The sequence below is a fragment of the Schistocerca piceifrons genome, chromosome X (genome assembly GCF_021461385.2).
Source record: "Schistocerca piceifrons isolate TAMUIC-IGC-003096 chromosome X, iqSchPice1.1, whole genome shotgun sequence".
NCBI lineage: Eukaryota > Metazoa > Arthropoda > Insecta > Orthoptera > Acrididae > Schistocerca > Schistocerca piceifrons.
Window position 1 is genome coordinate 633,823,409 of NC_060149.1, and position 288,358 is coordinate 634,111,766.

The 288,358-nt window shown below is 42.5% G+C and overlaps 1 protein-coding gene and 1 non-coding gene across 3 annotated transcripts; one reads left to right on the forward strand and one right to left on the reverse strand.

Annotated features, from left to right (window-relative positions):
• Positions 1 to 15,441: 15,441 nt before the first annotated feature.
• Positions 15,442 to 178,018, reverse strand: LOC124723150 (exopolyphosphatase PRUNE1-like). Of its 2 annotated transcripts, XM_047248339.1 has the most exons (7): positions 177,881 to 178,018; positions 176,658 to 176,899; positions 154,210 to 154,475; positions 84,510 to 84,751; positions 66,716 to 66,871; positions 46,087 to 46,290; positions 15,442 to 16,029 (listed from the first exon to the last, which is right to left on the reverse strand). In XM_047248339.1, exons 1-6 carry the CDS (start codon positions 177,908 to 177,910, stop codon positions 46,090 to 46,092), a joined length of 1,137 nt encoding a protein of 378 aa, XP_047104295.1. In that variant the 5' UTR covers positions 177,911 to 178,018; the 3' UTR covers positions 15,442 to 16,029; positions 46,087 to 46,089. The 2 variants fall into 2 exon arrangements, with proteins under 2 accessions (XP_047104295.1, XP_047104296.1); XM_047248340.1 differs by lacking the exon at positions 46,087 to 46,290.
• On the forward strand, positions 100,779 to 100,852 carry Trnat-agu. The gene has a single exon. It is a non-coding gene; the product is annotated as a tRNA-Thr (tRNA).
• Positions 178,019 to 288,358: the final 110,340 nt, after the last annotated feature.

Here is a 288,358-nt window from a genome sequence, read left to right on the forward strand (position 1 = left end):
CAAAGCCTAATTTTTCTTAATTCTCCCAATAAATCGAAGTCAACCATTCATCTTCCCTACTACCATTGTCGTTCAATTTTATTTTGCATTTGAACATTAGGCCTAGATATTTAATCAATGTGACCATGTCAAGCAGCACACTGCTAATGCTGTATTCAAACAGTACAGGATTTTATTTCCTACTCATATGAATTAACTTACATTTTACTACATTTAGAGCAAGGTGCCACTCATCACACCAACTAGAACTTTTGTCTATGTCATCATGTATCATCCTACAGTTACTCAAATGTCAACACCTTCCCTTACACCACAGCACCACCAACAAACAGCCACAGAATTCTACTCACTCTGTCAGATCATTTTATACTCTTAGAGAATAAGAGTAGCTTATCACACTTCCCTTGGGCGCTAATGGTGATACCCTCGTTTCTGATGAACACTCACCATCGAAGACAACATACTGGGCTCTCTTACTTGTGAAGTCATCCAGCCAGTCACTTATCTGGCAAACTATATGCTCGTACCTTCATTAACACTCTGCAGTGAGGGCACCATGTCAAATGCTTTCTGGAAATCTAGGAATCTGGAATCTGCCTATTGCCCTTCATCCACGGTTTGCAAGATATCATGTGAGGGAAGGATAAGTCGAGTTTCGCAAGAGGGATGCTTTCTAAATCCATGTTTATCTGTAGACAGGTTTTCCATGTCAAGGAAATTTATGATGTTCAAACTTACAATACATTCGAGAATTCTAGAGCAAACCAATGTTACAGATATTCGACTGTAATTTTTGGGGCACATTCTTCTACCTTTCTTATATACAGGAGTCACCTGCACGTTTTTACAGTCACATGGGACTTAGCGCTATGTGAGAGATTCAAGAAAAATGCAAGTTAAGTAAGGGGCCAATGCCATAGAGTACTCTTTGTAAAATGGAAATGGGATTCCGTCCATACTTGGCAAATTGTTTGCTTTCAACTGCTGCTATACTGGGATGCCTATTACTGCACCCCCCCCCCCCCCCCTTTACATGGAATGCTGTGCAATGAGCAAAAGACTCGTTTGTACAATCCGCCTGCATGAAAGATTTTCTTAAATGTTAAATTTAAAACATCTGATTTACAGTCCATTTAAATTTTGCCTATAATTCCTCAGCTTGCATCATATTGAAACTAAACACAGTCCATTCAGTGTCTCAGTGAGATGCTAACAGCTACTCATCTGCACTTTCTAGCAAAAATACTTTTCTAGCATTCTTGATGAGCTTATTAGCTTTAGTAACCATCATTACTATAATAACATAATGATTACTTATCACTGTGTGTATATCGACACCATTGGTAAGGTCGTGCCTATGTGAAGCTATGAGGTCTAAAATATTTCCATTGCATGTGGGTTGCAAAACTAGCTGTTCAAGACAGTTTTTTGAAAAAGTGTTCAAAAGTACTTCACAATACCGCTTGCCAATACCACTTGCAGTGGATTCATAAACATACCAGTCTACACTCAAAGTAAATGCACTGTGACCATAGTAGGCTGTAGTGTTTTGTTTTTTGAGGGTTAGCAACAAGCGGTAGAGGAAGATCCCCTGACCAGAGTGAGCACTGCAGGAACACGGTATTATGCAAACTCATGTTGTACTGTCCTGCAGCATGAAAGATGTCGGTAAGACATCCACCAAGTATGAGTTATGTGCCATGATCAGCTCCCTGCTCGCGGAAGGAATAACACCTACCAAATTTCTTTCATGATTCAAACTGGTTTACAGCAAAGGTGTTACGAACAGAATGAATGTGTTTAAGTGGCGTAGGAGACAAAAGAAATGTTCATGACAAACAGGGGAGTGAGAGACCTTCCATTTTGACTGATGAACAGGGAAAAAAATTGAGGAAACTGTTCACGAAGATCGCTGATTGACAGTGAATGAAATTTCTGCTATGTTTCCATAACTCTCTTACACAAGATACGCGCAGAGATGCTGAGATACCGGGTGGGTCCCAAAACGAGTGACAGAGCAGCACAAGAAAAATCAGGTCAATAGCACTGGCAATTTTTTTGACGAATCTGAACTGGAAGGTGAGGATTTTCTGAGCTCTATTGTGACTGGAGATGAAACTTTGGTGGCTCATTACACATCTGAGAGAAAAGGACAGTCAAAGTGGTGTCACACCAATCCTCCACCAGCCAAAAAAATCAAAGCCACAATTTTGGGGAAAAAATCATGGCCTCATTGTTTTGAAACTAAAAAGGCATAATTTTGATTGAATTTATGCCTCATGGGACGACTGTCAATGCAGGTGGTATTGAGATCCTAAAAAAAAAAAAAAACACCCTCAGAAGGAGAATTCAAAAACAAATGGAGGTGAATGATGACAAGAGGAGTGTGCTTGTTGCATGACAATGCCTGCCCTCACACAGCCATAGGCACCAAGGCTCTCTTGGACTCCTTTGGTTGGTATGTTTTGAACCACACCTCATATTCCCGATTTGGCACCTTCAGACTATTGTCTTTTCACCTCTCTGAAGACACACAAGTGAAATTAAATTTTCAACTGACGAGCAGGTGCAGAAAGAGGTTCTGAAGTGGGGAAGCAGCTGGTGGGAAAGTTCTTTGAGAAGGCCATAAAGAAGCCCGTGTAACAGCTCACCACATACACTGAGTCTTATGGCAATTAGTTGAATAATAGTCAAAAAGTGTATCAATAGTATCCTGTATTTTTTTTCAAATACAATTTTTCTAAACAATACAAAAATCTAGTACACTTAATTTCTAAACATGCCGTGTATAGTGTGACCTGGGTATTTCTGAACTACTTGGTGTAGAATCTCATTGAATCATTCTAAAACTGTCACCTCAGAACTGGGCAGCCAGTAAAAACTTCTGATAATTTACTTGTGTTACATGTGTCCACACAAATTCACAATCGGACTCAATTTCAACCTCGATAGACATAATATTTTGTCAGCTGCAATGAACACTCCCTGTCCTATCTCACCTAATCTGTCTTTTCGATATACGCTCCATGCCTCACTAAATACTTCAGAGCTTCCTACTTTGGGATTCAGCGAGCTCTTGGTTACGAGAATAATTTGAGCACTACTACTTTTCTGGGGGTGGGGGGCACTAAACTCAGTAACTTTGTTATAAATACTTCGACAATTTAATGTTTAAAATTTTTCTGGCCACTGCGTCTTCACTTTCTACATAGTCTGATTTTGCTCTCTGTGTATCGAATTGGCGATTGTTCACCAAGGTATCTCAAACTACAGCTTGGCCTACAATTCTCCACCTCACAACGCATGTCCAGAAATCTGCAGCCAAGACGATCAAAGAATAAATGGAGCCTTTACCTGAGACTCTCCACTTGGCTACAAACTAAAGGATCCTTATCAGTTCTGGGAATGATAATGCAAACTGTGAGCTTTGGTTGAACCCTGCAAACAAAGTCAGCAGTCTTCACCACCACCCCCACCAAGAACTGAGGATGGCCTCAGAACCAAAGCAACAGGCATCATTGGTGCCGGTGTGGGCCCCAACTTGTAGAGGACAACAACCTGCACGCTCAATAGGCACAGGAAAGGCCTCCTCCACAACTGGGATGACCCCCCCCCCCCCTCCCCACCAGACTCACTGAACCCACACTAGATTTCTTTCCAGCCCTGGACACAATTTCCCTAAGGAGCTCTATAATGCACCCTACATTGGAGTTCCTGATAACTAGAAAACCCCTCTTGGAGTGCCTGCTTGGACTCTGCTGCAAAAGTGACCCACTGCATACTCACAGGGTTAACTGGCAGGGCCAGCTGGCAAGCCTTCACATTGAGTCTCCACCTCGAGCAATGCAAATGCATTACCACTTGTTACTCACCCGGCAGTGAAAGCGAACCTTCTGCGTTGTCTAAACAACAAGGTGCTAAGGCAGCAGTGGAGGCCTTAGGCAAAACAAGCAATGCCTGAGCTTTCCCATGCAATGTGCTACATTTTCTGCCACTGATACACCCCAAGGCAGCAATCTGAAGACAGCTAACCTCGGCCAAAAGTATCTTCAGATGTTCACAAACTGCTGCCAGCTTCTCCTGTGTCTGCACATAGCATGTACACATCCTAGCCATCCTACTACTACTAATGTAAGAATTAACTAGAAAAGCAAACAGCAAAAGTTAAATATGTAAGTTATTACCTTCTGATGTGTAATCACCAGAGCCTGACACCTTACTGAGCTGTGTACCTGGCTGTTCAGAAGAAACGACAACTGTGCTACAGGTTGTGTGAATCTACACTTTACAGTTACAGAAACATGATATTCCAACTTCTGAAATACAAAAACATGAAAGCAGTTTAAGAATTAAACTCATAAAAATATGAATGTGTAACTTGCTGCCCTGCTGGTTTGTGGTGGGTGGCAGCTCATTACAGTGCAAAGAAATCGAACAAGGTGGTAGGCATAGCTAATACTCCTTCAGAATTTCTAAATTCATTGGGGGAAGTGGCGACCAAATGACTATTCAAATTGGTTTGTAAAATCTATGAGTCTGGAGATGCACCATCAAGCTTTTGAAAAAATACGATCCACACAATCACACAGATAGCACCAGGCAGATAGGTGCGAGAACTGTCAGCTGGCAATCTGTTAGCTGAAGATCGGTTTTGCTTTAGGAAAAGTAAAGGCATCAGAGCTAGTTCTGACACTGCACTTGCTAATGGAAGCTGGACTTAAGAAAAATCAAGACGTGTCCATAGGATTTGTCGACCCAGAAAATTAGACTGTGTAAAATCTGGCAACATGTTTGAAATTCTCAGGAAAATACATGCCCACTACAGTTAAAAATGGACAATATACAATACATTCGAGAACCAAGAGAGAGCAATAAGAATGGAGGGTCAACAATGAAGTGCTGGATTTACAAAGGATATAAGACAGGGCCGTAGTCTTCCATCTCCACCATCTACTGTTCAAGCCATACATCAAATAAGCAATCACTTAAATAAAAGAAAGGCTCAGGGAACAACTAAAATTCAGGATGAAATGACACCAATGACAAGATTCACTGAAGACATTGCTACACTCAGTGAAGAAGAGGAAGGATTGGAGGACCTGTTGAATACAGAGAACAGTCTAATGAGCACATACTATGGAAAAGAGTAAACTGAACAAAGACTAAAGTAATGAGGAATCACAGAAATAAGATTAGCGATAAACTTAACATCAAAAATGGGGACCATGAAGTAGACAATGGGAAAGAATTGGTTGGTGGGTTGGTTGGTTTGTTCGGGGTATAAAGGGACCAAACTTCATGGTCATCAGTCCCTTTTTCCTGACAGAAGCAAGGCTCAAGGTACAAAAACACCCAACACCACACCTAAAAAGAAAACGAATGGAATGAACAAAAAATGAGAAAAACATACACCACAAGGAAAAGTAGAAAAAGGTATTAAAACCATAGAGAAGATGGTCTGGACTGGCTGATCACAATAATAAAACAGGATGAGCCAGCCACTCTGCAAGACATTAAAATGTCCATCCCAAAAAAACAAGGTGAGATGAACACATGTGGGGAAAAGATGACCGCCAAGACAAGCAAATGCAAAGAAAGTGCGACAGAGTTAAAATGGAGGGATGGTGGCGACCTCAGAGAGAAGGCTAAATGCCCACCCTTACATGGTACAATTAAAAGCTCCCTCATGAATAAAATGTAAAACTAAATCTGCTGTTAAGGCATTGTCGCCCAACACCGAAGAAAGGGTGCTGGGAAGGTTAAAAGTCGGCCACAGAGCAGCTAAAAGTAGGCAGTCCAGCAAGATGTGGACGACGGTAATATGTGAGCCACAGAGACACCAAGGTGGGTCCTCGTGACGCAGGAGATAGCCATGTGTTAGTCACGTATGGCCAATGCAGAGCTGGCAGAGAACCACAGAGTCCCTGCGAGAGGCCCGCATGGAGGTCTTCCACACATTTGTAGTCTCCTTAAGGGCATGCAGTTTGTTGTGTATACTGAGATTATGTCATTCCGTCTCCCAAAGCTGAAAAATCTTGTGGAGTAATAATGATCACAGGTCGGTTACAGGGATGCCGATCTCTAGGAGAGGTTTCCGTGTAGCCTGTTTGGCCAACCTGTCTGGAAGTTCATTTCCTGGGATTCCGACGTGGCCTGGGGTCCACACAAACACCACGGAATCAAACACCATGAAATGACTGGACCGTTCCAGGGCACAGATGGGCTCCTGGATAGTCATTACCAAAGGATGGTGGGGGTAGCATTGGTCAATAGCTTGTAGGCTGCTCAAGTACAGAGGAGAAAAGACTCACCAGGGCATGAGCAGATGCACTCAAGAGCACGAGAAATGGCCGCCAGCTCGGCAGTGAAAACACTGCACCCATCTGGTAACGAGTGCTGTTCAATATGTCCTCCATGAACATACGTGACCATCAGCCATCGAGCTATCAGTGTAAACCTCTTGATGGTCCTGGTACATGTCAAGAATGGAGAGGAAGTGACAGCATAGAGCTGTGGGGATAACTGAGTCCTTAGGACCATGTGAAAGGTCCAGGCGAAGCTTCGGTCTAGGTGTACACCATGGAGGTGTACGTGATTCGACCTCTTCAGACAGAAGAGATCGAACGTGAACTGCAATCGTAAGCCCTGACCTGGGCCTCCGATGTCGAAGATGAACTGCAGTGGATGGGAAAAGGAGACAGTAACTCAGATGATCAGGAGAACTACAAATGGGTGCAGTGTAACTGGTGAGCAGTTGTGCACGCCTAAACTTCAGTGGAGGAACTCTGGCCTCCACCAGAACACTGGTCACTGGACTCCTGTTGCCAGTCGAACATCACAGTGGTGCACTGGCTTGAGTAAACGCAATGCTGAGGGCACTGCCGAACCATAAACCAGACTCCCATAGTCAAGGCAGCACTGAACAAGGGCTCTGTAGAGCTGCAGCAGCGTAGAGTGATCTGCACCCCAGTTGGTGTTGCTCAAGTAGCAGAGCACGTTGAGGTGCTGCCAGCACTTCTGCTTCAGCTGACAAAGATGAAGAAGCCACATCAATCAGGTGTCGAAAACCAGTACTAAGAATCGATGTCTCCACTACCGTGAGTGGATTGTCATTAACATGAAGTTCTGGGTTCGGATGAATGGTACGACACCGACAGAAGTGTACGACACATGACTTCGCAGCTGAAAACTGGAAGCTGTGGGCTAGAGCCCATGACTGCGCCTTGTGGATGGCTCCCTGTAGGCGCCGCTTGGCAACACCTGTACTGGAGGAGCAGTACGAAATGCAGAAGTCATCTGCATACAGAGAAGGAGAGACTGATGGCCCGACAGCTGCTGCTAGACCGTTAATGGTCACTGAAAACAGAGATACACTCAATACAGAACCCTGCGGGACCCCATTCTCCTGGATATGGGGGAACTATGGGAGGCACCAACTTGGACATGGAAAGTACAGGGCGTTAGGAAATTCTGGATAAAAATCGGGAGCTGGGCCCGGAGACCCCAGTCATATAATGTGGCAAAGGTATGTCGCCAGGTCATGTCGTAAGCTTTTTGTAAATCAAAAAAGACGGCAACCACGTTTTGGCATCTGGAAAAGGCTGTTTGGATGGCAGACTTAAGAGAAACTACATTATCAATGGTAGAGCGACCCTGGCGGAAACTGCCCTCAAATGGAGCCAGTAGGCCACGTGACTCCAGGACCCAACAAAACCGCTGACTTATCATACAGTGTAACAACTTACAAACAATGTTGGTGAGGCTGGTGGGCCGATAGCTATCCACATCAAGTGGGTTTTTACTTGGTTTAAGCATTGGAATGATGGTGCTCTCCTGCCACTGCAATGGAAAGATGCCATCGCACCAGATCCAGTTGAAGATGACGAGCAGATGCTGCTTGTAGTCGGACGAGAGAGGTTTGATCATCTGACTGACTGGCCCAGGAGCTGTGTCGGGGCAATGTACAAGGATGCTGAGGAGCTCCCACTCTGTAAATGGAGCATTGTAGGGTTCACTGTGACATTCAGTGAACGGGAGGGCTTTCCTTTCCATCCGTTGTTTAAGGGTGCAAAATGCTGCGGGATAATTCTCTGATGCAGAGGCTCGAGCAAAGTGCTCGGCAATTTTGTTTGCATCAATAGATAACACACCACTGATGTTAATGCCAATAACACCTGTCAGGGTCTGGTACCCACAAACATGTCTGATCTTTGTCCAGACTTGGGAAGGTGACGTATGGCACCCAATGGTCGACACTTACCTCTCCCAACATGCCTGTTTCCATCTTTTTATAAGCTGGGAAATGCAGGTACAGAGCCATTTAAAAGCTATTAGTTGCTCTAGGGAAGGGTGCCGCTTATGTCAGTGTAGAGCTCACCGACGCTCTTTAATGGCCTCAGCAATTTCTGGCGACCACCAACGTACTGACTTTCACTGGTGGCACCCTAAAAAACAAGGGATCGTGTTTTCTGCTGCAGAACGATCATTCTAGTGACCTGTTCAACTACCACATCAATGGTACCATGTGGGGGAGATTCAACGGTGACAGCATAGGTGAAAGCTTCCCAGTCTGCCTTGTTTAAAGCCCATCTCAGTGGACTTCCAGGGGAATGGCATTGGGGGTGTGACAGGAAGATGGGAAAGTGGTCACTACCACACAAGTCATTGTGGGCTCTCCAGAGGGCAGATGGGAGAAGTCCTGGGCTGCAGAGGGATAAATCAACGGCCGAGTAAGTGGGCCACACTGAAATGTGTGTGGGCCCCAGTATTTAAGAGGCAGAGGTCGAGTTGAGACAGGAGAGTTTCGACATCTCTATCTCGGCCACTAAGCACAGTGCCACCCCACAAAGGGTTATGGGCATTAAAATCTCCCAAAAGTAGAAAGGTTTAGGCAGTTGATGAATCAGTGCAGTCAATACGTTCAGGGGTACTGCACCATCTGGAGGCAGATATCACTGCAGACAGTTATTTCTTGCGTCGTCCTTATCCTGACAGCCACAGCTTCAAGAGGGGTTTGAAGTGGCACAGGTTCACTGCATACTGAGTTCAGGACGTAGACACAAACTCCACCTGATACTCTATTATAGTCGCTACGGCGCTTGTAATATCCCCTATAGCTGCAAAAGGCAAAGGTCTGCATTGCTGGGAACCAGGTTTCCTGGAGGGCAATGCAGAAAGCAGGTGTAATACTTAACAGTTGCCATGGCTCAGCCAGGTGGTTGAAAAAAGTACAGCAATTCCACTGGAGGATGACGTTATCGTGAGGCTGGGAAGGCATGAAGCATGCAGCAAGGAGGCAGGTTACAGCTGAGGGTCACCTGCTGCCACCGATTGAGTGTTTGTATCCATTCCTATTGTGGATGAGGCATCAGTGAGATCCAGTTCCTCAGGGGATGCTGAGATCTCCACCGCATCCACAGGTGCAGAATTGGTTGGGAGTTGTGGTGTTGGGGCCACCGGAGGGTCCTTTTTCCTAGCATACTTCTTTGTTTGCTTGCCCTCTCGCTTCTCTTTAGGAGCGTGCTGGGAGGACTTATCCGAAGTAGCTTCAGGCACGGAGTAAGACCATGAAGCTCTTCATCCAGCAGCTTTTGGCTCCTTTAGCCACTGGTGAGTGTCCACTGTGGCATTAGTGGAGACCTTGGGAGAGTGTGTCCCAAGGGATCCCTTCCGCATGAGAGGAGCCAGAGGAGGCCTTTGCTTCTCTGGCTGGGGGGAGGGTGCCAATGTCCCCTGCGTCTGGGGGGGGGGGGGGGGGGCCTTGCTCCCGAAGAAGGTACTTTGGGAACAACAGAAGGAGATTTTCCCCCTACTACCAAGGGGGTGGATGTATTCTGGAGGTCCAGAGGGACCCCTAATCACGGCACAGTGTGGGGTACGACTGGTACTTGTGATGGCGATGGTAATGTAGCTGCAGCATATGAGGACATCAACTGAACGGGGTATAATCACTCAATTTACGTTTAGCCTCTTGGTAAGTCAACCGGTCCAGGGTCTTGTACTCCATGATTTTCCGCTCCTTTTGGAGTACTGTGCAGTCTGGCGAGCAGGGGGAGTGCTGCTCTCCACAGTTTATACAAGTGGGAGGAGGAGCACAGGGAGTATCTGGATGCAGTCTCGACATGTGGCATTGGAAGTGCAGTGGGAAGACATGTGCCCGAATTTCCAGCAGCACCACATAGGGGGAGGGACGTATGGTTTAACGTCACAGTGGTAAACCATCACCTCGACATTTTCAGGCAATGAATCACCCTCAAAGGACAAGATGATGGCACCGGTAGCAACCCTGTTGTCTTTGGGTACCCTGTAAACGCGCTGGATGAAATGAACACCTCGCCATTCTAGATTGGCGTGGAGCTCATCATCAGACTGCAATAGGAGGTTGCAATGGAAAATAATCCCCTGGACCATTTTGAGGCTTTTATGAGGAGTGATGGAAACAGAAATATCACCCAGCTGGCCACAGGTGAGTAATGCCCGGGATTGGGCTGGGGATGCTGTCTGAATCAAGACTGCACTGATTCTCAATTTGGACAGCACTGTCACTTCCCCAAACTTATCCTCAAGATGTTCAACAAGAAACTGAGGCTTCATCAGTGGACAGGAGTCCCCGTCCCTTCCACAACAGACTACATCTACATCTACATACATACTCCGCAATCTACCATACAGTGCGTGGCAGAGGGTACCTCGTACCACAACTAGCATCTTCTCTCCCTGTTCCACTCCCAAACAGAACGAGGGAAAAATGACTGCCTATATGCCTCTGTACGAGCCCTCATCTCTCTTATCTTATCTTTGTGGTCTTTCCGTGAAATGTAAGATGGCGGCAGTAAAATTGTACTGCAGTCAGCCTCAAATGCTAGTTCTCTAAATTTCCTCAGTAGCGATTCACGAAAAGAACGCCTCCTTTCCTCTAGAGACTCCCACCCAAGTTCCTGAAGCATTTGCGTAACACTCGTGTGATGATCAAACCTACCAGTAACAAATCTAGCAGCCCGCCTCTGAATTGCTTCTATGCCTTCCCTCAATCTGACCTGATAGGGATCCCAAACGCTGGAGCAGTACTCAAGAATAGGTCGTATCAGTGTTTTATAAGCGGTCTCCTTTACAGATGAACCACATCTTCCCAAAATTCTACCAATGAACCGAAGACAACTATCCGCCTTCCCCACAACTGCCATTACATGCTTGTCCCACTTCATATAACTCTGCAAAGTTACGCCCAAATATTTAATTGACGTGACTGTGTCAAGTGCTACACTACTAATGGAGTATACAAACATTACGGGATTCTTTTTCCTATTCATCTGTATTAATTTACATTTATCTATATTTAGAGTTAGCTGCCATTCTTTACACCAATCACAAATCCTGTCCAAGTCATCTTGTATCCTCCTACAGTCACTCAACGATGACACCTTCCCGTACACCACAGCATCATCAGCAAACAGCCGCACATTGCAAACCACCCTATCCAAAAGATCGTTTATGTAGATAGAAAACAACAGCGGACCTACCCCACTTCCCTGGGGCACTCCAGATGATACCCTCACCTCCGATAAACACTCACCATCGAGGACAACGTACTGGGTTCTATTACTTAAGAAGTCTTCGAGCCACTCACATACTTGGGAACCAATCCCTTATGCATGTACCTTAGTTAGGAGTCTGCAGTGGGGCACCAAGTCAATCGCTTTCCAAAAGTCCAGGAATATGGCATCCGTCTGATACCATTCATCCATGGTTCGCAATATATCATGTGAAAAAAGGCTGAGTTGCGTTTCACAGGAGCGATGCTTTCTAAAGCCGTGCTGATGGATGGACAGTAACTTCTCTGTCTCAAGGAAATTCATTATATTCGAACTGAGAACATGTTCGAGAATCCTGCAACAAACCAATGTTAAGGATATTGGTCTGTAATTTTTAAGGATCCGTCCTTCTACCCTTCTTATATCCAGGTGTCACCTGCGCTTTTTTCCAGTCGCTCAGGACTTTACGTTGGGCAAGAGATTCGCAATAAATGCAAGCTAAGTAAGGAGCCAATGCAGTAGAGTACTCTCTGTAAAACCGAATTGGAATCCCATCAGGACCTGGCGATTTATTTATTTTCAACCCATTCAGCTGCTTCACAACCCCAGGGATGTCTATCACTATGTCCTCCATACGGGAATCTGTACGAGACTCAAACGGCGGTATGTTTGTACGATCCTCCTGCGTGAAAGATTTCTCAAATGCTAAATTTAAAATTTCAGCTTTCGTTTTGCTCTCTTCCGTTGCCAGGCCAGACTGATCAGTGAGTGACTGGATGGAAGCCTTCGACACGCTTACCGATTTTACGTAAGACCAGAATTTCCTTGGGTTTTCAGCAAGATCTTTTGCTAAGGTATGACGGTGGTAGTGGTTGAATGCTTCGCACATCACTCTTTTTACAGCAGCACAAATCTCTACTAACTTTTGCCTTCCTCATTCTCCCGATCTTTCTTGTACTGCAAGTGCAACTGCCTTTGCTTCCTGAGCATTCTCCGAATTTCGCTGTTAAACCATGGTGGGTCTCTTCCATCCGTAACCCACTTTTTCAGCACATACTTCTCCAATGCGTGATTTACAATGTGTTTAAAATTTGCCCATAATTCTTCCATGTCCATCGTACCAGAAGTAAATGAAGTCGATTCATTTACTAAGTGGGATGCTAACAACTGCCAAGGTGAATATGGCACTCTCCTTTCTGTAGCCCTTTGTTCCTCCCATGGTGTAGCGAGGGAGGAAAACAATTTAGGGTCACATCTTTCAGCATTGTACTCGATATTGCCCTTCTTAGACACTGCTGGTGCCGTAAGGTCACCAGCAAGAGATGACTTAGTCCGCTTCATTGTGGATCATCCGCCCTGATGCCACCCACTCCAGTCAGGGGCTCTCCCTACAGGCGCCACCCTGCCACACCAAAGGCCACCTGGCACAATGGCTATTGCCGGATGTCCTGAAGACAGGCATCTACTCCTTGGCATAGGTGGAGAGTTTACAGCAGCTCAGGCATTTGCAGTGTGATCCCTGTGTTGTCAGGGGGCTACCACCAAATGGGTACATGACGGTCCCACCACAATGGACTGGCTACCGTGCTGGATATATGGTGCAGAGAAATCCAATAGTCATGGGAGTGAACAAGGTCAGGAGACAAAGGAAGAAGATGACATACACCGGAAAGTGTCCTCGCCCAAATAGTTGAATTGCAGGTGGAGATGCAAAGCTATGACAAGAGGTTCAGGAGATCGAATCTAAGGGCACTATGGATAACTCATGCACCGTGTAAGGGTCCTTCCCCTTCTGTAGAATTTGGAAAGTGGCAAGTCAAACCATAAAATGGGACCTGAACTTATAGGGCTCAAAAGTGTGAGACTCCTTTTAGTCACCTCTTACGACAGGCAGGGATATCTCGGGCCTATTCTAACCCCCGGACCCGCAGGGGGAAGAAGGAACACTGATACCTCGAAAGCAAAATAACACATATTGGCTGAAGGAAAGACAACAAAGGAAGCAGATTAGTACAGGTGAAGAGGTCATTCCTGACCAAAAGAAGTATACTAATATCAAACATCGGCCTTAATTTCAGGAAGATATTTCTGGAATGTGCGTCTGGAGCACGGCATTGTACAGAAATGCATCATGGACTGTGGGAAAATTGGGAAAGAAAATACTCAAAGTAATGGAGATGGGTTGCTATACAATAATGCTGCAAATCGGGTGGACTGATAAGATCAGAAATGAGTTGGTTCTCTGTACAATTGGTCAGAAGAGGAATAAGAAGAAAACAGACAACAAGAACGGACAGGATGATGAGACACTTGATAATGAAGAAGGAAGGAAGATTAGGGTTTAACATTCTGTTGATATCAAGCTCATTAGAGATGGAGCACAAGCTCAGAATGTTTTAAGGATGGGGAAGGAAATTAGCCATGACCTTTCAAAGGAACCATGCCAGCATTCAGCTGGAGCAATTTAGGGAAATCACGGAAACCTGAAACTGGATAGCCAGACATGACAAGTGTTAATACATGAAGATATAACTCCTATGGTATTTGAGGGAGCCCAAGATATGATGAGTCAGCATGGTACCCCAATAAGTGTGTGTGTGTGTGTGTGTGTGTGTGTGTGTGTGTGTGTGTGTGTGTGTGTAAAAATCCTCTCGCTTCTAACTGCTTCCAATGTAATGTATTTTAATAGAATTTGATAGTAAGGGTGTCACATGTTTCAAAACGTGTTATTCTGTCAAACTGCCTATTGGCTTCTGTCTCTGGTTCTTCGGCCGACGGTTTGAACCGGCAATGGAGGGTGAAGCTTTGACAATGCCAGCCACTCGTGCTGGCGAAACGTCAGAAAAATCATTAGATGAACGTCAGAAAAATCATTAGATGAACGACGGCCGAAGAACCCGAGACAGAAGCCAATAGGCAGTTTGTCAACAACTGGCCACGAAAGCCTTAACAATTTTGTATGTTATTCTGTTATGATCACTGTGTATGTGAAATTTATCCAAAGTAGAATATCAAAATGATTTGGACCAAAACGCTTCAACACATCTTTATGAGTCAATGAACAGTCCAAATTTCCATCAAGTATCCCACAATTTCTGAAATCTTTTGGCTATTCCCGAGATTTCATCCCAATGATCAGGCAGAACTCAAGATCTTGACGTGGCAACATTTTACAACGCACGAATATCATGTTATTTGAGGTATGTGTGAGAGGGGATGGAGAGGGAGTAAATTTCAAGCAACACAAATAAGAGACAAATGTCTAGTATTAACCCTGAACTCTGACAAAACATGTAACTTCAGGGAAAAACAGATATCAGTACACCCAACAAGTACTTGAGAATGCTGCGTACCAGTGCTACTCTGAGATGAAGAGGTGGGCATGAAAGAGGAATTTGTAGCGGTCCACATCAAACCAGTCAAAAGAGTAATAATAGTTTTTTGAATATTGACGAGAGTACAAAGGGCATAGTATGATGGTCTAAGTCTTAGAGTTACCAGCAGGTTTAAGTAGTGTTTGCAGCGAGTGTCAAACTATGTTTTATATTACACGTTATCTTGTGCAAATTGTGCATAATCAAAAGAACATTGCACAACAGTAACCACCCTAAAGGAACAGTGCAGTTGTTAGGATACTGATGCCATATTCAGGAGGATGGAGTTTGCTCTGTCCAGCCAGCCTGACTTAGGTTTTCCATGATTTTTCAAAATAATTTCAAGCAAATGCTTGATGGTCCCTTAAGCAATGCAACACCCAACCATCTGCCCTATCCTTGTGAAAACATACGTACATATCTTATGTGCATGTATCTTTGACCTATTTATTTTTATTGTATGGTGATGATAAATTCTTCATCAGTATGAGATTATCCCTGGATGAATGAGTAAATAAAAAAGTCAATAAAACAAATATAATAAACATTTCCATAGATTTATCTAATCAGGTAATGTAAAATTCAGTTCACATGGGTACAGTCATACATTTAAGAAAACAGATGGCTTATATAATCTTTTTAATAATGGAGAGTCTAATTTGACTTTTTTGTCCCTCCATTAAGCTGTGCACATTCCCACTTAATATTAAGACGCACAACATTGACAATTTCAGTAAGTTGCACAAGCAAGAATATAAAAATAGAGGAGGGAGAGGGAGGGAAGGGGGGGAGAGGGGAGAGGGGAGAGGGGAGAGGGAGAGGGAGAAGGAGAGAGAGAGAGAGAGAGAGAATAAATATGGATAGTTTCAGTTTAAAATAATGCAAAGAAGCTGCATTACAGGAACACTTATTACATTTCACTTTGTTCTCCACCACTGAAATCCAAGTTCTTCACTTTTTTTTAAAACAGACACACTGGAATGGAGAACAATCCATGCACCATTGAACAACAGAGAAATACTTCACTGCAGCCATCCAATTTCTTTTTCCTCAAGTCCCGATTGTTTAAACAGAGTTTTAGCACCAAACATGACACTCCTATCTCATATCTGTAGACTATATACCTGAAATCACAAAACACTGTCAGAGGATACAAGCAATTGGGAACAAGAAACGTGACAATATTTTTGTTAAGAAAAATTGCTAGTGTTTAATGTCAAAACTTTAATATCTTTCAAGAAGATCTACAACGAAAATTTATGGCTGGTTTCCATGCAATCTGATACTTACAAACTGTCAAAAATAAGACACAACTAAAATATGGTATCCTGGAAGTGGTACAACACATATTAGACACTCAGCAAGAAGAGGATGCCAAACTGAACTGAAAGATGCCTTACAGAGCATTGGTCAAGTTAAATTAGTGTCATCTAAAAGACTACATAGAAATATGGCACAATGTGTGAGCATTACACTCTCTTGGCTGCCATATTTGGTAATGCAATTCCCTAGGTTTTTCATGGCACCTTGAACTCAGCATGTTAGTACATCTTAATGTCATCTTTACTGCATATGTTCACTGCACAACATGCAACTTGTAGAAATCTCCTATGTTGTGTGATATGGTTATGTCTTGATATATATCCAGTTAAAGTAGTTAGTCTGCTTAAGTACTACAAGTCACAATTGCCAATAGCTGTACTATGTTTTCTAAATAAAATACTTTCCATCATTAGAAGTATGCTGAAAGATATTTATATATCCACACACAAAATTTTCTTACAAGTGAATCAACTGCTTCATTAGAGATGCCATAAAATACATAACTAGAAACAATCTTTATTACAGCATTTGCTGGATATAAATAATTTAAAAAACGACATCTAATAACAACATGGAGTTTCTTTAATGTAGCAACCTTTTACAAATGAAATACCTTTGGATGAAACTAATTTAAATCTAATTACATAATTTGCTTTAGTTTTTTAGGTAGTCTGAATGTAAATTCCAATCTCATTGCACTATGTAGTGAGCTTTTGTGGGGAGGGAATCGATGCTATTCTCTCAGCAACTGTTTAGCATTTAAACCTTCCCAGACCATCTTGCTTCCCTGGACACTGAAACTGCATTCTTCATCATGGCAGATAACAGGTTAATACCATGAGTGGCATAAGGATAGTGGAATTGATGCATAGGTGATCAGTGGCTCGGAAAATAACATTGCTAATATGATTTCCCAGCTCCGCTCCCCCTATTCTTAAATACTGTGTTGCAGTATTTGAATACATCTGGCTGGCTGTACAGTGTCTGGTTAGAATTGTTAAGAATTCATTCTGATGGGTTTCTTTCACCCAATGTGTTACCTACCAGATAATTTCATACTGAGAAATGGCAACTTAAGTGCAAATTATCTATTGGTTCCTATTGAGCAATGTCTGCAAGGTTTGGAGAGCATATTGAGGAATGACAGTGGAGAACAATGAGGTAGCAATTCTAATGAGTATACTTAAAAGTGATAAAACAATAATAAATTCAATGAGGAATAAAATACAACAATTTCCTATAAATTGTGTAGGTTTCTAGTTGATATTTACTGCATAACAGAGTATGTTGGATTTTTTCTCATATTTTAATACAAAAGGAAATAATCATTCCTCTACTAACTATCATCTCCCTAATGAAATCCTGAAATCTCCAAAAAAGATAAAAAGTGGTGCACACAGCAAACAATGTAACTTTCGACTAGTAGCTCAGAGTATTATGCTGTGTGGCGATTTAATGCTGGGCAGGATGTAATAATTTTGGCTGCAAGTGATAAATGGAAGTATTTTTATGTGGCACTACAGAATGAAACAGTTCAATTTTGTATCTATGCTCTGATAGTAGCTTTATGTGCACTGGCAACGTAAAGTCACAGATATACAACCTGGCCACAACCAGATGCTGCAGACATTAAGTCCGAGTCATTTACTTAATCTGCCAATAAAACTAGCTGCCCCTCAGAATTCTAAATCCATCCATTTCACAATCTGGCAAAACTGTAGGAATGGAAGTTTCTGGAGGAAGTGTTGTCTTCCACTCGAGCTGTTGCAGTGCTGTATCTGCTAGTGATCTACTGGTAAACATAGCAAACTGTAGACATTAAGTCGTAAGTTTGAGTCCATTCCTTCCTTTATTTTTTAAATCACATTTTGGCTGTCTGCTTTAGGTATCAGTCTGATGAAATGTCAAAGTTAATTTGCTACATTTTCTAACCCACCAGCATTAGCTAAACCTTCTTAAAACATTTCCGCAAAAGAGCTTGTGGCTATGCCAAGATCAGAACAGTTTATGCTCAAGAGCTTCCTCACCCCACAGTGGCCACCGACCACTGGCTGCCTGATATCAGCTGCCATCCAACCAGGTGATCGTGGCACATTCCTGCTCTGGCATTGGTATGCATTTTTTTGTTTATTTTTATTGCACTGGGTGTCCATAGTTAAATTCCAATTTCAAAATGCTGAAGGAAGTGTAAACCACTCCTTAGAATGGTGTGATAGTGCGATGCTGATAAAGCTCTTTTACAAGAATGGTGAGTGCATGCCAGTAGCCTGAGAGAAGTTCCAGAAACTCAAGTGTATGAAATAAAAAGGCACTGGTCCAGTGTCTGCTATGGGTCTGGAGAAAATGATTACAAAATTTGAAAAGACAGGTTTTCCTGAAGTGCAATGTGGCATAGGGAGGAAAGCAGTTGATCTGACATCTGTCAAAGACGTGGCCACAGCACTGCCAAAGGGGTCCAGCGGTGGAGTGCAAACGTGCAGTGCATGGGGAATTGTGCGGATGTTGGCCATGCCTGTAAGCACGGAGCATAAAATCTTACGAAATATCCAGCATTCCTATCCATTAAAAATCACTCATGTTCAGGAGTTGCTACCTGCTCACATGTCAACAAAACAAACGTTCACTCTAGAATTTCTTGTTCACACAGAAGTGGTCAGTGAATAGCCATGGGACAGAACATTCTGTGGACAGACGAAGCCACTTCCCTCTTCAAGGACATGTCAATACACTGACTTGCGGAATATGGACTAAAATGTGCATGCACATGAACTGGCAGTGATTCATTCTGCAAAGGTGACTGTGTAGTGCAGGTTGATGGCTTTGTTTATCATAGGGCTGTATTTTTTCAAGGAGATGAGTCCTGTGGGTCATGTTACCTGTACCATCAACCTCATTTCAATCCTTCAACAGCATGGATGTCTCTGTAGGATCATTTTTACATACATCTACACCTGTACTCCACAAGCCACCGTACAGGGTACTCTGTACCACTGCTAATCATTACCTTTGCTATTTCACTGAAATAGAGTGAGGGAAAAACGACTGTCTATATGCCTCCATATGGGCCCTAATTTCTCATATCTTATCTTTGTGGTCCTTATGCACAATGTATACTAGCAGCAGTAGAATCATTCAGTAGTCAGCTTCAAATGTCAGTTCTCTGAAGTTTCTCACATGTGTTTCTTGAAAAGGATGTCCCCTGCCCTCCAGGGATTCCCATTTGAGTTCCTGAAACATCTCTGTAACACTTACACATTGTTTGAACCTACTGGTAGCAAATCTAGCAGCCTGCCTCTGAATTGGTTTGATGCCTTCCTTCCATCTGACCTGGTACACATCACAAATACTTAAGCAGTACTCCAGAATAGGTTGCACCAGTGTCCTATATGTGGTCTTCTTTACAGGTGAATCACTCTTTCCTAAAAATCTCGCAATACACCGAAGTCAACCATTTGCCTTCTTTACCACAGTTCTCACATGCTCATTCTATCTAATATCGCTTAGCAACATTATGTCCATATATTTAAATGAGTTGCCTGTGTGAAGCATGACACTAGTAACACTTTATCTGAACATTACAGGTTTGTTCCTCCTACTCATCCACATTAATTTACATTTATCCACATTTAAGGCTAGCTGCCATTCATCACACCCAACTAGAAATTTTGTCTCAATTGTCTTGTATCTTCCTAGTCACTTAACTTCGACACCTTACCATACACTGCAGTATCATCAGCGCACAATCACGGATTGCTGCCCACCCTGTCTGCCAAATCATTTATGTATATAGAGAACAACAGCGGTCCGGTCCTATCACACTTCCCCGGTCCTATCACATTTCCCTGGGGCACTCCTGAAGATAGATTTGTCTCTGATGAACACTCACTTCGAGGACAGAATACTAGGTTCTATTACTTAAGAAGTTTTTGAGCCACTCATATATATGTGAACTTATTCCATATGCTTGTACCTTCATTAACAGCCTGCACTGGGGCACCGTATCAAATGCTTTCTGAAAATTTAGAAGTATGGACTCTGCCTGTTGCCCGTCATCCTTAGTTCACAGTGTATCATATGAAAAAGGCAAGCTGAGTTTTGCACAAGTGACGCTTTTTAAAATCATGCTGATTCGAAGACATAAGTTTCTCAGTCTCAAGAAAGTTTAATATACACTCCTGGAAATGGAAAAAAGAACACATTGACACCGATGTGTCAGACCCACCATACTTGCTCCGGACACTGCGAGAGGGCTGTACAAGCAATGATCACACGCACGGCACAGCGGACACACCAGGAACCGCGGTGTTGGCCGTCGAATGGCGCTAGCTGCGCAGCATTTGTGCACCGCCGCCGTCAGTGTCAGCCGGTTTGCCGTGGCATACGGAGCTCCATCGCAGTCTTTAACACTGGTAGCATGCCGCGACAGCGTGGACGTGAACCGTATGTGCAGTTGACGGACTTTGAGCGAGGGCGTATAGTGGGCACACGGGAGGCCGGGTGGACGTACCGCCGAATTGCTCAACACGTGGGGCGTGAGGTCTCCACAGTACATCGATGTTGTCGCTAGTGGTCGGCGGAAGGTGCACGTGCCCGTCGACCTGGGACCGGACCGCAGCGACGCACGGATGCACGCCAAGACCGTAGGATCCTATGCAGTGCCGTAGGGGACCGCACCGCCACTTCCCAGCAAATTAGTTACACTGTTGCTCCTGGGGTATCGGCGAGGACCATTCGCAACCATCTCCATGAAGCTGGGCTACGGTCCCGCACACCGTTAGGCCGTCTTCCGCTCACACCCCAACATCGTGCAGCCCGCCTCCAGTGGTGTCGCGACAGGCGTGAATGGAGGGACGAATGGAGACGTGTCGTCTTCAGCGATGAGAGTCGCTTCTGCCTTGGTGCCAATGATGGTCGTATGCGTGTTTGGCGCCGTGCAGGTGAGCGCCACAATCAGGACTGCATACGACCGAGGCACACAGGGCCAACACCCGGCATCATGGTGTGGGGAGCGATCTCCTACACTGGCCGTACACCACTGGTGATCGTCGAGGGGACACTGAATAGTGCACGGTACATCCAAACCGTCATCGAACCCATCGTTCTACCATTCCTAGACTGCCAAGGGAACTTGCTATTCCAACAGGACAATGCACGTCCGCATGTATCCCGTGCCACCCAACGTGCTCTAGAAGGTGTAAGTCAACTACCCTGGCCAGCAAGATCTCCGGATCTGTCCCCCATTGAGCATGTTTGGGGCTGGATGAAGCGTCGTCTGATGCGGTCTGCACGTCCAGCACGAACGCTGGTCCAACTGAGGCGCCAGGTGGAAATGGCATGGCAAGCCGTTCCACAGGACTACATCCAGCATCTCTACGATCGTCTCCATGGGAGAATAGCAGCCTGCATTGCTGCGAAAGGTGGATATACACTGTACTAGTGCCGACATTGTGCATGCTCTGTTGCCTGTGTCTATGTGCCTGTGGTTCTGTCAGTGTGATCATGTGATGTATCTGACCCCAGGAATGTGTCAATAAAGTTTCCCCTTCCTGGGACAATGAATTCACGGTGTTCTTATTTCTATTTCCAGGAGTGTATTTGAAACGAGAATATGTTCAAGGATTCTGCAGCAAACCCAAGTTAAGAATATTGATCTGTAATTTTGCAGGTCCGTTCTTTTACCCTTCTTACACACTGGAGTCACTTGAGCTTTTTTCCAGTCACTTGGGACCTTGTGCTGGGCAACACATTCATGATGAATGCAGGCTAGGTAAGGGGACGGTGCCGTACAGCAATCTTTGTAAAACCAAACTGGGATTCCAGGTGGCTTGCGGAGTATGGATGTAGATGTAGATGGTAGATGGAGCTGGTGATTTACTTGCTTTCAAATCTTTCAGTTGTTTCTTTACAACAGGGATGCTGATTTCTACGTCATCCATATGGAAGTCTGTCCAATGGTCAAATGAAAGTATGTTTGCATGAGTCTCCTGTGTGAACAATTTATTGAACCTGAAGTTTAAAACTTTGGCTCTCATTTTGCTATCCTCCACTGCCACACCAGACTGGTCAACAAGGGACTGAAAGGAAGCCTTAGACCCACTAAGTGGTTTTACATAGGAGCAGAATTTTCTCGGGTTCTCTGCCAGATTTTTTGCTAAGGTGCGGCGGTGGTAACTGTTGTATGCTTTGTGCATAGATCTTTTCACAGATACAAGAATCTCTACTAACCTTCACTTGTTGTCATTTGTGCATTCTCTTTTGAACCACTTCCTCAGCATCTTCTGAATTTCGTTATTAAGCCATGGTGGACCTTTTCCATCATTTACCCACTTACTACGGAAATAACTCTCCAGACCACAACCTACAATCTGCTTAATCTTTGCCCATAATTCCTCTACATCCATCTTACTGGAACTAAGTGATGTCAACTCACTGTTTAAGTGAGATGTTGCTAACAACTGCTTATCTGCTCTATCTAGCAGAAACACTCTCCTAGCTTTCTTGACTGGTTTATTAGCTTTTGTAATCACAGTTGCTATAATGATATGATCGCTAATCTCCATTTCTATACTGACACTGCCAAAATGGTCAGGCCTATTTGTAACTACAAGATCTAAGGCATTTCCATTGTGTGTGGACTGCCGAGCTAGCTGCTCAAGACAGTTTTCAGAAAATGTGTACAAAACTGTTTTGCATGACTTTCTCTCTGTAGCACCTGCAATGAATCTATACTCGGTAGGTTAAAGTCGCCTCCTACTAGTATTGAATGATCTGGGTATTTACGCACTATTGACCGTAGACATTCTTTGAATGACTCTAGAACTTTCACAGAGGAATCAGGTGGCCGATAAAATCGTCCAGCAATTAACTTGGTTTCACCTACACCTGTTTTAAATGGCCAGGTAACTTCACTGTCACACTCCACTTCCACCTCAACAGAGACAATATTTTTGTCAACTTCAATGAACACTCCCCCTCCTATGGCCTCTAATCTGCCTTTCCAATATAAGTTCCAAGACTCGCTACATATCTCAGAGCTTTCCACCTCAGATTTCAGCCAGCTCTCAGTCCCAAGAATAATTTGAGCACAAGAATTTTCTTAGAGGGCAGTAAATTCGGGAGCTTTATAACAAATACTTTGGCAGTTTACTGATACAATTTTGACAGTTGAAGTGTCCTTATTTTGAACGCCGTCTGACTTCCCTTGCTGTGAATTGACTGGTGAGTGTTCCTCACAGCACCTCAAACTACCGTCTAGCCTAAGAAACCCTCATGAGCACTCCAAAAGTATTCTGCTACCAGAGTTGCTGCCTCCTTTGTGTAGTGCACCCCTGACGTATCAAAGGGAGTCCTACAAATCCCCACACAATAAAGTAGGTCTAAAAATCTGCTGCCAGAACCGTCAAAGAGTCGACAAAGCCTTTGGTTGACAACCCCCACTTGGCTCCAAATCAAAAGACCCCGATTAACTCTGGGAACAATGCTGCAAATTGTGAGCCCTGCTAGCACCCCACGCGCAATGCTAGCACCTCCGCCAACTGCCTGTATGAACTGAGGATGGTCTCAGAACCCATGTGACATGTATCACTGGTGCCGATGCGAGTCACAACTTGCAGACGACTCCACCCTGCACACTCGATAGCCACAGGCAAGGCTGCTTCCACTTCTCAAAATAGAATAGCAACTGGAAAAAGTCCAATGTTTGTGACATACTGTTCATTTTGGTATCAGTAGAAGGGTGAAGGCAGTGGAGGCAACTCAAAATATTTGTATCGTGTGGAGGCTAGTCCTATCAGAGAAATTGCATTAGAAAAGGATTTTCTTGTTTCAAGAAAGATTATTCTAGCATGTATTATTTTCAACGTTCAGGAATTCTTGTTAATTGTCATATTTGATGAACAGCAAAATTTAACATTCATGCAACATTTGCATTTAGACGGCAAGGTTCAGAAATTATGATACCTTTATATCAACTTCTGAAGAAGAAATTAATGGCTGACCCCTAAGAAAGTACATCTCCTTGAGCTAAGCGCGGTGTGAACAGATAATATTTGGCATCCAGTGGTAATAAAAGTATGTTATGCAGTATGAACTCCTCCCGAGGGGTGTTTCCATTACAGGTAGCATCTTTTTCTTACACCAAGTGTTGCTACTACACGATAAGGTACTCTGCTGGCATCCCCGAAAGAACTATCAAGAAGTTTATTTGGGAAGTTGTTAATCATGCACTTATTCTTCTGATCTTCAATACTCTAAATGTTTACTTTTCCCATTCCCTATTGAACAACCATCAAGAAAATTCCTTTCTGGGTAAAACTGCAGTTCAGATCTGGCTTGGTAACCTCTAACTCTGAATCAGTATGCTTCTACAAGAACTATCCAACCACTTTCAGACTCTATTAGATAATGTGAGAGAATACATTGCTGATGATTAATTTCTATCTCACATTTACCGTCATGTATAATAACCTAACAGAAAAATGCTATTACAGAGTGTGTATGTGGACAAGGAAAAAAAATTCCTGGATTTTTCCCGAATTACTCTGTTAAAAATACACTTTCTCCCAGGTGAAAATACACTTTTTCTGTTTTAAGTGACAGTGTACTTTTCCTCATAACTGTAAACTTACCAGTCCTTTGAATGGTTATGTTACGGTTTTATACGAGGTGCATTCAAGTTCTCAGGCCTCCGATTTTTTTTTTCTCCGGACTGGAAAGAGATAGAAACATGCGCATTGTTTTAAAATGAGGCCGCGTTCATTGTCAATACGTCCCAGAGATGGCAGCACCGTATGGCAGATGGAATATTACCGCCAGCGGCGAGAATGAGAACTGTTTTAAATACTTAAAATGGCGACGTTTTCCTTACTTGAACAGCGTGCAATCATTTGTTTTCTGGATTTGCGTGGTGTGAAACCAATTGAAATTCATCGACAGTTGAAGGAGACATGTGGTGATGGAGTTATGGATGTGTCGAAAGTGCGTTCGTGGGTGCGACAGTTTAATGAAGGCAGAACATCGTGTGACAACAAACCGAAACAACCTCACGCTCGCACAAGCCGGTCTGACGACATGATCGAGAAAGTGGAGAGAATTGTTTTGGGGGATCGCCGAATGACTGTTGAACAGATTGCCTCCAGAGTTGGCATTTCTGTGGGTTCTGTGCACACAATCCTGCATGACGATCTGAAAATTCGAAAAGTGTCATCCAGGTGGGTGCCACGAATGCTGACGGACGACGACATCGCTGCCCGTGTGGCATGTTGCCAAGCAATGTTGACGCACAACGACAGCATGAATGGGACTTTCTTTTCGTCGGTTGTGACAATGGATGAGACGTGGATGCCATTTTTCAATCCAGAAACAAAGCGCCAGTCAGCTCAATGGAAGCACACAGATTCACCCCCACCAAAAAAACCGCCAGTGCTGAAAAAATGATGGCGTCCATGTTCTGGGACAGCGAGGGCGTAATCCTTACCCATTGCGTTCCAAAGGGCACAACGGTAACAGGTGCATCCCACGAAAATGTTTTGAAGAACAAATTCCTTCCTGCACTGCAACAAAAACGTCCAGGAAGGGCTGTGCATGTGCTGTTTCACCAAGACAATGCACCCGCACATCGAGCTAGCGTTACGCAACAGTTTCTTCATGACAACAACTTTGAAGTGATTCCTCATGCTCCCTGCTCACCTGACCTGGCTCCTAGTGACTTTTGGCTTTTTCCAACAATGAAAGACGCTCTCCGTGGCCGCACATTTACCAGCCGTGCTGCTATTGCCTCAGCGATTTTCCAGTGGTCAAAACAGACTCCTAAAGAAGCCTTCGCCGCTGCCATGGAATCATGGCGTCAGCGTTGTGAAAAATGTGTACGTCTGCAGGGCGATTACGTCGAGAAGTAACGCCAGTTTCATCGATTTCAGGTGAGTAGTTAATTAGAAAAAAAATCGGAGGCCTTAGAACTTGAATGCACCTCGTACACCGGCATAGAATTTCATGACACTTTAGAAAACAAAACTCGGGGAAAAAAATCACGTTTTGGAAAGATGTCTGATGTGCAGCAATAGGTACACTGCATATTCTCGTATTACAAAGTTATAAATTCTAACCCCAACAAACACTGCATGATACTTTCCGAAGCATTGAAATCGATAGCGCGATGCGCTTTTGTATGCCAGTAATAGTTCATGTCACGTGATCTCGCCAGCCGATGACAGCGAGTATTCAGAGCATAGAACAAATGTTGTAGTCAGTCAATAGCAACATTATTGTTAAGTAGTGCGAATACAAAAACAGGAGAAGTTAATGGTTTAAATTAATATAAATAGTGTTGCTACAAGAAAAGAAAAGCTTTCACATATAATGTTGATCCTTTTTGCGCGTATTACACTTTAAGATACATCACACAAATGTGCCAGTAAACTCTTTAACAATGACATAAAATGTCTCATCTTCTGGGTTCGAAGTTCTTGTAAATGGTCGTCCTCGAAGAGTTGATTTTTAGACAAGAGTCAAATGCTCTGCGATTTAAGAAATTCATCATACATTCTCGCACTTAGTTCATCTTGCATAAAAAGAAATTTACTTTGAAAGTAACACTTTTCAAACAACCAATCACAATATTTTCCTGCGACTTGTTAAAAACGGTTCGTTTCAGCAGCTGCCAGAGCGCGCCACATAACAGGCACTGCCACACTTGCGCAGCTACGATGACATGGGAAGCCCACATGCGTAAAACATTAAAAGATCTTACACTATGCCATAAAAGAAACAAGATATTACAGGATACTCCATGAGCATCAGAATTTTGTGAACCATACTGAAATGCATAATTTGGCTTAAGGTACACATTCGTATGTCCAGATCCGTATATAAATTTTCTTGGAGTACCAGTACTGTATGATCTCATGTTCTTTATTCTGGCATAATGCCAGTAGTGAGATACAGTAATATCCTTTGCTAGTGTATTGGTTCTTACCAGTCAAAGTTACAAAAATTTAACTGAAAACTAAAACAATAAAAAAAAATTCCCGGAATTCTAAAAAATTCTCAGATTTTCCTAGTTTTTTCCCAGATGAAAAAATTCCCAGGTTTTTCCCGGATCTCCCGGTTGTCCCGGGTCGTATACACCCTGTATCAAAATCTGCAGCGCACTAATGTGAATTAATTACAGGTTATCACAGTAAGCTTACAACAAATGCTTATTTTAATAAAACATAAAGTACCTGTAACACAATCATGCCTCAATCAGCACTAATTACCAAGACATTACGCACTCTGGACTTTGAAACAGTCTGTATTTTCATGAAGTCCTGTATCTTACTCAAGAGTATGGAAATGAGACAGTTGGAGTGGATACATAAGGAAACCCAGTATTCACAAAAACCAAAAATTGTGGCAGCGGAAGCAGGAAAAGGTTTTATCAAGTGTGCAGTATTTTATGTTTTTCACCCTTACACTACGGTGTACTGGAAGTAGTGAGAAGACTCCCACAAATAAGTTTTCTCAAGATATCCTTATTGATTTTCAATCTGGCTGCTTGTAGCTCTGTCACGGAGTAGGTGAAAGTCTGACCTCCATTGAGACTGGAACCAACAGCTAAGGCAGCTTTCACTTTACAGCATGACCATGTTACCTCACAGCAAGTGAACAGCTGCAGCATTCATCTTTTGATCATTATAGACTTAGAAGACATTCTTAAGAACAGTGTCACCAGGCTAACCCCAAATAGAGAAATACAAATGACAAGACAATATATCACAGACAGGAAAACATGAACATCAACAGTGACTTTGTAAGCTACGAATAACCAAGTTCCAAATCAAGGAAGTTTATTGTGCAAGTATACTATATGCAAAGACCAACTTAACGGATTCAGCAAATGTGTGCTGTGTAAGTTCAATTCCAGCTTCTGCTGACATTAGGGTGGAATCAGTTGTCATCAGAAGGTGTAACAAGGAACACAAACACTGACAGCAATTTATAAAACAAGTTTTCCTCAAGAAAAATTGCCACTCTGTCCACAAATACTAAAAGGACAACAAGTATCATCTACTCTTAAAGTTTACGATACAATCACTGCTGAAGTTTTGTCAATAAAAGCAAAAAGAGCCTGTGCTGAAGAGCTTTTCAGCTTGCAGTACACTTAAGACAGAGAAAACCCCCAATTAACAATAGGTTCCGAGCTGTGAGTGGTGCTGATTTTCTATGCTGAGCCTCATAGTTGGCACAGAAGTTTATTAATTTAGTCCCTGATGGTTTCATATGGATGAACCTCCACGCTACCACAATATGAGAATTACTGAGATGTAATGCAATGGCACAGGTGGGCAGTTGATCCTAGGATTTGTTGAGACTATTCATACACTGCTTATTCATGACATCAAACTACCACTATTTCATTTTATCCGTGATCATTGTTAGCTGTACTACACCCCACAGTTAATTTCTACCTGTGTAAGAAATGCGCAAAAGTGTGTGAATAACATCAACCTCCCTGGACCCTACACAAAACACAGATACATTATATGCCAGTTAATCGGAGCAAAGTAGCCTCAACTTGTATCTTCCTGCCAGCAACCTAATTCCCTTTACTGCATACTATCATCTCATATTGAGCAAGCAGTGAAGGAAACAAAAGAAAAATTTGGAGTAGGTATTAAAATCCATGGAGAAGAAATAAAAACTTTGAGGTTTACCGATGACATTGTAATTCTGTCAGAGACAGCAAAGGACTTGGAAGAGCAGTTGAACGGAATGGACAGGGTCTTGAAAGGAGGATATAAGATGAACATCAACAAAAGCAAAACGAGGATAACAGAATGTAGTCGAATTAAGTCGGGTGATGCTGAGGGAATTAGATTAGGAAATGAGACACTTAAAGTAGTAAAGGAGTTTTGCTATTTGGGGAGCAAAATAACTGATGATGGTCGAAGTAGAGAGGACATAAAATGTAGACTGGCAATGGCAAGGAAAGCATTTCTGAGGAAGAGAAATTTGTTAACATCGAGTATAGATTTAAATGTCAGGAAGTCGTTTCTGAAAGTATTTGTATGGAGTGTAGCCATGATGGAAGTGAAACGTGGACGATAAATAGTTTAGACAAGAAGAGAATAGAAGCTTTTGAAATGTGGTGTTACAGAAGAATGCTGAAGATTAGATGGGTAGATCATATAACTAATGAGGAAGTATTGAATAGGATTGGAGAGAAGAGAAGTTTGTGGCACAACTTGACCAGAAGAAGGGATCGGTTGGTAGGACATATTCTGAGGCATCAAGGGATCACAAATTTAGCATTGGAGGGCAGCGTGGAGGGTAAAAATCGTAGAGGAAGATCAAGAGATGAATACTCTAAACAGATTCAGAAGGGTGTAGGTTGCAGTAGGTACTGGGAGATGAAGGAGCTTGCACAGGATAGAGTAGCATGGATAGCTGCATCAAACCAGTCTCAGGACTGAAGACCACAACAACACCACATCATCTCATTACAGAGGCAATTAACAAGTCTTACATTCAATCACACCACGTTTTATAGTCACTCCCTCCCCCCACTGTGGATATCTCATAACTTATAATACTAGATGCAGACTTATACCTACATTACAGGCTTCTTGTTGTCAGCTCTTGTGACAGAAAATTTTACTGATTCTCTGAATATGAATTCTTAATGTAAATATGAGTAATCTGTGTGGTGAACGTCTGACATTTCAATTCTTCCAGCTCCTCCATTCAAAAGTAGTGAAAATAAATAGCAGAAAAGTACCTGTGAACTAATAAATAATAACGTAGTAATAATTAGTGAAGTTTGGCAAACTACTCCAGTTATATGATGATTATTAAAAGCTTCTGCTTTGATTAACACAGAAATGAAGTACGAACTTGAGGGTTTCTAACGATTCCTTTACTTAATTTTATTGTGGTCATTTCCAGATACAGCACAGGAATAAAAACATCTCACTTTAAATACACTTCTGCAGTGAAATTCCAGTCTATGGTTACAGCTGCAGTAGCATACAGTTATGGAGTTATTGATAATGCAGTCATTCTTTCATTGCTGTAATGGTGGCTAAGACAAAGAGAGGTAAACTTCTCACAAAGCAAAAGAAATTCTAATTTAGTTATAAAATAAGTTGCAGTTGGAAAAATTAAATGTTCTAACTCACTGTCACTTATTACACAAGACTTGTTCAGAATATTTTATTAAAATTACATGTAAAATTGCAACGGAATGGCCAATCTGACGTGTCGAAACCTACCCTGAAATTTTTCACACAGGATGCATACACAGAAAGAAATGCAGCGTCAACATTTTAACTGCTAAGAGGTTCACTGCAAGTATTAAAAAAAAAAGTGTTAAAGCAACTCATTCCTGCTGCACAAATAATGACTTGCAACGGTGGTTTGTTGAGGCCTTCCTGCCCACCGCACAATCTAAGAACAAGCAGAAGCAGCCATGACATGAGAAAGTAATGTGCAGTCCAAAGTGCACAAATGCAGATTTTAAGCACGTAAATCATGCCAAACACATCTTAAATCAGTAATTTTCTGAATAACTTGTAGTGCATAATTGTATTTGTGATTGTCAAAAGAAAGAAAAATCAAGCCAGTGTATGATGTTACATTACAGATGATTTCCATTAATTGTGACTTTAATTTGTTGACTAAGTATTTTACAACAATTCCTGTAGCACAATTTGCAGCGGTTCCACCTGCTTTACCTATTTCATTTGTTGTCCTCAGTGTCGATGTACTGTGTTGCTACACTGGCTGAAAAATGGGGTTTGTAATTTAGACATTGACTACTGTAAATAATGTAGCTGACAGATGCACAGTTGCATTTCACTGTCTTTTACTTTCACTTTTCACAACCACCCCCCCCCCCCCCTCCCCCATCCATATACACATTTATATGGCCAGTGCACTACTGTATAACTTTCCATAAGCCTCATTAATAGTTTGCAGGCAAACATCCACATACTGCTACAATAGTTTCCTGTTGAACATCTAAGAGTAATAAAACGTCACCACGACGTTCACAGTTCTCGAAGAATAATGAGGTATGTATGGAGCAGACACTGTCATTGTTTTTACACACAGCCTATTGGTGTAACACTTATTTCACTGTTAAGTTGATGCATTGTTGTCATTCTAAGCAACGCAGATTCCCCATCTGAAACTTGACCATGGCCTGACTGTCTCGTGATCAAAAATCGGGCCCTTATATATCATCACAATAATAGGCCCTGAAACTACACATTGTTTAAAGTTAAATTTCCAGAAATTAGAATTAAAACTTAACTCATTAAATTAACTGAATACAACAAAAAATTCTGTCTTTGTAACAGTTTCTTTTACTACATGGGTTAAGCAGACTTATTTGTTTAATTGATGAAATTAACATATAGTTATGTAAACACTACTTTTGACAAAACTGTTAATTACTTTGGAATTAATTAAAGGCTGGTTTTGCTAACATGTTTATGAATAGAGCCAAATAGATCATTTAAGAATACTATTAGTTGTTCCTCCAAACATTTATAATTAGTACAAAATTTATACTTGTTTATATGTCAACAATAGAATTCACGATACAAAACAATTACTGATTTCACCGTATAACAAAAGATACTAACTAGGAATAGTCAAAATAAATTAGAAAATCAATTACATACATAAAACTAAGCACCAAATTAGATCTGGTGTTATATTCTTTAAAACTGACTGCCAACCTTTCTCTTTTATGAAAATGCAGATTATACTCGTGTATGCTAACGGTAAATAGTTAAAAGTAACAAAACAAATTTAAGGAGGCAGATGGCAAAACACGAGGGGAAGAAAAATTATCCCAGTTTGCTTCATCACAAGTTCTTATCATAATTTTTGAATAATATATATTTTGCTAATGGTGAAACATTTCTTTGTTTATTCCCTGTAGTCGTCACAAAAATGCGAAGTGGCTGTTAGATGACAAAACAAACACTTTCCTTACACCACGCACACTGGACAAACTATTGAAGGATTCAAGCACTTCACAGTAACTACTAGTTTTATTTATACAGAATCAGAATGGAGTAATAAATGGCAATTTCATAAAATGTGGCAATGCAAACTGACAATGCAGAAATGACTGTAGTTTAACAATACTGTTCTGCGGATAAGCCTGAAATGAAAAGAAGTTATCGGAAGTTACAGTGTGTGTCAGTTTTCTGAAAAAATGCTTTACATTGTTGAAATATTTTTTTATTGAGAGGCTGAATCACACTATTAGTTCAAGGTGGAATCTGAATTACAATGACAGCCTTTTCATCATCATCCTAATGACACAGGTGTCATTATGTCCAGGCCAAGGTTCCAACAAAAGCAATGAATTATTTTCCACAAATGGTAAGATGATGTTTTAGATGTAATATTTAAAATTATTCTATCCCATTTTTCCTGACTCTGCTATGCAGATTACATTATTTTTACAAGCAAGCAGGTGTTTTATTTTTGTCCAAATTTGTCTTGATGTTCCTGAAGACAGATATAAATCTGCAGAAATAGTAATCCACTCAATAAATGGCACCGTTGTATACAAATGTGTCATAGCATCCATCTGCTGCACAAGCAACACTGTCTTTTATTCGCTTGAAAGGATAAAGTGCAGTTTGCACAAAGTTTGAAACGTGGTACTTAGGGAAAGACAGGATTTAGTGTGGATGGGGCCATACTCAATTACTGTTGGTTGCTCAGTGTCTTTTTTTCAAATCATGTACACTTTATTTGAAAACAATTGCAAATAAAGTTGACAATAAGGAACAATGATCAAATTTGACTGTTAAAAACACAATGTCAAATAAAAATTTCTTAAGCAAGTTGCACTCATGGCTGAAGGCCATATTGACCAGAAATTCAAGTTATTTGTCAGCTGAAGGCCCCAATAGTAATAACTCAAAAACAATTAGATGGCTGAGGGCCTAGATAGCAAATTCTTAAGAACGAGTTAACTTCTCCAAGAAATACTAAAATGTTATAAGAGAGGACAATCATTTTTGTCGCCTGAAGGCCCCAACAGTAATAACTCAAAAGAAAATCATCACAATCTGACCAATTCAAGAGAGGAGTGGTCCTCAGACAGTGCTCCAAGGAACAACCTGGGAAAGTCGCTCAACTTCGTAGATGATGAGACAGGCAGCCAAGAGTTGTATTCACTTAACCAGATGGCAAATCAAACTAATGACAGTTTAAGCACAGGCCAACACTCTTGCAACATCTACCTAGCATCTTATAACCAACACAACGTTGGAATAACCCAGGCAAGGCGGAACCGACAGACAGCACTGCGTCTTCAGAATCTGGTGTTTAGAACATCCAGCAGCAGAAGGACCCACTATGACCAAGGTAGTCCAAAAGAAACAAATATCCGAACCACAATCAGGGCGTCTTCATAATCTGGTGTTTAGAACATCCAGCAGCAGAAGGACCCACTATGACCACGGTAGTCCAAAAGAAACAAATATCCAAACCACAATCAAGGCGGCTGTCGAACTACACACCTTACCGGACAGCAATGGCAAGGCGAGGAAAGATACACTGCCACGAAAATATGCTAACCCCCAACTCCACGAGGCAGCCAGCAGGACATTAACAATGAAGGCTTCAGATGAAATTAGAAAATTCACTCTCATGGAAAAATTTAAAACTTGATTTACCACCTGGATATTACAATATAGGATTTCAGGAAATGACTCATCCAGTTGTGAAGCTCACTGTGTAGCAGAGAAACTCAAGCATTCTAACAGGATATATAGCCTACCACAGCTTCTTGCAGGCTGTATCCACGGGTCAGACTGGCATAATCAATATGGGGATGGCAGAGAATTGTGGATTCATGCCGAGAGCGTAGAAAGGCAGACTGCAACCCAGTTGTTGACTTTTATAGTCCGTAACTCACTGGCCAAGAAAAGTCTAGTGGTATCAAACATAGTCCTTAATTTGAGGAAGGAATTTCAGAGAATGTATGTTTGGAGCAAAGCACTGAATGGTAGTGAATCATGGACAGTGGTAAAACTGGAACAGAAGAGAACTGAAGCATTTAACATGAGGTGCTACACAAGAATGTTGAAAATTAGGTCAACTGACAAGATATGGAATGAGAATGTTCATCACAGAATCAGCAAAGAAAGGAACATGTGGAAAACACTGACGAGAAGAAGGGACAAGATGATAGGAAATGTGTTAAGACATCTGGGAACAACCTCCATGGTGCCACAGGGAGTTTTAGAGGATGAAAACTGTAGAGGAAGACAAATATTGAAATACATCCAACAAATAATTGAGGACATTGGGTCAAGTGCTATACTGAGATGATGAAGTAGCAGAGGAAAGGAATCTGTGGTGGACCACATCAAACCACTCTGAAGACTGATAACTCAAACTCATTGGTTTTGACTAATACTCCATTGTCTGTTCAATGCCACCCACAAGCCAGATTCATTGAACATAGTGAGGGAGTGGCACTTGAATTATATAGTTACATGGTGTTAGATTTGATTATGTATTCAATCCGAGCACAGAGCTGTATTTTGCACATTTTCAGTGCTCTGAAGCATTACCATTCAGAAAAACAAGGGTTATAGGGTTCCAGGTAACACGTGTTGTGTAGAAGGAAAGTGAGGGGGTGGGGAATGTAGTTGTCAGTCACTGAAGTTTGGGCAAATTGTATCACCAGATGGCCAGCCATGCCAGTAGTCAGATTTCATTACACCATCCTGACAGAAGCTTGGGATATCAGTCACTTTTTGCTGACCACAAATATAGACTTACTTGGTCTAGGTCTATGAGAGAGAGGTAAAAATTATGGTAGCAGATTAGTATCTTTTCCAGCATTCCTATTTTTGTCTTTTTATGAGGTAATGGGCTGTAGCTCAGGGACCTTTAATGATGATAAGAGTGTCTTTCAACAGATGGTGCTTATGTTAGTGAAGTGCCCTTCTATGGCTTTCAATGGCCACAGTGATCTCCTGTGTCCAACATGGGGCTGGCTTCTGAAGGGCAGATCTTGAGGTAAGTTGTGTGGCTTGTGCTGCTGAGTGTAAGATCTTGGTGGTTGTGTGTCTCAGGTTCTCTTCAATGATCCCATGAGGGGATGTTTCAAACATTATGTAAGTGGTAAAAGTGTAACACACAGCATTCTTCAAAAATCCAATGTATGAGGGGGGGAAGGGCTGTCAAGCTGAATATTGGTATGATTGGCATAAAATGATTAGGTAGTTATCACTATCACAGAGGTCACTGGAAAACTTCCATTGAATAAAAGGGTAAAAACTAAGGCCACAGACCTTAGTGTTGATGGCTGAAAATGATTCTTGTGTTGTTCTAAAATGAGTGGGGAGTCAATATTTAGTATATAAAAGCCAAGATTTAACAACACTTTTTCCATTAAATTACCACAGTTAGTCGTCTCAGAGCTGCTGTATAAAGAGTTATAGGTATTCAAACAATCTAGTAACTTGGATATGAAATCTCCTCTCTTTCAGATTGAGAGAGTGCTCTGCAGCATACAGACTTTGAAAACGGGTATTCTATATTTCTTCATATGTACACCACCCCTGTAGTATTAAGTGATATTTGTTCACTAAAGATGGTCTCAAAGACCATCGTACATAATCTGCCAGAGGTTATTTTAGTGCCAATGTGGTTCTCATTGCAGGCTTGATAATAACATAAAACTAGAGAATATTTGTTGGGGATTAGGCTTCCTAAAGCGAAATGGAGAGCGTTTTTCAATGCAACAAGGTCGCGACAGTAGCCTTTACAATTCCGTTGGATTGCGTGTGTGTGTGTGTGTGTGTGTGTGTGTGTGTGTGTGTGTGTGTGTGTGTCTCCAAGGGCAACATGAAAAGTACAGAATTGTTAATCTCAGTTCTTTAGGTTTAGTATCACCTGTTGATTGTCATCAACTCCCATGATTTTGATGGCAATAACATATAACGTCCTCTTTGGAAGAAATTTCACATTGCCTACACGTAATGAGGAATAACAATGGATATTATTCATATGGAAAGGCCAAAATAATTCACTTTCCATCCCAGGGATATCATCACTAGAGCCGAAGAAAAACCTCACTGCTGAACAATAAGTAATGCTGGTACAGTGACAGTAGTGTTAAAAGATTTACAGCAGCCATTCAGAAATCTTTCATTCAACACCTTTATTATTATATAAAGTAATATCATATAGTGCTTTAGAGTAACAACTTTTGTTACTGTGAGAACCACAGTGGACAACACATAATTACAATGGTATAAATTTCTGTAACTCATATTTGGACGATTCCATTCAGAAAAAATACCTCATTAGCATGACGGATTTTGATGAAATTAAGTGACCATTTGCACATATTACCAATGAACATTGGTTCGATTTTACTTTCACCAGTTTTATACAGGTCGTTTCAGAAGTGATGGTCAATAATCAGGGAAATGACAAGAATGATCATTCGAAATAACAAAGTCAACACACACCTTAAGAGCTATGAGCAATTCTTTATCTTCGATTTGCTGACTGAACAGAAAGCCAAGATGCAGGAATCCAATCATAAAGAACACACGAAAATTTTACATTTATCACCTATAAGCTGCACAATCAGAGTCACAGCAACACATTTTAGGGTATTAGAAAGAATGCTAAAGTGTGCTCAAAAGCTTAAGGCAAAGAAGGGAATTCTAGCACTTTCTGAAAACTGCCAAGGAAAACAATTATCACCTGCAGTTGCTGGCAGAGTGCAAGTCGCACTGAAGGTGATGAAATAGTAGCGTACGCCTTGGAAGGCAGTACGTCAGTTAGACTTTCATGCAGAGAGACATACATGCAGAAAAAATTCTTGCTTTGCAATTTACAGCAAATGTACGTGTGCTACAGGAATCAAAAGGGTCAGAACTAAGGTTCTCAAAATTTTGTGAACTTGGACCAGAATGACGTGTAACTGTTGTATTAACTGGAATGCACACTAACTGTGTTTCTGTAGTTCACCAGACTTTAATCTTACGCTTAATGGAGCAGTAATAATTGAAAAATATAAGAAGCCTCTCAGCAAGGCTGTTTACAGTCTGGAATCCAAACAATACATGCTAGATCCCTATGAAAAGTGTCCTGGACCAGAATCTGAAGCACCAGCTCTTGCCAGCTATTTCATATACCATGATCCGCAAAAAATTATTGTGTACAAGCAATGGAACCATACTGATCAGGACACACTGGACACGAAGCAAATGGCAGTGGATGAATTTACTGATGTTCATTTATCAATCATGATGCAGTGTGAAGTTTCCATGGGGAAAACAGCTATGCAACTGCCCATTCATCTGTCATCTAACTGTGCCAAAATCAGAAGGTGAAATCGGAGTTATTGCATTGTCAGTGACTGTGTGCTACAGCGCGTAATTACTGTACTTGTTTTTATCAAGGAGCTGATAAAATATGTAAAAACACAGTTTGCTCAAATACCCTACGACTATTATTTCAGTGACAGTTCCAGCATCCAATCAAACATTTTCTCAATTTGTGCTCTCATAAGAGAGACTTTTAAATGTTGCCAGCAAACAATTTTTAACTGCAAGTCATGGAAAGTCACTATGTGATGTGATTGGATGTATAACAAAGCAATTAGCAGTGAGAGGAAATTTGCAACGGCTAGTTAACAGGTAGATTCTTACATCTATAGATCTGTTTAGCTTCTGCACTGAGAACATTAATGGCATTAAATTTGCTTTCATCAGCAAATAATGAATTGAACAAAATAAAGCATCACAAGAAGAAATGTTTAAATAGGGGCATACTGTAGTGGGAGCTAGAGAGAAACATCATTTTTTGTCGAATGATGAAACAACAATTCAGATCAGCAGAGTTTCAAATGAAGCATCATCTTTTCTGGCTACAAGTAGTGACAGTACTGAAGAAGGTATATTAACACAGGACTGCTAGCCAGGGCAGTGTAGTGCATGCATTTATGGAAAAGGGTGATGGAGTGGAAACATCTGTGAAAATTCCACTGAGCAGGACATGTTAACTAAGCTTTATGCACCGCCATGGCCGAAAATTCATTTTATACACCCTCAAGGAGTGACAAGTACCGGGTTCGGAACATAAATTTATTGCAGTTATTTCTTCTCATCATCAGTGACATCATCTGGTCAGCAGAATAGTTTACCTTGTGATATGTAACAGCAAATTAATGAAACCCAGAAAGATGCTAGTAGCTTGGAGTGTACATAAGCTTATGAGCCTAAAAGAGACTACTACTAGCTTTGGCCTTGGACCTTAAAAAAGAAACAATCATTAGGCTTGGAACCCTGTGGAAACAAGCCCATACAAGACTTCGAATCCTGTAGTAAAGAAAGCTACCCATGATTGCTCTTGCACAGCTAGGTGCAGCCCTTACGATGATGGGGATACCAATCTCCTTACTTTAAAAGAAATCAGCAATGGCTAAGCCACTGTGGGTCATATCAATACACTTAAACAATTTTTCATCACTACACTTACATTCCACATAAACCACAGACTATGCGAACACAAAAATGCTATTTTTTTAAAAACTAGACTTAAATTAGCATATTAGTAGCATTGCAAACTAAAAAAAGACACATTCAAAATTCCTAGTAACAAAAAAAAATTATCTGGCAGACTGCTATGAACCTTACCAAAATTTATACAATACAGCAATTGCGTAAAACTTGAAGTCAGTTTGGAGTGTTGTAGCTATACTGCAACAATTTTACTGCTCTGATCTCCAGTGCCTTAATAGCACACAGTTACATTTTGAAGCTTATAACTAGCTTGATTCTGTAGTTAACTAAAAAGTAACATCAACACACACATTTCTAATAAAAATATTGTCAACAATCCTCAGGATATAAGTAACATTTTTAATGAGTATTTCATAGATATTGTAGAAACTGACTTTTATGCTGCACATAAAGTACATGTTGGAAATCATGTTAAGGTCAAGTGTGAACCTGGTCAACTCCCTGAAGTTGAACTCAAGGACCTTTTGCAGCTCATCAAAGAATGTAAAAGCAAAAAATTTGCTGTCTGGGATGAAATTTCTCCATTTGTACTTAAACAATGCCAACATAATCTTGTATATCCTTTGATACACCTGTGTTCCTCAATATGCTGAAATTGGCAACTGTTAAACCTATCTACAAAAAAAAGTGATAAACAATTAGTAGAAAATTGCAGACCACTCTCTTTAACTTCCATTTTTGTTAGTTCATTGAAAACAAATTCTGAAATATATGATAGAGGATTATAATATGCACAAACTCCTAGGAGATTTTCAGCATGGTTTTAGGACTGGTCATAGCACCAAGACAGCAACACTACAATTTATCCTGGAAGTTCTTGACAAAACTGATGAGGGCATGCATCTAGCTGGAGTTTTCCTACATCTATCATAGGCTTTTGATAGGATTGTTCATGAGGTACTCATGCCAGAGATGGCATCAGTGGAAAACTTCTGCATCTTATTACATCCTATTTAAAAAAACAGAAGACAGTATGCTGCAGTCACACACAATAATGGAGAAACATTAAAAAGTTGCACATCAATGGTTAGGAATATTAAATTCAGTGTGCCTCAGGGATCGATAATCGGTCAATTTCTTTCTATTTGCTATGTCATCCTCCAAATACATTTAAAAATGATACCTTCATTACAACATATGCAGATGACACTTCAGGGATTTGTCGGGGAAACGCTAGTTAATCTACGTATAGAGGCAAAAATTTTTATAGATATGGCAAAGGCAAAGTTTGAAAATGACAACCTAAAAGACAACTTACAAAAAACAAGTATAATTTCCTTCAGTGTTGGTGATTTGCAAAATTGTACTGATTCTCAAGTTAGCTGGGAAAATCTGCAGTGAGTGTAAATTCTTAGGTATATGCATGGATAGCAAACTACTATGGACACAACAAATTGGCAATGTGCGTGCAAGACTAAGATCTAGCTAATATGTTTTGAGAAGAATAGCTCCACTATGTCAACACCCAAACAATGAGGATAACGTATTTTGATTAATGTATCGCTTTCTTGCATACAGTCTTGCATTATAGGGTGGCAGATTATAAAACACGTGTAGAATGAGTATTTAAACTGCAGAAAAGAGCTCTGAAAATATTATGCAAAGAAGGTGCTAGAACATCATGCAAGGGATTGTGTCAAGATTTTAAAATTATGACTATCTATTCCTCGTATATGTTTGAAACAATAATAGTAACTGTAGAAGATAAGAAATATGCATGTTGTAATGCAGGAATTTGTAAAAACAAACACACACACACACACACACACACACACACACACACACACACACACACACACACACAAAAAAAAACTGTAAACAGTCCATATATTAAATGAACAAAATATTTTAATTCACTGCCTATGGAATTTAAACTGTTAACTGGTGAAAAATTCAAAAAACATCTAAAATCATGGATCCTTGAGCAGTGCTACTATAGCCTACCAAAGAAACTAAAATCTAATTTATTATTACGTAAAGTAATTTGGACTGTATACTTTAACATCTATTATAAAATAAATTTAGATTATATACTGTTGTATCTATTGTACTACCAACTGCTATGCATATTATTACATGTTTCACGCAAATAAATTACAGCAGAAAAACTGGTTGAAATATGTCACAATGGGTCACGAAAAAAGAGGGGACCTTTTTTTTTTTTTAAGTTCTTCTGACTCAAACTCACTTCTTACTCATCAGGACTTGTGATCATTCTTACAGAAACCACCAACTACATCCTATATTTGTAGAAATATGGAAGGCAGTAGGAGAATACAATTTTACATTCTAAGACTTTGTGTTGGTAAGTTACTGCAATTAAAGTTTCAAGTTCATGATGCATTTACTTCCAGAAATACAAAACAAAAATAAACATCCCTCCCCTGTGCCTCAATCAAGAAGCTATTTTCTCGACCAAGTTTGCTACAAATTATCCATATAAAAATTACTAATGAAATCTTTTTTTATTATTTCACTTAAGAGAGTCCAAAAAGTTGTACAAGATGATCTAATTTTTCTTTTTGTCATGAGAATATTACCAGAGATATTATGACTCAAAGTTGCTGTAAACTCTTAGATACACTGTTCAAAGCTGCACTGTGGGGTCAACACAAATGACACTGCAAGTATTGAACTGATGATCATAAAACTTCAACAATGTTTATCTGAAATGTGTGAATGTTCAAACACAATTTCATCAACATCCACTACGGTCTTGCGGGAACCTCTAGATTGCTGTACACAGAATGACCCATTTCACAAATTATCTTTGTGCTTGCACTGACAATTTTTCAGCTAACAAGATCTTCATTTCCATGTTATGTACCTCAATTAAACCTGTTAATCACACAAAAATTTGTTACATGATCACTCGTGCAGATGACAGGTGTCATACACAAAGCAAGCGGTCTATTTGTATACTTTGAACAGTCTTTATGACTGATTTTATGATTTTTTTACTAAATCTAAATACGAGGGGCGTTCAGAAAGTAAGCTCCGATCGGTCGCGAAATGGAAACGACTATGAAAATCCGATAAAGCTTTGCACAGATGTGTTGGGTAGTGTCTCTAGTATAACCCCAGTTAGCATCACGTCGCTCTTCTCATTTCTGAGCTCGCAGTGAGTGCGTAAAGATCTCTAGAAAATAGTGTCTGCCGCCAAGTACGAGGGCCTGGTGAGAAATTTCGCCTGAAGCTATGCAGCTAACATTACATAACTGTCGTGCTGTTTCGTCTTCACGACAATTCTCAGCCGCATTCTGCAGGGGCAATGAAGATGCTCCTGCATCGTTTTCAAATGGAAATGTTAGATTACCCACAATACAGTCCGCAATTGTCTCCCCCTGAGTTTCATCTCTGGTCACATGAACCGCTATCTTTGAAGACAACATTTTGACACAGACAACGAGGTGTAGGCCAGCGTGGAGAATTGGCGGAAAGCACTGGCGGCTGCCTTCTATGATGAGGCTATTGAAAAGTTGGTACAACGCTATGACAAAAGTCTAAGTCAGAACGGCGACTACGTAGAGAAGTAGCTGAAAGGTGTAGCTAATTGTTACAAGTAAAACATTTCTGATGTTCACTGTGGTTTCAATTTGGCAATCAATCGGAGCTTACTTTCTGAACAGGCCTCGTATAATACGAGTAATATTCATACACAGTATAATATATTCTAACGTCTGATCATTTGGGTGTGTGTAACAATGCAACTACTCAACAAAAGAACAGGAAAATGTTTATTTCAAAACAACGACCTAACTACTAAGCATATACAAATGGTAATTTTGTGACAAAGTGCAAACAACACTGAAATTAGGAACACATTATTTGACAACACAATTTACACATATGTCTTTCAGGTGATCTACACATGTCCAGTTGTTGCATGTAGTGCACCATCTACGAGCTGTTTTAGTTCATGCTCTTCCACATATGTAACTCCTTCCACATGATCCAGTTGATTTTTCTGGCTGTTCCACAATTTCTTGAGTGCATAACAGTAATTTAGCCCTCCTCCGAACTTCACATGGAATGCTTTCAATAAGGGAACATCGCTCTATTTGAGGCTTTATTAGTTCCCAGCTGATTTTTTCTATAAAATCAACCCTTTTTACAACCTGATTTGAAGCCATGCAGTGGTATTTATATATGCATAAAGTATTTATGGCTGCAATGTTCAAAATATTGTGTAACAGTACCACAGGCCACCTTCTTGTATTACATGACACATTGTTCTTCTGACCAAGCTGATCTGGAAGATCTACCCCCACTTTTGTAGCAAACTTGGTCGAAAAAAATAGCTTCTTGATTCGGGTGCAGGGGAGGGATGTTTAATTTTGTTTTGTATTTCTGAAATTAAATGTGTGATGAACTTGAAACTTTGATTGCAGTAACTTACCAACACAAAGTCTTAGAATGTAAAATTTTATTCTCCTACTGCTTTCCATATTTTTACAAATATAGGATGAAGTTGGTGGTTTGACCAGTCATCAACCAAAGCAGGCACTTTTAACCCATACTTTCGTCAACAGTAGGATATTCACTAGGTGAAAAATATTTTTGGCAGTTGTTCATGAATAGTTCAAGCACTTCTTTGATAGCAGCCAACTTGTCAACATCTCTGCGAACACCTCTATCATGGATATTATCAAACCGCAACAGAAACCTGAATCGATTTCCACTCGTGCATAAATAACATGATTCAAGTTCGTTTCCCTTTTAGTTTTGATATACTCTTCCTAGAACATCTCAAAGGTCCACACAGATATAACGAAGCAATGAAAGCTCTGAATGCTATCACATCTGTTTCTTTAGCATCCTTTTCCCTAGAGAGGTTACCACGAACTTCATTGATGTATATATTAGAGCATGTTGTGATGATGCTTATTATGTTTTCATCCAAGAACAAATTCAGAATTTCTATTTCTGTCTTCTTTATATGAGCTTGATTTTTTGGTCCAGGCAAGTGGTAATAATATTACAAGATCTACTTCTAACATTCGTGGGATATTTATTTTTCCTCCATTTAGTTATTCCATCTTTCCCTAAGAAAATGCATCCTCTTGAGTTACTACTTCCTGTGACTCATATTTATCATTTTCTGACACTTTTTGTTCTGTTCCTGAATCATGACCGCTTTCATGAACACAATCCTCAGTCTCTGAGTCAATGCTATCACTGAGAGCATCTTCTTAACTCAGCTCATTGAACCATTCCAGCCATACATTAGGATCTCTACTAAACTCTGTCCGAGGTGTTTTTGCCTTTGTCATTTCCTGTACAGTCTAAAAATAAAGGGAATACTAGGTAACACGAGAGATAACTGCAATCACTTTCCATACTCCTAAATTTACGCACATGAAAGATCGACTGAATCTAGGAAAGCAATAAAGTAATATAGACTTACTTTGATTCACATTCTGGTAGCAGAGCTCGCGCTGACGACCAGTGTCCTCCAAGACTATAATAATGTTTCATACACAATGAATGGAGCTAACAGCCGGGGAGTTAACAGAAAGGTACTGAAAATGGTGCGAACTCTGTCCAGCCCTGTCAGACAAATTGAGCGGGAAAGTCATGTGGACGACGAGTGTCATCTGTGTGAGCAACGGAGGGTTAACAAAATGATGCTTCTGTTCGGGAGGTTCGTTTCCTTCTCACCCCACATATCAACGAATATAGACTGCACCCACAATAATTATAATTTTAGAAATCTTGCTTACTTATTTCTACAGCAATTAATCTCCATTAAAGCAATTCATATATCATCTGCAAGTTTTACTGAAATTATGATCCTAATAAACATTGTAAATATCAGTAATTAAACTTTGCACTCATATATACAGTATTTTAAATAAAGAATATGCTGTTGCAATAGTGATAGCATCTGACCATAATTCAGTGGTCGAAATGCTTGAAAAACTCAGCAGCACATATATTCTTATGGCCCTTTCTAACTACAGGATGTATTAGGGTGGCATCAACAAAATTCAAGGAGTGATGGATCACACACAGGCTATCATTTATTGTTAAGCAATACAGTCTTTTTCATTCCCTTTTTTCATCAGTTATGTGCATAAATTAACAGCAGATGTTCCAACAGTCAATTTTGAGCTTCATGACATGCTTAGCTTCGTAGAAATTACCATCCATTTCCATCATGCATGAAGAATGGCAGAATTCTCTTTCACACTGTGGAACATGTTGATGATTCTTGCAATCTGTTCAGCTATGGTGGCAATTGGAATAATGTACACCATACACCTGACATGCAAAAACTGATGGTCAGGCGCTCCACTGTATTGTGCGGAAAGAAGTACAGTTTTTACGATATGATTACCAACAATTCCATCCAAAATGTTCATAGAAACAGACCCAATAACAATCACATGTGGGCTTTTCCAGTCTGTTCTTACTGTTAAAACAATGAGCTTGTGGGAAGTAGGCCCACCATCTGTAAATAACACTCGTGTGTGTGTGAAAGAAAGCATCATTAGCATTTTGATGAAGGAACCACTGCACAAACTCCATTTGATTATTGAAATTGAAAGGTCCTAGTGCCTGAAGCTTCTGAAGGTACACACATATACGCTGTACTCCAGCAATATCCACTGAACATGCCACAGCAAGTGTGCTGGTTGAAGGCGCATTACTAAAACTATCATCGCATCTTCTAAACCTGGTGTTCTCACAGCATCCCTTCTATTGACAACATGAGGATGAAGACTTTCTTGGAGAGATTGATAAAGTGCAGCAAAGATATATAAAATGAATGCCTCCAGTTAAGAAACTAATGTTCATAGGCACAGTAAGTGTGACTTCTATTACCTCTCGCTTCACTGTAATACTTAATCATACCACTGGGCTTAAACAATTCACAATCCATGTTTAATCTGTACCTTTACATGTAAACAACAAATGATAAAGCACACAGAGGGCTAAACAGCAGAAAAATAACTGCCAGCTGCATACTGTGTATTGTGTACCATGACAAAAGCATCACACTGATTAATGATGGAGTAAAAACAGTATGTTCCTTCACCAAAAACGATCCTCAGTTTGTGGCCAATTGTCCCTCAAAATTTGTTAGGACCATCATGAAACTCCTTGTAGATTGGCTGCACAATGTAACTGCATGTTACCCCACAATGATTACACTACGTGAAAATATTCAGATGTCTTGGTGTTTCATGTATTTAAAAATGATACCTTATTAGGAATCATCTAGTCAAGTGTAGACCTGGAAGTCTTTACCTACTACAACAGAGAGCACACACTATTTGACTTAGGACTCACCTCTCAGCTTCTGGTAGAACTACAACCTGGACTGTGTGTTCTTTCATAATTTATGACTGCCTGTTTCACCAAAGGTACTATCTGTTTCCGTGAAGCATCTTTATTCAGCTGCCGAAAAAGTACTACCTTTCCACTGTCAGAAAAATTTTTTATGGGTTGAAGCTGAAGATTGGGAGTCTTAGATTTTGTCAGGCTATCTGTCAGCTGATAAAAAATTTAGGAAACAAAACAAATTAGCTTATAAAACATTATTTGACCTACCATCATTAATATACTCAACACAAAAGTTGACATGCATCATCATAAACATGAAAATACTATACCATATGTGATGGTTGGACCATCACAATAATCTGATAACTACAATTTGCATTATGTAAATAAACATTAATTTTGGAAACAAAGTCCTCTACCACACCAAATGAAAATGAAAGCCACTTGCCCTGTGGAGTAGCTTCGCTTATTCAAGGGGAACAAGAAACATTCCTCCTGCAAGTTCATAACTCACTAGAGAAACTTGATCAATGCAAAAATCACTCATTTTCTGGGCAAACAGCTAGAATGCCTCCTAAACATTTCACACTAAAATCACTGTCTGTGTTCTTTGTAGGAGCAAAGTTGGCTGTTATTTCAGGGAATATAGAACTCCTGTCACCATCAAGATCTACACAAGCAGAATAAGAATAATCAAAATGCAAATTGTTATCAGACACCACCACAAATACAAAATTACCAATGTTGTTCAACATAGTATACAGATCCTATCACAAGCTGTCACTTAGGTGGAAGTTCTAATTATGGAAGTCAAAGGCCATTAAACAAGTGCACACACAATCCACAAGGTGCTGATTTCAGCATCAAGCTACCTGCTAAAATATCACACAAAATAGTAACTGATGATATCACACAATATAATAACTGATGATATCACACAGGAACACAAAATCATAAGATTGACGCAGCACTGCAAGAATGGGCCAAAGAAAATCACACAAGCGTCCTACATAACCCAAAACTACTACCATCATTCAAATGAAACAGACGGATCCTAATTTGATATTCATACACTTCAATGTATGAATGATATGTTTTACAAACTTCTGCTTTTTCTCCACCTCCAGTGACATAAGACGAAGTGCCAGTACAAATGCCACATCTTTCTTAACAGAAAGATACAGACTGAACCAAGGTGAAAGTCTGTGCTGAATGCCTGTGACCAGATTATTGGCCTAAATGCACAACAGCACTAGGAGAAAGAGGTTGGCGGGATCATCGCATCAACCACCTTTAAATTCTGGGAAAGATCCCTGGTACTCATTTGAATGTAGCTTGAGTGGACCTAGAGCCATCCTGGATGGACTTGAACGAGGAAAAATCCCTGCTCCTGTCTGGGACTGAACCCAGGACCTCCAGGGCCAGTGTCTATGCTATTTCCTCTAGACTACCACAGCCAGTGACAGAACCAAAATATTATGACATTTTGATGTATGAGCTGAAAATAACATAGAAATCTGTTTCCGGGGCAATGTATGAAAACAATGGAAATTCCTGAATGAAGCAATATGTAAAACAAGGGAAATGCAACCACTCAAATTAAGCAAATCCATACATGGGGCACAAACACACACTCCTGTGGCCATGGCAAGACTATTCAGTTTACCAACTTTTGAGCACTAGCTCTTTTTCTAACTAAAGTACACACATTCCTACATATTACCAAGACACCCAAATGTACACACCCATTGCCACAACAAGACTATTTGGACTTGCCATGGCTACAGGAGAGTGAGTGTGCATGTGTGTGTGTGTGTGTGAGAGAGAGAGAGAGAGAGAGAGAGAGAGAGAGAGAGAGAGAGCTAGTGTTTGAAAGGTAGTGTTAATGCTGGTTTCTGTTGCGTACCTCTGTGCTGCATGCATCAATCCACTGTAGGTGAGTGGTTGCTTTTTCCCTTAATTTATCTATATATCCTGAGGAAGTATTACATGCACATAAAATAAAAAATAAGATTTAAGAACATGGATTGAAAAGCAATAATCTTAACTCCAATTATTTCCAAGTAACTTTACCAATAATGTCTTAATTCTGTAAGATGACCTACTGATTATCTTCACACACTTAATGTTTTCTCCAATGGCACTAATGTTTCCTTCTGAAGTTCTGAAGCATCAGTTTAGTGTCTGCTAAGATATATCAGTCATCTATTTCTGCAGGTCATTGTCACCTGTCTTTCTCTATTGTAACTCCAGTAAAGTCTTGTGGAAGCTCATTCTACAACAGGTACCTTTTACAAACAACTACAGGCAAAACAGACTGTGTAAAAAAAACCACTGCCCCAAAGTATTAATAAAACCACTTGTCTAATAATAGTACAACCCAAATCAATAGTCAATAAAAGTACTGTTTACAATAATAATGTACAGAAAGTTCTGGTGGAGAATAACTAATTATTTAGGAACAAACGAGATGACTCACCTAAAGGCAGAAGTGCTGCATCGTCAACAAAAGGTGTAGAGCTTTACTATGCTAGCTTCCTTTCTCAAGCTGTAGGAGAAACACGTGCATGCACGCGCACACACACACACACACACACACACACACACACACACACACACACACACACACACACACACGCCTGTTTCCATACATTGTGCTCATTCAACTGCCTACTCTTTCCTGGCCCATGGTGAATGTACATGAGTTAGGTGGGGTTGCAGTGTGGGGTGGGGGTGGGGTGAAGAATGGAGAGATGCGAGAGGCAGCGAGGGATTGGGGGGAAGCGTCTAGTTGCTCGTGGGAGAGTGGAGATTCATCCATGAGTTAGCTAGGAGTGCAGGTAGTGGCGGCATATGGCAGACGACCGAGCACCCAATTTCACAGACTAGGGCAGGGGGGGTAATGGGAAAGGGGTGTTGTGACACACACACACACACACACACACACACACACACACACACACACACACACACAAAATTTGGTGGGGAGGTGGGGAGACAGCTAGTTACCTTAGGTTTAGGCCAGGGAGGTTACAGGAGCAAAGGATGTGTTGTAAGGATAGCTCCCATCTATGCAGCTCAGAAAAGCTGGTGGTGCTGGGGAGGGTCCAGATGGCACGGGTTGTGAAGCAGCCATTGAAATTTCACTTCTTGTGCTTTGCTGCATGTTATGCAACTGAGTGGTCCACCTTGTTTTTGGCAACAGTTTGACATTGGCCGTTCATTCTGGTTGACAGCTGGTTGGTTGTCAGACCAATGTAAAACACTGTTCAGTCGTTGCAGCTGAGCTAGTATATAACATGGCTGCTTTCAGAGGTGGTCCGACCTCTGATGGGGTAGGATAAACCCGTGACTGGACTGGAGTAGGTGGATCGGGCAGGTCTTGCATCTGGATCTTCCACAAGGGTACGATCCCTGTGAAAGGGGATTGGGAGTGGGAGTGGCATTGTGATGGGCTAGGATGTTGAGATGTAACACCTCTTTGGGATGGGATGGAAGTAACTTGGGTAGGATGTTCCTCATTTCAGAGCATGATAGTCAATCAAAGCCCTGACGAAGGACGTGGTTCAGTCCTTCCAGTCCTGGATAGTATTGGATGACAAGGGGACACTTCTTTGTGGTTTGTTCTTCGGATGGATGTGAGGACCTACCCCAGCACACCTGAGAAAGCAGCTATGTTATATATCAGCTCCACTGCAACCACTGCACAGTGTTTTACATTGGTATGACAACCAACCAGCTGTCAACTGGAATGAACGTCAAATGTCAAACAGTTGCCAAAAACAAGGTGGACCACCCAGTCCACAACGCACAGATGGGAACTATCCTTACAGCACGTCCTTCACTCCTGTAATGTCCCTGGCCTAAACCTAAGCTCTCTGTCCCCCACCCCCCACCAACCACCAAATGGTGTGTGTGTGTGTGTGTGTGTGTGTGTGTGTGGAAGAGGGGGGGGGGGGGGATACAGACACACAATGCCCCTTTCCCATCACCCCACTCAATACATGTCAGCTAGTTGTGTGCTGCCATCTCATGTCCTAGTCTGTGAAATTTAGTGCTCAGCCGTCTGCCACATGTCCCCTCCACCTGCAACCCCCCCCCCCCCCCCCCCAGTTAGCTCACGGACTGCTCTATACTGTCCCACAAGTGACTAGGCACTTCGTCCCAACCCCTCCATGCCTCCCGCCTCTCTCCATCTCTCACCCCACCCTACACTGCACCCCAACCTCAACCCACTACACTCACCAGGGACCATGAGGCAGTCGAATAAGCACAATGGAGGGAGATAGGGGTGTGTGTGTGTGTGTGTGTGTGTGTGTGTGTGTGTGCTGTGTGTGTGTGTTTTTCTCCAACAGCTTGAGAAAGGAATCCCATTGCGAAAGCTAGCAAAGTAAAGCTCTGTACCTTTTGTGTATGTATCTGTTGATGATGCAGCCACTTTTGCCTTTAGGTGAGTCATCTCCTATATTCCTAAATTGTTTAGAATAAGAAAGAGATAGCTAAAATTCTATATTTGAAGTCATGAAATTCTGACACTATTTAACATACTGAGAGTATACCAAGGTTCGTCTACAGAAATATATTTATTTGCAGAAAATTTCTTTACCATTTCCATTATGAAGCATATTCTGTGTGTCTTGTGTAAAAAAAACTAGAGGTTTCATTCAGACTTGCATATAGCCAGCTGGTGACAAATAATACCACTGTTTCAGCATTATTTTAATGTCAATAGCTACTTTTTTTGGAACGCCACAATTATGCTATCTCCTCAACAGTTGCTTTTTGGGCATATAGCCAAAACAACTGAATAGTTAAAGAATTCTATTTCCACTTTCCTGTAAATTTTGTCCTCTGTAGTTTTCACTATAATGATTTGCTGTTTCCTTCCACGAAAAGCAATTTCATATAATGCACTTCCCTTTTTTTAACCAATTTTAGTTGCTATCATTTACTCTCAGATGAAACTGTCAAAAAATTTACAAGACGGATATTACAAGACCTCTACACACAAAGCCTCATTTTCACAGCTGGAAACTAAAAAGTTTCAACAGCATGTTATAATATTGTGAAACAATTGTACACGTAAATTTGGAGAATTAAGACTCTATTAACAGAAGTAACAGTACCCTACACACTTCCCTTCATGCCCACACGTAACTACTCTGTCATCACTGAAAAACCAAACAATTTTGAACAACAACAACATTGAATATTTATATTTTGTTCAACTCAGTACCTGAATAAGTAAATAAGCAACATCTCTAAAGTACCTTAGCACCTGAAATTACATCCATACTTTGCATATCACTGTCAAGTGCCCACAGAGGGTACAAGTGGAGGCTTGTACACTGGTGTGCAAAACTTAGAAAATGAAAGTAACTTTCACATGATGTGTCACTGCCAAGTAACATAGCTCACTGAAACTTGGACCATACACAGAAACAACTGCTAGAGCATACCACACATAGTAACTGAAATAAATATGCAATGTTCCTGGGTGCATTACACATTCCCATCTCTTGCCATATGAGGGTACCTACAGCATTGCTGAACATGGCTTTTTTGGTGGTTGAGGTGTTGTGGTGTGGGAAGGCATAATATTGCAGCGGCATATTGACCTCTGAATCTCTGAACATGGTACACTAACCAATCAATGTTGTTTATAACAGGATGTGTACACGGACGAGGAAAAAAAATTTCTGAACTTTTCCCAGATTTCCCGGTTAAAAATACATTTTCTCTTGGGTGAAAATACACTTTTTCTGTGTTAACTGACAGTCTACTTTCCCTCAGAACTGTAAAAGTTATCAGTCCTTTGCATGGCTACAGTTTTTATACATCGGCGTACAACTTCTCAGCACTTTAGAAAATGAAAGTAGGGAGGGGGGGGGGTGGGGGGGGGGGGGGGGGGGGGGGGGGAATTTTTGGAAAGATCTTTGATCTGCAGCAACATGTACGCTGCATATTTTCGCATTACGAAAGTATAAATGCGAATTCCACCAAACACTGCGTGTTACTTTCCGAGGCATTGAAATTGAGATTGTGTTGCACTTTTGTAAACCAATTACAGCTCATGTCACATTATCTTGCCAGCCGATGACGGCGGATATTCACAGTATAGGACACGTGATGTAGTCAGCCAATAGCAACATCACTGTTACGTAGTGCAAACACACAAATAGGAAAAGTTAATGGTTTAAATTAATATACATATTTTTGCTACAAAGAAAGCAACTCGTTCACATGTAATATTGATCTCCAAGATATGTGAGGATGTAGAACCACTGGCTCACCCCCCAATAATATTACTACCATACCACAGCGAGAACAACTGTGTATTTGCCTCATCAGTTCTCTGTAGTAGGCGCTCCATGTTTCACGCATTGCGTATATGCTGCGAGAATTAAAGTATTCATAGTAAGTGATGGAAGTGCAAGTGATTATAAATCACTTTTGAATGCATTATGGGAACAGCAGTGATCAATGTCTTGTAAATAATTACTATTAAAAACAGTCTTGATCACGATTTATTTTATAAGGTGACCGGTTTCGACCACTACTGTGGTCATCTTCAGACCATTGAGTGGAAACCCCTTTCTGTTGGAGATTCTCCAACAGAAAGGGGTTTCCACTCAATGGTCTGAAGATGACCACAGTAGTGGTCGAAACCGGTCACCTTATAAAATAAATCGTGATCAAGACTGTTTTTAATAGTAATGATTATAAATCGTTGTAATTACCATGCCCGCTCTCCACTACCTACAGATTAATAAGCTGCAAGAGAAGCTAAGCTTTTACATATAATGTTGATCTTTTTTGCGTGTGTTACACTTTAAGATACATCACACAAACATGCCAGTAAAATGTTTAATAACGACATAAATCTCTGATCTTCTGGGCTCGAAATTCTTCTAAATGGCTCACCCTCAAAGACTCGATTTTAAATGAGTCAAACACACTGTGATTTATGAAATTCATCGTACATAGTTCATCTTGCATAAAAGGAAAATGACTTTGAAAGTAAAGCCTAGTTTACACGACAACTCAAGGCTGCAGGCAACTGTGCTACCAGCCACTGTACATGCGTGTTTTGCCCAACTCGGTGAAACTAAACACTTTCGGCATGTTCCAACTTTAGTGACAATAGTTGCAAGCGTTTTGAGGTTGTGTGTGTTCATAGTGTGTGGACAAACTGAAATATGAAGTGTGGAATGGAGAATAACATTTTCTTTTTGAATATCTATGCTTTGCATAGGTGTTTGTGGGATTTCAGTGATGTGGATTACAAAAATAAGCAACATACTGCTGCTCCCGAGACTGTCATGTGCAGAGCAGATATACAACTGAATTAAGAAAAATGCAACAAAGTACAATTCTGGCTGTGGGAATGCTCTAGTCTACAAGACTAAAATCCCATCATTTGAGCTGGCCGACACTTTTTTAAGGAATATTGCTGATGGGAGGGAAGGGTACACAAATCAAGAAGTTGAATTCTTTATTCAATATTCATATATTTAAAATATCGTAGCAGTATTCCTCATTCATGTACGTTTGAATGTTGAAGTATTGCCACTGTACAGATTATCTTCATGACAGTAGTTTGCAAACCATTCTCTTCTTAATGCAGCCTGCTTCGAATAATTATTGCTGTTAATATTAATAATTATTAGTGTTAATGTTAGTAAGTATTGGTGTTAATAATTATTGATGTTGGTGTTAATAATTATTGATGTTAATGTTATTAATTATTGGTGTTAATGTTATTAATTATTGGTGTTAATGAAAAAGCGTCATCACCAACTAAAACTGCACCTTCTTAGTGTGCCAAATGTTCTCAATTGTAATGCACACAATGTGATATGTAATTTCAGTTCTGGCAACAGAGCTTCATGCATCACAGTATATTTTCCTTATCGCATAATTAACTCTATTTAGAAGAAACATGAACAGTTCTGGTGACATTCTAAGATTATTAAAGGAACTTCTTGGGTCTTCCATTATAAATTATTTTAGCAAGGTTGCTGAGCAACCGAGCTGCCATCTTTTCTTCATCCAGTCATGAATCAAAATACGTTTCTTATTTCTTTCTTATGCAGCGATTCCACGCAACAAGCTTTAACTCCATCACAACTCATGCGACATGTAGCTGCCGAAACTTTTATTTCAGACACGACTCAGGAACTCACAAAATGATGAAACTGAAGTGTATGCTGGCTTTGCCATGTCTACAGTCACATATGAAACCATTTGCATGCAACTCATTCCATACAACAAGTGGCGCAACCCAAAGTCGTTGTGTAAACTACGCTTAATGCTTTTCAAACCACCATTCGCAATATTTTCCCACGACCTGTTAGAAATAGGTTCATTTCAGTAGTTGCCCGAGTGTCAGATAACAGGTGTCACCACGCTTGCGCAGCTACAATGATGTAAGAAAGCCTGTATGTTCACATGTGTAAAACATTAAAAGATCTTACATTATGTCATAATAGAAACAAGACATCAGAGAAACTTCCTGGCAGATTAAAACTGTGCGCCCGACCGAGACTCGAACTCGGGACCTTTGCCTTTCGCGGGTAAGTGCTCCACCAGCAGGAGAGCTTCTGTAAAGTTTGGAAGGTAGGAGACGAGATACTGGCAGAAGTAAAGCTGTGAGTACCGGGCGTGAGTCGTGCTTCGGTAGCTCAGATGGTTGAGCACTTGCCCGCGAAAAGCAAAGGTCCCGAGTTCGAGTCTCGGTCGGGCACACAGTTTTAATCTGCCAGGAAGTTTCATATCAGCGCACACTCCGCTGCAGAGTGAAAATCTCATTCTGGAAGACATCAGAGGGTACTCCAAGAGCATCAGAATTTCGTGAACCATACTAAAATGCATAATTCGGCTTCTATAGCACATTCGTGTGTCCAGATTCTCAATGAAGTAAGCCTCAATCTCATATTAAGCTTTTCAGTGTGGTTATCGGTTGTGAATTTTCTTGGAGTACCAGTACGGTATTATCTCATGTTTGGTTCTATATTATGGCATAATGCTATATGTTCTGAAAGATGAAAATGTGCACTTGAAATGCAATGAACAGTAGAAACTAGCCAATAGCGAAGAATTAAACACTTCATTTCAAATAAATTGACTGCCTCGGCAGAGAAGATCAATAAAAGCCAAACGTCTTTTGCAAGCCAACAAAAACAACTTCAATGTTCTACAAGGTGATTAATGCTTGACTGTCAGAAGGTGGAAATAAAATAAGATCGGAAACTAATAACATTTTAGCTCTCTGTAATTATGTGGATGTATTTTAATTCACTTGATAGCTCCTGGCCACAGACATTCATTTTGTTTTAATTTGACGTGACAGCAGTAAATGAAGAGGAAACAGCAAAATCACTAAGTGTAAACACGGGTCACATGGAGACTACGCACCTCCTAACTACAGCTCAGACTGCTCTGCATATCTGGCCTGGATCTATGATATTTCCGACCCCCCCCCCCTCCCCCAAGTGTTTGAGATAGGACGACAGAAATTTAAAAAATCGACTTTTAAAAAAATGTTCAATTTGTAGCACACATCATCCTGAAGATGTCTGATACATAAAACTTATATGTTCGAGGAAATGTAAAACATGTAATTTGGACTTAAGTCTGCCAAAGACAGTGCCACGCCTCTTCATACAGCATTCTTCTATCGCACGTGTATTTCACTGTGTGGAATTCAAATCTGTATATATTGTAACGGATGCAATCAAACTATATTCACGACAGTGGAAATTAAAATGTCCTGTGGTGGCTCTCCTGCTCACAGTTGGCAGTCAGCCAATTTCACATCCTGCCCCCCCCCCCCTCCTTCTCTCTCATTAATACTGGATGGGATCATTTGTAACCGGGAGGATAGGAACTATCCAGAAAATTTGCACTCTTTATTGCCTATTAACTAATAATTTGCTTTTTGTGTGACATAAAATTAAATATAGGAAACATAAAGACAAGAGACAAGCAAGACAGTACACATTTCTTCAATTCTTAGGTCTTAGCATTTTTTTCTCTCTTATCTTGCTACAGCTTTACATGGTGTGCTTTCCTTTCTGCAAAGGGATCTATTACTTCATCAAAGTACGTTAAATGTTTTGCTACATGAAAAATTGGAATGTCATTGTCTAATACTGAAAAAGATATTACTCGCATGCGACTCAACTGCGCATGAGCATGAGCCCACTCGCAACTGCTCAAATGGATCCTTCTATGGCTATACTTCATTTAGTATTAATGGCAATGTTTTTATCATCTGCAAACAAAACAAACTTAGCATCTGGTAATGTTACTAACGAAAGGTCATTGGTATACACATGAAAATGTAAGGGCCCTAATACATGGAACCTTGGGGCACACCACATGTTATTGGTTCCCAGCTAGATGGTACCTGATAGCTTAATACATGTCTCTTTCCTCTGACACCCTTTATTTTCTGTTGGAGATATACGATTTCAACCGTCCTGCACTATTTCCTGTTACACTGTAATGTTCTAATTTGCTGAAGTCCAGATTCTCTTCAAAATGGTTGAAAATTCGATTTTTATTGCATTTTTTAAAGGTATATACACTATGAGATCAAAAGTGTCTGGACACCACTAAAAACATATGTTTTTCGTATTAGGTGCATTGTGCTGCCACCTACTGCCAGGTACTCCATATCATATGTCTGTACATGAGATTTCCACACTCCTAAACATCCTTAGGTCCACTGTTTCTGATGTGATAGTGAAGTGGAAACGTTAAGGGACACATCACAGCACAAAAGCATACAGGCCGACCTCATCTGTTGACTGACAAGAGAACACCGACAGTTGAAGAAGGTCGTAATGTGTAATAGGCAGACATCTATCCAGACCATCACACAGGAATTCCAAACTGCATCAGGATCCACTGCAAGTACTATGACAGTTAGGCGGGAGGTAAGAAAACAAGGATTTCATGGTTGAGCGGCTGCTCATAAGCCACACATCACACCGATAAATGCCCAACGATGCATCGCTTGGTGTAAGAAGCGTAAACATTGGATGATTGAACAGTGGAAAAATATTGTGTGGACTGACGATTCACGGTACACAATGTGGCGATCCAATGGCAGGGTGTGGGTATGGCGAATGCCCAGTGAACGTCATCTCCCAGTGTTTGTAGTGCCAACAGTAAAATTTGGAGCTCGTGGTGTAATGGTGTGGTCATGTTTTTTGTGGAGGGGGCTTGCACCCTTTGTTGCTTTGTGTGGCACTATCACAGCACAGGCCTACATTGATGTTTTAAGCACCTTCTTGCTTCCCACTGTTGAAGAGTAATTCGGGGATGGCAACTGCATCTTTCAACGCAATCGAGCACCTGTTTATAATGCACGGCCTGTGGCAGAGTGGTTACACGACAATAACATCCCTGTAATGGATTGGCCTGCAGAGTCCTGACCTGAATCCTAGAACACCTTTGGGATGTTTCGGAATGCCGACTTCATGCCAAGCCTCACCAACTGACATCGATACCTCTCTCAGTGCAGGACTCCATGAAGAATAGGCTGCCATTCCCCCAGAAACCTTCCAACACCTGATTGAATGGATGCCTGTGAGAGTGGAAGCGGTCATCAAGGCTAAGGGAGGGCTAACACTATATTGAATTCCAGCATTTCCGATGGAGGGCACCACGAAATTGTAAGTCATTTTCAGCCAGGTGTCTGGATACTTTTGATCATATAGTGTGTGTCTAGAATATTAGGAGGACAGAGTTTTTGAATATGTGCATTACAAAAATTTTTGCAGCCCATTGTTTGAAGTAGTGTCACAGTCGCTGTAGGATGCTCTCAGCAGGAGACACCTGGATCAGGTAGAAAACTTGTTGTGCCATAATGCACATTCACAGAACGATTTACACTGCAGTATGCATGCAAACATATTCAACAAAAAAGCTGACATATAACGTGAGCAGGTTGCCACCCGCAGCATATCCAGCTCAGCCTTTCTTGCCAAGAAGAACTAGGGACTTGCTCTCCAGGAACAGTTAAGAGTTAGAGGAAGGGTTGATCTATGGTTCTGGAAATGCAGACTAAACATAAGTAATGAAAACACTTATTTTTGTCAAATTGGTCAAAACATAATGTTTGGTCTGCCATATTGGATTAGCTGTTTTGAATCTTGAAAATCTAAGTTCATATTAATGTTCAGTGACATCAAAAATATATAACAACATGTTGTTTTTATGCAAATTGAACTAATAATACGTATAAAAGTATTCCCTAAACCATAAACAGGTTTTGCTTGAGAAATGATTTTTCAATATTGCATGCAGTATAAAATAAAAATGGTTCAACCTATTGACTTCTACCTTTAACCCCAAAAAATAAACAGTTTTCTTGGGAGCAGATACCTACAATGTATGAAATTTTTTAATATTAACTATATTTTGTAAAACTATAAATAGTGAAAAACACACAAAAATCAAACTCAAAGTTAGCACCATATCATTAAATTTAAGGTTATTTCATTGTGTTCAGGTATAAGCTCCCATAAATTTAATACAGTATCAACTGATGTTATTCATTTTTTATTTCAGATAACTTCTGAGGAGGTGCACTGCACGCAGTCTGTGTACTTCAAACTTGCAGGCCCTTGATCAAATCATAGCTACAGGCACACCATTTGCTTTTAAATTGAAAATCTAAAATGAAAGTTCAAAGTATGCTCAATCATAATCCCCAAATAGATCCTTTGTATGCCTTTTCATAGTCTCAAAAAATTTCCAAACTTTGCCTGTTTTTTGCTCATTTGAATGAGAATCTGGCCTTAAAAGGATATGGTGATTTACCCAGTCAAATGCCTTTGACAGATCGTAAAATATACCAGTAACCTGTAATTTATTGTCTAATGAATTAAGTACATTCTCACTGTACATGTAGATAGCCTTCTCAATATCAGAATCCTTTAGAAATTTAAACTGTGACTTGGATAATATTTTATTTGTGATCAAATGGCTAAGATGATGACTGTATGTTATCTTTCCTACACTTTTTGAGAATGCAGGTAAAAGTGAAACTGGGTGAAGGTTTGATGGTATTTCTTTATCTCCTTTCTTATAAAAGGCTTAACTTCAGCATACTTCCTTCAACCATTTAGGAAATGTTCTACGGAAAAATGGTCTACTGATAAAAGATTGGTTACACAAAACAACTTAAAATGTCACAAAGAGGCACACTGTTTAATCAACTTCATTGATATTTTATCATAGCCACTAGAATTTTTTTATTTCAAGGCTTTTATGGTGGACATTACTTCTACCACCTTCAATATTTTGCTGTGTGTTCTGTAATGATAAAATATAGCATTTACATCAGAGCTATTTCTGACATATGTAGTTTCCTTTTTGTCGTATAGGATACCTTTATTCCTTGAGTAATTTTTTTAGACTGATCTAATCTGCATTAGTTCTGCAGTTTTCAAAGATGTTAAGGACATTATAAGAAAAGTGTTGCCTTTCTCATTCATGCTATGAGCATTGTACGCACCATTCCAATTCATGTCCTTGAGGAGTTTCCTAAAACAATCAATTTTTGGCTTACTGACTACCCTCTTGAAGATTTTATACCCTGATCACTATTTATTTTTAGCGAAAGGACCTGCTTGTCATGGTCTAAGAGGCTACTTATTATTGGTTTTATAATATAACTTTGTTCATTACACATTTCTATAAAGATATTATCAATGGCCATCTTTGAGTCCTTAGCTATTCTAATTGGAAAGCTAACAGTATGAATTAAGTTGAATGATAATGCTACAACTGCACTAAATTCTTTCAGGAAGAGTTTTCAAGAAAATCTGCATTAAAATCATCAGCAGCCACTAATTATTTCTTTTTTATTGTTAAATATGCCAATACACCTTCAAAGTGATTTATGAACAGATTGAATTTACCTGCTGGTACTCAGTATACACTTACTATTAGGAATGATTTATTATGAAATTCTAGTTCTGTTACACATACTTCCATATGTTGCTCTATGCAAATTTTATGACTGTCTATGTTATTAAATTTATGACAATTCATGAGGAATGTGACAACTCCTCCATCTTCATTTCTGCCCTACAAAAAAGAGAAGCTAACCTAAATCCTGCAACACTTAACACATCTACACCAGTGGTCACATGATATTCAGAGAGGCTTATTATGTTAACTGAGTTGGATGACACTAATTCATCAATGCAGATAAGCAGTTAATTAATTTTACTACGTGGCCCTCAAATATTTTGATGCAGTAAAGGTAGTTGGTATTTCACACTGACTGAGATAAAACTGGGTGGAAATAAAATTTCTGCTGATCAGCAAAAAATTTTAACCAACTGCTGTGTTTGCTGACCCAATGTGCCAAAATTATGCTGTTGGGTCACTTTCTCAAACTAAAGGTTCATTTCACAGTCCTGTCCTGCCTTAGAACTTGACTTCTTTCTGTCCTAATTATCATTTAAAAAATTTCTGCTCTATACCTGTGATCACTGATATTTTCCCACTCATAGCAATGCTTCCCCCCTTTAACTTTCTGCTGTTAGCCCAGCCAGTTAACCCTTCTACATCTACATTGATACTCCGCAAGCCACCCAACGGTGTGTGGCGGAGGGCACTTTCCTGTTGAGATGTAGGTCATGCCAATACAGGATGGCACAGATATAAGTAGCCCACATAAGTGTAAAGGAAATGCAGTGAAATTACACAAACAAACAGCTGAAATGGACCTACCATTTATTTACAATGAAAAATGTAGAGAAAAATACATTTACAGAAGATATTGAAAGTGACATCCTGCAACATCAATATACTGCCATGCATGTCCAAGCATATTCGGATACATCCAGCATAAAGTTCGGATACTGATGGCAGCAACTTCACGGTGGATGTTGTCTTTCAGTTCCTGTATTCTGTGTGGATGTTTCATACACCTTCCTCATCAAGTGACTCCACAGGAAAAAAAAATCATACATTGTTAGACATGGCGAACGTGGTGACCAAAAATGTTTGCCGACAGTTCGTTCCTCAGTGAAGACATCGTGGACTCATTCCACGGATACCTTAGACATGTGGCGTGTTGCCCGTCTTGATGGAAGAAGCAGTATTATCTTTCACATTCAGTGAGTTGAACACAAAAGTCTCAAAACTTTCCATATATGTAACTATGGTGAGGTTAGTGTCAAAAAAATATCAGGCCAACGACACGCGTTCCTGTTACACCACACCAAATGCCAGTTTTTTTTTTTTTTTTTTTCCTTCATGGAGTGGTTGCTGACATACAGTGTTAGGGTTCTCCATTGTCCAGTACCTCGCATTCTGTGAATCAACGTGACTAGAAAGATGAAAGCATTCTTCATCATTCATGATGCAATGGGAAGGTTCGAACAAACCATCACTGGTGCTATTCAAAAGCCATGTTCAGTAATCTACATGTTTCTGACTGCTATTCTTCTGTAATTGCTGCACAATCATCACATGATATGGCTTCAAATTAACACTTTTCAATATCTGCTGGCAACTCCTCCTACTTACATACGCCTGTTGGGCCAATTTATATGTAGACTACTTTGGGCTCTGAATAATTCTTCGGCGAATAACTTCTGGTGTGCAAACTGAGGCAATTCTTTGTCGTTTTATATTTTGCAGAGATCCATAGATATGCTGACTTTTTACAGACTCTGCATTGCTATCTTTGCTGGTAGTTCTCTATCCAGATATTTGACCCCAAACATTTCCGAAGTTTCCTTAATCGAACCTGTTTTCACATATGCTTCCACAATTTCAATTCTTTCTTTAGTTGGGAAAGTCATCTGGCAGACTGCAAAGAGAAATGTCTACCTTCACTAATGAAATAAACTGAATGCTGACAGAAGAATGTTAACGATCATTATTGCATAAAACTGTCCAGCATTGTAGCTGTTTACCTTCTTTCAGAAGCCGGAATATTGCAGTCACATTCAAAGAGGACAACGGCTACCTTTTACTATTCCACCCTGTATAATCTCACCTACCAAGAGAAGCAACACCAACAAGTGACCTTCCACCTGACCCAAGCAGCTGTTCCAACTCCCAGTTAACTCTCCTGACAGAAGTATTCAAATGATGTATTGATGCTGATGCAATCTTTATTAGATCACATTAATACTCACTTTATACTGTACCCAGCATCTCTGCCAATACTGTTGCTGGCCCACCCACAATAACCACAGTATCTTTCTTGGTAAAGTCATTACAGAGGAAACCTAAATCCTATATCACCTGACATGGACCTACACTACATTTAAAAAATGCAAAGTACCCATTGTCGTCTCTTGTGACCTCACACCCTACCAAGAACCACGTCTAGCCTTTTGTAACATCCAGGGGATCATTGTGGATCACAATAACTTCAGTGCAATTATTGTCTTTGAATGAAAGTGTCATTTCTGTTAAAAATTTCATTGAATTATGTTACTTTGCCTGACACATCATGGGAGTTACTTTCATCCTTAAGTTTTGCACACCAGTGTGTTATATTTCTAGATTCCTCATCTAAAATGGATTCTTGAAACTTCGTTAAATAGGTTTTCGCAGTACAGTTATGTCTATCTTCAAGCATATGCCAGTTCAGGTTTTCTAGCATTTCCACGGAATTCTGTCATGAGTCAAACAAACCTGTGACTCTTCTTGCTGCAATTTTTTGTTTATATTCTGTTAGTCCTATCTGGTATGACTCTACACACTTGAGCAATATTCTAGTGGAGATTGCAAAAATGCTTTGTATGCAATCACTTTTGTAGACTAAGTCTTCTTTTCCAGTCTCTTACCAATGGATTGATGTTTGTCACCTGCTTTACCTAATACTGAACTCATGTGAACATTCCATTTCATATCCCCATACAGTGTTGGATCCAGACATTTGTATAAATTGACTGATTCCAACTGTGACTCCAAGTTACTTAGATATTACTTCATTTGAGAACTATCATCTGTAAAAAGTCAGAGTTTACTATTTAAGATTGCCAATCAAGTCATTAACATATAACATGAACAGTAAGTCTCGTAGGAGGAGGATACGACCAGTTGTAATACCTCATAATTTTTTTTTTCTTTTTTTTTTTCAGTAGAGTCTCGATAGTTTGAGTGTCCAATAATCCGAGCCTCTTTTTTAAAAAAAAGGTTGCAACAATCTAATTTTTTTTTTTTTTTTTTTTTTTTTACTGACATGATAAATAATGAAAACATCATTGCAAAAGATAGATAGGGAGAGTACAGCTCAGTGACAAAGCAGACAACAATGCAATCAACACCAACGATTAGCTCACTGCCCTGTTGCAAGAACATCTGTTGTCAGTCTGGCACGAAATACCCCGACTGCTGCTGGCTGCTACCGATCAAACCTGGGGAGTTCATACGTTGCTGTAGTTCCCAGTACCTGTAGTGTACAGTGTTGTGTCATTTTGTTTGTTGACTGTGTGTTCTGTTGTACACCTTACAAAGATGAGTGCTTTAACAAAAAAGAGGAAATTTGTGCCTTTGCATCTAAAATTAGAAGCACTAAGATGACTTGACAAAGCTGAAACAATAAAAAAAACTTGCTCTCGAATATGGTGTCGGTGAAGTTACTGCTGGTGACTGGCGAAGAAACAGACTTTAATTATTAGGAACAGTTTTTTTCACAGAAATGCTCACACGAATCTCTCAGTCGAAGAAGTATAAAGAAGTCAGACTTTGAAAAAACAAGTGAGGCATTGTTCATGTGGTTTACCCAACAGAGACAGAAGGGTGCTCCAGTCTTGCAAGAAAAAGCTTTGTTTTTCAGAAACCAGCTGCAGGAAGGAGATGACAATTTCGCCGCTAGTGTGGGCTCGCTCGACAAGTGGAAGAAGAGGTATGGAGTGCGTCAACTAGACATATGTGGAGAAAAACTCTCTGGTGATGCTCAGGCTGTTTCAAAAATTATCATCGAGTTTAAAAAAATCATAATTGACTAAAATTTGTCTAATGAACAAATATATAACTGTGACGAAACTGGGCTAAATTTTAAAATGTTACCAGCGAGAACACCTGCTTCTTGTGAAGAAAAAAGTGCTCCTGGGCACAAAAAAAGCAAAGAGTGGCTCACAGTTATGGCAGCTTCAAATACAACTGGAAACCACAAACTAAAACTAGTTGTGATTGGGAAGTCTGCCAAGCCAAGAGCATTCAAGAATGTATCCATCTCAGCTCTTCCAGTTGTCTATACACATCAGAATAATGCCTGGATGAATCAGGAAATCATCAAGAACTGATTTTTAACTCATTTGTACCTGACTGCAAGAATTTTTTAAAAGAAAGGGGACTGCCATGCAAAGCAATTTTGCTCATGGATAATGCGTCCTCACATCCAAGTGCAGGAGAACTGCAGTGCGACGGTATCCGTGCCTTGTTATTCCCACCAAACGTTACGTGACTCATTCAGCCCATGGATCAGGGCGTTCTGAAATGTCTAAAAAAAAAAAACACCAAAGTATCGACGGCGATTGCTACAGTCAATCCTGCATTCCGAAGACAACGAAAGCATTGTAGGAGCTTTGAAGAAAGTGACTTTGAAGGAGGTCGTGAACTGGATTAGCGAATCTTGGAGCGAAATAAAGTCAGACAATTTCTAAGTTATGGAGGAAAATTCTACAGGAAAGTATGCCAGACACAGAAACTGAAGATTTAGCAGATGGGGACGATCAACCATTGTGTAATTTAATCAGAAGATTGCCAGGGTGTGACGAGGCAGAAGAGGTGGAAGTAGGCGAGTGATTAAATTCGGATGAACAACTGGAAGTAACAAACTCTTCTATAATTGACATGGTTAACATTCTATCACAGTGTGAGAGTGACGAGGATGACGAGGCAGAGGCTGCACCGATGATGAGTCACACCGATTGCTACGCTGCTCTCGAGGCAGCCATATGCTACTTGGAACAACAGCCTGAGGTGACACCAATTGACCTACTGCTCCTGAGACGGTGGCGTGACATTGCCGCGAGGAAACGTTGCAGCTTCGCTAAACAAAAGACACTTCACTATTACCTGTCTAAATAAATAATTATTGTTATTCTGCCAATGCAGACGCATGTGTAAATACTTTATTAAAATAAAAGTTCATATTTTGACCTGTATTACTTACAATACCATAATATTTTTTTTTCCATTTAAATTTCAATAGTACGAATTTTCGATAGTTCGAGGTGGTTCCGGTCCCGTTCACCTCGAACTATCAAGACTCCACTGTATTTAAGCAATCAGTTTCAACGCTTCATTGTCATCATCTTCAGGCCGTTATATGAAAAACAAATGGAGACATTTAAACACTGGCGCACATAGAAGAGGTATGCTAAACTGAACTGGAAACCGTGGACTTCCATTCACTTACATGTATACTCCAGACACATGACAACAACTGGGCTGCACATGTCAAATAAATAGACGCACACGGTATCCAGTTTAATATGGTGCCTATTCTATCTGCACCAATGTTTGGATGTCTCCATTCATTTTTCATATATAGGCCTCAAGATGACACCAATGAAGCATCAAAATTGGCTGCCAAAATTCTTTCCCCCCCCCCCCCCCCCCCCCCCCCCACGAAGATTGGTATCCTTTTCCTATGAGTTATTGATCAGCCATAGTTCCACATCCACATTAATATGATGTATGATCTATAACAACTGAGCAGTAATGGTCTGAACACACTTCCCTGAGACACCCTTATACCGTAGTTAATTCTACATCAGCTACAGCCATGCTATGTGCTTCCTATTGAGAAATCCTAAGTCCGCTCACTGACTTTATTTCATAGCAAATATGACTGTTCTTTTGTTAATAAGGGTTGGTGTGGTATCAAGTCAAATACTTTTTCAAAGCCAAAAAATATGGCATATACATGAGTGCCATCATCCGTGGCTTTCAGACCATATGTGAAAAGTCCGAGTTAGGTTTCACATGTCCAATGTTTTCAGAATTAATGTTTGTTTGGATGGAAGAGAATATGTTTTCAGATTCTACAACAAATGGATGTCAACAGTAGTTTTGTGGATCATTTGAAGCGGTTTTTTTGACATCATTACATTTGTTCCCACAACATAAAATACTGTATTATGTTACTATGTAGGCTGCTTCTGATAGGAAGGAATGCTTTTGAATGAAAGGAAGATAATTAGGTTTTAACACCTCAGTGACAATGAGATAGAAATGGACCACAAGCTTGGATTGGGGAAGTAAATCATCTCCCATGGCCTTTCAGAGGAACTAATCCTGAAGTCACCTTAAGGAAATCACTGAAAACTTACATCTGGATGCACTGACAGGGCTTTGAAAAGTCATCTTCTAGAATATGATCTCAATATCTTACAACTACACCACCTCACTTGATGAGAATGCTTGCAACTTACACTACTGTTGAAACATGAAGTGAAGAAATAAACTCACTTTCTCTTAGACCTCATACTTGTTCAACAGTTAAGTTTTATACCTCAAATGAAAGCATTATCAAACACTGAATATGAAACATATATAACAAAACAGCTCCAGCATTCTGAAACAAAATCCACACTAGTAGATCTGACAGTATATAGATATATCTTTAAATGCATACCACTTTAAGCAAACTTCTTTCTTGCGAAAAAATAGCAATCTCTCTCTTTAATTCATTGCCTAATTTGGATACTCCTAAAATCACAACAGCTTTATACTGGTGACTCTCAGCAAATCTCTCTACTTCTTCTTCTGCATCTGACATGCTCAAGAAGTCCTGAAAATAAGTCTATATCAACCAAACAATGCATTTACATGGACTTAGTCAAAACATTATTATGAAATAACTTTAATTGGCAATATTACAATAAAAAGACTAACATGATAAAAAAATTGTAAAATAACAACACATATTTGACAGAAATGATGGAAAATGCATTCATGTCTTGGACTAGTTTCATTCCTGAATTCAAAATTGGCTACCTGGTTTTATCAGCCTAGGAATCATAGTATATGAGTGGTGCATTACCCATCTAATGGAGTACACACAAAGTATAAACTGATTATTTCTTGGCCATATGCACAGCATCACCTGTTAAGTCAAGGGGAAATAACTCTCAGAACCGTACTCTTCATAGCTACCCTGTAAACCTCTCTCTGACACCTACAATCAATGAAAATAAACTACCTATAAGAAAGGAAGCACCAAGAAGGGAAGGAAGAAATGAAATGAAAATTCACAGGTTGAGAAGTATACGACATTACTCAGTGATTACAAAGTCAAGACAAATTTACAAATAACTGGGCTATTGGTATAACACTGCAACCTCCTCTGGCCTTGGTGCATGCACTGATTCAGTTGGGAAGGGTGTCATAAAGTCATCATATCCATTGCCGAGCCAAGCTGGCCCACAACGGTTGTAACTGGTCCACAGTATCCTGGGTACTGGCACTGGGATGAAGCTGATGCCTGAGCTGGTCCCACACTTTCTATCAGGGACAGATCTGGAGATCATTCTGACCACAAGGGTATCTCAACCTCATGCTGACAGCTCAAGAGAGATATACGCACGTGTGGACAAGCTTGTCCTATTCAAAAATGGCACTATGAGGTTATCAAAAAAGGACGCAGGATGTCCATGATGTACCACTGGGGACAGTACCCTCAAAAATCACTGTCAAATAGGACCTGAAGTCATACCACATGATTTCCCACACCATGACACCAGGAGTAGAACAGCTGTGCCTTTCCAAAACACTGAAAGAATGGGATCTCTCCCCAGGTTGCCTCCATACTTTCTCACAATGGTCACCCGTGGCAGTGCGGAACTGTGACACATTGCTGAAGACTATGCAACATCGTTCATCAGCAGTCCATGTTTCCTGACACGGCACCACCTACAAATGCAGCTGTCTATGATATCTTGTTAATGGCAGCCTATGTATGGGATGGTAATCTCCTAGCCCAGTTGCAGTTAACCTCTGAATAATGGTGCAGGAAGACACAATGTGTTGTAGGGAGTAAATTACCGCTTCTCAGATGGCAAATGCAAATGTGAAGTGGGTACAATATGTTTGGAGCACAATAAGGTGAACCTACCTTTTAGCGATCAGTCATGGTCAGCTGGAACCTCAATTTCAAGCATTCTTGCCCTCAGGTTCTCATATAGTACATCACCAGACCACTCTCACAACCAGGGGGGGGGGGGGGGGGTGGGGGGGGGGGGTGGCATGGTTCTACAGGATATACTCAATTTTTGCACAGATATGCCAACTGGAGTAAAGACTGCAAGCTTTGTTTGTAAGATGGGAGTGGTGCTTACTTAAGCAGCTTCAGAAAGAAACTTTATTGTGATCCTCTAATCGCAATTCATTTATGAAACTGCACTGGGTGTGAATTTCTTGACCTCTGCTGTTAAACAAATAATTACAGGGAATCATATGATAGGCAATAAGTGCAAGATGTATAGAAAGTAGCACGTGACACTTGGGCAAGCTGGTCTGCACTGTACATGGACTATGCAGAAAGTAACATCTGCCGCGATTTTAAAGGAGAGAACTGAAACCCATGTGAGAAGGTCCATGCAGAGGCACGCCATATAGCAGCACCCTGGAGCTGCCGCTCTGCAGAGGCCATCAAAGAGGAACTAACCCAAATGTAGAAATCATCCACATACAGAGCAGGGGTGACCAAAGGACCGACGGAGGCCAAAAGTCCACCTATAGCAATGAGGAAAAGAAGTACACTCAATACGGAACCATGTGGGATGCCATTCTCCTGGGTCCGTGGAGAACTGAAAACAGTACCAACCTGAATGCTGATCGACCGATGGAACAGGAACTGGCGGATAAAAATCAGGAATGGGCCCTGAAGAACCCACTGTTGAAGTGTAAGAAAGATATGATGGCGCCAAGCCATGTTACAGGCATTGCAAAGGTTGAAAAATACTGCAAGCAAATGGCGGCACTGGGAAAAAGCCTGCCAAACTGCGGATTCCAAGCAAAGTAAATGATCGTTCAGAGACCGTCCCTCTCAGAAGCCACACTGGTAAGGGGATAATAGATCCTGAGATTCGAGAACCCAACTGAGCCGACGGGCTACCACCCATTCAAGTAACTTGCAAACAACGTTTGTCAGACTAATTGGCCGATAGCTTTCTTACCAGGCTTTAGGACGGGAACCACGATGCTATTCCTCCATTGAGAAGGGAAGTCACCCTGGAGCGAAATACAGTTAAGCACTGGGAGAAGATGTTGTCGTTGTGGAGCACTGAGATGTTGAAGCAACTGATTATGAATGGAGTCTGGGCCAGGAGCCGTATCATGAGAAGAAGAAAGAGCGGCAAGAAGTTCCCATTCAGTACAAAGTTCGTTGTAAGATTCTGACTCACAAGGGGTAAAACACAAGGCAGAAGCTTCGGCCTGCTGTTTCTGGTGAAGGAAAGCAGCCGGATAGGAGGATGATGCTGATGCTGTTGCACAATTGGTCGCAAGATGTTCAGCAAGAATCAATGGGTCCATGCAAAGGCCATCCGGGAGAGCAAGGCCCAAGAGGGTAGAATACCAATGGAAACCTTGGAGAGAGCAAAGTGTAGCCTATACACGTGACATAGGGACAGTAGAACCGAGGGAAGAAACAAAGTGTTGCCAACATACCTGTTTCTTCCGTTTGATTAAGTAACAGGCTTTGGCGCAAAGGCGTTTAAAGGTAACAAGATTGGCAGCGGAAGGGTGCCTCTTAAGGTGTTGCAAAGCTCAACGGCGATCACAGATGGCAATGGCAATGACCGTACTCCACCACAGGACCTGCCAGAGGTGGAACGGTCCAGATTAGCGTGGAGTAGCAAGGCTAGCAGTGCGTACAATCGCATCAGACACATCGCGTAGGACGTCATCAATACAACCTGACGGGGGGAGAAAAAACTACCTGCACGGTATCCAGAAGCCAATCGGCATGTTGGAAAGACCAACAAGGTAACCTGTCCATCAGGGAGCAAGAGAATCAACAGGAAGTGGTCACTATTGCAAAGGTCATCGTGTGATGACCAGTGTAAGGAAGGGAGGAGGGAGGGAGAAGAAAGGGAAAGATCAAAGGCAGAAAAGCTACCATGGCCAGCACTGAAATGGGTAGGGGAGCCATCATTAAGAAAGGAAGAAATTGGTTTATGAGAAGACACTGACTAGATGGAAATGCACTGCCTCGCAAGGGATGATGAGCATTAAAATCCCAGAGGAGGAGGAAGGGAGGAGGAAGTTGCTGAAGAAGGGCAGTTAAGGCAGCAGGCGTAAGAGTCCTGTCAAGAGGGAGATAAAGATTACAAACTGTGACCCCAGAGTCCAGGTTGACCCTAACAGCAACCGCTTCCAATCTAGTTTGAAGAGGAATCCACGTGCTAGCAACGTCTGTACGGACCAACGTACAAACGCCACCAGAGGTCCGCAGGGGGCCGACCCAATTTCGATAGAAAGCATGGAACCCACGAAGGGTCGGAGAGTACTCATCAGTAAAATGAGATTCCTGTAGAAACACACAAGCTGCAGAGTAAAACAAACTAAGGGATATCAACTCTGGAAGGTGACGGTAATATCCATTACAATTCCATTGGATAACCACAGAATGATGATTCAAATGGGGGGTGAACAGGCCGGTCATGACGGCGGGTCACCACCCATCGGTCACCGACAAGGAGGGGGCTACATACATGAACAGCAGGTCAGAGCCAGGTTCCGAAGGTGGGGACGGGACCACTGGCGACACCAGAGGCTCCTTGTCCAGGGACTTAGGTTTTTTCTTTTCTGTTTGAGATCAAGGAGGGCTGTCCTGCAAAAAGGAGCCAGCTGCAGCAAGATCTGTAAAAGAAATAGAGCGGGCCATCTGGGGGCCCACAGACCGTGGTTCTCATGGTGGTCGTGTGGCAGCAGACCTTTGGCCTGGAAGGTGCCGGGAAGGAGGGTCCCAGGATGGGTGCTCTTGACCAGCAGATGCCGAAGAAGTGTGACACTTCTCCGGCTGGGGAGGGGGAGTGGCGCTCGGAGGGGAGGGTGTGGGAACCATAGGGGAGGGGGGGGGAGGGAGGAGAGGGATTCGGGACTAGGGTAAGGAAGGGGGAGGAAGGGGTGAAGATGTAACTAAAGCATAGCTAGACATCATTGACACAGGATGTATATGTGCATACTTCTTACAAGCCTCAGTGTAGGTTAGACGATCAAGGGACTTACACTCCTATATCTTCTTTTCCTTCTTATAAGTCGGGCAATCCGGTGAACATGGAGAATGATTGCCATGACAATTAACACACACAGGAGGGGGAACACAGGAACTCCCCTCATGGAGTGGACGTCCACAGTCACCACACAGAGGGGTCTGTGAACAGTGGGAAGACATGTGTCCAAAAGGCAAGCACTTAAAACATCTGAAGGTGGTGGGATGTACGGCTTCACGTCACATTGATAAACCATAATCTTGACCTTCTCGGGGAGGGTATCCCCTTCAAAGGCCAGGATAAAGGCACCAGTATCAATGCAAATGTCCTTCGGGCCCTTCGAACACGCCGAACAAAGTGAACACCCTGCCATCCTACATTGTCCCTAAGTTCTTCATCAGTTTGAAGGATGAGGTCCCTATGAAAAAATCACACTTTGAACCATATTGAGAGACTGGTGGGGGGTAATGGACACAGGAATTGTGCCAAGATGGTCACAGACATGAAGGGCCACACACTGGGCAGCTGAAGCAGTTTTGATCAACTATGAACCCGACCGCATCTTGCTCAGAGTGTCCACTTTGCCAAACTTGTGTTCGATGTGTTTCACAAAAAATAAAGGTTTGGTATTGTTGAAAGTATCCCTATCAGTCCTGGTGCAAACCACAAAGCGGGGGGAAAGGTTTTACCCCAAGCCGACAAGCCTGACCCTCCTCCCAGGGGGTAGCCATGGAAGGGAAGGCCGAATACAAGTGCAGCATCTGCAACACATCATTCCCAATGATGGATAATATGACAAATATTCTTGTTGTAAAAGTCTGCATTTTCACTGTTAAAAAAATGTTCCACCTCAAAAATTACCTCGTCGTAATTTTTAAAATACTCGTACCTGCCTTGCAATTGTTTCTTCACCCAAAGATAGAGGATGCATTACAACCCATAACATCTGGATCCTCCCCTCTACCACTAATACCAGTTTCTTTGACTTACACAGATGGGATTTGTCTTGACCCTCTGCCTCTTTCAGTCCACTCCTCCACTTCATTGTGTGCCATACCCAACTTCCTCTGCCTGTGCCACACCAGGCTCACCTATCCAACCCACAAATGTATCAATCTTGTGAAGTAATACACAGCACTGGTAGCGACTTTCTTTTAGTCTTTTTTGTAACAAGATGTATCAATATTCCTCATTACCTACTGACCCTGTAAGTATGAACTGTCATAATTTTTTGATACTGTGATACTTCTTGACAACTACATTCAATGTATGTTTCTAAGCTTTCATTATACTAGTCCTCAAATGTATTTTTCAGTCTAAATGCCTCTTTTACATTATATAATTCCACTGAATTTCAAGTCCCTAATACAAATTTTTTTGCATAAATATAATAATGACATCCTTTGTGTGTTTGTTATGTTCCTCCTATTTTTGTTTCATTCAAGGATATGAAACATGCTACTTTGCATTTTTTTGTTCTTTCTAGAAAACCAAGGTTAGGACCGGCTATTTGTCAAAGATCAGACATGAGTATTGACACCAGTTAAAAGAATGTATAGAACTGAAAAAAAATGATATACCATCCATGAAAGGCATGGTTCATGCATCGTGCATCTAAAAGAAGAGGAGCTGAGAAAATCATTTTCTTTCACAATTAATTCTTACAAGGAAACATCACCAACTCGACGTTGTATTTTAAGTAGAAAAAGGCACATTTGCAATATATCAGCCCCAGCTATCGACCCCATGTGAAAATTTGGATCATAATTCTGGTAGTAAGTAGTTGTGACCACCTCAAAGTACAGTTTTCAAATATGTGCTTGCATTGCTTGTGTGTCACTCACTCTACCCCTTCAGCTGCCTAATGCCCAAGCACCTAGTACTTTACAGCAGAGTGACAACCAGAACCCTCCTACTTACGGGATGTTGACGGCAAGGGATGAGGAGGGAGGAGAGGGATCATGTCTGCCCAATGGATAGGAATAAGTAATATGAGTATGTCATTCAACATCAATATGAACAAACCTAAGCAACTATACAATTAAAACTTCCTGGCAGATTAAAACTGTGTGCCGGACCGAGACTTGAACTCAGGACTGTGCAAGTCAAAGGTCCCCAGTTTGAGTCTCAGTCCGGTACACAGTTTTAATCTGCCAGGAAATTTCATATCATCGCCCACTCCACTGCAGGGTGAAAATCTCATTCAGGAACTAAACAGTTACTATGAAACAAGGTTTATAATCTTTATTTTACAATTTAATCATCCCAGCCTCGTTGGAGAATAGTGCAACTGCTACAAATGTACTTCACCTTAACAGTGTCAGCTTTGCAATCCAAAGAAAATAATACACAACAGTGATAGTAATAATGAAACAGCACTACACTACTACTTTGATGACACATTAATTTCAATGATTTACAGTGCATTTGTGGACTGCAACAAAAAAATGTTCAGAGCAAAGAGATTTATGGCACCAGCTACAAGTCAGAAACCGCACACACTGACACGATGTCACTGTACCAATGCCAAAATAGCATTTCACTGGATGTTAAAAGTGATCTGGCCGGACACAGGTGTAGCCACTTTGATACCAGGGATACTGGAAGACTGGCCAAAATAGTGGTGCTCGTAACTGCCTGTTAAGATGAAACTGCATCTGAAGGATGTTGTTACACTGGCCAAACTTCAAATCGACACCAAGAAGTCATGCCGAGTTGGTAAACCTGAGGACAAAACTATTGAATATATGGAAGCCAAATACATCCAGTGGTGATATTGCTGTGTCTTCTGCTCCACGCTCTTCATGCACTGACAAGCTTTTGTGGATGGAAAATAAGCCCACAGTTAGAATTGTTCTGTTATAATCTTGTACAGGTTTAAAAAACATCTTCTGTCACCACGTCTTTAAATATTCCTTGTCGACTTGTTTAGAATATGAGGTGACTGCTACAACACTGTCCGCATGAAATACACTGTGTTTGATTCCTGGCCCAAATGTCCCAGTTGTCTCTTTTAAAGGGACAAACAGAGGTGACAGCAAGTGTGTATCTGCATACACTACTGGCAATATTGTGCAGCTGTGCACTGTGTTACTGATAAACTGTACAATCATGTAAACATCTTTCGTCCATTTTTTGGCAGGAGATCGACCAGCCATAATTTCAAATTAAACTCATTCTGATCTATAGTGCAAACATTCTGCCTGAGCTCTGGTGTCAGCAACAAATTCTTCACATGCATTAAGTATTGCTGTCTCATCACCAGTTTTCTTAGTTTTAGTAATGTGCATTATTTTTCATGACAATACCATGTTTCTTCTTGAAAGCATACATTCAACTAGCAGATGCCTTAAACCTTTTTTGTCCCACCTTCATTGTGGCTTGACTGCCCCACTGCTGTATATTAACATTGTGGATAATCATCTTTTTTTCTGAATGAGTTATTAACTTTATCTTGACAGATTGAATTGACCTTGGGAAGCTTTTGTTGATGCATACCCTAGTTTTCAATTTATTTACTCCAAATGTACATTTCCTGTTTTTTGTTTTCATAATCTAAGGTTAATCTTGACAGTCCTGAAATACAGATTTCTCTTCTTTTCACTTTTCCAAAAGGCAACAGCTCATTTCATGTACTACTCTATTACAGAGAGGGGCAATGTGGTATCCTACGATGCTACATTTTCAAAGCAGGATTCATCATCTCTCACTTGTTACACCCGTGTCCCATTGCACCAATGAAGCTGTTCAACAAATGTTACTATGGTGAGTGGGCAGCCTCATTATTGTCATTGTCAGTCTCTCATAAACAAGCAACAAACACCAGGCCACTGTTTCACTCTACGTCTAGCACATTTTCATTCATAAAGTTGTCTACGATTTCTGCAAGAAAGGGCTAAATAATAGCACAAAGCAAGCCCCATACACTTTTGTTTACCTTGTATAAAAGTTTGTTGAATAGCCGCATGCAATGTCACCAGTCATGACTTTCAGGAGCTCTCATTCTTTGATGTTTAAATGTTGCAACTAGACCCATCATTCCATATCAGTCCTCGAGGTGACACACTGTCACTTGTTGCCATAACATTATGAAGACAACCTCTTACTCACTTCTATGTAAGAGGTCTGTTCAAAAAATTACAGAACTTTGTACACAAAATTTTTCTACGCTTGCCTTTTACTTACTAGGGCATGGACTCCTTCAAGATACTCTCCTCCACAATTGATACGCCACTCCCAATGCCATTTTCACTTCTGGAAGCAGTCTTGATATGCCTCTTGCTAAATCGTTTGAAGCGTTATCTGCAAATTTTCTTTTATGTCGGCTATCATAACAAATCTTCATCCTTTCAACAGGTTTTTAACTTTGAAAATAAAAAAAAAAGTCCGATGGGACCAGGACTAGAGAGTACGGAGGATGAGGCAACACAGTTATTTTGATTTTTGTGCAATAGTCGCACACCAACAGGAATCAATGTTTGGGTGCATTAGAGTGATACAACAGCCATGAATTGTTTCATCAGATTTCAGGCTCTTTCCTTCTCATATTTTCTCGCTGGCATCACAACACATCCCAACAGGACCATCGATCAACAGTTTGTCCCTGTGGCACGAATTCACGATGAACTTCTCCTTAAAAGTCAAAGTAAACTATCAGCAAGGCTTTGACATTTGGCCTGGCCTGGCCTGACTAGCTTCTTTCAGTCTAGGAGAACCTTTCCCCAACTCAATGTGAAGATTGGTCTCAACATCATAACCGTAGACCCATGTCTCATCACCAGATATGATTCTCTTAAGGAACATCTTGTTCTCATTTGCACAATCCAAAAGCTCTTCACACATTGCAAAGCCATGTTCTTTCTGGACTCATAAGCCATGAGACGAATTTGGCAGCAACACAATGCATTCAAAGATGCTGTGTCAGAATTTCATGACATGGTCCAACTTAAATGTTACATTCTTCTGCACTCTCTCAGACACTCAGTCTTCAACTGGCATGCACAACTTCATTGACATTCCTGATATGAGCGCCGTGAGTAGCTGTCGAAGGGCGTTCTGAACAAGGGTCATCTTTAACTTTGTCCGGCCATTTTTGAACCATGTGAACCATTTGTAGCACTGAGTACAGCTTAATCACTCATCACTGTAGGCTTCCTGCATCATTTGGTGTGTGTCTGTAAAGGCTTTCTTGAGTTTCAATCAAAGTTTAATGCGGACGCATTGCTCCTCTGACTCTGCCATTTCGAAATTTGCAAACTGTGCGACACAACATTCTACTCAATACAGCACTAAACAATAACTAACAGACATACAACAATGAAACTTCCAGCAGTTACACATTAAACTCAGGTATGTGCAGGGATGCCAACCGAATTCCTCTCCAACACACCATTGGCATGAAATTATGAATGTTCCAGAAGTTTTTGAACGGACCTTGTGGAAGTTCTTCACTCTTAAGTATTAGGTGATTGCCGTGGGCAAGAACAAGAGACAACAGGTGTGTGGGCATGTTTAAAAATTGTACTTTCAGAGCAACATAACTGCATACTATCAGAATTATGGCCCAATTTTTCACATAGGTTCAACTGATAGAGTTAGAAGTAACATACAACAAAATTTTGCGATCATATGTGAAACAGGTGAATAAAAAATTTACTGTGGTAAGGATCCAAATCTTGAACCAATAAAAACCATCTGGGAGAAAGACAGACAAGGGAAAAATGCAATGGGGTTCTTTAACACAGTAAACAAAAACTAAACATATGAAACACTGAGAACCCTAACGGCTTAAAGCACATCGTCAACTGTCAGACAGTAGCATTTATTTAAGCTTCTTACATCTGTTGATATTATGGTGAGTCAGGTTTATCTGTGCTGTAGGCCCACATCATATATATGAACATTTAAAAAAAGCTGTCTCACTGGTTTCTCTTATATTCTTGATGATGGTATGCTTTATGCCCTTATGGTTCTCAGTCACTTATATACAAGCTGTAGATTGCTAAATATGGCAAGCTACTTAAAAACCATGTCTCTCTCCCCCCCTCCTCCCCCCCCCCCACTGTGTGTGTGTGTGGGGGGGGGGGGGAGGGGCGTGCGTGCACACACACATCACAATTTTTTAATAATTATTCCAATATTAACCATAATACTAGCATTTTAACATGGCAGCAAGAGCCAAGTTTAATGTTCGTTCTTACACTATGTGATCAAAAGTATCCGGATGCCAGGCTGAAAATGACTTACAAGTTTGTGGCACCCTCCATCGGTAATCTGGAATTCAATATGGTGTTGGCCCACCCTTAGCCTTGATGACAGCTTCCACTCTTGCAAGCACACATTCAATCAGGTGTTGCAAGGTTTCTTGGGGAATGGCAGCCCATTCTTCATGGAGTGCTGCACTGAGAGAGGTATTGATGTCGGACGGTGAGGCCTGGCATGATGTCGGCATTCCGAAACATCCCAAAGGTGTTCTATAGGATTCAGGTCAGGACTCTGCAGACCAGTCCATTACAGGTATGTTATTGTCATGTAACCATTCCGCCACAGGCCATGGATTATGAACAGGCGCTCGATCGTGTTGAAAGATGCAATCACCATCCCTGGACTTCTTTTCAACAGTGGGAACCAAGAAGGTGCTTAAAACATCAATGTAGGCCTGTGCTGTGATGATGATGATGATGATTAGTGTTTTAGGGCACACAACAGCGAGGTTATCAGCGCCCGTTCCCAAAAGTTCAATTCAGAGCCGAATCGGGAGAGAATGGGTATTGTTCAAATTGCAAGATTGGACACAGCACATCAAAACAGGGAGATAAAACTAAAAATAAAATAGCAGTACAAACAGGGAAAAATAAGTAACGGTGGCTGAGTGACCACTTACAAATAATGGGTGACCAAACCACTGGACAGCACATTAAGACTTCAATCCCAATATTTTGGGAAGAAGGCCAGACATCACACAAAAACGTAAAACTCTAGTGACACTCGCCTCATTATTAGTTAAAAGAGAGGGTAGGTCTGGTGGGAAACTGAAATCTTCCCTCAAACCTGCATATAAAACACACTCAGTTAAAATATGCCGTATCGACAACTGTGTCCCACATGTCTGACACGTTGGTGGCTCCTCACGACGTAACAGAAAACCATGTGTCAAAGGACAATGTCCTATTCTAAGCCGTGTAAGGGCTACTTCCTCAGCGCGTCGTTGTCGGAAGGAGGTGAGCCACGGTCGGACAGAATCCTTCACCGCTCGCAACTTATTATCCCTCCTGTGCTGTGATAGTGCCACAAAAAACAACAAGGGGTGCAAGCCCCTTAAATGAAAAACATGACCTCACCATAACACCACCACTTCTGAATTTCACTGTTGGCACTGAACACGCTGGGAGATGACGTTCACCGGGCATTCGTTATAACCACTCCCTCCCATCAGATCGCCACATTGTGTACCGTGATTCATCACTCCACACGTTTTTCCACTGCTCAATCGTCCAATGTTTACGCTCCTTATACCAAGCTAGGCATAGTTTGGCATTTACCACCGTGATGTGTGACTTATGAGCAGCTGCTTGACCATGAAATCCAAGTTTTCTCACCTCCCGCCTAACTGTCATAGTACTTGCAGTTGATACTGATGCAGTTTGGAATTCCTGTGTGATGGTCTGGATAGATGTTTGCCTAGTATAAAATACAAACCTCTTCAACTGTTGGCGGTCTCTGTTAGTCAACAGACGAGGTCAGCTTGTCCGCTTTTGCGCTGTACATGACCCTTCACGTTTCCACTTCACTATCACATCAGAAACAGTGGACCTAGGGATGTTTAGGAGTGTGGAAATCTTGCGTACAGACGTGTGACACAAGTGACACCCAATCACCCTACCATGTTCGAAGTCCATGAGTTCCACGGAGCTCCACACTCTGCTCTCTCACGATGTCTAATGACTACTGAGGTTTCTGATATGGAGTACCTGGCAGTAGGTGGCAGCACAATGCACCTAATACGAAAACATGTTTTTGCCAGTTTCTGGATACTTTTGATCAGATAGTGTATATGGGCTTCAAAAACTCTACGTGTCACAAGAGCTGAAAGACTCAACTCTGCCTAAGGTTGGCCACTGCCAAAAACTCTACATGTAGCATCAAAAACTCTACGTGTAGCTCACCGTACCTCAAAGTCTCAACTGCAACTTCAGATAAAGAGCAACAAAACTTACATTAACTTTAAAGAATAGCTACAAACACAGTGTAAAGGTTGGTTTAGTGATTAAAGGGACCAAACTACAAGGTCATATGTCCCTCCTACCTACAACAGGCAAATCTACAAAACTACACATCAAAGAAGGGCCCAGTGCACAAAATCCACGGAATGAACACCCCAATGTGAACCGAATGTCAACAAAGCCTAGAGAATGGAACAAAGAAGAGAAGGGGGTACAGAAGAAAGATGGACGACATGCCTCATACCAGGAGCAGCTGGAGGCTCTCAAAGGTAGGGGGTGCAATGGGGGACACATCTCGTACCACTTACCAGAGTCACCCCACCCAACACTACCCAGAAAAGACTACCTAAATGGACAGGGCAAGAGAAGCACAGGAAAACAGGAAGAACACCAAGTTGAACATAACAACAAGAAGGGTGAGCAAGTGCAAAAGAACGGTAGGGCGAGGACTGGGACAGACTACAAAGCCCAGACAACCATTGCACAGTTGAGGCAGAGGAGGCAACAGGGCACCCTGCCAACCCCTCAATGGGCCGAAAAGGCTGAGGTACCCTCTCTTAGAGAGAGTGATAAAAATCCATTCACGAATAAACCGTAACACCAGGTCAGCCACTGAGGCACTGTTGGCTAACACCACGAGTAGTGAGTCAGAAAGACTGAAAGTCCCCTGCAGGGCAGCTAGGTTAAGACAGTCCGGCAAAATGTGGACCACCATCAAAAAGGCACCACAACAGTGGGGCGGATCCTCATGATGGAAGATTTGACCATGATCAGCCAAGTCTGTCCAATGCAGTCCCGGCAAAGGACAATGGAGTCCTCGCAAGAGGCCCGCGTAGAGGACCTCTACAAATTCGTGGTCTCCTTTATCGTCCATAGTTTCTTTGGCAAAGTCAGAGTATGCCATTCCGTATTCCAAATCCTCAGATCTTGATGACATAATCCAACCATAGTCCAGTTCCAGAACACCAATCTGAAGAGGTGGCTTGCCAGTAGCTGATTTGGCCAGCCTGTCAGCAAGTTCAGTCCCCGGTGTTCCAAAATGACCCAGGGTCCATACAAAGATCACTGAACATCCACATTGTTTGAGGGCAAAAAGAGAATCCTGGATAGTCAGTACCAAAGGGTCGTGAGGGTAACACTGGCCAAGAGCTTGTAAATTGCTCAAAGAGTCACTACAGATGAGGAAAGACTCACTGGTGCAGGAATGGATATGCTCAAGAGCACAAGAGATGGGTACCAACTCCACAGTGAAAACACTGCAGCCATCAGGCAAGGAGTAGAGTTCATGACATCCACCTTGAATGTAAGCAAATCCAGTGTGACTGGCAACTATCGGGCCATCAGTATGGGCTACTACTAAATCCCCAAATGTGCCGAGAATGGAGAAAAATTGGCAGTGGCCAACCTTAGGCAGAGTTGAGTCTTTCAGCTCTTGTGATACGTCAAAACAGAGCTGTGGATGGGGGATGTGCCGTGGAGGTGTGAAAGAGCTGGGGCAGAGATGAGAAGGTAGAGGACAAAACTGCTGTTCTGATAAAAAAAGATACTACAGATACTAGATGTGGATGGCGATCATTACCCCACACTTGGGCCGCCGTTGCGGGAGGTGGATCTCTGTATGTGGAAAGAGGAGACGATAGTTTGGGTGCTCTGGAGAGCAGTGAATGCGTCACACATAAACGATACTACTGTTTTTGGCACAATACTCACAACAGTGGAACCCCTGCCTCCGCTAGGAGGCTGATCACGGGGCTAGTCCGAAAGGCGCCAGTTGCCAGTCATACCCCAAAATGGTGTATTGCGTCCAGCATCTGTAACATCAAAGTTGATGTTGAGCTGTATGTAAGATTCCCATAATGCAGACAGAACTGGAACAATGCTTAGAGCCATAGAAGAGTCGAGTGGTCTGCACCCAAGCAGATATTGCTGCGGCATTGAACAGCATTGAGATGTGACAAACATGTCTGGTTTAGTTGACAAAGATGGGGAAGCCATGTCAAATGGGCATTAAAGACCAGTCCCAAAAAACATTGAGAGTCCATCACATTGGAGAACTAGCCATCTAGGTACAGGCTTGGATGGGAATGGACTGGACTACGATGACAGAAATGCCACCACTTCCAGTGCAGTTTGAAGAGGAACACACGAACTAACACTACCTATATGGACCAACATACAGACATCCCTGGAGGCTCACAAAGGGCTGACCTGATTCTGGCAGAAGGCTTAGAAACCACGAAGAGTCGGCAAATGACTATCTACAAAACTAGATCCCTGCAAGACAACACAAGCTGCAGAATTGAGAGAAAGAAGAGACTGCAATTCCACAAAGTGACAATAGTAACCATTACAGTCCCATTGGAGAATAGTAGCACAAGAGTCCAGATAGAAGTCAAGTGGGCCAGAATCGATCACTGTGCCGAGTCAGTGTCCAACACTAGTAAGGATGGAGTGTCAGATCGTCATTGACAGGGAGGAGGTGACAATCCCCGAGATGTCAGGTGGCTCATCGTAAGACTTACGCATTTTAGTCCCATGTCCAACTTGATGTAACAAGCTTCTTGTCCTGAAGACACTGGAGAGGGACACTACTAGAGGGAGCCCCATCTCCGACAGGTGCCAGGGAAGAGAGTTTCTCCTCTGGCCGAGGAGAAGGAGCAGTAATCTGAGGGAGAGGCAATGCAAACCACTGGGGAGGAGGAAAGGGAAGGCGGACAGGGTTGAGGTAAGGAGGGAGGAGGGAAGAGGGAGGGGGTAGGGGGGAGGGAGGTGGAGGGAGGAGGGAAGAGGGAGGGAGGAGGGAGGAGGGAGGAGGGAGGAGGGAGGAGGGAGGAGGGAGGAGGGGGTGGGAGGGAGGAGGGAGGGGGAGGAGGAGGGGTGGGAGGGAGGAGGGAGGGGGAGGAGGAGGGGTGGGAGGGAGGAGGGAGGGGAGGATGGAGGAGGAGGGGGAGGAGGAGGGGGGAGGAGGCGGGGGAGGAGGGGGGAGGAGGAGGGGGGATGAGGGAGGGAGGGAGGGAGGGGGAGGAGGAGGGAGGGAGGGGGAGGAGGGAGGGAGGGGGAGGGAGGAGGGGAGGGAGGAGGGGGAGGTAGGGAGGAGGGGGAGGTAGGGAGGAGGGGGAGGAAAGGAAGGAGGGGAGGAAAGGAAGGAGGGGAGGAAAGGAAGGAGGGGAGGATGGAGGAAGTGGAAAGCAGACAACAGATGCAAAGACAGGCATTAAAGACATCGTGTGGAGACAGTCCAATTTCTGTTGGGGCTCAGAGTAGAATAGAAGGTCAGAAGTATTGAATTCTTGAATCTTCCTTTCCTTTTTATAGATCAATCAATCTGGCAAGCGAGGAGAATGGGGGCCAGAACAGTTCACGCTCTTGGGTTGTGGAGTGCAAAGGACTGCACACATAGAGGTCAGCCGCAGTCATCACAACTAGGAGTTGCCTCACATTACAAAGATGAGTGACCAAAACAGAAAACTGGAAACAGCACATGAAGGTGGGATATAGGGCTTCATGTTGCAATGGTAAACCATAACTCTGGCTTTTCTGGAAGCATATCCCCTCAAAAGCCAGGATGAATGGGTTGGTATTAATTTATTAATCTGATTGTCCTTAGGATCTCTCTGGACCCACTGTGCCATGCCAGATTAGTTCCTCTTCCTCATCAGACTGAAGGAGGAGGTCACTGTGGAAACTAATGCTCTAGATCATATTTAAGGACTGGTGAGGAGTAATGTTCACCAACATGTCTCCTAAGTGCTCACAGGCAAAAAAGGAAGCCCATTGACTGGCAGAAGAGGTTTTAATCAGAAGATCACATCTTACTAAGTGAGTCACCTCATCAAACTTATCTTCAATGTGTTCTACAAAAAAGCAGTTTGGTATCTGCAAAAGTCTCCCTTCTGTCCTCAAACAAGCCAAATAATGGAGGAAGGGCTTCACACCAAGCTGGCGGGACTGGCCCTTCTCCCAGGGGTGGCCAGGCAGTCAAAGCCAAGGAAGCAAAAGTAGGAGCAGAGAGAGAACCATTACCATCTGAGAAGAGGGCCTCGAAAGAGGGGCCAGAAGTATGGAGCTTAGCACACTTAATGTTCAGAGTGTCCGCTCTGGTGCGACCCACTGCGATCACAGACCACAGACTCATCCTGTGTGCACCACCCAGCTGCAGCGAGAGAGAGAGAGAGAGAGAGAGAGAGAGAGAGAGAGAGAGAGAGAGAGAGAGCAACCACTCCTAAGCATACAAGAGGCAGTGACAGCTCAGGTACCGGAGGTAAGATCCCTGTGTTGTCAGGGGGCTCAGCCAGATGAGTTCATAACAGCCTCACCATGCAAACCAGCTAACATGTTGGTGGCCTAGCAGGAGGTGGAGAGGGGCTATGGCACGGAAGGAAGAGGGACAAAGGAACTCATGCCAGACACACTAGTGATGGAGTTCTTCCCCAAATAGCTCACAGTATGGGAAAATTTTATAAATGGAGGTCAAATGCCACGAGGACCAGAAAAAGCCAGAAAAAAAGGGAGAGTGGAAACATGAGACAAGTCCGTAGAGGAATAGCTGGGTCATCATCAAAGGAAAACACCGAGGGAGAAAAGGGGGGGGAGGGGCAGAGAGAGAGAGAGAGAGAGAGAGGGGGGCCAGGATGGGAAGGAGTGGATATGGAGAAAGGAATGCAGTTGAGGAGGGAAGAGATGGTGCAATAGCTCAGGGCCCTGTGCATGTCACACACATACCCACAGAAGATATGTGGGTGCCCGGAGGTGGGGGGTGGGGGTGGGGGTGGGGGGGGGGGGGAAGGGAGGGACATAGCATAAACAGAGTCGTGTGCTAATATCAAGACATGAATATTGTTTACTTTTGACTCCATGAGTATTCTTTCCATCAGAATCAAAACAGCAATCAAAAATAATGTGCATCATTGGTCTTTGCTTACAGAAACTGGTAAAAAAAATTATTTGAAAAGAACATGCAAATGAGAACACTGCCATGATGAGAACAAACCTGAACCAACAAGGGGAGTGAGGAAACTGGGATATTAGACACTACTTTCAAGTCTTTCCTCAATAACTGTGAAATTGACAATTCAGTTATATCACATCGAACTGACAGTAGCTCGCTGTAAAGAGTACCACGGCCTGGCTTATTCACGAGTCGTTTCTCCATCTCTTCCAGAACTGACACATCTTTGGCAGTAAACTTCTTCGGATTATCTGACAAGCATGCCGTGTCTAAGATGATTGTACCTGCAACAAACCAAAACAAATTTTATAAACAAATATCAAACAAAAACATTTACTATGAAAAAGTAACATTAGGGTTACATTCTTCAGAGAGAGAGACTTTAAAAATACCAGAGATACATTTAAAAGTAAAAATTGAATATGACACGTATGATGTTTCAGGGAGGAGAAACAAAGCTAAGTGTGTGCTAAAGATGTGTCTCAGAATGATGTAGTGTGTGAGAGAGAGAGAGAGAGAGAGAGAGAGAGAGAGAGAGAGAGAGAGAGAGAGAGAGAGAGAAAGGAAACTATAATTGGAATGTCACAGACATTTATCAACTTCAGGATTATGATCACATAGAAATATACAGTAGCATGAGAAACATGTGAGCAACAAGAAATAAGAGTGACCTGTATAAACAATAGTGACAAAGAGACAGATAAAGGTAAGGATATGAAGAAGGAAAGCACTCCTTCGGGCTTTGTTTGAACTCATTACCACAAAAAAAATTCTTGCAAGAACAAGAGGACAATATAAATTTTATGTGAAAAAATCTCAAACAATGGACTACAGTTTGTCAATCTATATTACTTTGCTTAAATAAAATGCGTACAGAGCAGCTGTGTGCTATCAGGCTACATGGCTCTGACATCCACAATAGGATGCACGAAAGTTGTAAGAATTGTGGAGTCAAGTATCCAAGCCTTTGTGCGATTACCTCCAGCCACTCCACATGTGAATGCCTTTTCTAAATACCGTACTGTTATAAATACTGCTATATAACATACAGAACTTTCCAAATGCAGTCAGTGATGTTGACAGAAAACTCATTCATCTAAAATGCCCAGAACATTCTGGTACAATGTATATAGTTATAAAAATTTTCATTCAATCGTACTACAAGCAGCTGCACATCCTTAGGCGAAATTCATTGAGATCGATGTTGTCAGATATTGGAAGGGAGGAAATGGTGGTAGATTTCATTCTTCTAGAGTATTTTGCTTGATGCAGGAAGGGCAGCTTAATATACTGCCAGACTCTTCACCACCACAGACATCAGATGTGCTGCTTTTTGTATTCAATGGGGAAGAGGAATATCCATAGTTGTGTCATTTTATGAAATCTTACAGTCAATCATTTTTAAATCCCTGGAATGAATATTTCAACAAATGCTTTTCCAGACCACAATGATTAATTAATGTGCTTTTGGAGTAAGTGCTGAGTTGAATATATTTTGGAAGCCAGCAGAAGCTTCACCACAATTTGCTGACAGTACTGTGAACTGTACATGTTCCCACAATATTGTCATTGATCTAAATTGATCCCTGCGTGTCAGTGAGCAACAAACAGAATCATCAAGCTTTCTATGCAAGGCATTTATCATAGAGAACGAAACTTCTATAGGCCCCCAAATGAAGGTGTCCAAATGAGACAGTTTTGAAAACTTTTTCTCACATAATAACACACTGTTTTCACATGTTTCGGAGCTCTGCTACTTCAACTTTATCATCACTCTCATTTTAAGATAGTGACAGAAATAAGAGATTAACGAAATGTATTCTGTACTTATAGTCTGTAATTCTGCTGCCACCTCATCACATAAATTGTCCAAAATGAATCATTTGTGATGACAGTTGTTTCGTAGGCCCCATAAAGTGAAAACAACTGCTATCAACACCTTCCACTAATGCTCGGCACTGCTCTCTGCCACTCCACTCCACGCTGCTCTGCTCAGTGTCACTATAATCACACGCACTGAACAGCATTGGTTTGTTTTATCAGCGCTGCTCTACTTACCAACTTACCACACTGCTCTGGTCATGCCACACACTTGTGGACAGTAAAAATTAGCAATTAAAAGTTTTGCTGTTTAGTTTACTGTTGGGTACTTTACACAGTCACAATTAAAATTTCAGATGTAAAATACGAAGCTTGCCATAAACAACAACATTAATTCTTAATTAATCAAGCTTGACAGGTTTCCTGTAGCATGTCGCTACCACTGACATAGACAGGGATACTCGAGAGCTTAAAGAACAGCTAGTGAAAGCCAGTCTCTGATACCTAGCCTCGACATTTTCTACCTAGCTACTCCCAACTTAGTGGTAGCCACCTCAACTAGGATAAACATTTAAAAGCTGTCAGAAGGACATCACTACATCCCATACCAGCACCAGAAGTAGGCACTTAAGGCTCTAAAAGAATGGTGTATGTGTCAGAAATGGAAGTGCTAAGGAGCCATTTTCAGATCATAAAAGAGCCCTGATGGGAAGCTGTTCACTGTTCACAGAAACTGACAATTCCAGAAACTAGATGTAAGCTGTTAATTGTCGTGGTCCATTCTCCATTAGTCATCCCCCCCCCCCCCTCTCTCTCTCTCTCTCTCTCTATTCCTCCCCCCCCCCCCTCCACACACACACACACACACACACACACACACACACACACACACACACACACACACACACACAATGCAACTATCAAATCCTTAATCTCCATCTTTCCATCTTCCAAAAGAAATGTCTTCTAATGCCACCTGTTTTCGTCAGTATCAACTTGATATAAAGGACGATTTAATCAACAACCCCTGCAAGACTCCTTAATGAAAGTGGAGAACGGTGCCATATGATTAGTGAATCTACGGCTTCATGACAGGGGTGAGGGGATGGGGTGGGGGGTGGCAGGTAGTGGAGGGGGGTGGAGAGAGTAAGGATACCATGTTAGGCATATACAGTATAATGTTACAGCAGGTATTTGAAGATAGTAATTGGGAAAACAGCTCATTGATAAAGGTATCCACTTCACTTTCAGCCATCTTTCCTGTAAACACTGCACCCAACTGTGACATGTTTCCTGGGAATTGTGACACATGGGTTTTGCCTCCATCAGAAATTTCATTTCCCCAACACTGATCCATAACCAAATCAGTTCCACTCCAAAATGAGTGCTATTTTACCAGTACTGATTTTAACAATTTTCTTTGTCATCCTGTTCCATCTGGAGCTGGGGGTGGGGGGGCTGGCTGGTCCCATCAGGCAAAATTTATGATCAGTAACTTCCCTACTCAGACAAAAACAAACAAAGAATGATCAGACTGCCTTGGATTCATTTTATCAGATTTTTTAAACTCTCATTTCTCCTTCAGTTACAATAGATGTGTTATAACTGAGACTACACTTATTGATTTACCTTCATCTGCCCAATGGAGAAATAATGTGAGCTAGTTTCTGTAAGCTATTTGCTGTCTGGAGGAGACTCAGGCTTTAAGACAAAGGTACATTTGCATTAGTACTTGCTGTTGCAGCTACAGTGGTCAAAATAAATGTTGCATATTGCTGCTTTATCATCAGTACTGGACATAATAGGAAACAAAACTGATTTTGTTGGGAAAGTCATAAGGAAAAGTAAGGCAAGTAAACATATTTTTAATAGATAAACACAAAAAAAAGGAGAAACAAAACCTTACGAAAGATTCCAATGCGAACACTAGTTTCTTCTTGCTGTCACCTTGCTTAACACATGGGTTATGAACCAATTGGCCCCACTCGTAACTGGAGACACTTTTCGATGTAGGTAGACATACTCCTTAAAAAATTGCACAGAGAAGCATTAGGGATATTACCCCATTTCTTCACAACAGTATGTATGAGGCTCTGTAAGGTCTCTGGTGAGACAGGAATATCACAAACTGCTTGTTTTAGCCTGGCCCATGCATTCTCAATGCAGTTGAGCTCTGGAGAACGTGAAGACCATCCCACCAAACTGAGTCTATGCTCCACTAATACAGCTCCTTTATGTTCACCAAATAGAGCCAAAATATGCATAAGGACGTTGTCCTGATGTTTCACACCAGTCATCCATATATTGGCACAAGGGGGAGTCCTGAAGCCATACATGATTCCACCCCAAAACAGGACTGAACTGCCTTGATAATGGTGATAGTCTATGATACAGTTAGTGTGTAAATGTTGTCCTTTTTGCCTCCACACTTCAACTGCCAGGGTGCAGACTGATATTGGTCTCATCAGAAAATAGCATTTTGTCCCACTACTACCTAGTCCACAAAGAGTCGTTTTGTGCCTACATGTCATGAGGCCCTCTCCGAATCTGATTTAGAGGAGCAGCTTCAAGGGTCTTCTGGCAAGTAATCCCTACGAATGGAGCCTATTTCATATCATTTGTGTTGCAGATGTTTGGAACTGCTGCTGCAGACATGTAGCATTATATTGAGGGTTTCTGTCTGCTGTTATATGCAGTCCTGCACACATATTGTTTTTCTTCTGTGGCCATATCTGTGACAATCCTTAACTGATCCTGTCGCTAGAAACTTTTATCAGATTCTAGTGACATCAGTATGACTCATAGCAACATTCACCTCTCTTATTCCTCCCTTCATTAGAGGGACTATACGGAGCTTCTGATTGTTGTTGTTCAAACCATCCTGAAACAACACAGCTCTCATAATCATACACAGCTCAAGCACTGCAAAATTTACGGGTGACAGCTCAGGGTAGTACATTATGTCTGCTGTACACATTCCATGTTGTCATGTCAGCTTCTTCATTTGCCTGGATTCTCACATGCCCCAGATCCCAGCAGGGTGTATTTCCTTACCTTGACACTGTAGTGTTTTAAGTGTGTATGGCATCTTTTGGGCCACTTTGTCTGCTGGGTAGACTTACTGAATTGTTCTGTAGGGCACTTAGGGAATTGAAGCAAAGTTATACCATCAATTGCACTTCATCCACTCCAGTGACTTTAGGACTGCATAGAGCTCAGCATCAAGACTGTAAATTCATCTGAAAGTCTGATCTTAGATGGAAACTACTGAGCAGCTAACAGCATGGCACTGCTTAAATTCACCAGAGTAAATAACAAATAATGAAGTTCATCTAAAAATATGTAAAATATTCATTTAAAAATAAAATATGGTGTACAAGGTTTATTGTACTTTATCAAATTTAAAAACAGCATTGGCATCACTATTAAGCAGAGAGGACACTATCTCCAACTCATATTAAAACACACGTCTGCTACACCGAGCTCTTAAAGTTGATCCTTCACTCTAATCCTCAAGAGTTTTGTTGCTCCTCTATGACTTTCATTCATTCTGCTGACGGTTGGGCAAGGAGATTAAGAGACCACAGACTTGGGGGATCAACCAGACCTTTTATGCATGTTGCATGATGAGGAACTTCTGCTGGATGATTAAAGGCCTCGTAAAATTTATGATTGCAGTAGGGTATAAAAAAGGACATTTTGTACTTAATTTGGTATGCAACATACCACTGGATTTTAAATAATGGTAATTAAGTAATGCATAATTTATAAATTACGACTTACTTCGGAAAAAAGATCACCTCCTGATCATGTCAGTCTGAGGGTGTGCTGCCAACTCAGAACCTGAAATACCACCCTAAAAGGAAAGATCTCATTATAAAAGGAATACAAAAGCCACATTCATACAGTTGCTGATTGATATTGCATCACCATGTGTCAAAGGGCTTTTTAATATCAAAAATATTCCTATCAAGTGCTGTCTATGCAGAAAAGACTTTTGCACCAATGCTCTGAGAAGTATTCGGCTGTTGAGTGTAGAATGGTACCTATGGAAACCTCACTGAGGAGTACAGACATTTTCTGGTTTCTAGAGTCATACTACGTTGATGTTCCCTATACAACTGGTAAATACACACATCAAAAAAAAGTTTTGCATCACCTCGGCTCCAGGAGTTCCAAAACCTGGACAGAAAATTGGAATAGAGATCAACATAAACATCATTTCTGCCCTTTTTATTGCTCATGAAAACCACACATTGCATGTTATGCCACCATACAGTTAGACCTTCAGAGGTGGTGGTCCAGATTGCTGTACACACTGGTACCTCTAATACCCAGTAGCAAGTCCTCTTGATTTTGAATCTCTGCCCGACCATGACGAAATCTGAAATCTTTCCGTATCTCCCGGCCTTTTCGTATGAACCTCCTCCTCCTCTCGTCACTCTTGAACAGAGTAACCACTATTCACTTGCTGAAATTTATTGGAGACATCTGTTAGCCTTCACCTTTTTCATTCTTAATACCAAGGTCATATTCTCCCGCAAACCTTTCATCTATTCGTTCCCGTGATGTGATTATCCTGAAGGAAGGCATTCACAAGATGTGCACGATGGGGGTGCGTATTGTCATCCATGAAGACAAATGCCTTGCCAATATGCTGCCGATATGGTTGCACTATCGGTTGGAGGATAACATTCATGTATCATACAGCCATTACCGCACCTTCTATGACCACCAGTGGCATACTTCGCCCCTACATAATGCCACCGCAAAACAACAGGGGACCTCCACCTTGCTGCACTCACTGGACAGTGTGTCTAAGGCGTTCAGCCTGACCAGGTTGCCTCTGAACACGCCTTCGACGATTGTCTGCTTGAAGGCACATGCGACACTCATTGGTGAGGAGGACATGATGCCAGTCCTGAACGGTCAATTTGGCTTGTTGTTGGGCCTATCTGTATTGCACTGCATGGTGTCGTGGTTGCAAAGATGGACCTCGCCATGGATGTCAAGAGTGAAGTTGCGCATCATACAGCCTATTGCGCACAGTTTGAGTCGTAACACGACATCCTGTGGCTGCACGAAAACCATTATTCAACATAGTGGCACTGCTGTCAGGGTTCCTCCAAGCCATGATCCGTAGGTAGCAGTCATCCACTGCAGTAGTAGCCCTTGCCCAGCCTGAGCGAGGCATGTCATCAATAGTTCCTGTCTCTCTGTATCTTCTCCATGTCCGAACAACATCAGTTTGGTTCACTCCAAGACCCCTGGACACTACCCTTCTTGAGGGCCTTTCCTGGCACAAAGTAACAATGCAGACACAATCGAACCGCGGTATCGACTGTCTAGGCATTGTTGAACTACAGACAACATGAGCCGTGTACCTCCTTTCTGGTGGAATGACTGGAACTGATCAGCTGTTGAACCCGCTTCCGTCTAATAGGTGCTGCTCATGCATGGTTGTTCACATCTTTGGGCTGGTTTAGTGACGCCTCTGAACAGTCAAAGGGACTGTGTCTGTGATACAATATCCACAGTCAATGTCTATCTTCAGGAGTTCTGGGAAACAGGCTGATGCAAAACTTTCTTTGCTGGGTGTTACAGTGTGATAATTACTTGGGATGGTAGAACCCTTTTACTTCACCGCCTGCCTGTCTCTGACTGCTAAATAGCTCTCCTTGCTCTGGTCTCCAAGATTTAACAGATGACCTTGGAGAGAGACATCAGCAGCCCTGTGAATGATTGTAATGACATGTTGTCCACATGTCCTGATGCTGGAATTCGGCCAGGTTGATGTAAAGCACCCAGCTAATTTTGTTTAACATCCATTAAATGGCTTGATGATAGGTGCTGATGTACCTTGTAAGTGAATGCAAATGGGAAAATTATCACTTGAGTGCAAGTCCTCCGACACTTCCCACATGACAGTATCACCTAGTGAAAGATAGCAAAATGACAGGTGAGTGGCTGTGGATGATAAGCTTGCAGTGCTGAAATGTGTTGCTTTCCCTGGACTGAGGAGGCAGACCGCATTCAACAACAGGAACCTCTCCATTAGTTCAGCTCCAACACAAGTGAATGTAGAGCACCACTGTATGTGGTGCAAGTGATATCTCCAAGCATAAGGTATGAGGAAGTTCGTGGATGAGGTACTCAAGGGCCTCATTACTCAAATGTTCATGAGGTGACAGATTCAGGGAGCACAATGTTGTTCTTGATGGTGTATAAAACTGAACAGCTAATGCTTGAATGTGGATGGTGAGTAACAGGTGCAGAATGGCTTTTATTGCGAAAAAATACTTCCCCTTAACCTTTGACCTTCATCCCATCTCTAGCATCCTTCCTGTGGGTTATTTAGCCTATAAACACAAGATTATCTGAAAGCATGAAATGTACCTCTTGTATCTATGGGCACAAGGGTGTGTTAAAAGGTTTACTTCTCTCACATGTGTTCTCAAATAATTCACATTCCTCTCCCTTATAGTAGCAATTAATCAGAAGGAGCTTTTCTTTCATCCTGTCTCCCCTTTTTGGTGACACATTGAACAGTGAGAGGGACGACAATTTCAGTCTTGTTCAGCTTATGTATCCAAGCCCATTACAGAGTTAACTTTGTCAATAAATAATAAGCTACCACTCTCTGATGGGCTCATGAAAGGAAATTGTTTAGCAGTGGCTGCAGGCTTAGTGACATTGGCACTATTGCCAGTATATTTATTACACACACACACACACACACACACACACACACACACACACACACACACACTTGTGCCAATTTTTATTGCTAGTGTTTGCATGGCAACACTGACTTTTGCTACAACTTTTGTCAAAGATGGTAGTAAAGTATGAAGCGAAATGAGAAAGTTGCAGGGCTTTATATTCTTTTTTTCTTTTTTGCCTCATTATACAAAATTCTCTTGGAAGCTTTTTCTTCTTGAATTTTTATTTTCTTCTAAAAACACTGGCCAATTCCTGCTCCAAGCAGAGGGATTATCTGAGCAATTTACACAGGTGTCTGTCATTGAGCACAATGACATTGCTTCACGGGTTCTTCCCCACATTTGTTGCAGTTGCCTTGCCATTACTGTACATGCTACTGTGGTGTGATAAAATCCTTGACGTTTATAACTCCACACTGGAATGTGTGCATCAGGTCCCACCTTCAGTCAAATAGATCCAGCCTTGATGTGCTCCAGAAGGATAAGCAAATTTAAAATTAGGATGAAAGTAGCAATCTTTGGCCATCACCAATCACTTTCTTCACAGCGTTCTCCAGTCTTTTTGCACTATAGAAGTGTCCATGTCTGTGCCTACAAATTGTGATGCCCCTCCTGAAGTTGAGTGGGGTGCTTTTCTACTGTTACAACATACTGACCAAAATTCTGTGAGTACGGAAGGATGGTTGCTTGTTGAGACGACAGTTTCAGCAAAAAGTATTCTGCTGCAAGCTGTCTGATTGACTTTACAGTTCCAGCAATGCTTTCCAATGTTTTGATGACAAAGGTGGATACTTCGTTGAAAGAACCCTCACCTCTCTTTCTCAAAATACACACAGTCTGACACCACTGTTGCTGCGTTACAATTATGAAAGTACAGTTGTTCTTACAAAATTCCATGATATCCGTCAGGCCTTTTTAGTTTTTTGGGTGTTGGTGATGTCTAATGGCCCACCCATACTATTTATAAATTTTTTGTGTCTGTGAGGTTCCACGGGTTTCCCACAACCAGCTACTGATCCATACCATTCATCCAGGAAAACCCCAGTTGAGTGCATAGTCCTTATAGAACAAAGGTGTAGCAGGTTACCTAGTGGCAGTCCTCTAACAACAGTTTTGTCTCAACAGAAGACTGGTGGCATTCATCAGCCCACAGGTTAGATGGCATTCATCACCCCACAGGTTAGGAAAGAAGACTGGAAGCATTCATCAACCCATAGTTCAGGAACCCCTGATTTGATATGCCCGTACCCAGCCACACTCGCTGAGCTGCTGCGCAGAGTATACAAAACAAAGAGATTAGACTTACTGCACAGAAAAGGAAATAGTACTGAAACGGCTGTAGATCCTGCATTGACCAATCACATGCTCACAAAAGAGTTGCACGTCTCCTGGATGTACATAATTTTAAACCACTCACAACAAATCTCTCATTGAATAAAACTGATAGGTGGACCTCAGCAAATCTGAGGGCTGTCCTCTTTTTCAATAAACAAAATTCATTGCATTAAAACATAGTGTACAGATAAGATTACATTGCAACCCTAACATACTGGTGGGTTCTCTTGTCTGAGACGGTTGCTGTCAGTCAGAGCCATGGAAGGAGCAGGTTCCTCTCGTCTAGCCTGTCTCAGTTGCTTGTCTGCTCCATTAGGCTAACATGCTGAGCGTAGCCTGCTACACCACATACAGCGGTCTTGCAGACCAGTCCTGTCAGCTCACCAACCCAGTGACCTGTGCACTCTGTGACATATTCACCACTCCAACCCATTGCCTTCAACATCCTAACATATAACTGATATTTCTTACAGTGTGATCACCAGCAATACCACCCTGCAAAAATTTATTGCATTCAATTATGTCAATTTATACTTGACTTGCACTATTTGGAAATTTAGAATCTATTCAGAGTAAAGATACTGTATAATTGTTACTGCCATTAAACACACTCTTGGGTGACTCCATCCTAAGTAGCCTAATGACCTTACTATCCGAAAATTCTGTTCAAATTTTGTATGTAGATGCCAATACCTAACAGAGGTAATTCCATTTATACTTAAGTCTCTAGGAGCCCCTTAAGTCAAAGCTGTTTACATTTTGCAAAGGGAATACAAGAGTTTTCTTAATTTTTGAGACGACACTCACAGAACACTTGCACTACAGCCACATGAAGAGACACTACTTCAACAGTTTGGGAAGTATAAGGTATACTGGTTTAAGGATTTGGTACACTATTCACTGAGCAAGGAGCACTCAAAGCTGTCAAGAAATTCTGTAACAAAAAATGTGCAAAGTTCACGTAGAATTATGTCCTGAAGTAGTTGTCATAGAGAGCTCTGCATTTGTATGTTTTTTCTCTGTCCGTTTCTCTGTGGGATCTGTACAATTTAGTTTTCATGAGTGGATAGTTCTTGAGATAACAGCAGAGAGAGCAGCCATGGAGGCACTCAAAAAAGGTGAGAAAGATGGCAAATTATCTGGACAGACAGACATCATTTTTGATAATTCCCAATTGAAAACCATAACCAATTTCTCTATTAATTGCAATTTTTTCTTTCATACACATATATCTATATAAGTACATTAGTAGTTTGGTATTGGTAATTTGATGTTCATAACCTTAATTCACAAACAAAATCTACATCACATCTTTATAACTAATTACAACTTAAGACTTCAATAATAGAAAAAGATCAACAAAATATTTTTGGACTATTATTTCTTACAAACCCTAGCAAAAAAATGAAATAATCATACTATATTTTCTTTTCTAAATATTTTCCTGAATGGCTTCCAGTTCTCTTTCTCTCACTCTGTCTCCTACTTTCATGATTTGTGTACTCTCAAGCATACCCTGAAGAAATTCTGTGGCCTTTAAATCATTTGTTTCAAGTGTTTTCTTCAGTTTAGATGAGGCTTGAAACAGAAGTTCTTCTCATGTCACCTTAGTTTGTGGTTTTTTTTTTTTTTTTATTTCAGAGCAGCTGTCTCATAGTCAATAAAATTTTTCATGTTAATCATCTTTTTAGTCTACTCTTCAAGATGCCTTTGGTTTTGTTCCTCTTTTTTGCTTTTGTTCAATTTCAAGTTTTGTTTTTCTTTCATATTCTTCCTTATAAGCAGTACAATTTGCATGTGCTTGCTGTCCATACCTAAATTAGATGTGAATCAACGGCACAAAAAGTAAGCGAAGGTACTGCCTCAAAGCATCTCTCACAGCCAAAACACTGTGAGTGTGAAGTCTTCTCCAGAAAATTATTCCTTGCCATTTCAGTATTTTTGAACACTCTATATCTCTGAAGATCGTCTCTAATGAACAGCATTCAATTTTCAATAAAAACAGCACATTTTTCTCTAAAAAAATATCTTAATTTTGTTTTGATAAGTTATCAAATACACCCCAAAACTATCCAAGATATGTTGATACAAATACTTTTAATTGCCATATATGTTATAACTGCTTTCAAATAATGAGTGTGCTGCTTTATAAAAAAAAGTATGCTACACATTGCAGCATTAATTTGCTGTCCTAGACTGTTAGCTATTTCTTAAGTGCAGATTCTGCTATTTCTGTGGAAAGAAGTATTGGGACCTGAATAGTTCTCTAGCAGAAGTGCATGGAAGTAAATTTCAAATTCACATTGGGTTACTGGTACAAGGAAAATAAGTTTGCTATCTACACTCCTGGAAATTGAAATAAGAACACCGTGAATTCATTGTCCCAGGAAGGGGAAACTTTATTGACACATTCCTGGGGTCAGATACATCACATGATAACACTGACAGAACCACAGGCACATAGACACAGGCAACAGAGCATGCACAATGTCGGCACTAGTACAGTGTATATCCACCTTGCGCAGCAATGCAGGCTGCTATTCTCCCATGGAGACGATCGTAGAGATGCTGGATGTAGTCCTGTGGAACGGCTTGCCATGCCATTTCCACCTGGCGCCTCAGTTGGACCAGCGTTCGTGCTGGACGTGCAGACCGCGTGAGACAACGCTTCATCCAGTCCCAAACATGCTCAATGGGGGACAGATCCGGAGATCTTGCTGGCCAGGGTAGTTGACTTACACCTTCTAGAGCACGTTGGGTGGCACGGGATACATGCGGACGTGCATTGTCCTGTTGGAACAGCAAGTTCCCTTGCCGGTCTAGGAATGGTAGAACGATGGGTTCGATGACGGTTTGGATGTACCGTGCACTATTCAGTGTCCCCTCGACGATCACCAGTGGTGTACGGCCAGTGTAGGAGATCGCTCCCCACACCATGATGCCGGGTATTGGCCCTGTGTGCCTCGGTCGTATGCAGTCCTGATTGTGGCGCTCACCTGCACGGCGCCAAACACGCATACGACCATCATTGGCACCAAGGCAGAAGCGACTCTCATCGCTGAAGACGACACGTCTCCATTCGTCCCTCCATTCACGCCTGTCGCGACACCACTGGAGGCGGGCTACACGATGTTGGGGCGTGAGCGGAAGACGGCCTAACGGTGTGCGGGACCGAAGCCCAGCTTCATGGAAACGGTTGCGAATGGTCCTCGCCGATACCCCAGGAGCAACAGTGTCCCTAATTTGCTGGGAAGTGGCGGTGCGGTCCCCTACGGCACTGCGTAGGATCCTACGGTCTTGGCTTGCATCCGTGCGTCGCTGCGGTCCGGTCCCAGGTCGACGGGCACGTGCACCTTCCGCCGACCACTGGCGACATCATCGATGTACTGTGGAGACCTCACGCCCCACGTGTTGAGCAATTCGGCGGTACGTCCACCCGGCCTCCCGCATGCCCACTATACGCCCTCGCTCAAAGTCCGTCAACTGCACATACGGTTCACGTCCACGCTGTCGCGGCATGCTACCAGTGTTAAAGACTGCGATGGAGCTCCGTATGCCACGGCAAACTGGCTGACACTGACGGCGGCGGTGCACAAATGCTGCGCAGCTAGCGCCATTCGACGACCAACACCGCGGTTCCTGGTGTGTCCGCTGTGCCGTGCGTGTGATCATTGCTTGTACAGCCCTCTCGCAGTGTCCGGAGCAAGTATGGTGGGTCTGACACACCGGTGTCAATGTGTTCTTTTTTCCATTTCCAGGAGTGTATTTCCAGATCATTTGATTCTTCACTAATTTAAGTTCTGTTGTTGCTCTCTACATAGCTGCACTGCTAAGAACGCCTTCAATTGCTATTTTAATTATTTAGATATAGCATTAGTCTCTCCTATCAACAGTTATGTTGGCTCTGAGGAGGGAACAAGAGGATTATTATGAAATTCTGTGAGTCTGATTTCACCATATTAGGGTTTTTTTTTTTTTTTTTTTTTCCTTCAGGTTTGAATTTATATTGCATTTCAATTTGAATGGAGCCCAACAGTTGACAAGCTAAGTGTACTTTTGATGGCTTGGGAAGTTATAATTCTACCAACTGACTCAAGTCATAGGCAGATTTGGAGTATTATGTGAATTTTCTGATGTACAGCAGGCATTTTTGAGAAGTCACTCCGATTTGCGGCTCAGAGATTAAATGAGCATTTGTCTTGATAATAAAGTGCTATTGCTCTCAAACTATTTGCTTCTACACGGGTCATGCTGCACGCCTTTCTCTAAAATGGATCATGTTCATGAAAGTTTCCACCTGATAGGTCAAAACTTTAGCAAATAAACTGAGAAATGTTGGCAAACATTTCACCCAGTCAAAAACTACACAACGTGTCAGATTGGGCAGATCAGTAAGTTTCCAAGTACTTCCAATTTGGCTTCTTCTGATGAAAAAGCACAAGTAGGCATGTGTGAAACACTTAGCACTGGTATGACGTATCTTGATGCCTCACCCCTTAAAAAATAAAGGGTCAGCAATCACGATTTGAGGGTTATTTCAAGGGTAAGGTCAGACATGCACAGAAACTGATAACTAATAGAGTAGCACGTGGATTTCACCTTGATGAAATATTGCAGCCTTCATGTTCAGTTAATTAAGAGTGTGAAAGTTGCACTGACTATATTGAGCTCTGGTCCACACTTACAAAAAAAAAATGTGCATTTCACACTGCACTGAAAACATTTAGATTCTAAAATTGGCATAAAACAGTTTGCCCATCAGAAAGGCAGCTACAGTGTTTAGAGTTTTCTCAGAAAATGGTGAAAATGGGCAGAAAATTGAAAAATGATATTAGTTTTTTTTTCTTTTTTTAGAATGACTTTGTCTAAGGATGAAAGATTGTATGTGCTTGTTCGAAGTGATGGGATGAAAGTTCAAAAGAAAATCAAATGACACTAAGCAATTCGAAGATCTAAATGTTCTGCTACTGTATGGTCATCCAGAACATAGTTAGCAGCTTTGCCCAAAAGAATTACGAACTTTTTTATGGCAATCACAGAATGCGGCACAGAATCAAAAGGCCGAATGCTTCATAGGTGAAATAGCTGTCCAGAAAAAAGTGAACTGGAGTCGTATCTTTCTCATTTGCATGTAGATGTTGACCCAGATGAAGATCTCCAGAATAAACAGCTGCTGCAGAAAGATTATACAGCACTTGAGAACAAATAGCCAGTTACTGAAGATTTCTGGCTGGTGTCAACAACAACATATAATATCTGATCAAAAAGTATCCCGACATCTGTTAGAGGACATTAATTTGGGGTGTGTCCACCCTTCATCTTTATGATGGTTTGCATTCTGCTGGGGAAACTTTCAATGAGGTCTCTGTATAGTTGTGGAGCAATGGCAGGTCACGACTCTGGGCACGCTAATCCATTTCAGGAATTATATTATCCACGAATCATTGTCTCACAGTTGCTGCTTTATGATAGGGTGCACTGTCATTGCTCATACAACCAATCATCGTCTCCAAACTGTTTCCCTATGCTACATAGTACACAATGCTATAAATGTGTTCATATCATCCTGCATTCAGTGTTTCCTTAAGCTCAATAAAGGGACCACATCCTAACCACGACAAATACCCTCACACCGTTAACACCACCTCTTCTGCACTTCACTGCTGGCACTATACATGATGGCAGTAATGTTCTCTACGCATTCACCAAATGCAAACCATTCCACCAGACTGTCATGGGTTACAGAGTGAGTCATCATTTCAAATCAATGGTTTCCAGTCATCCACTGTCCAGTGTCATCGCTCTTTACCCACCAGAAGCGTCACTTAGCATCAACTACAGAAATGTGTGGCTCATAAGGAGCTGCTCAATTACTGTACTCCATTCTTTCTAATTCCATTTGCACAGTGAGTTTGCTAACTGGGCTGCTAGTAGCACTTTGGAACTCGTGAGTGATTCCTTCTGCTCATTCCATGTGGATTTTTACAGTCATCCCATGCAATGCTTTATGGTCTTTGTCCATCAGTACATGAGGTCCATTCGGCCTTTGTTTAGCTGTAGTTGTTCCTTCACGTTTCAACTTCACAGTTACATCACCAACCGTCGACATAGGCAGCTTTAGAAGGTGTATAAATGCAGACTGAAGCAACGAATGAAAATTTGTACCAAGGACACAACTTGAGCCTGGGTCTCCTGCTGATTAGGCAAATGCACTAACCACCACATCACCCTGGCACAGTGGCTTTGCGTAACAGCACAGACTACCCTACCACACCTCTATTACCTCAGTGCTGAGGTGCTGGGGTGCTATTCTAATACAGTCGGTGAGCTTCTGCAATGCTGTTCAAGTTTAGGGGGAATACCAAGTGGGCTGAGTTGTGATTGGGAATTTGGATTTAGGAGGTTAGTACATGCAGTTGTGCAAAGCAGCTGTGCCAGGGTGGCATAGTGGTTAGTGCACATATGCCTAGTGAGCAGAAGACCTGGGTTCGAATCCCAGCCTTGATACAAATTTTCATTTAAACGATTAATGGAAAATCTCATATTAAGATGTGAAACACATACTAACAAAGAGATAGAGGGGCTGGCCAGTACTTACCTCAGCTCAGCACAGCCAATAGATTCACAAAACAGAAGAGAAAATTTACATTCCTAGCTTTCGGAACTTTGTTCCTTCATCAGGGAGGAGAGAGGGGAAAAAAAGGGAAGAAGGGAAAGTGGATTCAGTTACTCACAACCCAGGTTATGAAGCAACAGGGAAAGGTAAACAGCGAGGGTAGCCAGCTTCCCTCTGACAACCATGCCTCCATCCTTGCTACCCGGCCTGTTTACCTTTCCCTGTTGCTTCTCAATCCCGCGTCCGGCCATCCTGATTTAGGTTTTCCCTAAATCACTCCAGGCAAATGCCAGGATGGTTCCTCTGAAAGGGCACGGCCAACTTCCTTCCCAATCCTTCCCTAATCCGATGAGACCGATGACCACGCTGTCTGGTCTCCTTCCCCAAACCAACCAACCAACCTGTTGCTTCATAACCTGGATTGTGAGTAACTGAACCCACTTTCCCTTCTTCCCTTTTTTCCCCTCTCTGCTCCCTGATGAAGTAACAAAGTTCCGAAAGCTAGGAATGTAAATTTTCTGTTCTGTTTTGTGAATCTATCGGCTGTACTGAGCTGAGGTAAGTACTAGCCAGCCCCTCTATCTCTTTGTTAGTATTTGTTTCCCAAATTTTCATTTGTCACTTTAGTCTTCATATATACATCATAGGTGTTTGAGAATTGAAAAAGTCTCTGGTGCATTTGTTACTCAAGTGACACCCAGTGACCGGTCCATATTCGAAGTAACTGAGGTCACCTGGATCCATTTTGCTATTACTGCTATTCTGCTGACAATACAATACTCTCCACATCCATTTACGCTAGCACCCCCACCCCATCTTGTGACATCTAGTAGTCAACTCTATATTACATAGGGGTGTTCAGATACTTTTGGTCAGTCAGTGTAGACACAGTATCCTAAAAGTGTAAAAGAAAATCTGAAATTTGATGAGATAATAGCTGTGCTACAATCCTCCAGAAAATTATCCATTTCTTGTTCAGTATTCTGTGAAAGATATTCATTGAGAAAATGGTCAACTACTGTGTATCCAATAGCATTTCTTAAAAAGTAACTAATACAGTGCAAAAAGCATGTGTGTGATAAATGACAACCCGAGGCATAATACAGTTTTTGAAGTTTTGTGGCAGAACTGTTGAATGTGTGATCCACCTACTGTTCAGTAGGAAAATTTTGAAAACTTGACCATTTGTGGTCCCGTCACCAAGATTTTTGTATTAAAGCTTAATGAAATCATGATATCATAATCCTACATTATGATAACTATTCTACTAGACAAATTAAAACAGCAGTTATATCTTCAGTTTTATATCCATTGCAATTTTGGAAGCTAATGCTGTCTTTTCTTCCTTTGAAAGTGGGAACTTGTCAACTTCATACTTGTAGTTTAAACATGTATTACAAAAAGTAATGATAAGCTTCCCCAATGGTAAAGTAATGTGTTAAGTTAATGCAATCCAATCTACTGTGGCACAGTGGCTCAGCCAGTAAGTGCTTTCCTACAGAACTACAGGTCTGGGTTCAACCCCACAGTGCTGCTAGATTTTTTTTTTAATAATACGAAAAATGCCAAGTTCCACCACCATACAGAGTCCTCTTTAAACTCAGTAACTTAGTTCTAAGATCAAGAGGAGGTTGCAAGGGCATGCCAGAGACAACAGGACCATTCTGGTGGTAGCACTATTGTTATATTACAGTGTTCTCCACATGTACAGCCATACTTTGCAAACCGCAGAAGTGAGTGGCAGAGGGTGCTTTACACTGTTGCATGTATTAGTGTCCCCCCCTCCCCCCCCCCCCATTTCATTTGCATAAGGAGTGCGAGAAGAATGACTGTTGCAAAGCCCTTAGGTATGTTGTAAATAGTCTAATCTTGTATTCATATTCTCTACAGGACTGATACATAGAGGGCTGAATAACCATAGCTAGATTCTTCAAATCATATTGGTTCTTGAAACTTTGTAAGCAAGGTCCCGAGTTCGAGTTTCAGTCCGGCACACAGTTTTAATCTGCAAGGAAGTTCCAGATCAGTGCACACTCCACTGCAGAATGAAAATTTCATTCTGAAGGCATGATTCTATTTCAAAAATGAAGCAATCCAAACAGCGAATGCATTCTCATTCTTCAAGTAAACCAAAGAAGTACATGCAAACCTCTTCTATCAGAAAGTTCATGGCTACTGCGTTTGGGGACCGAAAACAAGTTTTGTTGGTGGAATTCATGGAACACGTGATGACAATCACAGCAGCTTCTCAGTGTCTAAGAAGAGCAATTCAGACCAAACGAAGAGGAATGTTGTCATCTGGCATTACGCTTGTTCATCACAATGCTCGGCCACATGCTGCGACAAAGACGCTCCTGCAGCGTTTTCAATGGCAAGTGTTTGATCACACACTATACAACTTGTACTTGGCTCCCTTTGATTTTCATCTCTTTCTTCATATGAAACTCTGAATAGGAGGTCACCATTTTGGCACAGATGAACTGCAGACCAGAGTAGAGAAATGGTCAGAAGCACGGGTGGCTGTCTTCTGTGATGAAGGAATTGGAAAGTTGGTATCTTGCTACAACAAATGTCTAAGTTGGAACAGCCATTACTTAGAAAGAGTTAGTTGGTAGTTTTAGTTAAATGTTTCAAATAAAACATTTTTAATTTTCACAATGATTTCCATTCATTTTGCTACCAACCGGACCTTGAAGAGGGTATTGGGGGGGGGGGGGTTATGACAGAAGGAATAACTCTTGGTATGTTTACTGACTCATTTTAATGAGGAAGGACCACAATATACAGCAAGCTGTACGCCACCTGCTTATTAAAGACATCTTTACTTTTTGCAGTTTGGTGACATTGTCACATGTGAAATAGTGCCTTGTAATAATAAGTAAAAATAGTTGATAAACACTATAGTTTTTAGTGTCTTTGTAAGACAACAGCTGGCTATCTGCTCAAGTCTTTCATTCAGTCCAACTACTATTAAATCAATTTCTTGATATTATTCATAACAAATACAACATCCATTCCTACTGGGTCATGGGATAGTGCAACAGGCAGAAGGCGGTGTAGTTTGTAGCATCATTTGGTGAAGGGTCTGCTATACACTTTTAGAGTTGGTAAAGAAGACCGGTTCTCACCTGTACATAATTTTCCAATGAGAAAGAAATCTAATATATAAGGAGTGAGTGATCAAAAAAATGGTCTGTCGTGGATTGCACATTCTGCAAGATGTAAGTTGCATGATACAGTCATTTGACAAAGAAATTACTGAACACGAATTTCTTCTTGACATTCTTCCAACTTATCCCTATACCTGTTACTGATGTGCAATGGTTGGCAGATGTGTGGATGCCACCACATGCTCCTCTTGACAAAACATATAAATTTAGCCATTGTCCACCACAGGCTCCATACTTCTCTTCATTTGGATGTGTCCCGAAATTTTACAGCACTAACGACTGAATAACATTCTTTGTTTTATAGGAGAAGCAATTTATGCTATATTAGCTAGCTAGATAAAATCTTCAGCTTCACATCTGTATATGTCGCTGGATTAGTAACTAGTGTGTTATGACTGTAACATCCTAACACGGACAGTAGAGACACATGAGTGTAGTTGTACTTGTATTGAGGTTGTTTGACTTGGAGATGGGTTGCTTGAGAGCAGTGGGAGCTGCACAGCCATTGAAGTTCTTTTTGCCTCAGTGTAATTTAACTGTATCATAGACTACAGATGTTTTATCATCAAAAGAGAATGGGCCATTCCTATTTCAAACAGCATATTTTTAAGGGCAGTCAACACAAGTATGCAGTGATGAGCATGACGAGTCATACTTATAAGAATTTAAACCTACTTTCCACACTTGGCTTCCCATAGGGTCAGCCCAAATCAAATCAACCAAAGATCTGCAACTCAGCATTAATTATTTATTAGTTTTTGTTTATTGTATGTACCCCTCGAGTAAAATAACAACTTATAAAATTTCATTCTCTCTCTGCTTTCAAATTTCAACAAAGAAAAGTGGAAGAAAACAAACAGTTCACAACTTCAAAAGTATTCACAGTAGGAAGCTAAAACTGGCACCATTGCAAAAGTCTTGCTTTAAACATTTATTTATTTATTTATTTATTGGAGGGAAGTCTCAAATGGTTCAATTCTTTTATTTTCTGGTTTCCCCACACTCCATGATTCACTTTCATACAATGCTATGCTCCAGATGTATACACTGACATAAATCGTGGACCATTGGCCATCTGATGCAGAGACTAAGTCTGAGTCATTCACATAAGAGGCCAGTAAAACTGGCTGCCCCTCAGAATTCTACATCCTGCCATGAGAACAATCTCATGGTGCCATACAATGAGGAAGTGTCTGGAGGCAGTGCTGCCTTCCACTTGAGCTGCTATAATGCCGTACCTGCTTGTGGTCTAATGGTAAACGTTGTGCAATGGAGATGCAAAGTCGCCGCTTCAAGTCCACTCATTTCTTCTTCTTCTCCTTCACTGCATTTTAGCTGTCTGTTAAACGTATCAGTGTGATGGAAGCTCAAATATAATTTGCTTCACTTTCCACCACTAATAGCATAACCTTCCACGAAAGAGCTCATGGCTGTTCCAAGAACATTTTATGCTCAGGAGTTTCCTTGTCCAATAGCAACCAATCACCAGTAGCCACGTGATGTCCCTCAATGCAGTGTGGTGCCCCTTTGGGGGTGTTTCTATTATCTAACTGGCAAGCATAAATTTGCTTCCTTTGCAGTTTGAATTTCTGTGAATGCCATGCAGTTACACAATACGTGTAGGTTACTATGAGTGTATTTATCAACTGTCGTGTTCTTACTTTAAGTTCTAGCACCTGTCTTGCAGATATGAACTGGGTTTTGCATCTTACGAACATTGTTTAAGCATTCTAAAATAGAGTCACAAGTGGAGAAAGATAAAACATTTGTGACATATTGTAGTGGTTCACCCACTTTATTTCTTAGTTGACTGTCTTCGGTGTCAACATCCTGCATTGCTACGCTGGCTAAAAATGGGGTTTGTAATTCCGACACTCACTACTGTAAATAATGTAGCTGATAGGTGCACAGTTGCATTTCACATTACTTTAATTTCACTGTTCACAACCCCCAAATGATACACAGTTATTTGGCCAATACACTACTATTTAACTTTCAATAAGCCTCATTAATAGTTTGCAGGCAAACCTCCACATGCTGCTACAATAGTTTACTATTGAATATCTACGAACAGTAAAAACCTAACCACAAAGTTCACAGTTCTTGAAGAGTAGAAAGGTACATGTGGAGCAGACACTGTCATTGTTTTTACACATAGCCTATTGTTGTATCATTTATTTAACAGTTAAGTTGATACATTGTTGTCATTCTAAGCAATGCAAATTCCTTATCTGAAACTTGACCATGGACTGACTGTCTCGTGACCAAAAATCGGGCCCTTACATATCATCACAATAATAGGTAATGAAACTACACATTGTTTGAAGTTAAATTTACAGAAATTACAATTAAACCTTAACTCATTAAATTAACTGAATACATTGAAAAATTGGTTCTTTAACAGTTTCTTCCACTGAGAGTGTTAGGCCGAATTATTTGTTTAAATGACGAAATTAACAGATATCGTTACGCAAACAATACTTTTGACAAAACTGTTAATTACCTGGGAATTAATTAAGGGCTGGCTTTGCTAACATGTTTTCGAATAGAGCCAAGTAGATACTTTAAGATTACTAGTATTGCGTCTTCCAAACATTTATAATTACTACAGAATTTATTTTTGTTGGTAAGTCAACAACAGAACTTAAGTTATGAAACACTGAATTCACGCTATAATGAAAGATACTAACTAGGAATAGTCAAAATAAATTAGAAAATCAATTACATACATGACACTAAGCACAAAATTAGATCTGGTGTTATATTCTTTAAAACTGAGGGCCAACCTTTCTCTTTTATGAAAATGCAGATTCTATTCACGTATGTTAATGGTAATTAGCTAAAAGTGAAAAAACTAATTTAAAGGAGGCAGATGGCAAAACAAGTGGGGAAGTAAAAGTATCCCAGCTTGCTTTGTCACAATATTGTTGGTTTCATGTTGAATAGAGGAGTGAAGGCAGTAGAGGCAGCTTTAAACGTGTGTTGTGTGTGAGATGAGTGCTATCGGAAAAGTATTCCTTCATTTCAAGTACGATCATTGTAGCACAAATAATTTTCCACATTTAGGAAGTCTCAATAATTATAAACGTGATGAACTGTAACCATTTAACATTTGTGTGACATTCGCATTCCGTAGCCACAATTCAGAAGTCGGGTGTACGAGTACAGCACGCTCTAATGCAAAGCAACTAAACTCAAAGGAATGACTATTACTGCATTGTTGTTTCAATACCATCGGTTTGCTCACTGAGCATTCATATGGAATTTCATTACAGGTGGTGAGTTATGATGCCTTTATATAAACTTCTTATGAGGAAATTAAGGGCTTAGTCCTGAAAAGAGACATCGTCTCGAGAAAAGGGCCATGTGAACAGACAAATATTTTGCATCTGGTGGCACAAAAAAGGGTGTTGTGCACTGTGAACTCCTTCCCGGGGGTGCGTCAATCGCAGGTGGTATTTGTTGCCAATAGCTGAGACACTTTTTGATCGCAGTGTAAGAAAAGTGACCAAAAAACAATTTCACACCCAAAACTATCCAGGATTTAGTTTGGGAACTCATACCTCACACACTGATTCTTCTGTGTTCAGTCATTTACTTTTTTTGTTTCTTATCGAACAACCATCAAAAAAATTCCTTTCCAGATGAAAATGCACTTCAAAATGTGGAGTGACAACATCTTTGACTCCAAATAAGTAGGTTTCTACAGGCACTGAGCAGTGACAGACTATTTAATCAATGTTAGTGAATATGTTTTTGATGATTAATTTCTCTCTCACACTTACTGACGCATTCAATAACCTAACGGAAAAATGGTGTTTAAATATGCACTGTACTAATACAAATGAATTGCAAATTACTGTAATAACCTTCCAACAAAAGTCTATTTTAGTAAAACAAAGTATCTGTAAAATGAGCATGCATGAATTACTAACATATTATGCACTTTGGATTAGAAAAGACCTGCAGTTACATGCTATCGTGTCCATAACGAAACCCAGTTAATAAAGCCAGCACCACAATTTCATAAACAAAACTGAGTATTCCTAAAAAATCTAAATTTATGTCAGCAAAAGGACAAAAAGGTAGTTTCAAGTATGTAATATCGTTAAGTATTTCAACCTAACACTACATGGTACTGGAAGTAGCGAGAAGGCTTATGATGGAGATTTTTCCCTTAATATTTGCTTACAAAGCTTGCCTCCAGCTAGATTTGAGCCGAAAGCTAACACAGCCTTCACTACCATGTTACATCATAGCTATCAAAGAGCTGATGCATTCTTCTCTCCCTTCTTGCCCTAAATGGCAGCTAGGTCAGCTAAACTGCAACATAAAAGATGAGGCTAGCTGCAGTTGCTGTATGACCATAAATTGATTACCCAATGTTACATTGTACGTGAAAATCATTTCCATTATTTAATGGAAATGGCAAGCAAATATCAAGTGGATTTAGGAGGATAATCCTGTGCCACTACAGGAATAGTTCGATGATCAGACAGTTGCCAAACATATTTAGTGTTGTCATGTTTCAGTTATCCTACCCGCAGGAGAGGATGTTTCCAAACTAATGTATTCCTTTAGCGAGCTCAGAAGTGAGCACAGCTTGCATCTCACAGACACATCCACTCAGGGCTGAAATGCCAAATATATATGCCCGGGTGTTTTATTACCAAGTTTGGGTCATTCCATGCCAAGTGGTCTAGAGGTTCCCGTGATCATCATGGATTTTGCTGTAATTTCATATGATCAATCACACATGTTCCCGATGAACACTGGTAAAGTTTTACTTTCACCAGTTTAATACTTGCAGAGATTTAGTGATTATAGCTTAACTATCAACAGTGAGTTCTCGGCAACTTTGACACACATCTCCGGTAATATTTTCTTGACAGAAACAAAACTGAGTCATCTTGTACAACTTTTTTCACTACCTTAAGAAAAATAATAAAAAAGGATTTCATGAGCAATTTGCACATGGCTATTTTGAAGAAAAGTTGGCTAAAAAAATGAACACTGGAAAAAAACGTTAAGTTTAGCTTTTTATATATCTGGACATAATTGTGGGATACTCCTGAACGCTTGCATGTAATACGTTACCAATACAAGATCTCAGAATATAAAATTTCATTCTCCTACTGCTTTCCAACAGTTTTCAAATTGAGGACAAAGTTGAAGAGTCTCCTAAGAAATCCAATAACGGCAATTTTTTACCCACTTTTACATGAAAAGTCTTATACAAACTCTCATAAAACATTTCCTTTAGAAAGATCATTTTCCAAACCATGTAAAAACTATATCTGGTTCTGAAATATGAGCATATAAGACGCCAAAAGGTGACGACAAGATGGAAATGCATTGAAAATGGGCACATATTCCATTGGTACTCCAATCTATTATGTTTATTTTATTATGTTATACAACTGTTTATTACTCTCCAAGGAAGGCAATATCAAAAGTCTTGATGACTAGGAAGTGACAAAATCTAAATGCTTGGAGAAATGCATGGTACACACTGTGCTGTCTTACAAGATATTTATGCACAACCAGTTTTGATCATTAATCATCTACACAGTGGAAAAATATTGTGACAACTTCACACGTCATACATGCTATTTAACAAGGTAAGACACTATAGCTGACTTGCAAATGTCAGAAAAAGATACTTCATGCCAAAATACCGGCTTACGCAAGCAGTAAACATTGAAATTGTGAAGCTACCTAACAACAGTAAGTGTACAGCACCAGTGCTCAGGCAATGAGCAATCTGCTATGCACTCACAGCTCTTACATGGTTTCATGTTTTCCATGTTTTCTGCTTAAGCCGGTATTATAGTGTGAAGCAGCTCCTTCTGATATTCGCAAGTCAGCTATGGCATCTTTTCTGGTTAATTGGAATTAGTTGTCACTATTTTACCACTGTGAAGATGATCAATGATCAAAATTGATTGTGAATAAATGTATTTTAAGACAGCACAGTGTGTATCATGCATTTCTCCAAGTATACCAATGCTGTTGACAGTCACCAAAAAAAAAAAAAAAAAAAAATTAAATTCCAAACAACGTGGGGAAAAAAGGTGCCTTTTGTCATCACTTGCTCTGATGTATTTCAGTCTGTTTTTCTGCTATAATTATATAATCAAACTGGTTTTAAACTTCACAGTTTAACAAAGCACTACTGAGGCTATGGATATCATGGTAGTAAAATTGTTGCGAAACAATTGCAGCACACATCGTATAAATAGCCTGCAGGTTTCACATTGTGTAAATCTTGGTTAGGTTCACAGCAGCCTTCCTGACCTTTTTTAGAATGGATTCAGGTTATAGATACTTATTAGTACATCTTTTTATTGCGTAATGCTGTTGATATGCTAATTTAATTGTGATTTAAAGTATAGCATACCTCGTCTTAGCATCATATTGGTTAACATGGAACATTAGTATAAACACAAAAATTGTATAAATGTTTTAGTATGGTGCATGGTGGCTTAAGTACTGCTAGTTCCTTTTAAAGTGAGAAAACCAGCATCCTCATCACCACAGAGGCCATAACCGATAGCTGTGCAACAGAGCCACGGGTGAGTTTCTTTCCCACAGGTTGCCAAAGCTAATAGGGTTTCTTAACACAGGATCCTAAGCTGATGATAGATTTCTACAACTGTCAGAGGCCAAAGCCATAATAGGTCTCTTTTAGGATACTAAACTTATGTTTACTTCACGGTACTGGAATTATTTTTTTTTTTTTACAAGTTCATTAATTTTCTGTAGACTGTCATGACAAAAGCTATACTACTGACCAGATGTCACAGATGGGTATGTTTGGAAAGAAATTTTGATAAGGCAGAAAACAAAAAATTACACTTTTCACATGCGCCTACCTCAAATTATTAGAGAGACAAAAAAACAGACCATTCTTTTTATTGGATTCCTTATTTCATTCATTTTTTTATAAAAAGAATTTTGTAGAGGTGAATGATGTAGAATTGTCTACATCAATAAGATTACTTACTTTCAATTTTTGTGACTCATGATCATTTCCTAGTCTTCAGTACCAATATCATCTTCCACAGAGAGTACTAAACAATTTTAGAACAAAATAAAACATGTCAGGTTTATAATTTGAGTACCAGTAGAATATGAGGCCCCTTTCAATGCACCTTCACCTTTCTTTTTAGGGCCATATACACTGAGGTAACAAAAGTCATGGAATATGTACTAATAAGGGAACCTCCCCATAGCACCCCCCTCAGATTTAGTTATAAGTTGGCACAGTGGATAGGCCTTGAAAAACTGAACACAGATCAATCGAGAAAACAGGAAAAAGTTGTGTGGAACTATGAAAAAAATAAGCAAAATATACAAACTGAGTAGTCCATGCACAAGATAGGCAACATCAACGATAGTGTGAGCTCAGGAGCGCCGTGGTTAGCATGAGCAGCTGCGGAACGAGAGGTCCTTGGTTCAAGTCTTCCCTCGAGCGAAAAGTTTACTTTCTTTATTTTCACAAAGTTATGAACTGTCCGTTCATTCATTGACGTCTCTGTTCACTGTAATAAGTTTAGTGTCTGTGTTTTGCGACCGCACCGCAAAACCGTGCGATTAGTAGACGAAAGGACGTGCCTCTCCAATGGGAACCGAAAACATTTGATCGCAAGGTCATAGTTCACCCAATTCCTCCACAGGAAAACACGTCTGATATATTCTATACGACACTGGTGACGGCATGTGCGTCACATGACAGGAATATGTTGTCGACCCACCTAACTTGTACACTTGGTGAATGGGTAAAAAGATTCTTCTACCTTGCCCAATTTAGGTTTCCTTGTGGATGAGATAATCACTCCCAAAAAAGTGATGAAAACATAAGAGTTTGTCACATAAACTGCAACAAATGAATGCAACAGTTTCACAGTTGCACAGTTTTCCCTGTGCTCTGACAAAACATATGTTTTTAACGTTTTCAAATTTTTCCGTGTGTAGACATCAAATCCTGCATATGTCCAAGCAAATCTGAACATGTCCTGGAATTTTGGAGAGCGAAGTTGATTATGTGTGAGTGCCTGAACTTTGATAATTGTCAGAAAAATAAAAAAATTAACTTTTCACTCGAGGGAAGACTTGAACCAAGGACCTCTCGTTCCGCACTGGACCACGGCGCTCCTGAGCTCACACTATCCTTGATGTTGACTGTCTTGCGCATGGACTACTCAGTTTGTATATTTTGCCTTTTTTTTCATTGTTCCACACAACTTCTTCCTGTTTTCTTGATTGATCTATGTTCAGTTTTTCAAGGCCTATCCACTGTGCCAACTTATAACTAAATCTGAGGGGGGTGCGATGGGGAAGTTCCCTTGTAAGATCAAGTCTGACCACCTTTTGCCCAGCATAGTACAGGAACTCGACATGGCATAGACTCACAAGTTGTTGGAAGGCTCCTGAAGAAATACTGGGCCATGCAGACTCTACAGCCATCCATAATTGCGAAAGTGTTGCTGGTGCAGGATTTTGTGCATGGCCTGGCCTCTCAATTCTGTCCCATAAATGTTTGATGGGATTCGTGTCAGACAATCTGGCTGGCCAAATCATTCACTCAAAGCGTCCAGAACAATTGTGGCCTTGTGACAAGGCGCACTGTCATCCATTAAAGTTCCATCATTGTTTGGGATCATGAAGTCCGTGAATGACTGCAAATGGTCTCCAAGTAGCCGAAAGTCAATGATCAGTCCAGTTGGTCACAGGACCCAGTCCATTCCACGTAGGCACAGCCCACACCATTATGGAGCCACTAACAGCTTGCACAGTGCCTTGTTGACAACTTGGGTCCATGGAGCGAGCTAACATCCCCAAGGATGTCCGGGCTCACATGCGGTTACTCTTCGTCAAAATGTCTTGGCTCAAACTCATCTAGGGGTTGAACTGCAGGTGTCGCATTACATGCCCTAAATTAGACACTTGTGACCCTTTGGTTAAATTGTCTGGCTGATGGCAAGTTTGTGAAATACAAAGTTAACATAACATATAATAACAGCGACAATAATATCAGGAACTAAATTAACGACCCATAAGTGATGTCGGCCACACAGTTGTGATTTGGTTAGGATAATGTTTATTCAGAAAGCAAACTAATAGTGAAAGGGGTTGTATTCAAAATTACTATTACACTGAAGTGCATACCCACTGACACAGTTCGATCATTCACGATCTCATTCTGGATTAAAAGTCCAACACTCCACCTTGTTAACTACGCGAAAAGTTACAGTTTACACCAGGCACGCGGCTGCTCACCACTCATAGACTAAGTTCCACGATACCACACAACACGAAATGTTCTAAGTTGTATCACTTCCTAGCTACCTAAAGACCGACTAACTGCTTTCGCGTCTCAATCTGCACTGTCCGCTTTGGTGTCTCCAGCCAAACTGTTCCTCTGCCCGTCCCCGACTGCGTTTCCCGCGCGCCGAATATCCTTGCTGAACAGACTAGGACAGTTCCCTTTCCTGAAGCCGTCCATCTGATTGGCTACTGCTTATTCTACATTACTTTACATTTTAAAATATTTAAATAATCAAAGCTAGACCACCTTCACGTTCTAACTAAAGTACCAATAATATCCATTACATAATAAACGTTAAAATTATTTTACATAAAACCATTTCAATTTCCTTCTTAACTTTAAATGTCATGGCCAGTAGCCTTGCACCAATGTGCTTTCTGATAAATAAATAAATAAATAACAAAAGTAACTATTATGCACTAAACTTTACAGCAAATATTCTATTACCTAATGATTCAGTAAGGTGTTATGCTGTCATCGTTCAATGTGTTTTGTGTGGAGGAAATGATGATCTGATGCTTAACTGAAAATACTGACAATTTAAATTGACTATATCTTTTTGAAAGATAAAGTTACAGAGTTGATATTTACAACATTTGTCATTTTAATGATGTGCTTCTATATGAAATGTCAATCATTAAGATCGACCAAAGTGTTCAGATACTAGCATTCTGGTTTTTGTTCCAAAACTTGTTAATTTCACTTTAACAGTAAATCCTAAACTATTATAGAGATGAATAATAGTCAAGTCTTATTGGGATCATCATTAAAATTTATGAAAGATGGTAGATTAAAATTACTGTGGCTTTATTTCCTGAATTACTACAGAATTAAATAGTTTTCATAAATGTTTCCCTTTATGGCCAATCTTAAGTTCAACATACAATACTGGCCATTAAAATCGCTACACCACGAAGATGACGTGCTACAGACATGAAATTTAACCGACAGGAAGATGATGCTGTGATATGCAAATGATTAGCTTTTCAGAGCATTCACACAAGGTTGGCGCAGGTGGCGACACCTACAACGTGCTGACATGAGGAAAGTTTCCAACCAATTTTTCATACACAAACAGCAGTTGACCGGCGTTGCCTCGTGAAATGTTGTTGTGATGCCTCATGTAAGGAGGATAAATGCATACCATCACGTTTCCGACTTTGATAAAAGTCGGATTGTAGCCTATTGCGATTGCGGTTTATCGTATTGCGACATTGCTTCTCGCGTTGGTCGAGATCCAATGACTGTTAGCAGAATATGGAATCTGTGGGTTCAGGAGGGTAATACGGAATGCCGTGCTGGATACCAACAGCCTCGTATCACTAGCAGTCGAGATGACATGCATCTTATCCGTATGGCTGTAACGGCTCGTGCAGCCAAGTTTCGAACTCTGAGTCAACAGATGGGGACGTTTGCAAGACAACAACCATCTGCACGAACAGTTCGACGACGTTTGCAGCAGCATGGACTATCAGTTTAGAGACCATGGCCGCGCTTACCTTTGACGCTGCATCACAGACAGGAGCGCCTGCGATTGTGTACTCAACGACGACCCTGGGTGTACGAATGGCAAAACGTCATTTTTTGGATGAATCCAGGTTCTGTTTACAGCATCATGATGGTCGCATCCGCATTTGGCGACATCGCGGTGAACACACATTGGAAGCGTGTATTCGTCATTGCCATACTGGCGTTATCACCCAGTGTGATGGTATGAGGTGCTATCGGTTACACGTCTCGGTCACCTCTTGTTCGCATTGACAGCACTTTGAACAGTGGACATTACATTTCAAATGTGTTACAACCCGTGGCTCTACCCTTCATTCGATCCCTGCGAAACCCTACATTTCAGCAGGATAATGCACGACCACGTTGCAGGTCCTGTACGGGCCTTTCTGGATATAGAAAATGTTCGATTGCTGCCCTCGCCAGCACATTCTCCAGATCTCTCACCAATTGAAAATGTCTGGTCAAGGGTGGCTGAGCAACTGGCTCGTCACAATACGCCAATCACTAGCTCTGATGAACTGTGGTATCGTGTTGAAGCTGCATGGGCAGCTGTACCTGTACACACCATCCAAGCTCTGTTTGACTCAATGCCCAGGCATATCAAAGCCGTTATTACGGCCAGAGGTGGTTGTTCTGGTTACTGATTTCTCAGGATCTATGCACCCAAATTGCGTGAAAATGTAATCACATGTCAGTTTTAGTATAATATATTTGTCCAATGAATACCCGCTTATCATCTGCATTTCTTCTTGGTGCAGCAATTTTAATGGCCAGTAGTGTATTTAACACTGCTACGTCTCCTTGGTCACAAATGCCTTCTACTGGGTTTCCCTATGATGTAGGTTCTTGTCTGTCTCACTCGCACACTACAACGCTTAGGCCTCAACAGACAATAGACATGTGGGAGTTTCCCCATCTTGTGGTGAATCTGCTCCCTTTGTGGCACATGGTCCTGGACGACAGGGTTCATTTCACGATTCCTGTAGGCTGACTCTTTCTGCCATATATGTAAATGAGTGCGCAATGCTCGTTAAGTCACAACAGCTTCGTAGGGTCTGCAACGCACATCAATCCTATCATCGGCTCTTACCAATTGAAACCAGGACTCATCTGACTAGGCCTCAGTTTTCCAGTCGTTTACGGCCTTGCCAATATGAACACAAGTCCAGGAAAGGTACTGCAGCGAAATAGTGCTGGTAGCAAAGGCACTTGCACTGGTCATCTGCTGCCATAGCCCCTTAACACGAAGTTCTGTGATACTGTCCTAATGGATACATACGTCGTATGTCCCACATTGATTTCTGTGATTATTCCACACAGTGTTGCTTGTTTTTATTATTATTATTATTATTATTATTATTATTATTATTATTATTATTATTATTATTATTATTTATACGTCATGTTCCGTAGGACCAAATTGAGGAGCAAATCTCCAAGGTCATGGAACGTGTCACTACATGAAATTACAACATAAAAGTAATTACAGATAAAAATAAATGTTCATGAACCTGAAAAAAGTCAGTCCATAAGTCAAGTAAATGTTATCAGCAATACAATAAGAATCAGCTTAATTTTTAAAGGAATTCCTCGACAGAATAGAAGTAGTGACCCATGAGGAAACTGTTCATTTTCAATTTGAAAGCGCGTGGATTACTGCTAAGACTTTTGAATTCGAGCGGTAGCTTATTGAAAATGGATGCGGTAGTGTACTGCACACCTTTTTGCACAAGAGTTAAGGAAGTCCAATCCAAAAGCAGGTTTGATTTCTGCCGAGTGTTAACCACGTGAAAGCTGCTTATTCTTGGGGATAAACTAATATTGGTAACAAGAAACAACAATAAGGAATATACATATTGAGAGGCCAATGTCAAAATACCCAAACTCGTGAACATAGGTCGACAAGAGGTTCATGAAGTCACACCACTTATTGCCCGAACCGCCCATTTCTGAGCCAAAAATATCCTTGGAGAATGGGAAGAGTTACCCCACAATATAATACCATAAGACATAAGTGAACGAAAATAAGCAAAGAAAAACTCGCAGTATTGAGTCTCTGAACAAGATCCTGAACACGGGATTTCCACGACAGCTTGCTATCAATCTGAACACCTAGAAATTTGAACTGTTCAGTTTCACTAATCATATGCCCATTCTGTGAAATTTAAATGTCAGGTTTTGTTGAATTGTGTGTTATAAACTGTAAAAACTGAGTCTTACTGTGATTTAACGTTAGTTTATTTTCTACAAGCCATGAACTGAGGTCATGTACTGCACTATTTGAAACTGAGCCAATGTTGCACACAACATCTTTTACTACCAAGCTAGTGTCATCTGCAAACAGGAATATTTTAGGGTTACCCGTAATACTAGAGGGAATATCATTTATATAAATAAGGAACAGGAGTGGTCCCAACACTGATCCCTGGGGCACACCTAGATGACAGTACCCCACTCAGACCTCACATCCCAGCCGTTATCAACATTGTGAATAATGACCTTTTGCTGCCTGTTGCTAAAGTAAGAGGTGAACCAACTGTCAGCTACTCCCCGTATTCTGCAATGGTCCAACTTCTGGAGCAATAATTTGTGATCAACACAATCAAATGCCTTAGTTAAGTCAAAAAATACGCCAAGCATTCGAAACTTTTTGTTTAGCCCATTGAGTACCTAACAGAGGAAAGAGAATATAGCATTCTCAGTTGTTAAACGACTTCTAAAGCCAAACTGCACATTTGATAGTGAATCATGTGATATAAAATGATCTATTATCCTTACATACATAGCCTTTTCAATAACTTTTGCAAACACTGATGGCATAGAAATAGGTCTAAACTAATCTACATTATCCCTTTCTCCCTTTTTATAAAGCGGCTTTACTTTTGAGTACTTTAATCGCCCAGGAAACTGACAATTCCTAATGGAAAAATTACAAATATGGCTAAATACTGGGCTAACATGTGCAGCACAGTACTTTAATATTCTGGTAGACACTCCGTCATAGCCATGAGAGTCCTTAGTCTTCACTGATTTTAATTATTGACTCAATCTTCCCCTTGTCTGTATCACAGAGGAGTATTTCAGAAATCAATCTTGGAAAGTCATTTGCCAGGAAAGTTGTAGAAACTAAATTTTTATTTAATTCACCAACACTGCTCAGAAAATGACTGTTAAATACTGTACATATACCTGATTTATCAGTAACAGATTCACCACAAGATGGGGAAACTCCCACATGTCTATTGTCTGTTGGGGCCTAAGCGCTGTAGTGTGCGAGTGAGACAGACAAGAACCTACATCATAGGGAAACCCAGTAGAAGGCATTTGTGGCCAAGGAGACGTAGCAGTGTTAAATACACTACTGGCCATTAAAATTGCTGCACCAAGAAGAAATGCAGATGATAAGCGGGTATTCATTGGACAAATATATTATACTAAAACTGACATGTGATTACATTTTCACGCAATTTGGGTGCATAGATCCTGAGAAATCAGTACCCAGAACAACCACCTCTGGCCGTAATAACGGCTTTGATACGCCTGGGCATTGAGTCAAACAGAGTGAACTGACTTTATATTGTCGACCTTGTGCTGCTGACCAGACACTTCCTTCACAACTGACCATATGGCTTTAATCTTATCCTGTGAATTAGCTATTCTATTTGCATACCACATACTTTTTGCTTTCCTTATAACATTTTTAAGCACCTAACAATCCTGTTTGTAATGGGCTACTGTAGCTTGATTGTGACTACTTCTAACATTTTGAAATAATTCCCGCTTTGTTCTACATGATATCCTTATCCCACTAGTCAGCCACCCGGGCTGCCCATTACTGCTAGTACCCTGTTTAGAATGTTCTAATGGAAAGCAACTCTCAAAGAGCATGAGAAATGTGTTAAGGAAAGCATTATATTTATCATTTACACTCCTGGAAATGGAAAAAAGAACACATTGACACCGGTGTGTCAGACCCACCATACTTGCTCCGGACACTGCGAGAGGGCTGTACAAGCAATGATCACACGCACGGCACAGCGGACACACCAGGAACCGCGGTGTTGGCCGTCGAATGGCGCTAGCTGCGCAGCATTTGTGCACCGCCGCCGTCAGTGTCAGCCAGTTTGCCGTGGCATACGGAGCTCCATCGCAGTCTTTAACACTGGTAGCATGCCGCGACAGCGTGGACGTGAACCGTATGTGCAGTTGACGGACTTTGAGCGAGGGCGTATAGTGGGCATGCGAGAGGCCGGGTGGACGTACCGCCGAATTGCTCAACACGTGGGGCGTGAGGTCTCCACAGTACATCGATGTTGCCGCCAGTGGTCGGCGGAAGGTGCACGTGCCCGTCGACCTGGGACCGGACCGCAGCGACGCACGGATGCACGCCAAGACCGTAGGATCCTACGCAGTGCCGTAGGGGACCGCACTGCCACTTCCCAGCAAATTAGGGACACTGTTGCTCCTGGGGTATCGGCGAGGACCATTCGCAACCGTCTCCATGAAGCAGGGCTACGGTCCCGCACACCGTTAGGCCGTCTTCCGCTCACGCCCCAACTTCGTGCAGCCCGCCTCCAGTGGTGTCGCGACAGGCGTGAATGGAGGGACGAATGGAGAGGTGTCGTCTTCAGCAATGAGAGTCGCTTCTGCCTTGGTGCCAATGATGGTCGTATGCGTGTTTGGCGCCACAATCAGGACTGCATACGACCGAGGCACAGAGGGCCAACACCCGGCATCATGGTGTGGGGAGCGATCTCCTACACTGGCCGTACACCACTGGTGATCGTCGAGGGGACACTGAATAGTGCACGGTACATCCAAACCGTCATCGAACCCATCGTTCTACCATTCCTAGACCGGCAAGGGAACTTGCTGTTCCAACAGGACAATGCACGTCCGCATGTATCCCGTGCCACCCAACGTGCTCTAGAAGGTGTAAGTCAACTACCCTGGCCAGCAAGATCTCCGGATCTGTCCCCCATTGAGCATGTTTGGGACTGGATGAAGCGTCGTCTCACGCGGTCTGCACGTCCAGCACGAACGCTGGTCCAACTGAGGCGCCAGGTGGAAATGGCAAGGCAAGCCGTTCCACAGGACTACATCCAGCATCTCTACGATCGTCTCCATGGGAGAATAGCAGCCTGCATTGCTGCGAAAGGTGGATATACACTGTACTAGTGCCGACATTGTGCATGCTCTGTTGCCTGTTTCTATGTGCCTGTGGTTCTGTCAGTGTGATCATGTGATGTATCTGACCCCAGGAATGTGTCAATAAAGTTTCCCCTTCCTGGGACAATGAATTCACGGTGTTCTTATTTCAATTTCCAGGAGTGTATGTTATCGGCACTATAAACATCCTGCCACTCTTGTTCCTCGACAAGTTTTAAAAAACTCTCTATTGCTCTTGAATTAACTTTCCTACGTAGTTTGTAATTAAATATGACATTGGTTTGAGTACAAAAGCCTTTTAGTTTTAAAATTTGCGCATCATGGTCTGAAAGGCCAGTCACACTTTTACTAACAGAATGCCCATCTAGTAATGAAGAATGAATAAAAATATTGTCTATGGCTGTGCTACTGTTCCCCTGTACCCTAGTTGGAAAAAAACACAGTTTGCATCAGATCATCTAGGAGATCTACCAAAATCTCTTTTTCTTGCACAATCATATACAAAATTAATATTGAATTCACCACATATAACTAGTTTCTGGTACTTCCTACAAAGTGAATCAAGAATCCTCTCCAGCTTGAGCAAAAATGTTCTGAAGTCGGAGTTAGGGGACCTATAAACAACATCAATTAGAAATTTAGTTTCACTAAATTCAACTAATGCTGCACAACGTTCAAGTATCTGTTCAGTGCAGTGTCATGATGCATCTATGGACTCAAATGGAATACTGTTTTTTACGTACAGAGTTATTCCCCCACCCTGCAAGGAACTACATGAGAAACAGCCAGCTAATCTGTAGCCTGGCAAAGGAAGCCTCTGAATTGTCAAATTATTGAAGTGGTGCTCTGATATACCTATAATTTCAGAGTCAACATCTATTAGCAGTTCACTAACTTTATCTCTAATACCTCTTATATTTTGATGAAATATGCTAATTCCTTCTCTGCGTGGGAACATGACATCCTCAGAAGGTGAGCCCTTAGTTAGAGGGACTTCCTTTAAGCAGGTATACCTATCAGCTGACTTCAATCTAAAAAAGGTGCAGCTCTAACACCAACTACTACAGGAATTTTTCCATGAGTGACACCACCACCACCACCACCACCACCACCACCCACTACACTGTCACCTGTAAGCTTAGCCAGCCTCCCCTTCCCATACCTATTGAGGTGCAGGCCATGCCTAGTGAAATCCAATCTACTGCTAGACCCAACTGGCACCACTGAGATGTGACCCATGCCTACTGCCATCAGTGCCCTCCCCAGCCCCACATTAACACCCCTAACAGCCGCATTAAAGTGAGGCCAATCATGACGCTGAAACAGTTGCCATCAGTGCCCTCCCCAGCCTCACATTAACACGCCTAACAGCAGCATTAAAGTGAGGATGATCATGACGCTGAAACAGCTGCACGAAATGCACATTAGTGCCACCAGTTTGAGTAGCTATCTTAACCAAGTCATCACCTACATCATATTCCTCATCCCTATCAAGACTGTTCCATGCTCCACCCACTATCACTACTTGATCCTCCTTCGTAAAATTCTTACGTAACTCCCCTATGTTTTCAGTCACGTGAGTCAACCCTGCACTAGGCTTCATGATACTGGTGACCTGGTACTCACTTCCCAACACTTCCTGCAACTGCTGGCCCACACCCCCATCATGGGAACTACCTAGCAGCAGAACCTTCTTTCTGCTAGACTTTGCAACCAACCTAGGCCTCCGAATTGCTGAGGACTGCTGCAAGTTCCCTACATCTACACGAGGCTCCTCTCCACTGAACAGCTGGTCATATCTATTGCATGTGTGCAAAGTAAAACTGTCTGAATACCTCCTCTTCCTAGCTGCCTTCTTGCCAACTGCCAGTTCCCATTCCCCACCACCCTTCACCCTCCTCAACCTATCCAGTTCCTCCTTTGCGCATTGTAACTGCACCTGAAGGGCACAGATCTTATGCTCCTGCTCCTCTATCAACTTATTTCTACTACAGATTCTGCATTACCAGGAGAGGATCTCACTAAAATGACCACTGGCTTCCCCACTGCATTCCCCCAATGAAAATACTTTGAACAAATCCCACACTGTAACCCACTACTCACAAACCTAGGACAGAGCCCATACTTCTCACTCATGGTAAGATTTTACACTTACTGAAAAAAACTATATGTCTACGTTACCAAAGTTCAGTTACACCAGTAGAACTATTTAAGAACTAACAATGATGGTCTCGAAATTCTCTGCCTACTAAGAAAGCAACTACTTGTATTAATACTACTACACCATAGCTAATACCAATACCAACAAAACATCACAAAATTATTAGCTAAAACCAAAAAATTCAAACGGCCACTGTAACACTAAGCGAAGTTAAAACACTGAATGAAAATTTTACTGAAGTATTTCACTAGAAACAATAATGAACGTCAGTTGAAAACTAAAGCACGAAATTTACTAAACGACTTCAACGCACAAAAAACTCTAAAAATACACAGCGAGCGATTGATTACAAAACTTTATTAAGTCATTATTTCACCACAAACAGCACGCTACACCGCTGAAATCTATTGTCTGTTAGCACTGACAACTCTACACAAATGTTGCTGCTCTCAGATGTTAAGTGAAGAGCGTCAGCCATTCCAATGTCTGTGGTGAGAAGTTTTGCCTGAAATTTGATATTCTCGGCAAACACTTGACACTGTGGATCTGGTACCACACGCCGCGGAATTTGAATCCCCGCCAGACGTCATGGACGTCGAAGACCCCTAGAGGTCTCTGCACCATCACACCGTAAGCTGTGGCGGCACGCGCCTCCTGGCCCGCATTTAGTGTGAGGGCGCCACAGTGGAACACTTGGTTCTAGTGGCCAATAGCGACGCCCCCGATAAGAGTATTTCTTGTTCTGTGTACGAGTGGATGTGGTTGTTAGGTTTTCTTGTGATTCCGTTGTTTCGATCTTGTTGTTGTTTGTTCTGTCCTTCGTTGGTTGTGTCCATCCTCTCCCATTGTGTTGTTGTTCGCGGGCCGCTCCACGGGCCTTGCCACACTTTCTGTCACTTCAACCCCGAGACCGTTCGGGGCCGTAATGTCGCGGCTATTGAGGCCCTTCCTCGTCCCAAGGACTTATCTGAACTCCAGCTGTTTTTGGGCAATGTTACTTATTACTTAAAGTTCTTGCCCAGGCTGCCTCCGTTGCTCAAACCCTCAATCACTTGCATCGCAAAGGGGTACCTTTTGATTGGACTCCTGTCTGTGACCACACTTTTCTCCATTTAAAGGCGATGCTGAAGTCTGCCCCTTGCCTTACTCCCTTTTCTCCGGACCACCTCTTGGTTGTGGCGGCTGATGCACCAGCATACGGCATTGGGGCCGTCCTTGCGCACCGGGATGCCGAATGCTCCGAACAGCCCATTGCTTATGCCTCTAAGACGTTGACCACAGTACAACGGAACTACTCCCAGATCGAAAAGGAGGCTCTGGCGATCGTGTTCGCTGTCCAAAAATTTCACACCTATCTTTTTGGGGCAAAGTTCACCCTCCTGAGGGACCGTAAACCCTTGGTTACACTTTTCGGACCCCACTCTCACCTTCCAAAGTGAACGCCTCAATGTCTCCAGCACTGGGCATTGTTTTTACATAATTATGCTTACACCATCTGGTATATGCCCACCACCCACCATGCTAATGCGGATGCTTTGTCATGTCTCCCAGCAGGCCCCGATCCTGCCTTTGACCAACAGGAGGTCCTCTGCTTTCACATTGATTCTGCCCGCCGGGATGTGCGGGACAGTCTGCCTCTTATGAATGCTCACATTGCTGCGGCTACCCGTCACAACCCTGTCTTGCGGCAGGTTCTCAACTAAGTGATCAATGGGTGGCCGTCCTATGTTACTCGTTGGATGCAGTCTGATTTCAGCCCCTGGCACCACCTGTCCCACGAGATGGACGCATATGTTCCGCTGCAACTACCAAACATTCTTTTATTAAATCGCCATCAGTGAAGGGGCGCAGGGATTTTGCTAAAAGCAAAGCAATTTTGTAACTCACTCTGAGAGCTGCCTCATTTGATTTTTCTTCGTCGTCCAGATCTTCTTCGGGTAGTTTCCTTTTAAGTTTAATAACTTCCTGTGCACGATCTGGTCCATCACATTTTCCACTTCCGTAGTCTTTCGCGTGATACGACATATAATGTCACTGCAAATTAAATTTCCTGAAAGAATTCAGCGTTTTGTGACATACTAAACATTTTGCAACACCATCTTTTTCTGTGAACAGATACAATTCCTCCAAATGGGGGTTGAACTGCGAAAGCATGATTGGGGTTACACAACGGCAATTTGACATGATTCTTAACCAGCGCAATGACTGTTAGAGCTGATCGTAGTGCTTTAAACGTTACACAGTCGGCGCGAATTCAATAGGCATGCTGCGGCCCTATTTAAACATGCGTGCGCATTTCCCCTCCCTCCCTACTCTGCGACCATGCACCTGCTCGTGAGCATGTGCCTGAGCAGACGCGAGTACTCGCGCTCAAAACCGGTCAGTTGTTAAGCCCTGACTCAGTCTATTACCATTATTATTCGACTTTCTGGAAAGTAAAGATTTGACTGTAATGATACATTCTACAATTGTTAAAGGCTGACACATGAATAATTAGTAATTCATGTTATCACCTCTGTAAGGGCACAAACTGCTGTGTATTAATTTCTAAGAAACCACAAATAAAGCTCCCACAGCACCTTTACAATGGAGTACTGGTAGAGACAGAAGTTATATTTGTCCTGTGTAGCTGCGAAACAAGTGATTATTCTTTAGTTCAGATAAACACCTACTTAAAGATCATAGCTGTGATTATTCGTGCAATAAGTCATAACTGTAAATAACACCGGACCAGGACTCGAACCTGGATTGCCCACTTTACGTGTGACCGCTACGGTCGCAGGTTCGAATCCTGCCTCAGGCATGGATGTGTGTGATGTCCTTAGGTTAGTTAGGTTTAATTAGTTCTAAGTTCTAGGCGACTGATGACCTCAGAAGTTGAGTCGCATAGTGCTCAGAGCCATCACACACCACTGTTCATAAATACACTTCAAGATATATATGAAAATGACGAAAATGAGCTCTCTTGCATTTGGCATGAGTCTGAATACTCTGACCTAACGAAAATATTACTAAATTCATGGGCTGCTAATGAGACTAAAATGACAATCAAGTTCATTGTTATAATTGCATTAACTCTGCAGATAATTGCATAACAAATATTAATGTCCACTATGCAACTGAAGTGACAGTCACTATGCAGGTGTGTATGTTATGGTCAGTTAAGTAATCAGATTCCAATAATACTTCCCTATTCTACTATATACTTATCATTAGTTATTAAGCCAGCCGGTGTGGCCGTGCGGTTAAAGGCGCTTCAGTCTGGAACCGCGTGACCGCTACGGTCGCAGGTTCGAATCCTGCCTCGGGCATGGATGTGTGTGATGTCCTTAGGTTAGTTAGGTTTAATTAGTTCTAAGTTCTAGGCGACTGATGACCTCAGAAGTTGAGTCGCATAGTGCTCAGAGCCATTCGAGCCATTAGTTATTAAATACATGAAATGTATTTGCAGCTGCAAATATGAACAACCATCAGCTGTATAAGGGAACGATGACACTGAAAATTTGTGCCGGACCAGGACTCGAACCTGGATTTCCCACTTTACGCGAGCAGTTGCCCTAACCATTTTGGCTACACATGCATGGCTCACGGCCCGACTCAAACTTCCACTGTTGTCATTCCTGCATCACAACCTGTACTCAAACAGATTATGTAATTCTAGTAAAGAGGAGGACATTTTAACTCGAAGTCACTGCTCGGTATCGGTGGCTAAATATGATATTACAGTGCCTGTGTTGTTAAGAAAAACTATGCAATGCTCCTTTGGACATGCATGTATGTCCAAAGGAACACTTCAACATTCTTCTTAACACAAGCTCTACAATATTGCATTAGTTAATTGAAAAACAGGTGCTGCACTCAGATTCACATGTACCAGGTGTAGAAGTATGAAACCAGAATTTTCCTATAGATGGTGCTCGCCGTCAGTGTACGGCCCATGAGACTGCATCTGCAGCACCATCTGCTTCCTGTTATGGCTGACTACGAATGTCGACACATAGTAACTCATGTTTCGTACATCAGTATCTGTTTCAAACCCATAAACATGTAGAGTTTTGTGCCTACAAACTACGAATTGTGGACAGCATTGGTTTTCTGTTAGCATTTGAAGAAAACTGCTGCAGAATTGCATCAAATGCTTGTCAAAGCTTTTGGCGAACGTGCTCTTGCGAAAACACAGTGTTTCAAGTGGTTCAAAAAACTCAAAAGTGGTGATTTTGACGTGAGAAATGACAAGCACGGGAAACCACTGAAAAAGTTCTAACACAACAAATTGCAGGCCTTATTGGATGAAGATAATACTCAAACTCAACAGGAACTCACGGAACAATTGAATGTGGCACAGAGAGCAATTTCTCTGTGGTCGAAGGCTAGGGCAAAGGTGCAGAAAGGGGGAACATGGGTTCCGCATGAACTCAATGAAAGACAGCTACCAAATCAAAAGACCACTAGTGAAAGTTGTTTCTCCATCAAACAGTGACAGGTGGTGAAAAATGGATATATTTTGAAAATCCTAAGTGTCATAAATCATGGACATCCACTGCAAGACCATATTGCTTTAAAGAAGACAATGCTCTGCATTTGGTGGGACCAGAAGGATGTCATCTATTACGAGCTGTTGAAACCTGGTGAAACTTAACACTAATCGCTACCAACAGCAAACGATCAATTTAAATCTAAAATTACATGAAAATGACTGGATTATGGAAAAAGGCAACACAAAGTCATATTGCTCCATGATAACACCCCATCACACACAGCAAAAAGGGCCAGGTAAATGATCGAGGTGCTCAGTTTGGAAATACTAGGTCATGCGGCTTATTCTCCAGACTTGGCTCCATGCAATTACCGCCTACTTGCATCACTGTGACACGCTCTCTGAACAACGCTTCAATTTGTATGAAAATGTACGAAAATGGCTCACTAACTGGTTTGCTTCAAAAGAAGAACTGTTTTTTGGCGTGGCATTGATAGCCTGCCGGATAAATACATAAATAGCAATGGAGATTATTTTGAATAAAATAGTGCTTATCAGCTTCAAGAAACAGACATGTAATTATTGCAACCAAATTCTGGTTACATACTTCTACACCTGGTATTTTACATGGACTGGCACCATCACAAATGACTAAGGAAAGGATATCATTAACGTACTGTTACAAAAAAAAAAAAAAGGACAAGAAAAATATCTGCATATTACCTGTATTGTCTCAAAAAGAAATATGCATATGAAGTGCCATCCAGAAAATGACTTCCAGGACTGATGTTAGATTATGCTACTAAGTTCACCAGATGCTTGGAATTTTGACGAAATATTCTGAACAATTCTTGTGTAAAATGCGACAGTGAGTTGAACAATTTAATTTTTCCAACTGCAAGAAGTTGGCTTTATGCGTAAATTACAATTTCTTTCCTCTTTTATTAGTGAGAAATCTGCCTCTTTTTGCCTTAGCCACTACTACAGCACAGCAATGAAAGAATATTTATGTTTTCGATGCCTCACTAGCTGTTTGTTATTGCAACCATAACCAGAGATTAAAATCTCATTGGAAAAGCATATTTAAAGTCAAATGTTTTTACTCCTCCTTTACTGTAATGGGAAACAGCCACAACAGAACTAACTAATGAAATCTTAAGAAAACTATGAGTTTGTACCTCAGTGCTGTGTACATCAAAAAGAAGCTTTTCAAAATCATCAGATGACTGAATTAGTTCACCAAATTTCACTGAGTATTATTACATTGTTATTAGTTCAGAGGCACTTTTTTGCAGCTTATTTTAATTACCTTTTGGCTGGAGGAGCTGGAAGAAATGGAACATCAGATGTTGACCACATAGAATATTTGTATTTACCTTATTTAATAATCTTCAGAGCAACATCAGAATACCAAGACAGAAAAGCTGACAACAAGAAGCCCGTAAAGTAGGTATAAATCTGCCTACAGTGTCATAATTTAGCAGACATACAAAGTGGGTGTGAGGTGAGGAAAAGTGCTCGAACAACGCCGAGGTAGACTTGTTTATCACCCCTACAATGAAGTGACAGTCTACCGCAAAAGTTGCTAGCAGAAAAAGGAAAGCAGAGGGCATTTTGCTACAATTTACTGGTATATAACAGGTCTGTAGTGTGCTTGTGCGTTGTTGATCCGATTCCAAAATTGTTGAGCAATTTTTAGTATTCACAGCTTACCAAGTCTCTCTGTGGATATTCACCAATGCTTTGTCCCTTTGTTTTGGTGATAGTGCCAAAAACTGTCCTTCAGGAAACATACTCCCTGGAATATGCTTTTGGTATTTGAGCTCTGGGCAGCTGTGTCTGTGGTATGCAAGCTTTGCTCACTTCTGAGCTTACTCACAGAACGCACTCACTTTGGAAACATTCTCCCAATAGTAGTATAAGTGGAACTTTGCAACAACACAGAATATGTTGGGCAATGGTGTGACTGTTGAGTTACTTCCTGGAAAGCACAGAATTATCCTGTTCAATTCGCGTGATGATTTTCACTTAAGGGCATGATGTAGGGTAGTCAATTTATGGTTTTCAGTACAGGGGGGATCATTCCACACAGCAATTTCAACCAACCTAGTCTTTTCAATTGCAAGTTAACTGCCCTAGCCACCACTGCAGCATTAACAGACACAGGAATGCTGCAGCCCACCAATAGCTCTCATGAAACTGGCCACGCTGTAAAGTGAGGATTCCAACTCTCTTCACGCCACATTGCAGGCCAGCTTTTTACCTATTATGTGACAGAGCTATACGCAGCCAAAAAAAAAAAAAAAAAAAAAAATCAATAAGGAAATCTTAAGCAAACCTCTCTATCATAAGCCTTCTCAGTACTTCCATTGCCCCACAGAATAAGGGCAACACATTTGTAAGACTGTACACTGCATAGTGCCCTTTTCTCCTTCTGATGAGATACTTCTAATTTTTTTAACACAAAATTTTATTTATGCAATTGTGGCACTGAATTTATTAACTAGGTACGTATAATACATGGTGCTGACCCGTGGTCGTCTTCACGGAATTGGGCATTGAAACTGCACGGTCACAATACATATTTTTGTTAACAAAATTCATCAACAATAATCCATCACAATCTGAAAAGAATTGTGATATACATAGGAGGAAAAAAATTGTCTTTATCACTCGTTATTAAAGCTGTCAGTAGCTCAGAAAGGAGTTCAATATGAAGCAACCAAAATTTTTCATCATTTGCCCAATACCCTAACCGGTAATACAGCAGGTTTTAAATCTGACCTAAAATCATTTCTCCTGGACAAATCCTGTTCCACAGATGAATTACTATTTAAAAAATGACAGCCTGTAAAGAAAAAACTCATTTTTAAGTGCAGTGGCATGCATAGGACTAATACACAACGCCTTAATTATTGTTAAAACTAATCGTATATCACGTATACCTGGAAACCAACTCATTCCAAAACATTTTGATAATAGGGCTTGTCAAATGATCTATGAAACTTTTAACTAACTCACTGGTAACAATATTTCATAGGAGTGCTCAATGAATGAACTGACACAGTAATAATCATCCCTTTGATTTATGCGTTACTGAACTAGAGCATGCAGTACTACTACACCTGAATTCTCAACCTTGTCTAATCAAAGCCAGTGTCGCACAAAGGTTAAATGGTCAGTTCATCGCACATGTCAACTATCAATAAGTCCTGAATGTGGAAAATCGTTCATGCCAGAATGATTATTTTTGAAACAAGAAAATCCTTTTCTGACATGATTTGTCTAATTAGCAGTCACCCCACACACAACACAAGAATATCAAGTTGCTTCCGTGCCTTTAACCCTCTATTAAACCCGAATCAAACAATATGCCACAAATGTTAGACCTTTTTTCACTTGTGACTACTTTGTAACACTAAACAATGCATGCAAAACCCAATTTGTAACTGCAAGACAAATACTAGTATTTCAAAGAAGAAAATCACAACTGATTGATTCTTTTGTTTTGTTTTAGGGCGCAAAAGCAACTGAGGTCGTACGCACCCATGTCAGAACCTTAGAACACTAATAAGAAAAAGAAGTTAATAGCGACTACATGTTAAGCCCAACTGAGGGAAGGAAAGAGAGCCAAGACCAAGGACTTATTGAAGAATGGTCCACAAAATATGCCGTAGAGACAATAGATGTACCGAACTCAAGATTAAATGTCCTTCTCCATATTGCTATAATGGATAAAAAGTAAAACACGAGTGGCACCCCATGAGTCGCTCGCTAAAACGGCCGATAACTCAGATGGCAAACGGACACTATAACACTGTTAAAAAAAGGGCATTCAGTCAGGAAATGGTGAACTGTCAGAGGTTGACGACAATGAGCAGATAGTGGGAGATCACCACCTAACAAATGACAATGGCTAAAACAACATTGCCCAATTTGCAACCTAGTTAAATTGATCTCCTTGTGGCAAGAGGGCCAACAGGATGTCAATCACATCACTGGGAGAGATTTCATTCCCCAAAAACTTGTTCCCATGAAGAGAAGACCAATGGTGATGCCAAAGTTAAACCACCCACCGACAGACAGCAACACAGTGACCATCAGAAGGAATGAAAGATCTAGCACGATGAGGTACAAGGACTGCAGCCTCGGCAGCAGCATCAGCAGCCTCGTTTCCTGTCAGACCGACATGACCAGGAACCCACACCGGCTCCCTCAAGAGCAAGCAAGTGGAAGCTTTCTTGGATCCGTCGCACTAAGGGATTGCCTGTGTACAGCACGCACAGGCTTTGAAGGGCACAGAAAGAATCAGAGCATATGACAATTAAAAAGCTAGTGTCACTGGATGTACTGTGTGGGCTGACCGAGGGTGAAGAGCTCGGCAGAAAATATTGAGCAGTGTTCCAGAAGCCGATACCAAAAATTGTCGGTGCCAATGACAGAGGCACACCTGACACCACCATCTGTCTTAGAGCCACCAGTGTACACCAAGGTACTATCACTAAGTTCCATGTGAAGGTCGAGAAACTTACAACGATAGATTGAATCCGGAGTAGTTTCCTTAAGAAGCGAATGAAGTCCAAGGTGAACACAGACAGCCACATGATGCCAAAGTGGAGGAGGGTTCACACCCATCGGGAACATTGCAGGCAGTGTGAAGTTAAGCGAGCAACAGCCGAAAGTGAACTTCAGGAGGTAACAGAGAAGAAGCATGCACCCCATACTGGCAGTCAAGTTAGTTATCGAAGGAGGTGGCATAGGATGGGGGCTGGGCATGGCAGACAAATGGTCTGAGGAGATCATCACGCCGGTATGACAGCAGTAGTTCAGCAGCTTCTGCACAGAGACTCTGAACTGGGCTATTGAAAAAGTTGCGTGCAGCCAAACTGATTCCAGTATCGTGGACTGTATTAAGACAGCATAAGATGGATGGACATGCAGATACATAATGCATAATAAAACACCCATAGTCATTGAACGGACATTGGTACAAACGGAGGAGAGTGGTCCAATCCGTTCCCCAGGATGTACCACTTCGGACATGCAGAACATTGATAGACTAGGTACAGTGGACAGCCATGAAAGACACATGGGAGAACCAAGGAAGTTTTCTATCAAGTGTGAGCCCCAGGAATTTCGTACTTTCAGCAAACAGAAGAGCAAAAGGCCCAAGATGAAAAGACAGTAGAAGAAACCCACTGCACTGCCAGAAATTCATACAAACGGTTTTGTCAGTGGAAAAGCGAAAGCCACTGTCAATGCTCCATGAGCAAAGATGAGTGAGACATCGTTGAAGACACCGCTAAAGGAGACAAAGCTGTGGAGAACTGCAATAGATGGCAGTCATCAAAGAAAAGGGAGCCAGCTATGCCCAGTGGGAGCCAGCTATGCCCAGTGGGAGACAGCCCATAACAGAGTTAATGGCTATAGCAAAGAAGACAACACTCAGGACGGAGCCCTGAGGTACCTTGTTTTCCTGAATAAAGGTGTCCGACAAGGCAGAACCCTCACATACCTTGAAATCTCGGTCTTTTAAAAATTTCTGAAGGACACAGGGCAGGCGGCCACAGAAGTCCCATGTGTGGAGTGTACAGAGAATACCAGTATTCCAGAAGGTGTCAGAGGCTTCCCCAAATCAAAAAACATGGCCACAGTTTGATATTTCCACAGAAAACCATTCATGAAGTTGACAAAGTGAACAGATGATTAACTGCAGAACAGCACACTCGAAATCCACATTGTGCAATAGTTACTAGACTGCAAGATTTGAGCCACCATACCCGCCAGCCATGAATTGTGTTCCACCATGTTGCAAACACATCTGATAAAAGAAATGGGGCAGTAGCTAGAAGGAAGGTGTTTGTCCTTACCAGGCTTAGGTATGGGTATGACAGTGGCTTCACACCAGTGTCTGGGAAACATGGCATCTGCTCAAATGTGATTGTACGTATGGAAGAGAAAGTGCTTGCCTGCAAGAGAAAGGGGCTGCAACATCTGAATGTGGACATCATACGGCCCAGGGATGGAAGATCTGGATGAAGAGAGAGCATGATCTTGCTCCCTCTTAATAAAGGTGGCATTCTAGCATTCACAATTCTGATAGGAGACGGGTATCACCCAAGCTGCCTCCACTCATTTCTGATGGAGGAAGGTGGAGTGATAGTGGGTGGAGCTCGAAATCTCCACAAAATAGTTGCCTAAGGTGTTGGAGGTAGCAAGAGGGCCCCGAATGGCATCATCTGCTAGGGTCAGGCCAGAAATTGGGGAATGGACCTTGGTTCAAGAAAGCTGTCGGGGGTTGCCCTTCATGACAGAAGAGGGAGTGAAACTGTTAAAAGAACTAGTAAATGAAATCCAGCTAGCATTCTTCCCGAACCAAAGAATGTGAAGATACTGTGCACGCAACTGTAACAAATACAGTTCACCATCATTAGGTGACTGTGAAAAACATGGAGAGCACATCTCCACCCACAGATCGTATCACGGCACGCCTCAGGCCACCAAGGGCATGGGACACGGCCCGGTAAAGATGAAGTGTGAGATATGGAATGTTCTGCAGAAATAAGGATAACGTTTGTAAAATATTCTATCTAGTCATCACAACTGGGGAAATGTTTTTCATTGAAGATCGCAAGGCAGGTGTAAAGCCCCCAGTCGGCCTTAGAAAGCTACCAATTGAGTTTACACGTAGATGAGGTTGAGTCAGCAAACAGATAGCACATGGGGATTGGTCACACTATCAAGTGTCTGAGAGAATGGACCACAGTGCTCCAGTGTTAAGGCAAATGAGGTTGAGTTGATTGTGAAGGTCAGCCAAGAGGGCACCTTTCTGAAAGATCCAAATAGGATAGTGTGCACTGAAGTCACTGAGTCACAAAAAGGGTGAGGGAGTTGACCAATAAGCTAGAGGAAGTCTACCTTGGTGACACCAAATGATGGAGGGATGTAGACATTACAAAGAGAAAAGGTGAAGCGAGGAAGGAAAACGCAGACTGGAACAGTTTGCAGCTGTGTGTTCACCGAGATGGTTTGACTATGAATGTCATCCCATATGAGCAGCCCAAGTCCCCAAAGATTCACCAGTTGTGATCCCCTAGGAGGGCCCACCACTCTTTGGTGAGTTCGTGCCAGGCACCTCTTTCCTTTCCATGCTGAATGCCTATTCTTCTGCTGTTCTTTTTCCCCTCCCTTAGGGAACAGGAGTGTGTGTGTGTGTGTGTGGGGGGGGGGGGGGGGTATATAAACTACGCGGACTGGAAGGAAATGCAACAGTTCAAAGGATTCGCAAGGATGCAATTTTGTTTTTTGGAGGCAGAAAATAAGCATATTCTGTGATTCCAAGAGCAGCCATAATACCTCCTTGTTGGATCTAATGCCGCAAATGTTCCATTGGAGGAGAGTTAAGACAGGGAAAGAGGAAGAGGGAATAAATTAAGGGTTGTCACCTCGGCGGCTGCTGAGTGCCAGTCTTCAAAGGCTCACTGCTACAGGGCACAGAGGCTGGGGGATCCTGTTCCATGAGATCTAGAGAGGTGTCGGAACTCTCTCTGGGTCAGCCTGCGGATTCCAGGGAAGAAAAATAGTAAGTGGTGTCCCCTGGTGAAATGGAGGTCAGCCACATGAGGTTAGCACACGGCGCCACGGTTGAAGATGATCTCCAAGTTGGGTAATGGGAAGACTATCTTTGTTCAATTCCTTGGAGCCTTTGCAGTTGGCAGATGAAGACTCAAGATGTTTGTTGGGCAAAGGGAAGTAGAAAGCCTTCGTGGGATTGTTCCTTTTGTCTTCACTGGCCTGCTGGTTGTGAATCAGGTGATTTCGCTGCTGAGAGCGAAGATTTGGTGACTTCTTGTGCAGCTGGAGGAGAAGGCAGTGGGTATGCTACTATGATACTGAGCAATTTTACAACTGCAATGCTGAATTTGAAGTTGCATGTTTGTGTGGGCATGCCCTTTGTGGAGTAAGGAGTAGCAAGAATAGTACTGTAAGTGCCAGATGGTAAAATGCAGGGCTTTCAACTAGCCAACAACTTTCGAGCGACAGGATAAGGTATTTTTTCCTTTACCCAGATCTCCTGGATGGTCCGCTCATCAAGATACAAGGGACATTCTCAGGTGAGACTGCATGGTCACCATCGCAACTGATACAACGGGGAGAAGGCAACAGTTAATTGCCCTCTTGGGCATCCCTACCACAACTTACACATTTGGCCATGTTTCAACAGGACATACGCGTGTGTGTGTAACACTGACACTGGTAGCAACGCATTGGGTATTGAATGTACAGTCGGACCGTGATGACTTCATAGCCTGCTTTGACCTTTGATGGAAGTACTATTCAATCAAATGTGAGAAAAAGAGTGTGTACTTGCTAAGATTGCATCAACCTTTGGGGACGGCAGTGACACCCTCATCAGTGAGGTAAGCTTAGATTTCTTCCTCTGTCAGATCATTGAACAGCTGAGTGTAAAGAACGCCACGTGAAGAATTCAGCATTCGATGGGCTTTGACATGAACAGGATAGTCATGGAGGAGCCAAGCTGCAAGCAGTTGTTCGACTTGAAAATTACAATTGGTCTCCAAAAGCAAAGTTCCATTACACAAACAAGAGCAGGATCTCACAGGGCCTGCAACTGCATCAACACCTTTCTGAATAACAAATGGATTAACCATAGCAAAGGCCTGACCACCTTCAGTATGTGATATGAGGAACCGAGGTGCAGACTCATTCCGTTTATGTTTAGTAGACGTAGACTGCGACGATGATTAGCTTATTGCAAGAAAATCCCCCACGATTGCCAGCATCTCCGATGGCGTGCTCCTTCCAACTGGGGGGGGGCTACCTCTCAGAAGGGGGCTCACCCGCATTAGGTGATTGTTCACACCTCCCGAACTCCTTACAGAGGGACCAACTGGTAATTGGGAAGGTAACAATTCAGGCAATCACCCCTCCATGGTCCTGGCCTGTACCAATGGGTGCATGCTAACCATACCTGTCGACCTGCGGCTAGGAATTACGCATTATCCAATCAGCTGATATGCGTCAAATGCATGGGCCAGCCTTCAGGAGCAAACAAAGAGGAAGAAGAAACTGAGGAACCCCAAATGCCAAAGCGGAGGAAGGACAGGAAACGGAGAACAAAGAAAGAAAGAACAAAAAAGGGCTGTTCTGATGTCAGGCTATTAAAACCTTGGAACACATTCTCAAAAATATTCCAGTCACGTTCCGCAAGGGAAGCAAAAAAGGACAACAGGAGAACAGACATGCAGCATGGAAAGGAAAGAGGTGCTGCAAAGGCTGGGGTCCTGTGGTAGCCAAGCATGAACTCACCAAAGAGTGGAGAGCCCCTTAGGGGATCACAACTGATGAACACACTCATAATAAGGTACACATGCTAAGTAACTTGCTGCATTGCTACAAAATTGCATAGTTATATTTCTTTCAGTTGTAAAGGATAAGGCTTTATTTGTCTTTTTTTTTTTTTTTTTTTTTTTTTTTTGAGAACTGCAATATTTTAGTGACCTTTAAAATTTGTGACTTCAAAAGATTGTGACAGTTAAAAACTATCATGTCTGCATTGACCAAGACAATTGTCACCTTTGCCAAAGATAAAATTTCTGCAGCAATTTTTCATATTATTTGTTGTCTGAATATCACCATAAATTGTGTTTTTCTTTTCCAAAGACCAGTGGGCTCTTTTAATCTAGCCATACATTCCACGAACTTTTTGTTATCCTCTAAGTCAAATTTAAAATATTTTTCATCCACTTACTTCTTTTCTCTTCAAGATTTATTTACATTAGTATTTGCAGAGAGAGATGCAGTAGTTTCACAACAACATTTAGTCTCAGTATAGATTTCATATGGACTCTTCAAGAACCGGTACAAAAGTGAACGTAGTTTATTTGAAACCATTAATTCATTTCAATATAAAATGTTCGAGATTGTTGACAATGCGGCTCCAGACTTCTCTCAGGTGCTAGCCATTGGTTGATTCCTTGCAGTGACCTGCATTGCTGCACACCATGTCCATAGATGACCATTGTACAGCACTGTCATGAACTCGTGTGCTCAAGATTTAACAAACAGAAAACATACACTTCTTTAATATATCAATAAACATTGAAGGATATACATTCAAATAATTACTGGTTACCTGAAATTTCTCGGGTGTGGAAACATGGCAGTGTTTCAGTCAATAATTTAAAACACCACAAGCCATGCAGTGTTCACGCCGTTCATCTCAGTTATTTCACATTGAAATTCAAACAAAAGAAAACAACTTTATGCTTCTCAGTTGGAGGACAGAAACACACTCTAGGCCAGGGGCAGGCAAACGTTGCACGCGGCTCATGAGCACACAGCGCTGCACGTGTGCTGCTCGCATGCAATCGTTGAATGGGGCAGTGGCGACAGCTGACAGGTTGCGGCAGTGTAGTGCCAGGCGAAGCTGCGGACGTTGGTGGGAAGCGACCACTGTGTAGTGAACATTGTACTTCAAGAACCGGAAAGTGCAGGCTGAATCAAGAAAACGGAGAAGTGAAGATTTGCTATCTTTTAAAAAGGAATGGGAGAATCATTTTTTCTTTGTGCAAAAACTTGAAAATTAGAAATTTTTAATATGTGGCAGTATTCTCGCTGGTCAGCGGAAGTTTAGTATTGAAGGCCATTACAATAAATTTCACAAGGACGAGTACAATTCATTGTCGGATTCTGAGCGGAGTCCGCAGCTCGTGGTCATGCGGTAGCGTTCTCGGTTCCCGCACCCGGGTTCGATTCCCGGTGGGGTCAGGGATTTTCTCTGCCTCGTGATGACTGGGTGTTATGTGATGTCCTTAGGTTGGTTAGGTTTAAGTAGTTCTAAGTTCTAGGGGACTGATGACCGTAGATGCCATTTGAACCATTTCTGAGTGGATGGGGAAATTGACTGAGCTTAAGAAGAGCGATCTGACGATACTAGATGATCTGTCATACTTGCCGTTGTCACGAGAGATCTGCGACTTTCTTTCATCATGTCTCTCATCTAACTGATTTAACATTTTATGGAGCACTGTTTTCAATTTTTCAGGACGACAACAATAATAGCCCAGCGGTACGCGCAAGTTATAAGATTGCGCTTAATATAGTGAGAGCTGGAAAACCATTTGCTGAATTAATAAGTCTCGGTTAAGAGCAAACATCAGTGGTGAAAATTTACGTAACTGTTTGCGTTTGTCTGTGCGTAGAAATTTTGTTCCAGATATTAAACGTGTTGTAAACTCCACATGTGATAATCAAATAAAACGTACCGTATGTAATAGGTACTCTTTCAAACCATGATTTCTTTCAAGCACTCCTACTAACCTGATTCCTTCATTCAATAAAGCAAGGTAGGAAACAAAACGCATTACAGAGGAAGGAGTGGACAGAAGGTATGGTGGGGAGGCAAGATAAGCGGGTGGCCAGCTTGCCCCTGTGTGCACGCGGAACACCTGTTAACTGCACGCGTGCAAGTGCACCGCACATGTGCAGGATTCCTGCCCGCCCCTGCCCTAGGCACACAGTATTCACCTGGTCAGAAGGCAGCTGATGTAAAGTAGCTAGTGGTGGATGTTCGATGAAACACTCTAGCATTAACTGTTCTTACTCTGCAATAGCCACATGCTCTGTTGCATAACATTTTGCTATCACTGATGAATTGGAGAGTGAATCAAATTATCTCAGAGGTTTCATCAGACTGACAGCTTTAGCAGACAGCCAAAATGCGGTTAAAAAACAACAGAATGAAAGGACTAACTCACAAGTTTCCATCTCCACTGTGCAAAATTTACCCCTAGACCATGAGCAGATATAGTATTATAACAGCTGGTGCAGAAAGCGACACTTCCTCCAGACACTTCCTCATCATACAGTGTTGCCAGATTATGCACACGGCTGGACTTTGAATTCTGAGAGGCGGCCAGTTTTATTGGCCTCTTACGTGAATTACTCAGATTTAGATCACTGCAGCGGCCTGTAGGGTGCGGATTCTCAGAAATTTCTTCCCAAATGACAGCCAATATTTGATACTAGTAGGCTTCTTTTGGTTAGGAATGCACCCCTTGGCTGTGCTCATCTGCTTTCTATGTCCTCCGTGCTTGATTTGAAATGTAACATGGTAACATTAACATTTGCTTGATTTTACTAAAATCCAACAAATGTATATTTTGGAATAACCTCAGAAACACTTATTTCACATGTGTGTTCACAAACAGTACAAACAGTGGTTTAAGTTTCAAGATGGAGAAAAGTTCTTGAGATATGAAATTAAGAACAGTCTAGTGGGTTGAAAGAGCCTGTGCCCATGGGGCAGCAGCAGAAGAGTCTGTTCTTTTCTTGTTTAACGTATTTCAAATTTAGGGATTCTTTTTTTTAACAGTGCCAATGTGATGTTCCTCCTCTAGTGTGTGTAACGCAGTGCCATTTTGTTATTGCCATAATAATGCTATTAAAAACATATTGAACAGTCCGTCAGTCTGGCTTATGCTTTTGTCACAGTCCTAGCATGATAGTTTGTATACTATGGATTTTTCAAATGTATGGTTTACTTTCGAAGAGTATGCTAAAGCTTAGTTCTCAAGTTATTGGTTGTTCTATAAGCAATTTCAATTCCTTTCCTATGGAAGACACACTTTACCTTGTCTGATTTGCTGCCAGTGTATCTCTTTAAGATAAACTTTTTGTCTTGGATTTTCGTTATTGTATTAAATATCTCACCCACTTTCCTCAGTTCATAGACAATGCTGACTGCGACTTGTCATAAAATACTCATTTCTCTCTCTGTTTCTTGTTAGTCTAATTGTATTAGATTGAATACCACTGCATTGTGTTTTAATCCATCAGAAATGAAGGCAAGAAACACAAAGACGTTTTAGTTCAAATTATCTTAATTTTAGTACACAATTAATGAAAGCTGTGTGGCTTGGCTTATGGCCCAGTGGCAGAACTGTTTTCCATCTTTAAGTAAAAATGATTTATTTGCAGCAGAATCATAGGTTATGAGAAACTACACTTCTTGCAAGCTATGTTGTATAATCAGAAAACTAGTTTGCCTCCCTCTGCACACCAAACGTGAACTATCAACAGAATATCAGGCCGATTACATTCAAAGGCAGCTTCAGTTGTGACTAATATAGTGTTGCCAGTAAGTACCCAAAAGAATTACTGCAACACAAAACAGAGTATATGATACATGAAACAATATCTGGAAACACTTCAGAAGAAAAACTGTCATGTAACAGTAGACTAAAAGCTACAATTGCTAAGAAAAAATAGTGTGTTGCAGAACTAAATTTAAGAATGAGTAGTCTGTTTCAACCCATTCTTTCTCATTTTTAAATTTTATCAAAGCTAAATACTTCAGAAACATATGAGCAAAAATTAGATTTTTTTGGATTCTTGAAAAATCAAAATTTCTGCAAAATTAATCTTACAGTAGCATTGTGTTGCATATCAAATTAAAGCACAGTTGAAGACCTTTAAAAATAACAGCATAGATAACTCTACAATTTCAATATTTTTGAAGTTACACTTGAAATTTGTTCCTGAAATCATTTGGAGAATTGGACAATTTTTCAAATCTGAGATCCAGAAAAAGAGCTGTTAGAATTTGCACTGTTTGTTAACTGCTTGGTTATTACTAAATATTTAAAACAGAGAAATCTGGAACATTAAGATCTCTAAAAAAATCTTAATTTAGTTCTGAAATGATAAGCAAACTATTGAATTAACCTGGTCAATGTGTTCAGGCAAGAGCACTCCTTCCTCAATCCAAATATATACATCATAGATGGAAATTCCTGGCAGATTAAAACTCGGAACCTTTGCCTTTTGGGGGCAAGTGTGTGGACAGGTCATGAGTCATGCTCGGGTAGCTCAGTGGTAGAGCACTTGCCTGCAAAAGGCAAAGGTTCCGAGTTTGAATCTTGGTCTGGCACAGAGTTTTAACCTGCCAGGAAGTTTCATATCAGCACACACTCAGTTGCAGAGTGAAAATTTCATTCTAAATTCATCATAGAAGTTTGAGACTCTGAAAGGTCTCCGGAACCATACAGTTTCATTTAACAAATTAAATGCTTCAAAGCAGAGGCACATTCTTCCAGTTCAGTATTTGCTTATTTTATAAGTGTTTTTTTTTATTTTTTTTATTTTTTATTTTTATTTTTACTTCGGCTCTACTTTTCATCTTTCCATTTCTGCTGGAGTATATCACACAATGGCTTGAAGTGACGTACTTTATCCAATGGAACTGTGCATTTTATCAGTATTTTAATGACTTTCAAGACCTAACTAATCTTTGGCACTTGTTTGATTTCACTGCCTCTAGCAGCATGGTACTGTAAAGTACGTATTTAACTTGCTTTTGAGGCTTAGTAATTCTCTGCACATTAATTTGCATATAAAATGGGGATACTTTTTCATGTATCCCTCACTCTTCATAATGATGAAGGCATTATAATGTAAGAATTCACCAGCAGTCCACGCCAGCCTATGGGGCTTCATCTGTTCATGCTGTTGGGAGCCATTTATGCTGCCACAGGCAATTAAGGGAGTACAAAACCACCTAGGCATGGCCCTTCATACACAAACGAAATGTAGCTGAGATGTGGTAGGCGTCTCATTGGTTGCATAATAATGTGTATAGCACCTCAATATCCATTAACAACCAAGGCATGGGACTCATCTTGAGGATGAGAGTTTTGTTTCATGTTCCTCTGGAATCCTAGTAACAAAATGTATAATGTTCCCAGTTGTTTGCAGTTGAGGCAACTGAGGCATGTAAGAAGGTTATAGTAATGGTGGTCAGGGGTTTTTCCATCAGCTTCCAGATACCAGGAGCCCAATGTTTCGCTAAATTTGAACCACTCAAGATTGCTAAACCTGCCAACAAGATACATACAGATTAAGTACTGTAACAGACATGGCAAGAATAACCCAAGTTAATATTAATTTTTGCATAGTGTGTCTTGTACATTTTTGGCATTTCATATTAAGTCCTGTCAAACACAGGAACTGGCTTTGTCACTTACAATGACAATTATTTTTCATACTCAAAACAATGCTACTTGAAGAGCAGGAAACACACCTGTCGAATGTCTGAAAAGGATGTTTTAATTATGTTATGATCATGGCCATTGAACTGCTTGCCTAATACACTTGCCACATTACTCACTGGGCTCAAAATGTGATCTCTTTCTACCACAACACATACAGGGTGATCAAAACTGTTATAACCATTTCATTACAACTTACTCTAAACAGCACAGAAATAAGAAATCATGACAACACACACAATTAGATGCAAGAGCAGAATGCACAGATGTATGAATTTGCACAAGATGAGCATGAACAGGCACATGACAGAAATAGCGTGTTAGTGTTGTCTGCAGGCTAGTTTAACACTAGTCCCCCACTATTTCTTACTGTCCATTTCTAAGCTGTTTCTCATTCTCTCCTACATATTTATTCTATTTGCACCTACTGTCATTACTTATAGCTGCAGTTCTTAAATACTGCATGGATTTTTGCAGCCTACCTCAGAGTCAATTACACCTCATTCATACCTCTTTACCTATCCTAAGCCAGCACACTTACCATTCTTTGTGCCATGTAGCCTGAAGACTACTACTATCACCATAATCTTTCATACAGAATCACTGCACAGTTTGCCAACAAAAGAAATTATTCTTTTTACCCATCTAAATTTAATGTACATTCTACTTCTGTCACCTCAGTAAATATATAATTTCTTGACAGCAATCTTTTCCTCCTTGAGGCCATGGTGTTTTCCTTAATACACTGTTTTGTTGGTGATTAGTCAATTTAGGTCCTTTGGACATTATCAAGCAACAACACACAACAAATTAATTACATGCCTCCATTTTTCAACATGTCATAACGTGGAAATTTTAAATAAATTTATCTGGGTCTGTGAGATCATGTAAGTCAAAGCCACTTTATCATGGAACGAGTCAGTACATAATTTACAGAATCCTGGTTACAAGATTTACAAACAAAGAATTGAAGACTTAATAAAACATGAGAACAGAACAACACATTACATAGAAAAGTTCTCAATTACTGAGAAGAACTACACGGGATAGAAAGAGTGCCGCAAGGAAACCTTTCAACTTGGATTTGAGTACTTTGGGTATATCACTTTATTTTTCCAATTCTGTTGGAAACCTATTGAAAATGTAACATGCTGAGTAGTCAACATTCATTTTGTACAATGGTTAAGGAAGTGTTATTGCAGTATATACTGTCTTTCTACCTAGTGTCCACTGTATGACTTGCAACTGCCTCTGAATGAATCAGTACTGTCAACAACAAATCCCTCAATGGAATGTGTGTACAGGGACAACAGCAGTGCCGGTTTAAGTCCCAACCAACACGCTGAGAGAGGTGCCAAGGGCACCCCAACTGTTAGATTTCTATACAGCATGTATCACAATTAGTAGCAGCTGTTTGACACATTAAGCTAAGTGGGGCACCAAGGTTGCCCAAGCACCGGATTGAATATAGTGTATATCATAATTACCAGTGAAAACTGAATGGATGAAAGTGTAGGAGGGACAAGGGAAAAGGGGGAAGGTGGGGAATCATAAATCAGTTGTGAAAAAAAAATGTTCTTGAATCGGCCCTGGACAGCAGACTTAATTCCTTAACACCTGAGCAACAGCCTACATCAAGTTCACAAACTAACACAGCAGGTCTCACTACCAGTTTCTGAGCTAAGAATATTCCTGGGGAGTGCACAGAACTGCCTCGAAACATAACACCACATAAGGCAATAACATGAAAGCACGTAGAGTAAAGAAGTCTTTTAATTTCAGGGTCAGAGACAGTTGAGATAATTTTTATAGTTAAGATAGAAGCATTCAGTATCTGCCCAAGATCATGAACATGATACTTCGAAAAAAGCCTTCCATCTATCCTCAGTCCCAAGAATTTAAGATGGTTAACTTCACCGTCTGACCACCTTCAGACAGGAGTTTACTAGAGTTCCATGTCACAAATTGTATGCACTGTGTTTCGCAACTGTTAAGCATTTTGTTTGTTTCCTTTAGCTGTGTTTGATTTAGGTGTCTTGGAACATCAGCTTTCAAGAGTTCTACATATTTATCTACAACACTAAAAATTGTATTTTAACTTGCAAACTACCGACAAAAAGTGGTTACTGAACATATTGCGCAACTCTGGTGGATCACAAACAGTTTCATTCTCGTGGGAGAGAGGTGTAATATATTGAGCATCCACATTCTGCACTGACACCTCTTTGACAATTTGATATACAGTTTTAATTTTGTTCTGAGAGCTCTTTATTCTATTAGTCTAACTTATTGTTTTAGTATGTCTGTTGACATTCCCCAACACTTTGTAGAAATATTTGAGGTAGAATTCTGTTACCAGACTGACTGTCCCTATTATGATACAGCTCCTGTTTCACCCTACATGACATTCTTACATGATTAGTTATCCAAATCGGTTGCTTATTAGTAATGCTCAGGTCCGAGCACTGTTTTAAATGAGAAGGAACAATTAAAGGATGTGATAATGTTTGGAGAAATAAATTTGTCATACCTTGCTTCCTTTCATCATCATCATCATCATCATCATCATCATCACCACCACCACCACCACCACCACCACCATCACCACCACCTGTGCCTCATGGTCTGACAGGCCATTATTACTTGGTTGGTTTAAAAGAGATGGGAAGGGAACGAACTATGAGGTCCCTTGTTCCTAATAAAACAATGCCGTAAGTATGACAATACAACAGATGAGACATATCACACAAAACGGAAAGAAAGGAAAAACCACAAGAATGAAGGAAAGGCAACAAACACTAAAAAGAACAAAAGAGGACAAGAAAACAAAAGAGAGACTCTAGAAACAGAAGAGTAAAACAAGAAAGCAGATTACAGTGGCTGGCCGACCATGAGAATAACAAGGAAAACCCAGCCACTCTGCAACACATTAAAAACTCCACCCTAAAAGCACTGGGGTGGAGGACACAGAGGGACAAAGGACATGCGCTAAAACCTATATAGAAGTATAAGACCCACTCTCACGGATAAAACATAAAACAAAAGCTGCTGCTGAGGCATCGTCGCCCAACACCAAAGGTAGGGAGCTGGGAAAGTTGAAAGTTCACCAAAGGGCGGCCAAAAGTGAGCAGTCCAGCAAGAGGTGGAAGACTCATTTGGGAGCCACAGCGACACAGAAGTGGGTCCTCGCGACGGATTAGGTAACCATGCATTAGCCATGTGTGGCCAATGCGGAGCCAGCAGAGGACAACTGATTCCCTGTAAGAGGACAGCAGGGAAGCTTCCACATATTCCTAGTCTTCTTAATGACACACAGTTTGTTGTGCATACTGTTATGCCATTCCGTCTCCCAAAGCCAGAAAATCCTGCGGAGTAAGACAGAACGCAGGTCACCATTGGAGATGCCTATCTCCAGAAGCAGTTTCCGCGTTGCCTGTTTGGCCAGCCAATTGGCAAGTTTGTTGCTTGTAATTCCAACATGTTCTGGGGTCCACACAAACACCACTGAACAACGAGACCATTTCAGGGCATAGATGGACTCCTGGATGGACACTACCAGAGTATGGCGAGGGTAGCACTGGTCAATAGCTTGTAAGCTGCTCAATGAGTCAGTATACAGGAGAAATGACGCACCAGGGAATGAGCGGATGTGCCCAACAGCACGAGATATGGCCACCAGCTCTGCAGTGAAAACACTGCAGCCATCTGGGAAGGACTGCCGTTCAATATGTCCTCCATGAACATACGCAAAGCCTACATGACCATCAGCCATCGAGCCGTCCGTGTAAACCACATCAGAGCCCCAGAACACATCAATAACCGAGAGGAAGTGATACCAAAGAGTGGTGAGGTTAATGGAGGCCCCAGGGCCATGCAAAAGGTCAAGACGAAGCTGCGGCCGAGGCTTACACCATGGAGGCGGACATAAACGGACCGCAAGTAGAGGTGGTAAAGGGAAGGACTCCAGTTCAGAGAGAAGAGACCGCATGCGAACTGTTATCGTTGGCCCGGACCTGGGCCGCCGATGCAGGAGATGGACTGCTGTGAGCGGGAAAAGGAGACGGTAATTCGGATGCTCAGAAGAACTACGGATGCGTGCAGCACAACTGGCGAGCACTTGTGCACATCTGATCTGCAATGGAGGGACCCCAGCCTCCACAAGTACACTGGTCACTAGACGCATCCTAAAAGCTCCTGTCACTAGTTGAACCCCGCAGTGGTGCACAGGGTCAAGTAAATGCAACACTGAGGGTGCTGCCGAACCATACACCACACGCCCATAGTCAATTCGGGATTGGACAAGGGCTCTGTAGAGCTGCAGCAAAGTAGAGCAACCTGCACCCCAATTGGTGTTGCTCAGAGGGCATTGAGGTGCTGCTACCACTTCCACTTAAGCTGACGAAGGTGAGGAAGCCAAGTCAATCGAGCGTCAAAAATCAGTCCTAAGAATCGATATGTCTCCACTACAGTGAGTGGACCATCATGAAGGTAAAGTTCTGGGTCCGGATGAACGGTACGACACCGACAGTAGTGCATGACACACGACTTTGCAGCTGAAAACTAGAACGCGTGGGCTAGAGCCCATGACTGTGCCTTCTGGATGGCTCCCTTTAGGTGCTGTTCACCAACACCAGTACTGGTGGAGCAGTACGAAATGCAAAAATCGTCTTCATACAGGGATGGTGAGACTGAAGGCCCTACAGCTGCTGCTGGATTGTTAATGGCAACTAAAAACAGATAGACACTCAATACAGAGCCCTGTGGGACGCCATTGTCCTGGATATGTGGGGAACTATGGGAGGCATCAACTTGTACACAGAAAGTATGAAACGACAGGAAGTTTTGTATAAAAATCGGAAGCGGGCACCGGAGACCCCACTCTTACAATATGGCAAGGATACGATGTCGCCAGGTCATGTCATATGCTTCACCTAAGTCAAAAAAGACAGCAACCCGGTGCTGGCATCTGGAAAATGCCATTCGGACACGAGGGATACCAGATTATCAGTGGTAGAGTGACCCTGCCAGAAGTCACCCTGACATGGGGCCAGGAGGCTACATGATTCCAGAACCCATCTCAACCGCCGACACACCAGCGGCTTACAAAGAACGTTGGTGAGGCTAATAGGCCAATAGCTATCCACGTCAAGCATGTTCTTACCAGGTTTGAGCACCGGAATGACGGTGTTCTCACACCATTGTGATGGAGAGAGACCATCGCACCACATCCGGTTGAAGATGACGAGGAGATGCCGCTTGTAGTCAGGTGAGAGACTGTGGATCCAATCCGGCCCAGGAATTGTGTCGGGGCAACATGCAAAGGTGCTGAGGAGCTCCCACTCTGTAAACGGGGCGTTATAGGGTTCACTGTGGCGTGTAGCCAACGAAATCACTTTCCCTTCCATCTGCCATTTGAGAGTGTGAGGGTAATTCTCCAAAACAGAGGCACGAGCATAGTGATCAGCAAAGTGCTTGGCAATCGCGTTTGCGTCGATAGATAACACGCCATTTATGTCAACACCAGGAACACCTGTTGGGGTCTGGTACCCAAAAACTCGTTTGGCCTTTGCCCAGTCTTGCGAAGGTGACATATGGCATCCACTGGTCGACATGTACCTCTCCCAACACACCTGCTTCCATCGTTTGATAAGATGGTGGATGCGGGCACAGAGCTGTTTAAAGGCTACTAGGTGCTTCAGAAACGATTGTTGTTGTTACCTGCTCAACCACCACATCAATGATACCATGTGGGGGAGATTCAAGGGTGACAGCAGAGGTGAAAGTTTCCCAGTCCGCCTTGTTTAAACCCCATCTGGGCAGGCATCCGTGGGCCTGACACCGGGGCAGTGACACAAAGATGGGGAAGTGGTCACTACCACACAGGTCCACATGTGCTCTCCAGTGGATAGATGGGAGAAGGCCAGGACTGCAAACCAAGAGATCAATGGCCGAATATGTGTCATCTGCCACACTGAAATGTGTGGCAGCCTCAGTATTTAAGAGGCACAGAGGCTGAGTTGTGACAGTAAGTTTTTGACATCTCGGCCTCGGCCAGTTATAGCTGTACCACCCAACGAGGGGTTATGAGCGTTAAGATCTCCCAAAAGGAGGAAAGGTTTAGGGAGTTGATCAATGAATGCAGCCAATGCTTTCAGGGATACTGCACCTTCTGGAGGAAAATATACATTGCAGACAGTTATTTCCTATGTTGTCCTTATCCTGACAGCCACAGCTTCAAGTGAGGTTTGAAGGGGCACAGGTTCACTGTATACTGAGTTCAGGACATATATGCAAACTCCACCTGACACACTATTATAGTTACTATGGTTCCTGTAATATCCCTTATAGCCACGGAGGGCAGGGGTCTGCATTGCCGGCCACCAGGTTTCCTTAAGGGCAATGCAGAAATCTGGTGGAAAGTTGTTGTAGCTCAACCAGGTGGTGGAAAAAACCGCGGCAATTCCACTCGAGGATACATCATTGGGAGACTGGGAAGGCATGGAACATTCATTGTGGCAGTTTACGCCTCAAAGTCACCTGCTGCCACTTACTTATTGCCTGAGAAGTCTATACACATTGTGTCTGAGGGTCTGGCGAGATCTAGGTCCTCAGCAGATGCCAAAATCTCCAGCCCATCTTCAGACGTAGAACTTATAGGTAGTGGTGGTGTGGGTGCCACTGCCATTTCCTTTGTCTTAGGGGTCTTCTTTTTGGATGTCTCCCGCTGCTTCTTGTGTTTCCCTGACTGAGAGGACTTCACTGGCTCAGTCTACGGGACTGAGGATGAGCATGAAGCCCTACAACCAGCTGCTTTTGAGCTCTTCAGCCACTGGTTGGTGTCATATTCCCCACTAGCAGAAACCTGGGAAGGGAGTGACCCAAGTGACCCATTCCTAGCGAGGGAATCCGAAGAAGACTTATGCTTCTCCTGCTTAGAAGTGGGGACAGACGTCCCAGATGGTTGGGTGGATGTTGCTCCCGAAGTAGATGGTGTGGGAGCAACACTGAGGGAAATGCCCCTCCCCCTCCCCCACCATCAAAAGGGCAGGTGCAGTCTTAAGGTTCTGAGAGGCGACTGGAGTTGGCGGAGCTGATGATGCCAGAACTGTTGTAGCGGCGGTGTAGGACGACAACATACGTACAGGATGCAGGCATTCAAATTTTCTCCTAGCCTCAGTGTAGGTCAGTCAGTGCAGGGTCTTGTACTCCATGATTTTCCTTTCTTTCTGGAGAATCCTGCTGCCTGGCAAGCAAGGTGAATGGTGCTCTCCGCAGTTGACACAGATAGGAGGCGGAACACATGGAGTATATGGATGTGATGGTTGTCCGTAATCTCGACATGTGAAGCACCGCATCGGAGGAGGGATATAGGGCTTTACATCACACTGGTAGACCATCACCTTGACCTTCTCAGGCAATGTATCACCCTCAAAGGCCAAGATGAAGGTACCGGTGGCAACCTGATTATCCATCGGACCCTGTGGGACACAGCAGATGAAATTTACACCTCGCCGCTCTAAATTGGGGTGCAGCTCATAGTCAGACTGCAAAAGAAGGTCCCTATGAAATATAATACACTGGACCTTATTTAAACTCTTGTGTGGCGTGATGGTAACAGAAACATCCCCAACTTGTTACAAGCGAGTAATGCCCGTGACTGAGCAGAGGATGCTGTTTTGATCAAGACTGACCCAGATCTCATTTTGGACAATCCCTCCACCTCCCCAAGCTTGTCCTCTAAATGCTCAACAAAAAATGAGGCTTCATCATCATGAAAGATTCCCCAACAGCTCTCAAACATACAAGGTACCGGGATGAATAAGATCCGGTGCCATCCTTAGCCTGACATTCGTCCCATGGTGTGGCCATGGAGGGGAATGATTTGGGGTCATACTTCTGTGCGTTGAATTGAGCTTCTGAACGCTTAGAGGCTGCTGGTGTTTCACCACCAGCAAGAGATGATGGACTACACTTCATCGCGTGCCATCCACCCTGATGCCACCCACTCCGACCAGGGGCCCTCCCCACGGGCGCCACGCAACCGCCAAAGGCCACCTGGCAGGATGGACATTGCCGGGAGTCCCAATGCCCCAGGAGTCCCAGTTTGGTCCACCTGATTTTCATCTGTTTCCAAAACTTTACTTGAATAGTGATGTATAATATTAATAATGTTTGTTTTATTCAGAAGGCTTTAAAAGTTTTCACATAAAGGATTCGTAAGCATTAGTTTTCACCATGCCCTCATACATTTAGCCGCATTTTGCACTGGGTCATTCCATATCAAATCACCCAATAAAAAATAAATTTTACACCCACCTCCTTAGATTTTAATGAAATTTGGCTCAAATGGTTCTAATACCATCCTGACAACACCTGCTAATTTTTTTTGCTGTAACTCTTATAGTTTTTTTATAAATTTTTAAAGTTTTTATGTTTTGCGTTTTCCGAACCTTCGGAAATAGTAAATTTAATTTGTATTCAAAACTTTAAAATTGCTTATCTAAAAAACTCTTTTTGATAACATCATGAATTTTTGCAGCAAGTTTATTTATTATACATATTTGAAGATAAAAATGATACTATTAAAATATATTAATATTTTCTATGAAAAAAAAAATATATGTAATTTTTTTTTAACGGATGTTTCGTTTTATAAGAATTGCAATATCTAGAGTCTCAGACCTGAAAGAACGCTCAAATTTGTTTTAATTTACTCCTAAACATATAGACGACTTGATAAAACAAAAATAATGATGGCTTTTAACATGTTTATTTATTATAGTAGATTACATTAGAATTATGTACAAAGATAGTGTACTTACGGCACTTATGTATAACCCAACTGATTGCTTGAAACACTGAATTTTTTGAGTAATTTTGTCATTTTAATAAACATTAATGCTGATTCAAACTGTTTTTCCATTTCATCCATGAGCTTTCAGTTCTTTTGATACAGTCTTTTTTGAAGTAATACATTCCTCCAGTGCCGCTTGATTGAGGTGCGTCTACTACACAGACTATGTGCTCCAAAGGCACTATGCAAGAATCTTCTCTTTCAGGCCAATAAAATGATGCAGCTGGTCCTGAAGGATGTAGAAATAGAATTTCTGCATCTTCTTCATCATTGAATATTGTTTTTACCAGTCCAAAGTACCAGTTACCATCACAATTTGCAGCCACATAGCTATTTATGGATGGTTCAACACAAACCCAATCAGAAGAAGAATGGAAAGAAAAGACTAAGGAGGGTTTTACATTATCTGTAGTCCTTCTAATTTCAAGGTTGTTTGTTGAAGTGGTTTGAAGTTATGAAAACTTCTTGTTCCAGGAATGGTTCGGGTTGCTGAAAAACGTTTTTCTAGTTTTAACCGTAGCAAATCAGCTTCTTTTTTGTCAAAGTGAAAATGAATGTTTTCAATATTTTTTTCACAAAACTTGTACACATCGATTGCTGTCCTTATTTGTTCTTCGTCTGAAAGCTGTAGACTGGCTTTCCTTAAAATTCTTTTAATAGTTCCTCCTAGGCCATCACAAATTGACTTCCCATGACTTGTTGCAAAAAAAAGAGTGTTGGGCCTTCAAATTAAAGTCTCTCAAGTGTTCAGTCAAATTTTTAAAACTGTTTCTATTTTTGTACTGCCCAGCACAACCATCTGTAAAGTAGTGAACTGAGTCAATGTCAGTATGATGTAATGACAGCCACTTTGTAATTTCTTTTTGTACAAAGTTAACAAAACCAGTGTCATGTTCTTGGTCATCACTAATAAAACAGTGGTTGGAAACAAAAACATTGTTGGGTGTAGAGTACAACCACCTCTATTCCAGTGGTAACTTTCGATCTCATTCTGTATAACAAAGGAATAATTTTCACTGAAATCCATCACAATAATTGCTGTTTTGGGTGGTGGGTCTTCTTTCAATCTTTTAAAGGCTGCTGATTGGGATTTTGCTATAAACGAGTGCGGGGTGAGCTTTTCCAATGACCTAACCAATAAAGAAATGTAGTCTTCAACACTGATAGACTGTTTGATCATTTCTGCCCTGTCTGTGTTAACCCACTGACTGATTACAATTTCTTCTTCTTCACTTAGTTTTTCACTTAAGTACTCAGTTAGTGCAGTATTTGCAGGACAGCTGTCGCAATGATGTAGCATGCAGTTTTGGTTTTTCGTGTTGCACACAAGCATCTTAATTAGGTCTTTATAAGATCCTTCAATTTTCACAGCATCCAGTAATAGTTTAACATTCTGGTGGATACTGCATATACATACAATGTGTGTGCCTGCAGCACCAGCAAGGATACACCATTTAGGTCTCAAGAAACAAAATTTTGAAAATCCTACTTCTACCTCAGGATTCTCCCATTTGAAAGAATAATAGAGTTCTCTCAAGTTACACAAAATGAGTCTTTTTTGCATGTACACATTTTTTTGAACACTTACTTTGTCTTTTGTTCCAGGTAGCACTCTGGAACTTTCATCCTTTTCATAAAAATCTGTTACAAGTCTTACTGTATTTTCAGAAAGAGTTTTACCTTTTTTTGGACCAGGAGTTTCCAAAATACCCTTTTCAGATTTTAGCTTTCTAGCTTGTCGCACCATGTACTCACTTACATTAAATTCTTTCATCACTTTATTTTGACTCCAAGAACCTGGAGCCAAGGTCAGAATCTGGATTTTTCTTGACCTCCCAACAGATGAAATCTTCTCTTTTATAAGAGAAATCATTACACCAAAATCCTTTGCTTTCTCAACCACACTTGTATCTTCTTCGTCATCATCAGAACTTGGTGCATCATATTTTAATGCTTTTGAAACCACCTTTTTTGCAGTCTTTTCAATACTGCTAACCTTCCTTTTAAAATAAGACCCTTTACTTTGTTCTGACAAGCCATGAAGCTTTATCGGTGTTAAACCTAAATTATCAAGAGCAATGTTTGTTTGTACGAGGGATTCATTTCTGGATTCCTATGATTCTAATTCAAACATGACTTCATCATCTGTTTCACTTTCATTGACTTCCAACTCTTAATTTTTCCTCACAAAAGTTATGGCATGTTGAGCAAAGCTTTTGTCCAGGTTTTATGCTAATATTTTTTGTCAGTAATTGTTTAGAAAGATAAAAGCCTACACTTCTCAACGATTTTTTGATAGGCTTTTTGTATTTTTTTAGTGGGTCTACACATGTTGTTTGATACTTTTCAAAAACATTTAAAAAGTAGTAGCTGTTGTGTGAACATATATTCTTAAATTCACACAGATTAATTCCAGATCGTAAGTGGATCAAATCTTTTTCTTCCTCACTCAATTCAGATACCGGTTGTAACTTTTTTGAAGGTGTGTAGGTTGTTTGGAAACAGTCAGATTTTTTAAATAACCCTACGCTACAGGTTTGAATATCTGACATACTGATTTCACTTTTGGTCTGATTACTGTTCTGGTTACTTTTATAGGATATTGGAAAAGAATCTCTGTAAACAAAGTAACAGTACTTACTGAAAGTTCGAATAAACTTAATAAAATACTATCCAAGCACTATTTAACACTGTAATAATTTTTTACTTCAAAACACAGGAGTAACAAAACAAACTCCAAGCGTACATTGTTACTCCAAGAAGACAAAAACTTATTTTCAGTGTCTAAGTCACTTGGCACTTTTTATTTTTAAAATATAATTAATATTATTTTAAAAATTAGATAACTATTAAACAGGTTAAAAAGCCAACATAATTTTTCTTTTATCTAATAGCCTACACAATTAAGAGTATTTTAAAGCAAACTTGAGCTTTCTATCAGGTCATTTCATTTGGAAGATTTTAATATATCTTTATGGTAATTTTTTAAACATTTAGATATGATACACAAACTTATTCCAAAATTTCATACTGATATCTTGAGTATTCTTTAATGTACAAATTTTTTTAGTTGTGAGGACACGTTTAAGTTACGATTTCTGACTGCTGAAACAACGCCAAATCTAAAAACTTTAAAAATTTATTAAAAAAAACTGTACGAGATAGAGCAAAAAAATTTTACAAGTGCTTTCAGGATGATAAGAGAAGTAATTGTACCAAGTTTCATCAAAATCTGACATGGTTGGTGTCAAGGCCTGGGTGACTTGACATGGAATGACCCCACTACAATTTTAACATTGAAAACATACTGTTGAATCACACGTAGAGTGAAGTACCAGAAGCATCTTATTACTACACCCAATTTCTAATTTAAGATATTAAAACATGCACAGCTATAGTACAACCAAATAATTCAGGGAAAGTGACAACTGACTGTGAGAAGAGGTGGGGGATATGCTTTACAGTTACAGTAAAATTAATATTTAAAAAGTTACAGATTTAGTTACCATATAGTAACATCAGAACTTCTTCTGGCACTGGAAATTCATTTTGAGTAATCAATAATTCAGCTACCAGCGTTGCACATGAACCAACAGTCTCCATGGTCTTTTTTACATTCTCCCACTGCCAATCCGGATCAAGAGGTCTGTGATCAATAACCTCAATCACATACGGCTTAAGAGAAGTGTCCTTATCAGAGAGGGCATGGTGGTCAACCAGCACAATCCCCAATTCACTAGATGACATTAGTAAATCGAAGTTAATTGTGTCTCTGTAAAAGGACAGTTGAGAGGATTAGAAGATTCAAAAGTTACAGCAGTTATTTGCACATTACTCATAATTACATACATTAGATACAAATGCTGTCAAAGAGAATGCTGCATGCCCATAGGTTTTAAGTTCCTATAGTAATAAATTCCTTTTCAAATGATAAATACCTGCAGAAAAAGCTTTCATGACTACAAGCTCAGAATAATACCAATTCCTTACCATATCTGAGTAGTTAACACGCCAGCTAATCAGACCTCCTGCATAAATTGAAGTCTTGCTAATAATATTAAATGAAGGCATGAATTCTGTTAAACGACCTTTTGCCAATCATTGTATTAAACATGTCTGTACACATCAAGAAACTTTTCTGAAAATTCAAAAATATCTTAACATTTACAGGTAGTATTGCTAATTATGAACTGAAAGTTCAATTTAGGATACTCTAATATGATTGTCACTGAATCCTTCCAAAGATGCCCAAATCTACTGCTGCACATTTTCCATGAAAGTGTCATTATTGACAAACAAGCAGCTGAATACACACCAACACAAATTAATTAAAATGAAGTCTGAAATTTTGTTTATCATTTATATCTGTTGCCATACATACTGCTCGACCTGTACCACTTAAATGCAGTAATGGTACAGAATATAAATGTAAATGTAGAAATGTTTTGATAGGTGACTGAAGCATATTCTCCAATGAAAATTTTCGCATAAGCAACTTAAAATAGCGGCTGGTAGCTGACATCTTGCTTTGGCATATGGTTTAAAGCACAGGTGTCTCAGAAAGATTTGTTTTCACAATACTATTTTCTACATGCATGAAGATAGAAATTTTGGGGAAATTTTAACTTGTGCACAGAAACTAAAAGCTTACCTCAGTGTCAATTGCAAGTTTGCAATTCACATGGTGGCTTGTAGTCGTATCCTTGGTACAACAACCTCACCGATTTGTTCATTTATTACACAATGTCATCAAGTCGAGATAGTGACAACACAGCAAGAAAGGGCTTTTAGTGTTCTCTACTTCAACAGGTGCAATTCAGTTACAACTGTGTGGCATGGTTTATGTTGTGAGTACAGCAGTGCACCTTCTACAACAAGACATCAATAGCATCAGCAAATTAAAACACTGTTTATGTAAGGAAAAATCACTTATAGCTTCCACGCTCATTCATCTGAAGTGATTTAGGGATATCATGGAAAATCTGAATCTGGATGGCTGGACATTAATTGGAACCATCCTTTAAGTATGAGTCCAATGCCTTTCCATTCCACTGCCTGACTTGCTGCGCTCAGAATAGCTATTTTCTGAAATATTAATCATAGATCAGACGAGCTGAAATGAACATCTATACTTTTATTACAGAATGCCACAAGGTCAACAATTTCTTTTAACTTGTCTTTTTTGTATGGTGGAAACTGTACAAACCCTGAACATCCACACAGAGATGAACTGACTAGACAACACTGTTGCCTTTTTTCATTGCCACAGTTTGAATTCCTTCTCCAACAACAGTGTGATATAGGACGTTATCAATGCCAATTACAAAGGGCCTGTTATATTTACATTGTCACATGAACCAATTAAAGCTCATGATTCACTTCATAATTATTTGTTTTCCTTGGCTAATAAATGAGGAGACAGTCAAGGTGTAGGAGAGAATTTTTGCACCATTTACCATGTAAACAGCAGTAATTCTACAAAAACTATAGTCTATCCAGTCTTTTCTGAAACAATTATCAGCATTAATCTACATTCCATCCAGCCACATTGTTTCCAAATGGTGACCTCATAATATCTCTTATAAACTGAGAGTGCCATGCAACGCCACTTCATTCAATAACTGTGTCCACATGTCCCTTAAACTATGGTACTTCACAATTACTAACAAAAAATTGTTACCACTGAATAATTTTGCCTTGCAAAGAGTAAAAAAAAAAATACCCCATGGTCCCTATCAAAATATTCCTGCATATCTGTTTACACAAAGCGAAAAAATGCTGAATTCTACATTCAGCAACCACATTTTTCTGCACACTTTCACTGTGACTGTCTTCAGATATTCTGTTGGTTGGTTGGTTGGTTGGTTGGTTTAAAGGCAGGGAAAGGGACCAAACTACAATGTCATCAGTCCCTTGTTCCTAATAAAACAATCCCATAAGTGTGAGAATAATACGGATGAAACATATAACACAAAATGGAGAGAAAGGAAAAGCCACAAGAACGAAGGGAAGGCAACGAACACTAAAAGGAACAAAAGAGGACAAGAAAGCAACAGAGACACTAGAAACAGAAGAGAGTAAAACATGAAAGCAGATTACAGTGCCTGGCCGACCACGGGAATAAAAAGGGAAAGCCAGCCACTCTGCAACACATTAAAACCTCCACCCTAGCAGCACTACGGTGGAGGACACAAACGGACAAAGGACATGCGTTAAAATTTACATCAAAGTATAAAACCCACTCTCATGGATAAAACGTAAAACTAATGCTGCTGTGGAGGCATTGTCGCCCAACATCGAAGGCAGGGTGGTGGGAAAGTTAAAAGTCGGCCGCCGAGCAGCTAAAAGTGGGCAGTCCAGCAAGAGGTGGACAACTGTCATTTGAGAGCCTCAGCGACACTGAGGTGGGTCCTCGCGATGGAGAAGGTAACCATGCATTAGGCCAGTATTACACTATCAAATTTCTTTGTCAAAGATATTTGATGGTGTAATAAGAACTTTGTCAAATGTTGTCCAATATTTGATCAAATCTAGGGCCTCGCTGTAGATTTGATCAAAGAAATCGCTTGTCTTCTGTTCACTGCAATGTGACATGTTACCACATGGAGCGCTAGCATCGCTGCAGTGTTCTGTCATCTGTAGTGTTTTTATAAACATTGCCGGTAAATACAATTGGTATGTGCCGACAACTATAAAATTAATAGAGATGTATGAAGCTGATGAGGCACTTTACAGCGTGAGACACCCTGAATACAGAAATAGATTAAGAAGATTGGAGACCTGACCGAACCGAACCGAACCTAACCTAACATAACCCTCTCCTGTAGCAAGGAATCGGAGTGTTACAGTGAGCCTGTTTTCTGAAGATGTAGCAGTTTTTAAGTGAATATTGTGCTTTGTGATATGAAGATACACTTCACTGAGCACATACAGAAATGTATGCTCATCCATTCTTAAGTAATTGACGTACGACTTGACATCTTCCACTGTAAGCTCACGTAACAAGTTTTGTTGAATGCTTTTATCGTGTTGTCGTAAAACCCACGGCTTCACCCAGATCAGATTAGTTTTTTGTTCCATAGATCCATACTGAGGAGATCCTCGTGGATGTGGAACATGTCAATTTTTTTTAAGCTGAAATAACAATACTAATAGTATGAATAAATACATCATTTTTCTATTAAAAATTTCGTCAATGGAGTTGGCCACTAGTAAGTCTTTCAGGCTCCTTTTAAACTGATCTTTATTTGTAACTAATTTTTTTATGTTTCCTGGCAAATTATTGAAAATGAGTGTTCCTGAGTAGTGGACCCCTTTCTGAACTAAAGTAAGTGCTTTTAATTCCTTGTGCAGATCATTTTTGTTCCTGGTATTGTATGTATGAACTGAGTTGTTTGCTGGAAAAGAGATATATTATTTAGGACAAATTTCATTACAGAGTAAATATACTGAGAGGCAGTAGTTAGTATACCCAGTTCTTTGAAGAGGTTTCTGCAGGACGTCCATGAATTTACTCCACAAATAATACGTATTGCACGCTTTTGGACTCTGACAACTTTTGTTTGACCTTAAGATTTACCCCAAAATAATATACCATATGACATTATGGAATGAATGTAGGCAAAGTATGCAAGCTTTTTCATTTTTATGTTGCCTATGTCTGCTAAAAATCGAATTGCAAATACAGATGCAGTTCTGTGGTGTGCTCCTCCCAACTGAATTTATTATCAAGTTGTAATCCCAGGAATTTAAGACTGTCAACCTTGTATGTATGGTTCCTTTTTCCCCACTTCTTTTCCGCATGTGCACACAATTCAATTGCGGTACATGCAACTGCTGCGGTTAATAACAAGTTGTTGTCAGCCATCTTGAACTTTGACGAAAAATTTGATGACAGTGTAATACCCCTTCTAGTGCTATGTCAAAGATCTTTGTCAAATATATTTGACGGAATATTTGACCACATCTTTGATCAAATCTTTGACAAAGAAATTTGATAGTGTAATACCAGCCTTAGCCACGTATGGCCAATGCGGAGCCAGCAGAGGACAACTGATTCCCTGCAAGAGGCCTGCATGGAAGACATCCACACATTCATAGTCTCCTTAATGACACGAAGTTTGTTGTGCGTACTGTTATGCCATTCCATCTCCGGAAGACCCTGCGGTGTAAGATAGAACGCAGTTCAGCTTCGAAGATGCTTATCTCCAGAAGCAGTTTCCGCGTTGCCTGTTTGGTCAGCCTGTCGGCAAGTTCGTTGCCGGGGATTCCGACGAGTCCTGGGGTCCACACAAACACCATGGAATGGCGGAACTGTTCCAGAGCATAGACGGACTCCTGAATAGATGCTACCAGAGGGTGACGAGAGTAGCACTGCTCAATAGCTTGTACACTGCTCAATGAGTCAGTACACAGAAGAAATGACTCACCAGGGCATGAGCGGATGTACTCCAGAGCACGAGATATGGCCACCAGCTCTGCAGTGAAAAATCTGCTGCCAACTAGCAAGGAGTGCTGCTCAATATGTCCTCCTTGAACATATGCGAAGCCTATGTGACCATCAGCCATCGAGCTGTTGGTGTAAACCACTTCAGAGCCCCGGAACACGCAAAGAACCGAGAGGAAGTGACAGCAGAGAGCGGCGGTGTTAACGGAATCCTTAGGGCCATGCAAAAGTTCCAGACGAAGCTGCGACCGAGGCCTACACCATGGAGGCATATGTCAACGGACCAGAAGAAGAGGTGGTAAAGGGCAGGACTCCACTTCGGAGGGAAGGGACCGCACGCAAACTGCAATCTTTAGCCCAAATCTGGTCCACCGATGTGGGAGATGGACTGCCGCGGGCAGGAAAAGGAGACAGTAATTCGGATGCTCAGGGGAAATATGAATATGTGCTGCGTAACTGCCGAGCAGTTGTGCACGTCCAATCTGAAGTGGAGATGACACCAGCCTCCACCAGTACGCTGGTCACCAGACTCATCCTAGAAGCTCCTGTCGCTAATCAAACCCCACAGTGGTGCACAGGGTCGAGTAAATGCAATGCTGAAGGCACTGCCAAACCATAACCACACTCCCATAGTCAATTCGGGATTGGACAAGGGCTCGGTAGAGCTGCAGCAGCATACAGTGATCTGCACCCCAATTGGTGTTGCTCAGGCAACGGAGGGCATTGAGGTGCTGCCACCACTTCTGCTTAAGCTGACAAAAATGAGGGAGCCAAGTCAATCTAGCATCGAAAACCAGACCTAGGAATTGATCAGATGTTGCTGCCTGGAAAAGGCTGTTCGGATGGTAGACCCGATGGACACAAGATTATCAGTGGTAGAGCAACCCTGGCAGAAGCTGCCCTGACATGGAGACAGCAAGCCATGTTACTCCAGGACCCAACCCAACCGCCGACATACCACACGTTCCAGCAGCTTACAAAGAATGTTGGTGAGGCTGATGGGCCGACAGGTATCCACATCAAGCGGGCTTTAACCGAGTTTGAGCACCGGAATGATGGTGCCCTCCCACCATTGCGATCGAAAGACACCATCGCACCAGATCAGGTTGAAGATGACGAGAAGATGTCGCTTGTAGTCAGATGAGAGATGTTTATCTATCTGGCTGTGGATGCGATGAGGCCCCAGAGCTGCGTCGGGGCAATGTGCAATGGCACTGAGGGGCTCCCACTCTGTAAATGGGGCGTTATAGGATTCACTGCAGCATATAGTGAATGAGAGGACGTTCCCTTCCAGACGCCATTTGAGTGTGAGAAAAGCTGGCGTGTAATTCTCTGACGCAGAAGTTCGAACAGAGTGCTCGGCAATCACGTTGCGTAGGTACATAACTATCCATTTATGGTAACACCGGGGACAGCTATTGGGGCCCGGTACCTGAAAAGACATTTGATCTTTGCCCAGACTTGGGAAGGTGATGTGTGGCACCCAATGGTGGAGAAGTATCCCTCCCAACACTCCTTCTTCCATTCTTTGATAAGGTAGCGAACATGGGCACGGAGCTGTTTAAAGGCTATGAGGTGCTCCAGGGAAGGATGCTGCTTATGCCACTGTAGAGCTCGCCGACGCTCCTTAATTCCTTCAGCAACTTCCGGCGACCACAAAGGTACTGCCTTACGCCTCGGGCACCCTAAAGAGAGAGGGATCGCGTTTTCTGCCAGAAACAATTGTACTAGTCACCTGCTCAACCATCACATGTATGTTACCATATGGGGGAGATTCAGCGGTGACAGCAGAGGTGAAAGTTTCCCAGTCCGCCTCGTTCAAAGCCCATCTGGGCATGCATCCATGTGCCTGACGCCGGGTCAGTGACAGGAAGATGGGGAAGTGGTCACTACCACACAGATCATCATGTGCCCTCCAGTAGATAGATGGGAGAAGTCCTGGGCTGCAAATTGATAAATCAATGGCCGAGTAACTACCATGAGCCACACTGAAATGTGTGGCGGCCGCAGTATTTAAGAGGCAGAGGTCGAATTCCGACAGTAAAGTTTCAACCTCTCTGCCTCGCCCAGTAAGCATGGTACCACCCCACAAGGGGTTATGGGCATTAAAATCTCGCAGAAGTAGGAAAGGTTTAGGGAGTTGATCAATCAGTGTAGCTAAAACATTCAGGGGTACTGCACCATCTGCAGGAATATATACATTGCAGACAGTTATTTCCTGTGTCATCCTTTTTCTGACAGCCACAGCTTTAAGAGGGGTTTGAAGGGGCACATGTTCACTACAAACCGAGTTTAGGACATAAACGCAAACTCCACCTGACACTCAATTATAGTCATTATGGTTCGTGTAATATCCCTTATAGCTGTGGAGTGGTGGAGTGCAGGGGTCCGCATTGCTGGGAACCAGGTTTCCTGGAGAGCAATGCAAATAGCAGGTGTATAGCTTAAAAGTTGCCGTAGCTCAGCCAGGCAGTGGGAAAAACTGCCACAATTCCACTGGAAGACGACATCATGAGACTGGGAAGGCATGGAACATTCAATGAGGCAGTTTACGCCTCAGAGTCACCTGCTGCCACCGATTTATTGCCTGAGCAGTCTATATCCATTGCGTCTGAGGGTCTGGTGAGATCTAGGTCCTCAGCGGACGCCAAAATCTCCACCCCATCCTCAGCCGCAGAGCTTGTAGGTAGCGGTGGTGTGGGTGCCACCGCAATTTCCTTGGTCTTAGGGGTTTTATTTTTGGATTTCTCTCGCTGCTTCTTGAGTCTCTCTGGCTGGAAGGACTTCACTGGTTCAGTCTCCGAGACACAGGATGAGCTTGAAGCCCTACAACCAGCTCCTTTTGGGCTCTTCAGCCACTGATGTGTGTCATCTTTCCCACTAGAAGAAACCTGGGAAGGGAGTGACTCAAGGGACCCCTTCCTAGGGAGAGAAAGCGAAGAAGACTTACGCTTCTCCGGCTTAGAAGTAGGGAAAGATGACGCTGATGGTTGGGGGTTGGGGGGGGGGGGGGGGGGGTTGCTCCCAAAGTAGATTTACATCTACATATATACTCCGCTAGCCACCAAGCGGTGTGTGGCGGAGGGCACAGTTCCCACCAAAGTCGTATTCCCCCCCTCTGTTCCACTCAGGGATCGCACGAGGGAAAAATGACTATCTGAACTCCTCAGTACGAGCTCTTATTTCCCTTATCTTTGAACGGTGATCATTGCGTGGTTTGAAAGTTGGTGGTAATAATATATGCTCCACATCCTCAGTGAAGATCGGATTTAGGAATTTAGTGAGCAGCCCCTTCTGTTTAGCGGGCCGTCTATCTGCAAGTGTGTCCCACTTCAAACTTTCTACGAGATTTGTAACGCATTCGCAATAGCTAAATGTACCAGTCACAAATCTTACCGCTATTCTTTGGACCTTCTCAATCTCTTGAATCAGACCCAATTGGTAACGGTACCATACAGACAAACAATACTCCAAGACTGGATGAGCTAATGTATTGTAAGCTATTTCCTTTGTTAAAGGACGGCATCACTTCAGGTTTCTACAATAAACTGCAATCTAGAGTTCACCTTACCTGTTACTTGTGCAATCTGATCATTCCATTTGAGATCATTTCGAACAGTTACACCCAGACACTTGATGGTTGTTACCGCTTCCAAAGACTGGGCATTTATTTTGTACTTGTACATTAGTGGGGATTTTCGCCTTGTTATACGCAGTAGGTTACACTTACTAATATTGAGAGATAACTGTCAGTCATTACACCACGCATTTATTTTCTGCAAATCTTCATTGATTTGTTCACAACTTTCGTGTGATACTACTTTCCTATAGACTACAGCATTATAGGCAAAAAGTCTACGGCAGCTGTCAATACCATCAACCAGGTTGTTTATGTAAATAGTGAAAAGCAGAGGATCTATTATGCTGCCCTGGTGCACACCTGAAGTTACTCTTGTTTCTGTTGAAGTCACCCCATTCAGGACGACATACTATTTCCCGTGTTAGAAAACTTTCTATCCAACCACATATGTCATCAGATAGACTATAAGCGCGCACTTTTTGTAGCAAGCGACAGTGCAGAACTGAGTCGAACAGCTTTCGAAAGTCGAGAAATATGGCATCAACCTGGGAGCTGGTATCTATAGCCTGTTGTATATCATGCACAAAGAGGGCCAGCTGTGTCTTGCATGACTGCTGTTTCCTAAAACCGTGCTGGTTTCTGCAGATGAGATTCTCAGTCTAGGAAGGTCATTATGTCTGAACACAAAATATGTTCCAGGATTCGACAACAAATCGATGTCAGTAAAATTTGCCAGTAAGTATGTGCATCCAATTGTCTACCCTTTTTATAGATCGCTATGACCTGGGCCTTCTTCCAGTCCTGTGGAACTTTCCGTTGTTACAATGATCCCTGATAGATGATGGATAAGAATGGTGCTATATTTGTAGCATAGTCAACATAAAATCATAAAGGGATACCCTCTGGGCTGGATGCCTTCCTGGCATCTAAGGATCTTAACAGTTTTACAATCCCAGATACATTAAACACTATTTCAGCCATCCTTTCGTTTGTTCCGTAATTGGAAGGGGGAATGGTGCTGCAGTCCTCTACCGTAAACGAGTTTTTGAAGGCTTGGTTTAGTATTTCGGCCTTCTGTTTATCATCAGTTAAATTAACCGTACTGTCAGCAAGAGAAGGTATTGAATTAATTGTAGCATTCATTCATAGATTTTACGTACGACCTTATTTTTAGAATCTGCAGATAAAATATTGCTTTCAATTTCGTTAAAAGAATCTCTCTTTATCCTTCTGACTTTCATTTCGTGTAATTTCTGTTTGTCAGTGGGGCAACAGGGAGGGAAATGCCGTTGACCCCCCCCCCCCCCCCATCTCGCTCTGAGAGGTGACCTGGGTTGGCGGAGCTGATGGTGCCGGAACTGTTTTAGTGGTGGCGTAAGACGATGTCATATGCACAGGATGCAGGCATTCACAAATTTTCTATTAGCCTCAGTTTAGGTCAGTCTGTCCAGGATCTTGTACTCCATGATTTTCCTTTCTTTCTGGATAATTGGATAATCCTGCACTCAGGTAAGCAAGGCGAAAGGTGCTCTCCGCAGTTGACACAGATGGGAGGCAGTGCACATGGAGTATTGGGATATGATGGGTGCCCACAATCTCGGCACATGATGCTGGAAGCACAGTGGTAAGACATATGGCCAAACTTGCAACACTTAAACCACCGCATCGGGGGAGGGATATAGGGCTTTACATTACAGCGGTAGACCATCACCTTGACCTTCTCGGGCAATGTATCACCCTCAAATGCCAAGATGAAGGCACCGGTGGCAACCTGATTATCCTTCGGACCCCGGTGGAAACGCAAGAAGAAATGTACACCTCGCCGCTCTATATTGGTGCGCAGCTCATCGTCAGACTGCAAAAGAAGGTCCCTGTGAAATATGATACCCTGGACCATTTTTAAGCTGTTATGGGGTGTGATGGTTACAGAAACATCCCCCAGCTTGTCACAAGCGAGTAACGTCCGTGACTGGGCAGAGGATGCTGTTTTGATGAAGACTGACCCAGACCTCATTTTGGACAATCCCTCAACCTCCCCAAAATTGTCCTCTAAATGCACAACAAATAACTGAGGCTTCATCGTCATGAAAGATGACCAATCAGCTCTCGAACATACAAGGTACCGGGGCGAATAAGATCGCTGACATCCTTAGACTGAGGTTCCTCCAATAGTGAGGCCTGGAGGGGAATCATTTGGGGTCATACTTCTGTGCATTGAATTGAGCTCGTGATCACTTAGAGACTGTTGGTTTTTCAGCAAGAGATGATGTACTATGCTTCATCACGTCATCCACCCTGATGCCACTCACTCCGACCAGGGGCCCTCCCCACAGGTGCCACCCAGCCGCAGCAAAGGCCACCTGGCAGGATGGCCACTGCTGGGAGTCCCGATACCCCAGGGGGATGGACATCTACCCCCTAGGCATATGTGGGGAGTTAACAGTGCAGTCATCAGCAGAGTGATCCCTGTGTGGTCAGGGGGCTACAACCAATAGGGTACATGGTGGCTCCACCACAACAGACTGCCTACCATGCTGGATATCAGATGCAAAGAAGTCCATGGTCATCACTGATGCAGAAAGCGACACTGCATAGTGTATGGTGGAAAACGCAACCAGGAAGGTGTCCTCGCCCAAGAGATGGAGAATGGGCACGACTGCAATGCAACAATGAGAAAGTGAGCTAAAGATCTCAATGCATGATGGACATGATGCACCCTGTAAAGCACCCTTCCCCAATTGGCTCACTCTTTGGGAAAATTTTGAGGAATGGAGGTCAAACCCTACAGGGGACGATCACATAAAGGCCGAAATGTGTGAAATTCCTTTTAGTTGCCTCATACGATAGGCAGGAATACCTCAGGCCTATTCTAACCCCCATACCCGCAGGGGGATCAGACATTCTGTCACAAAATTAGTTCGATAGAGACACGAAACACATAATGAAAACTTGTCATAACCATTACGTAAGTGGCCACATGTGCCAACCACATCACATAGTAATATGATAACAAGAAACACATGACAGGACAAAGAATGTTTTCTGGTTGGTTGTTGCAGTAGTAGCTGCCTCTTAAACAACTCACTGCCAGTCACTTTGTTACATTGGTTTAGGTGTACGATGAGTTGACCACACATCATGTTAACACACACACACACACACACACACACACACACACACACACACACACACTTCACTTCAGGTGATCAATAATGCACTTAATGGTGGACTAGTATTGGTCAGACAGAGTGAAGCAAATTATTATTTGTGGGGATTTCAATGTAGATCTTCTGAAAGAGTTTGATGAGAAGAATGATCTTGAAGTATTATCTGGTTCCTTCAACCAGACATCAGTTATTGCTTCTTGCACTCTTGAAGTATACGAAAGCAGGAAACTGATATATAATATTTTCACAGATTAGCTCGTGCCAAACTGCGACCCCTGGCCAAACGAAATGTTCAGATACCAGACATGTGGTGGCGCAAATGCCAGGGTGTGCCAAGTCATGGATACTATTAAAAATGTCCCGGCGGAGAGGTGCGGAAATCACCAGACATATGCGTCCTGTTGAAATGTCGCACCAGCTAGTTTGAGTGGTGTTTTAACATCGGAGCGCAATGCATCGAGTCAGTGTCCTCTGTCTACAATTTAGGGAGTTCACTGAGGTCCAGTCGTGAAGATAAAACCGACACGCAAGGAAAATCGGTGACAACATTGTCTGCCCCTCTGACGTAATGTATGTCATTCATAAACTGACATATGAGGTCCATATGCCGAAAACGTCTCGGGGATGAGTCCTTGTCTGGGTTACGGAAAGCATATACCAATGGCTTGTGGTCGGTAAATACCACAGGATGGCGACTTTCGATATCGTCTTGAAAATATTTGATATCAGCATAAATAGCAAAAAGTTACTGGTCGAAGGTCGGCCATTTACGTTGGGAAGCGGACAGTTTGTGGGAGAAAAATCTGAGCAGCTGTACAACAGAACCCATGGATTGCTTAAGTACCACCCCCATTGCTGTATCACTCGCATCTGTAGTAAGTGAGATGGGAGCACCAGGAATGGGGTGAAAGAGCGTAACAGCTATCTTTAAGGCTGACTTTACATTATCGAATGCGTGACGCATATCTGGAGTTCACATAACTGTCCGAGACCCTAAAGTGTTTTTTTTATGCGAGAGCATCCGTCAGTGGGGCTTGTATGTCACCAGAGTGGGGGCTGTGTCTGCAGTAGTAATTTACTGTTCCAAGGAAGCGACAGAGGCCCTGTATATCTTTGGGCAAAGGCACCATACTAATGGTCTCGACCCGTTCGGGTAGGGGGCAGATACCATCAGCAGAAACTCCGTGGCCCAGAAAAGTGACACTAGTGAGGCGGAGTTGTGACTTAGTATTGTTCACTGTGACACTGTTTCCTTTTAATAGCTGGAACACTGTATTTAAATGGAGTTCATGTTCCTCGAGGGTGAAAGAAAAAACTAACAAGTCGTCCAGGTAGGCATATGCAAAGTCCAGTTTTCCAACCAACGAGTCGATGAACCAATGCCACGTCTATGCAGCATTTTTAAGGCTGAACGGCATAAACAAATACACTAACAACCCAAATGAGGTGGTGATAGCGGTTTTTTCAACGTCCTCCGGTGCCATTGGCAGTTTGTGGTACGCCTTGTGACAGTCAATTACACTGAAAATTTATGCCCTGTGCAGTTGGGAAGCAAAGTCTTGAATATTTGGGGCGGGATAATTATCTAGAATTCTTCTGGTGTTAAGCACCCGACAGGCACCACAGAGGCGGAAAGTGTCATCTTTCTTGGGCACCAAATGAATGGATGACGACCAACTATTAGAAGGGCGAATAGTCTTACTATCTAAAAGTTCCTGAATAACAGCTTTGTCGCGTTTAAGTTTCTCCGGATTTAAACGCCTAGCCTTTGCACGTACCGGTGGGCCTCCTGTGGTATTGATTCTGTGGACAGTACCATTGTTGATCACTAACACGGATGGTGATGATAGACATGCACCCGATGCACTATGACTAACCTGTAATGGACAAGCTTGTGTGTCCCAGGCCGGCAGGTCAGCAGCAGTGGCAGTGATCCACTGGTAGACCTTGTCGTAGAGCTCGGTGGGGTACTTGGTAGTGTTGTGGAAACAGCTTATGTCTGGCAGTAGAAATGTCACGCAGCGTCGGCAGCAGGTGCGAGGAAGCAGTGCGGGGGTTGAGAGTGTGGCTGTGTGCGACAGCTGGGCAATCTGTTTACGAGCATCCGTGAGCTTGGCTTGCACGGCGGCGATGCATAAGTGGAGGACTTCACTGCTGTCCTGAAGTTCATTGTTGTGTGATCTAAGAGAGAGCACTGCAACAGCAGTTTCAGCTAGCTCACACAACAGAGTGTCGCTCTCGGATGAGAGGGAAGAGATACCTGAACCGGTGGTACAGTCTATCGAGTTAAAGGTTAGTGTATCTCATTGCAGGTTGGATGACAGTGCGTGGGCTAAGAGAAAATCTACCCTGAGTACGGGTTCATCCACCTCCGCGATAACGAAAGTCCACAGTAACGGGGTATTAATGTCCTGCAGTTTAAGGCTTAAATTAGTTATTCCATGAGATTGGATCAGGGACTTATTGAGGCTCGAAGCGGGGGAGGGGGGCAAGGCTGACGCTCAAATTTAAAACCTGCAGACAAAGGTATCACACTAACCTCGGCCCCCGTGTCAACTAGAAATGAAATGCAAGACACTGTGTCTTTCACGTATAAGAGTCCTGGCACATGAGATGAAGAAGTATTAAGTGATAGGCATCTGTGCAGTGCAACACGGTCCGTAGTGCCTGAATTGGGTCACATTATTAGTTTGGGAAAGCGCATGGAGAATGACATTTCTTAGCCGCGTCACCAAAGCGGGAATGGAAGTCGCGCTGGCTGAGGTCGAAGCAGCAGTGGAGGGGGTCTTGTTTGTAGGTTCCTCTGCGGTGTTGCAGTAGTGCTGGTAGGAGAGGAGTTATGGCGGCGGCTGCCAGGTGGCGTTGGGTACATGCGCATGCGCGGAGCGAGTCATGCTCACTCTGTACTGCACGATGGAAGCTGTCGCTCAGGTGTGCCAACCCCTGAGACCTGAGGGCCGCCTGAGAAAGGGGGGGAGGGGGGGCATGCAGGGCAGGCAGAATGTTGTAAACCTTGTCTCTGATCTTTAGTTTGGCATCTAGTGGGGCTGAAGTTACATGGAGAAGTTTAATTTGAACTTCCGGAGGAAGTTTGAGCAACCAGTTGGACCAAAGTGTAATGTCTGGCATGTGATGTGTGTCTATCATGGCACAGAGATGACGCCAGAGCTGCGACGGGGATCTGGAGTTCCGGAATAAACATGAAATTTCCTGTCTAGAGCATCCAGCTCGATTTGTACCACCACTGATTTAGATGGAAAGTTCACGTTGGCACTTGGGAAACCCGTAAACATAGCCACTGGGGTTTGAGCACATTTTGTCAGCTATTGTTAAGCACTCTGAACATGTGGAAAGTTCACATTCAACGTAAAAATTTCACATTCAAAGTTTTGTGCGTGTAAAACAGAACACTGCCATACGACTGCTGACTCATGTAGGGTAATGAAAAGTTATTGTTCACACCTGATGCCAGCACACTTGGATGTGGAAATGTGGAAGCACTGTCCTTTTGAGTACAGCTAGTCGGTGTGTTCGGGAACTGCATCGAACTATTGCGAACACAAGGTGGATAATTGGAAAACCATGCTGAAGCGTCCACTGGAAAATTCAGTTGGCATGTGTGCAGTGTAGTGGGCAGTAAGCGATCCATTGTGTACCGCTCGATGGTACGAGAGTTCGTTGTAGCACTCGCGAACAAAATTCGGGGCCACCAGTATGGGTTTAGCATTGTAGGATTGCCGAATCCAATGATGCACACTATACTACATTTAATAAGCACTATCTTACTACTCATTCTTGATTCTCTGTCCATTTGTGTTCTCTTTTGCACATGGCCACAGACTGCCGCAAAGCGTTCGCCAAAACAAAGATGTTACACGCGACTTGTTCAATGGTCGCCACAAGGGAAAGCTTGCAGCAGTTAAGACTGGAATGAGGTGTATTGGGAACCTGATGCTAATTAAAAGTATAACTTATTTCATGACACATTTTTAAGTATTTTCCCCAAGAAAACAGTGAAATATAATTGTAAGAAACCATGTAAAACCCATGGCTTACTAAAGAGAGAAAAATATCTTAACTGGGAAAGGGAAATGTATCTAATAGCAAGAAAGAGTAATGACCCAGAAACAGTCAAATATTACAAAAACTACAGTACTATATTAAGGAAAGTTATTAAAAAGTCCAGAAGCATGTGTATTATGTCTCAGATTAGCAACTCTGATAATAAAATTAAAACAATTAGGAATATTGTTGAAAGGAAAACAGAGCAATCAGCAGAACAGGAAGACTACATTATCATCAAAGCGAATGAAAAATTTATTAACAAAAGGTCAGAGGCTGAAAATATTTTTAATATTCATTTTTTAAATGCTGTGGAGAAAACAGGATACAGATGTCCATTACAAAAGGCAAAGCTATATATGGAATAGGCACGACCTATGCAATTTGATAAGATTGAAATTCTACCAGCTCTCCAACTGAAGTCAGGAAAATAATGAACTTTCTCAAAAGTGAAAGATCATGTAGAACTGATGGCATCTCCAACAAAGTACTAAAAGCTTGTTCCCAACAGGAAAGAAGGATCCTCAGCCACATATGCAATAGTTCACCAAAACCGAGCATTTTTCCTGATAGACAGAAACATGCTATTGTTAAACCATTGCATAAAAAGGGGGATAGGTCTTATGCCAACAACTACCGCCCAATCTCACTTCTGACAGCTTTGTCGAAAATTCTTGGAAAGTAATGTATTCAAGAGTACCTTCACATATTTGTAAAAATAAAGTACTAACAAAATGCCAATTTGGTTTTCAGAAAGGCTTTTCAACAGAAAACGCTATATATGCTTTCACTCATCAAATATTAAATGCTCTGAATAACTGAACATCACCAATTTGGATTTTCTGTGATCTCTCAAAGTCTTTTGATTGTGTAAATCATGGAATTCTTCTAGATAAGCTTAAGTATTGTGGTACGAGTGGGGCAATGCACAAATGATTTAACTCATATTTAACAATGGAAAATCCAGGATGCAATTCACATATAACTGGAAGAGTACAGAAGGTTGAAATAAACTGTCCACATGATGTGCAAAAATCAGCAGATTTCTCAAACTGGGGAGATGTCAAGATGGGGTTCCATAAGGTTCAGTCTAATACTTTTTGCTTGTGATACAGGTATATTAATCACATCCAACAAACAAGAACTAGCTGACAAAATTTTAAATAATATCTTTCAGAAATTTTTTACTAGGTTCTCTGCAAATGGAGTCTCATAAAATTTAAAAAGTATATACAGTTCTGTTCAGTAAATGGCATAATACCATTAATAAATGTAGATTTTGAACAGAAGTCTGTAGCTCTAAGGTAGAATATTCCAAATTGTCGGGTGTGTGGATTGATGACAGACTGAACTGGAAGAAACACATTGATGATCTGTAGCAACATTTGCGTTCAGTTACTTATACTACTAGCATCAAAGCAAATTTTGGCAATGAACATGTAGTAAATTAGCTTAATATGCTTGTTTCCATTCACTGCTTTTGTATGACATCATACTATGGGTTAAGGAAAGAAGTATTCATTACATAAAAGCATGTAATCAGAATAATAGTTGAAACCCAGCCAAGCTCATCTTGTAGACATTTATTTGAAGAATTAAGAATACTCACAGTAGCTTCGCAAACACCCCCCCCCCCCCCCCCCCCACACACACACACACACACATCTCTCTCTCTCATACTTATGATATTTGTTATTAACAACCAAACCTAATTCGAAAGCAATAGCAATGTGCATAGCTTCCACACTAGGAGAAAGGATGATCTTCTCTACTTTGGGTTAAATCTAACTTCGGCACAGAAAGGGGTGAATTATAGCCACAAAAATGTTTGGTCACTTAGCCTAACAGATAGCATCAAAAGTCTGACAGATCGCCAACCACTATTTAAAAACAAATTAAAATATCTTCTCAATGATAACTCTTCCTACTCAGCAAACGGATTGTTAGATAAATTAGTAATCTTACAACTAAAAAAATAAAAAAATAGCAATGAAGAAAACCTTGAATTATGGCACATACAGAAACCTTTTGTTAAACTGACACATACTACATCATTACAAAGTGTCGTATTCATGATCTATGGAACAAGTATTAATCTAATCTGTCCACATGCCGTGGCATCTGCATTACAGAAAACTTAACGCTCTGTACAGAGTGTGAGTGAGTGTGCATTTTATTGAAAATAAGCATACATGGGAAACCAATAGTTCTCCTCTTGCATTAATAACCAGCATCTGAATCTGCTTGTGTCATGGACAAATGCCTTGAGCTATAGGAGGTGCAATGCCATATTCTTGACATAAATCACAGCACACACTTGTTACTGAATTTCACCTATCAAAATCAAGAATGCAGATGGACTTTTGTTGCTGTGTTATTGTTATCTTACATAATGCACATAGGGCAATGAACAAACAAACTAGTTGTAGCAGAGACATCCCTACAAGCAATCATATGAACTGCCAGCTTTAAAGTGGCACAGAGGTAGACTTTTAGTTTCCATGCACAAGTTAAAATTTACTGGAAGTTTCTACCTTCATTCACACAGAAAATATTTCTGAAGCACATATGCTTTAAATCTTATGGCAGTAAGAAGTTAACTGCCAACTGATAGTTTGATTAAACAGCATGTGTGAAAATTTTCTTCGTAGCCTATGCACAGATTACCTTTAGAAAACATTTCTAAATTTACAGTTATAACCTCTCAAACCACTGCATTTAAGTAGTGCTGCTTGTTAAATTTTAAATACACTGCCTGACAAGAAAGTTAAGCACCCAGGAGAGGAGGAGGAAACTAAACTTCAGGGGTTGAGACGGTATGTGATGTTATTTCATTGATTACAAAACAGTAAAATTTAGGAAGAATTTGACAGTATGAACCCACTTAGTGTTACATCTCACCCCCTTTGGCCAGGATGAATGCACAGATTTGACTGGGAAGGGTGTTGAAACCACTGTATCCTCTTCTGAGGCAAGCTGACCCACAATATTGTTGGAACTAGTATACTCACCCTGAGACGGAGTTAACATCTGAGCTGGTCCCACACATGTTCCATCAGCGACAGATCTAAGGACATATCTGGTCATGAGAGTACCTCAACATCACACAGACAGTTCATAGTGACATGTGCCTCTTATGAATGAGCAATGACACAGGCCATGCATAGACAAGCACTGTCCTCTTGAAAAACGGCACTACGATACTGTCACGTGAGAGATTATATATGGAAACACAGAAATCTGACACCACTGTGCCATAAGTGTCCCATCAATCACATCCTGCTGAGACCTTAAGTCATACCAGATGGCTCCCCGCACCACAATGCCAGCAGTGACACCACTGTGCCTACCCAAAACACCGGAAGAATGGGACCTCTCACTAGGTCGCCAACATGCTCACTGATGATTATTATCTGGGGTAGTTGGGTTGTTTTGGGGGAGGAGACCAGACAGCGAGGTCATCGGTCTGTGAAATCATGGAAAACCTAAATCAGGATGGCCGGAAGAGAGATTGAACCATTGTCCTCCCGAATGCGAGTCCAGTGTGCTAGCCACTGCGCCACCTCGCTCGATGTATCTGGGGTAGTGCACAATGTTGAACACAATGCGACACCACTCATCAGCTGTCCATGCTTCCTGATCATGGCACTACTACAGAGTTGGGCTATGCAGTATGACACAGGATGTTGCAGGGAGTCCATTATTTCTTGTCGAATGGGAGGCACAGATGTGAAGTGGTTACAGTGTGCTTGGTGCCCAATATGGCAATCCTCCATTGTGGTGGTCAGGTGTGGTCAACCAGAACCTTTATGATGACTGTGCTGTCAATCTGAGGCATTCGGATATTACAAAATATGACCAACTGCCCAAATAGAGACCCACAATGATGCTCCTTCCCAGTTCTGTCTGGTGCTTACAATGCTGCCGCACATGACCACATGGCACAATCCTGTTCTTTACAGTGATCAATACGATCAAATGCTGCTCTTTCACCTGACAATGCTGCCACACAAGCACGTGGTACAACCCTATTCTTCACATCTAATGCTGCTCTTTCACCTTATATTCCTTGTCAGGTTCAATAAACACTAATGCACTCTGCGGTAGCCATTCTGCCTGTCACAGATAACTGCACTTGTATACTTGTCTATTGTCTGGTGTATAAAATCACACTGACATCCTACTGTGCCTTCTGGGTACTTCACTTCTTGTCTGAGAGCGTAAGCCAGTTTTAATTAATATGCATTTGCTTGTATTCTGATACTTATAATTGGATAACAACATTTATGGAAGAAACAATATTTATCTTTAATTCATCTTACCTTCATTCTGATTTGGACATCTAACGGATCTGGTAACAAAACATTATGTTACTGTTGCAGAATTACAAACTGCATTCTCAACCAATTCACAACCAGCACTATCTGTATTGCAGACCTCATGCCAAGTGCACTTTTGAAAACTGGTTTCAGATACCTCTAAATATTTTTTACTGCCTTGACAAACAATGTTAATATGACATTACAAAGATCAGCATTAGTCTTAAACCACATACTACACTGGCAGGGAAAACTGTAAAGAAACAATCATTATCCCTCTATTCATTATTGCCAGGTAATAAAGCTAACAACAGGTTTGGCCCAACCCACAAAACTACAGGACAACAAAAGCATCTTCTCTGAATGTAAAACATAAAAGTTTTGTACAGTATTGGTAAGTCAAACTTATTTAAATTATGTAACACTATTTTCCACTTAAAATAAAACATTCTTGATTTCATTTATCTGAAGGTAACTTTTTCCTTTAGTGACACAGTTGCATGGAAATTAGCAATCAAACATATTTTCATGCATTCAGTGAATTTATCAGGATCTGATCATAAATTCTCATGCAATATATTAAATTATCCAAACAATTATCTCTGTTTCACCAGAATACTTGGGCCTTTCCTTACACTGAATAAATCGAACTGCACAAATGAGTTTCCTACCAGCATCAAATCAGATAGCAATTTGTCCAACTATTGTTTGTCTGACCTCTGAAGAATGCTACTACACAACACTGAAAAAAGAACTTCTACTCAAGACACTACAGCATTGGATCGCATTTGGATATCATTGAGCGTTCTGCCCACTCCTCCCCACGCTGCACTCAAGCTGTAGACACAGTTCTCGCAAAATAAATTATATACAATAGCTCTGAAAATCTGTTATGTTCGCTACTGTTAGGGTTGACTGTTGCTCCACAGATCTCCTGCACTCAAAATATTGAAGGGGGTGTCCTTTATCACACAGAAGAGAACCCGACGTCAAGTACTCTAAACATCGCCCATGCCATGGGCTCTTGTAGCGCACACAGGTAAAACCTCATTGTCTCCACTATCTGCATACCCTGATGTGGGCAGTTAGAAAGTGATCCAATTTTCAATTTATCTTACAGCCAAATGGTACATACTTAGAGATGGGTTCGTAACAAAATTTAATAGACCACAATCACCCCTACAACTCCAACAAGCCTGTAATAGGAATTGTGAAATACTCTGTAAAAAAAAAAAAAAGATTTTAGGGACGACTTGATCTTCAACCAACACGGAATAAACTTGAACAGATACCGGCAAAAAATAATGTCAGTAGCATGCTATGCTCTACGGGTCTACCAGAGAGTACAACCAATGTCTTGCAGTGACATATTAGTCCTGCGTACATTCTTTAGGAGTAAAGGAAACCACTCAGGTGAAAAGCAGAAGTGTTTAGTCGTCAACGTGGGACACACAAAAAGAAATAAAGCTTGCTAGCTTTCAGAGTAAAAAAAACTGCTTGATAGCTCTCCACTCTTAAGAATACCGTAGTTTATGCTGTTACTATCTCCCACCTCTCTTTCTAAAAGAATACGGCTGTGTTACCATCATAGCCATCTCTTCAGTTTGCTTTGCTGGGTAATCATTTCATTTATGCTCAACTTTTTCTTCCCCCCTTGTCTAAGTTTCACTGAATGTGACACCAAATTCTTCAGTTATTTCTGCACGTTCTCATTATCTGTTGAACCCAGGGTTCTGCCCAACACTGCATGTATGTGATGCTCCTGAAGTATCATGTCAATATTTTTCCTCAAACCAGTTTTCTACTGTGCACCTAGAGTTTTATGGCAGTTTTTTGAGGGTTAAAGTGTAACACTCATTCAGTTAACAGAGCCAGTCTTTCCCACTGAGTGGGCTGAACCTCCCAATAAGGATATCAGATTTGACCTGTTACTTTATACATGCACAGTGTTAAAACAGTGGAAGTGTTTCTTTTGCTTCTATATTTTTAGAAATGTAGGTTGTGGTGACACTGATATGTAAAATAAACCAAAGTCTACATTAGTTTGAACAGTGGGAGTTTGGCTGTGATGTCACTGGCATAACCACAATTCGCGAGTATTTCATGCACACTGGATTTCAATTAGTAGCTGATGTTTGGAACTTCAACGACTTTATGGGTCACAGCAGACTGGTGGTATCAATATTCAGTACTTTTCCTTTCTCTAACAATTTCCCAAATGTAAGGCCAACTATGATCACTGAATCAATCTGAAACCTGCAGCTCTCGGTAACCTCACACTTCGTAGTTGGTCCACAATTTACAGGATTTGTAACAATGTTCAAGATCTTTGTGTTGTATATAGCATAAAATAATTATGAACATAAGTTTTCCAACTTACCTGAAAAATAGGTTCCCGAGTGGAACACCACACTTTTTAAGATAATAACAAACTTCGGTCTTCAGGATAAAGTCTTCCTGAGGAATATTTAGGATTGGTATTACCGTACCAATATTAGGATTTCTGTTTGCCATACAGTTTTGAAGGTAGCCATATGCAAGGGCAGACGCAGCTGAATCCAGATCACACGATTCATTGCCCATTATGATCCTAACTTTTTGTAGTGCCCCAAGTTGCAGCTTCTAAAGTTCAAAACAAAATGAATATACTATTTAGAAATGTACCTAAATTAAAATTCAAACACAATTATTTGAAGAAGTTTCAATTACAGATGTGAAAAACCATGGAGCTACACCAGACAACAGAACAAAAATCAAAAACTCCAGAACACTGGCTGTGCCGACCAACACCAAGCTTAGATGTGCCAACTCTCAAATTGCTACTGCCTACTATGATCAACTAAGACCATCATATGGCATGAACCATGCACTAAATAAGTTATGAAATGTGGCGGATACCCCCAATCGTGTCTTACTAAAATTTGGGATACAGATGCACACTGCTTTGGTAAAACTATGTATCACGGAAACGTCGCAAGAATAATCAAATGTATCATTTTTGTACACACTAAGATAGGCCGTTATAAGTGACTACATGTAAGATTTCCCACAGCAAGCACTAATGTTTGTGAATCACTACAAATACTATTCCTTGTCAGTGTCCCTGTGATCGGGTCCAGATTTTTTTTCCGCATTTATAGTGTTGTCCGCCGCTGCCTGCAAACCGAGTTTGAACGACAGTGTCCTATACTTGGGCTGCTTAAAGAAGCGCTGCCAAGACACACACACACATCCTTTTAACACACAATATTGACGCCTAGACTGCAGTTAAACAATGGCCAAGGTTATTAATTGTATTACTTCACAACACTTGCTGCCACCGCAAATCCTAAAGTAGCTAGCACGCCATGCATTACAGACAGGAGTAAGAGGTAAATTCAATAAAATATTACAATATCTATCTACTCGCAAACAAACCTACTGGAGGTATTAGGTAAGAGTTCTCCAAACCATTAAGCACTGTCATTTTATACACAATATTGCAAAAAAATAAAAACTTGCTTTGACTGGACAACAATCCTCAATAATCGCTGTTAATACATGAAACAGAACTCAGTAAGTGCTCACTAAAATCTGTACATTAAAAATGTTAAGCACTCTTACCGCTACTTCAGCTACGAATTGCCAAGCCATTTTTCCCAAAGTTGTAGAATATTTCTTCTATTACGCCAACATACAACCCTTCCAACCCGCAACAATTTCGCAGACTAAATTTGAAAACCGCACACGTTGTCAAAGATCTTCAAATCCACGACAGACATTTCAATTGACACCAAGCCGCTTTTTTCGAGGCAACGAAAACTTGCATATGTAACCGTCCACCGACGAACTGGCATAGCCTACTAGTGACACCAACCAAACAATTGCTCTATTGGAGACACCCTCCTCGATCTCTGTCATGAAAACTAACATGACAATCAGATAGGCCGTTTAACTTGTCGGCCTCATTCACAGTCTCCCACTACCGTGTAAGCGCTCCTGTAACTTCAGCTAGATGGATGTTCTGCTGCTCTCACTATCAAATGTTGATGTTCAGCTTCAGTGTGCATGACATACATAAAAATTATTGGAAAATTACAACGGTATCAAATGAAAAAGAAACTGAGGTATGCAAGAAATTTTGCGAAATAACACCTGGAAAGATGTGCATAAAACCTCTTGTGAAAATGAAAATATAATGTATTCTCTAACATAGTCATAAGTTACCTTGAAAAATGGTTTCCCAAGAAATTAACCGGTGCATCAAACGCACCAACACCCACAATTGCAAATATAGGATAGCAATACTGTGTATAACTAGAATAGATTCTACTTGGCATTAAGGGACACAGATGATGACAGGGTTAAACCACATTAGAGGTTCCATTGCAAAATTCTAGGTCAAGTCATTACAGCACGATCATATATGTACTTTCAAGAAAAATGAGCTCCTACAGCAACAAGGTAAGTATTTGGAACACAGTAAAATATTAGACAGGGGAAACAAATCAAGAAAATGATATTTCTTAAAAGCTAGATGATGAAATGATCAAAAATAGTCTTAAAATTATAAAAACTTTTAATAACTTTTTTCTGTCACTACTAATAATAATTTGTGTTTGAACAATTCTTTTTGCAGATGCTCTAAAGATCCTAAGAAAAGCTTTCCAAAAGATGTTTGACAAAATGCAATGACATCCAACATCTCCAACAGGATTTTTCAGTGTCATCAGTTGTCATAAAAACAAATTTTCAAGCAGTTATGATGAAATCAGTAGTAAAATAATGAAGTGTTGCTCAGCTGAACTCAGTCACATACTGAGTTACTTGTGCAATGAATCTTTTCATAGTAGTATTTTTCCAGAGACACCTAAACGTGCTGTTGTCAAGCCACTTCACAAAGAAGGAGACAAATTGTTAGTAAACAATTACTGATCCATTTCATTACCACCAATATTTTCAAAAAAATTCAAGAAGATAATGTACAAGAACTTTTCTATACACTTATTACATGAAACAGTTTCGATTTCAAAAAAGGACAGTGTAATGAACAGGCTGTATTTATCTTGAAAGATTATTTTATAGGCTCAATAAACCACGAATTACTACCATCGGGACTATTCTGTGACTTTTGATTGTGTGAACCATCATCAACATGCCAGAGGATACTAAATGCATACAGATAATGTAATGGAATTTAAGACTGAGTTAAAGAATATATATATATATATATCACAATGCAAAATCTGCAATGTTATGGAGAAGTAGGCACAACAGATTGATGGTTTTTATTTTACCCAAATGATAGAAAGAAACTTGCATCAGGACCATGTCAGTCACATATCTATAGGCATTGAGAACTTGAAGGAAACAGAAATGTGTACTGCAAGGTTAGATTTTAGGTTCTCCATTGTTACTAGTATACATAAATGATCTTCCACTTGCAGTTTCAGAAGATGCAAATTTTGTTCTTCTTGCGTATGATACAAGAGCATGAATGAAAAAATATTAGCGCTCCTTTTGTTAAAAAGATAGCTAATGAAGTATTTTTATATGTCAGTAGATGGTTCAAGGCAAAACAGTACCACTGAATTTTGAAAGTATCAGTTTATATAGTTTAGCACTTCTCTCATGACTCCATGAGTATTAAAAAGAAGTTTCCATAAAAAATGAAATACAACGAAGAGAAACCGTTAAATTTGGGGTATTACAATTAGATCAAAGCTTTAGTTCATAAATCCTGTTATAAGACAAGTATCTGATGACAAATGAAAAACACCCTGCAGAGGTCTCCTTAAAAAACTGGTATTTTGACAACTATTTCACAATATATATTTTCATCAATGTCCTTGTGCATTATCAATATTTTACTTTTGACAGTACAGTACGAAAATAATGAATATTGCACTAGGATTAAAGACAACCTCTACAAAGACCTCAAGAGATTAACATTGGTACAGAAAGGAGTCAGAGAAATGGGTGTACATGTATACAACAACATGCTATAGGATACTAAAAGCATACAGATAATGTAATGGAATTTAAGACTGAATTCAAGAATGTTATATTGGGAAACTCCTTCCACCCCACTGAAAAATTTCTTCACAGAAACTATTCAATTTGGAGCATTATAATACAGTAAGGTAATGTCATTTCACTGTATTTCACTTAAATTAAATGCACATTTACGGATTCTTTCCACATCCCAGAGAACAATACTTGTTGTATCCATGGAATATAACTATTGAAATGTTCTTAACAATTCATTTTCACAGCTAGTTTAAAATTATTATAAGAAATTAAAAACAAAGCTTTAAATATTTTTGGAAGCAGAAAAAATGGGAAAAAGTGCTCAACACATCTGATGACATCATCTCACTTCTTCTTCATCATCATCATCATCTCCATCATCATCATCATCATCTTCTTCTTCTTCTTCTTCTTCTTCTTCTTCCTTTTATCAAATGAAACGTCAACTGAGACTCTTTAAAATAGCAATCTGGATGGTCACAAAATGACCCCACACTCGAGCAATGCGTCACTGGTGCTTTTGCCTGCAGTTGATTACTTGCTTGGAGCTTACCATACAAGAGCGATTTACTATGCAACTGCAACCAGTGTTTCAAGTATCACTGAGTCATGAAAATCTGCTATGGAAATTGAACTGCTGTGTTTTAGAGCAATGTCAGTTGATCCCTGTACATCCACTAAAACTTGTAAAACTTTTATTTAAAAATGGAATTGAAATTTGGTAAATTTTCTGAGTCGCCTGTCTTGGGAACTGTAGGCTCTGTTGCAGAATAAATTACATTTTTTCATTGACACTAAGTCCATTCGTCCACTGGTGCAATGCAACTGCTACAAAATGTCAGGTGTCGGATGGCAGCCGTTTGTGAGTCTGACCTGTTGTACTGTATTGTACCTTGTCCACTCTCGCAACTGAGAGGCATGTGCAACAGAACCTGCATGTGTCTCCCACGCAACTTCTTCCGCTGCAACTGCTCTGGCAGTGTCGCGACTCTGATGTGACTGTCCCGAAAGTGGGTGTTCTTTCATAGCCATTAGTCATGTCAGACTGGGACAAAGCAGTTTGGGCCAAGCTGGCAGAAGCAGTGGAGAGGCATCCACATCTACATAATCATGGTTTCTCAGAGTATTCGAACAAAATGGCCGTGGAAATGGAATGGGAAGCTGTGGGAAGAGAAGTTGATGCAAGTCATAAGTAAATTGTTTTTTGTTTCAGTAGTATTACTATACATATGAAATTTTGGAAAATGTGCAGTAGTGTTCATTGCCCCTAGGTGCAGTATCGTTTAGTATCATCAGATTTTTTTTTAATTTACTGTGAACTATTTTTATTAGAGCAACAACTAATCTATTATCTGCTTGCAAAAATGATATTTATCTTTATTTTGATTTACTTATTGTTCACACAATACTTCCACTGCCAAGGTAAAGTAACTTTCGATGTCAGAAAATATTGTTTTAAATGATTTCGTAATTCATGGGCGGTTGAAGTGCGATCAATGGAAGTGATGGCAGCTACTTGTGTCAGTTCTCCAACTTAATCATGGTGAAGGCCACATTCACTTATTGAATACATTTTCCCTTCTCCGTTTCTGATGAAGTTGTCCAGCAAGCACACAGCTCTTGTTATCCTATTATTATTTTGGAAGTTATAGCATTCGTAAAGTTTAGAACTTTTGGTTCATAATGCTGAATACATGCTCTAGAGATTCCCGACCCCAGCTCAATTTGTGGTTGAAAATCCGTGTTGTGTCATTTAGTATTTTTTTGGGACAAGGTTGCATATGATTTTTTTGAGAGGAAATGCTTCATGATCAACAAAATAAAATAGGAACCTTGATATTGTAAAGTCATGATATCTGTTTAAGTCACAATGAAAGCTCCATCAGAATCATTGAAGCCATTAGTACAATTGAATGATATGACTCATAGTTGAAATCTGTTGAGTCACTTACAGAAATTCTCTTAATGCATACACATTTCTGGGAAAAAATAGAACACCCATTTAGAGGTTTTCAGTTCACTCAAGTTTTATTGTTGCAATAGCGCGTATAGAGTTCATGAAATGATTACATTTACCGATCAATACCACAAGTGGTTCTGAGATACGAGTTATCGATCCATGCTGAAACAATCATATCAGTATTGGTGTAGCCTCCATCGGCGGCAATTCAGGCGCTGACTCTGGTAATCAGTAGATCCTACAGGTGGCGAATACTGTCCTGGTATATGTTGTGTCATGCCTGTATAATCTGTACGTTCTGTAAGAGTTGTTGGTTGACGAGTTACGCAAGTCACTTCTCGTCCCATTATATCGCACAAGTACTCGATTGGAGACAAGTCTGGAGATTGTGCTAGCCAGGGAAGTTGCTGCGGGTTTGCAGAGCACATTGAGTTTCACGGCCAATGTGTTGGCTAGTATTATTCTGTTGGAACACCACATCACCTCCCTGGTGCAAGACTGGCAAAAGAACAGGTCTAGCAACTTTCTGCATGTACTGAGCACTGATTAGTGTCCCCTCCAGAAACACTAAAGGTGAATGAGAGTTGTAGCTAATTGCATTCCAGACCATAAGGCCTAGAGTGGACCAAGTGTGTCTAAGTGTGTCTTGGACAAATGCGCTCAATGAGACAGCACTCACCAGATCTATACTGTACTAGCAAAGGACCATCACTAGAATCCTAGCAGAATCTGCTTTCATCAGTGAAGACCACGCACACCATTCCTACTTCCAAGTGTTCCTCTGATGGCACCAGTTGAGCCGTGCACATGGATGCTGTGGCGTGAGTGGAAGATATGTAGAAGTGTGCATGTCCTTAGTCCCACTTCTAATAGTTGGTTCACAACAGTTAGTGTTGATAAATCTGGGCCTCACAAGTCATCTTATCTGCTCTGTGGTAGTTGCATGATCTGCCACTGCTGCCTGTACAATACGACAATCCTGGTGGGCATCTGTGCTGCGTGGATATCCAGAACCTTGTCTATGGTTGTGAGAGCGATCACATGACCACTGACACCAGCATTGTTACACGACTGACACAGTACACGAAATTTGTGTAGCAGTTCTCCGAAAGGACCATCCTGCCACTCGGAAGGCCACAATTTGACCCCTTTCAAACTTGCTCATCTGAGCGCAGAAAGCACGAGTGCGTCTCAGTGCATGGATCCATGCTTGCTTCACATGCTTGCATCACAATAATCCCTTTGGCTGTGAGCATGTCACTATGCTATTTTTTGACAGATGAAGTTCAAACCATTATCAGTACGATCAAAATCAACGTCGTCTTTCCAGGTCTATTAATGTTTTTTTTTGTTCCAGCAATGTATGTTTTCAATATATCGTGCCTTTGCATTTTAATAGGTTCCAAAGAGATTGAAAACGCTATGATATTTATTTCCAATGTTTTTTCCTGGGGTTGGCATGTATTTCTTCCGCAGCATTTTCCAAATAGCTTTGCAGTATTCTTTCACTTTTCTTCTGATGGTACAATTCCCATGAGGGAAATAAAATGATTAGCGACTGCTTCCCACTTTCCAAGTATCTGTTATAAAGGGAGGTGTAGGCAAAATTACACTACTAAAATTTATTATTTTTTCTTTGCCTATCATGAAATGTAAACAACTTAAATTTTGCCACCGAAAAGACTACACTTAAAGGAATATAACTAAATATTTACAGGGTCCTGACTTATCATTTAAAATAATCATATTATATTAAATTAAATTTATTGAAAAAATTATGTACATTTTTCTCGAATACTATTTGTGATAGACATCTGAAATTTAACACAGCTTTGGTGAATGTAGGTACTAACAAAATGGAGGAAGGAATTTTTTTGGTAATGTAGTTTTCTTTGTATTGTAGTTGCCTTCTGTAAGGAAAGATGGAAAAATATGAGAATAGTATTTTAAAGGAGTCTGATATCAAGTCTTAGTGGAAGCAAACGAAAGAATCCATATTACTTGCAAAAGGAGCTTCAGATTATAGTTCCAATCTTCAAACCCTCACTAGCAAATATTGCAGGAAATTTGCCTCCAATACCTGAGCAGGAAAGCAATACTCTCACAAGAGCATGTGTCAGTGATTATGAAGAAGAAACTGATGATGAGTTATCAGATGAACATGCTTTGCCAGATATAACTCGATCCCAGCCATCGCAACTCAGCATTAAGTCCAAGCCCACATATGGATTTCTTGACATGAAGACCAAACACACTGTGAAGAAAGTAAAAGGCGAGTCATTAATATCTGTAGATGAATAAGTTTTAATAGGCCCAATTTTAACTCAGTCAATGTGAAATGTCAGCTATCTATATTGTATCAAAATATTGGAGGACTGAGAAATAAATAAAAGGAGTTAATTATCTGCATAGATGAATTACAGTCCGCAAACCCAGCTGATATAATCTGCCTCTCTGAACATCATGTGAGCACTGCTATAGAACTTACAGGGTTTAGGTTAGCGTCTCATTTTTTGTAGAGCAGAAATGGAGAAAGGAGGAGTTGCCACACTCACCAGGAACTGTCATAAATTTAAGAACTTAGACATTCATAAATTTTGCCTAGGACAGCATATGGAAGCATGTGCAACAGAAGCAGAATTTCACAAAAAAATCCTTCATAATATTAAGCGTATATCGAGCACGTGCAGGCAACTTTAATCTGTTCATAAACCACCTTGACGTTGTACTGGCCCATTTAACAACCAAAAGCAAAGAAATAGTGGTTGCTGGTGACTACAATGTAGATTTCCTTAAAGACTCTCCCAATAAGAACTTATTTGAGTTAGTAACACTATCATTCAACTTAATTCCCACTGTAAAGTTTCCCACTAGGGCAGCCAATTGCTCAGAAACAGCCATTGGTAATATCTTTATAGAAAAGTAAAATGAAAAAAATTATATTACAAAACCAATAGTCAATGGCCTCTCAGACCATGACATGCAGTTCCTTCTGTTAAATGTTATTACTGAACAGGATACAAAATCTGTTAAACCTGAGCTCAAGAGGGTAATCAATAAGTAAAAATTGATTATTTTAGGACACTCCTCAGAGACATTCACTGGAGTGATATATAGAGCGCTCATAGCATGAATGAAAAATATAACACGTTTGATAATAAAGTGCTTACCTTATTTTAACACTGTTTTGCCCGAAAACTAACCAAGGTTAGAACAAAGTCTACAAGGAAGCCATGGATTACTCAAGGAATAGGGGTATCTTATAAAACAAAAAGAAAACTGCATCTGTCAATCCGAAACAGTTCTGATATTGATGCCACAGCGCATTACAAGAAATACTGCAAAATATTAAAGACCGCAATACGGACATCAAAGTAAATATATTACAAGGAGAAGATAGTCATATCAGATAACAAAATAAAGACAATATGGTATATAGTGAAAGAGGAGATCGATAGAACCAGACATGAAGAGGGACAAATAGCATTAAGAGTAAATGATACGTTGGTGACAGATGTGTATAGTGTTGCAGAACTTTTAACAAACATGTTATAACTGTTACTGAAAATATGGGGTTGTCAGGTTCTGTAGATGCTGCTATGGAATACCTCACACCAGACAATGCAAGCAACTTCCAACTACCCCAGCAGAAGTAATGCCCATAATAAAATCTTTAAAATCAAATCATTTAGTGGGTATGATGAAATATCAACAAAGTTAATTAAAGAGTGTGATTCTGAGTTAAGTAACATATTAAGCTATCTGTGTAACCAGTCGTTTATCAGTGGAATATTTCCAGAATGGTTGAAATATGCTGAAGTTAAGCCACTGTTTAAGAAGGGAGATTAAGAAACAGCATCAAATTTCCGTTCAATTTCACTTCTGCCAGCATTCTCAAAAATTTTAGGAAAAGTAATGTACAATCGGCTTTATAACCATCTTATCTCAAATAACATACTGCCAAAGTCACAGTTCAGATTTCTAAAGGATTCTGATATTGAGAAGGCTATCTACACTTACAGTGAAAATGTACTTAATTCATTAGACAAAAAATTGCAGGCAACTGGTATATTTTGTAATTTGTCAAAGGCATTTGACTACATAAATTACAATATCCTTTTAAGTAAATTAGAATATAATGGTGTAACAGGAAATGCTGTAAAATGACTCAGATCTTGTATCTCACGCAGGAAACAAAGGGTGCTATTAGGAAAGAGAGATGTATTAAGGTTTCAAGCATCATCCAGCTGGGAACTAAATTACATGTGGGGTACCGCAAGGTTCCATTTTAGGGCCCTTACTTTTTCTTGTGTATATCACTGATCTTTCATCAGTAACATTACCAGATGCCAAGTTCGTTTTGTTTGCCGATGATACAAACATTGCAATAAATAGCAAATCAAGTGTAGTCTTGGAAAGATCAGCTAAAAAATATTTATGGACATTAATCACTGGTTCCTAGCCAATTCTTTGTCACTTAACATTCAAAAAACGCACTACACGCAGTTCAGAACTTTTAAGGGGTGTCTTACGAGTATATGACTAACATACAATGACAAGCAAATAGAAGAAGTGGACAGTGTTAAATTCTTGGGATTACAGCTTGATAATAAATTCAGCTGGGAGGAGCACACCACAGAACTGCTGAAGCGTCTTAACAAATCTCTATTTGCAATGGGAATTGCGTCAGACGTAGGGGATATAAAAATGAAAAAGCTGGCATACTATGCTTACTTTCATTCCATAATGTCATATGGGATTAATTTTTGGGGTAATTTATTAAGTCAAGCAGTAAGAGTTATATGTGGTGTGAATGCAAGAACATCCTACAGAAGCCTGTTTACCGAACTAGGGATACTAACTACTGTTTACCAGTATATTTATTCCTTAATTAAATTTGTCATTAAAAATATATCACTTTTTCAAATCAACAGCCCAATTCATAGAATCAATACTAGAAATAAGAATAATCTTCACAAGGATTGAAAGTCACTTACTCTTGTACAAAAAGGTGTCCACTATCCAGGAACACACGTTTTCAATAACTTGCTAGCAACCATAAAAAGCTTAACAGCCAATGAAATTCAGTTTAAGAGAAGCCTAAAAGATTTATTGGTGGCCAACTCCTACTCCATTGATGAGTTTCTCAGTAGAACCAACTGATTTTATATATATACACTCCTGGAAATGGAAAAAAGAACACATTGACACCGGTGTGTCAGACCCACCATACTTGCTCCGGTCACTGCGAGAGGGCTGTACAAGCAATGATCACAAGCACGGCACAGCGGACACACCAGTAACCGCGGTGTTGGCCGTCGAATGACGCTAGCTGCGCAGCATTTGCGCGCCGCCGCCGTCAGTGTCAGCCAGTTTGCCGTGGCATACGGAGCTCCATCGCAGTCTTTAACACTGGTAGCATGCCGCGACAGCGTGGACGTGAACCGTATGTGCAGTTGACGGACTTTGAGCGAGGGCGTATAGTGGGCATGCGGGAGGCCGGGTGGACGTACCGCCGAATTGCTCAACACGTGGGGCGTGAGGTCTCCACAGTACATCGATGTTGTCGCCAGTGGTCGGCGGAAGGTGCACGTGCCCGTCGACCTGGGACCGGACCGCAGCGACGCACGGATGCACGCCAAGACCGTAGGATCCTACGCAGTGCCGTAGGGGACCGCACCGCCACTTCCCAGCAAATTAGGGACACTGTTGCTCCTGGGGTATCGGCGAGGACCATTCGCAACCGTCTCCATGAAGCTGGGCTACGGTCCCGCACACCGTCAGGCCGTCTTTCGCTCACGCCCCAACATCATGCAGCCCGCCTCCAGTGGTGTCGCGACAGGCGTGAATGGAGGGACGAATGGAGACGTGTCGTCTTCAGCGATGAGAGTCGCTTCTGCCTTGGTGCCAATGATGGTCGTATGCGTGTTTGGCGCCGTGCAGGTGAGCGCCACAATCAGGACTGCATACGACCGAGGCACACAGGGCCAACACCCGGCATCAAGGTGTGGGAAGCGATCTCCTACACTGGCCGTACACCACTGGTGATCGTCGAGGGGACACTGAATAGATCACGGTACATCCAAACCGTCATCGAACCCATCGTTCTACCATTCCTAGACCGGCAAGGGAACTTGCTGTTCCAACAGGACAATGCACGTCCGCATGTATCCCATGCCACCCAACGTGCTCTAGAAGGTGTAAGTCAACTACCCTGGCCAGCAAGATCTCCGGATCTGTCCCCCATTGAGCATGTTTGGGACTGGATGAAGCGTCGTCTCACGCGGTCTGCACGTCCAGCACGAACGCTGGTCCAACTGAGGCGCCAGGTGGAAATGGCATGGCAAGCCGTTCCACAGGACTACATCCAGCATCTCTACGATCGTCTCCATGGGAGAATAGCAGCCTGCATTGCTGCGAAAGGTGGATATACACTGTACTAGTGCCGACATTGTGCATGCTCTGTTGCCTGTGTCTATGTGCCTGTGGTTCTGTCAGTGTGATCATGTGATGTATCGGACCCCAGGAATGTGTCAATAAAGTTTCCCCTTCCTGGGACAATGAATTCACGGTGTTCTTATTTCAATTTCCAGGAGTGTATATATATATATATATATATATATATATATATATATATATATATATATATATCAATCTAACTTCTGCACCATTTCAGTGCAGTAATGCATTCATTGTAAGTAAGTATTATACTTGTTATTAGATGTTTATTACCTTATAAATAAATAAAAAAAATTTATTTTAAATTCAGTGCAGCAGAGATTGTAAAATGATTCTTTCATATAGTGTTCATTTAAAAAAAAATGACGATCATTCCACTTGGGACATTAGCTTATTTTTTTTCAGTTGTAAATATTTGTCATGTGTTATTGTTTTTCTGACATGTTCCACATCCTGGAGGACCTCCTCACTACAGATCAATTGCAATGAAATAAATCTAATCTAATCTAATGTAATCAGTAGAGTAATGTCACAAGAGAATGACAGAGAAAACACATTTTACTGAGTCCACTGACAGATGTGGAAAAAGATGACTGATGAACAAGTTCTTCGGTTCAGAAGCGAAGTATTACCATTAATAGATGATATTCTAGACCCCAGCTCATCACAATCATCTTCTCCATGCCCACAGATGACCATATGAAACACCTTTTTAGCATAAAACTCAGAAACGTATAACCTCAATTCTGGGTGACACATTCCATGAACCATGTACATCTCAGGAGTCCGAGCAACCATCAGTCAATTGCTGGAAATTTGATGCTGGCAGCCAAACTGTTTAATTCTAACAACTCACATTGGTATTTTTCATTTCTTTATGTTATTTTTTAAGTACAGTTGAACAACATCTTTTTTATTGAATTTAGAGTTATAAGTATATGGATTTGCTTCACTATAAATTTCTTTTATACATCATAATGATTAATAAAATGCATCTTACCTCAAAGTAAGTGGCAGTCTTTTTTTCAACTGAGGCAGTTGTTCTCCAGTTTGCGTACTTTTTTTAACTGAATGCATAAAGATTTTCAGACAGCTCCTCAAACAGCGTATTCGACATCCTGTAAATTACTTTTACTTCGTCCTATTCGAGTTCTCATACTAATACAAAAGGTTAATGTGTCTGATTATCGCGACTGAATGGATGAATCGAGAATTTCCACTTTCTTTGAAGGTTCCTCAAGTACCAATCCACAACAAGAACATTACGAACTACCTAGCATGCAATTGTGGAGAGGACTGATAAAAATCAGCACTTTTAAGATGGTCGCACGTCGGAAAAGTGTTGCATCAGTGGACGATGGACATGCAATGCATCTCTCATCCAACTGTAGCCCAAATTTCGCGTTGTGATCATGTTGCTGTTGCATTGCACCAGCGAACGAACAATGTAAGTGTTTCGTGTCCATCTTTTCATTCTGAATTGCATAAATAACTCCTTAAGTCCTCAATTCCTTTTTCAGCAGTTAGTCTTTCAATTTAACTGGTAGCATATACACAATGGCTTAGAAACGTCAATGTGTTTGTAAAAATGTTATCAATAACATCAGTCTGGATTTCCATAACTCTTGTTGTAAATTGTATGTAATTGAAATGAACTTAAGTATAGCTATTGAACAAGTTTACCTTAAAGATTTAAGTTAAAATAGTCACTGAATATTACCCCACACTGTTTACAGTTTAACAACTTTAACAATACATCTACTTGTTGCCTAAATAACTTAAAATTACTATTTGGAGATAAGTATATAATTACTATTACTATGAATTCCATGAATGTCTTCTTCTTCAGCACAAGTTTCTAAATGGCAGTTACTGTAAAACCTCTGGGTGTCAATACTTTTATATTTGTATTTCTTCTTAACATATGTGGTCACTCTCACTTGTATTCCACTTTCACAGTGGTTTGTGCTCCTTTAATAACTATAAATTCTAATTTGAAGTACTTACTTCACATAGGTTTATAGTAACAAAGAAAAAGCACACAACTACGCTTAGAGAAGGCATCTAGACAGGCTGGCTCGTCATGTCACATCACGGCAATGTCAAGTAAAGGTACACTCACGTTGTTACATCACGTCAGTTTGCTTCGCCAAGTATCGAACAGTGAAAGTGAGGTCATGAGCTATCATCTGTGATACATAAAGTTGGAGTATAGTACCGGAACTGAAGAACTAGCAATACAGTTAATTCATGGCCAAAGCAAAGTTCACAATGTGTATTCTTGATCAGTTTTGTGTGGGAATGTGCTGAAAAGTGAAACACCATTAAAACAAATGACATTTATTTGTTAGCGAAAAAATATACATGCAAACATGTGAAACAATATTTATAGAGGAATAAATAGGTCCTCCTCTTTACCTTATACATTATGAGGACTATTCTTATGTAACTGATAACGGCATAAACAAATGTATTTTTTTTCCTTCATTAGAGCAGATTATTTCACTTAAAATGTTAGTTGATGCAAACTGGTTCATCATCAACTAGTCTGTGATTGTAAAACCTAAATAACTTTTCGCTTTCAAATATCTGGCCTCCTTTGAGGAAGAACCTTCAATAGCAAAAATATCCAAGTCGTCATGGAACATTCTCAATTTACGACTAAAATAAAACACAACAATAAGAGACAAAGAAGAAACAGAAGCACAAAATCCACTACTAAAACGTGCGTGAGGATGGTTAAAATACATTAACTTCTAATTTTTGGAAGCGATGCCGCTGTCAAGACTTTCTTCCTAAGAAACTTTGTCCTGACGTGAAGTGTCGTTACGTTGACAGCCTGTCTGAATCTCTGCTTCTGAAATGCACTTTGGAATGTTTCAACGTGATTGCCAATGTGAATTGCCTTTAAGAGGCAAACAAGTCGGAGCTAGGGATCCATATTGCCACATATGGTTTATTCGTCACATACAATCCATTCCAGACATTAATTACTGAGGCACCAGCGTATTTTGGCACATTATTGTCACGAAAGTATTCCTGATGGACATACCACACGATGCCTCTGGCATCAAATTGGTCTTTGTAGGATTCCATCAGAAAACTCCCCTGTATGTCATATCAGGAGTCCAGTTGACAAATGTCTGAAATCAATCATCAGATGAAGGCAAACAATGGGCAAAGATAAATAAAACAGAATGACAAAATCAGGTAATATGTGGCGAAAATTCTCGAGCAAGAACGTAATATTTCTTCCATGTGCAAGGTTTCTAGTGTCCATGGACTGGCTCAACAAGCATAGGTGTGGGCATCAAGAATAGTTGTATTGTAATTGAAACAATTGCACCTAAATTGAAATGATAACTGGTTTATTTCAGTAAAGGGGAATACATATGGAGCACTGTGAAGGTGTCATACACCTGAGGGAAGCATTCACAGAAAAAGTTGCGAGCAAATCTTGGGAGTACAGGACCTGTTGGCAGATTAGTAGCCAGGGGCCGAGCGAGAGCTGCATTTTTGCCATGACTCTCAGTTACATCCGAGCGTCCATGTGACCCTGTCCAGCGCCCTCATTGGTCGTGGTTTACGACCAGTGCTGCAGCAAGGCGCCCCTTGGCAAGCTATCTTTACTGTGGGAAGTCTGCTGAGCCGAGCATCACATTCTGGTCTGGTGAATTGGCTGCTGGAAGTTTCTCACAGCAGCGAACTTCCTATTCAGCCATGCCAAGCAATAAAGATTTTGAAAAACTAGGTCCCTAATTTCCTTCAAATGGGTGGCACTCCAGCACAAATGTTCCCCATTCTGCAGGAGTGGTGAATTAACTTTTATAAAGTATATGTACTTTTACAAAGTATATATAATTTGGATGGTGGATGCTGATAATGGGGCCTTAGAGAGTAAGAGAGGGTAGTGTTTATATTACTTCAATTTCAAATGTATTTGTATCATATCAGAGTTATGGTGGCTTACAAAAATTTGCTCTATGCTCTCTTGAAAATACAAAAATATCGTGGTTGACCTATGTCGAAGCGGCAAAGGAGATGTGAGTCATGATGCCATTGCGTGACTGTCATATGTAGCAGTGAGCTGGGTGAATTTCTGCTGACTACAGGTGGCACCAGTTAGGCAGCTCTAATTGTACGAGCCAGTTGGTACAGCAACTGCAAAACTCCAACCGGTGGCAAGTAGTAGGGGCCCAGGCTGTGCTCAGCGATAAAAGAATTTGCTTGGTGAAGAGGTTTCTCACGAATAGTTAGTGTGTCATAATAATTACTTCCAGAGAAAGAGTGAGAGACTAGTGTCTTGTATGATGTCATCTGCCTCTAATTGTTGGTTATATGATGGCTCTTCAGTCTGAGATGGTACATCCCAGAATGGTTACGAAAAACTTTAACAACAGACACAGTCAAGCAAATGTGTCCTGTTGGAATGCTTGCAGTGGAATTGGCTAGTTATGTGACAGTCAACAAATTGTGTTAGGACAGTTGTGGGGGCCATGCTGCCGTGCGTCTCCTCGACCCCCAAAGAATTGCTTCAAGACGTCATTAGAAAGGTTGAAAGCCTGACAGCACCGCCTGGTGAGGACTTACTAGTTGAATGACAAAGTAATTTATAGCATAGCACATAACATTACGCATTCAGCACAATGTGTCTCTATGTTTTTCAGAATATAAAGTACTCCTTACTAATATAACTACCACACAGACGTTTAAATTTCTTAAGTACGAATTTCTCTTTGCATCCATAGCAGCAGTAGCAAAGGAGGAAAAATGGACCAAATATGGGTAAATATTACGTAGTGAAACGCCCCTTCCATTTTTACTATTTGTACGATATATGTACATAATATCCATCAAAACACAAGTCGGATGCTTGTTCATTGTCTGATATATCTTTTCGGGTATGCATTAATGAGCAAAGTGCATTTAAATATGGTGCAAACGTAAATATTAGGCTATGCCAAAAGTCTGTCTGTTACCAGAACATTTATTTTACATTGGCTCAGTTCATCTAAACTATCCTCTTTCAGCCTAATGTAGATGTGAGACTACGCTACAGAAAGCTTGTTACTCCAATCAATGTGTCTGGGGAGAGGGGGGGGGGGGATCCAAAGTAATACTCTAGCCCAAATAAGTGCTCTTGATAATACGCTTAAATTTGGAACGTCGTCGTTCTGTAAACAAATATGCCAATCACATCTTCCTATAGGTAGTTTCTGAAAATCCAGTTCATTTGTATGTGGCAGTCTGATAAACAGAGCTGAATAAGGAATTAGTAACAGATCTAGGCAGTACTCAGATCTCGAAATTGTAAATCTGTTATGCATTATCACTGTGTATCAGGTACAGTTAAATATGGAACAAAACATTTGAAATAAATCACGAAGTTCTAGGATAATTTCAATCAATATATTTTATTTTTAGTGTATTGCATCAAATTATCAAAGGATTAAAAAACGAAAGTAGATGAGTTTCTTGTGTGCTTATAATATTTAGAAACTGAGGGTGGTACAGATGTACTATGCCTGTCTGAATAATGAGCGCTTATTTCCTCGACCAAAAATATGTTCCATTCCAAAGTTAAGTCTCGAAAGTCCAGTCAACCAACGAGAACCAAGTTACCATTAGCCAATGAAACCGTTTGGCGCGTATCGATGGGAAATTAACTTCTGACATTTACAAAACATTTGTTTGAGTGGCAGTAAATGATTGGAGAAATGGAAGAAATAATCGCCGTGAAACGGTTGGGAGTTGCAAAAGCCACAAATCGTACCAGTTTAGCAAGCTGTGAAACCTTATGTTACCTCCTTTTATCCCTACAAGCCATGATTCACCTTGAAATTTAGTATTTCATGTTCGTTAATATTGTAAAATGGAATTCATTGAATCTGTGAATATGAAGTCTGTGGCAGCGTAAACACTGTGTTCCAGTGAAATACGAAATAAATATTGATACCCCCACAAAACCAAGATTGGCCATAGAATGTTATATTTTGTGTATGCAGACATAATTTGAATTTGTATTGTGGAAGTCGTTAAAGCCTTGGACACAGAGTGGTTGTTTGCAGTGTAGCATGTGGTTTTTGCTTAACTTGTACTGAAACCTTGGCATTACAGAAGTGTCCGATTCCACCCGACTGCTTTGACCCATGATGTCATCAGTATGGTGGAAATAGCTATTCTCAGCGCCTCCAAAATGGCACCTATGACGTCATTACATACACATGGCAACAAAGACGAAAATACATATAAATAAGACAATAACATCTCACTCCAAAAATAAAATGAAACTAAGAGAACAACCACAGGCGTGGACAGGTTAAATATAACAATTAAAAAAACACAACACGATCCCAAAACATACAAAATGGTGAACAAAAAAAAGTTGCAGGTCACTACACCAACAAAATCCATAGGAATCGGGCACTTCCCTTGACCTATGGCTCAATCGCAACTGTCAATACCAGAAAACAACACAAAAACATCTACATTTGTACTCCGCAAGCCACCCAACGGTGTGTGGCGGAGGGCACTTTACGTGCCACTGTGCTTACCTCCCTTCCCGGTTCCAGTCATGTATGGTTCACGGGGAGAACGACTGCTGGAAAGCCTCAGTGTGTGCTTGAACCTCTCTAATTTTACATTTGTGATCTCCTCGGGAGGTATAAGTAGGGGGAATCAATATATTTAATACCTCATCCAGAAACGCACCCTCTCGAAACCTGGACAGCAAGTTACACCGCGATGCAGAGCGCCTCTCTTGCAGAGTCTGCCACTGGAGTTTGCTAAACATCTCCATAACGCTATCACGCTTACCAAATAACCCTGTGACGAAACGCGCCGCTCTTCTTTGGATCTTCTCTATCTCCTCCATCAACCCGACCTGGTGCGAAAGGTGGATATACACTGTACTAGGGCCGACATTGTGCATGCTCTGTTGCCTGTGTCTATGTGCCTGTGGTTCTGTCAGTGTGATCATGTGATGTATCTGACCCCAGGAATGTGTCAATAAAGTTTCCCCTTCCTGGGACAATGAATTCACGGTGTTCTTATATCAATTTCCAGGAGTGTAATTGGTATCCCGTCAGGTCCAGTGGACTTTCCTCTGTTGAGTGATTCCAGCTGCTTTTCTATTCCTTGGACACTTATTTCGATGTCAGCCATTTTTTCGTTTTCGCGAGGATTTAGAGAAGGAACTGCAGTGCGGTCTTCTTCTGTGAAACAGCTTTGGAAAAAGGTGTTTAGTATTTCAGCTTTAGGCGTGTCATCCTCTGTTTCAATGCCATCATCATCCCAGGGCGTCTGGATATGCTGTTTCGAGCCACTTACTGATTTAACGTAAGACCAGAACTTCCTAGGATTTTCTGTCAAGTCGGTATATAGAATTTTACTTTCGAATTCAGTGAACGCTTCACGCATAGCCCTCCTTACGCTAACTTTGGCATCGTTTAGCTTCTGTTTGTCTGAGAGGTTTTGGCTGCGTTTAAACTTGCGGTGAAGCTCTCTTTGCTTTCGTAGTTGTTTCCTAACTTTGTTGTTGAACTACGGTGGGTTTTTCCCGTCCCTCACAGTTTTACTCGGCACGTACCTGTCTAAAACGCATTTTACGATTGCCTTGAACTTTTTCCATAAACACTCAACACAAACAGAAATTTTCGTTTTGATCTGTTAGGTAGTCTGAAATCTGCCTTCTTTTACTCTTGCTAAACAGATTAACCTTCGTCCCTTTTTTTTATATTCCCATTTACTTCCATATTCAGGGATGCTGCAGCGACCTTATGATCACTGATTCCCTGTTCTGCGCTTACAGAGTCGAAAAGTTCGGGTCTGTTTGTTATCAGTAGGTCCAAGATGTTATCTCCACGAGTCGGTTCTCTGTTTAATTGCTCGAGGTAATATTCGGATAGTGCACTCAGTATAATGTCACTCGATGCTCTGTCCCTACCACAGGTCTGTGCCTTTGTAAAAATTTCGGCAGAATTTATCTCTGGCTTTAGCCAGCTTTCGGTACCTATAACGATTTCAGCTTCGGCGCTTGAAGTTCTGGTACTTTACCAATGCAGCTTCGACAGTTTACAATTACAATACCGATTGCCTGACTTTGCCACGCACCCTTTGAGGCTGTTGCCCTTTCTGTACTTGCCCGAGGCCATCTAACCTAAAAAACCGCCCAGTCCACACCACACAACCCCTGCTACCCATGTAGCTGCCTGCTGCGTGTAGTGGACTCCTGACCTATCCAGCGGAACCCGAAACCCCACCATCCTATGGTGCAAAAATTGGAATCGAACACTTCCCTTGACCTACATAGATCAACCACAGCTAACGATATCAAAACACTAACTACACCTTCAGCTACAAAATTTGGAATTGGCCATTTCCCTTGACCTGTATAGGTCAACCATATGTGTTGATACCAAAACACCAACACCACTGACTATGAAAAATAGAATCTTACCTTTCCCCTCACCTACATAGCCTAACCGCAACTATCCATACCAATAACCAACACGTACAACTACAAAAGATAAAACCAAAACCACAACACCCCAAACACCCAAAAATCAAACCTCCGTACATAAATTAAACACCATCAATATACTATAAACAAACAAAACATGAAAATTCGAAAAGAATAGACCCAAAAAAATTTCTTACCACCAACAAATTCCAGAGCTGCGAACCGAATTGGCCACCCCAACCCCCCCCCCCCCCCACTCCACACACACACACACACACACACACACACACACACACACACACAAAAAAAACAGGAAAGACTCAAACAAAAAAATCTCCCAACCACCCACAACATACCACCTACAAATTAGTCACAAACCATCCATGTCACCCCACCCTCCACAAAACAAAAAACCGCCAACAAATAAAAACCACATAATAAACAAAACTCAGTCACACCATACAAATCCACAACAACTGCGACAAGATAGGTCCTCTACAACATAATCATAAAACAATCCCTACCGTGCCCACCCAAAACCCACCCACCTAAATCCATAACCATTATCCACAACCTGCCCCCTCCCCACCTGCACATACCTAACTCCCTCAACTAACACCATTGGCATGTGCACCTTACCCACAGACCTAAAAAAAAACACAGAAAATACAATAATCCCCAGTGACACTCTTCCACCAGCAATACTCATCTAAATGAGATTTCAAGTAATAAGAATGTCTCTTCCCACTCCATATGACTGATTTAACCTACCCTCCCCTGTCCCCTTACAAAACCTCTATCATTTTAATACATGAACCAGTTTCAGAAGTTTTAAACTCTATACTAATATGCAGAACTAAATGGTCAAAACGCCTCTTCCCCAATCCCCTATAAGACCAAAAGCATCTGAAACCACAGTACTTCCCTCCTCAATATATTCTTCAATCAACACCACCAATTCCCTCTTAGTTCAGCCCTCCAAAACCCTGAAAACACAGTCCACCCCCTGACATAACAGCTACACTGGACTCGCATTCGGGAGGACAACGGTTCAATCCCGCATCCGGCCATTCTGATTTAGGTTTTCCGTAAATTCCCTACATCGCTCCAGGCAAATGCCGGGGTGGTTCCTGTCAAAGGGCACGGCCGACTTCCTTCCCCGTCCTTCCCTAATCCGATGAGACCGATGACCTCGCTGTCTGGTCTCCTTCCCCAAACCAACCAACATAACAGCTCCCCATATTCACAAACCAACCCAACAACCATCCCTGCCATACTTCCTCCTTCCAAACTGTAACTCATTGATCTCAACCGCCACCCCTGATCCAACCAACTTCCTGCTATACTTGACATATTCAGAACACACTTCCCTACAAAAAGGAAACCAATCTAACACCATTCTTTCACTCACTCCAGTCTCATGCACACAAAAACTAATCATGGCCCTATAACAGAAATGGTATGTCAGCAAAATAATCTCTCTCATGGTCAACCTTGATTTCTCAAACCAGTTACCATGTCTACTGGAGCACTAGACGTTATCATGTTGACACTGCCACATGTACCCGTCCCTGGTCCGAGATGACAGAACTCTGGTCAACCTTATGTTCTCGTGGTAAATACTTCACTTCACAACCTCAGCAAGCAGTCCAAATAACTGGAGAAATTTAATAAAGGACAACACATCCTCCGCCATCTGTGACTGCTACATAGCATTGTTATATTTGGTCGTCATATCCATTCATAACAACAGAAGCCACACATTAAATTAAACGTCTTATCGCACCACAAACAGCACACCAATAACACCTAAAGTAAACACCATACACATAAACAAAAAAATTGATAACTCACTGAAAAAACTTCCAGTCTTTATGTCCAAACTACAAACACTGCCAATGACTTCACTCGTCAAAGCTCTAAAGAACCCAATACAACACATTATACTCAGCACATACACACACACTGCCAGAGGGCACCATCAAACACAACTAGACGACATCTGGAAACACAACCAACTCATAAACTTACTGCCACCAGTGTGCAACAAGAAAAATGTTGAACAATGAAGACAGTGAGAAACTGGCAAGAAAAGTATGCAATAGCATGCTCTAAGAATTATAGTGGTTCAAATGGGGGCATGGAGGCTGCTGCAGGTGTGAGAAGGTTCTTTAGATCTGAGGACCAGTAAGGTGTTAGATATACTAAATACCTTTGTGATGGGAACTCTTCTTTCAACACTGTAACAGATAAAAATCTGTGCAATACAACAATAGAAAAGTTGGGATGTGTTGGCCACATCCAAAAAGAGGCTTGGTGGTAGGCTTTGTTGCTTGTTGAAAGGGAAGAAAGGCAAAGTACTTGAGGATGAAAAACCACTAAGGAGGAAAAGGCAGGCTTACTCTGAAAGAAATCGATTCTCTTCAGTTATTTCATGGGGGTATTTAGAGGGAGTGAAGCGTGCTGTGTGAGCAATTTTTTTTCACAAACTATCCACTGACCAAACACCAATGCACAATCTGTGTAAGTTCAACAACAGAAATGAGACGTATTACATAAAAACTCATTACCAGAACCTGTTATGAATGGGATTAAGCTCACATTAAGGTTTCTTGCAAACCCTGATTTATTAAGGAAGTGTCTTTATGGAAAGACACAAAATGCAAATGAAAGCCTCAGTAATTAATTAGGATTAGATGGTCAAGAAAGGAACTTCTGTGGACTCAAAATAGCTGTCTATGGTGCAGTTTTGTTACAATAATGGAAATAATGGTAGAGTTGAAGTGCTGAAGAGAGTTGATATAGGTCATGGTTTGTTTACAACAGAAGCATTTTACACCGTCGACGAGAGAATGGTCGAGAATGCTAACAGATCAGTGTCTTAACTGCAAATACAGGCCAGGCAGATTTGAAGAGGAGAGGAGAGACCTTGAGGATGAGGAGTATCACTATGGATTAAAATTGAGGTAAGCTTATTACATTTAGAAGTATGAGAAGAAAATCTGTGAACCTCATTTTCTGTGTTTTAAATTTTTTACATTATTAGAAGCCTTTTCTTAAAAGGTATACGTGCTAATGCTACGAAATTTTCAGGAACTGTTCGCAGTGTGTTGCTGTCTCCCTGGAACAAAATATATGAGATACTGCAATTACATTCTGATTTGTAGATGATTGTATGTAGGAAAAAAAAGTTTATTTTGGATGTGCAAAATTAAAAACTCTGTTAATGATACAATGTGTACCATAAATTAATAACTGTAGTTCAGTGGTCTTATCTTCTCAGGACACTACAATAAAATTTTCAGATTGTGTGATTAGAATTTGAGTTGTGGCTTTTTATAAAAAAAAAACAATAAAATTAAAAATTCAAATTTCTGGCAAAATATTAATCCTGCATATTTTATTATATTTCTCTGTTAAAAACACAGCTCTTTTGCTTTACACATGTAAAATTTTAGATTTGTACATTAATAAATATATCTGTAATGATTTTTTAAATAAATGTTTATTTTCAGTTACACCCCCCTTAATAGAAATGTGTGGCTGACAGTGAAAAGCTTTACTCAAGTCTACAGTGTGGCACTGACAAAGTTTGGATCTGAATGCAGACAAAGTGAAAGAAATTATATTTTCCTCTGCTTTCACAGTTTAGCCAGGTCCTGAATCCATATTTAGATTCACTAAGAATGTCGTTGGCAGATAGATGCTTATGGATTTGGAGTTGCATGCAGTGCTCTGCTAGATCCAATAGAATGGGTAGTAAAAAACTAGTCGGTAATTACTTGGACATGAGGGTTTGTGTGTGTGTGTGTGTGTGTGTGTGTGTGTGTGTGTGTGTGTGTGTAGTGGTGTGACCACTCATTTTTAGACATGACTCAGCTGCAGTAGAGGAACTTACGTCACAAGCATTCACAAAATAATCATTGAATTCATATGGTGTGACATTAACATTATGGCCATCATTTTTATAACTCTTGCTTCTCCCCAGTTCAGTTTTTACAACATTCCAAGCAGCTTTACAGTTGTGGGACATACTATTGTAATTGTTTGCTTTCCACTTTGCTAACTTGCATTCTGATCTGTATTTACTCTTTAACTCAATGTAACTAGTTTTGTCAGCATCACAATGTTCATATTCAACATAGTAAGCCAGGAAATGAAATGTCGTGGGGCTAGGTCCTCGTATCGGGTAGACCGGTCGCCTGGTACAAGTCTTTTTATTTGATGCCACTTTGGTGACTTGCATGCCGATGGGGATGATGATGATGATGATGATGACACAACACCTAGTCCCTGAGCAGATAAAATCTTCTACACAGCCGGGAATCAAACTCAGGCCCCTATGCACAGCATTCAGCTGTGCTGACCACTCAGATCATCTGTAACTGTATCCTGTAGCCGTCAATATTTTGACCATACAGTAGCCTAATATGTACTGCTTTGAGGCAGTCAGATATAGGCTTATTAATTTTTAATTGTAACCATATAACTCCATTGTCCGAAAGGATGGAAGTATTGAACAATCCTAACTCGTACAGATATTTTTCAAGGCAGGGTATACTGCCATGTTGGATTGTTAGTGATGCAATATAGATCATACGAATGTAACATATTTTGTAGATAAAAATGTTTTGCTTTCTTTAGTCTTGTATCAGTGTTTGTATCTCCAAAAAGTAATATTCAGTATTAACTTAATTTTTCAAAGTGAAAGACCACTTTTCCTAAGATCTGTGTAAAAAAATTCACTGTCAGAGTATGGTATACTATTATGAGTTTTAGTGTTGCAAGTAGCATTGCAGCTGCTTCAAGCACTTTTTCTACACAGTAAACAGCAATGTTAAGGTCACTATATTGCAGATCTAGGTAATTACTTACATATAACGAAGCTTCACCATGTTGTTGTGTTTTTCTACAGTAGGATGTGACTAAATCAAAGCCAGGTGGTACATACAAATCCAAGTGACCTTCAATTAACCATTGTTCATGAACACATATGATCTTTTTTATTCTTTCCTTACAAGAAGTGATTAGAAGAAAAAATAAATAAAAAATTTTAAAAAAATAAAAGAGAAAAGTACAACTAAAAAAAGAGAAAATAAGTAAAAGCATAAATATTAAATTATTATTTGAACATGTGTGCTGCCTATTCATTACTGAAAGGAGATATACAAATCTCTGAAACAAATAAATAAGCAGCTAACATTGCTCCAGTAGAGGCATGGCATCTGCAACACTTGAGTACTTTTATTTAACTCTGATAGGGTTACCATAGCCTGAAACTCCAAAATGAGGGCACCTGCAACAGGATTGATCACCATGCTTTTAGGACAGTTCTATTCTGGATCTCAACAAAAGGGTAGAATAAGGCAAAGATTGCTGGTGTTATATCATGTATAGCCATTCTAAAAAGATTGTTTTTTAAAAAGTAGGACTACCATACCTCTTATCTGTAGCATAGCACAGGTATGGTTTTTTTTAGATGAAGTAAACAAAATAAAAATGTTACAGCCTACACATTATGCATACCTGTTTTACTTTAGATCCCATATCCCTTGTGAATTTTTCACTGGACTGAATCTTGTTTAAAGTTCTTTTTGTTGACACAAATAAAATTGTACACATTGAATTGTCAGCCTATTTCTCTCCTTTGTCCACTGTGGTTGTATTAAGAGCAGACTCACAATGCAAGTGTTATGGGCTGGCATGCCAAAGAAAAGAAATGCACAATTTTAATTAATTCACTAAACTGTTCTTCCTTACTAGACAACTCAACATACTTGCACCATTTCTTTTAGCTTGGTCCACATTTTCCATCATATGTAGCCATGATTTCTTTTTTAAATCTGAAAACTGATCAAAACACTTTTCATCATAAATTTCAATATTTTTATGAAACAAAGATGTGATGGATTCTTCCACATAACATAGTAAAGATTTGACGTAGCACTGTGGGCAATAATGGAGTTACTCATGTTTCCTTGCTAAACTTGTGGGACTTCTCAGTAGCAGTAACTATCATTGGTATGTCCAGTTGTTGCACTTCAGTCTTGTGCATTCCTCTGGCTGTTTTATAAATCTAATCAATAACAGAACCTCGAACCTTGGCTATAGTGTGCAAAAGAAGAAGTGTCTTAAGGGCTAACAGTTGAGTACTGTAAGAGTTTAGATTAGTGAGTTTTGCGGCTGTAGGCCTAAACCTGTCCTGCAGTTTGTAGCGTCGTAAGTTGTTCCGAGCAAACTTTTGTTTTATGATAGCTTGCTGCATGTAGCTTCAGGGGTTGGATCTAGTCGAGAGACACACGAGCATCTGTCGCTGCCTGCCATGGGAAAGATATTCAAGGTCTCTTACTGGATGCATACATTCACCACCTATAAGAACCTAAATAAATTATATTAAATATTATTCAATTATTTTTAAAATTGGTACACTACCTTTTGTTAATCAGGAGAAGATTGTATAAAAATTTCAACATCGTATCCATCATAGTTTCAGAGATCAAAAAAGTTGCTAAAAAGTCAAAAACCAACACTTAGGTAACTAAATTCAGTTAGGAAATATAATAGTTTATCTTTTGGTATAATTGAAAACATAAACAGAACTCTCGGTACACAGAATTAATTAATTCTGATTTTCATATTATAACTTTAATTATTTTTGGTTATCATAATATAAAAATCAGACAAAATTAATATTTGTGTCTAATATTGTTGTGGGAATAAATAAAAGTAAATGAGAGTGTGTATGCAGGACATTCATCAGATTGAAATGTTGCATGGTATACCGTCTTAAGTAACCTGCAAGAGTTACACGAGCCTGTCGTGGGAAATTGATTCTAGGGAATTTACCTATATGGGTAAGCGTTGTAGGGTTGCCGAATCCAATGATGCACGCTACACCACATGTAATAAACACTATTTTTATTTCTCGTAAGCACACATATACAGTTGTTTACATTCTGAATTCTCGGTACACGTCCGTACACTTTCGCGCGCGACCACAGACTGGGGCAAAGAGCTTGCCAAAAACAAAGATATTAACCGCGACTTGGTCGATAGTCGCCACATTAGCCCCCCCCCTAGAGTGTGGAGCACAAACATAAATATTGGGGCATACATGTAAAGGGAACACCCAGGGGGGAGGGAGAGGGTGTTTAATCAGAAACCATACCTTACATTACATTACATTAGTAATTGAAGTCTTCGAGCCAGCAAGGGGGGCGGATGGTCCAGCCTGACCGGGTGAATCCTCGTACAGCAGTTGAGGGATCTGGGGAGGGGATGGTGGGTTGTGAGGGGCCAGGATAGCGGATCTGAATGCCTGTGGCGGTACGTAGGACTTTGACCGTTGATGGGTCAGTACCAACAGGCAAGGGGACAGACTGGAGGAGATGAATGTGAGTTAAGTTGTCACTGGGGAAGCTGGCTTGTTCGTAGAAGATGTACACATTACCCGGCTGCATAACAAAAAAACACATTAGAGCTGCAAATAAGATCTGTGTTGACATTCACTACCACTTCCTGATACGGGTTGACAGAATCTCCACACGAGTCGTCATCGGTGACATCACACGCTCTGAGGCTGGTCCCTGATACATCACTGAATCCTAACAGGGGAGAGGCGAGGGGCTGTCTGTAGGAGGGTAAGTCATCACACGCATCACTCTGCCTAGGAATGTCACACGCACCTGTAGCACTGTCACACGACTGGGAGTGGGGAACGTCACACGTGTGGGAATGGGCGTCGCTCATCCATGGACTGTCGGTAGATGCCTCATGCGAGGTGGGTGCAGCAGGGGATGGGGTCTGACTGGGAGGGGTATTGGGCAGTTCTCCCAGAGTCCATGCAGGTTTGAGGCGGCAGACGGATACCGTTTGAGGCGTGCTGTTAATGAGCACTTCGAACGTGTTGGTACGCCGTGATATGACTCTGTGCGGGCCCGTATATGGAGGTCTGAGTGCCGGTCGGATGGTGTCATCACGCACCATGACGTGAGTGCACGACGCCAAGTCCTTATGCAGAAATACGGGAGGGGGCGTGTGTGGTCGAGGAGGCGGCACGCGGATGTTAGCAATTAGCTCCTTGACCTGCCCGACGAATGTCGAGTCGCAGATTTGATCTGGAGGAAGTGAAGGCTCAACTAACTCTGCTGGGAGTGTGAGGGATTCTCCATACAGTACCTCTGCCAGGGATGCGCCAAGGTCCTCTTTGTACGCGGCCCGAACGCCTAACATTACCCATGGTAAGGCATCGGCCCACTCACCTCCGTGGCACATCAGGGAAGCTTTAAGCGTTCGGTGCCAGCGTTCCACAAGCCCATTGCTCTGGGGGTGGTATGCTGTAGTCCTAAATCGTTTCACCCCACACAGTTCACAAAGCTGTCGGAAGAGGGCAGACTCGAACTGGCGGCCCTGGTCGGTGGTGACAGAGATTGGGCAGCCGAAGCGCGAGATCCACATTAACAGCAGGGCTCGGGCCACTGCATCGGCTGTGATAGTAGTGAGAGGAATTACCTCTACCCAGCGGTATAAGATTTCGTTGTAGCACTCGCGAACAAAATTCGGGGTCACCAGTATGGGTAAGCGTTGTAGGGTTGCCGAATCCAATGATGCACGCTACACCACATGTAATAAACACTATTTTTATTTCTCGTAAGCACACATATACAGTTGTTTACATTCTGAATTCTCGGTACACGTCTGTACACTTTCGCGCGCGACCACAGACTGGGGCAAAGAGCTTGCCAAAAACAAAGATATTGACCGCGACTTGGTCGATAGTCGCCACACCCACTTTGCTGATAACATATGTCTAGGTGTGATTGCTATTGTAACAGAGCAGCCAGAAAGTCAGCTGGAGTAAAATCTGTATCTAAAGAATATTTCCAGAATTATTGTCTTTTTGTTTTTGTTTATTAAACATTACTTTAATATTTTCATGTCAGAGTGACACAAATGCATATGTGTATAGGGATTGGTGCAGGCCAGTTTTGGCGCGAGTATGATCATGAGTGAGCATTCTGATTGGCAGCGAGTATAATCAGCCAATCAGAATTGAGACAGTTCCCACTCTTTACCTGATAGTTACACTGTCGGTGAGGCTGCAAGAAGGGGAGTTGCTCACTAGCTTTGAACATGGACAGTCATGTTATTAGTACAAGTCAAAATAATGTGTAAAATGAAGAAATATTTGGCTTCTCGCATCCAGATTGCGTGGCCGTAATAGCAGTTACATTTACGGACAGTTTTGTGAAGTTTCGAAGTTTTGTAATTGTTTTGTTGGAAAGATATTCGCGTGTGAAAATTTGGCCTTCATAGTATCCATGTGGCATGTTTCAGTATTCAACCACAGAGCATTTTTGGTGAGCAATTTCATTTTTAGAAATCCACAAAAAGGACCAAATGTAATCATTCAAATTAGTAGTGAAATTAATGACTGTGAAAACGTTGTTTAATTTGGGTTGGGTCTGGACAGATTTCTGGCTACTGTGTGTACGAAATGTGGGTATGAATTGTGAACTGGAAAAAAATAGCCAATAGTTTAAATGTGGAGTGAATAGTACCATCTCTTTGGCTAAAAAAAAAAAAAAAAAAAAACCTTTTTGTGTGGAAACTTTGGACATTATTTTCCAGAAGCTAATCCATTTTCTTACTGTGCGATAAAATTGAATGACAGTTTTTCTACAGATCTTTCTTTCATTACTAGAGTTGCATGGCCTCAGTAATTGTAGATATTAGATGGTGTTTTTCATCAGCGGTGCTTTTACATCATCTTGTAAGTATCTACGTTGCCGAGTGAAGGGACATCGAGCAGACGCCGTTCTGAGGCAGGTGAATTTTAATTTGCAGCCTGCACAGAGACCATAACCCTGCCCCGCTGCAAGTTGTAATTAAGCAAAGGTGGCAGTCACTAAGCAGTGACTGTATTAATTAAGGTCACAAAGTATATGGTCAGTGGGTCTGTAACCACTGTTCCACAGTCTGTGCCTTTCTGCTTCAGATAACTTTATCTGTGCTATGACATGTTATCTTGTTTAGAACAGACTGAATCTTCTGAAGTGTGTGGATTACAGTTTTTAATGAATCATCTACTTTGAGGTTTGATGTAAGCAAAGGAAAAGAAAAATTAACTGTACAGTACTTGTGGCACAGACAACTTCGGTCAATGTTTCTGTGGTGCCTTCTTGCAGCCTGTGATCCTGTTCTCACTCTTGGCACACAAAACTGATAGCTTAATGTTTCAATGTAGATGTGCATCTGTAAATCTCATCTAGAACCTACATACTACAAAATATCTATAGCTCAAAAACTTAAGACATCAGATCTTTTTTGTGTTTACCTGTGCACTACAAATTCAGTTACCCACAGATGAGTAATTGCCTGTCTTCAGTTTTTGTTGTCAGGTTCTTGTAGTTAGTAACTGGTGCACATTCAGATAACAGGCTCAGAACTAACAACCATCATATGTGGGTGGACGAATAAGGACGTCTTAGCTGGAAGTGCCAGTAGAGGAGACACAGGGATGATGACTGCTTTCAAATACTTGAGGTCAAAGTATTTTCTGTTGAAAGTGAAGCACCACTTGATGGTAGATTCATATGCAGAACAAAAATCCCCATGGAATCTAATCTGATGAAGATTTATGTGTATCAGAAGATGTATGCATGTGCAAGATTTCAGGGAATCATAGGCTATCAGTCCTTTGCCGTTACTTTTGGTTGATCCCATGTGGCTCCACTAAAAATATCATGTAATGTTCAGTCATTTTGTCAGTTGAAATGGAAAGCTAGCTAATCACAGGTGACACAGTATACGAAAGTCAGAAATTGATGACGCAGTTTTTTAGTGGCTGAAGATCCTGCCAACTTTTATACTGCCTTCTTGCAGCCTCTGATCCTGTCCCTGCTCTTGGCACACAAAACAGATAGCTTTATGTTTCAATCAAGGTGTGCATGTGTAAATCTCATCTAGAACCTATGTGCTACAAAATGTCATGCATACTGCTTTAGACAATAAAGAATGAACTCCTGCCATAGTTGATGTTTAGTATGGTCATATTGTTCTTTTGAAAGTATGCTCCCACTTAAATGGAAGTTTTTATAGATTGCAATGTGCAGTTTTGTATTATTTATGTGTTGTGGGAATATTAGCTGGTGGTAACTTATGCAGACATAATCTGTCCTCATTATGTGGGTCTAATTGCAAAAGAAATATTGTAATGCTTTCTCATGTAAACTTGATGTCATGATTTTTGCCCTACACATGGTTGGCAAAGAAATCGATGTTGAGATTCTCAGATGTTATATTCCATCTGAAAAAGCACATAGCCTATAAATTTTTGGCTAGAAATTACTGTACCCTTCACGTCACAAATGTCTAAGAAGGCATTGTAAGTTTTCCCCTTATACTGGGAAACAATTACAAATAAGTATTTTTTCAAATTTTGTAGCAGTATTCGGCTAAGTGAAATCCCTTAAGATGCAAATAACAAACTGATGAGTAATGCAGGCACTGTACATGAAAAGTCCCAGAAGTGAATAGTCGGAATGGACAGATGTGTCAGAATAATGTCCAGTTTCACAAAATTATCTTAGCACAAGAAAAGCTTGTCAGTCTATTCTAGAATAAGACAAACATTATATGCTATTGCTCACAAAATAAATCTGAAATTGCAAAGTATGTGAATGACCCATAGTAATTGCATAGATGTCCTCACTTCATGTCAAAGATCAATCTATGAAAACATGTGCAAGAAGGCCTTCACATGATAATGCGAAGAGTGACTCCAGAGATTCAAAGTATGCAAATGTAAGTATTTTGTTCTCAGGAGTGAACCTGCCATATGGAAGCTACAGAAGGGCATTAGATGAACAAAGGGATACAACTCATGTAGCCCACTAAAGGAATTATTTACACATTTATCGTAATCACAAAAGTCAGAAAAGTGATTTTCTATATATTCAGGACTGAACAGTGGAATATTGATATATTGCTTGGTGCCTCCATATGCACAGCAAGAATAAAATAATAATAATAAAATAATTAAAAAATAAACCACGCACACACAGAGTGAGAGTGATAGCAAGGTGAATTATTGTTCCAGGAGAATAAAGCATTGGAAAATTTCTTCCATATCTAGTTTCTTCTACAAGATTGTACAGAGTTGTATTCATCTTGAGGAGGGTTACCAGGTTGGTTGCACCAATAATCACACCCATTTAGCAATAGTTCATTTATTAACCTTAACACATACAAGGATCACAAAGAACTGACTTGAACATGGCGGAAAAGCCAAAGATAATGCTTAGAGTCCAAAGACAAATGCATAACAATGGTTGGTTGGTTGTTTCGGGGAAGGAGACCAGACAGCGAGGTCATCGGTCACATCGGATTGGGGAAGGACAGGGAAGGAAGTCAGCCGTGCCCTTTGAAAGGAACCATCCCGGCATTTGCCTGGAGCTATTTAGGGAAATCACGGAAAACCTAAATCAGGATGGCCGGACGCGGGATTGAACCGTCGTCCTCCCGAATGTGAGTCCAGTGTCTAATCACTGCGCCACCTCGCTCGGTTCATAACAATGTTGGTGTCGATTTCATCGGCTCCACATAGCCCCCCCCCCCCCCCACTGCAGTACAAAGTAATCTTGAGAGGCCGGGGTGGGGGGGAAGGGTGACTATGGCATCGGCAGGGGTGGTCCGCAGGAGCCGGACCATGGTCAGCTCAACAGCATCGTCGGGGAGCTGTGTGGGTAGATGTCATGAAGGAAGGTTCGGCCACCGAACCCGGAAGTCGTTGAAGCGAACCAGGCGTCGTACTGGGCGTACCGGTCATGCGGCAACAGGAAGGCTGGCGGTTGGCGGTTTGTGGGTGGAACGGAGCGACGACGACGATGTCTCCGGTGGGCGTGGCGAACACACGAAGCATGTCCAGATCGACGTCGGGCGGGAGGGGAACAAATTTCATCAGGTGGTAGGGAATGGCAGAGGTTGTGTCATGAGCACGGGATGAAGGGAAACACACGACGAACAGTGTATAATCGTGCAGTATTATTGAGATGTCATGGATTATGTCCAGGGGGACAGGCACAAACACCTCGAGCAAGGGCTCGTTCAAGACCGGGGGGGGAGGGGGGGCGTGATTAACCTCGACAGTGTGAGGCAGGCGACAGTGGGGAGGTCGAAGGGCCGGCGAAGGGCCCAGTGGCGAGGATGTGATCGTAAGTAAGCTCGATGTGGGGAGCATGTAGTCACTCGATGGAGTGTGTGAGACCGGAGTAGAGGGCGAGGTCAGAGGAGAGCTCGATGATTGGAGCTGGAAGTCACTCGATCGAGTGTGTAAGTCTGTTGTGGAGGGAGTGGTCGGAGCGTCGTGAGCCACGACAGTGAGTGGCGTGGTCGTGGCCTGAAGGGGGGTAAAAGAAGGCTCGACGTGAGCAGGCTTAAGTCTGTTGAGAGAGACTGTAACATGCTGAATCTTTCATCTGGATGTCATAGGTGTTGGCTGAGCGCTGGAGAACTCGGTAGGGGCCGGTATATGGAGGTTGGAGGGGAGCACGGACAGTGTCATCTCAGAGCATGGCGTACTCATAATTGTCCAGAGATTTAGGGATGTGAACCTTAGGGCGGGAATGGCTGTTGGGCAGAGGGATATGGAAGTTGTTGAAGTGGCGTCTGACGCGGTCCACGAAGGAAGGTAAGTCAGCCTGAGGGAGAGAAGTGGAGGGGCTCACAAGTTCATCAGGGAGAAAAATGTTCTGACCGTATATGAACTTGGCTATTGTGCCTTTGAGGTCTTCCTTATAGATCACACAAATGCCAAGTAGCACAAGGGGAAGGGCCTCCTCCATAGAGCGTCGTGGCATCAAAGAGTCGACTTGAAAGTGCAGTGCCAGTGCTCGACTAACCCATTATTTTGCATGTGATATACTGTGGTACGGATGCACTGGATGCCGCAAATGTTACAAATCCCATTGAACAGGGCTGACTCAAATTGTCTGCCCTGGTCAATCGTGATGATATCTGGACATCCGAAATGCGATAACCATGACTCGATGAAAGCTCAAGCAACAGTTTCTGCCGTAATATTGGGGAGGGAGACAGCCTCAATCCAGCGAGTTGTTCGATTGATAGACGAGAGAACATAACAAAAGCCGTTAGAGGGGGAGAGAGGGCCGACAATGTCAATGTGAATATGCTGGAAACGCCCAGGAGGGATTGAAAAGGCGCCAAGGGGGGGAGGGGGGGGTGAAGTGTGCTTGTGTACTTTTCAGCATTGGCAAGCGAGGCAGGAGCGTGCCCACTGCTGGCGGTCCTTGTTGACATTTCTCCACACAAAGCACTTCGCTACGAGGTGGGCTGACGCATGAACACCGGCGTGGGCTAAATTATGCAATGCGTTGAAGACAGCTCGACAGAGCATGGTTGGGATGAGAGGGCATAACGTGCCCATACTGTCATCGCACCAGATCTCACCAGAAATGCCAGGGAAGGTGGTGCGGGTTGGAGGTTAGGCAGTTCAGAGAGGTCTAACAGCGAATGGACGTCATCGACTCATGAAAGAAAATCAGCAACTACACTCCTGGAAATGGAAAAAAAAACACATTGACACCGGTGTGTCAGACCCACCATACTTGCTCCGGTCACTGCGAGAGGGCTGTACAAGCAATGATCACACGCACGGCACAGCGGACACACCAGGAACCGCGGTGTTGGCCGTCGAATGGCGCTAGCTGCGCAGCATTTGTGCACCGCCGCCGTCGGTGTCAGCCAGTTTGCCGTGGCATACGGAGCTCCATCGCGGTCTTTAACACTGGTAGCATGCCGCGACAGCGTGGACGTGAACCGTATGTGCAGTTGACGGACTTTGAGCAAGGGCGTATACTGGGCATGCGGGAGGGCGGGTGGACGTACCGCCGAATTGCTCAACACGTGGGGCGTGAGGTCTCCACAGTACATCGATGTTGTTGCCAGTGGTCGGCGGAAGGTGCACGTGCCCGTCGACCTGGAACCAGACCGCAGCGACGCACGGATGCACGCCAAGACCGTAGGATCCTACGCAGTGCCGTAGGGGACCGCACCGCCACTTCCCAGCAAATTAGGGACACTGTTGCTCCTGGGGTATCGGCGAGGACCATTCGCAACCGTTTCCATGAAGCTGGGCTACAGTCTCGCACACCGTTAGGCCGTCTTCCGCTCACGCCCCAACATCGTGCAGCCCGCCTCCAGTGGTGTCGCGACAGGCGTGAATGGAGGGACGAATGGAGACGTGTCGTCTTCAGCGATGAGAGTCGCTTCTGCCTTGGTGCCAATGATGGTCGTATGCGTGTTTGGCGCCGTGCAGGTGAGCGCCACAATCAGGACTGCATACGACCGAGGCACACAGGGCCAACACCCGGCATCATGGTGTGGGGAGCGATCTCCTACACTGGCCGTACACCACTGGTGATCGTCGAGGGGACACTGAATAGTGCACGGTACATCCAAACCGTCATCGAACCCATCGTTCTACCATTCCTGGACCGGCAAGGGAACTTGCTGTTCCAACAGGACAATGCACGTCCGCATGTATCCCGTGCCACCCAACGTGCTCTAGAAGGTGTAAGTCAACTACCCTGGCCAGCAAGATCTCCGGATCTGTTCCCCATTGAGCATGTTTGGGACTGGATGAAGCGTCGTCTCACGCGGTCTGCACGTCCAGCACGAACGCTGGTCCAACTGAGGCGCCAAGTGGAAATGGCATGGCAAGCCGTTCCACAGGACTACATCCAGCATCTCTACGATCGTCTCCATGGGAGAATAGCAGCCTGCATTGCTGCGAAAGGTGGATATACACTGTACTAGTGCCGACATTGTGCATGCTCTGTTGCCTGTGTCTATGTGCCTGTGGTTCTGTCAGTGTGATCATGTGATGTATCTGACCCCAGGAATGTGTCAATAAAGTTTCCCCTTCCTGGGACAATGAATTCACGGTGTTCTTATTTCAATTTCCAGGAGTGTATATTGTCAGCACACTCTATGTGTCTGACACCGGTGGTGAACTGAGATACAAAGTCCATGTATCTGAAGCGGTGAGGAGTCGGGTCAGCTGGTGGTCCGTTAAAACATAGAAAGGGCGTCCCTCAACGATAGTCTTAAAATGCTTAATCGCTTCGTAGTCCACGAGCAACTCCCTGTCAAATGCAGAATATTTCCATTGTGCATTGGTGAGCTTGCGCGATAAGAACGGCAGAGGCGAAGTTTGGCCATTGATTGTCTGGCTAAGGACAGCGCCATTGGCAGTATCGCTCGTGTCTGTGGTGCTGAAAAGCTGCGCATTGGGATGAGGAGGCGCAATGGTGCAGGCCTCAGCAAGAAAATTTTTGAGGGCAGTGAAAGAGTTAGTCATAGCAAGGGACCATGGAACAGGCCGAGATCCAGAACTGTTGGTGCCTGCCAAGACGTCCTTCAGTGGAGCCTGAATCTCCGCAGCCCGATATAGATGTCGGCGATAATAATTAACCGTCCCCAGAAAGCGCCAGAGCTTTTTGAATGACGAAGGTCTGGGTAGGTTTAGTATTGTTTGTACTTTCTCAGGTGGCGGTGAAATGCCGTCGGCAGAGACCTGAAAAGCAAGAAAAGGGACAGCGGGTTGATGTAGCTGCAATTTGTCCTGGTTGGTCTTGATGCCTGCTGCCGCGAGAGTGTTCATAACAGTTTGCACATGTCAAATGTTGTCCTCGATGGAGGAACTGAACACAAGAATGTTATCAAGATATGCAAAGCACAATTTTAGGTCGAATAGCACTTCGTTGATGAAGTGTTGCCAGGACTGGGTTGCGTTTTTCCGACCAAAGAGCATGAATCGAAACTGAAATAACCCAATTGGGGTGGTGATTGCTGTCATCTCGATGTCTTCAGGTGCCATGGGAATCTGGTGGTAGGCCCGTTTGCAATCAATGACAGAGAACGTAGTCGCACCTCCGAGGGAACTGGTGAAGTTGGCAATGTTGGGTATAGGGTAGGTGTCCATAACTGTTCGTGCATTTAGTCGACGGTAGTCTCTGCACATGCTCCAGGACCCGTCTTCCTTGGGTGTCATATGTATGAGTGTAGACCAGCTACTGGCAGAGGGTTCAATGACACCGGAGCTTAGTAGTTCATAAATCTGATTTTTAAGCTCGAAGAGGCGCTCGCGACAAAGTCAACATGCTTTACTGGAGATCGGGGGACCTGGCGTGAGGCGAAGCTTGTGAACCGTGCCGTTGGTGACGACGGAAATGTTGCTGGCGGCACGGCAGGCGGTTTGTTTACAAAGTGTGGCGGGCAGAGCAGGCGAGATGTGGTCGTGGTGTTCGGAGCCACTCATCGGATCCGACGGGAGCTGAGGCTGCAAAGTGTTCCAGGAGTCAATGCGACCGCCGGCCCTAAGCAGTGGCACCATGGTCGGATGAGCTCGGTAGAGCTCGTGAGCCGTTAGTGGGTCCATTGTCTGAGGGCGCGGCCTGTGGCAGCACGGTTGCGGGCGAAACGCTTGGTGCGAGTGTACCGACCGATTGTGTTGTCAGTGGCGGTCGCACGGCGGCGCGCAGGAGCGTAAGTTGCATAGTTTGAGGTGCTGTCTGCGAGGGGCGAGGTAGGAGCCATCAGATCGGGAACACGTGATGCTCGTCACGCATGCGCACTTGTGTCCAGCTGTGTGTCAAATGCTGCCGTTTTAGGAGGGTTTGGCTCTGTAGAACTGTCAATACACGTTATGGCAGTCTTGATAGCACAGTTGCGAGGGGTAGTGGAAGGTAAATACATGGGGGCTCGATTGCTGGGATTGCAAGCAGATTCGGCGCACTCACTGACCTTGCTTTGTCCTTGCTGTAGTGTCTGTAATTCCTTTCCTGCATGAGAGAGCTGGAGCTGTGTTTTGTGGAGCCGGAGGGAGAGCTCGAAGTTTTCCTTGCGTAGGTGAGCGACGTGTTCAAGCTCGACAAGGCACTTGTGTGTGGTTTCTTGTAACGTCGTCGATAGAGACGAGCATGTACGGATGAGATGAGATGAGCCTGGATCGATGTGTCACAGGGGAGGGGGTTGCTCAATGGAGCACAGGGGAAGTGAGTCTTGGACAGATGCTGAAAGACGGTGTTTCGCATTAGGTCCAGTGAAAGTTTGTAGTGTCGCAAGAAGTCAATGCCTAGTATAGGTTCGCCAATTTCGCACACTAAAAAAGTCCACTCGAGTTTTCAGTTTGCGGAGAGTGACATGATGTGGGAAGTTGAACCTGAGCATTGCAGTTTAGTTGAATTCACGGCTTGCAGTGAAGTATGATGAGGGCAGATGTTCGAAGACGCTAAGGACATAGGCAGCAGCGAAACATTGGTGCCTGTGTCCACTAGGAAAAGGTATCCTGAAGAAATGTCTTTAACGTAAAGTCGTCCACAATTATGTGGTCATTCCCGGACAGAATGGAGCACTGGAGGGTGCCTGTCATGTTGTGCGCAGGAGGCGGCACCCGGACCTACCTGCGATTGGCGTTTGGTAAGTAGCAGGGTGGTCTGCAGTTCCGTGCTACCTCACCAAACCGTGTGTGGAAGTAACAGTATGGGTACTGCAGTTGCATTTCCTGCAGAAGGTTCGTTGCCAGTGGCGGTGGCCGCAGCAGGTTCGGTTGCAGAAGGGGGGCATGCCCATGGGCGGAGCCGGTGACGTCCCAGTTGCTTGTTTACTGCTTCTTGGAGTGAGTGGAACGGTCGGCACAGTACGGCCCCAGCCGCGTCCGGATGCAGGGCGATGAGCCTGAACCTGAGCCTTGTCAGGTAGGCAGTGGCTGGTGAAATAGAGCACTGATGCATCATGTAGCTTGTAAGCAATTGTCATTCTTTGCTTGACGGGTTCAGGAGACATTTGACCCAGATCAAAGCGGATGTGAGGAGATAGTTTATCTGACCAGATGGCGAGGAGAGCTGTGTCAGAGAGTAGATCGGTGCTGACCAGGGCACGTAACCATCTCCAGAGCTGGGAAGGTTTGTCATTGCCTAGTTGCTCGACGTGGAGCACTTGCCATATTGCTGCCTCAGTTGAGAGTGCAAGCCAGCGTAGAACTGTCTTTTTGGCTAGAGTGTACCAGGTAGATGTGTCCAGGGTGTCGACCAGGTTAGCAATCAAGTCCTCCTGGTCGGCAGGTGGATGATGAGGCACAGAAACCTGGTTGACTCATCGAGTTTGTAATGGTCGATCACTTTGACCACAATTTTGAACCAGGTTGTTGCTCTGTCGGGATTAAACGGCGGCAGCATCAGTAAGCATTGTAGAATGTTTGGAAGAACAGGTTGAGTTGAGTTCATTGGGGCACTGCCTGAATTGAGCTGTTGTTGCTGTAGTATTCCAAGAGAATGTGCCTCCAGGGGATGTGGCAACGACGGCTGTTTGGGTGGCAGTGTGAAGGTGACACGTCGTGGTTGAGCACGATCCGTCATGATGCGGAAGGCCGATGCGGGTGAGACACTGTAATGTGTTGATTGCGGTTGCAGAAGCTCAACACGTTGTGGGTGTGTTCAGATTGATGAGTTGCGGAAGACTGACGCAGATGAGGCACCGAGATATGCCGAGAACAGTAGCTGAGGGAGGCTGCGGAGGTGCGGGCTGTCCAGAAGCACTGTGTGGGAAATGATAAACATGGGACGGAATGTGTGAATGTTCACTTTTCATAGTCACTCCGCTCAAAACGGTGTGCGGACAAGGTGAATGTCATGGCACAAAACACTGAGTCATAGCAGTGGGATGGAGGTGGAGGTCAGGCACAGATAACAAGTTATTGTTCCTGTTGCAGGCCGAGGTATCGAAGTAGGAAGGCATGTACTGATGCTGAACTGAGGCAGGTGCGGGCATGGTCAGATGCTGAGGAGGTAGACCTGTGAATGAAGCAGTTCCAGCCACGTGGCAGGTATCCGCGTGGTGCTGCATCGATTGCGGTGTGGCAAATCATTGTCCTGGTGGTTGTAGGTTGTCCGACGAAGCATTTGCAGAAATCAGCACTGGTCCTGAACTGCATGGAGATCAGTAAGAGGTAACCACACAGTCAATGAGGGAGGGTACATGTGGTGGGAACAAAGGCGTTTGATAGCTGGAGTCATGCGCACTCCTAATATCACATATTGTTGCAGGCTCGAAAACGTCCAGCGAAATTGGCGGAATCATTGAGTGAGAGGCATCGTGTTGCAGCCTGGCTGGTGCACATTGCCTGCAACATGATGCATGTCGATCACAAAATCCGGTGTTAGGCACTGGGCCAAAGTCGTTGTTCGAATGCTGTGTTGATGTAATACACACGAAAATAACTGACGCGGAGGTTGCAGAAACAGTAAAACGGCAATACGGCAAAAACGGAAGACGTTACAACTCGAAGTCACCAGTGAGGAGGGTTACTGGGTTAGTTGCACCAATAAGTTACAGTCCTTTTTCAAATATTGTATAGCTTTCAGGTGGTGAGTAAACAGAAGTAGACCCCAACTCCTCATATGCATTTTTCCTGAACTCACCTATAACGTTTTACTGTAGGAATATGTAAAGCGTATTGTGTACTCAATACCATTAAGAACAGTAGTTGGACTTTTCAAGTGCGTGTATGCATCTTTCACAAACTCATTCTATAGTGAAACCTAATACTTTTAGCAACAATCATAAGGTATCACTAATGCTTTATTAGGGCTTGATGGTTTTATTAGATTTATATTTCAATATACTGAAAGCATATAACGACTGATAAGCACCATTCACTATTCTATTACAAATGAGCCATTCTTTGTTGCAAAATGTTTTCATTGGATACATGTTATCAGTGGAACATTATTGTCAATGTTATCTGTAGGATAATTATTTCTCTATGTCAGAATGAAGTAAGGAGTGTGGAATGTTTATTTAGTATGAACAGAACAGTTGACCAGCAGCTTGAAAACTTCTTTATCAAACAACAAAAATTGATTTACACCCTCTTTACAAGATATCACATTTATTTTACCAATAATTATATAAACAATTATATTACAATACACAATTTTGACAAGAACACTGATGGAATGTAGACTGTCCAAAAGGATCAACACATATTTTTTTATTTCAATTTTTCATAACTACAATTAGTACATTATATCTACATGACACACTGCCTTACTTCTACCAATTGCATTATTATAATGTAAAACATGATCTTTTTAATATTAACGATATTTCTAACAAGCCTAATCACCAATAATTGGATGCTGGGGGCAATTACTACAAAAAATAATTTACAGTTCTTTTTTCATAGCAGTAATTAAGCGTTCATACTGAAGTGACTTGGTAACTGTGTTTCAAATAGTAGCATCTCAGCACTGGGCTATACAGTACATAATAGATATACTACATATTTCAAATTAATACAAATTTTGATACAAGCTGTTTTTCTTGGAGAATGCCAGGAATTTCTTTTGAGTTGGCTTCTGTTAGACAGAGAGACAAACTTTGACACTGCTTCACACAGGCATCTGTCCACAGGTTGTTGGGCAAATGTCATCTTTAGAAAACTGGCAACAAGAAGACATATGGTGTCTCCCTTGCACTTGATTTATAATACTATGTCTCGAGGACATCTTCAGATTGACAACTACAGCAGATTGATAACAGCAGTGGGTCAGAGAGCAATACATTGCTGACAGCATGGAGATGGCAATAGACACATGGCTCTCTACATTCTTCAGTATCTCACGATGGTGATCATGTTGTACATGCAACATATTGTACAACATGTGTTAGTTTCATACCACAGTAAACAACAACAGGGTCCCAGAAGCATTCACAGGCCTGTATATCCATAATACAATGGCTTGAAAAATATAAGGACAAAAGTAACTTTTGCATGATGTGTCACTGCCAAGTAACGTAGTTCAGTGAAACTATACATAGAAATTAATACTTGAATATAGTACAGAAGGTAACTGAAAGAAATACATTATGACAAACAGAAATGATGCTTTCATTTAAAGACAATAATTACCTTTAAGTCATCATGATTTATGATGGTCCCCTGGATATTACAAATGGCAGGACGTGTTTATTAATAGAGTGTGAGATCACTAAGGATGGCAACATGCTCCCGTGTTGGTCATGAAGTTGGTAAGGAGTTCTTGTGGTAGGGTGTCCCATTCCTCCACCAGTGTGGCTGACAGCAGCTGGAGAGCCATTAGTGCATGTAGCCATGCTGCAATGTGTGTTCCAACATACTCATTGGGACTTAAGTCTGGAAAACGAGCAGATCAGTCCAGTCCCCAAATATCCTTGCGTTCCAAGAGCTGCTCTACCTGTGCTGTTCAATGTGGTCATGCATCATCATCCATAAAAATGAAGTCATGGTCGAATGCCAAACATTGGGAAGGAGAATAGTGTCACATTGATGTTGACTGATAAGTGTACTGTGTTCAAAGATTTGAAGGCAGTATGCCCTTGCAAAATTGTGCCTCCCTAAATCCTGACAACTAGATCACCAAAATGATAATATCAGGCAATGTTGTAGGGGTGCATTAGTGATCCCACCCCGAGGCCACACATAATGCACCCAGGAACATTGTCAAACAAGATCATTTTGGTTGTCTAGATGTTATGGTGTGGAGAGCCATAATGTTGCATGTGTGTGCTGCCTCCAAATCTTTGAACAGTACATTTACAGGTCAGTATCATTGGGAAACTGCTTCTCCCAGATGTTTGTCTTTTCACGACTGCATTTGGCCCTGACTCAGTTTTTATAGATGACAGTTCATGGCTGCATTGAACAGTGCAGGTGCAAGGCATCTGGGAAAGAGAAGATATTTGGAAAATGGGCTGGCCTGTCTATTCCCCTGCCTTAATTCCCATCTAGCATGCGAGGGTGTGTTGGGGAGATATACTGCCAGTACATCCACATGCACCAACAACCATCCTGTAATTGTCAACTGTGCTGGTAAATGGAAAGCCCTACTGGAAGACTATGTGCCAAACTTGTGGGCAGCAGGGAGGCACATTGCTGAGCATGCATTGCCATCATGGTGATGGCAAGAGACCTGTACTGCCTTTTGTAATTTACAGAGTTCTGCTTGAAACTCTAAATATATGAATATCAATTATGATGGTCGCTTAACAATTCTGTAAAATTGCCTTTATTAAAAAACACATTTAATACTGAACTAAAATCAATGTAATTGAATCTCCTAACTAGGCAAAAACTTTACACCATAATGAGAACATGAGTTTCATTCTTCAACTTAACAACTATTCCTGAATCAAGTGTGTGGGTCCCTCCCCCCCCTTTTTCTTGTGAGGGGGGGGCAGGTACACTGTCAATATCACACTGACTCACAGAAGGGGAAAAAAATTTACAACACCAAAGATTGCAAGCAATGAAATAAGCCACATGCAAGGAACAAACAGTTAATTACTATTATCTATAAATACTGTCCTTACCTTTCTTTTATTCTAGAAAATATGGCTAGTGTGTGATCATAGTGCCCAAAAATATCCCACAGAACACTGACTGAGGTGACAAATTATCTGTAGTGCACCCACCCTGTAATCTAAGTTTGGCTGATATGTGGCAATCTGTTCATGAGTCTGAATGTGATCTAAGTAAAATATGGATTTATGTGATAGTCTGATATGGATATGTGGTAAGCATCTTCATAAAGCAAAGGAGCCAAAACAGCATTAACAAAGGAATGGGCCACATGGTAAGAATATTCTGAAAGAAATTAATACATTGCTGTTGTAGACACACGCACAACACTACAGTATATCATGTTATATTGAATACTTTTCTTATCTGTCCTTTTGTACACCTGTGTGTTTTCATGTATTTTGACATCTGTCACAAATCTGACATTGTTTTTTCTCTGCCTTGCTGTTGCCATGGCAAATGCGCATGTGTTTCCGTAAGCTATGACTGGATAAAAATCTTCCCCCAAACACTGCACAACACTACACATTTGATCCACATTTAAACCACATGAACCAAAATAATCTACAAAATATGCTACTTGTATCACAATGTTTTCATTTTCTGAGTGTAACCTCAGTCGTCATTGGCTGACTGCGAAATGGAGCAAATATCTTTGGGATGGAATGTATATTAGATCGGGGAAATAAACATTCACGTCCAAGATATGCAAAACGTAAATGTAGGTGGATATAAGCTTTCAGCACACATAAGTAGAGACACTATGAAGAGAGGAGGAGTTGCCATATATGTTAAAATTTATCATAATGTGAAAAATTTAGAAACTAAAACAATTTGTGTAGAGCAACATACATGTGAGATTAATTGAAATAATGGTACTTTTATAATTGTAGCTTTGTATGGGTCCCCATTGGCAAATTTTCAGCTATTTTTGAATGATTGGATTCTTTGTTGTCTTATGTGACAGACAGAGGGAAGCAAATTATTGTTTGTGGGTATTTCAACGTATATTTTCTGAAAGAGTCTGATAGAAAGCTTGATGTTGAAGTATTGCTTGGTTCTTTCTGTTTGGTCAGTTGTTCACTTCCTGCTTTGGTGTTACAGAAAAGTAGCACACTGATAAATAATGCTTGTATGCACCAAGATAAATTTAATCAAATAAAAACTTTTCCTGTTAGGAGTGGTCTGTCTGATCATGATGCACAGCTAATTACAGTATATGACATAGCCCCATAAAGTAATGCACGATTTAGCCTTGCTCATGATACCTTTCTTAGTATATGTGAAAACAGTGAAACATAATTGTAATAAAACATCTAAAAAGCCATGGCTTACTAAAAGGATAAAAATATCTTGTAAAAAAAAAAAAAAAAAAGGGAAATGTATCTTATAGCTAGGAGGAATAACGATCCATAAACTGTCAAAGCTACTGCACTGTATCAAGAAAAGTTATTAAAAATCCAGAAGTATGTGCATTATGTTTGAGATTAGCACATCTGCTACTAAAATTAAAACAATCAGGAATATTGTTAAAAGGGAAAAAGGGCAACAGAGCACAGGAAGAATGTTTTTCTGTCAAACTCAATGAAAAGTGAAATCAGAAGCAGAACTTGTTTTTAATAATCATTTTTAAGTGTTGTAGAGAAAATAGGACCCAGATATTCTTTATAAAATGCAAGGTTGTATATGGAAGAGGCAATACCTATGCAATTTGACAAAATTGAAATTCAAACCATCTCTCGTACTGATATCAGGAAAGTAATAAATTCAATCAAAAGTAAAAGCTCACAAGGAGTTGATGGCATTCCCAACAGAATACCAACAGCTTATTCCCAACAGATAAGTAGGATTTTCAGCCACATATGTAGTATCTCACTGAAACAGGGCATTTTTCCAGATAGACTGGAATATGCTATTGTTAAACCATTGCATAAAAAAGGGGGATAGGTCTGATGCTAACAACTACTGCCTAATCTTGCTTCTGACAGCTTTATCCAAAATTCTTGAAAAAGTAATGTATTCAAGATTAGCTTCACATATTTGTAAAAATGAAGTACTAAACAAAATGTCAATTTAGTTTTCAGAAAGGTTTTTCACAGAAAATGCTGTACATGCTTTCACTGATCAAATATTAAATGCTCTGAATAACTGAACATCACCCATTGGCATATTTTGTGATCTCTCAAAGGCTTTTCACTGCGGGAATATGAATTTCTTCTAGATAAGCTTAAGTATTGTGGTATGAGTGGGACAGTGCACAAATGGTTTAATTCATATTTAACTGGAAAAATACAGGAGGTTGAAATTAACAGTACAGACAGTCTGCAAAAATTAGCAGAGTCCTCTAACTGGGGAGGTATCAGGAATGGTGTCCCACAGTCCCTTATTGTTCTTAATGTACACTGTTGTCCAAAATTAAAGAAAAAACTGATATTTGTCCACACTTTGCCTAAGTCATGATATAATCAAACAAACTATTGACATGTGTCTGTACAATTGTGTTCTGTATGAAAGATGGTATTCTGGTCAATGTACAGCCAAACCAATGATGGCATCTGCCAACGGGGCAGTGTTTGCCAGTTGACATCCACAATCATTGTGTATACAGTCACAGATGGTGCAGTATGGCACAGAGAAAATCCGTACCAGACTCTTTGTGATAGAGGGCCATAGGAAGAATTGAAGCTGGAGAGTTGCAAACTGATGTGGCCCAATGGCTTAATGTGAATCATTCTGTTGCTTCTTGGATGTGGTAACTGTTCATAGTGACAAACTGTATCCCAAAGACCAGGACATCAGAAAAAGAGGATCGTTATTTGGCTGTAAGGGCATGACGGTACAGCCTTAGTACTGCATGGCAACTGGCATCTGATCTCTCAAAATCTATTGGACATCTTTTATCAAGGCAAACAGTACACAGAAGTCTTCAGTAGAGTGACCTTTATTGTCAGAGATTTGCTGTGTGTGTATCACTGATGTGTCTTCACAGAAGGAAACATCTAGAGTGGAATAGTCAACATGTCACATGGACGGTCAAACAGTGGGCCAATGTTCTTTTCATGAATGAGTCCTGATTTGGCCCAGAGAGTGATTCTTGACAGATTCACATCTTGAGAAAAGATAGAACACGATTTCAGTATCCAAATATTGTTGAAATGGACTGATATTGAGGGGATCTCTAATGGTTTGGGCAGAGATTATATTGACCATTCAAACACCCCTCCATGAAATTTTACGGGTGAATAGCCAAGGTGTAACTGCTGTCAGGTATTGTAATGAGATCTTGGGACCTCATGCTTGTTGTTGAGAGTTGTTTTGAGCCTAGATTTTGTATCAATGAACGATAATGCTCAACCACATACAGCATGGCAGGTTGATGTTTTCTTGTAAAAAGAAGATATTGCACACATGACATGCCCTTCTTGCTCTCCCAATCTGAAACCTATAGAGCATGCCTGGGAGAGCATGTGTTTCTACTGTTATGCATGTTGCAGTTGTTTATGTTCTATATTCTTTACACTATTTCTACTTTACTATCACCTGTTTATTCTATTTTGTGGCAAAATAAACAACCTTACAAAATTTCCATTTGTTGCTTTAATTTTGGTCACCAGTGTATATTAATGACTTTCTGCTCTATATTCATGAAGATGGAAAGCTAGTCCTTGTTGCTGATGATACAAGTATAGTAATCACACCCAACAAACAAGTATTAGCTGAGGAAATGTCTTTCAGAAAATTATTTAGTGGTTCCCCACAAATGGACTCACTAAATTTTGAGAAAACACAATGTATAAAATTCTGTACAGTAAATGGTGTAACACAATTGATAAATATAGACTTTGAACAGAAGTCTGTTGCTGAGGTTGAATATTCAAAATTTCTGGATGTGTGTGTTGACTAGAAATTGAGCTGGAAGAAAAACATTGATGATCTGCTGAAATGGTTAGGTTCAGGTACTTATGCAATTAAGGTTATTGTAAATTTTGGTGGTGAACATATCTGTAAACTAGCCTACTATGCCTATTTTCATTCACTGTGTAATCTCACTCTCCCACACATCTCTATTAAATTTCTTTTAGTCTCTTCGTTATTTTCGAAAGCTTCAAGAGATGTAAGATATACAAAAGAAAAACTTTTTACTTATCTTCATTTTCTCTTCTTGTTGTTTGCCCCAATTCTTGCGTCTAGGGATACATTCATGCAGCTGAAATTTTGACTCACTGGGTTCCAGATGACTAAATAACTGATGAAGTACTATCTGTTGCTATGATTTTCTTTTATTTTATCCCATTCTTCTATATCACACTGACTTCACAATCTCCATTTTCATACAACCATTGTTGTAAAAAAAAAAAAAAAAAAATAGAAAGTGTGCACTTGCATCAGAGGCATGTCCACTACTACCTACATTCTGCGGGTACTCACATTATTCCAAAGAGTTTACAAAGTGAAAGAGTTTACATACTTTCTTAACAAAAGAAGAATGATCACCAAGTTATAACATTATTTTATAAATGAATCCAGAAATAAATTTATAATAATATGAATTTTAAGTTTGCCAGATATTTAGTAATTTCAACTATTTCTACAAGAAGAATAATTTTAGCTGTATTGAATGCCACAACTTAATTTCTTTTTATGCATTTTAGCCTGAAATATAATACACCATATACAAATTCAAATAAAATTCTTTCAATGAAACACCCGAGAATGTTCACCTATAGCAGATTCGGGATTAATCCTGGTATATGGCATGTAATTCATCATTACAAGAAAAAGTATTCATTGCACAAAAGCATGTAATCAGGATAGTAGCTGGAGCCCAACCAAGATCAGTTGCAGACATTTATTTAAGGAACTCAGGATATTCACAGTGCCTATTAAATATGTATATTCACTTATGAAATTTGTTATTAAAGACCCATACCAACTTAAAAATAATAGCAAAGTGCATAGCTAAAACACTAGAAGAAAGGATGATCTTCACAATCCCCGGTTACATCTGACTTTGGCACAGCCACAAAAATCTTTTGTCATTATCAAATTACAGTAAACGTCTGACAGATAGCAAACCAGCATTTAAAAACAAATTAAAACAATTTATGAGGTTATCAAGATTTGGGCGAGTTTGAAAGTGGTGTTACAGTCGGCCCATAAATGATGGGACACAGCACCTCCGAGGTAGCAATGAAGTTGGGATTTTCCCATATGACCATTCACTGAGTGTACCATGAATATCAGGAATCCAGTAAAAGATCAAATCTCCAACTGACACTGCTGCAGCCATAAAAAGGTCGTGCATGAATGGGATCAACGACGACTGAAGAGAATTGTTCAAAATGACAGAAGTGCAACCCTTCTGCAAATTGCTGCAGATTTCAATGCTGGGCCATCAACAAGTGTCAGTGTGCAGACCATTCAAAGAAACCTCATCGATATGGGTTTTTGGAGCTGAAGGTCCACTCATGTACCCTTAATGACTAAACGACACAAAGCTTTACGCCTTGCCTAGGCCCGTCAACACTGACATTGGACAGTTTATTATGGGCAGACATGTTGCCCAGTCAGATGAGCCTCATTTCAAATTGTATTGAGTGGATGGATGTGTACTGGTATGGAGACAACCTCATGAATCCATGGACCCTGCCTGTCACCGGGGTAGTGTTCAAGCTGGTGGAGACTCTGCAATGGTGTGGGGCATGTCAGTTGGAGTGATATGGGTCCGACCCCTGATACGTCTAGATATGACTGACAGGTGACACATACATAAGCATCCTGTCTGATCACCTGCATCCATTCATGTCCATTGTGCATTCCAACGGACTTCAGCAATTCCAGCAAGACAATGTGATACCCCGCACATCCAGAATTGCTACAGAGTGGGTTTAAAAACTTCTGCTGGCCACCAAACTCTCCAGACATGAACATGGGATTCCTTGCAATGTGCATTCAGAAGAGATCTCCACCCCCAACCAAATGTTGCATGGCAGAGGGTACCTTGTACCACTATGAATTATTTCCTTTCGTCTTTGACTCACAAATATAGTGAGAGGAAGAAGGTTATCTATATGCCTCCATAAGATCCCTAATTTCTCATACCTTCATGGTCCTTATGCAAAATATACATTGTCTGCCCCCCCCCCCCCCCGCCCCCAGTGTGCCTCTGAATTGCTTCAATGTGTTTGTATAGTCTGACCTGGAGGGGATTTCAAACACTTGAGCAGTACTCGTGAATTGGTCACACAAGTGGTCTAAATGACCTTCCTCTCATTCCAAATCTTCCAAAACATATCCTTCTTCTCAGGGGAAGGAACTAATAGTTCTGAAAGCTAGAAACAGTTTTTTATTCAACTGCTGTTTTTCTCACATACTTCATCCAAAGCATTTCATAATTTCACAAAGAGCACTGTCAGCATTACATATGGCAGTAATGTTAAAATTCTGTTTAATATGAACCTTAGTGTTAACCAACAGATGCATCCTTCAGTCCAAACATAATGCTTAATTATAATTAATTATAGAAGGAGAGGCTAATAATATAATATTTTCCTTTTTTCTGGGATTTCCATTTTTCTGCCTGATGTGTACCAGCAACCTGTCAAAGACTTTTGTATCAGAATGTAAAATTCCATTTTGAACCCTAGGCAGGGATGTATCATCTACATGGACATTATTCTTACTTCCAGTATTTTTCTAGTTCATTACAGTGAACATAGTAAAATTACACCTATTATTAACAACAAATACTATTAGGGAGTAAACATATTGACATGTAAGTGTAAGATTCCCAAGGACCCTAAAGAGATTTCTGTAAGATGCTCAGCTATCAGTTTTACACAATAATTTTATTCACATTGATAAAAAGTTCTGTTAACTTGCCATGTCAAATTTGTATAAAATCCCAAGCTTCTGATAACAGCCTCCATCACTATCAACAAGGGCTATGTCTGACAGTCACAAAACTGGTGAGATATTTTCATGCCCAGCGGATGGCACCTGATTGGTTAAATTACACCATTGAGAAAATTTATAGAACCAGCATTTGAAGCTGACTGTTGAACGATTCTACTGCCGCCAACGTATGTTGCGAGTAAGGACCTTGAAGATAAGATAAGAGATTAGGGCTCATATGGAGGCAAATGGACACTCATTTTCCCATCACTCTACTTGCAAGTGGAACAGGAAAGGAAATGACAAGTAGTGGTACAGAGTACTCTCTGTCAGGCACTGTGCAGTGGCTTTTGGAGCATTGATTTAGGTGTGGGTGTAGATGATGATATCATGGAGATGTTGGATCCTAAGGTGACTCTCTGCATCCATAGGTTACATTTTTGCTGCTGTGCAGCACAGCTTGCAGCACCATCACTCATATCAGATGGTGAATTTCACACAGAGTAGGTACCCATATATGCGAGTGGTTCAGAGACTTCTTAAGTAGTAGAACCCAGTACATTGTCCACAATGGTGAGTGTTCATCAGAGTCAGGGGTATTGTCAGGAGTGAACCAGGGAAGTGTCATGGGATAAATGATCAGGAAGACATGGTGAGCAGCCATCTGCAGTTGTTTGTTGAGTCTTTGTTGAGTGGATACAAGATGACTTGGATAATGTTTCTAGCTGGTGCGATGACTGGCAGCTAGCTCTAATATAGAAAAATGTGTGGAATGTAGATGAGTAGGAGAAACAGTAGTGTAATGTTTGAAATACAGCATTACTGTCACACTCTTTAAATATCTTGGCATAATGTTGCAAATCAATATGAAGTGGAACAGACATGTAAGGGCTTTTTTTGTTTTAGGGCACAAAAACAACTAGGGTCATACACGCCCATGTCAAAACTGTAGAACATGAAGACAAAGAGAGGAGTTAAAAATGACTACATGTCAATCCCAGTTGATGAAAGAGGAAATAGCTGAAAACAGGAATGTGGAGAAAGGTCTACAAAATATGCCCAGGCGAAATGGAGGTCCAGCACTAAAAATTAAATGGCCTTCACCATATTGCTACAACAGATAAAAAATAAAACACGGTTGACATCCCACGCATTGTTTACTAGAATGGATGATAATTCAGATGGCAAACACAAACAGGAACATAAACAGTTAGAGATAAGGCCATTCCATCAGGAAGTGGTGGACAGTCAAAAGTTGGATGCAATGTGCACAAAGTGGTGGGGGAGCACCACTGAACAAACGGGTATGGATAAAGAGACAGTGCCAAATACACGACCTAGTTAAAATGATCTCCTTGCAGTGAGAGAAGTTCGTACAAGCCACTGGGAGAGGCTTAATAACCTGGAGCTAGTGCCCATGAAGGGAGTGCCAGGGTGATGCCAAAGTGACACCACCTGTTGACAGGTGGCAACACAAAGATAATCAGAGGGAATATAAGAACTAGCAGGCTGAGGTACAAAGACTGCAGCCTCATCAGCAGTGTCAGCGGCCACATTTCCTGTAAGACTGACATGACCAGGAACCCGCATAAACATCACAGTGGCTCCATCAAGAGCGAGCAGGTGACAGCTATCCTGGACCCGTTGCACTAAGGGATGGACGGTGACAGCCCTCAGAGGTTTTGAAAGGCACTGAGAGTGTCTGAGCAAATGACACAATTGAAAAGCCTGTGTCACCAGATGTACTGCATGGCCTGATAGAGGTTGAAGAGCTCTGCTGTAAATACTGAACAGTATTCCAGAAGCCAACACCAAAAAATGGTGGCAGTGGTGAAGGCACACCCAACCACGTGGTCAGTCCGAGAGCCATCAATGTACACAAAGGTGCTGTTGCAAGATTCCATGCAGAAGTCATGAAACAGAAGGTGATAGAGCGAAGCTGGAGTAGTCTCCTTAGGAAGTGAATGAAGGCCAAGGTGAATGCAAGCCGCCACACAAAGTCAAGGTGGTGAAGGGTTCACATCCACCAGGAAAGTTGCAGGTAGTGTGAAGTTAAGCTGCCAGAGCAAGAACTGAAAGTGAACTCCAGGAGATAACTGAGAAGAGGGACACGCCCCATACTGGCAATCAAAAGAATCATCCAAGAAGGAGGCATAGGATGGGTGGTCACGCATGGCAGACGAACAGCACGCATATCTGCTGAGGAGAAAGTCACAGAGGTAGGACAGCGGTAGTTCGGCAGCTTCTGCATACAGACTCTCAACCGGGCTAGTGTAAAAGGTGCCAGTGACCAAACGGATGCCACAATGGTGGATAGTATTGAGACAGCATAAGAGGGACAGACATACAGATACATAAACGAAACACCCATAGTCTAGTTTCGAACGGACGAGGAACCGGTACAAATGGAGTAGGGTGGTACGATCTGCTTCCCAGGAAGTACCATTGAGGACATGTAGGACATTAAGGGACCATGTACAGTGGGCTGCCAGGTAAGACGTGTGGAAGGACCAACAAAGTTTCCTAACAAGCATGAGCCCCAAGAATTTCGTAGTGTCAATGAACAGAAGAGCAATGGACCCAAGGTGTAAAGACAATGGAAGAAAGCAACTGCGCCGCCAGAAATTCATACAAACGGTTTTTTAAGTTCAAAAATGAAAGTCATTATTGATGCTCCATGAGTAAAGGCAATCAGGAGAAAGCTGAAGACGCCATTCAATGAGACAAGTCCATGGAGAACTGCAATAGATGACAAAATCTGCAAAAAAAGGGAGCCAGAGATGCACGGTGGGAGACATGCCATTATAGGGTTAATGGTGATAGCAAAGAGGATGACGCTCAGGATGAAACCCTGAGGCACACCATTTTCCTGGATGAAGCCGTCCAACAATGCAGACCCCACATGCCCCTTGAAAACTCGGTCATTTAAAAGTTCCTGAAGGAAACAGAGAAGAAAGCCATGGATGCCCCAAGTGTAGAGAGTATGGAGAATACAAATCCTCCAGCAGGTGCTATAGGCTGACTCCAAACCAAAAAACACGGCCAAAGTCTGGGGTTTCTGCAGAAAACCAGTCAGGACATGGGTGGACAAAGTGATAAGATGATCAACTACAGAAAGGCGCGCTCGAAATCTGTGCCCTCTGCCCAGATGCGGTTGTACATATTAAGCAGAAAGTGCTTGCCTGCAAGAGAAATGTGCTGCAACATCTGAACGTGAATAGTGTCTGGTCCTGGGGTGGAGGATCAGGATGAAGTGAAAGCATGACCTAGCTCCCTCATAGTAAAGGCAGCACTGTAACACTCACAATCAAGGGTATCACCTGAGCTTTCTCTGCTTGTTTTCGATGGAGGAAGTCAGCATGATAGTGGGAGCAGCTCCAAATCACCACAAAATGGTGGCTCGAGGTATTGGAGATAGCAATAGGGTCCACGATGACATTGTGGCGGCAGCACCGTCCAACCCACGAAGGGCTGAACTACGGCACTGCCGACACAAGTAGGGGCAGCTGTACCGTTACGCAGAATTTCGGCAACGGTGCGTCGCACACCGGACCGCACGGGAACAAAGCAGGCGGCCAGTGCGAGCTAGTCGACGCGATGCGAAACACGTCTCCCAGTTCTTTCGCCGCGGACCACGTGCGTCGAGTCAACGTGACTCCGCCGTAAATGCGTACGCGCTGTCTTAAGCGCAGTCGCCGTTAAAGTGTCTTCCGCTCCTTCGCGGACGTTACGGCGCCTCCGGTCGCGCCAGCAGCAGAACATTCTGTGACGCGGCCTTTTGTCCCGCTCGGTCCACGCGGTCGCGCCACGGCTCGTCACTGGAGTGTACACCCTCCGGGATCGGTGATCGAGCCGTGCCGCCAGTGCAACGCACCTGTATAGACGGACATTAGCGAAGAATGTTATTCGTCATTTATTGTAACAGTAGGAAAAATAAATGTGTCCTGTCCCGAAACCGCTCTAGTTGTTTATTGCCACAAAGCCTCTCCCCTTTTTTTTAAACTAACTTTTTTGTATTGTTTTTGTGCGCGTATGTTTTGATCGCGGACTGCTTAGTGTTATTTTTTTTTCTTGTGTTTCCCTTGTGTTATTTTCACTGTGTACTTTCCTCTTGTACGAGGATTCGACTCTGAACTAAGATGGCGACACTAGAGGAGTTGCAAAAGACCGTCAATGAACTGCTCGCACGCAACACGAGGCTAGAGAGTGAGCTACAGGTACGGACTACACGCGCGGACGCCGCGCGGCCACAGACAGCTCAGGACAATGTTGGCGCGCAGATCCCCGCCACACTGACGCCAGAACGCCGACAAGCGCTGGAAGGGCATTGATCAGGCTGCCTCCCTTTCGGCCGCGCGACCCTGTAATGTGGTTCAGCCAGGTTGAGGCGGTATTTATGAGCAACTACGTGACCTGCGACCTGGTGAAATTTGGGCACATAGTGAGCCAGCTGGACCAGAACTATGCAGCCGAAGTGCGGGATATAATCACCGTCCCACTGACGCAGTCAAGCTACAAATGGCTCAAGGAAGAGCTGATCCAGTGGATTTCGTCGTCAGAGGAACAGCGAGTATACCAACTGCTGCGGCAAGAGGAATGCGGCGATCGGAGGCCCTCACAGTTCCTGCGCCACTTGCGGAGCCTCGCGCAGTCCAATATGGTGCCAGATTCGCTGTTATGCACTATCTGGGTGCGCAGCCTCCCAGCTCAGGTGCAGGCAGTGATAGCCGCACAGACGGAGATGCAGCTGGACGCTGTCGCTAACTTGGCCGACAGGGTGCACGACGCGCTGACAATGGCACCTAGCACTGCAGCTGCGGCAGCTTACGACTCTGTCCCCCCACCTCCATGGCGGCAAGCACCTCCCGCACCCACATCAGATGCCGACCTGCACCAGCTAGTGCAAAACTTGACCGCACAGGTGGCAGCTCTCTTGACGCAAGTCGACCGGTTGGCGCACTCGCAGCAAGAGGGCAGCACGCGCCGCAGCGGCAGCAGACCAGGCGACAGGCGGCGCGACTCGCGTAGCCGGCAACACAGCAACAGCCGCTCCAACGGTACCCCGCCGACGTCACAGCACGCACAAAGCGGCTACCGCTACGGCAACAAAGCAACCAGGTGCCGCACTCCTTGCTCGCACCCAAACGCCAGCTGCGACCGGACCTAGGCGCACCCGGCTGCAATATGATAGCAAAGCGTCTGTTTGTTGCGGAACGGGGGGTGGGGGGGGGGGGGGGGGCAGGTGTGAGGTACCTCGTCGACACGGGTTCGGATCTCTCGATATTCCCCCGTTCTATGTTACGAGACCGCAGGCGGGCCGAGGCACTCTGCCTTACAGCGGCGAACAATTCCGCTATTAAAACTTACGGCACACACAGCCGCAATATAGATCTAGGCCTACGGCGCACGTTCTCGTGGACTTTTACCGTGGCCGACATCAATGAGCCAATCCTGGGCGCAGACTTTCTCGACCACTACGGGCTGCTAGCCGACATCGCAAACGGCCAGCTCATCGACACCACAACGAATTTAAAGATAACGGGACAGTGCCGGCAGGCTGCATACTACAGCGTTAAACCCGTGAAGTGCCCCGGACCGTACGCTGACATTCTTGAACAATTCCCCGACCTCAGCCGCCCAGCCGGTGCACCGAGAGACATCAAACATTCGGCGGTGCACTACATAATAACCACACCCGGACCCCCCACATCGTGTCGCCCACGTCGACTCGTGCCGGACAGACTCGCAGCAGCAAAGGCAGAGTTCGAGGCCATGCTGCGGCAAGGCATCGTGCGACCATCGAGCAGCCCATGGTCATCGACGTTGCATTTAGTGCCCAAAAAAGACAATTCGTGGCGCCCGTGTGGGGACTATCGCGCCCTTAATTCGCGAACGGTGCCGGACCGATACCCAGTCCCACACCTTCAAGACTTCAGCTACGCCTTGGCGGGCTGCGCGGTGTTTAGCAAGATTGACTGCCCAAAGGCGTACACCCAAATTCCGATGGCGCCCGAAGACATCGAAAAAACAGCCATCGTAACGCCCTTTGGGCTTTTCGAAAGCCTGTTTATGACTTTCGGTCTTCGGAATGCTGCCCAGACTTGGCAACGGGGTTCCTGGACGGCGTCTTACGAGGCTTGCCATTTTGCTTCGCGTACCTCGATGACATCCTGGTGTATTCCAAGTCGCCCAAACTCCAACGCCGCCACTTAAGTTGTTTAATCATACACAATCAATTGCATCTTTTTTCCCTTGTTCCCCTCCCCTCATTTGTATATCCTCCAAGTACTCATTGTAAAAATAAACTCAAGAGGTTTTTATCCAGGGTAAGCGATTTGTGTTTAACTGTTCGAACAGATGATTTATTATTAGATATGAAAACAGTATTGTAATTTTAATGCTGTTCATGGCACAAGCAAAAGCATGTCATTTTCGTATGTTTAATATTGAAATACATGATCTCTTCTAGGGCCTGGCGAACATTATTGCTGCTCTTCATTGCTTTTTTATGATTGTAAATTTTGAGATATTTTATTGTACTGTGACTTTGTTAGTGCAGTGGCATTGTAAGTCAATAAGATAAATTTTTCCAAGTGCCCTTGCTCCCCCACAATCCTCCCATTTCGATGCACATGCACCCACCTTTTTTCCTATCCTGACTTATTCATGGATTGTAAACAACATTATATTGAATACATTACATGCTCATATACAGGGTGTTACGAAAAGGTACGACCAAACTTTCAGGAAACATTCCTCGCACACAAAGAAAGAAAATATGTTATGTGAACATGTGTCCGGAAACGCTTACTTTCCATGTTAGAGCTCATTTTATTACTTCTCTTCAAATCACATTAATCATGGAATGGAAACACACAGCAACAGAATGTACCAGTGTGACTTCAAACACTTTGTTACAGGAAATGTTCAAAATGTCCTCCGTTAGTGAGGATACATGCATCCACCCTCCGTCGCACGGAATCCCTGATGCAGCCCTGGAGAATGGCGTATTGTATCACAGCCATCGACAATACGAGCACGAAGAGTCTCTACATTTGGTTCTGGGGTTGCGTAGACAAGAGCTTTCAAATGCCCCCATAAATGAAAGTCAAGAGGGTTGAGGTCAGGAGAACGTGGAGGCCATGGAATTGGTCCGCCTCTACCAATCCATTGGTCACCGAATCTGTTGTTGAGAAGCGTACGAACACTTTGACTGAAATGTGGAGGAGCTCCATTGTGCATGAACCACATGTTGTGTTGTACTTGTAAAGGCACGTGTTCTAGCAGCAGAGGTAGAGTGTCCTGTATGAAATCATGGTGGTGAATCGAGGAAGTACAGTACATACTGACGAAACTAAAATGAGCTCTAACGTGGAAATTAAGTGTTTCCAGACACATGTCCACATTACATGTTTTCTTTATTTGTGTGTGAGGAATGTTTCCTGAAAGTTTCCTGAAAGTTTGACTGTACCTTTTTGTAACACCCTGTATATACAGCTGCAATAATTTAATAACATGTTTATGCACTGTGAAGAAATTTCACTTTCATCTTATTGTGTGTTTCTGCAACATCTGATAGGCTTACAGTTCTTCCATATTTTAAGTTTGCCAATGCTAGGGATTGCTGGCTTCCATTTACATAAGCTGAGATTATTTTTGTATTCCTTGCACCATGTCCCTCTTGGCCTCCTTTGCTTCCCTTCCCATCCCATCCCATCCCATCCCATCCCATCCCATCCCATCATTCATTGCTCATACCACATGTATTAATGATGCTGTTTTATTGGGATGTGAAACCAAGTCCAGACATTGTGGGTTTGGACAGTCACCCCTCATTACAGATGTAATGACATTGTAGGCTGGGCAGACTGGTAAAACAGGACTGGCAGCAAACTGTGGCAGAATGAACATCAGACTTTGCACACTCTTGTATTCTGCCCAGCAGCAAACCCACAGTGCTCTGAACATTCCTAGCAATGGGCCTCTCCAGCCAACGACCTGTGCACATGCCAATGTTGACACCACAACATTGGCAACTGAGACTGAAGTGGGCATGTGGGCATATGGCCATCGGCACTGGACATTGGCAGAGCATTGCACGGTCTGATGAATGCCAATACCTCCATCATGCCAATGGGAGGGTGCAAATCAGTCGTCTTCCAGAGGAACAACTCCTTTATACCTGTACTGCAGGATGCAGGCAAGCTGGTGGTAGCTCCATTATGTTCTGGCCAATGTCCTGGGCATCCATCGGTCCACTGGAGCTCAAGCAAGGCCCATGATAGACAAGGAGTATTGTACACCGATTGCACATGTACACCCCTTCATGATGTCATATTTCCTGATGGCACTGGCAGTTTTCAACAATATAATATGACCTGCCAGAAGACCAGGAATGTGATGGAATGGTTCAAGGAACATTGATGTGCAGGCCCCATAACTAGCCATATCTCCTGATGGAATGCATCTGGGATGTGATTGAATGTGGTGTCAGAGCTCATTGCCCCTTTCCCCGAAATTTACGAGAATTAGGTGACTTGAGTGTGCAGGTGTGGTGCCAACTCCCTCCAGCGACCTACCAAGGCATCACTGCTTCCATGCCGTGATGTGTTGCTGATGTTATCCATGCCAAAGGTGGACATACTGGTCATTAGGTAGGTGGTCATAATGTTCCAGCTGATCAGTGTACATATTTATAACAATTAATATCCCAACTTTAGGAAATAGATCACAGCATGAATCTCTTGGTTTTGCACCACAAGTTATTCCTACAGCCTTCCTCTGTAACTTTAAAGATGATGGAGGTTTGCTTGTGTTGTGGCACCCCATACTTCTAATCCATAGTTTAGAGTAGACTACATCGACACACGATAAGCAGACCATAGTACATGGGTATTGTTTCAGTATTTGCTCTGCATATTTACTGCAAATATATTTACTGCAAATATATTTACTGCAAATATATTTTAAGCCAATTTGTTTGCCAGAGAGCGAACGTGCAAATCCCAGTATTGTTATTCCCAGGAATTTTTTAGTTCTCTTTGATGGCAATATCAATTCCAATCCACAACTCAATTTCATAATCTGTCTTATGGAGTTAAAAGCCATTACCCACAATTATATGTTTCCTTTTCCATCTATTGTTTATCACAGAAATTTCAGTGACACCTTCAACACTTAAAGAACTTACATCTATCATTACCACTTTTTGCAAATACTGAAACACCACCACAAGGCTTGATCTCCCTACTGAAAAGTGAGCAAAGAATTTTTGTTAATGAGTGCACATTAAGAGTCTTCTTTGGGATACCAGTGTTTCAGTTATTACATTGAAACATCTGGTGTATTAACACATACTATGATGTCAAAATCATTGTGCTTCTTTCCTGGTTTTGGTGGATAATCTTGAAACTGTTTCTTTGGACTGGTAGATCATATTTGCAGATTTAACTCCAACCTGTGTTTTGATTAAGTTTGCAGGCTGCATTGCCACTATCTTTTTTTCTTTTCTTTGTTTAGAGCCATAAATATCCTCATTAAGCAAAGCAGATGTACTTGTCAAACTGGCAAGAGGACACAAAAAGGCCACACATGTAAAAAAACAGAGATTCCAAAGATTTCCTGACTGCTAAATGCAAAACTTATTTGTTTTTGACGATATTACTTGCTTATATCTTTCCTCCCAAAACCTAAGAAGGCTGTTAGTTTAGTGTTTTCAAGGCTTAATGCTGTTGCATTGAGCATGGGAACAAACAAGCCTGAGATAAGAGAGTACTGTGATAATACCTACTAAGAAATTGATGCACTGAATGCAAGGTGCACAATTTTCTCTGCCGGCAGGTGTTCCAAAAGATAGTCTCTCACTGTTCTATACCATCAAGAATATTTCTGTGGTAAATTCATTAGGGATATAATTACCACTGACAGAAAATTGAACAGTCACATTTTTGCTTCAAGTCCCAAATATGGAAGTTGATCAAACCATATCTGAACAGACAGCTATAACCCACACTTTCCACAGGAGGTAAGATCATCAATTATGAGAATTCTGAAATGTGGATCTTGTAAACCTAGAGCTGATCTAGCAAAGTGAGTAAGATGCAATATGTATCCCAGATCAAGGACAGGGAAACAAAAGGTTGCTCTATTAGTTATAGCACACCAATAAGCAGTTACTAAGAAGTGTGTGTAATGACTGTGTTCAAAGCTATGTAGATTTGTTTAATTCCTGTTTTAAGCCATTTGCGTTACTTCTTTGCTATGGTTCCTACTGTTATCGATTAACATTAGAGTGTCAACAACTACTTTGTTGCTTTAAAATCTTCATGTTCACTTTAGCCAACACTTATAGGGGTCAACACGAGCCACTAACACAGTGTCAGGTGCAGTGAACGTGTGAACAAGAAAATTTTTGCAATTTATCTGAAAGTCCTAATTCGTCTTCTTTTTCAAGTATGTTCACCTTGAAATATTAAAGCTGCTTTGAGTTTCATTTCCAGGAATCTTAATTTTGAAATCCGGATGACCTCATGATCCCAATAGTGCAACAAAAAGTACACCATACACATTACAGGTTCACTGTAATCTGTCTTCTCCCAGAACTTTGCATCTCAGACATGTTGGGATCACAAGAAACTGCATCAAATATGTCAATATGATACTACAGTTCATTGTCCGTATATCTGACAATGGAAGGCCACGACATTGGGATCATGCATTTACTTCAAACTTTACACATTTAGTAAGGTATTAAAAGCAACATAATGTGTAAGTGGTAAGGTGCACTACTCTGGCAGTTCCAACAAAATCACAAGAGAAGTTTTATGCATCTATTATGTAATGGATGTATCTGTGCAAAGGAGCTGGATATTCGAGTTGATGGTGGTCGAGTGGTTAGCGTTCAAACTTCTTAAGACATTGGTGTATAAAGTAATAGTTCAACTTCCATTGAAACAAATTATCTATATTTTTCTCATCACTGGTCATATAATTTAATTTCTATGATGTTTGAGAAGTACTGTAATTTTTAAAAAATTACATGTAATTTCATGAAGTTTTGGTGAATTTCATGTTATTTGACTACTTACTATTTTTAACTTAATTTAGTTATTAGAACAAACAGAATTATAACTGTCAACAAGTAAATAAAGAAACACACAGAATTTTCCTGAAAATGTACGCCTGTCATAATTTGTGAAATCCCTTATACATGCCATTAGTAAGGTACCCAGAACTACTTTGCACCTCGACGCTTTGAGCTGCAGACACAGAGAAAGTCCCCATTTGGCAGTTAACCTGCATAGTGTTGAGATGTTGCTATGTGGCAAGAATGAATAGTGTAGTTGCAAATTTTTTGAATATCAGAAAATTGACACTTGTACTACAAAAATGAAGGTTTGAGCAGGAGTGGAACCATCACCTCATACACATTTGTCTGAACGAAGCTTGAATGCTAACCACTTGACCACCATGAACTCTAATTTCTGGCACCTACACACAGATAAATCAGTTACATAATAGAAGTATGAAACTTCTCTTGTGACTTTTTCAAAATTGCCAGAGCAGTGCACCTTACTACTTGCACATTATGTTGTTTTAATGGCCTACTAAAGGTGTGCAATGTTTGAAGTAAATCCATGATCCCAATGTCATGGCCTCCACTTGTGAGGCATACCAGTTCTTGCCTACCCAGGTTTATCTCATCTATGCACTGCATCTTTTCCTTAACTGTTGTATGCTTTCTAATAAAATTTGTATGGAAAGTTTTCTAAGTAAATTACCTATTCTATACATACACCTAATGCTTGTATAACCTGGTGTGCCATTCAGATGGGTATACTTGTGTGTCAGTGAATTTGCCAGGTTTGATTTTGGAGGATTTCATGAAATATATTCCTAGTCAGTTTTTAAGTATCTATTTCAGTGCCATTTCAATGCAAACCTTTTAAATCATGCTGGGGAATATACGAACAGCACAGTTCCAGCATACCCCAAGAAATTTAATTTTAAGTGCTTCAACCAAAGATAACTATGGACCAAGTCTTGCACTGCCCTCTCGTGTATTAACCCATTGACTGGCACAAAGCTGTTGGAGGCCACAGCAGATGGCTCTGCTGTGGCTGGCAGTGGCCTCATGGTAGGCAGCACGATAACAACTAGATATTACATTTTTACACTTTAATCTTAGTGAACAAAAATATTTATTTCTATCTGATATTCCTTAGCATTTCCAGAAGATTCTTGGGTATGCAGTATTTTTATTTCAGTGTCTTGCAAAACCAAAATGATTAAATGACTAGAAAATTGTCCATGAATTCAGTTTTAGATACATATTTTAACACAGGATACTTGACTATGTAAAGGACAATCCCTCAATCAGTAAGTAGTATTCTAGCTGCATCTTTTTAGCCAAGGCTATTATAGATTCATCTACTTCATGCTCAAGGTTTCTAAGAGCCTGGTTAACACAATGACTATCATGCTGCTGCTGCCACCAGCAACATCAGAACCACATGCTGTGCTTGGTGTGGCTGCTGGCAGCCAGAGTAGGGTAGCATGCTTAACACTGTATGCCTGACCTGGCAGTGCAACATCCGTTGCTAAGCATAGGTAAGTCAACTCATTAAATATAGAAAATGAAGATCAAGAAAGCCAAGAAAATAAACTCCTCAGGGAATACCACTATCTAAAAAAGTAAAATTATAACTGAAAAGGCAAATTCCAGTTGTGTCTACCAAACAAATTTTGCTTTTTGTTAGTGATTTATTTTGCCACAAGTGACTAGTAAACATGCATACTGGAGGAGTGGTGAATACTACTTTACCTGTCAAAAGCAGCAAAGCCATTAGAAACGGCTATGCACATAATCCAATTTATGTTGAAATTATCAACTGGATATTTCAATTAAATTTTGTCAACTATAGTCAACCGGTTAAAAGAATCAAAACAAACACTGAATTAATTTCTTTATCAACAATGCTGGACTTTGCAGATCATAGATGCATCAATTTTCTTTCTTTATTTTTTTTTACATGGAAAGCTTCTCTAGTAGGCCTATAAACCCTGAAAAACACAAATCAAGGGAAGAAAAAATTAATTCTTACACTATGTGTGATCAAAACCAACATGCACCATCAACACTTCACAGTCAGGTTGCTTCAGTGCACCTGCAATGTTCGACTTCTCAGCAAGGGTTGGTTTTCCAAAAATGCTCTTTGGACAGGTATTATGCTTATGTTTTCATTGCACTTTCACTTTTTTCCTTTGTGGCACAACATCAATCTTCCCTACTGCAGCCAGAGTTGGTAAGTGGTCAATTTCTTTTTCCACAGTACCGGTATCTACTGTTTCCATATCCAATGTATCTATGTGCTTGGAGGACTTTCAATTTAGCTTTAAACCATGTTCCCGAGAAGCAATTTCAACCTTGTCATTTCATTTTTTCATTGACGAGAAAATGTCAGATGCCTCTTCCACTGAAGTAGTTTCCATCTGTTTAGTTGTTTTAGTGGAATGTAGTGCTTGTATCATTGAGACAGCATGAATATGCTTGCATATATCGAAGTTGATTAAATTGCCTGGTCAACAGAAAGAAAAACTGAACGCAAAAATCACAAGTGGAACACAATAGTCTGCACTTAAGGTTACAGTCCAGAGTTTGAAGGATGACAGTGTAAATAATAGCACTTATTGACAGACTTCACATGAAAATGTTTCATATCATTACCAGCTGTATCTGGTCTTTGTCAGTTTTTTTTTTTTTTTTTTTTTTTTTTTTTTTTTTAATTCTGTATGGCATTCCTGAATTTGTAGTATCCTATGAGAATGTCATGAGAATGTCTACCCCTGTGGGTTTACACTCGTCTTTCAAAAAGATTTATCTCTTGTTAACTTCACAAGTACCAGCAGCAACTTGTCGAGTCTTATTAGTCTTTTCATCCAGATAACATACTTTAATAATCTATGCATGGCTTCGAGGTGCATATTTGTGTTGATTTTTAAGTTGCCCAATTTTGGGGGTGCGGATTGACTAAGTCAGCATCAACTGGGGGTGCTGAACTCTGTCTCTGTGGAGGTGTGGCACTGCCCACTCTTTCCTCACTGGCGCGTGGGTCAGCACCTTTTGTGGCGCTGTGCTGTGTGTACTCAATGTTTTAGGGCTGCACAGATAGTACTGCATAGTGTGACAGGTTCTCTTAGGTTTTTATGATTTATTTGTACCTTTAGGAGACCTGTATGATATTGCAACCAGGTACCAGTATTGATTTTTATGTTAGCCTTACTTGGTAAATGCATTTTGACTGCTCAGTCCAGAATGTATTTCACATTTGCCTAAAACCAGTGTGTTCTATGTTTCTTTTGAATATGATCTGCATTCTGGCAATGAATACTTTTCAGAATAAACCTTGTAGAGTAATTAGCTGTGTTGTTAAGTAAGTCAGCCTTATCAAGGGAGTTCTATGAAAAACTATAGTATGCAGTTTCTAACTCATGAGATGTAATACATTTGAATGAGTCTAACTTCAATCATTGTTTGTGAAATGATTTTCAGGTATGTGAACTACATTTTCCAAAAGATGATATTTTGAAACATACAGAGTGCTTTGATGTAAAAATCTCAATGGAGAAGTGGCTCCTGGGGGTCAAACCCAAGACAGCCCAAAAAAAGCCAAAAAATGGAAGAGTAGGCAAGAGGAACAAAATCGCAGGGAATTTGGGGAACCAGGTTGATAGCCAAGTCAATATAAATAAAAGCCGAGAGGGTTTAAGGATCCAGGATGGGGGAGGGCTGATTGTTAAGGAAATGAAAGCTGGGAAGTAAGCACAGCCTACAATGGCTTGAGGCCCCAGGCATGCAAATTCACAAAGAAACACTAGGCCCCAGAAGGGATTGGGGGGGGGGGGGGGGGGGGGGAGACGACGTTAATGTAAGATTGTGAACTTGTGCTATCTAAAATGAAAGTGTTGACCTTATTGGATGTTATTGAATTATTTTCTTTTAACACTAGTTACAATGTGTAAACACAGTTTTTACGGTTTTCGAAGACAAGGAATGGGACTGAGAAAGAGACAAAAGTGCTGATTCTGTAGTATGGATGAAATCTATTGCAGCAGGAACAATGTCATACTATATGGCATAAAACAAAGTCAATCTCACTTACTGGAAGTAGCGAAGTCTGTAGTAGCGACACTGTCGGTGTTTAGGGCCTGGGATAGAAGCAGGAAGGCAAGATCGTGTGCTGGTGCAGTTTTCTAATCGAAACATCGAATTGGCAAATCCTAGATCTGGCCGGTTTGCAGTTTCCATCGCAATGTTGGAGATTTGTTTTTCTGCTTTGCATATAAGACTGGATCTAAATTTTACTTGCTGCCATGGATTTGAAGAACAAACGAGTGTTACCTTAAATTTCGGGCTCCACTACCTTTTCGATAAATTTCGAAAAAGTCTGTCGGTATTCACGTCCTTTAATACTAACTTTCTTTCTGGTCCACGGCCACAAGACTAGAGCTGTTATGTTCTCCAACCAAATTGCTGCAACGTCCGTGGCAGACTCCTCCAGAAACACGCAAGCTTTTTTCACAGGTTGAGTCTGCAGCTGCACTGCTTTGACCGCACCCTAGTAAAGCAGTCTGGTATGTCTGCATCAAGAGTGTGGGCTGTGGGGAGCGCAGAGTTGCAAACGTTTTACGTAGCACATTGTGGGGAAATTACCGCAGCTAAGAAAACTTAAAGCAACCAATTTCCCACCCAATGCGAGCAGACTCGTGTAACTTGTCATACATAGCCGCAAGGCACGGTTTATAGTTAATGCTGTTAGCTTTTCCCATAGCCAAATGAACAATGTGGTAACTGGGTTGCCACAGCATCCAGTACCTCAACACCAAGTTTGTCTCCCGACGAAAACTGTTGGGGCAGGAGGGGGAAAAAGAAAAAACACAGCATACAGCAAATCCCCAGCTTCTGTCAACTACACAAATTAGCATGATAACCTCGCTGGCGCGCGCGCGTTTTTTTTTACTACACATAGTTCAGCGTTATGTCTTCTGTACATTTGTTCTGACACATCTACAGTGAATACCATCTCGCACAAATTGTTCTTGTGTGGCCTATTTCGTAGTGATTATTCTGAAGATGTTACCATAAATGTCAAACATTACCAGTATGTCAATCGTTTTTATTCTCGCCCTGACAATTTACACATAGCAAGTCAAATGTTTGTTCTCTCTGCACTTTTAATGCACATACAAGTCAATTCTGAAGTATATATATGTCACACTAAGTAGCACACACGTACGTTCTTCATCTGCAACTTACTGTTTCCCGTCAGTAATCAGAGTATTTAGCTGAATCAATTTTGATTTTGTACCTTAATTGGAGAAACGTGGAATTGGCAATGGTTAGGTAGAATTAATGTTCGCAAATTCATTGAAGCAGTATTTTATGTTTATACTTTTCACTACAACTTCTTCAGCGAGGAAGTTATTGTGGACATTTTAATGGGATGCATGAGTAAGTTCTACAGACAACCATTTCTCCAATGTTCTCTCTTTTCGGATTTTCTTCTCGTCTCTTCGTTGCCAGTTTGTAGAAAATTGTTTGGGAATGGTTTCATTTCTCGTAACTATTTTGCGATTGCGTACAGTGCTATGTGAGATATCTTCATTCTCTTTCGATTCAGACGATATTTGATCCCTTCGTCAAACTACACAAGTTATGGGGGGGGGGGGGGGGGGGCAGCAATGGACTATTACTTCAACTATTCTGATACTAGGGAAACCTATCATCGAATTTACAAGACCTCGGTCTTGTTTCTTTTGGCTAACAGGAATTACAAATTCAAGTCTAAATCACACATTACGTAGCCAAAGCTACTAATTGATATCAATGTGCAAAATTAGGTAAACGAATGTTCCGAACAGGTCGTATTCAACCTGCAGTGAATAAATTCTTTCAGTGTACTGCATCCTTCACAACACATTCAAGAACCAATACTGTGTAGGTTGGTCTGTTGGAATGCTTCTTGCTACATATTGACACCTTGGTTCCAGTCAAACATCAGGCAACCATTTGTAACATGCACATACAGACACTCTTCCTCTGTCAACTCAGGTTGAACAGTTTAGGATTACACCGTGGCTGCGCGCGGTCGCGTGATGCCATGGCAGAAACTTGTTAGCTTGCTTTCTTACAAGAAATTCTCTTTTCTTGATGAACCAATCGTCATTTAGCGTCACAGGGCACTGATTTATTGTAACTTTGTTATAGTTTTAGGGCGCAAAACTGCTACGGTTATTAGCGTCCATTGTGTGGCTTAGGGAAGGGTAAAAAACCAAATTGGAAATCAGCAGCAATGGGAGCTAAACTCAAAATTGGGGAAACTAAAAAACAGAAGGAAAGCTTAGAAAATCACTATAGAAGGGAGGGATTTTTTCCCCAGAAAGAGCTTCAAATGACCGACGTCATCTCACTGACACAAACTCGAGGACGCAATCGGCTGAGCGCGTGTCATCTGCTAAAATGGAAGATATATCAGGTGACAGCTGTAAACGGGCGCGGAGCGGAGTAAAGTAGCGACACTGAAGTAAAAGGTCTCACCGTCCGCAGTTGAGAGCAGTGGGGACAAAGCGGGGGAGGATCACCACTTGAAAGATGTCGATGGCTAGAAAGACCATGCCCTATCCGGAGTCTAGTTACGATTACCTCCTCCCGATGACGCGTTCGGGAGGAAGAGGTCCAAGCACAGGCAAGAGCTTTCACATTCCACAATTTATTATTGGGGAATGTAGACCAATGTGCGTGCCATAAAAGAGCAACACGGCGACATAAAACACTCTGTAGATCGGCGAAGGGAACCATGCGAACAGCAGGCTGAGTAAGAGAGACTGGAGCCTTGGCCGCTATACCGGCCGCCTCGATTCCACGGATACAAAGGTGTCCTGGGATCCTGAGGAATGCCACACAGACGCACGCCGCACACCATAAATCCAAGGAAGGGTGGTGTGAAGAAAAGGGAAAAAAAGGAGGGGGAAAAAGTCATAGGCCTGATTAGTAGGCATGGAAGACATGGCTAGCATAAGGACTCAGAAGGACAGCTCGCCGATTGGACATTGCAGGTTCAGCAGTCTCAGCATAAAGGCTTTCCACAGGGCTGGCGTAAAAAAGCTTCAGATGCTAAATGCAATCCAAGGTGGTGCACAGAGTCGAGACGCCAAAGAATAGACAGTCGAGCAGAGGAGTAAACTATGCTTCCATAGTCCAATTGCGAGTGCACTAAGGCACGATATAGGAGGAGAAAGGCCACTGTCCCCAGGCGGGTACCATTCAGAACACGGAGAGTGTTGACGGATCACAGACATCGAGCCGAAGGAAAGGAAACGTGGGAAGACCAGCACAGTTTTCTGTCAAACTTAAGTCCCAAGAATTTAGCGACGTCTGCGAATGGAAGGTCGACAGTGCCTAGATGTAGGGAAGGCGGAAGAAACTCCGTACGACGCCAAAAATTGACACAAACGATCTTACTGGGAGAAAAGCAGAAGCCGGTTTCGATGCTCCAAGAGTGGAGGCGATCGACATCCTTTAAGACGTTCAAAGAAGGCTGGTCCGTTGAGAGCTATACTAGATCGCAAAATCGAACGGAAAAACGGAAAAACGGAAAAACGGAAAAACGGAAAAAACGGAAAAACGGAAAAAACGGAAAAACGGAAAAACGGAAAAACGGAAAAACGGAAAAACGGAAAAAACGGAAAAACGGAAAAACGGAAAAACGGAAAAACGGAAAAACGGAAAAACGGAAAAACGAAAAAACGGAAAAACGGAAAAACGGAAAAACGGAAAAACGGAAAAACGGAAAAACGGAAAAACGGAAAAACGGAAAAACGGAAAAACGGAAAAACGGAAAAACGGAAAAAACGGAAAAACGGAAAAACGGAAAAACGGAAAAACGGAAAAAACGGAAAAACGGAAAAACGGAAAAAACGGAAAAACGGAAAAACGGAAAAAAAAAAACGGAAAAACGGAAAAACGGAAAAACGGAAAAACGGAAAAAAAAACGGAAAAAACGGAAAAACGGAAAAACGGAAAAAACGGAAAAACGGAAAAACGGAAAAACGGAAAAACGGAAAAACGGAAAAACGGAAAAACGGAAAAACGGAAAAACGGAAAAACGGAAAAACGGAAAAACGGAAAAACGGAAAAACGGAAAAACGGAAAAACGGAAAAACGGAAAAACGGAAAAACGGAAAAACGGAAAAACGGAAAAGGGCAGTCACGTTGTCATTGGTAAAAAAACAAAATGAGGGAAGTCGGCAAGAGAACGAACCCAACACTATGCTGAAGCAGCATAGGCAAGACCACCTGTGACTTAAAAGGTGCAACTGCTATAATGTAGCAAGTATGTATGGGAATAGAAAGACTAACGAAGCCTTAAAAAAAATAAAAAAAATAAAAAAGGGTAAAAACAGTAAAAGGGGAAGAAAAGAGGAATTCGGTCAGGGAGGTGAATCAGGAATCTCCTAACACTGCTTACAGTGGGAGACACCCAAACACTCACCGCCCTGCCCCAAAACCAGAGAGATTAAAAACCTTAAAACTGAGAATAAAAACCACTTTCCTGGAGGAAACCGAGAACCAGAGAGACCTTCCGGGAATCGTCAGCCAACATCAAAGGTAAAGTGTGAGGGAGCCTGTACTTAGCACGCAGAGCCAAAAGAATGGGGCATTCAACCAAAATGTGGGCTACTGACTGGAAGGCTCCACAACCACATAGTGGGGGTGGCTCATCACGCAAAAGAAAACCATGGGTCAACCGAGTATGGCCAATGCGGAGACGACACAGTGTGGTCGAGTCCTTTCGGGAGATGCAAAAGGAAGAACGCCACGGGCCTGGTGTCACCTTAATTGCACGAAGTTTATTAGGCAGGGGAGTAGCCTCCCAAGAATTGGCCCATGACTGTACGAAGTGGGATTTGATGTGAAGCCGAAAATCCGCTGCAGGAGGGGCTACAGAAAATGGGGGTAAGTAACTGCTCCCCCAGCCAAACGATCAGCAAGCTCATTACCCGGAATACCCACATGGCCAGGGACCCAAAGGAAGTCAATAGAACATGCAGCACGGTGAATATCAGCGAGATGGTCATGGATGGCAGAGACCAAGGGATGGCGCGAAAAACACCGGTCAATAGCAAGAAGGCCACTCATCGAGTCCGTGCATAACAAAACGCGGTTGTGTTGGGACTGTTTAATAAAGGTAAGGGCCTGGGAAATTGCCATCAATTCCGCAGTAAACACCCCACATGTAGGTGGCAGGGCCCGCATCTCGTGGTCGTGCGGTAGCGTTCTCGCTTCCCACGCCCGGGTTCCCGGGTTCGATTCCCGGCGGGGTCAGGGATTTTCTCTGCCTCGTGATGGCTGGGTGTTGTGTGCTGTCCTTAGGTTAGTTAGGTTTAAGTAGTTCTAAGTTCTAGGGGACTTATGACCACAGCAGTTGAGTCCCATAGTGCTCAGAGCCATTTGAACCATTTTGTAGGTGGCAGCAGATTACTTTCCGTTCCAACAGAGGACGTGAAGGCATACCCAACACTATCAGCAGATTTAGAGCCATCAGTGTAAAAAACAACAGCATCCCGAAACTCCCACAAAATTTGGCGGAAAAAGGAACGAAACACCACCGGGGGATGGAATCTTTCGGACCGCGGCGGAGATCCATCCGAAGTCGAGGCCGAGGAACTAACCAAGGAGGGGTGGAGGGGAGGGAGCGAGGAAGACAGGACAAAGAAGGAAGCTGAAAATCACGGCAAAGAGATGCAAGGCGCAGCCCAACCGGTAAACCCGCCCGAGGGCGGGAGTCGGGTGGGCGACGTCCATGGTCTGAGAACCGGATAGAATAGGAAGGATGAGTGGGAGAGGAACGGATAGTGAGTGCGTAAGACACCAGAAGCTGGGACCGCTGAACAGAAAGGGGGGGGGGATCCCAGCTTCAACCAGGAGGCTATCAACAGGGCTAGTAGGGAAGGCACCAGTGGCCAAACGGATACCACGATGGTGGACTGGATCCAGCACGTGCAGTGTGGAAGGAGCAGCTGAACCATAAACTTGACAACCATAGTCCAAGCGAGACAGAACTAGAGCACGATAAAGACGGAGGAGGAGGGAACAGTCCACACCCCAAGAGGAGTGGGCAAGGAAGCGAAGAACATTGAGTTTACGGAAACATCCTACCTTCAGGAGTCTGATATGGGGCAGCCAAGTGAGCTTGTCGAAAAGAAGACCCAGGAAACGAAACTGGGTGACCACAGGCAATCGTTGTGCAGCGAGATAGAGCTCTGGATCAGGGTGGATCATAGTACGGCGACAGAAGTGGACCACTCGCGATTTTAAAGGAGAGAATTGAAACCCGTGTGAGAGGGTCCATGCAGAGGCACGCCGTATAGCTACCTGGAGCTGCCGCTCTGCAGATGCCATCGAGGAGGAACTAACCCAAATGCAGAAATCATCCACATACAGGGCAGGGGCGACCAAGGGACCGACAGAGGCTACAAGTCCATCGATAGCAATGAGGAAAAGGACACTCAAGACAGAACCCTGTGGGATGCCCGTCTCCTGGGTCCGTGGAGAACTAAAAGCAGTACCAACTCGAACTCTGAATGACCGATGGATCAGGAAGTGGCGGATAAAAATCGGGAGTGGGCCCCGAAGACCCCACTGATGAAGGGTAAGTAAGATGTGATGGCGCCAGGCCATGTCATAGGCCTTGCGAAGGTCAAAAAACACTGCAACCAAATGGCGGCGCTGGGAAAAAGCCTGCCGAACTGCGGATTCCAAGCGAAGTAAATGATCGATTGAAGACCGTCCCTCTCGAAAGCCACACTGGTAAGGCGACAATAGATCCCGAGATTCGAGGACCCAATTGAGCCAACAGGCTACCATCCGTTCAAGTAACTTGAAAACAACATTGGTCCAACTAATTGGCCGATAGCTGTCAACAGATAGGGGGTTCTTACCAGGCTGAAGGACAGGAACCACAATGCTATCCCTCCACTGAGAAGGGAAGTCACCCTGGAACCAGATACGGTTAAACACCCGAAGATGATGATGCCGTTGTGGAGCACTGAGATGTTGAAGCAGTTGGTTATGAATGGAATCTGGGCCAGGGGCCGTATCATGAGAAGAAGATAGAGCAGAAAGAAATTCCCATTCAGTAAAAGGTTTGGTGTAAGATTCTGACTCACATGGGGTGAAACATAAGGTGACAGCTTCAGCCAGCTGTTTTTGATGAAGGAAAGCATCTGGAGGCTGACGCTGATGCCACTGCAAAATGGGTCGCAAGATGTTCTGCGAGAACTAATGGGTCCATACAAATGCCATCTGGGAGGTGAAGGCCTGGGAGGGTGGACTGACGATGGCAACCTTGTAGAGAGCGAAGTGTAGCCCATACCCGTAACAGAGGGACAGTGGAACCAAGGGAAGAAACGAATCGTTCCCAACATATCCGCTTACCCTGTTTGATTAAATAATGGGCTTTAGCACGGAGGCGTTTAAAGGTGGCTACAGATCGGTGCCTCTTAAAGTGTTGCAAAGCTCGACGGCGATCACGGATGGCAATGGCAATGTATCCATTACAATTCCATTGGAGAACCACAGAACGATGGTTTAAATGAGGGCTGAACACGCTAAATCCCAGTAATACCCTCGGGTCCCCACCCGTCACCGACAAAGAGGGGGCGACATCATGAACGACAGGTCAGAATCCGGTTGTGAAGTCGGGGAAGGGGACCCCCAGTGACACCAGAGGCTCTTTGTCCCGGGACTTATGTTTCTTCTTCTTTTCAGGCTGAGATCGAGGAGGGCTGTGTGGCATAAGGGAGCCAGCTGCAGCAAGATCAGGAACAGAAAGAGACCGGTCGACCTGGGGCCGACAGACCGCGGCTCTCGCGGTCGTCGCGCAGCTGCAGACCTATGACCTGGAAGGTGCCGGGAAGGGGCATCCCAGGAGAGGCGCCCTTGACCGGCAGACGCTGAAGGAGTGGTACACTTCTCTGGCTAGGAAGGGGGCGGAAGGGGGGCGGAAGGGGGGCGGAAGGGGGCGGAAGGGGGCGGAAGGGGGCGGAAGGGGGCGGAAGGGGGCGGAAGGGGGCGGAAGGGGGCGGAAGGGGGCGGAAGGGGGCGGAAGGGGGCGGAAGGGGGCGGAAGGGGGCGGAAGGGGGCGGAAGGGGGCGGAAGGGGGCGGAAGGGGGCGGAAGGGGGCGGAAGGGGGCGGAAGGGGGCGGAAGGGGGCGGAAGGGGGCGGAAGGGGGCGGAAGGGGGCGAAGGGGGCGGAAGGGGGGCGGAAGGGGGCGGAAGGGGGCGGAAGGGGGGCGGAAGGGGGCGGAAGGGGGCGGAAGGGGGCGGAAGGGGGGGAAGGGGGCAATCTGGTGGACGTAGAGAATGACTACCATGACAATTTACACATACAGGAGGGCGACACAGGGTCTCCCCCTCATGGAGTGGACGTCCACAGTCACCACAGAGAGGGGCCTGGGAACAGCGAGAAGACATGTGGCCAAAACCTCATAGGAGGTGGGATGTACAGCTTCACATCACAGCGATAGACCATAATCTTAACTTTCTCAGGAAGGGTATCCCCTTCAAAGGCCAGGATAAAGGCACCAGTATCAATATGATTATCTTTAGGACCCTTCTGAACACGCCGAACAAAGTGAACACCCCGCCGTCCGAGACTGTCCCGAAGTTCCTCATCAGTTTGAAGGATGAGGTCTGTCCCGAAGTTCCTCATCAGTTTGAAGGATGAGGTCCCTGTGAAAAATCACACCTTGTACCATATTTAGAGACTGGTGAGGGGTAATGGACACAGGAATTGTGCCAAGATGGGTACAGGCACGAAGAATAAGGGTTTGACACTGGTGAAAGTATCTCATCAGTCCTGGTGCAAACTAGATAACGGGGGAAAGGTTTTGCCCCTAGACGACGGGCCTGACCCTCTTCCCAGGGGGTAGCCATGGAAGGGAAGGCCGAAGGGGCAAGAGAAGTAGCACTTGAGGAATCAGTTCCACGCAGAGAGACGACCGCAGAAGAACGGCCAGAGTTTTGGACCCGTAATGCGTTTCATCTGCATAGCGTCCACCCTGATACCACCCACTCCGATCAGGGGCTCTCCTCACGGGCGCCACCCAGCCACAGCAAGGGCCGTCTGGCACGGCGGCCATTGCCGGGAGTTCCGATGCTGCAGGATGACGAGCAACCAGTCCAAGGCATGCATGAGGAGGTCACAGCTCAGGTATCAGAAGTGTGATCCCTGTGTGTTCAGGAGGCTCAACCAAAAGGGTACATAGCGACCCCACCACACGGGCTGGCTACCGTGCTGCCTATGTACCCTAGCATCAGACGACGTGAAAGAAAAGGTGGGAATGCAGTAGGAGCGCGCACGTCGGAGACACTAGGTAAGGTGCTCTTCCCCAAATGGCTCACACTACGGAGGAGAAATTTTGTAATGGAGGTCAAACCTCAGAGTGGGACCAAGGAATGCCAAAAGGAGGAGATGATTACGCAACAAAGCCTGAGTGTAAAACCAACAGAACCAGGGGGATAGCGGGGGCCAACATAAGCAAGGACACCAATAGAGGGAGGGGAGAGGAGAGGGCGAGGGGAAAGGGGCATGGAGGGGAAAGGAAAGGAAAGGAAAGGAAATGCAGCCCGGGAGAGAAAGAAGGCTGCAATGGCTCGGGGCCCTGTGCTCGCCACGCACATATCCACAAAAGAGTTGTGGAACCCCCTGGGGGGGGGAGAAAGCATGGGAGAGAGAGAGTAGTGTTCACCTGCACTTTAAATGTGTGCTCTGTCAAATTCACGAATAAAAAGGGGTAGCCGACCTCGAAAACCCCAAGAGAAAAGTGAGAGGGGGATGCCTGTCCTCCAACAGGTATCGTATGCTCTCTCAGAAAAATATTGCTACCGTTTGGCGTTTTCTGAGAAAATTGTTCATCACATAAGTGGAGAGAGCAACAAGATGGTCAACTGCAGAACGATGCTTTCGGAAACCGCATTGGGCAGGTGTTGAAAGGCTTTGGCACTCCAGCCACCAGGCCAAAAGGCAATTCACCATACGCACCAAAACTTTACTTACACTACTCGTGAGAGAGATGGGGCAATAGCTAGAGGGGAGATGTGTCCTTTCCAGGTTTCGGAACAGGAACGACGATAGTTTCCCGCCATCGTCTGGGTCAAGTACTGTCGGTCCAAATGCGATTATAAAGGCGAAGGAGGGTAACACGACTATGGTATGATAAATGCAGCAACATTTGGATGTGGACGTCACCCTGTCCTGGGGCGGAAGAGCGAGAAGAAGAGAGTGCGTGTTGGAGTTCCCACATGGAGAAACAGTATTATAGCTTTCGCTATTGAGAGGAGAAAGCAAGAGGTCGCATTTCTGCTACTCGTGTCTTTGGAGAAAGGCTGGTGGGTAATTTGAAGAGCTCGAAATCTCAGCAAAGTGCTGACACCAATGAGTTAGAAATTGCGACTGGGCCCACTAAGGTGTCATGCGCGACAGTTAGCCCAGAGATCGGGACATACTAGGCGCACCAGATAACCATCGAATTCGACTCCAAACTTCTGAGGAGAGAGTGAAGGTGTTAAAAAGAGCTAGTAAAGAAGTCCCAGCTTGCCTTCTTGCTATCACAGATGGCGCGACAGCATTGCGCACCTAACTGCTTATAGCGGAAACAGTTGGTCAAAGTAGGGTGGTGGCGGAAAACGCAAAGAGCACGTCTCCACTCGCGTATTGCGTCACGGCACACCTCATTCCACTAAGGAACTGGCAGGCGCCGGGGGCAATCAGAGGTGCGATGTATTAAACGTTCCGCTGCTGTAAGCATAACTTCTGTAACATGAGTGACCTAATCGTCGGACGCTAGAAAAGGTGACGGTCATCGAATGTTGATAGAGACGAAAGAAAAGTGTCCAATCGGCTTGGGCAAATTTCCAGCACATGGCAGTTGTGGCTGCAATCTAAGGACACATCGAAGAACGAACCATTCAAAGCACCGAGCTAGCTGAACAGTAACTGACCGGAAGGTCCAAATGAAATTCGTTATGGAGGTGGACAAAAATGTAGGTCCCGAGTGTTGAGGCAAACAAGATCCGCTTGGTGGAAGAGGTCAATCAATAGAGAGCCTAGCGGACATGGGACGCAGGACCCCAAAAAGTGGGACAGCAACAGCTTTGAAGGACTGTTTAAGGGGATTGGCTGATAATGGACAGTATCATGGAGAAAAATCGTAAGTCCCCGTGTGCTGGAGTGCCGTCAACAGAGGGTAGATCAAACCACACGGGGGGGGGAGGGAAAACGAGAGAGAGAGAGAGAGAGAGAAAACGAAGAGAGAGAGAGAGAGAGAGAGAAAAACGAGAGAGAGAGAGAGAGAGAGAGAGAAAACGAGAGAGAGAGAGAGAGAGAGAGAAAACGAGAGAGAGAGAGAGAGAGAGAGAGAAAACGAGAGAGAGAGAGAGAGAGAGAGAAAACGAGAGAGAGAGAGAGAGAGAGAGAAAACGAGAGAGAGAGAGAGAGAGAGAGAAAACGCGAGAGAGAGAGAGAGAGAGAGAGAAAACGAGAGAGAGAGAGAGAGAGAGAGAAAACGAGAGAGAGAGAGAGAGAGAGAGAAAACGAGAGAGAGAGAGAGAGAGAGAGAAAACGAGAGAGAGAGAGAGAGAAGAGAGAAAACGAGAGAGAGAGAGAGAGAGAGAGAAAACGAGAGAGAGAGGAGAGAGAGAGAGAAAACGAGAGAGAGAGAGAGAGAGAGAGAAAACGAGAGAGAGAGAGAGAGAGAGAGAAAACGAGAGAGAGAGAGAGAGAGAGAGAGAGAAAACGAGAGAGAGAGAGAGAGAGAGAAAACGAGAGAGAGAGAGAGAGAGAGAGAAAACGAGAGAGAGAGAGAGAGAGAGAGAAAACGAGAGAGAGAGAGAGAGAGAGAGAAAACGAGAGAGAGAGAGAGAGAGAGAGAAAACGAGAGAGAGAGAGAGAGAGAGAGAGAAAACGAGAGAGAGAGAGAGAGAGAGAAAACGAGAGAGAGAGAGAGAGAGAGAAACGAGAGAGAGAGAGAGAGAGAGAAAACGAGAGAGAGAGAGAGAGAGAGAAAACGAGAGAGAGAGAGAGAGAGAGAAAACGAGAGAAGAGAGAGAGAGAGAGAAAACGAGAGAGAGAGAGAGAGAGAGAAAACGAGAGAGAGAGAGAGAGAGAAAACGAGAGAGAGAGAGAGAGAGAGAAAACGAGAGAGAGAGAGAGAGAGAAAACGAGAGAGAGAGAGAGAGAGAAAACGAGAGAGAGAGAGAGAGAGAAAACGAGAGAGAGAGAGAGAGAGAAACGAGAGAGAGAGAGAGAGAGAAAACGAGAGAGAGAGAGAGAGAAAACGAGAGAGAGAGAGAGAGAGAAAACGAGAGAGAGAGAGAGAGAAAACGAGAGAGAGAGAGAGAGAGAAAACGAGAGAGAGAGAGAGAGAAAACGAGAGAGAGAGAGAGAAAACGAGAGAGAGAGAGAGAGAAAACGAGAGAGAGAGAGAGAGAAAACGAGAGAGAGAGAGAGAAAACGAGAGAGAGAGAGAGAAAAACGAGAGAGAGAGAGAGAAAACGAGAGAGAGAGAGAGAAAACGAGAGAGAGAGAGAGAGAAAACGAGAGAGAGAGAGAGAGGAAAACGAGAGAGAGAGAGAGAGAAACGAGAGAGAGAGAGAGAAAACGAGAGAGAGAGAGAGAAAACGAGAGAGAGAGAGAGAAAACGAGAGAGAGAGAGAGAAAACGAGAGAGAGAGAGAGAAAACGAGAGAGAGAGAAAACGAGAGAGAGAGAAAACGAGAGAGAGAGAAAACGAGAGAGAGAGAAAACGAGAGAGAGAGAAAACGAGAGAGAGAGAAAACGAGAAGAGAGAGAAAACGAGAGAGAGAGAGAAAACGAGAGAGAGAGAAAACGAGAGAGAGAGAAAACGAGAGAGAGAGAAAACGAGAGAGAGAGAAAACGAGAGAGAGAGAAAACGAGAGAGAGAGAAAACGAGAGAGAGAGAAAACGAGAGAGAGAGAAAACGAGAGGAGAGAGAAAACGAGAGAGAGAGAAAACGAGAGAGAGAGAAAACGAGAGAGAGAGAAAACGAGAAGAGAGAGAAAACGAGAGAGAGAGAAAACGAGAGAGAGAGAAAACGAGAGAGAGAGAAAACGAGAGAGAGAGAAAACGAGAGAGAGAGAAAACAGAGAGAGAGAGGAAAACGAGAGAGAGAGAAAACGAGAGAGAGAGAAAACGAGAGAGAGAGAAAACGAGAGAGAGAGAAAACGAGAGAGAGAGAAAACGAGAGAGAGGGAAAACGAGAGAGAGAGAGAGAGAGGGAAAACGAGAGAGAGAGAGAGAGGAGAAGGAAAACGAGAGAGAGAGAGAGAGAGAGAAAACGAGAGAGAGAGAGAGAGGGAAAACGAGAGAGAGAGAGAGAGAGGGAAAACGAGAGAGAGAGAGAGAGAGGGAAAACGAGAGAGAGAGAGAGAGAGGGAAAACGAGAGAGAGAGAGAGAGAGGGAAAACGAGAGAGAGAGAGAGAGAGGGAAACGAGAGAGAGAGAGAGAGAGGGGAAAACGAGAGAGAGAGAGAGAGAGGGAAAACGAGAGAGAGAGAGAGAGAGAGGGGGAAAACGAGAGAGAGAGAGAGAGAGGGAAAACGAGAGAGAGAGAGAGAGAGGGAAAACGAGAGAGAGAGAGAGAGAGGGGAAAACGAGAGAGAGAGAGAGAGAGGGAGAAACGAGAGAGAGAGAGAGAGAGGGGAAAAACGAGAGAGAGAGAGAGAGAGAGGGAAAACGAGGAGAGAGAGAGAGAGAGGGGAAAACGAGAGAGAGAGAGAGAGAGGGAAAACGAGAGAGAGAGAGAGAGAGAGGGAAAAACGAGAGAGAGAGAGAGAGAGGGGAAAACGAGAGAGAGAGAGAGAGAGGGGAAAACGAGAGAGAGAGAGAGAGGGAAAACGAGAGAGAGAGAGAGAGGGAAAACGAGAGAGAGAGAGAGAGGGAAACGAGAGAGAGAGAGAGAGGGAAAACGAGAGAGAGAGAGAGGGAAAACGAGAGAGAGAGAGAGGGAAAACGAGAGAGAGAGAGGGAAACGAGAGAGAGAGAGAGAGGGAAACGAGAGAGAGAGAGAGGGGAAAACGAGAGAGAGAGAGAGGGAAAACGAGAGAGAGAGAGAGGAAAACGAGAGAGAGGAGGAAACGAGAGAGAGAGAGGGAAAACGAGAGAGAGAGAGGGAAACGAGAGAGAGAGAGGGAAACGAGAGAGAGAGGGAAAACGAGAGAGAGAGGGAAAACGAGAGAGAGAGAGGGAAAACGAGAGAGAGAGAGAGAGGGAAAACGAGAGAGAGAGAGAGAGGGAAAACGATGAGAGAGAGAGAGAGGGAAAACGAGAGAGAGAGAGAGAGGGAAAACGAGAGAGAGAGAGAGAGGGAAAACGAGAGAGAGAGAGAGAGGGAAAACGAGAGAGAGAGAGAGAGAGGGAAAACGGAGAGAGAGAGAGAGAGGGAAAACGAGAGAGAGAGAGAGAGGGAAAACGAGAGAGAGAGAGGGAAAACGAGAGAGAGAGAGGGAAAACGAGAGAGAGAGAGGAAACGAGAGAGAGAGAGAGGGAAAACGAGAGAGAGAGAGAGGGAAAACGAGAGAGAGAGAGAGGGAAAACGAGAGAGAGAGAGAGGGAAAACGAGAGAGAGAGAGAGGGAAAACGACGAGAGAGAGAGAGAGGGAAAACGAGAGAGAGAGGAGGGAAAACGAGAGAGAGAGAGAGGGAAAACGAGAGAGAGAGAGAGGGAAAACGAGAGAGAGAGAGAGGGAAAACGAGAGAGAGAGAGGGAAAACGAGAGAGAGAGAGAGGGAAAACGAGAGAGAGAGAGAGGGAAAACGACGAGAGAGAGAGAGGGGAAAACCGAGAGGAGAGAGAGAGAGGGAAAACGAGAGAGAGAGAGAGGGAAAACGAGAGAGAGAGAGAGGGAAAACGAGAGAGAGAGAGAGGGAAAACGAGAGAGAGAGAGAGGGGAAAACGAGAGAGAGAGAGAGAGGGAAAACGAGAGAGAGAGAGAGGGAAAAACGAGAGAGAGAGAGAGGGAAAACGAGAGAGAGAGAGAGGGAAAACGAGAGAGAGAGAGAGGGAAAACGAGAGAGAGAGAGGGAAAACGAGAGAGAGAGAGGGAAAACGAGAGGGAAAAAAAAACGATCATGGGACAGCTGTGTTTTCTGAAGACAGAAGATGACTGGCGAGTAGGAGCATAAGAGGATCGACAGTTTATCCCAATTGGCTCTAATGCTGTGGATATTCCAATGGATAATGGACATAGGGTGGACAGAAAAGGGAAGAATCTTACCATGGTTGCTCTCAACTCAAACGACTGCTGAGAGGTGTCAGCTGACAGCGTGGAACAGCATTCAGCCAAAGGCAGAAGATCTTGATCCATAGGTTGTTCGGGGGCAGCTCCTGCCACCAACTATCAGCCACCATCAGTGCACCTTGGCGACACAGATGACAGCCGAGGGCGGTTACCGCCAGGTTGCGGTGTAGATGAGACACCGTGGCAGAGGAGGAGAAGAACTTTGTTTATTATGAGCCTTCTTGGAAACATGACGTAGAGATGTGGGAGGAATCGATGGTTGTGAAGTCGGGGTATGTAAAAAATCTTCGCAAGTAGGCCCTTTTTGTAAGTCCAGGTGTCTGATTTTTGGGGCTCGTGATTTAGCAGGAGCTGATGAAGGGTGAGCCGTAGAGTGAGCAGGTGATAGTGGGGAGGTTGAACGTGCGGTCTTTGGACTGGCTGATCTGACGACCGTGGCACTAAAGGTGAGATCACAAGTCTGCATGGCTACCTCCTTAGTAGGCTAAGAAGATGCAAGGACAATGCTGTGTTTACCTGCTGGAGGCACAGTGGGCTTTCGACTGGCGAATAACTTACGAACAGCAAACGTAGACAACTTTTCCTTCACTCTGATTTCCTGAATAAGCCGTTCATCTTTGAAAATGGGGAATCTCTAGAGGAAGCCGCGTTGTCGCCCATACAATTGATGCAATGAGGGGATGGAGGTGGACAAGCACCCTCATGGGCATCCTTGCCACACAACGCATTTGGCCGGACTGGAACATGACTGGCTGGTATGATTAAACTGCTGACACTGATAGCAATGCGTAGGGCTGGGGATGTGAGGGTGAACTGAAATTATCTCATAGCCCACTTTAATGTTCGATGGAAGTTTAACAATGTCAAATGTCAAGAAGATATTACAGATTGGTACCCAAGTCCTTGTCAACCCTTTTCATGACAATGTACAGCTGTTACGACCTGGTCGGACAGGTAGTTTTGAATTTCGTCGTTGGACAGTGCGTCGAGTGAGCGTGTATAAACCACCCCACGTCATGAATTTAAAGTGCGGTGCACTTCCACCCACACAAGGAAGACGAGTAGCAGTGGAGTTCGCAGCAATTTTTGTGCCTGGAGGGCACTGACTGTTTCTAAAAACAAGGTGCCACTTCTTAATCGGGAACAAGACTTCACAGGACCTGCAATTGCGTCGACACCTTTCTGAATAATGAAAGGGTTGACTGGAGAAATCTTTACCTTCGTCCGACCGAGAAACAAGGAACTGTGGCACTGATGGAAGAATTGTCTGTGGCTGAGAATCATCTAACTTTCGCTTCTGAGCATAAATTGTAGACAGAGAAAACCATTGCGGAACTATCCCCATGATTACCGGCGTCTCTGATGGCGCGCTCCTTCCTTGTGGGGGGGCCCTCTGAGGGCCCTCCACCTTAGGTGATTGTTCACACCTCAGGTAACACCTCCCAAGAAACTGACGGAGGGACCAATCGGCACGTTTGGAAGGTACCAGCTCGGGTAATCATCCGTCCCTACCTGTCTGCCCAGGGCGGGGATTACGCATTACCCCGTCAGCAGCTATGCGTGGGACGGCCTACAGACACGCACAGGGAGGAAAGAAAGAGAAAGGGAGGAACAAAGAGAAGGAAACAGAGTTCTCAAACGCCGCAGTGGAGAAGAGGACAATGGGAGGACAGACTTTCAGCAGATAAAGCGAAAAAGAGAGAGTATGTCTTACAGTTACAAGCGTCTGTCTCCAGGCGAGAGGATGTGGAAAAGGACGGTACACAGCCCGGAAAGGAAAGAGTTGCACTAGCTCTGGGTCCCATGCTCACCATACGTATCCGCTAGAGACTTGGGGACTCCCTGGGGGAAGATTTATTGTACCTGAACTTCATGTTGAAATTACTGGTGCTGGCCTAACATTAGAACTCCGATCTCATTTCACTGGCTTTGACCCCTTTGAGACCATGTAGTTCCATCGTTGTCTTCATGATCCCAACTCTTCCAGGTCTCCACGAATAGAACCTGGTGCAGTTCATATCTTTGTCTGGTACAAATGTTTCCATCGAGTTATTTCAGATTTTTAACATGTGCTTATCAAACTGCAGGTGACAAATTGTTATCATTTGTGACATCTTTCTGCGTTTTCAACAATAACTATAGGTACTGGTTTCGACACCCAGCCAAAATTTATTTCATGTTCAAACATGCCACTTTCTTGCTGGTTAAAGAATCCGGTAATCAACGGCCCTTCATCTAGTCAGCGTTACACTCCCTGCCTCAACCGAAGTTTATATGTTATTTCCGCTTAAGACATGATAGATGAGCACATCGCTACTGAAAGTTACTAGACGTTAACAATGATAGATACTACATTCTAATCCTGTTAACAAAAAAATTTTAGTCTCACTTCAGTTTTTCACCTTGCTGTTTGTGAATAATTATGCTTTCTAACACTTTATTACACTTAGCTAAAACCCGATTAGGTAATGAGTTCGAATTCCCATTCAACACGAAATTTCATTCCATGTGATTTGAAGTTTAAACCGGCACACTTTCTGCTTGTGATTGGATCGATATTAAATAGTTTTCGTTGTTGACAGAAACAATAGTTGCTTGACTGGAGTCTGAGATCCTAGTCCGCTACAAAGATGTTCATAAAGCTAGTTTAAATTATATTACGAAGTGTCATTTGTTGTAAATTTGAGTTTACAAACCATGATTAATCCGCAATAACGTTTTCCAATATTTGCATTATCGTGGTAATTTGCGCCTGGATTGATAGCCATACAGATGTTACATTTGTGGACTCTTAAGCATTTTGTATGGATAGACGACTGAAGAGAGCAGATTTGCGAGACAGCTGCGTTGTGTGTTTGCATACAAATCGGGCGAAACGCAATTCAGGTCATTTGGGTCGTTTTGAGCATGATAGTACATGTACAGAAGAGGAAGTAATCAGAATTTCAGAAAAACTAGAAGATTTATTCAAGAAATCTTCACAAAATGAGAAATCAACAATACATTGCTCTACCACTAGCCCTTATGGAGCAATTATTTAGTTTGGTATTGACAATTTTTACTCGTCTCAGAATATCTTGCCAAGTCCTGTACAACAGGCGCGTTAGATTGTCAAAACGCCAAGAATATTTGAGGACCCTGCTCACAATGCTCCAAATTTTTCTCAATTAGAGGCCCAGCGACCTTGCTGGCCAAGGTAGGGTTTGGCGAGCACGAAGCAATGCAACAGAACGCCTCGCCGTGTGCAGGCGATCATTAGCTTGCTGAAATGTAGGCCCAGGATGGCTTTCCAGGAAGTGGGGAAAAAACAGGGCGTAGAATATCGACGTGCTGGCGTGCTGTAAGGGTGCCGCAGATTACCACCAAATGGCTCCTACGAAACACACACCTCAGACCATCACACCTACTTGTCAGGCCGTATGGTGGGCAAGTCAGTCTGATATTCCACCACTGCCCAGATCTCTAGACATCATCGCTGATCATTGGGCTTAGTTCGAAGGCGGACTCATCGCTGAAGACCATTCTACTCCAGTCAACGGTATTCTGGCCACAGTAACCAGTTTGTTTTTTTGTGGTTTTAGGGCGCACAACTTTAACGTTCATTAGCGCCCAGACTACGTTAGGAATGCACCGCGAGGCACAAGTTTAAAACAGCAAATAAAAGGGAAAACACGATAAAAGATAGACAGGGATAGGATTAAAAAACCAGCATAATCAAATGTCCTTCGACAGGTTGGTCAATTTGATAAAACGAAGAACGCGAGCAGCTGCTCCTGGGTCATCCGCTAAAATGGCATCGAGAGTACATGGCAGACTAAGATCAAGACGCAGTGTAGTAAAATCCGGACAGGACGTTAAAATCTGGCGGACCGTCAGCAAGAGCCCACATGGGCAGAACGGCGCCGGCGCAGCTGTCAGCAGATGGCGATGGCTGAACCGGCAGTGTCCAATTCGTAACCGGGCCAGAACTACCTCCTCACGCCGAGAGGGGCGTGAGGAGGACGTCCAAGCCACGGGAAGAGGTTTCAAGGCCCGAAGCTTGTTGTCCGTAAGTGCAGCCCTATCGGCATGCCACAGCGATAAAATGCGCCGACAAACGACCCTGCTACAATCTGATGAAGGGACACAACAAGAAGCTGTCCGAGGCTGGAGGACCGCAGCCTTGGCCACGGCATCTGTAGCTTCATTCCCAGGGATACCGACATGGCCAGGAACCCACATAAAGCTAACCGGAGAACCGTCGTCCACCAGCTGCTGAAGAGAGCGTTGGATCCGGTGCACGAAAGGATGAACCGGATACGGATCACTGAGGCTCTGGATGGCGCTCAAGGAATCGGAGCAGATGACATAAGCAGAATGTCGGTGACGGCAGATGTAAAGAACAGCCTGGTAGAGGGCAAAGAGCTCAGCTGTGAAGACCGAACAATGGCCATGGAGCTGGTACTTTAACCTGTGTGCCCCGACATTACAAGAACAACCGACACCGTCATTGGTCTTAGAGCCATCTGTATAAATGAACGTCATATTAATGAACTTCGAACGAAGTTCGACAAAACGGGAGCGGTATACTGAACCGGGGGTAATCTCCTTTAGGAGCGAGCTGAGGTCAAGGTGAGCGCGAACCTGAGCCTGGAGCCAAGGTGGCGTGTGGCTTTCGCCCACTCTAAAGGTTGCAGGGAGTGAAAATTCAAGGTGTTGAAGGAGGCGACGAAAGCGAACTCCAGGGGGTAGCAGGGCAGAGACATACAACCCGTATTGACGATCGAGAGAGTCGTCAAAAAAAGAACGATAAGACGGGTGGTCGGGCATTGACAGTAGCCGACAGGCATTCCGACAAAGCAGTATATCGCGCCGGTAGGGCAGTGGCAATTCACCGGCTTCAGCATGAAGACTCGACGGAACTAGTATAAAATGCTCCGATTGCAAGACGTAAACCACGATGTTGTATGGAGTTGAGGCAGCGTAGATGGACGGCCGTGCAGAGGAGTATACGAAGCTCCCATAATCCAGCTTTGAGCGGACGATCGACCGATATAGGCGAAGTAGGACGGTTCGATCCGCTCCCCACGACATACCACTGAGAACACGGAGGACATTTAGTAAACGGGCACAACGGGCAGCCAAATATGACATGTGGAGACCAGCTAAGTTTCTTGTCAAATGTAAGACCTAAAAATTTTGTTGTCTCCACGAATGGGAGAGCAACGGGACCGAGTCGTAAGGACGATGGGAGACACTTTGTAGCGCCAGAAGTTAATACAGACCGTCTTCTCGGCAGAAAAACGGAAGCCATTGGCGACACTCCAGGAGTGAAGATGGTCAAGAGAACGCTGAAGACAGCGCTCCAGGAAACATGTACGCTGCGCGCTGCAATAGATGGTAAAATCGTCCACGAAAAGGGAGCCTGATACATCAGCTGGGAGGCAATCCATTATTGGATTGATCGCTATGGCGAAGAGAGCGACGCTCAAAACTGAGCCCTGTGGCACCCCATTCTCCTGGCGAAAGGTGTCCGACAGGACAGAACCCACACGTACCCTGAACTGTCGATCCATTAAAAAGGAACGAATAAAAAGAGGGACGCGACCGCGAAGGCCCCATGTATGCATGGTGCGGAGAATGCCCGCCCTCCAACAGGTGTCTTAAGCCTTCTCCAAATCAAAGAACACAGCCGCGGTCGGGCGCTTCCGCAAGAAGTTATTCATAATGAAGGTCGACAAGGTAACCAGATGGTCAACAGCAGAGCGGCGCCTACGAAATCCACATTGTACATTGGTAAGTAGGCGCCGAGATTCGAGCGGCCAAACCAAACGAGAGTTAACCATTCGCTCCATCACCTTACAGACACAGCTGTTAAGCGAGATGGGTCGATAACTGAAAGGCAAGTGCTTGTCCTTCCCCAGCTTAGGAATCTGTACAACAATAGACTCGCGACAGCATGCGGGAACATGTCCCTCAATCCAGATGCGATTATAAGTGCGAAGAAGGAAACCTTTACCTGCAGGAGAAAGGTTCTTCAGCATCTGAATATGAATAGAATCAGGCCCTGGAGCGGAGGACCGTGACCGGGCAAGTGCATTTTCGAGTTCCCGCATGGTGAAAGGGGCATTATAACTTTCACGATTCGAGGAGCGGAAGTTAGGTGGCCTAGCCTCCTCTGCCTGTTTTCGGGGGAGGAAGGCAGGGTGGTAATGAGCGGAGCTCGAAACCTCTGCGAAAAAGCGGCCGAAGGCATTGGAGATATCCTCAGGGGCCACAAGGACGTCATTCGCGACCGTCAAGCCAGAAACTGGTGAGTGGACTTTAGTGCCAGATAGACGGCGCAGGCTACCCCGGATAACAGAAGAAGTAAAACTGTTGAAGGTGCTTGTGAAAGCAGTCCAGCTGGCTTCCTTGCTTTCTTTAATAATACGACGGCACTGCGCACGTAATCGTTTATAAGTGATACAATTCGCCACTGTAGGGTGGCGTTTAAAGGTGCGTAAAGCACGTTGACGAGCACGTAAAGCGTCTCTACAAGCTGCGGTCCACCAGGGGACCGGTACGCGACGTGGAGAAGTAGGGTGAGGGATGGAATATTCAGCAGCAGTGAGAATGACTTCCGTGAGGTGTGCGACCTATCGCAGCTTGTGAAGGTTTGAACCTGAAAGGTCGCCCTGGAAGAGAAGAGCCCCAGTCGGCTTTGGAGATGTTCCAACTAGCTGAGCACGGAGGGGTATGATGCAGGAGATGGATGACACACGGGAAGTGGTCGCTCGAATATGTATCAGAAAGGGCATACCACTCAAACCGGCGTGCAAGTTGGGTAGTACATATAGAGAGGTCTAAATGGGAATAGGTATGAGATGTGTCCGAAAGAGAAGTAGGAGCGCCAGTATTGAGGCAGACAAGATTGAGCTGGTTGAAAAGGTCTGCTAACAGGGAGCCCCTCGGGCAGGATGCTGGAGAGCTCCAAAGGGGATGGTGGGCATTGAAGTCTCCTGTTAACAAAAATGGTGCAGGTAGCTGAGCAACAAGTTGAATCATGTCTGCCCTGGTAACGGCAGACGACGATGGAGTGTAAACGGTACAAATAGAATATGTAAAAGTGGGGAGAGTAATTCGGACGGCAACTGCCTGCAGGCCGGTGTGCAATGTGATGGGATCGTAGTAAATATCAACCCGGACCAGCAACATAACCCCTCCATGAGCTGGAATACCTACCACAGGGGGTAGGTCAAAACGCACAGAGGTAGTGTGCCAAGGCAATGTGATCGCATGGGCGTAGCTTCGTTTCCTGGAGGGCTACGACGAGCGGACGGTGCAAGCGGAGCAGCAACTTCAAGTCCTCTCGGTTGGAGCGAATGCTGCGAATATTCCAGTGAATAAGTGCCATCGTGAGAAGAAAAGGAAGATGAAAGAAGGGGTCACCTCTAAGCCCGCTGAGGGCCTGGCTTCGAGCGAGTACTGCCGCCGCTATCAGTAGGCGGACAGTCACCGTCCATTGGGTCTATAGGTTCATCGGCCATCTCGTTAAGATGGCCGGGAGGAGGAGCTTCCTCCGCCAGTGGACGGCCAGATGTTCGGCTACCAGCGGTGCGGCCAGGCGAAACGGATGACGGCCTGGGGCGGCAACCGCTGGGTGGCGCAGGAGAAGAAGTGCGCCGTGGAGGAGAAGGAGAAATGTGCTTCCTATGAGCCTTCTTGGAAGGTCTTTTAGTGGAAGTACTGGTCGACGGCTGGGAGTGCGAGGTACGTAGCAAGTCTGCATGACCCTATGGACAGCCGTCACGCCCTGCTCAGCGAGGAAAGACTGAAGCTCTTCGTCAGTCAATCCGTCAAGTGATCGAGTATATACCACACCACGAGACGAATTCAAAGTGCGGTGAGCCTCCACCCGGACAGGGAACGTTAACAGGAGTGGCCCGAAGCAGTTTTTGTGCCTGAAAGGCGCTCTCAGTTTCTAGTAACAAGGTACCATTGCGCAACCTGGTACACGACTTGACAGATCCGGCTATGGCATCTACGTCTTTCTGGATAACGAAAGGGTTGACAGAGGAAAAATCCTTGCCGTCCTCAGATCGAGAAACTATGAGGAACTGTGGGGCAGGCAGTAGTACTTTTGTCACTGGTGGCTGGTCAAGTTTCCGTTTATGGGCAGAGGGAGAAGAAGAGAAATCCATTGCGGAGGAATCCCCCATGATTGCCAGTGTCTCCGATGGTGCGCTCCTTCGTTGTGGGGACCCTCTCAGAGGGTAGTCCCGCCTTAGGTGAATTTACACCTCAGGTCACACCTCCCGAGAAACAGATTTAGGGACCAATCGGCATGGTTAGAAGGTATCAGCTTACGCAATCACCCCTCCCTGGGCCTGGCCTTACTTGTCTACCCAGGGCGGGGAATTACGTGTTACCCCACAAGGAGAAGACAAGGAGAAGACAAGGAGAAGACAAGGAGAAGACAAGGAGAAGACAAGGAGAAGACAAGGAGAAGACAAGGAGAAGACAAGGAGAAGACAAGGAGAAGACAAGGAGAAGACAAGGAGAAGACAAGGAGAAGACAAGGAGAAGACAAGGAGAAGACAAGGAGAAGACAAGGAGAAGACAAGGAGAAGACAAGGAGAAGACAAGGAGAAGACAAGGAGAAGACAAGGAGAAGACAAGGAGAAGACAAGGAGAAGACAAGGAGAAGACAAGGAGAAGACAAGGAGAAGACAAGGAGAAGACAAGGAGAAGACAAGGAGAAGACAAGGAGAAGACAAGGAGAAGACAAGGAGAAGACAAGGAGAAGACAAGGAGAAGACAAGGAGAAGACAAGGAGAAGACAAGGAGAAGACAAGGAGAAGACAAGGAGAAGACAAGGAGAAGACAAGGAGAAGACAAGGAGAAGACAAGGAGAAGACAAGGAGAAGACAAGGAGAAGACAAGGAGAAGACAAGGAGAAGACAAGGAGAAGACAAGGAGAAGACAAGGAGAAGACAAGGAGAAGACAAGGAGAAGACAAGGAGAAGACAAGGAGAAGACAAGGAGAAGACAAGGAGAAGACAAGGAGAAGACAAGGAGAAGACAAGGAGAAGACAAGGAGAAGACAAGGAGAAGACAAGGAGAAGACAAGGAGAAGACAAGGAGAAGACAAGGAGAAGACAAGGAGAAGACAAGGAGAAGACAAGGAGAAGACAAGGAGAAGACAAGGAGAAGACAAGGAGAAGACAAGGAGAAGACAAGGAGAAGACAAGGAGAAGACAAGGAGAAGACAAGGAGAAGACAAGGAGAAGACAAGGAGAAGACAAGGAGAAGACAAGGAGAAGACAAGGAGAAGACAAGGAGAAGACAAGGAGAAGACAAGGAGAAGACAAGGAGAAGACAAGGAGAAGACAAGGAGAAGACAAGGAGAAGACAAGGAGAAGACAAGGAGAAGACAAGGAGAAGACAAGGAGAAGACAAGGAGAAGACAAGGAGAAGACAAGGAGAAGACAAGGAGAAGACAAGGAGAAGACAAGGAGAAGACAAGGAGAAGACAAGGAGAAGACAAGGAGAAGACAAGGAGAAGACAAGGAGAAGACAAGGAGAAGACAAGGAGAAGACAAGGAGAAGACAAGGAGAAGACAAGGAGAAGACAAGGAGAAGACAAGGAGAAGACAAGGAGAAGACAAGGAGAAGACAAGGAGAAGACAAGGAGAAGACAAGGAGAAGACAAGGAGAAGACAAGGAGAAGACAAGGAGAAGACAAGGAGAAGACAAGGAGAAGACAAGGAGAAGACAAGGAGAAGACAAGGAGAAGACAAGGAGAAGACAAGGAGAAGACAAGGAGAAGACAAGGAGAAGACAAGGAGAAGACAAGGAGAAGACAAGGAGAAGACAAGGAGAAGACAAGGAGAAGACAAGGAGAAGACAAGGAGAAGACAAGGAGAAGACAAGGAGAAGACAAGGAGAAGACAAGGAGAAGACAAGGAGAAGACAAGGAGAAGACAAGGAGAAGACAAGGAGAAGACAAGGAGAAGACAAGGAGAAGACAAGGAGAAGACAAGGAGAAGACAAGGAGAAGACAAGGAGAAGACAAGGAGAAGACAAGGAGAAGACAAGGAGAAGACAAGGAGAAGACAAGGAGAAGACAAGGAGAAGACAAGGAGAAGACAAGGAGAAGACAAGGAGAAGACAAGGAGAAGACAAGGAGAAGACAAGGAGAAGACAAGGAGAAGACAAGGAGAAGACAAGGAGAAGACAAGGAGAAGACAAGGAGAAGACAAGGAGAAGACAAGGAGAAGACAAGGAGAAGACAAGGAGAAGACAAGGAGAAGACAAGGAGAAGACAAGGAGAAGACAAGGAGAAGACAAGGAGAAGACAAGGAGAAGACAAGGAGAAGACAAGGAGAAGACAAGGAGAAGACAAGGAGAAGACAAGGAGAAGACAAGGAGAAGACAAGGAGAAGACAAGGAGAAGACAAGGAGAAGACAAGGAGAAGACAAGGAGAAGACAAGGAGAAGACAAGGAGAAGACAAGGAGAAGACAAGGAGAAGACAAGGAGAAGACAAGGAGAAGACAAGGAGAAGACAAGGAGAAGACAAGGAGAAGACAAGGAGAAGACAAGGAGAAGACAAGGAGAAGACAAGGAGAAGACAAGGAGAAGACAAGGAGAAGACAAGGAGAAGACAAGGAGAAGACAAGGAGAAGACAAGGAGAAGACAAGGAGAAGACAAGGAGAAGACAAGGAGAAGACAAGGAGAAGACAAGGAGAAGACAAGGAGAAGACAAGGAGAAGACAAGGAGAAGACAAGGAGAAGACAAGGAGAAGACAAGGAGAAGACAAGGAGAAGACAAGGAGAAGACAAGGAGAAGACAAGGAGAAGACAAGGAGAAGACAAGGAGAAGACAAGGAGAAGACAAGGAGAAGACAAGGAGAAGACAAGGAGAAGACAAGGAGAAGACAAGGAGAAGACAAGGAGAAGACAAGGAGAAGACAAGGAGAAGACAAGGAGAAGACAAGGAGAAGACAAGGAGAAGACAAGGAGAAGACAAGGAGAAGACAAGGAGAAGACAAGGAGAAGACAAGGAGAAGACAAGGAGAAGACAAGGAGAAGACAAGGAGAAGACAAGGAGAAGACAAGGAGAAGACAAGGAGAAGACAAGGAGAAGACAAGGAGAAGACAAGGAGAAGACAAGGAGAAGACAAGGAGAAGACAAGGAGAAGACAAGGAGAAGACAAGGAGAAGACAAGGAGAAGACAAGGAGAAGACAAGGAGAAGACAAGGAGAAGACAAGGAGAAGACAAGGAGAAGACAAGGAGAAGACAAGGAGAAGACAAGGAGAAGACAAGGAGAAGACAAGGAGAAGACAAGGAGAAGACAAGGAGAAGACAAGGAGAAGACAAGGAGAAGACAAGGAGAAGACAAGGAGAAGACAAGGAGAAGACAAGGAGAAGACAAGGAGAAGACAAGGAGAAGACAAGGAGAAGACAAGGAGAAGACAAGGAGAAGACAAGGAGAAGACAAGGAGAAGACAAGGAGAAGACAAGGAGAAGACAAGGAGAAGACAAGGAGAAGACAAGGAGAAGACAAGGAGAAGACAAGGAGAAGACAAGGAGAAGACAAGGAGAAGACAAGGAGAAGACAAGGAGAAGACAAGGAGAAGACAAGGAGAAGACAAGGAGAAGACAAGGAGAAGACAAGGAGAAGACAAGGAGAAGACAAGGAGAAGACAAGGAGAAGACAAGGAGAAGACAAGGAGAAGACAAGGAGAAGACAAGGAGAAGACAAGGAGAAGACAAGGAGAAGACAAGGAGAAGACAAGGAGAAGACAAGGAGAAGACAAGGAGAAGACAAGGAGAAGACAAGGAGAAGACAAGGAGAAGACAAGGAGAAGACAAGGAGAAGACAAGGAGAAGACAAGGAGAAGACAAGGAGAAGACAAGGAGAAGACAAGGAGAAGACAAGGAGAAGACAAGGAGAAGACAAGGAGAAGACAAGGAGAAGACAAGGAGAAGACAAGGAGAAGACAAGGAGAAGACAAGGAGAAGACAAGGAGAAGACAAGGAGAAGACAAGGAGAAGACAAGGAGAAGACAAGGAGAAGACAAGGAGAAGACAAGGAGAAGACAAGGAGAAGACAAGGAGAAGACAAGGAGAAGACAAGGAGAAGACAAGGAGAAGACAAGGAGAAGACAAGGAGAAGACAAGGAGAAGACAAGGAGAAGACAAGGAGAAGACAAGGAGAAGACAAGGAGAAGACAAGGAGAAGACAAGGAGAAGACAAGGAGAAGACAAGGAGAAGACAAGGAGAAGACAAGGAGAAGACAAGGAGAAGACAAGGAGAAGACAAGGAGAAGACAAGGAGAAGACAAGGAGAAGACAAGGAGAAGACAAGGAGAAGACAAGGAGAAGACAAGGAGAAGACAAGGAGAAGACAAGGAGAAGACAAGGAGAAGACAAGGAGAAGACAAGGAGAAGACAAGGAGAAGACAAGGAGAAGACAAGGAGAAGACAAGGAGAAGACAAGGAGAAGACAAGGAGAAGACAAGGAGAAGACAAGGAGAAGACAAGGAGAAGACAAGGAGAAGACAAGGAGAAGACAAGGAGAAGACAAGGAGAAGACAAGGAGAAGACAAGGAGAAGACAAGGAGAAGACAAGGAGAAGACAAGGAGAAGACAAGGAGAAGACAAGGAGAAGACAAGGAGAAGACAAGGAGAAGACAAGGAGAAGACAAGGAGAAGACAAGGAGAAGACAAGGAGAAGACAAGGAGAAGACAAGGAGAAGACAAGGAGAAGACAAGGAGAAGACAAGGAGAAGACAAGGAGAAGACAAGGAGAAGACAAGGAGAAGACAAGGAGAAGACAAGGAGAAGACAAGGAGAAGACAAGGAGAAGACAAGGAGAAGACAAGGAGAAGACAAGGAGAAGACAAGGAGAAGACAAGGAGAAGACAAGGAGAAGACAAGGAGAAGACAAGGAGAAGACAAGGAGAAGACAAGGAGAAGACAAGGAGAAGACAAGGAGAAGACAAGGAGAAGACAAGGAGAAGACAAGGAGAAGACAAGGAGAAGACAAGGAGAAGACAAGGAGAAGACAAGGAGAAGACAAGGAGAAGACAAGGAGAAGACAAGGAGAAGACAAGGAGAAGACAAGGAGAAGACAAGGAGAAGACAAGGAGAAGACAAGGAGAAGACAAGGAGAAGACAAGGAGAAGACAAGGAGAAGACAAGGAGAAGACAAGGAGAAGACAAGGAGAAGACAAGGAGAAGACAAGGAGAAGACAAGGAGAAGACAAGGAGAAGACAAGGAGAAGACAAGGAGAAGACAAGGAGAAGACAAGGAGAAGACAAGGAGAAGACAAGGAGAAGACAAGGAGAAGACAAGGAGAAGACAAGGAGAAGACAAGGAGAAGACAAGGAGAAGACAAGGAGAAGACAAGGAGAAGACAAGGAGAAGACAAGGAGAAGACAAGGAGAAGACAAGGAGAAGACAAGGAGAAGACAAGGAGAAGACAAGGAGAAGACAAGGAGAAGACAAGGAGAAGACAAGGAGAAGACAAGGAGAAGACAAGGAGAAGACAAGGAGAAGACAAGGAGAAGACAAGGAGAAGACAAGGAGAAGACAAGGAGAAGACAAGGAGAAGACAAGGAGAAGACAAGGAGAAGACAAGGAGAAGACAAGGAGAAGACAAGGAGAAGACAAGGAGAAGACAAGGAGAAGACAAGGAGAAGACAAGGAGAAGACAAGGAGAAGACAAGGAGAAGACAAGGAGAAGACAAGGAGAAGACAAGGAGAAGACAAGGAGAAGACAAGGAGAAGACAAGGAGAAGACAAGGAGAAGACAAGGAGAAGACAAGGAGAAGACAAGGAGAAGACAAGGAGAAGACAAGGAGAAGACAAGGAGAAGACAAGGAGAAGACAAGGAGAAGACAAGGAGAAGACAAGGAGAAGACAAGGAGAAGACAAGGAGAAGACAAGGAGAAGACAAGGAGAAGACAAGGAGAAGACAAGGAGAAGACAAGGAGAAGACAAGGAGAAGACAAGGAGAAGACAAGGAGAAGACAAGGAGAAGACAAGGAGAAGACAAGGAGAAGACAAGGAGAAGACAAGGAGAAGACAAGGAGAAGACAAGGAGAAGACAAGGAGAAGACAAGGAGAAGACAAGGAGAAGACAAGGAGAAGACAAGGAGAAGACAAGGAGAAGACAAGGAGAAGACAAGGAGAAGACAAGGAGAAGACAAGGAGAAGACAAGGAGAAGACAAGGAGAAGACAAGGAGAAGACAAGGAGAAGACAAGGAGAAGACAAGGAGAAGACAAGGAGAAGACAAGGAGAAGACAAGGAGAAGACAAGGAGAAGACAAGGAGAAGACAAGGAGAAGACAAGGAGAAGACAAGGAGAAGACAAGGAGAAGACAAGGAGAAGACAAGGAGAAGACAAGGAGAAGACAAGGAGAAGACAAGGAGAAGACAAGGAGAAGACAAGGAGAAGACAAGGAGAAGACAAGGAGAAGACAAGGAGAAGACAAGGAGAAGACAAGGAGAAGACAAGGAGAAGACAAGGAGAAGACAAGGAGAAGACAAGGAGAAGACAAGGAGAAGACAAGGAGAAGACAAGGAGAAGACAAGGAGAAGACAAGGAGAAGACAAGGAGAAGACAAGGAGAAGACAAGGAGAAGACAAGGAGAAGACAAGGAGAAGACAAGGAGAAGACAAGGAGAAGACAAGGAGAAGACAAGGAGAAGACAAGGAGAAGACAAGGAGAAGACAAGGAGAAGACAAGGAGAAGACAAGGAGAAGACAAGGAGAAGACAAGGAGAAGACAAGGAGAAGACAAGGAGAAGACAAGGAGAAGACAAGGAGAAGACAAGGAGAAGACAAGGAGAAGACAAGGAGAAGACAAGGAGAAGACAAGGAGAAGACAAGGAGAAGACAAGGAGAAGACAAGGAGAAGACAAGGAGAAGACAAGGAGAAGACAAGGAGAAGACAAGGAGAAGACAAGGAGAAGACAAGGAGAAGACAAGGAGAAGACAAGGAGAAGACAAGGAGAAGACAAGGAGAAGACAAGGAGAAGACAAGGAGAAGACAAGGAGAAGACAAGGAGAAGACAAGGAGAAGACAAGGAGAAGACAAGGAGAAGACAAGGAGAAGACAAGGAGAAGACAAGGAGAAGACAAGGAGAAGACAAGGAGAAGACAAGGAGAAGACAAGGAGAAGACAAGGAGAAGACAAGGAGAAGACAAGGAGAAGACAAGGAGAAGACAAGGAGAAGACAAGGAGAAGACAAGGAGAAGACAAGGAGAAGACAAGGAGAAGACAAGGAGAAGACAAGGAGAAGACAAGGAGAAGACAAGGAGAAGACAAGGAGAAGACAAGGAGAAGACAAGGAGAAGACAAGGAGAAGACAAGGAGAAGACAAGGAGAAGACAAGGAGAAGACAAGGAGAAGACAAGGAGAAGACAAGGAGAAGACAAGGAGAAGACAAGGAGAAGACAAGGAGAAGACAAGGAGAAGACAAGGAGAAGACAAGGAGAAGACAAGGAGAAGACAAGGAGAAGACAAGGAGAAGACAAGGAGAAGACAAGGAGAAGACAAGGAGAAGACAAGGAGAAGACAAGGAGAAGACAAGGAGAAGACAAGGAGAAGACAAGGAGAAGACAAGGAGAAGACAAGGAGAAGACAAGGAGAAGACAAGGAGAAGACAAGGAGAAGACAAGGAGAAGACAAGGAGAAGACAAGGAGAAGACAAGGAGAAGACAAGGAGAAGACAAGGAGAAGACAAGGAGAAGACAAGGAGAAGACAAGGAGAAGACAAGGAGAAGACAAGGAGAAGACAAGGAGAAGACAAGGAGAAGACAAGGAGAAGACAAGGAGAAGACAAGGAGAAGACAAGGAGAAGACAAGGAGAAGACAAGGAGAAGACAAGGAGAAGACAAGGAGAAGACAAGGAGAAGACAAGGAGAAGACAAGGAGAAGACAAGGAGAAGACAAGGAGAAGACAAGGAGAAGACAAGGAGAAGACAAGGAGAAGACAAGGAGAAGACAAGGAGAAGACAAGGAGAAGACAAGGAGAAGACAAGGAGAAGACAAGGAGAAGACAAGGAGAAGACAAGGAGAAGACAAGGAGAAGACAAGGAGAAGACAAGGAGAAGACAAGGAGAAGACAAGGAGAAGACAAGGAGAAGACAAGGAGAAGACAAGGAGAAGACAAGGAGAAGACAAGGAGAAGACAAGGAGAAGACAAGGAGAAGACAAGGAGAAGACAAGGAGAAGACAAGGAGAAGACAAGGAGAAGACAAGGAGAAGACAAGGAGAAGACAAGGAGAAGACAAGGAGAAGACAAGGAGAAGACAAGGAGAAGACAAGGAGAAGACAAGGAGAAGACAAGGAGAAGACAAGGAGAAGACAAGGAGAAGACAAGGAGAAGACAAGGAGAAGACAAGGAGAAGACAAGGAGAAGACAAGGAGAAGACAAGGAGAAGACAAGGAGAAGACAAGGAGAAGACAAGGAGAAGACAAGGAGAAGACAAGGAGAAGACAAGGAGAAGACAAGGAGAAGACAAGGAGAAGACAAGGAGAAGACAAGGAGAAGACAAGGAGAAGACAAGGAGAAGACAAGGAGAAGACAAGGAGAAGACAAGGAGAAGACAAGGAGAAGACAAGGAGAAGACAAGGAGAAGACAAGGAGAAGACAAGGAGAAGACAAGGAGAAGACAAGGAGAAGACAAGGAGAAGACAAGGAGAAGACAAGGAGAAGACAAGGAGAAGACAAGGAGAAGACAAGGAGAAGACAAGGAGAAGACAAGGAGAAGACAAGGAGAAGACAAGGAGAAGACAAGGAGAAGACAAGGAGAAGACAAGGAGAAGACAAGGAGAAGACAAGGAGAAGACAAGGAGAAGACAAGGAGAAGACAAGGAGAAGACAAGGAGAAGACAAGGAGAAGACAAGGAGAAGACAAGGAGAAGACAAGGAGAAGACAAGGAGAAGACAAGGAGAAGACAAGGAGAAGACAAGGAGAAGACAAGGAGAAGACAAGGAGAAGACAAGGAGAAGACAAGGAGAAGACAAGGAGAACAGGAAGGAAAGAGGAAGGAAGACAGCGAGATGGAGAAGAGCAAAGAAAGGAACCAACCAAAGGAAGGAAGAAATGAGAAGTGAAAAGCAAAATGACCGCAAATAGAGGTCGTGGAACCGTCCATCTCCGGACGCAGGCGCTAACTACCCCCTTGAGGGGGAGGGACTCCTTTTAGTTGCCTCTTACGACAGGCAGGAATACCTCGGGCCTATTCTAATCCCCGGACCCACAGGGGGGACAGTAACCAGTGACGACATGTCTTTAGACGCCCCTAGACTGGTGGGATGCCATCCTGACTTTTCCAGCATACTGCCTGACAAGCAGAAGCGATTGACTCTGCTGTCATTTCTATAGCTAGAGCAGTCATCCACACCAACCTTGCAACACAGTAGTATGTTGACAATACTCTATGGCCAATTTTGTTACCCTCCATGGGAAGCCATCCTGGGTGAGAGCCACTCATGCTTGCCAGACCGCAAAGCATTATGGTAGGGTCCCCATCCAGCTCAGAGTTTTGATTAACGCGCCAGTTAGATTTTGGCATGATATCCCTCTGGAGGGCATCCAGCAGCTGTATCCATCAATGTCAAGCGGGAGTAACTGCTTTTGCGAGAGCCAGAGGTGAACTAAGACGTTATTTTCTTGCCCCATTTGGTCTGCTCTTTAATAAATCCTGTTTCTGAAATTATAAAGACCCGTTTGTAAACATTCAATGATTGTCATGTGATCCAGAAGTGAGCTGCCGTAAGTATAGCCTTAGCACCCACACCTACCTATTTCAGTAAATTCAAATTTCAGCCAAAGGAGCAATTTACAGTGACAGCCTGGTACACCATTGGTCTTGTGAACTAATGAATTAAAGACTACCGAACGTCGGTTGTCAGTAGGAATTTCTTTATGTTGCACTGATTTGGTAACTAAACATCTTCCTGGTAATGGCTGGAAAGGTTTTAGGATAATGTCTAAGGTATTGTGATTTACAGTTCAACTGTTTATAAATTAATCTTAAGATTTCATTAAATGTTCATAAAAATGTTTAAGAGTTCTTGGAAAACTACATTTGCCTATTTCGCCATCGGAAGTTTTGTTCATTGTAGGCATCAATACTTCGAAACCTACCTTGTCAGTGTGTTAGGATAGAAGTGGACCAGTCATACTTTTATTTTTTATTAATGCTTCTGGAATGGCAAATGTACATATATTGGCAACATGCTGGTCGCTGCGAGCTCACCAGGTACAACACACCTGAAGGGCATTTTTTCTATGTCAGATTATCCCATAAAATTTCTTTAACGGTTTTCAACCTGTCAACGCTAGATGACAAAGCAGCAAAATATCGAAGATCTTCCCAGACAAAACCTTTTCAGACTTCTTTTCAACGATAAAAATTTGGAACCCTCTTCCTACTCAAATTCTGAAGTTCATCTCCTTTTGCCTCCTGCAGATTTCAACCAAAGTGATTTTTAAAATTCAGTTCGTCCCATAGTCCTAGTCCTAGAGTTAATTTTATGACTGACTCGATGGTAGATGTCGAGGAAAAACTGCGAGTTCATTGGGTCTGACATTTTGTATCAGTGATAGGTCCTAAATATCACAAATCTCAGATTTCCTATAACAAGTCAAGTGTGTGAAAAAAATAGCATGTAATGTAAATTTGCCAACGAGGGCAACAACATCGCGTTAGGGCATGTACTATCGCTCAGCAGAAATAAAATACCGTGCACATAATTTAACAATTCTTATGACCGTCAGGTAGTTTTAAGAGAACGCCTTGAAATGAAATTTTACATGTTTAATTCACCGTACGAGATAGGCGGAAAGCTTTCCTGAACGTAGCACATTCAGAATATGGTGCAAAAACTGGATACTGCTGTCTTTAATATAAAACTCTGTACTGACAGCCGTTTAAACTTACCTGTGATGTAAAATTTTGGTAACATGCGTGTCATGAAGATTCGGCCGTTCACCCCTAAACTTTTTTCCGCAATATACGCTGGAAACACTAACTACCACCTTGTTTGCTTTGTTTTCACTGTGTCATGGGTCCATATTTTAGGGAAGTTCTACATTTATAGACATCTTTTGCCCAGGCAAGGGTGATTAGAACGATCTGTGATGTTAGTGAACTTTGTACTGGTCATTCTTTCGTTGTGCTTCCAGAATATTAATTCATAATATTTACTAATACTGTGGAGTAAATCAAAGAATTTCAGCGATCGCTCAGTGATCACTGGTCAGACCAAAGGTTCACACTTTGATGCAAATTCCTTAGAGACTGGATACAAAGGTGTGCACTGTTCTGTGTTTTCTGTTTTCAGTAAACATCCACAGGATCTAAATCTTTAGTGATTAACCCCCATGTCAACTCTCAGCTGGAAAGCTTCCCTGTGACGTTTTTACAATAGTTACTCATAATCAGAGCTTCTCACTGTGTGACTTGTGTCAATTACTTACGTTTTCATTAAGGTTTCTGCAAATTATAGGGAACGCTTCATACAATAACGGGGTGGCTTTAGCTAATTGTTCTCCGCAAGTGGCTAGTATACTAATTCATGCAGTAAAGACTGTCGCAGCGTGTGAATGGAAAAAAGTTTCCACTACATGGCGTTGTGCTAGGAAATACATGTGTGACCATTGCTCTGACAGATCTGTAAGACAATCCAGTTACTCGACGTAGATTTGTAAAATACGAATTATAATCTGGCACTCATCTAAGACAAGATTTGACTTCACTACTGTATGCTCTTTCATCACAAGGCTTCTTTCTATACGTTCTAGTTTAATAGGAGGGTAATTTGGTGGTTCATTAAAATAAGCCATAATATAATTTTATTTATTAAATGAAAGCGCCATATGTTGAAGGATTTAGTATTTTGAAGAATTTAAAAATCTATGAATATAAATACCACATGTCTTAGGTTAAAATTTTCCTCATTTTCTATGAAGCAACACTAGTCATTCTGTCAAGATATTCACGTGGTCTTAGTTATTAGCTGTTTTTATCACTAACTACATATTTCATTCATCACTTTTATCCACTAGTATATCACTCCTCTGCTTACGCACACGACGAGGGCGGCAGTTCCCTACCTGTGCGATGGATAGTGTTAATTCTTTTCTATTTGGAGGTGTAATGAGCTGGTCCTCTGCTCCAGCTGTGTGAGGTGAGAGATGCACACAGTTCTCTTTCACAGTAGGTGTTTTATTCAGTTTCCACAAATTACTCCTGTCGTTACATGTTGCTTCATCATAACTAGTCATTTCAGTTTCCCCACGAGTCACGGTTTCTCTGAGACCAGAACTCCCAGAAAACAGCGATCTGCGGGATAGAGGACGTTTAGGTAACACTGGCGTAACATCAATAGTTTGAAGAGGTGATTTAAGGTAATAATCATTTCTTATGCCCGACCTGCTACTATTACTACTAGTGGGAGAAATTTTTCTATGATGTCTAGCATCTGATAGCTCCAGTGAAATTTTTACTTCTACTTTGCCTTCTGAGCTCTTTACACTAAGAGTCCTGACATTATATACGTCCTTTCTTCTGACCTTAGACAACCTGGTTGCCCTAATATTCCTCTTTGGTCTCTTCGTCTTTACACACCTAGTATTTCTTTCACTAGAGATATTTGGGCATGCTGTCATTCGTACAGGCATTTTGTTCACTTTACTAATGCTGTGTTTACTTTTGAGCATACCTAGATTCTTACTAACTTTCTCATTTTTATAATATGTTGGGTGTTTACGAATACATCCAAGTGATGTGTTAGTGACAAACTTTTCCCCAATAGGTTTATTGTGTGCAGCTGCAGAGTCCTCCAATCCTCCCCCATAATTGCGTTTATCAGCTTCCTGGTTCTTGCGCTCCTGAATAAAGGTAGAATGCGGAGCATCCTCCATACTGAAAACAATGCTTTGAGATGAATCACTATTATCCAGTTTGACATAACCTGTTGAAAATAGTGACCAACGTCGTTTTCTGTTATGCACACTGTTCGTCTGTTTGATACGTTCCAAGGAATTCTTGCTGCTTGTTAACATGCCAGCATCAGCCTTCACACCCTCACTCCTTGGCCTTTTGCAAGAGTTATCTGCGGCTTCAGGCAAACTACAAGAAGATCTTCGAGCTGAAGCAAATGAATCCCGAATTTTGCACCATTTTGCTGACATTTTCGCCACCGAGGCTGTACTACTTTCAGAAAATCTTCTAAAGGTGTTACGCATGACATGCTGCGACTGTTCATTTTCCATCATGCAAACTTCCGATTGGGTACCAGAGTCGGAGTGAAGCTCCTCTGATGATATTGTAACGAAAGAGGATTGTTCGGCATCGCCAGTTTCACTCATGGGAGTCACATCGCTCTGGCCATTTCTAGCATTATTAATTACGGCTCGCCGAGCCAGACATCCAGATGACCTGTTAAAAAAGTAAGGTACTTTAGAGGCAGTTTTGACATACACTATCTGCCTAAATTTGTTGACATGAAATTACCATATATTCCGCAAGTGTTTGGTCTCAAATCCCTGTTTCTTCATTTTACCTGTAACAACAAATTTAACACATTTAAGACCACACTCCAATGTACAAATCTACTGCACTAATTTATTTTAATACTATTTATGAACTTTTGTAAAATACTTAGTACATTGAAGCATATTTCATAAACAAATTATCAAAATGTGTCCAGACCCCTATTACTGAACATTAATATGGCGTGTGCCCACCCTTCGCCTTTACAGTCGTTTTAACATTACTGGGGACGCTTTCAATCAAGTCTAGGGATGTCTTCAGGAATAACAGCCCATAAGGTACCATGGAAGGTACTGATATTGGACACATGAGTCTGCAGCGAAGTAGATGTTTTAACTTATACCAAATATGTTCCATTTGATTCAAGTCTGGACTCAGGGTACGCCAGTCCATGTATTAATGTTCTCCACAAACCATTGTCCCAGATTCCGCTTTATATCAGTGTACATACATGCTAATACACTCTTCTGCACTCTACTGTATGCAGTACATAATGCTGCAAAGATGTACATAAGGCTGTAAATGTGTTCATATCCTACAAGAGTTTCCTTAATACAGCTTCAGTCATCATCCCATATAACTCTCTTCCTGTGATCCACTCTCCATTGGCGTTTTCGCAGCAGAAGTGTCACTTGGCACTGACAACAGAAATGTGTGGCTTATAAGGAGCTGCTCAGCAATTTTACGCCATTCTTTTAACCACCCACAAGCAGTCTGCTAGCTAGGCTGACAGCACTTTGGAAATCAAGTAATTCCTTCTGCTGATTTCGTGCAATTATATTTAGAAGCACCATCTGCAATTTTTTTTTTGGTGGGGTTTAAGTGTGCTCAACTACCGAGGTCATTAGCGCCCAGTCACTGTTAGAGCACATGGAATCTAGTAAAACTCCAGGGGATGGGGGGGGGGGGGGGGGGACACCAGAAGGACCTGACAAAGATGCAGATAAAATAAGTAAAAAGGTTAGATGTCTTTGGACAAGCCAGTCAAAGTTATAAAACGCAGAATACGAGCAGCTGCTCGAGCATCATAAGCTAAAATATCCTGTAAAGTAGATGGCAGAGACAGGACAACACGAGATTGACTAAAACGGGGACACGACAATAAAACATGGCGCACTGTTAATGCCTGACCACAAGGGCACTGCGGGGCTGGGTCACCAGAGAGCAGGTAGTGGTGGCTAAACTGGCAATGCCCAATCCGCAACCTGGTCAGAAGGACCACCTCTCGCCGAGATGGTCAGGAGGAGGTTGTCCCAGCAATTGGGAGCGGTTTTACTGCCCGGAGCTTGTTTCCTTGGAAGGATGACCAAGCATCCCACCACAACAACACAAGCCTCTTACATACATCCCCATGAACATCAGATGACAGGACATAATGGGAGGCTGGCCAAGGCAGGAGCCTTGGCTGCAGCATCCGCAGCCTCATTCCCAGGAACTCCTACATGTCCGGGAACCCACAGAAAGCTGACAGCTGAGCGCCTGGCAGCAGAGCGTCCCGGCGAAACTGAGGACGGCCGGGAGCAGCGACTCACGGATGGAGCGTCAGACGAAACACGCCGGGGTGGAGAGGGGGATAGAGAGAGCTTCTTGGAAGTCTCGAGGAGGCACAGGGATGGTGGGCTGGACCCGAAGAAGGTCCTCACGCGCGGGGTCCGTTTTGGAACGCCGGACCTCAGAAGCTGAGGTCCAGAACGTTTCCCCCGATGGACGCCTGAGAAGAGGATCGCTTCTCAGGTGGCGTGGGGGGGGGGGGGAGGAGGAGGAGGAGGAGGAGGAGGAGGAGGAGGAGGAGGAGGAGGAGGAGGAGGAGGAGGAGGAGGAGGAGTGGCCCCTGGGGCAGAGGGGGTGGGGGCCACGGGGGAGGAGGATTTGGAAGGGAGGGATTTGGGAGGCGGAGGCAGAGCCCCCTGATGGGCGGAGGAGGCGGAGGGGTGACAGGATAGGGGTGAGGATACCGCGGAAGGAGTGGACACAACTGAGGCAAACGAGGTGGTCAATGGCACGGGATGGAGGCGGTCGTACTTCTTCCAGGCCTCAGAATAAGAGAGCCGATCCAAAGTTTCGATTTCTTGTATCTTCTTCTCCTTCTGATATGCGGGGCAGTCTGAGGATCTAGGCAAGTGGACGCCAGGACAATTAACGCACCGAGGTGGTGGGGTGCATGTATGTTCCTCACGAAGAGGACGTCCACAATCGCCACAAAGGGGCTCAGCCTCACACCGTGATGACATGTGCCCAAAGCGCAAACACCTAAAACAGCGCATAGGAGGCGGGACGTAAGGTCGCACGTCACACCGGTAGCACATCACCTTTACCTTCTCCGGGAGAACGTCCCCCTCGAAGGCGAGGATAAAGGCCCCGGTGTCGATGCGACGGTTTTTGGGGCCGCGCTGGACTCGCCGGACGAAATGCACGCCTCGGCGCTCCAGGTTGGCCCTGAGCTCCTCATCAGATTGTAGCAGGAGGTCACGATGAAAAATAACCCCCTGCGTCCTATTTAGTGCCAGATGTGGGACAATGGATACTGGGATGTCCCCTAGGCGGTCGCACGCCTGGAGCGCCGCCGACTGTGTGGCGGAGGTGGTCTTGATAAGGACGGACCCTGAACGCATCTTGCTGAGAGCCTCGATTTCCCCGAAGACGTCCTCAATGTGCTGAACAAAGAACATGGGCTTGGAGGTGGCGAACGTCCCCCCATCAGTTCGAGAACAGACCAAATAGCGGGGCAAGTACTTCGCCCTAAGCCAGAGGGCCTGACCCTCCTCCCATGGAGTGGCCAAGGGGGGAAGGGGCAGGAGAACCAGAACTAGAAACTGTACCTTTTCTTTTGAAAGACTCGGCCGCAGAGCGACCTGATACATGTTGACGTTTCATCTGTGAAACGTCCGCCCCGATACCACCCACTCCGACCAGGGGCTCTCCCCACGGGTGCCACCCAGCCGCAGCAAGGGCCACCTGGCAGGATGACCATTGCCGGGAGTCCTGATGCCCCAAGGAGACGGGCATCTACTCCTTGGCCGACGTGGGGAGGGTGCAGCTCAGGTATCGGCAGTACGATCCCTGTGTTGTTAGGGGGCTACAACCTAGAGGGTACATGACGACCCCACCACAACAGGCTGGCTACCGTGCTGGATTTCTGGTGCCATGGAAAGTCCATGATGATCGCTGGTGCAGATGGAGATGCACTATGGGCGTAACTTGGACAACCCATCAGGCGTTTAGGCCCAATTTGAGGAATAGTGGGTATGGTTACAACGCCGGTGCAATGCTGAGTGCCAAGGTCGTAGTGCACTTAGGACCAATGGTACACCATGTAAGGTGTCCTTCCCCAAAAGGCTCGTACTTCTGTAGAATTTTGAAAAATGGAGGTCAAACCCCAAGGGGGACCATTACATGGAAGGCCGAAACGGTTGAAACTCCTTTTAGTCGCCTCTTACGACAGGCAGGAACACCTCGGGCCTATTCTTACCCCGGACCCGCAGGGGGGAAAGGGAGAATGGTGCTGCAGTCCTATTGTAAACGAGTTTTTGAAAGCTAGGTTTAGAATTTCGTCCTCCTGTTTATCATCAGTTACATTACCTGTACTGTCAGCAGAAGAAGGTATTGAATTATTTGTAGTGTTCATAGATTTTACATACGACCAAATTTTTTTGGTGTTATTTTTAGAATCCGCAGATAAAATATTGCTTTCGAATTTGTTAAAAGAATCTTTCATTGACTGACAGCTGCTTTTATTTCGCATAATTTGTTTGTCGGCAGGGCAGTGACTACGTTTAAAACGACTGTGCAAAATTATCTGCTTTCTCAGCAACTTCCTAATATGTTTTTTGTACCAAGGTGGATCCTCCCCTATACTTTTGCTAGGCACATACTTCTCCAGCACATGGTGGACAATACCTTTAAATTCTGACCAAAGATGCTCAATATCTGTGTCCCGCAGTGAGTGCTTGGAGCCAACTATGGAGATATTCATTAATGACACTTATTTGCTTTCCCAAACAAAACTCTACGTTGTTTCTTTCGTTTTCGCAACTTCTAAATGACATAGAAGCCCCAACGACATTATGGTAGATAATACCTCTGAGATTAACTTCCTCAAAAATTAGGTCTATTTTTTCGCCAAGATATCTAATATGTTCCCATCTAGAATTGGTTTTCTAACCAAATTGCTCAAGGTTGTATGTTGAGAGCGCTCCTAGAATAACTTCACACGAATCTGTTTCTGCCCCCTGTGATAAACGTGAAATTTTCCCAGTCAATGGATGCCAGATTAAAGTCGCCACCTATAACTAATGGATAATGTGTTTATTTACTTCTTATTTACTCAAACTTTCCCTGAAACGTTCTGCGACGATTGTTGCAGATGCTGGTGGTCTATAAAAACATTGTAATACAGTGGTCAATCCTTGTCTAACAGTTTTATCCAGACTCTGACAGTCCGGCCCAGTATCGATCTCAACTGCGTTTAAACAGCTTTTAACTGCAACTAACACACCACCTACCATAGCATCGGTTCTATCCTTCCTAAAAATTGTCCAATTGAAGTCCAAAATTTCACTGCTTTTATGTCTGGTTTCAACCAGCTTTCGGTACCCAATACAACATTGGCATTGCTACTGTATTTCGGAGAGTAACTCGGGGATCTTGCTACAGACACTTCAGAAATTTACTAACATGAGATTAAGCATATTAAAATCCTTTGTAATGACCTGTTTAGGCGAACTAACAACTTTTACAGTTGTCACACCCAGTGTCTAACTGGTTATTTTCCAGGCCATCAATTTATTTCTCATGGGGAGGAACCTAATCTAAAAAAAACCATGTGCACGCCATGCAGCTGCTTCCCGTGTGTAGTGCACCCCTGATCTGCAGAGGTGCATCCTACAACCATCCACCCTGTAGCTTAGGTCGAGGTATCTACAACCATTTTCGTCATAATCTACGTAGCATCTGGTTTAGATTCTCCAAACCAGAGGATCCCGGTCCACCCTGGGTACAATGCTGCAGATTGTCAGCTTGGCTTCCACTAGTCCAGACATGGAGGCCACCTTCACCAATTTCGCCAGCCATCGAAAGACCCAAGGATTTCCTCAGAACCCCAAAGACAGGCATCGTTGGGGCCGACATGTGCAACAATCTGCAGCTGGCTCCACCTCGCGCACTATAGCCACCGGAAGAGCCTCTTCCACATCCCAGACAAGGCCCCCAGCAAGCACACCAAGTGAACATTTTACTTCTTTCGCACCCTAGCCACTATGTTACTGAGGGACTCCATGACCCGCCTAACATTGGAGCTCACAATAACTAACATGGCCTTAGGCCTTACAGAGAGAGAGAGAAGAAAACTGCAACAAGATGGCAGCGCTGAGAGACTGCCAAACTGCAGTTTCCAAACGAAACAGATTGTTGATCGAAGGACCCTCCCAAAAGCCACACTGGCAACTTGCAGGGGACATTTGTCAGGCCGACTGGCCAATGACTATCAAGGGGGCGATGGAACCTTGCCAGAGTCAAGAACATTAATCGCGATACTGTCTCTCCATTGAGAGGGGAAAATGCCTTTGAGCCAAACTCGAGGCACTTAAGCAATTGGTTATGGATGGAATCAAGGCCAGGAGCCAAATCATGGGAAGAAGAGAGAGCCACAACACACTGATGCAATGATGTTTAAAGGTTGGACTGGCTGAGGACAGGTGTCGCATAAGTTGTGAGGCATGACAATTGCAGATAGTGGTGGCGATAGCTGCACTCCACCATGGAACTGGCTGATGGTGAATAGTGAGTGTCAAGTGGTGAAGGCCAAAGCTGGCAGCATGGATTATCTTATCAGACAGATGACAGACAATATCAATACAACCACAAAGGTGGAAACACGACTCTTTAGCCATACAGAGGCCAATCAGCATGATTGAAAGCCCAGCAGGGTGACATTGTCATTGCAAGGTGGGAAGGAACAAGAGAATCAATTGGAAGTTCTATCACAACCTTCATCGTGTGGTGACCTGTGTGAGAATGGAAGAAGGGAACAGGAATGGAGATCAGTGGCAGATGAAGTGCTACATGTAGTACTAAAATCACTAAGAGAAAAACTATTAAGGAGGCACAGGTCATGGGCTGCAAGAAATTTGTCAATGAGGAGCCCCTGATTTGATGAAGCACTGCCACACAAAGGGTAATGGGCATTAAAATCAGCAAGGAGGAGGGAGGGGAGTTGCTCAAGCGAGGCAGTGGACATAGATGTCTTGTGAGGAGGTTGGCTGGTTTGTTTAAAGGCGGCAGAAGGGACCAAACTACAAGGCCATCATTCCCTTGTTGATAATAATGTCAAGTGTGAGAATAAAGAGGAAACATGTAACACAAAGAGGAAAAGCCACAAGAACGAAGGGAAAGCAACGAACACTAAAAGGAACAAAACAGCACAAAAAAACAGACGCTAGAAACAGAAGAGTAAAACAAAGCAGATTACAGTGGTTGGCCAACCACGAAAATAAAAAGGGATAGCCAGCCACTCTGCAACACATTAAAACCTCCACCCTAGAAGCACTATGGTGGAGGACAGAGGGACAAAGGACATGTGCTAAAACCTACATCGAGGTATAAAACCCACTCATGGATAAAACGTAAAACTCAAGCTGCTGTGGAGGCACTGTCGCCCAACACCGAAGGCAGGGTGCTGGGAAGTTAAAAGTCTGCCGCCGAGCGGCTAAAACTGGGCAGTCCAGCAAGAGGTGAACAACTGTCATTTGAGAGCCACAGCAACACTGAGGTAGGTCCTCGCAACGGAGTAGGTAACCATGCATTAGCCACATATGGCCAATGCGGAGCCAGCAGAGGACAACTGATTCCCTGTGAGGCCTAGAGGGTAGACGTCCACACATTCGTAGTCTCCTTAATGACATGACGTTTGTTATGCATGTTGTTATGCATGCTGTTATGCCATTCCATCTCTCGAAGCCGGAAGACCCTGCGGTGTAAGACAGAACACAGTTCAGCTTCGGAGATGCCTATCTCCAGAAGCTGTTTCTGCGTTGCCTGTTTGGTCAGCCTGTCGGCAAGTTCGTTGGTGGGGATTCCAACGTGTCCTGGGGTCCACACAAACACCACGGAATGGCGGGAAAATTCCAGGGCATAGATGGACACCTGATTGGACGCTACCAGAGGGTGGCGAGGGTAGCACTGGTCGATAGCTTTTACGCTGCTCAAGGAGTCATGACACAGGAGAAATGACACGCCAGGGCATGAGCGGATGTGCTCAAGAGCACGAGATATGGCCGCCAGCCCTGCAGGGAAAACACTACAGCCAACTGGCAAGGAGTGCTGCTCAATATGTCTTCCATGAACGTATGTGAAGCCTACATGGCCATCAGCCATTGAGCCATCAGTGTAAACCACTTCAGAGCCCCAGAACACGTCAAGAACCTAGAGGAAGCGACAGTGGAGAGCGGCAGGGTTGACTGAGTCCTTAGGGCCATGCAGAAGGTCCAGGCGAAGCTGTGGCCAAGGCGTACACCAAGGAGGTGTAAATGAGCGGACCGCAAGTAGAGGTGGTAAAGGGAAGGACTCCAGACAGAAGGAATCTCACACAAACCGCAATCGTAAGCACTGATCTGGGCCGCCGATGCGGGAGATGGACTTCTGCAGACGGAAAAAGGAGACATTAATTCGGATGGTCAGGGTTACTAATGAAGGTGTGCTGCGTAACTGGCGAGCAGTTGTTCACATCTGATCTGCAGTGGAGGGACACCAGCTTCCACCAGTACACTGCTCGCCCGACTCGTCCTTAAAGCTACTGTCACTAATCTAACCCCACAGTTGTGCATAGTGTTGAGCAAATGCAATGCTGAAGGTGCAGCCGAACCACAAACCACACTCCCAAAGTCAATTCGGGATTGGACAACGGCTCTGTAGAGCTGCAGCAGCGTACAGCTATCTGCACACAAAGTGGTGTTGCTCAGGCAACAGAGGGTATTGAGGTGCTGCCAGCACTTCTGCTTAAGCTGACGATGATGCCAAGTCAATCGAGCGTCGAAAACCAGTCCTAGGCATTGCTGTGTCTCCACTAAAGTGAGTGAATAGTCATTAAGGTAAAGTGTAGGTTCCAGATGAACAGTACGACGCCGACAGAAGTGCGCGACATGACTGGCTGAAAACTGGAAGCCGTGGGCTAGGGCCCATGACTGCATCTTGTAGATGGCTCCCTGTAGTCACCACTCAGCATAAATAGTACTGGAGCAGCAGTAGAAAATACAGAAGTCGTCTGCATACAGAGTAAATGAGACTGAGGGCCTGACAGCTGTTGCTAGACTGTCAATGGCCACTAAAAAGAGGCTCAAGAGAGCCCTGCGGAACTCCATTCTCCTGGATATGGATGAAACTAGGAGTGTCACCAACTTGGACATGGAAAGTACGGAGCGACAGGAAGTTTTGGATAAGAATCTTCAGTGGTCCCCGGAGACACCACTCATACAATGTGGGAAGGATATCTTGTCGCAAAGTCGTGTCGTATGCATTACCCAAGTAAAAAAAAAAAAAAGACGGAAATCAGGTGTTGCCATCTGGAAAATGCCGTTTGGATGGCAGACTCTAAGGACACAACGTTATCAGTGGTAGTGCGAGCCTGGCAGAAGCTGCCCTGACATTGAGCCAGCAAGCCCAGTGACTCCAGGACCCAACCCAACTGCTGACATATCATACATTCCAGCATCGTACAAAGAACGTTGGCGAGACTCATGGGCCGATAGCTATCCACATCAAGCGGGTTTTTACCACGTTTGAGCACCAGAATGATTGTGCTCTTCCACCATTGCGATGGAAAGACGACATGGCACCAGATCCAGTTGAAGATATTGGTTGTAGCCAGATGAGATATGTTTAATCCTCTGGCTATGGATACGATCAGGCCCAGGAGCTGCGTCAGGGCAATGTCCATGGCCACTGAGGAGCTCCCACAC

Bases quoted from the DNA above. Each gene is read 5' to 3' on its own strand.
- LOC124723150 (XM_047248339.1), bottom strand. From the start codon at position 177,910: ATGGCTTGGCAATTCGTAGCTGAAGTAGCG. The intron at 176,900-177,880 runs GTAAGAGTGCTT...TTTGAACTTTAG, and splicing joins AATTCGTAGCTGAAGTAGCG to AAGCTGCAACTTGGGGCACT. The intron at 46,291-66,715 runs GTATGCATTTAA...ATTTTTTATCAG, and splicing joins AAAGAAGTTTGCTTAAAGTG to CTGACAGATAGCCTGACAAA.